General features: G+C 43.5%; 4 protein-coding genes across 6 annotated transcripts; 3 read left to right on the top strand and 1 right to left on the bottom strand.

Moving 5' to 3' along the window:
* Nucleotides 1-61,657: 61,657 nt before the first annotated feature.
* Nucleotides 61,658-65,562, top strand: sox9a (SRY-box transcription factor 9a). Its single transcript, XM_010865281.4, has 3 exons — nucleotides 61,658-62,476; nucleotides 62,757-63,007; nucleotides 63,259-65,562. The coding sequence occupies exons 1-3, from the start codon at nucleotides 62,037-62,039 to the stop codon at nucleotides 64,032-64,034; spliced, it is 1,467 nt and encodes a 488-aa protein (XP_010863583.1). The 5' UTR covers nucleotides 61,658-62,036; the 3' UTR covers nucleotides 64,035-65,562.
* A 110,147-nt stretch (nucleotides 65,563-175,709) lies between these two features.
* On the bottom strand, nucleotides 175,710-260,391 carry LOC105006659 (zinc transporter ZIP11). 3 transcript variants are annotated; one of them, XM_010865298.4, is made up of 10 exons: nucleotides 260,313-260,391; nucleotides 258,006-258,123; nucleotides 257,666-257,704; nucleotides 242,554-242,712; nucleotides 213,433-213,562; nucleotides 197,911-198,084; nucleotides 189,787-189,856; nucleotides 179,056-179,154; nucleotides 178,556-178,714; nucleotides 175,710-177,413 (listed from the first exon to the last, which is right to left on the bottom strand). In XM_010865298.4, exons 2-10 carry the CDS (start codon nucleotides 258,111-258,113, stop codon nucleotides 177,335-177,337), a joined length of 1,017 nt encoding a protein of 338 aa, XP_010863600.1. In that variant the 5' UTR covers nucleotides 258,114-258,123; nucleotides 260,313-260,391; the 3' UTR covers nucleotides 175,710-177,334. The 3 variants fall into 3 exon arrangements, with proteins under 3 accessions (XP_010863600.1, XP_010863608.1, XP_019902492.1); XM_010865306.4 differs by having other exon boundaries at nucleotides 213,454-213,562; XM_020046933.2 differs by lacking the exons at nucleotides 257,666-257,704; nucleotides 258,006-258,123; nucleotides 260,313-260,391 and adding an exon at nucleotides 254,682-256,230.
* Nucleotides 260,392-267,286: 6,895 nt separating this feature from the next.
* Nucleotides 267,287-270,050, top strand: LOC105006681 (somatostatin receptor type 5). The gene has a single exon (XM_010865329.4). The coding sequence runs from the start codon at nucleotides 267,745-267,747 to the stop codon at nucleotides 268,789-268,791; it is 1,047 nt and encodes a 348-aa protein (XP_010863631.1). The 5' UTR covers nucleotides 267,287-267,744; the 3' UTR covers nucleotides 268,792-270,050.
* Nucleotides 270,051-280,943: 10,893 nt separating this feature from the next.
* Nucleotides 280,944-287,918, top strand: sstr2a (somatostatin receptor 2a). Its single transcript, XM_010865316.3, has 3 exons — nucleotides 280,944-281,489; nucleotides 283,561-284,357; nucleotides 285,014-287,918. Exons 2-3 carry the CDS (start codon nucleotides 283,632-283,634, stop codon nucleotides 285,428-285,430), a joined length of 1,143 nt encoding a protein of 380 aa, XP_010863618.2. The 5' UTR covers nucleotides 280,944-281,489; nucleotides 283,561-283,631; the 3' UTR covers nucleotides 285,431-287,918.
* Nucleotides 287,919-288,358: the final 440 nt, after the last annotated feature.

Here is a 288,358-nt window from a genome sequence, read left to right as displayed (position 1 = left end):
TTTGTAGTGATATTCCTTACTTTGCTTGTATATACATATGGTATACTCCCTACCCATCAATGAACCAGTTTGCTGTAGTGCCTGCTTCTTTCTTCAGTCCTTTTCCACTACTTTTTAAAGTTATTATTTCTTATTAATTTTGTGAATATATTTATATACAAAATGGGACAAAATAAATCCTAATCGTCCACACAGTACTAAAAACACCACACCTCATTAAATGAGAATTACCTTTTTGACTTGGTTAATCACAACTCCTATCAAGTCTGCAAACAGAAAGATGAAAACACCCCTCTCTCCTCCCAGATTTCCCAGGGTGGAACACTGAGATTCCTTTGTGTTTTCCTGATAGTTTATTTAATGAAGTGCCAAGACACCACGTAACAGTGACCTGAATGCTTTTCCTCAGCACAGATAAGCTATGACAAGCAGGACACGCATGGATGCATCCTGCGTCGGTCTGTTCTGTGCAGAACCACTCGTACCCAAACTTCAGACCACAGCATATTTGACACGGTGGATTCGCTGGAGCGAGATTCAGGATCGTGGAATCACTGAATTTCTGGAAACAGCAATTAACCTTATTGATGAAGGGGTGCTGGTGTGATGCATCACTGAGGCGACACAGGTTTGCGTAACGTTCAGGCGAAAAAGAAAATATTCAAACACACAGACATGTTGATTTTTTTTTCCGTCTTCAGAACACAAGTACACAGGAATCCTTGTGAGACTCTTCTGTCGTTGTTTTTGCTTTTTTTTTTATGAATTTCACATTATGTGATAAATCATTGCATCTGAGTGGGGACAGTTTCATGACATCATTCACGCTCAATTTCCAGCAGTGGGCCAGTTTTTGATTAGGGCAGTAAATCTCTTCTCTACCTCCTTCGGTTCCTTAGTTCAGAAAGGAGAAGGGGTGGACAGTGTGCTCTGTCTTGCTGTTGAGTTTTAAAAATGTACCCTGCCTGGCTCTCTGACGAGGCAGTCAGGTTTGACTAGCCCCAGATGGACCAGTGATTTCCTGGAGGGTTTCTATTTAATGGGCACCATTTAGCATCAGGAAGAAGAAGGGTGATGAAGTCACAGACCGCATAGCACCCTTTAGCCTGGTTGTAGAATGGTAGCCTTTATATCAGTTAGGCAACCATAGTATTAGTAGCAATTGTCATTGTGGGCATTCAGTATAAATTCGATATTAGACTGACACGCCTGGATTTTAACCAGCACCAGCAATTTTAATGGAAGGTTTTTTATCATGTAACATTCATTGTAAATGTACAGTGGGAGAACAAGTATTTGATACACTGCCGATATTGCAGTTGTTCCTACTTACAAAGCATGTAAAGGTCTGTAATTTTTATCATAGGTACATTTCAACTGTGAGAGAGGGAATCTAAACTAAAAATCCAGAAAATCACATTGTATGATTTTTAAGTAATTAATTTGCATTTTATTGCATGACATAAGTATTTGATACATCAGAAAAGCAGAACTTAATATTTGGTACAGAAACCTTTGTTTGCAATTACAGAGATCATATGTTTCCTGTAGTTCTTGATCAGGTTTGCACACACTGCAGCAGGGATTTTTGCCCACTCCTCCATACAGACCTTCTCCAGATCCTTCAGGTTTCGGGGCTGTCGCTGGGCAATATGGACTTTCAGCTCCCTCCAAAGATTTTCTATTGGGTTCAGGTCTGGAGACTGGCTAGGCCACTCCAGGACCGTGAGATGCTTTTTACGGAGCCACTCTTTAGTTGCCCTGGCTGTGTGTTTCGGGTCATTGTCATGCTGGAAGACCCAGCCACGACCCATCTTCAATGCTCTTACTGAAGAAAGGAGGTTGTTGGCCAAGATTTCGCGAGACATGGCCCCATCCATCCTCCCCTCAATACAGTGCAGTCGTCCTGTCCACTTTGCAGAAAAGCATCCCCAAAGAATGATGTTTCCACCTCCATGCTTCACGGTTGGGATGGTGTTCTTGGGGTTGTACTCATCCTTCTTCTTCCTCCAAACACAGCGAGTGGAGTTTAGACCAAAAAGCTCTATTTTTGTCTCATCAGACCACATGACCTTCTCCCATTCCTCCTCTGGATCATCCAGATGGTCATTGGCAAACTTCAGACGGGCCTTGATATGCACTGGTTAGAGCAGGGGGACCTTGCGTGCGCTGCAGGATTTTAATCCATGGTGTGTTACTAATGGTTTTCTTTGAGACTGTGGTCCCAGCTCTCTTCAGGTCCTGCCATGTAGTTCTGGGCTGATCCCTCACCTTCCTCATGATCATTGATGCCCCACGAGGTGAGATCTTGCATGGAGCCCCAGACCGAGGGAGATTGACCGTCATCTTGAACTTCTTCCATTTTCTAATAATTGCGCCAACAGTTGTTGCCTTCTCACCAAGCTGCTTGCCTATTGTCCTGTAGCCCATCCCAGCCTTGTGCAGGTCTACAATTTTATCTCTGATGTCCTTACACAGCTCTCTGTTTGATTCAGAGTGTGGACAGGTGTCTTTTATACAGGTAACAAGTTCAAACAGGTGCAGTTAATACAGGTAATGAGTGGAGAACAGGAGGGCTTCTTAAAGAAAAACTAACAGGTCTGTGAGAGCCGGAATTCTTACTGGTTGGTAGGTGATCAAATACTTATGTCATGCAATAGCATGCAAATTAATTATTTAAAAATCATACATTGTGATTTTCTGGATTTTTGTTTCACAGTTGAAGTGTACCTATGATAAAAATTACAGACCTCTACATGCTTTGTAAGTAAGAAAACCTGCAAAATCGGCAGTGTATCAAATACTTGTTCTCCCCACTGTATAATATTGAGCTTATACTGAAAAACACATGTCCAACTATCTGATTAAATATTTTCTTTGGAGACTGCCAATATACAGAAATGAACCACTTTGGTTCACAACAGTACATCATCCACCAGGCCAGTCTGCAGCACCTTGGGACCTGAGATCATGCCAGCACATTTAAAACCATACCCCACCAGATAGAATAACTGACAATCAAAATCTAATTTACTCTAACAAACTTGGTATTTTCTTTGCAATCCAGAGTCGTGAACTCTTGCCGAATCTCTTTTGTTTCCTTGTTTTCAGTTGGTAATTTCCCCCAGAGGCCACTATGAGACCAGGCCAGTACAGTATGTAAATGATTTGCAGGTCGCTTTATTGGTTGAAAGGAGAGCAACCCAGGCATGATTGAGTAGTAATCCCACAGTTCTTCAGTAGTGAGTAGTATGACATCACCTCATCATTATGCTGACAAGGAGGTGCAGTCACATAGTGGAATTTCCCTTTGTCTACTATGTCGGGGGAGAAGAGGAGGTCTGTTATGTCAGGGGAAGGGAGGAGGTCTGCTATGTCAAGGACAACGGGAGGTCAACTAAGTGAGAAGGTCAGGTAGGGGAGGAGAGGAGGTCTGCTATGTCAGTGGACTAGAGGAGGGCTGTGAAGAGGAGTTCTGATAGGAGTGGTCTAGCGGGAGGTCAGTTAGAGGGAAAAGAGGAGTTCTACTAGAACAGAAAAGCAGTTTTTTTAGAGGAGAAGAGGTTTGCCAGAGCTGCCGGCAAATTGTGACGGTTGCTCCGCGTGGCGCTGCGTGCCCTCCCCCTCTCCTGTGCTCCACGTCGCCGGCATACCCACTGCCGGTGGGAGATGTTGGCCGCAGCGCACCTCACCAACACACACGCACCTCATCTGTCGGTCGAGACCATGTGGTGCGTACAAAGAATCAGTAACGTGGTTATTCGTGTTTGTGTTGTTTTGTGGTCATCATTTTAGCCTCACCTTTGTTAGCTGGCATTTGCTCCAGTACTTTCAAAAGTGGTGTGGCGCTGCCCCACCACTTTCATCGCAGGGGAATGTCGAGTGCATTCAGCGTATCTACTATAATAAATGTTAAAAAAAAACATTTTACAGCAGAAAACATTTACTTGAATTTATTGCAAGAAGTTGATTAAATACAATTGAAGAAGCTGAAAAAATACCATTCAAAATTTCTTCCTGTTTACACTGTTGAATATACTGCACTACCTCAAATGCTGACTTCATCAGGTGAATGCACCTGTCAATCACAGTGATCTCCTAGCTACAGCCAACTTGGTCCTAGAGGCAGAGCATTGATCACACCTCTCAACAACTTATTGCTTAGTAATGCTAGTAATCGTCAGAATCGAGTCAGTGCAGATGTTTACTAATGTAGCAACTTTCTTTGCTCACGCTCCCCTATCGCCTGCCTCCTGTCAGGTGCAAATAACTGAAAAGTCTGTATAAATGTCTGTAGAAATTGAACTTGTCCCCTATAACAATAGAATGATCATATCCATAACTGACAAACTGCTATTGATACATTTAGTAGCCCATAGTACATTTAGTAGCTACTAAATGTTAACTAGAGAGCTACCTTACATTACATTATTAACTAGCTCGTTAGGTAGTATTATTTATGTCAGGTCCTGGCTGGGCACCTCTAGGCATCTCTATGCGCCTGGGGGCCACGGTCAGGGCCTGACCACAGAGGTACCTCTAGGCGTCTCTGTGCTGCCTGTTTTGATTGTCCCCAATTAGAGGCAGCTGTCCTGCATTGCCTCTAATTGAGGACCCTATTTAAGTTGCCCTTTGAGTTCTTCAGTTTGTGGTTCACTGTTTGTCCTCTACCTTGCCTTTTTGTCTATTTGGTTTGGTTAGGTTTGGTTAGGTTTGGAAGACCGTTAAAAGGATGTTTCCCCTCAACTCGGTGCATGTGTCCTGCCATCCCTGATCCGTGACAATTTTAAGCTCATTGATTACATTTGTTTGCCACAAGAAAAAGACAAGTAGAGATAAAACAAACTCCTGCTGCTACCCAAGGCCAAGGGACAATAACTATGTTTCTTAAAGGTTAGCTAGCTGGTCAGTCTGTTAACTTAAGACTGAAGACATGGTGTTGTTAGGTTGACATTTATAAAACATTTCGAAACCTAGCTAGTAAAAAATTCCAGCCGTCTACACGGAAAATATAAATACCTTTGTCAAACCATAACGGATGATGACTAATGCGCTAGGATAAGTAGCTAATTAATTCTAGTGCCAACAAAACTTTCGCAGACAGCCATCTTGGTGTTATTGCATAGTGACACCTAGCAATTGAAACTGGTAGGATCGAGTTAGAAGGAGGAGTGCAATACATAGTCATGTGATTCAAAAGAATCTGTATGGAAAGGAGATATTTGCTTATAAACAACTTTTTGAAGTGAGCTGTTTTATCAATTTAATAATTGATTATACAACATGGTATACTGTAACGATAATTGTTACATGCCTTGTCCATCAATATAAATGGAATAAGTTACTCAAATATGTAAATGTTTACAACTATCTTTTGTCAACAAAGCAAACAAGTAGGATACATAATTTTACCTCACAAGTTCAGGAAAAATGGTGACTGGTCCTCAAGAAAAGCCTCCGTTATGTCCCACATTTTGCCCCACCACTTTTGGACCTGTGGTGCCATCTGTGATGTCTGCTATAAGAAGAGAGGGGGTCTGTTTCAAGAGAAGATGTCTGATAGAGGATGAGAGGAGGTCTGCTAAAGGATGAATTTAAGCCTTCTGGAGGAGAAGAGGAGGTCTGCTAGAGGAGGAGAGGTTTGCTATGCTGAAATCACATTTTGTTTGTGCTTTAACGAGAAGAAAATGAGGCTTTCGCTTGTTTAGCTATGATTAAATCACAACTCTTCCAGCTTAATTACTCAGTTCTACTAATTAATTGGAACACTAATTAGCATGCATATATGACACAATTACTGCTCTTAGAAAACATGACCCAAATTTAGTTGTGCATTATCAAAACGAAGCGTTTCCTCCTTCATACATACTCTTGCTAAAAACACATAAATCGGGGTCTGCGTAAAAATAATGCACTTGGGAAATCCAAACACTGCCTGGATTAAAATTTCAACTGACATTCTTCAGCCAAAATCCTCGTCTCGGGTGTCAGAAAATAGCAGCTCGAAATCGCTGTGGTCCGGCATCATTACTGGTTCAACATAAACACACTGTGAGGAGCAGGTGGTTGTGGGGGATTTTCAGGCTTCTATTTAATGCCTGGTGCCAATTAAGTGTAATACGGGATGTCAAAGCCACAGCGTTGCCCCTCAGATATCTGGTACCTAATGTTTGTGTTACAGATTCATTGTGGCATATGGTTTTTACTATGCAGCCCCGGGCTAAATTAGAGAAAGTTATTACCTCCGCCCTCCATTACAAGGGCAATGCGAGGGGGAGAGGAACCTACTAGATGCAAACTGTAGCCACACGGGACATTCACAGTCCGACCCAAATAAGAGGCGGGTTTGGAAATGCACAGTGGTTTACGGATTCCACCTATCGCGTTGTACCTCTGTACCATACACACTACACATTGCTATGAAGGGAAATACATCCGCATTGGTTATGGATGAGGTGATGGATGAGGGCCTATAAGGGCAATGGTTGGTGACCAGGCGATGGATAAGGGCCTATAAGAGTAGTGATTGGTGGCCAGGTCCCCTATTACAATAGAATGATCATATCCATAACTGACAAACTGCTATTGTTACATTTAGTAGCCTGCATTTGCAGCTACTAAATGTTAACTAGAGAGCTACATTACATTACATTATTAGCTAGCTCGTTAGGTGGTATTATTTATGTCAGGTCCTGGCTGGGGGCCTTTAGGCATCTCTATGCGCCTGGGGGCCACAGTCAGGGCCTGACCACAGAGGTACCTCTAGGCGTCTCTGCGCTGCCTGTTTTGATTGTCCCCAATTAGAGGCAGCTGTCCCGCACTGCCTCTAATTGGGGACCCTATTTAAGTTGCCCTTTGAGTTCTTCAGTTTGTGGTTCACTGTTTGTGTTTGTCCTCTGCCTCGCCTTTTTGTCTATTCGGTTTGGTTAAGAAGACCATTAAAAGGATGTTTCCCCTCAACTGTGTGCCTGTGTCCTGGCTTCCCTGATCCGTGACGATTTTAAGCTCACTGATTACGTTTGTTTGCTGCAAGAAAAAAACAAGTAGAGTTTAAAAAAAATGCTGCCGCAACCCAAGGCCAGGGGACAATAAATTAGTTCCTGGAAAGTTACCTAGCTGCCCTTATATGATTGCACATAAGGGCAGTGAGTGGTAACCAGGAGATGGATGAGGGCCTATCAGGGCAGTGAATAATGTAAGGTGAAGGATGAGAGACTACAAAGGCAATGAGTGGTGACCGGGTGAGAGATGAAGCCCTACTGTAAAAGCACAGTGAGTGGTGACCAGGTGAGAGATGAAGCCCTACTGTAAAAGCACAGTGAGTGGTGACCAGGTGAGAGATGAAGCCCTACTGTAAAAGCACAGTGAGTGGTGACCAGGTGAGAGATGAAGCCCTACTGTAAAAGCACAGTGAGTGGTGACCAGGTGAGAGATGAAGCCCTAGTGTAAAAGGACAGTGAGTGGTGACCAGGTGAGGGATGAGGTCTTATAATGGTAGTAATTGGTGGCCATGTGAAGGATGAGGGCCTATAAGAGTAGTGATTGGTGGCCAGGTGAATGATGAGGGCCTATAAGAGTAGTGATTGGTGGCCAGGTGAATGATGAGGGCCTATAAGAGTAGTGATTGGTGGCCAGGTGAATGATGAGGGCCTATAAGAGTAGTGATTGGTGGCCAGGTGAATGATGAGGGCTTATAAGGGCAGTATGTGGTGACCAGGTGAACGATGAGGGTCTATAATGGCAGTGAACAATGCCAATTGAAGGATGAGGGCCTATTAGTGCAATTAGTGGTGAACAGGTGAAGTATGAGGGTTTACAGGGTAGTGAATAGAGACCAGGTGAAGGATAACAGTAATCAGGACAGTAAGAAGAGACCAGGTGATGTATGAGGCCCTATAAGGGCAGTGAGTGGTGACCAGGTGAAAGGTGAGTGTATACAGGACAGTGAGTAGAGACCAGATGAAGGGATTGGTGTTGATTATGTAGTAAATTGGTGTTGATTATGTAGTAAAGTGATGTTGATTATGTAGTCTATGACCTCATATGAAGGTGTTTTGTAGGTGGGGTAGCTAGTGGAACACAGATGGATTCCTGTGGTTACCAATCTGATGGGAAATATAAGCAATGCCTTGTCTGGCTTGTAGGTTTACCATGATTTCCTTTGAGTTTCCTATCAGTTAATCATTTTGTGAAACTGTATGTATATGTATAAAATGGCATTGGGGATCCAATGTCCAGCATCACTAATTATTTTCCATCACTAATTCAACAAACCTTGTCTTCTGAAATCACATTGAGAAACGCTCATGGATAAAATATAATTCTGACTACTTTTTAACTGTAAAACCCATCCAGGTGAAGAGATAGGTTAATCAGCTTTGCTGAAGTTCACCAGTCTCTCTCTCTCCCTCCTCTGTAGCAGTAAGTTGAACCCCTATGTGTTAGTGAGTGGTCACAGTGGCTGTCACCACGGCTGCTCCTTGACATACCCCATGTTGTGTGATGAGAGTGATGCCAATCTTTGTGGCCCCAGTGCCACTACCTTGGCCTTGGAGCCTGTCTGTCTCCTATCTTGAAACACCGGCAGCTCTGCAGGCTCCGCTGTGCTGAGAGAGGGGTCCAGAAAGCCCCCAAGCAGAAATAAGACTAACGTTGTGTAGGACTTCTCCATCACTCCACAGCAACCTAAAAGCCCTGCAAGTCAAACAGTGCTGTACGTCACACACATTTCCCTCTCTGAAAGTAGGGATTTTATTTATTATTCTTTTGGAGTAATATGGCTTTACTCTTATAAAGATAGGTGCTTCGTCAAATAATATATCCCAGTATTTTGCAGTGAGCTATCAGTCGAGTGCATCTTAATGGTACTTCGGAAATGTCATCATTACGTAGATCCTCCGTTTATACATTATAAATATTTCACACAAGGATGTTACTGTCTGACGGGGGAGAACACGTCTGGAATCGTGATAAAAAGCCTCTTATACACGCAGAAGGCAAGTGGTGCCCACTTCTCTACGTCAAATGTCCTCCTGTCTCCCATTTATAATTTCCCGCAATGAAAAACCAACAGTCGTCCATTTTAGAGCAATTTAAATAATTTGAAACCTCAGATTGAAAAAAAAGGCTAATATAATATATTAATGAGTTTGCTCCACCTCAGGAAGTATTGTTGATTTAAAATAGCCCAGACTGTCAGGTAACAGAGTAAAAGTCAACCCTCCATCCAAAAGTCTAGACCACTTCCCATCAACATTTGCTATGCCCCTTCCCTCTCAAAATCAAGCATGAAATGGCAACTCTAAACTGGTAAAATAACACATTACGTCTGGCTCCGCATAGCTGCGGCTAACGTACAGTATTGGTATAATCAAGAAAGCAGGAAAACCTTTATGCTCCGCTCTCAATGAAAAAGCCCATTCACCAAACCGGCCTTCCAGTTGAGTGTCTCTGAGGACTTTTCATTTCTTAATGGCGATCGTATTTCAGCTACAGGCAAATATTGTTTAGTGAAGAAAGTGGATGAAAAAATAACCTCTCAAAATAACTGGCAATGACTTTGTTTAATGCTAGGAAGATACGCTGGTGCTTCACAGCAGCACAGCATCAGTGTTTACATACAAATGTTTACTGAGTGCAATGCTATCAATGAAAATCAGCTCACGAGCATACAAAATGAATCCATAGTTTTTCATTAACAAAGAACAGTATTAATATGGGTCAGTACAAGCACACATGGCCTGAAATAATCAACTCCAAATGACATGAAGATACAGAATTAAATTGCACTTTATAGCTGCATTTTTAACTTAAAAAAAAGGCAATCGTGTACTGAGGCAGACAATTAAGGACATGGTATATTGAAATTTCTCTGGAGTCCAGGGCAAGTAGTTTAGCAGTGACGGATCAAAAGGGAAGCATGGTCTGTCAGCACCTTGTCACTTGTGAGAGCAGATTGCCAGCTGTCAACTGGATACCCATATTTCCATCTAAAAAAATATGGAAATAAAATGCCTAGAATATCTTGCATCTTGAGACAGTAGCCAACCAAACTATGTGAAATCTCCAAGTTATTGTTCAAGTAAAGATCCATAGAAAACAGCTTAACTGTCTTTCTTTCTTAGATAATATAAACATAGGCCTACTCTATTTGTTCTGAAATTAAAACAGCACTCATTTGCACACCAATATTTATCATTAATTTACTGTGATATTTTTTGCTTCCAAAAGAAGAGGCATGTCTTCGAGACAATCATTTATTACATTACAGGGTAAAGTTAATAATTCTGTTGACCCCAGGAATCTGTCCCTATTTTAATGTCATCCAACAAATGTAAACCCATTGGCGTTTGTGTTGGAACTTGTGTTTTGGTCAGGATACATGAAAATAGAGCTCTTCAGCAATGCACAACGGTAGTGGGTTCGGAATCAAAGCTACATGCCCACATTACAATGAGACTTATTTTCCCGGCTGTCATTTTCAGTGTGACACTGAATGCTTGACTCCCCAATGTATGTCAAGCCTACTGGAATGGACAAAGTAGACTACAGCCTAAAGACACAACGGAAGGCTGGTTATTGTGGGGGTAAGAGAAGGTGGAGAGACATGCTTGAATCCTCTCCACTAACCATGTGTTGGGTCTTCTAAACCACCGATGTGCTAGGAGTGGCTCTGAGGGGGAATCTCAGGGCTTTAACCTGCAGCGGTGTTGTCTGCATCATGCCCAGTCAATGGAGCTCCCTGAGCCACAGCACCCCCTTTGCTGCATATGGATCCCATCTCCAACTCGGAGATCCTAGCATGCTTTGGGCCCAGACAGCCTGGCTTTGTAATGCAAATACCGCTGTGTGGCATGCGTGGATTACTCTGCTCTCAAATTAACTCCAGAGAGCTCAATACCAAGTCCCCTCCCAATCCCTGACGTATTTACACTCATGTGCATGCGCAGACACACAGCAGACACACAGCAGACAGACAGCAGACACATAGCAGACAGACAGCAGACATACAGCAGACACTCAGCAGACAGACAGGAGACACACAGCAGACACACAGCAGACAGACAGCAGACAGACAGCAGACACAGCAGACAGAGAGGAGACACACAGCAGACAGACAGCAGACACACAGCAGACACAATAATACAGAGCAAACATGACTGAATATCCATTTAGTTAAGTGCCAGACACAACTGTATGCAGTCTTCATTGAGAGCCAAAAACTCCACCAAAACATCTGCACTCTGTGAAATGTAATGGAAAGATGTTTGCTGAGCTTCAGAAACCTCAAGAGGAAGTTGCATGTCTGTGCACTCTCATACATGAACATGGAGGAGCATCTGCTAGGTGTCTCCCTCAATACAACCAAAATCCTGGCATGGGAACATTGTTCTTCTTCTGCACTTCATGATCCTCTGATCTCAGTAGCTAAGAAAATGTAAATGTACAGACAGTGCCAATTCAACGCTTTGTCAGTGGACATATGGATGGCTTCAGCCCCCCCACCAGAGTATCTCATCCTGCCCTATGGAAGACATTGGAGTTGAGGCCAGTATATGATGCCAGTACATGATGTGGCTGGAACAGAGAACACCTATTTCATATCAGCGCACACCAGGAAGTGGAACTTTTCAATACAGGAAGGAATAGGCCTTATCAGAAACACATGAGCCAGATTACAGGGAGATGAAGATGTTGGGGGGAGGCTTCCTACTGAGTAGAAATGTATCACATATGCTGCATTATACCTTATACAATATATGCTCTATTGGAAACTTATAGGGGAGTTTTAGCCCAGTAAATGCCTCTCAACTAGGACATGTTTTTTTATCCATTTTGTGGGCAACAATTTCCTGAAGTCTGCCAACCACAGAAATCACCAGATGGTGGGTATCTTCTCTGTTGATGTTCTGCCAGGCTACTGCTGTATTCATCTTCAGTTCCTGATACGTTGGGACCATTTGGCCTTCTGTTTTACCTTAAGTGTGTGAAAGACACGCTCAACTGGTTTCAGATTAAATCAAATCAATGACATTTATTTTATAAAGCCCTTTTTACATCAACAGTAATCACAAAGGGCTTTTACAGATACCCAGCCTAAGAAAACTTCTTGGTTACTCTAGCGGTGTGTTGGAGATCATTGTCCCGCTGCGTGATCAAAAGAGGCAACCGGTTTGGTTGTATTTGAGCAGTCAACAGTTTTATACACTACAGTACAGTATGTGCATGTACTACAGCTTCAAATAAACACACCTGCCTTGGGGTTTTTCTAAAAATAAGTTTGCTTTATCTAGATGAATGAGATTGCCAGATTTGCGCCTGACATACGTTTTCATGGTGTCAACAGGTGAAAATCTTAATTTTACACAGCAACTATGAGAGACAAAATGAGAAATAAAAATCCAGAAAATCACATTGTAGGATTTTTTATGAATTTATTGGTAAATAATGGTGGAAAATAAGTATTTGGTCAATAACAAAAGTTAATCTTAATACTTTGTTATATACCCTTTGTTGGCAATGACAGAGGTCAAATGTTTTCTGTAAGTCTTCACAAGATTTTCACACACTGTTGCTGGTATTTTGGCCCATTCCTCCATGCAGATCTCCTCTAGAGCAGTGATGTTTTGGGGCTATCGCTGGGCAACACAGACTTTCAACTCCCTCCAAAGATTTTCTATGGGGTTGAGATCTGGTGACTGGCTAGGCCACTTCAGGACCTTGAAATGCTTCTTACGAAGCCACTCCTTCGTTGCCCGGGCGGTGTGTTTGGGATCATTGTCATGCTGAAAGACCCAGGCACGTTTCATCTTCAATGCCCTTGCTGATGGAAGGAGGTTTTCATTCAAAATCTCACGATACATGGCCCCATTCATTCCTTCCTTTACAGTCGTCCTGGTCCCTTTGCAGAAAAACAGCCCCAAAGCATGATGTTTCCACCCCCATACTTCACAGTAGGTATGGTGTTCTTTGGATGCAACTCAGCATTCTTTCTCCTCCAAACACAACAAGTTGAGTTTTTACCAAGTAGTTCTATTTTCGTTCATGTGAAGATCTTGCATCTTGTGAGATCTTGCATGGAGCCCCGGATCGAGGGAGATTATCAGTGGTCTTGTAGGTCTTCCATTTTCTTATAATTGCTCCCACAGTTGATTTCTTCACACCAAGCTGCTTACCTTTTGCAGATTCAGTCTTCCCAGCCTGGTGAAGGTCTACGGTTTTGTTTCTGGTGTCCTTAGACAGCTCTTTGGTCTTGGCCATAGTGGAGTTTGGAGTGTGACTGTTTGAGGTTGTGGACAGGTGTCTTTTATACTGATAACAAGTTCAAACAGGTGCTATTAATACAGGTAACGAGTGGAGGACAGAGGAGCCTCTTAAAGAAGAAGTTACAGGTCTGTGAGAGCCAGAAATCTTGCTTGTTTGTAGGTGACCAAATATTTATTTTACCGAGGAATTTACCAATAAATTCATTAAAAATCCTACAATGTGATTTTCTGGATTTTTTGTACCTATGATGAAAATTACAGGCCTCTCTCATCTTTTTAAGTGGGAGAACTTGCACAATTGGTGGCTGACTAAATACTTTTTTGCCCCACTGTATGTTATGCATTTCTGATAGGTTCTCCCTGCTGTTACTGGGTCAGAACGACTATGTCTCGCTCAGTGCGTATTGGAGCAGAATGACGTCTGGTCCTGCTTCATGAAAAGCAGAATCAGAAAACAAATGTCGCTGGGATGCAACTTAAAAGATCTCGCACCGGCACCTCAAAAATTCTACCATTGCCGGCAAAAGCACCATTTTAGCTATCAGGTGTACAACATTGTCAAGGAGTTATACTCCTTCCAGGACAGGAGGCCACACATAGCGGTTGCCTCTGGCCTAATGAGTGTCTCCTTATATAGTGAGAATAGAAAATAATATATACACATTATGTAAATGTTATTTACATTAATTTGTCATGGGGAAAATATGTTGTGGTCCAAACATTAATAAGAAACAGCTGTGCACATAATCTTCCAAATACATTTTATACCATAAAATTGGGGGATTATGCACAAAACATGTTGCCACAAAACATATCACAAAACATGTCCAAATGGTTCATCCGGATGAAATAAATCTGACTGTCTGCATTGTAACCCCATAACCAATACATATGAAAGTTAGGGAATCTATATTGCTGAATCTATAGTGCTAAAATGTAGAAAAGATGTCACTCTCCAAATACTTTTGGAGTTCGCTGTAGGTGAGGAAAACCGTAACACCACCATTGTTTCCAGAGAGGCAGCCGACATGCTAAAAAATCCACATTGTGCTCTGTGTTACAAACCTGCTGACATTGAGGCTCACATCACAGTTGCTATAACCAGATGGATTCTGGGACGTTTCCCCTCTGTGTTTTACAGACAGAGAGGCCTGGTCACGGCCAGAGCATGACAGCGTTCGGACAGCCATGCAGTTGAAATAAACACAGCTAAATGAGTGAAATCTGGAAGGGGGACACTGTGGATGTTGACACAAATAATTTTGCCAAGCATAGTAAAAAGTGTAAAACGGGTCAGATTTTCTTCTCTGCTGATAGCACACAGACATGACTGGAGCACTGCTGTTTCCTATCCTACCAGGCCAGCAGGTGTGAAAAGGGGTGAGTTGAGATTGGAGTTTATTGACACACTCACCACAGCAACTGTCTGCACGGGATCTTGTGTTGAGCCAAAAGCCCTTGGCTAAGCTATTCAACCCACGTTGAAGGGACCATAATTTTACCATGGTCTGTGTTGGTGTGGGAATTGAACAGAGGGTGAAACAGTATAGGGGTATGAATGAATGTGACTTTCTAACTATATTTTCCATGTTATGGTTTTAGAGTTGCTGTGTGGGTGTAACTGAAGTAGCTCATTTGGATATGAAACGACGGTTTGCTCTGTATGTTGCATGTTCTCAAATCACAGCGAATAGCAAATGTTCTCCAAAACACCAGATGGTTTTCAAAGAAAGTCAAGAAACTAACATTGTGGTTGTATTACTTATTTATACTGAATATACTGAGACGCAACAGAATACTTTGAAAAATGTGTCACATACCGCAATGGCATTCTATGAAAATACATTGACTCATTTTATACTTCACAAATCATAATTCACATGATAATATTAAATATGGGAATATTCAGCCATTAAGTTGAAATATTAAGTTGTATCTTTGTGATTTTGAAATGTTCCATTCTGAATAAGGATTAGTTTTACTTTAACTGCCATTCAACACATAAATTATGATAAATATAAAGGAAGTAAATCTTCCAGTTGAAAGTGACTGCGAAGTGAAGAATTCTGGGGGCTAAATAGAGAAAACGTCTGTGGTATTTAGGTGATTCTGTCTGAACATGAAATAAGAAAAAAAGAGAATGTAAATATGGAATGTGAAATGTATACATATGCAATTATTACCAGGTTAATTCAAAACATAATTTACATATTGTATATACATGGTACGACTGCTGGCTTGCACATAAAAACATCTGGCGGCAATTTTTAGAATAATATTCGGTTATTGAGGTAGGATGTAAACCACAATATAAAGACAAGTTTCAAGCTCAGTGTTTAAAAAGTACAAGTTCCTTTTCAAATGTAGAAAACTGAGGCAAGGCAGAACACAGTGACTTTATTGCCACTCCATTTATTCCCGTAGCAACATATAGATGAAGCGCTCCATTAATGAAAACCGCATTGGGAAAATGGATGGAGTGGAGGGGCGTGTATGCCCACTTTACTCTGTCGGTATTATGAGACCAGACAGAGGAATTTCAAATAAATACAGGATGCCACAAAAATGTACACCTCTCTGTGAAAAAGAACTCCAGTGTACTAGCTTAAAGACCATATTCATTATGCCCTGACCTTATAATACACCTTATAATATGATTACATTTTAGCTTGATAAATTAGGATACATTTTCTACAAGAAAACTTTTTTTTTCTCCAAATGATTATCCTTAATGGATCTTTTTTTCTCTCTGGCTGCCACTTAGACTTGGTTTTGAGGCAAGGAGAATGCCGAAAGAAAGGCTTCCCTGTTGAGGTGCACCAACAGGCATTTTATAAGACTTTGTACCACAGGCCAAGGGCTGTTTCGGGACCTATGGTGCGAGGACTCATAGCCATAGGCACACAGGCACACACACACACACACACTCATTTCAATGCCCACACACAAACACACACCAACACATGCAGTTACCGTAGGTGATATTGAAAAAATAATAATACTGGAACGTATACACACCACACACACACACACACACACACTCATTTCAATGCCCAGACACAAACACACACCAACACATGCAGTTACCGTAGGTGATATTGAAAAAAAAAAATACTGGAACGTATACACACACACACACACGTGCATACACAAACACACATATATTGTCTATGCAAACCAATATGATCCACATCCATTTTTACTTCTTTCGGATCGGCAGTCACATTATGGCCATTCATTACTTTGTCTGGCAAAGGCAGGCGAGGCAAGATACACTCACATTTAACTCTGTTGTTGCGACTGTTGTCATAGTAACCTAAAGTAACTGCATTTCTTCAATTTTACAACAGCTTGAATGACTGTTGAACAAAGTCTGCAGCTTAACCAATCAAGCAAAGCCAGTCGGATGGAAGAGGTCCGTGAAAATAAAAGTTGGCTACCATGTGGAGATGGCAAATACCATACATGTAGATACAAGCTGTTAGTGGTTAGGTCAATTTTTCTCATGTTGTCTTTTTGGTTTAATCTCAGTTAGATCCATCTTTTCTTTTTGCATTGTCCCATTCACATAAACGCACACACCCCATGTCTTCTTCCCAATGACAATCACAACAACAGGCACTTTGCAATTACTATGCGCATTTCAGGTTCATAAGGGCTAACTTTTTAATGATTCAAATGTGTGTTGTGCAGAGAGATGTACCGTACTAAAACTAGATTATCAATGAACATTGTACCGCATTGTCTAACCACACATCGCTAGCAGCTAGCCACAGAGTCTCATAGAGCACTGGTCGCCTAGTCTGTGTTTTATCTACTGTAATGGACATTGAAACAATTATATAAGGAATTGGCAACGTGTTCTCATTCCGAGAAATAAGGTAGGCTTCTTATTTTCAACATCTGAACAAAGCAGACAGGCTACGCTGTTCAAACATTTGGATACAAACCAATGGGTGTATTCATAACAATTCAACTGTTCTACTTTCTAGCTAGCAATTGTGCAAGGTCCAAGTGGCTAGACTTTAAAGTATACATAAACTGGCGTCTCACTAGCATGTGGGCTTGTGCTTGAAAGATTATGAGTCCTGTGATAATTTCCTATAATGCCTTTTACAAGACTTTGGTTAATAATAGCGAATGCACATTATGGGTCTTGTTAAAATATGTTTCAAAAAGGGCTTTTAAAAGCCTGGAAAGCTGTATTAGTGGTTAATGCAGCAACAACAACAACATTTTGTTTAATTAAAATGTTAGAGTGTTTTAGAGTATGACTGAATCATTTAGAATTAGCGGTGGCTCAAGAAACCTTGGAGATCATCTGGAAATCCATTGTATTCCTCAAAGAACCATAGAAGGTCAATGGTTCATACATGCAACTTTGGTTATTCCATGGATATTTGGAGAAACCTCTATATTTAACATATTATAAATGAAACACGTGCATACCATGTGTCCTGAATGTTTTTAGGCCTGATGTTATCTTCTGTACTCTTCAGTCAATACTAGGACTTAAGATGGAATCTGGCCTTGTTGACTACCAAATATTGAACTTGCATTACAGGCTCTTCTCTATGACTCCTGAAAATGTGAGGCATATGTTTGTTGGCAACAACACCTAGGGTGAAATGTAGAAAAGTGTTCCCAGATTAGCACCAAGCCAGAATATGCTGGCATTTATAGTGTATGCAGAACCTTGAGGGGATTTCACGTCACATATGTGACATTCATTATATCATTTGATGTCTGTGCTATATTGGATTCCAGTTAGCTAGTACTACATGTTGTATGTTTCCCAAAGACAATAAGCTATCTAGAAAACTCAATCTATTTAATATGCATGCTTTGCTTTCCTAACCTTTCAGTAATAAACAATATTGTGAATTATGTTTGCAAGTTCTTAAATGTACATGTAATTATTATACTTTCTGATCTTATTTTGTATCTTATTTTCTCTCCACCAGGTGAGACTGGGAAGAAAGGAAGACAGCATTCAGACAGAGCTTTGCAAACCTCATATATTCTCTGAGACCCATATTAATGGAATGTCTTAAGAGTAGTTCTGGCAATGATCAGGTCACATTCATTGTCAAACTTTTTTGGTAACACTTAAATTCAATAGGAATGTGGAGTATAATATAATAGTGTTTGCTGAGATGAGGAATATATATATATATATATATATATATATATACAGTGCGTGCACAATTATTAGGCAAGTGAGTATTCTGATTATATTATTATTTCTATGCACATTTTCCAACTCCAAACCATATAAACTTGAAAGCTCATTGGATAGAATTTTCAGGTGATATGTATTTGTGTAAGGAGGGAGGGTGTGGCAACAGTGAATAACACCTTATTTCAAGGTGGGCAGAATTATTAGGCAGCTTCATGACCTCAGGTAAAATGGGCCAAAAAAGAGATTTTACTGACACTGAAAAGTCATAAATCGTAAAATGCCTTTCAGAAGGATGCAACACTCTTGAAATGGCTAAACTATTGAGGTGTGAAAACCGGACACTCAAAGGTTTTGTTGCAAATTGTCAACTGGGTTGCAAAAAATGCATGGATAGGAAAAGATGCAAATTAACTGCAAAAGACTTGAGAAGAATTAAACGTGACGCTACCAGGAACCCATTATCCTCCAGTTCCACCATATTCTAGAACTGGAACCTACCTGGAGTGTCCTGAAGTACCAGGTGTCAAGTGCTCTGAGATTTTTCAAAGGTTTGACTCTTGATGGACCAGATGAATGGGCACCATTTTGAGTTAGGCGCCAGCAAGTTGGAGGAGGGGTGCTGGTATGGGCTGCTATCATTAAGGATGAGGTTGTTGGACCATTTCGGGTTGAAGATAGACTGAAACTCAGCACTCAAACCTACTGCCAGTTTCTGGAAGATACTTTCTTCAAGCAGTGGTACAGGAAGAAATTCTTAACATTCAAGAAGGCCATGATCTTCATGCAGGACAATGCTCTATCACATGTATCCAAGTACTCCACTGCTTGGCTAGCAAGCAAGGGCCTCAAAGATGCCCGAATAATGACCTGGCCCCCTTCCTCTCCTGACTTAAATCCTATTGAGAATTTGTGCACCCTTCTCAAACATGAGATTTACAGTCAGGGAAGACAATACACCTCTTTGAGCAGCATTTGGGAGGCTGTGGTTGCTGCTTCAGCGAAAGTTGATCGTGAACAGATCAAGAAACTGACAGACTCCATGGATGTAAGGCTCATGACAGTTATTGAAAAGAAGGGTGGCTATATCGGTCACTGAAATGTTATTTAATTTTCATTTTGTGTTACTTATTTGTTGCACTTACTCTCCAAATGTAGAATGAACAAACAAGTTTTTAATTTAGTTGCCAAATAATTCTGCACACTAATTGTTGCCTAATAATTGTGCACACATACACTCACCTAAAGGATTATTAGGAACACCTGTTCAATTTCTCATTAATGCAATTATCTAATCAACCAATCACATGGCAGTTGCTTCAATGCATTTAGGGGTGTGGTCCTGGTCAAGACAATCTCCTGAACTCCAAACTGAATGTCAGAATGGGAAAGAAAGGTGATTTAAGCAATTTTGAGCGTGGCATGGTTGTTGGTGCCAGTCTGAGTATTTCACAATCTGCTCAATTACTGGGATTTTCACGCACAATCATTTCTAGGGTTTACAAAGAATGGTGTGAAAAGGGAAAAAAATCCAGTATGCGGCAGTCCTGTGGGCAAAAATGCCTTGTTGATGTTAGAGGTCAGAGGAGAATGGGCCGACTGATTCAAGCTGATAGAAGAGCAACATTGACTGAAATAACCACTCGTTACAACCGAGGTATGCAGCAAAGCATACTGAAATGGCCCCCACAGTCACCAGATCTCAACCCAATAGAGCATCTTTGGGATGTGGTGGAACGGGAGCTTCGTGCCCTGGATGTGCATCCCACAAATCTCCATCAACTGCAAGATGCTATCCTGCCAATATGGGCCAACATTTCTAAAGAATGCTTTCAGCACCTTGTTGAATCAATGCCACGTAGAATTAAGGCAGTTCTGAAGGCGAAAGGGGGTCAAACACAGTATTAGTATGGTCTTCCTAATAATCCTTTAGGTGAGTGTATATTCCCCTGAGAAATATCAAAATTCCTTTATTAAACATTCAGGTTTGAGGTTCAATTATATTTTGGATTGACTGAGAGCATTGTGTTTGATAAACGATAAAAGAAGTCTTGAGGTGTACGATTTGCCTAATAACTGTGCACACAGTGTAGATATACAGCTCTGGAAAACATTAAGAGACCACTGCACCTTTTTCTTTCCTTTCCAAAAAGGTTGAAAATGAATGTTTTGAGTAAGGAACAGAAGCGTTCAATTTGCAGTTGTGTCTTAATTTTAACCCCTCTGTTCCTCACTCAAAATCTTCCTTTCCAACTTTATTTTAGAAAGGGAAGAAAAAGGTGCAGTGGTCTCTTAATATTTTCTGGAGCTGTATATATGCCACTATTAAAAAATGTTGGGTCAAAGACCCTTGATTTCAAAAACACTTTTTTTGTCCTTTAGAATAACATCAAATTGATCAGAAATACAGTGTAGGCATTATTAATGTCGTAAATTACTATTTTAGGTGGAAACAGCAGATTTGATATGGAACATCTAGGTAGGCATACTGTGTTCCAATTGCTTATTGTGTTTACTAATCCAAGTTTATAATTTTAAGAGGCTAATTGATCAGTACAAATTCAATCTTGAGCAAACATGTTTGACGTGAAACTATGCAGTTAAAGATATGACGAACATGTGTATACGACATTAATTTCACCCCATTGAAGTCCCCAACACACCGTAGGCGCCTGCATTTTCAGCTCACTGTACTTGTCGCTTGGCAACCTGACTCACTTGTTATATTGTAATTTATAGAAAATTATATAAGTTCTCTGACAACTTTATTGTCAACAGCTCAGTTATCAATATTTCAATTCAGCTGCTGTGGAGTGGCAAGGTCGTGGTCAGGAATTTCAACCTCAGCATGGGTCGGTTCTTGTCAACTAAACCAGCCCCACAGATTATTAAAGGACACAGATACACTGTTACAGCAGCCTAGGGATGGTGGAGGAAGGAGCTCATCCGTGTGGAGAAACAAAACCTGAGCTTGAGGAATGCTAGGAGGCTATGCCTAATTAACAATGCATTATTAAAAACGCTTCAGAATTGAACTCCTTCCCATCACAAAAATAATCAGATTTGAACCTTTACAGAAAAATTCCTTGAAAACCTAGAGAAGGTATTCTTAACAGCAGAAAGTTCTTCCACGTTTCTTTACTTTCAACAGGATAGGTGATGGAAGAGGAAAATTAATAACTACGGTGTTATGTCAACAGGTCACTCTCCCTTCCTCTCTCTCTCTCTCTCTCTCTCTCAATTCCTCTCTCTCTTTCCAGTTGATTCTGTGTGGTCCTCAGATTATGGTATATCATTGCATGTATAAAATCTGCAGCCTGTGGTTCCAGCTACAGTAATTGAGATCTTAAGCTCAGAATTTAGCAGGATAATCTGAGGATAAATTCAGATATTTCCCTTTCTCCACCTCTCTCTCTCTCTCTTTTACACACTCCTTCTCCACTCTGTGACCGACCTTACAAATTCACTTGTCAAACGTTTTACCTAGCATTGCTTAATCACTTTCCAAAGACCAGTATTAGATACAAATGTTAGCTTTGGGGTGATCAGACAGACATGCGTGTCTTACGAGACCAGCACCTTTCCTTGGTCTCAGAGAGACTAGCCAGATGACCCACCTGGTTGTGAAAGACAGAGCCCTCACATGTTAAACTATCATCATTACACTACGCCAATTGGGCTCTGGTGGGGCCCTGTCATACCAGCGGGTGAATGATCATAATGGACTTTGCAGCTCCGCCAGACAAAAACAAGACCTTTCGCCATTAATGGAAGAATCTCATCCTCATACCGTGTGTACTTTCCTGCACGTCCGTCTGTGTATGTGTGTGTGTGTGATTGTGTATTGTGTGTGTGTGTGTGATTGTGTGTGTGTGTGATTGTGTGTGTGTGTGTGTGTGTGATTGTGTATTGTGTGCGTCTCCAATACACCGATTAGACTTAAACATTTTAGTTGAGACACTGGATTTTGTCAGAGTTGAGAAAAAGTGAGCAGTTGGATAAATCGTTCATCAGCGGTCAGATTTCCGTTGAGATTGTTTTTACCTAGTAACTGTTGCCATATGTTTAATATCTGGTAAAAATGTAATCACGCTCGGTAGAATGTCTCAATTTTCACTTTCAAGAGAATAAATGATCCTATTTCTGCTGCTTCTCTTACTAGTAATTGCCATTTGACAAGTCTGAAAAGACATTACCAAGTATCATTGAATCATTAGGTTCAGTAAACTGATATCCCTTGTTGGACTGATGATCAATCATCAACTTTAATACATTAACAAATAAAGCTTCCCCATTACCAGGGCTTGGCAACAACACTGCAAGGCCGTCTTGTAAAAGACTCAGTATATATTTTACATGAGAATGACATTTGTCCTCTTTCTCCTTCGCTAAATGCAGACAGCTTGGCTCGTCGTGAACGTGGACAAGACTGAGACTCAAGATCTCCCATTGGAATCGCAGCCAGTAGCAATTTTGCAATGCAAAAAGACTAAAGCAACGCGAAAAGACCGGCAATTGTTTACGACAAAAGACACGTGCATAGTCATGCATGGAGAAAACGGCATCGCCGAAAACAAAACACGCCGTGTTCTCTCTCACACAGCCTGCATGGCGGATTGACCGGTGCATTGAGACGCCAATGTTTCAACATTTCACCATGAGAAAAGTCAAAAAGCCAGGCAGCTCGTGCTCCAGCCCAATAAAGACGTCCCATCAACTTGTTAGGCCACAGCTGGTTGGCCATCATTAATAACAGGAATAAAGAGCTCATTGTGTGGGGTCCAGTTGGTTTGGTGGGGGGCGTCACAGGGACAGTGTTTTGGCTTGTCACTGTGGTCTCGACTATGGGGCCACATTAAAATGTGTGTGTGTGTGTGTGTGGCGGGGAGGGGGGGGGTGGGGGGCTGAATGCTGTGCAGCTGGGCCTGAAGCTGGTCGGGCTGTGTTGGGGGACAATAGGTGTGGGAAGGCACCCGTCCAGTCCACCCCCGGGATAAGGCCATCTTTGTTGGCCACAGGTGCCTGCTGGCTCCACACTACTAAGGCGTCCTGATAGCATTGTGCTCCCTGGTTAATTATGCATGCACCGTAACAATTAAAGTCATGAGTTTCCTGTCAGACCTCTGAGAAATGGAGGGAAAACACAGAGACGTCTGCAGCCCGTCTGTAAACGAGCCAAGTGCCTTGGCTCTGAATGCACAGTTTGACTAAAATGGGTTCAATGAAAGAAATTGTGTAAGAACAGAGTATTGGCATTCTAATAAGGCCCATACTAATAATTAAAACATCAAAATATGGTTTAAACAACCAGTGACATAAGCATTGAGAGATCTGACCAAGATTTATTTTAGCTGCATCACATCAGATTTACTCAGAGAGACAGTAAAAAAAGCAATAAAATCATCTAATTCAGGAGAAAAGTTGCTGAATCGTTCTTTAAAAAAAAAGAGTTAGAAAAAATGTTTGCCAGAAACATTGCTTCCCTGTTTTTCCTTTGCGGTCCTCAAATCAAGCATCATTTTTGTTTACTCGAGCTGGTTGCCAGATCAGACGCCACACACGGCCTTCAATGGCTGCATTCATCCTGGAGGAGTCACGGCGAAATCCTGTCGAATTCCCTCCTCTCTGATGCGCCCCTGCTTTCTACGCTAAATAGATGTACGCCCTGACCCCCCCTGCCGTTGCAATTCCCTCGCCTCCCACTGGGTTTGGGCAGCCGGCCATCCCTCCAACATCCCTCCAACATCCCTCCTTCCCTTAAGCAATCCTTCTCAGGCCACATCTGCAACCACGAGGCCCGGGTTAAGAAAGGCGTGGCATCTCACTCCTGTGACAGGTTAGGTTTCCAAAGCAACGCCAGCTAGGTCTCGTACGACTCAGCCGCCCCACCGTCGGACCACCAATGTCTGTGTGTTTGCTAAGGGAGGAAAAATGTACTTACTGTGGGTGCTGCCAATGTTTTTTAATTCGTCAGGCATTTGACACAGGGTCTATTTCAATCGGAAATTAATTGCAGGCGAATTACGTTCTTACAAAAAAAAAATGTGTTGATCAGGTATTGCTTCTAAAGGAAACAAAACACTGTGAAATGCAGCAAAAAACGAGAGGGTTTTGTGTGTCGGGGGTTTGTAATGTTGTCGTGGAGAGCTTGTTGCTGCTTCTGGGGGGGCTGTGGATGGAATCAGAGCGGTCAGTTGATTTGTTGTCCCAAGTTCTGCTCAAGTTTACAGAGGTTGGAGAAACATTTTTTTTTCTCCATTTTTGATAGGAAATAACCATAATTGCAACGGGCTAAAGCCAAAAGGGACCATGGCTCTCACAATTCCTCTTTTAGATGTAAAGCAGTTGTAAATATGTCTTATTAAATCCATAATTACACTAAGTGTAAATCTTGGAACCACCTTGTCTCAAACATTACCACTTGTGAACTTAGGGACACCACCGTTGGCTGAGAAGCCTAATACTCCCACACAAAGCAGACCGTATTCAAAGGAAGCCACCTCCATTTGTGTGGGAGTGCATTGGGCACATGGAAGGTGAGGACGTTTAGCTCCACAAACTCTGTAGTGGCAACGGGCCGTTGTTTGGTCTGGTTGCTGGGAATAAGACCGTCGGTCCATACATCCTCACCTCTCTTGGCCTGAGCAAGTCAAGGTCCATTTGTAGTTGATATTAATGAGCATCAGGAGGGCCATCACTGTGTGGACCTATACAGTAGAGAAGAGGAGCAAGATGGCGGGAGTGAGAGAGAGAATGGAGGTCAGAGATTAAAATGAGAGGGAATCGTGCGTGAATAAAAGAGACAGGTGGGTAGAAAGACCCAGAAGGAGAGAAGGAAAAGGGGAGAGAGACAGAGGGAGAGAAACAGAGATTGACGGAGGTAGAGAAAAACCAAGAGAGAGAAGAATAAACAGAAGGAAAGAGAGAGAGGCAGACATAGGGAGAGAGATAAAGAGGCTGACAAAGGAAAGAGAGTGAGGGACAGATTAACCCAGAGAGAGAGAGAGATGGGGAGGGTTTTATTAAAAGGATGGTGAACAGGACATGGTTTTAATTATGGACTTTGAGGAACTATGTCACTGGGGTGGTCCCTCTTTAAACAGACAACTTTACCAATCATGATGCAGACATGCAAGAACTTCATAAACAAAAGCCTACGTTCACCTACGAAACCTTTGTGGTAGTTATTGTGAAGGTATTGGTGAACTAGCCACTTGGCAAAATGCATGTGATTAAACAAGGAATTGTTTAGAAAATCATTATACCATAAAAGCCAGTGTGGAATGTATATTTGAAATAACTAAATATTGTCTTTTCCTGAATGGGATGCATAGAATTAGTGCATACAGAACGGATCTACCGCTTGACCTCCAATGCGAACGACAGATCTACAGAATAAGTCAGATTTCTGTGTTTGTCTTTGTTCTGTTCCACATAAAGTTACATTCGCCGTTCAGGCGGATACAGTATTCAGGGCACTGGTTTGATTTAGTTTGTCTCAGTGAAAACAGTCCATCGTTGAAATGAGACCCTGTCATTGCCAAGGTGCTGGATACTGAGACCAGGAAGGCACAGCAGAGACAGCAACCAGAGAGTGGGAGAAAGATAGTATGACATTTACCAGAGAGGGGATAGGTTAAACAGAGGTAAACATTCCAGATACATTCATTACAATACAAAGAAATGTATCACGGACACAAATCTGTCGACAAGTTCTCTTCATCTAAATAAAACTATTGTAGTAAAACTACTGAAAGTGTAATGACCAGGCCGGCTTACAAACTAGCATAGCACTTATTAGACTGAATCCATGATGTGGAGCTGAGAGGTCTAGATCTCAGAGAGATGAAGGGGAAAGTTGTCATCTTCCACTCACCACCACACTGCATGAGTCCTGACCAGTGACCCAAAATATGTGAACCTGCCTGACCTCCTCTGACCCCGGCCTCCAGCCACCTAGCTTTTTTGCCACAGTCCACAAAGGAATAGTGGCTGGACACGATCATCTGGCTGGGGAAGTCAGTGAACGACCAAGAGCCAAGCGCTGAGGGGTTAGGGCTTGCTTAAAACGGCGTTATATTTTCTCAGACATGCATGTATTTTGTGCTCTAAACTTGCAGATATTTACTGCTCGAGGTGTCACATTCTGAGGTAGCGTGTGTCCATTTTTCAACAGAGCCCCCCCCCCTGGAGTTCTGCAAGTGAGAAGACAATTCTGTCGGAACTGGAGTGGAGCACATGGATGGATATCTGCTTGATTGTTTCCGCGACTGACGCCCAGAATCTTGCGTTGTACGTCTGAAAAATGCCGGTGTAAAGTCAAACGCTATGGAAACGATCGCGCAAACTGAGATAAGTCTATCTAGCGTTTTATTCTCTGTCTCGCAAGGAAAAACAAGTCCTCAGACTCAGAGGCAGGATCAATGGCTCTAGAGAAGCACCCTGCTAGGAGGGGAGGTTGAGAAGTCTGTCCCCCCCAGCTGCTCTAGTCCCCCCCCCCCCCCCCCCCCGCCCAGCAGCTGACAGGTTGGCTTGCCTCCTAATGCATTTAGAAGAAGATCAAATGCAGGAGCTCTGGGCCTTCAGCCTGTGTTGTGAAGCAATTTAAACCATGAAATATTTCCCAATTAGTAACAAATTACTTCTTTGTAACTCCTTTCGCAATTCAAAAGTAATACACTTGCTACAACACATACCTTCTCTACTCTCAACACATAGCGTGTTCAGTACATTCCTCGCCCACTCCGTTTCTCTCAGCTCCTGGTCACTTGTGGATGAGGAGATCAGAATCTCTGTGGTTAATGAATGTTCATGTTGTTATGTTGCTTTATGTGGTTGCTAAACTAATACTCACATCCCACTGTTGCCTGGCCTCTGAAGCTAAGGAGTGTTTGTCCAAGTCAGTCCCTGGATAGGAAACTAGATGCCTCTTGAAGGGATGTTGGAGGGCCAGTGGGGGGCACGCTTACTGATGCTCTAACTGGTCTTAAGATCAAACACCAGTACCCCAGTGCTGTGAAGAGGACAGTGATCTGTGTAAAATGAAAATAAAATGCAAAAGATCATTCAATTTAAAAGGCTACCTATATATTAAATAGACTATCTGTCAACAATGGTGTGTCTATGTCCTTGTTTAGAACCAAATGTTGTTTTGAACAGTGTTGGTGTGAAAACTCGGGTGCTCATATCCAGAATAGTGAGCAGATAGCACCAGGGGTAACCAGGGGTGATCCGGTGGTCCCAGTGGCTACCTCCAGTGCATAAACTGGTGCCGCATGAGTTCTGGTCTCACCAAGCCAAATGCACCATGGGCCGGAACTCTGTCCCTAGTCTTCCCCCACAGTCTCTGTTAAAAAAGCATACATGCTCATAACCTGGGTTATTTCATGCCTGTTTTGATTTGTCTGTGTGCCTTGCAAAAGTATTCAAACTCATAACCAACACTGATATTTTTTTTAAAAACACTGACGCACACAGTAAATTGTCATACGGTGACATTCGTTTTATGCTGGGAAATATTTGTGAGAAAAAGAAAAAACTGAAATATGTTGCATCCATAAGTATTCATAAGTACAACCCCAAAATATAAATATTAATTAAGACCATTTGTTGCTGTAATTATAGATCAAGGTATTTTAGTAAGTATGTACCAGATTTGCACACTGATTTCAGCCCATTCTTCTTGGTAGATTTGCTCCAGCTTTTCTTAGGCTGAGGGTTGGAAAATGCTTGTGGAAAGCAATTTTCAAATAGTGCCACAGATTCTCAATGCGATTGAGATCAGGAAGTGACTGGGCCACTGAAGGACATGAATCCTTTTGTTCTTGGGCCACTCTAGTGTTACTTTGGCCTTATGCTCGGTATCAATATCCTGCAGAAAAGTGAATTTCCACATATGCCTCAGATTTGTAGGGGATTTTACCTGGTTCTCTTGCCATATATCCCTGTATTTTCCGCCATCCATTCATCCTTGGAGCACTGGAAACATCCCCACAGCATGATGCTACCACTTCCATATTTCACTCTAGGGACAGTGAGTAATGAAAAATGTCAGACTGGCACTCCAGCTTCCACAGCACACAAGAAAATATTTCCCAATAAAAGACAATATCACCATATTTTGAGTGTCAGTTTTTTAAAATATCAAGCTGAACAATATTTCTATGTACCATTTGTAATTAAGTAAATTAAGAGAATTGATCTGTGCTGCCTTCTGCCTATTAAGTAATAACAAATCTCATTTGTGAAATTTGATGTATGTACCTTTGAAGCGTTGGACAAGCTCAGGGAATGTTTTGTTAAAACATATACAGTGGTGTGTGGAAAACACATTTTAAAATGTTGATCGTTCAGAAGAACTGATGATGCTCGGTCAAGTTAGATAATTTTGTTTGATGTTTTTTTTTGGGGGCAGCACCCAGATGACTCCCATTCACGTCTTGAAATACTGCAGGTGAAGCAGAGCACCAGTGGCTCTGATGTCACTGATGAGGTGAGTGTTGAGGTCACTAGCAGGGACTTCAATGTTCCCCTAGAGAGCTGTGGCTAACTATAAATTTGTTACCAGCGGGGAATCTTACAGGGAAAGCCTGATCCATTCCAGACCAGAGCTGTGGTTAGTCATGTGACTGGAACCTACTTCATTACATTGCTGGTCATCGACAAGCCCCAAGAAAAGTTCACACCAATGTATTACTTAAAAATACCAAAGGTGGTGAAGTGTATGAAGTGTTTGAAATATCACGGGCATTGCGAACTGAATCAATCAAGACGTTGACCATTAGGAAGAAAATAATAATCAAAGGATGTGGAGAGTAGGAAAGAAGAGAAGAAAGGAGAGTATAGAGTTTAACCTCTGAGTATCTGCCAGGTTCTAGTATTCAGATCTTCAACCTGGCCAGTGGTCCTCACACCATGTTATCACCTACAGGCCTGTTGGGAACTGGACATATTAATGATCATTTTACTGGCACTGCGAGACCTCTGACCCTGATGATGCCTCTTTTTCACTGGTGCCAAACAATGGTGTTTAACCCTAACGTTTCCATTGACACGGACCAGTGGCAGCCAGCCAGAAGGCCGTGGCCGAGTAGCCTGGCTCTCAGTTGGAAGCCCCGGACATTAGGACTGAGGTTTTTTTTTGTTGCTGTTTGACACGGCCTTCTTTTTTTTGTTGCTGTTTTACGTGCTGTGAAAATGCTGCATGTTGTGCTATTCGAAAAGCAATGTGTATAATATGCTTAGACTTGTGAGGGACAGACTCGTAATGGTTTTCATCCGATCTAACAAACAGATCCCTGATAAAATAAAGAAAATAAAGCAACAGTACAGGGAGGCAGAGACTCACAATGGAAAGAGCTGGAACGACCAAAGGTGGTACGATGCCATTAAGTCTTTAGTACCAAATGTACAGTCGAAACAGGAAAGTCTAGAGCCAACATTAGCACAAATCACCGGCGTAGCCCTGGTACCGTGGTAAAGCACCAGTGGAATCGTGGCATCATGAGAGGCCTGACATGAGTATTGTAGCAGTAACAGAGAGATGCGGAGACCACTATTACCACGACTGAAAGGTCACTAAGGAAGTAAATGTCAGTCAGTAACATTAAAAAAAAATGGAATATCACTACGTTTTACTATAACATCAAGTCATATCAAAGAAACGAGCAGTAAGGCATCATCAGCATCAGTCCATTCCTCAGGGGTAGACCTAAATCTTAGCGTTCCAAATGTTGAGCCACAGCACAGCCTTTTCCTTCTCTATTATCACAAAGAAAAGTCAACCAGGGAAGAAAAAGATCATAAAAGCCTTTAAACGCAATCAGTCCAAATCTGAAGTAATATCCTTTACATTAAACCAGCCCGCCACTCTTGCGCCCTAATGGCTCTCAGGGGTCCCCGCTGGACCTGACGACCGTTGCCGTGGCAGCCCGATATTGCGTCATGACTCATGACAGATTGTGCTTTTCACAGTACCGTGTCCCGCCCTGAAAGCGTAACCTGGCCGCAGCACTCGGGCACCGTAGGCACACAATGGTGGCCCTGTGACAGGGTGCCTCACTCTCTGACCTGCCCCGGAGGAGGGCTATATCTGATCAGCTGGGCCACTTACCCTGGGCTCTGTGGGGATGGCTGTTTACGCCCTGGACCTTGCAGTCATAATAAGCCACCCGCATAAATAATCTGCTGCCCTCTGGAAATATCCCCCAGTCAATTAAGAGGAGCCCTATACACAGGAGCTCCACTCTCTTTCTCTCTCTCCATCATTCTTTCAATCTCTCTCTCTCTCTCTCTCTCTCTGTATGATATCTCTCCTTTGATCTCATCGTTTGTTAATCTCCTTGGGCGATCTGCCCGGGTCGCTGGTCTATATGGTCGCGTGGACCACCAGTGTCAACCGTTTTCTTTTTCTTCTCTAAGCGGTAGTGTTTGTGGGTGGGAGGTGCATGCATGCGACTGTGTGTGAGTGATTATGAGTGTGATTTTGGGGGTGCACACTATCGAACGTTTGTGTGTGTGTGTGTGTGTGTAAAGTGGTTATGGAATAGACCTGGCAGCTGTCCCACTCAGGACATTTGACCTTGGAGTTTTTTTTGTGGAGTGTGTTTTTTTCAGACTCACTCTTTTCCTTTAGCAGAGGCTAAAAGGCTCAAAAGGGTGGAAAGAAAAATATTTTCTTAAGTCTCCTTGACGCCAGGTTGCATAAAAGGTTCCAAAGCCGTTTGCATCAAACCTCAACCGTTGAAACCACAAATTCTGTTTTTGTAGCCATAAAACTGCCCCCACCAAAAAAAAAAGAATAAAAAAAGAAAAGGAAAAAAGAAAAAGATTTCCATTCAGTTGATTCTTATACATTTAAATGAACTGGAAAAAAAAATTGGTTTACTCCCAAAAGGAAAACATTGAGTTAAATATATTATACACGTGCATGTGTATGCCTGTGAGATTCAAATGTCTCAGATGAAGAGATTAAAATACAATAATCATATTTGATCATTATTCTACTCACTGCATCAACCCACAGCCACCAAATTACCCACAAAGGATCCAGCCTGCCGACCCCATCCTCAAAAGTGTTCCCCGTGAACATCTTGTTCAGAAGCTGTGTTGACAGCCGCCACATTTAAGGACGTCCCTGGAAGTGTAGGGGTGAAGTGGTGACGTTCCCAGGTCAAGGTCACATTGTAGCTGCAAGGCGACTCCTCCCTTGTCTTTGTTTCCACAGGGATCAAAGCAGTGGTCTGGGAAGCACGTTGGCCCGTGATCACGTTGCCCTTCAGAGGGCGGTGAGGTCAGCCCAGGGCGCATCACCGGACGCCCACCTGCCCTCCGGAACATTCTCTCTACACAATGCCGTAGAAAAAAGCTTGCAGGTACAGCTCCAGAAAGTAAGAAAGAAACCGCTGCACCTTTTTCTTTTCCTTGCCAAAAAAGTCGAAAAGGAAGGTTTTGAGTGAGGAACAGAAGGGTTAAAATCAAGACACCACTGCAAATTGAACGCTTCTGTTCCTCACTCGAAACTTTCCTTTTCAACTTTTTTGGAAAGGAAAAGAAAAAGGTGCAGCGGTCTCGTAATTTTTTCCGGAGCTGGAACCTCACCATGGACCTCAGCCACCAGGACCACGGGCTGTTTGCAGCGTCCACCAAGCAGACAGAGACCGTTCAGGAGCATCATAACCAGGACTGTCGGAATGACATCCCACAGATTGTTAAACTAACAGCCTGGCTGCTCTGCACCCCGTTCTAAACCCTCAGATAAAACCCCTTTTGCACACACACCAGGCACAGCCAGAAATGTGAAACAACATGGTCAACAAAGACGTACTCTTTTAAGTTTTCAACTTAAATAAGCTGACAGGTACGCCACATTTCCTTGTTTATTTGGAATTTTTCTAAACGTTTGTTTAACGTTTAATTCACTTTATTGAATTTAACGTTAAGGAGCCTACTGTTAAGGAGCCGATGCACTTTTACTCGCCCCTCTTAGGGTTTCTCATGGAGTGCCAGATACCCCCAAAAAATACCTTTCCAATCCAGACAACTGATGAGTGAAATAGGACAATAATATCTGCTATAATGTGTATGAGACCAATAAAAGGCAGAACATGGATCTGCACTCGGGGGCCCTTTGAGGGTCCTTGTTTACTGATGCAACCTCTCTATTGACGTGCCTATGGTCTCTGTGAGGAGGTCCTTGGGGTTGTTTAGGGTCCTATCACCCTCCTCCATCTGTGGGCAGGGCAGATCAGTGGAGCAGCTCATTGATTACAGGTGTGTTTTTACAGTGTGGTCTGATGCACAGTAATGTCAGGTTATCTGGCGAACCTGTCATCAAGCGGAAGGATGAAGAGGAAAGGGGACTGCCTTTTACAGATTATGTACTGATCACCCAGTCAGGAAGAATGGCTCATGATTTACATCAGGAAATACCCTCCAGAGACCGAATAATAAATGCACTGAGAATGTGTATTTACATTTAAACTTAGCCCAGGGCTGTGCCTCCTTAGCTCCGGGCTAACGGTGATATTACTTGCACATTTTGAAGTTGGCTAGCACCGATCTTTGCCTGGGGTTAACAAATCCTTGTGTGAACACAGGCTAAGATATCCCAGGTATAGGAACAATGCAGTGTGAAAAGGCCTAAAGAGATCACAAGAAAATATTACATAACGAGACCATATAAAGTGCATGAACCCCTTATACATACTGATTGTACCTTAAGGTAGACATCCCCAACAACATCAGCGCCAGCTAACACATAGAGACAGAGAGGGGACTCAATTGAGAGAGAACATGCTTTTGCCCTGGAAATCACCACTGAAGCCATCCACTGTTTATTAATCGAGTCAACCAGCCAACCAATGTCATTACAAAGGTGGAAGCAAAAACGGGTGCTCTCCATGCTCTCCCAAACTGTACGGGCTGCACTGTCTTTCTCCGTGATCTAAGCTCCACAGAATAAAGCTCAGATGCATGTGAATGGTAAAGCAAGACCATACAGGCAATCATCCATTGTTCATGTTGTTCTTAATGTGTGTGTGCATGTGTGTGTCCCTGCATGCATGCATGTATACGTGTGTGGTATGATTCACAGAACCGAGACTGGTCATCACATATCTCCTCTTTAGCGCAGCATGAATGAAAGACGCATCACGGCTGAGGAAGTGACCACTGACAACCTAGGTTGGAACACGTGCGGCCCCCATAAAGGTCCTTCTAATAATCAACGCCAATGGACTGCCAATGATCTGCAACCCGGTCCGATCCAAATGCCGAGCTATAACCTGTTGCGTAGCATGAACGCATTCTCAATGTCCAGCGTTGACATGTTTAGAGAGGGACCACACAGGGCTGTTTGGCTTCGGCCTGGGCTGATGAACGCCCCAGCTACCAGTGTGTCAACACACCTTATGGAAAACCACAGAAATGCTGGCCACTTTCAATGTTGTCTTAAAGCCTGGCCACCGTAGAGCCGCCACATGAAGTCTTGTTTGTCAACACAAACTATTCAAAGAAATATTCCATGCCCTGATCTCTAATCCTGCACATAGATTTATGTCCGCCCATCTAGCCAACAGCTGACTGTTGAACTTCCTCATCATAAAAACTCTCTTTGGCAGAAATGTTTTCCATATCTAAATTGAATAAATGAATATAAGAAAATATATAAGGGAAATAAGTGTAATCCACACTGTGAAAGAAGCACACACATCCTGCATTGAGAGCTGTTGAAATCAGACCTAATTAACCACTCAACAGCCAAGGTGCACATTTTCATTACAGACCAATGGCTAAGTAATTAGAAAGTTAATTACAGCTAATTACCATGACATTACCACAGTGCTCTAGAGAACTTACGCAGTCTCCACCAACCCCGCAGGGTTAAAGCAGGGTAATGTCACATGACACATCTGGCTCCTGAATGCTATATGACCTTTGATCTCTCTGAGATGTAATGATGTTCCTAATGATGGCCTTTCTCTGTCAACATATGGGGTCATGTGACTCCCAGTAAACGAGTTGATGAAAGCACAAAGGCATAGACCGGATTTGATATTAATGTGTTGACATCAGGCTGACAGGATTTAATAACCTATGCAACATGTACACCTACCTGAGCGATAAGAAACACACCACTAACTGTATGAAGTCAAATATTTTGCCCCTAGCTATATTTATGATGTCTGTTGTCGGAAAATTTGCTAATAATTAAGAGTAAAAAAAACACAATTAAACTAAAAGTAGAGAAAATTCATTAATTTGGCGCCATTTATTATAAGGAATGGACAGAATAAATCTAGTATTGATTTGCAAATTCCTGAAGAGGTACTGAGAATGCCCTCATTTGTGACAGAATTCCTAAACAGAGTCTGGCTTTTTTATTTTATAACGGTCCAGATTCAGAGCTTTGTAATGGTATATAAAGCAATACTGTTTGATAAAGTTATGGGAAAGACATGCTGCTTTAAAAGTTGATAATCTGCTCTAATTTGTCTGTGTGTGTGAGTGAGTGGATGCTATGCACGTGTCTACCACGTAGTATAGCCATCAGGAAGGAGTCCTAATAAAAACATGTGATAATGGATTTCCCCAAAAACGATCCAATTAAATAGTAACTACAAAGGAGCCTACGCTTACCTGACAGAATTATTGAATTACTTTTATTTGTTCTGAAATGTCTGCTATCACACGTGAGGTAGAATGGTAACCAAAAATTGTCCTTCCTCATATGTCAGTATGTGATCAATCATTCCCGTTGTGCCTGCTCCTATAGCAGTACAGTCTTGGACTGACATGATGGACAGGAAGGTTTGAACATGACAGACCAGATTAGATGGACAGATGCATTGGAATGTCAGGTTAGTGATTGATGTGAGTGCTGGGCGTGGCCAGCTCCCCCACAGCCCTGAGCACTTCCTCTAATCAAAGACTAAAGACTCAGCTCTCCCATGGCAAATTAACCATTAAGAGAGATGTCAGTTCCTTTGATTTAAAGCAGGACCGTATTTTTCTTCAAACTCACACACACACACACACACACTCACCCACACACACACACAAAATGCTGAGATTGCAAGAGGGCTTCATGAGTGCCAAATGTGAGTTATCAACCTTTAATACCACCTTGGCTAAGTAGGAATGCCCGTGGCAATGCCAGGCCTTCCCATGAACCCATCACCCTAGAGGGGGGTGATCCGCTAGACCGGGTGCCTCTAAATTCCAAAACCACAAAGACTGGCATCTCCAGAGGGAAAATCAGTTACAACCACAACATGAGGAGAATGAGATGAATGGCAGAAAGTGCTCCTCCGGGTTCGCTAAGCACTGCTAAGGAATAATAGGCAACCATCCCTGAAAGCCTCCTGGATCCACTCCTCATCGCTTAAGCATTGCCAGGGGAAATGTGATGGAGCCAGCCGACCTGGCCAATGAATAAGAACTGGGAGGCATTAATAAGAGATGGTTCAGAGAGGATGGTTAACCATGTTGAGGTGCTGATGCTAAGCGTTAAGGGTCAGTTACAGGTCTGTAGTCATGTTTAGTCATGTTGGACTATAGACTATATGCCAGAGCATGACTACCGTTGTTTCTGCACTCATACATAATGTACATGGGTTTTATAGCATTTACTATATTCTTGAAGGAAGATTAACCCATAATGCACCAACAGTGGTAAAAGTTCACCCAAAGTGTTGCCTTCTGAAATGTATGGGTTTTGTCAAGCAAATAGTAAAAAAATATAATTTAACTTTCCCTTTTATCAGTTTTAAACCACTGTAAAAAATATTTTTGGTTATATGAAAATACATATTTCACAGCAATTTAGATGTTAACATGATTCCCCACACAGAATGTGGTGCGTGTCTAGCGCGTGTTATAGTAACATTATCTTCTACAATTACGAAAATAACTCCCGTTTAGCATCTTTACGCATCCAATCAGTGTCCTTATAGCAAATTGAGACTGGTACCGTTCACACTCAATTGGAACTGAGTTGACGACTCAAAACATTTCAGAATTAAAAGCGTGCAAAAAAAAAACTATTGTAAAACCTTTGCTGCTTATTTTGTGGAATTCAAAACAATTTACTTGCGTTCCTAAATGTTAATAAATGAATGTGTTCGGGTAACTAAAAATACCATTTCAAAAGGAAGAGATTCTTTCTGCCATGATTTCCAATTTTGGATTCAACAAAACCCCAACAGTTTGCGTTTTCAGGGTCTACACGTGCTGAGGCCTTAAGGGTTAAAACAAGGTGTCAACTGTTCATTGGCAAAGCCTTTTGATCTGAGGGTTGTACTGTTACCTAAACCGACTCCTACGTGCAGGACTGTCAGATATTTTGAACATGACACGAGTTGTGGTTTGCCGGAGTGGGATCACCAGATTCATCACTTTCACCGGGAACGCTGTGGTGAGGCAGTACACACCAGCAGTGGCACGGGAGACCAGTGGACCGGCCCCCTCCACAAACACACCTCTGTACCTTCCCCGCACCAAAATAACCCCTGCGGCCGTCCGATATTCACAGATGGGCTTGGGCCGTGCTGTCACATGACGGTCTGAGCTCCCGGAGGACTAGGCTGGGACGGCCAGGAGTCAGAAGTCAGCTAGAAAAGACTAGAGTCTTTCACTGTTCACCGTCACCTCCATTTACATAACCCAACACTGGACAATGACGGAACATTTAAGACTTCAGCAATTAGCTCTGGGAAGACACAATCCATGGAGGTCCTATAGGTAACATTCTCCTCCCATCACAGGGATGTGTTTGGACAACATTAGGTTGTGGTGAGGTGCCCGTTTGTGCATATGTGGTGTGTGTGTGTGTGTGTGTGTGTTTGCGTGTATGGAGGATAGGTAAATAAGGCAGCACTGTAGGACTCAACTTTTGCCCAAATCTGCCCGATCATTGCTCTGCTCCGGGTTAACCAAGTGGAGATCAGGCTATATGACATGGTTCGCACCAACCTGTTCTCCGGTTACTATTGGCCAGCCGCTCCCATGCAAACGGACAATATAAGCCCAGTCAGCAGCCTGACCTCGCAATTAAGAATTAATGGAAGATTATAATGGGAGATTACAGGCCACCAAGGAGCTGGCGCTGCAAGACTAAACCCAGGGCAAGAATGAATGTGGCCTAGTAAGAGGCTTTAAATCAATTCAAATGGCGTGGAGTCATGAGTCAAAAGTTGAGCATGTTGCATGTACGAATGCAAAAACTATTAATAATAGGACTTTTCTATTGTAGTTAGAACCCTTAAATGCCAGTGGTGGCGGATGAGCACCTGTGTCGCCCCCGAGGAGTTCTACTGTCAATGATGACAGACGTTGTGTCACAGTCTCTACACTTTGTATTGGGTGTGAAACGACAAGGATGTCTAAATCCACCATTACTCCGACCGTTCCTCCAGCCCGTAATCATCTCCCCTGCCCGACAACATAACAACCGCCCGCGCTGACCACGGCCTGCTGACTCATCCCATCACAACGGGTGGGCGGGAGGGAATCACAGCGCTGACGCGGCTCAACACAGGCAGGGCAGGCGTATCGGTTTCCTCCCTGTGTGGTCCGCCACACCACCGTCACCTACCACCATGTGGGCAGACGCCATGACAAGCCTGGGCCGGAAAGCCTTGTCACCAAGTCGACACGGAGATGAAACAGACAGCCCGACAACACCCACAACCCCCGTCCCCCCCTGTTACCCCTTCTCCTCGCTCCTTTCTGATTTCCAATATAGCTATCAGTCCCACGAACCTCCACCTCCTCCATCATCCCCCATTCGGCATTGGTGCAGGAGTGCTGTTGGTTAAACACGGGGGGGGGGGTCTAACTCCTGTCACAGAAGTGTAGTGGAATCATCAGTAATGTACTACAGGGCAGACCATAGCACTGCCACATTCAAAGACTCAAATCAGATTTTTCCATTTAGCAAAAGACAAACCTATCGTGTTTTGTTTTTTGGGTCATAACGTGCTGTTAAACGTCACCGAATGTGAGGCGTTGGAAGGCACATTTCAGTTTGTAGCCCAGTGAAAATATAGCTAATATTATACTGAGAGGCAACAGGTTTCTTCACAGTGAAGAATGTGAAACGTGGTCCGGTAAAAAGAAATTACAAAAAAATAGCAAGCCAAAGCAAAAATACTACAATAATGTGCCGCAGCATCAGAAATAAAGAAACACGGGGGGATCCAAAAAAAGCCATAGAGATTCTTCGGTTTTCCATCTCTAATCTGTGAATTCTAAACATAGTCACCCACAGGCCACTGACTATGTGCATTTTTCACCAGTCAGATAAATTGACTACATTTGGTGTCTTTCTAATGGTCCAACTAACTCACCTGGAACAGATACTGGTCAGATATAGTGAGTCCGGAAACCACAGTAAAAACACCCGCCCACACCCAAACACATCACCCGGACACAAAGAGGCTTATGATGCCCTGTCACACTTGATTCACCCAGTATAACCCGCAGGCACGTTGTGAACCTGTAACACTTTTAACTCCTTCTAAACCCTCTGGGCTCCTCTTGGTTAGCTAGTTAGCCACCAGACCATCTCCTGATTACAGCCTGCAGCCCTGCCAGTCTGCCATTAAGGTTAGTTTTATGAGGAGTGGCGGGGGGACTTTTTAATGAAGCCGTCTTTTTCTGGCTAGCCAATGACAATGGGTGGGCAGAAAGTCGAGTAGCTATAGTGTAACAGCACTCTCATGGGGGAGTGAGGTACCCCTAAGGGGAATGTTGAAATAGAAGTGAAGAGTGACCAGATATAACAGAGCATTACTTTGCAAAACAGATGAGCTGTAGTTAACATGAGCTTTGCTCTTATTCATCAATCCATATTAAATAATTTGTTACACTCTAGGAGTAAATCATTGAAACAAATTGTGGTGTTTTGGGAAGAGGTTTTTTCTGTACTTATACAATTCAAATGCACTTTTTGGAAATGTATTTTGCTCCTCACATGGATAGTAAAACAGAGAGAGAAAGAGAAAGAGAGAGCGAGAGAGAGAGAGAGTGTATGTGTGTGTTCAACTGACCAACAATAAGCTGTCTCCATGTTTCTTTCATTTTGTTTGTTGAAGATGTATAGTACTGAAGAAAAGAAAGAATACCGAAATAACCTTCACTCACACAGACAGATCCAGAAACTGTCAGGAACACATGGCATTGTGACAGTGGTTGTGACACCACATGATGTTGACAACACAGGACACAGACTGCAGGGAGCACCAGAAGAGCTGCAGTCTGTTTGGAGGGAATCTTCTAGTCCAGGCTCAGCCTTGAAATGTGCATACATGGGTACATATGGCTGAAATACTGATTCCTTTCTGGTAACTGTGCTCACTCACTTCTAAAATACACCGGTTTGATACAATCTGCTGACAAATAAAAGAGTGACAGTGAAATAGAAAAAGAGAGACAGAGGGAGATACAAAGGTAAAAGTAAACAGACTGCTGTCCTTCAGTAACACTGTAAAACCATGTTTCATTTGCATGTTTTATTAATCATTTATTTGCATCAAGGTCGTTATGAATTTCAAGGAAATCGCATTGACTGTAAACACCCAAAAATTTACCAAATGTATACTTTATGACGTTATTCAGCGCAAGGCGTTTAGATATTTACACTGGGAGTGTGGTTTTTGACAGTGTCAAACATAATTCCTGTGAAAGAAATCCACTCAAGACCACGTTAGTGACAGAAACCTGGTTATTGAATTCAAATGATATGTATATTTCTGAAGACTTCGCCATGTGGCCGCATGACTGAATTTGTTTTAATGAAGAAATGTATGATGTTTGATGATGTAATATACCTAGTAATTATCAGTATTGCAGTCGGTAAAACCTGGCTCACGTTACCACATCAGACCTGCATGTCAAAATATATTGGTATGTGAAGTGACTAGTAATTCCCATCAGAATCCAGCCAGAGGCTAAAACCTGAATATGGTCCTACTATGCCTAAAGTGCTCTTTAAGATGGCTATGATGAGCATAATATTCTATTTCAAACAAGTATATGTTTGAGGTAGAATATACAGCTAGATAGTCACATGTTACTAAGACAATTTAATGGTTTGTGTATCTTCAACAGAAAAACAATGAATAGTGGGGCGACAGCATAATTCAGGTCCATGCTAATTTTTCCAGGGCTTTGGCTGCTGATCTGGAAATGTTGCCAGTTAAAAACGTAGCCCATTTGAATGTACATTACAAAATCTGATGCAATGGTACACTCGCTGGAGTTGAACATTTTAATTTGGCTCACGTTTGAATTCAAGCTATAAAGAAAACAGCATTTTTGGAGCCAAATGAAACGTCTCTTTCAGGTGAACAGAGACAAGAGATTGAAAAATTTGGGAATGTCCTTCATTATTTCTTAGAACCAAACCGTACGGCTAGATGAGGACAAGACCAGCATGGCCCAGGAAGGAAGCATAATCAGCTGAGATTTTGTGATCACTGTTAGGTCCTCGCAGCGTCCCGGCTCCAGCTCCACCCTCTCGCGCCCTCTGCCCAGTACCACTACGCCCTCACGGCGTAGTGGACCTGATCGCAGCTCTCATTCAAGATCACAATCACCGGAATACTAACACCTGCGTTTCATTGTCTCCCCCTATTTAAGCCAGTCCTCTGCCACCACTTGGTTGTGAGGTATTGTTTGTTGTGAACGTGACAAGCCTTTGCCTAGTGATCGAGCCAACCAATTTGTCCCTACCTGTGGTGGTTTTCTCCCCTTGCCCTGTTCCCATCTGTCTCCGTATTTAGTAGCCTGCCTTCTGACCTGCCTGCCTGCCCGTATCTGTACCGTCGCCTTCTCGTCTTGTCAACCGGTTACAGAACTCGCCTGCTCGCCCCTCTCGTTGTGATTCTTGCCTCAGACCTTTTGTGACGTGAAAAAAAAATCCGCAACGAAAATAAATTGTTCCAACTGCTGTGGTTGAGATAAAAAAGACAACTTCAACCATTTAGCTGTTAGATGAGTTCACAACATGTAAGAAACGACCCATTGTATAGGTTAACATCAGTTCACTGACCGGTGTGCATGAGGAAAATAGATAAAAATAAACAATGAGGCCAAAACCTACCAGTGAGTGACTGTTTCAGAAGATCGGCAGGGCAACAGGTGACTGATTGACCTACAAATGAAATTGCGTCATAAATAACTGTTTTTTTTTCTCCATTATAATTTAAAGAACATTAGTGAGTTCAAATTTAACCAATGTAAATTTTTGATCATCTAACACTCTGCCAGTAGCACTCTAAGCAGGGTGACAGAAAAGTAAACACTGATGAATTTTAAATAGGTGTTCTCCCGGTTAGAATCTAACATGTTTAATATTTTGTTCTATATGCTTGTGTTTAGGCTGAGAACATTAACGTGTAGGTTATAAACGTGTAACTTGGTACAAGGACGTCCCAGTCTTCTGTAGACGCAGAACACCACACAATCACTGTAGGCTGAGATAATAAAACCATGTAACACTCTGGTGGTCAGAGGGAGAGTGAGAGAGAGAGGAAACAATTGAGTGTCTTCTTAACAGCTGGATCCGGGGGGTGGCTGAGGTGCTAATGTGCTTATTCTGGCACCCAGTCTGAGCTTTAACAGTGGCCTGGCTCAGTTGCGGATGGTATGGGGAGCAAAGGCATCTTGGTTTGGGAAGAAAGACTAACACGCCGACTGACAGTGAACATATGCATCAGAGACCTGTCTGTGTGCCTCAAGGTCTCCCTGAGTCCAAGTACAGTGAGCATCACTGGATTTGAGACGTGACCTATTGAAATGCCACTGTATTTCTAGCTCTCCTATCGGACTCACCATCCTCCCACTCCCTACCTCACACTGTCAATCTCCCTCAATCCTTCACTCCGCCAGTGGTGGGTGTGCCGATCCTGTGGGAGACCGCTGTCGACATTTCTAACTGGACCACATCTGTAGCCTGAGGTCCCGTAATGACAGTGGGCCCAACCCAGAACCCAGAACCGGGGAACTCGGTCCAGAGCCCAGAACCTGGGCTAGAATCAAACCAGCTGCTCCGTGAACAAAACAAGTGCCCATTTGGGTTTATGTTATATTACCGGCTGGTTTTACAGCAACAACGCAGAGCCAACTGGGCTTGCCATGTACTCCCACCACAAGAGGGAAAATACATTGACGAAAACCCTCTGAATTCAATAACCATACAGTCTGGATTGATGGGTACTCAAAATGCGCCCTAATTCACGGTAAAATTGTAATTCTCGATCAGTGTTTAGAAGGGTAATGTGCTGCAGTTTGACGAATAATGAGAGACAAAGCCACCGCGATGCGCTCTCCCTCACTGCCAAGCCAGGGTGAGTGGCGGCCAGTGCTTACGACTCCTACAAATAATATATTTTCAATTTCACACCCACATATTATCTAAATAATATGAAGACGTTTACTAAGTGTGGCCAGGAAAGGCAAGGGGCGGGGACGTCTGGCACAAGAGGGGTACAACAATCTATTCAGGGCTGAAAAAAGAAAGGGGGAGAAAAAAGGCTGTGTAATATATTGCACAATATGGAAACCATTACTACTTGGCATGGCTGGATTTGGCATGCTTAGCGAATGCGTTGTTCTGTGTGTGTCTGTGTGTGTGTGTGTGCGCGCATACATACGTGTGTGTCTGGAGTTCAGTCATAGGGAGGAGACTAACTGGGAAATAGAGATACAGGCCGATTGAGACAGACAAAAAGTTGGGGTGCTTTAAGCTCCCCTCTCTGCGGGACCCAGCCACCACGACACAGCTCCCTCATGTCTGACTGTATCAGTGCCATTTTGACAGCTCTATGGGTATGGTTCAGTAGAGATGTATCAATATCTGACCATATGGTTATCATTTATCATAGAAAATGTTACCGCCGAAAGCTTCGGCTGAAGCACAACAGGGTTGTGGTAAATGCAGTACTACAATTCGTCATGATTTATATTGATGATTTCACCAAATGCATATTTTATTAGTGGGCTTGCAAAGCAAGGGTCCTTTTTTCACTCCTCAACATATTTTGTATTATCTGGAACGTGACTCTCCCTACACCATTTAAAATCGAGAGGCCATTTCAACTTTAAAACTGATAATCAAGATCAATATGTTCCTACATTTATCCATATGTATCCTTATGTATCTATATTTATTCATATTTATCTATATATATCCACTCTTGCAATTTCTTCAATGTTCTAAAAGTTACATCATTACAAGCAGCAAATGGCATAGTGATAAGACTGTTAAACCCTTAACCTAAAGTTAGCTCGTTTGTTTCAAAGAGCTTACAAGGCAGCGCAGCTCTCTGCCAAAATTACATTGACATTTATTTTTTTAAAGTGTTGGAAGATCGGTTAAACCATGTCAACGCAATTAAATACCTTAAACACCAAAAGATGTAGACTTGCTTGTGAGCTAGTTTGCAAAGTTATGGAATACGGAAGAAAACTGTTTTGGGAAAAGTGGGCTCCATTCACAATCAATGAAGCCATTGCACTCCTCTTGCTTGAACACTGTACTGAGGAAAAGAATGCATGTTTTGGTGTGTCTACATAGAGGCTGTTGTAACTGTGTTGCATCCTCCTCTCTCTGAACACACTGACAATCGGTCACCAGATGTAACAGTGATGCCGGGGCCATGGAGGGAAAGTCCCTGGAAAGACGCGACAGCCTTGGGTCACCAATGAGAGACAAAGAAAATACAGTGGAGGACCATCATTCCACTGGATGTAGCCACATTGTTTTATTCGGAAAAAAACGATTGAATGTTTTCCGGTACATCTGAGCCGCCCCAGTCACTGCACCTCGCTGCCACTTGTAGTTCTGGCGTTCCCAATTTCAAAACGAAGCGCAGGTCAAGCTCCCTCATCATACTGCCCACTCTCTCATTGCCTCTCACACATAACGCACCTTCGCTATCATAAATCCTCCTTCTTTGAAAGAAGCCCTTAAGCACAGTTCTCGGTTCAACATAACCTTCCCTTAATCAAAACCTTGACGATACACAAAACAAACCACTCATGAATAGTTGGGGTAACAATACAACCCACTCACCATCCAGATAGCACAGCACTAAATACCCTCACTGCGCTATAATCCCACCTATACAATAAATTAAGGCACTCTGATTGGCCCAGTGTATCTCTAGCCCGGCATGAGGGACAGACGATTGGCAGTTAGAGGATTTACCGTTGCCAGGATGCTCAGCAGGGGGCAGTGTCTAGCCCAGAGGCTTCCTGCCATCTCACCTCTCCCCCATTGTTTTGACTGGAAGACAATCTTGATTAAATTGTCCCTCCCCACTCTGCCACCCATGGTTTGGTGAAAACAGTAGGCAAGAACACATACAGTCCACCCAGGCCTGACAAAGGGGCTATTCACACAAAGAAGAGTTATCGGGATAACATTTACATTTAAATATCATTCAAAAAATATGTATTTGGGCTTTTAAATTCACATTTGTGACAGGAACACATGGCCACACAGAGCTTGATGACAGACACAAAACTATCCCTGGCCAAAATGTATTTTTTCCGATGGATCACAGAATTTGTCCTTGTTTTCTCTCTTGCCCTGATAAAAAAAACACAACATACCATTTTACATCCAGGTAAGGTATGGGCGGCGTTTCTTAAGTTTGACAGTAATGAAACCCAGTATTCCATGACGATTTCAACATTATCTAGTTAATTTAAGTTCAGCCCCCCAAATAAACATGAAATGAATGGGAATTGGGATATCGCTAAAAAGGGAAGCACACATACATTTGAGGTGTTTTATGAACCAATGAGCAGTATTTCAGAATTTTTCAGACATTCAGTCATAGGACGTGAAAGGGAGCATGGCTAGGAATGCTGCTGACCATCTCAGCAAATAAGCGGAATGCGTTCCACCAAAAGAGGCCTCGACTCCCGTCACCTATTGCCAACTGACTGTGATAAAAAGGAGCTAATAGCTAAATAATATGCTGTCAGGAAGACTGATATTCAATATGTCAGTATTATTTTAGGACAGTAAACATCCTTTATGAAACTAAGCAAGCCATTCACATCAAATAAGGTAGAAAGGTAAAGTTGGCCAGCTAGCTAATGTACGTATATAACTGGTTATGTCAATAACTGCATACAAAAAGCGCCTTGCGACCACTAAGTCACTGCTCATATGACTACAGAACATGGGTAACACAATGCATTCCTACTGTAGTGATCCTCAGGGGCTATCTGTAACAAACATTAGAGGATGACTGATGTGTTACAATTTAGATTTTCACCAGTTCACATAACAAGAAAATGCATCGTCAATGCAAACGTTGCAACAAGTCTTGTTAATCTCAATGAAGCTATTTCACAATGAAATGGCTCAGTCACTTACTGCTTGGAAAAGAGCAACAGTTGAATGGAGCCTATGGACTTTGTCAGAGGACATAAAAACAAGTAATACGTTGTCACTATCAAATGAGTAAATGTATGTTTAGATAGTGAGAACACTGATGAACAGACACATTCAAAGAAAATCCGTAAAAAAAAAAATGCATTTTAAAAGTGCCATAATTCACTGAGTCTGTAACTCCACACACTCCAGAGGCAGACTCCCGTGATCCACCAGTAGGCTACTGGAATGGAGCAAACTGAAGTTAGAGAAGGAACCTTACATTTTTAGAGCAAGATTACATTTTACTCAGAAGTCAGCCATCTAGAGTTATTACTTCATTGGGGTCTGTGAGACAAGCCACCCAGAGAATGATGAAATGGTAGATGCAGCATGTGTAGGAGGGAAGTAAGTAGCTAGGACGGAGTATGAATGGGGGGAGGGAGAGGTTGGACCATGCATTCTTGGGAATAACCACTGTATGTGACAGCGTTTGTCCCAGGAAATTAACATTTAAAAGTACCCTTCTGGATCCAGGGAGGGCGAGGTCCTGCTGAAGGCTGTCATGTTACACATCGTGGCTCCCCGCCATTCTCTTTTGTGTTCCTGGATCTTGTGTAGCTCCAACATATGGATGCGATTTGAGCAATCTTACAAGCCTGCTGCAACAACAGCCAAACAGAGAGAAAGAGCGATAGAGACTTATTCGTTTCCAAGAACATGGCGTTGTTTTTTTTTTTTCAACAATCATGTGAATCTGCAGAACTGAAATACAACCAAATGAAATAATGGATTTGGTGGCTGCTTCATGACCATCACCTGTGGTGCAACAACTATGTCATTTATTTGCTCTGCTCTGAGTCCCACTGGTTAAACACCACCCAGAATAGTCAGTAAAACCTGGATAAACATTAGGCTGATTAAGAGGTGAAGAGGGAGCTAAGGGAACAGGAGAGTTGAGTTTGCAACGTAGAAGAAATGTCCTGTACAGTGAAAATGGCCCACAACATGTCTGAGAAGGGATGGAGATGGAAAGCAATGGGATGAAGTAAGAGAGAGAAGGTCCATATTAAATCATAAAACATTTTCCGAAAATAAACCACAAGATTATGGCAGCCCCTGGGAAACATATTAAAAGCTTGTAAAATAAAAGTTAACTAATACATAAAGATGTAACGGGTATCCCTTCCAGTGTTTTGAGGGCTTTTATACAGGACGTGGCAACTTTACAAGAAAATAGCATTCTACAGAATAATGCATGCTGCCCTATATATCAGTAACACTGGGACCCTACTATAAGTTTGACCTTTGAACCCAATAACCATAGAAGGACAGTGACCACACGCACTATGCATAACAGAATATTATCATCACCACAACAGATCTATGACCACCACTGTATGCTAAACAAATGCAGTAGGTCACGATGGAGAAGTCAGAAGGGCTGCTATGCTGAACTTTAACCTCTTATTTGTAATTAAGGCAAAACGCATCCCCAGCCCCACTTCCCTCAACCCCCCCCCCCCCCCCACCACCCGTCAGACATACACACTAAATATGCCCCCCTCTCCGAAAAGTCCACATGCAGCAGTTCATGTCTGGACAAATTGGAGTTAAGTAGCTGCTGAGACAAAAAAGGCAGGGAGAATTAGCTACCGAGATCTGGTCTCCGTTCGGGCTAAACGCTTGTGATGGGCCTTGCTTGAAAAATGAGATGTCACAAAGAACAAGAACTGGTGGAGTAATGTGCCCTTTGAATGTCAGGTGGGGGGTTAGGGTTCGGGGACTCCCTCATACATCAGAACCTTCCTTGATGCACTGAACAGTAAATAAACCAGAGATTATTCTAGCCTGGACAAAGTTTTGATGGACAGAGGAGTTGAAGAAAATAGGGATCAACAAAAGGAACAGAAAAGGCACATAACAGAGCAGGCCCCTCGTTGGAAACGGACTGCGCCTACTACAGAGTTCTCTCTCCCTAGTACAAGCTGAGGAATTTCCCAATGTGACAGTACAAGTGTCCTAGAAAATGTCCAAATTCTCCCCACTTCATGGGTGATGAAAGTCGTGATTTATCACGTTTTCCTCGAGGAAATGAGAGGCATCTCAGAGAGCCTGTCAAAATACAGGGTTTGGGTTACCGAGTTGTTCCAGGACTCTCATCATGTTAGCGAAATGCCCACCACTTTGAGTCATGATTCCCTCAACGGCCACATCCCTGTGTGCATTGCTACCATCAAAGGTGAGCTCGAAACATTTTCCCGGGCTGAGTCAGTAGCGTCTTTTGGGAGAAGCTGAAAGCTGAGATAAATGTTTTTTTTTCCCCACTATGTTTGCCCTTGAGCCACACAACACTAACACCGTGGACAGACGCAGCACTGACACTGAGGGGCCACGGCCGCTTTCATCCACAACAGGTTGCAGAATTCCTGGGATGAGACCAGAGAACTCACCAGACTGATGTCCGAGCCAGCGGTACAGGGAGATCCTCATACTCTCCCTGGCAAACAAACGATATAATAATCGAAAAGAACATTCGGGAACGTTAATGGTTCCCTGTGTGGTTGTGAGGGCCTGGCCTACAAGGCAGTCAGCTTAGCAGTGAGCTATTATGTCTGGCTGTGCTAACACCTCCCCATCAGGTCTTCACATCTACATCCACACCTCTAATTAAACAGCTCCGCTAGCAACCATCCAGCTAGTGACCGGGGGAGAAATTTACCCCGAGAGGAAATTTGACCAAAGTAATGAGGCCTGCCGCTTTCTGACATCCACGTTTACGCCGGGTGTGAAAGACACCTAATTTTGACAATTACAAGTTCCTCAAAAAAAAAAAAAAAATTAGAAGAAGAAAGTATGCGGACGAAATGGAGATCATTCAGTAATTCATACCAGACATCCGTGCATTTGTGGCTGTGGCTGAAGTCTGTGTAGGCAGGAGAAAACCAAGCTTTGTGCAGGATACAAGGGAATAGGACAGAGTATTAACCTCCTCCACCACTGAATATTAATCAGCCGTTAATAAAAGGAAAATAAAGTGGTTGCCACTCCAAATATTATGAATGTGACACTACCTTTATTTTCATTTTGCAGGGCTTTTTTAAAATCTAAAATCAACAGCTGTGTTTCAGCACTCCTGAAAGAGGGTGGGGGGTGGATAAACTCATGAAATAAAACAAACAGGATCGCAGAAGAGAGGCATTTTGACACACCTTAGCGTGGCTTGTTCTGGTTTCAGATGGATCTATTGTGGATTTGGTTTGAGCTGAGAGAAATCTTTTTTTCCATGTTCACAAAAAGATTTCCCACTAAGAAAAACTCCACAAGGAATACTTGAACGTGTCTGTCTATGTTCTTGTTTTGTGTCCTTCACTGAAAATCTCAGTGATTTAGAACAGAGAAACCCTCCATCTGTCGAATTGGACCAGTTTTTTCTGCTGATTCTGTGAAACATGTAAAATTGCAAATACAGTACGTCAAGAATATTTCCATAGCATATTGAAAGTAAAGCAGTTGCTCTATGCAGATCCACCTCTTTCATATGTATACCTGAGGCACAGAGTTCCCTGCCCACAGGTTGATATAAAGTTACCTGTTTTCCTTCGTGTGAGTGTAAAATGTATTCATACGCTCCTGAGAGAGCTTAGATGGGAAGGAGACTGTTTTCCAAGCGATAAAATCAGTTGGCACCTAGCAAGGAGCCGGCATCACTGCTCTCTGGCACTGCATCAGTGTACATAGAAAAGACTAGAACAAGCCACACATGGGCCTAGGAATACTGCGCCGATTCTACTCAAATGTTTTACCTAATTTTTAAGGTGAAAAGTGTAAATGTTTCTTTTTTTAAACCTAAAATATTCTCTTTTTCCAAGAACATTTTTGAATAAAATATTAATATTAATTTTGGACATTGGAGTATCCCGTTGCTACTCTATTTTCAGAAACTGAGATTCCTCTTCAGTTTGAGTGATGGACACACAGAGAACCCACTCAATGCTTCAGTAAAGCTTGTATGTAAGGAAACATTGTGTGGTTCTGTATTATGCCACGGAAAGCTTTTTAAGCACTCCAAAATCTTCATTAGCCAGTCCGACGTCAATCGTTATCAGCCAGTGTTTATCGAGTACATTAGTGCTGTGTACAGTACGAAATAAGTTTATTAAAGATGGCTAATTCCAGACAAACATCAATAATTTGTTATAAAATGGTTGTCTGCCTATGCTTTGATGTAAAATGTTCCTGATATGTGGATTCCGGGTAAACCTTTGGAGAAGGTTTTGCAGCTATGTTTCAGTTTTGGGGCGGAAACAAAAGTGAGTTTGTGTACTGGACAGAATCAGCGCTGTTCAGGAATAGACAGACATTCATCAGCATTTATTTGCCCAGTCAGCCGATATCAGGCGGCTCACGTAGAGAGCCTGTTTTGAAAAGCTCAGACCTGGATTTTTTCATTAGAAACTCAAACACAGTTGCATGACAAGTCTAATGCGCTGCACAATGCTGGGTGCTCAAGTGGTGGATTAGCGGGAACGTGCACAACCCGGGTCCCGAGTGCGTGCACACTCGACACGTCCACAGAACAGCGTACGTGCGTGTGCCCGCATACAGGAGCTACAATCAGGCCCTGAAACATCTGATCCTGTGTCCGTGGTACCTGTGGCCGACCACAGAGATGTGCCCGCTCTCTCGTTGCCACCTACTGCGATACCTGACCTGCCAAACCACGCGGCCGAATGGGCCTGCAATCCACACACAGCCGGCGCACAGATCTCCGTCCAATCTCACGCCACGCCTAACGACGGGAGGCTGGCTGATGACAGGGCTGTCATGTCAGGGTGAAAGTCCCCCCTACTTAAGCCTTTGGCTCCTTTCAGGGTTTTGACATAACAAGGGGTTAATACTCCAGTTGGAACACTGGGTGGCAGTTTCTGTTCAACTCATATCCAGTTGCATTTGATATGGAATTCATCCATAGGAATAGAACTCCGGAATTGACTGGGATTTAGGAGGAATCAGGTGGAATTAGGCAATTAATACAGAGCTCAATCCTCATTTAAACCCTACAGAACCTAACTCCTCTTGAGATCACTCTCTTCTCAAACCATAATATTTGCATTCTCTTGTGGGACTGTCTGGTTGGACCTCTCCTCCTGACACTTCCCTTATTTCTCTCTCAGTCATTAGTAAGATATAACCATTTGGAGAGAGCCCCTGAACATTCCTGCATTCCTCTCAGAGTCTAGAATAATGCTTTAATAATGGCCTCAGAGATTGACACCCCTGATACCACCAAGGTCTCTTTTGATAAATATTTTTCACACACACACACCCACCCACACACACACACACACACACACACGCACACAAGGAAACATGAAACAGCATCTAATTTCTTTACTTAAGCAAGGCAGAAACACATGCAAAAATGGGCACAAACACACACACACACACACACACACATACTGCCAACAGCATTAATGACCTCCAAGTTTCAGAATACTACTACCAGGAAGAAATGGCCCCAGCTTGGCACTGGTGTCATCTCGGGAGCTGGCATCATCCATGCCCGGTGTTTACCTGACACCCCCAGTGCAGAAAGTTGACATGCTGAACATCCGCCCACCCCTCTACCCCTGAGTCAACACCCCCCTGAAGAGCATCCACCAGCTAAGCAAGCCAAGTTCCTCTCCCCAGAGCTGCTTGACTAACCCCGGCCGTTATTAAGCTGTGAGGCACGGGTCAGCGGAGGTAAAGACAGGGTAACTCTACCTTTTTAATTACAGGCCTCAGTGGTGCAATCAGCATGTCAGCTGATCCCTGCACGGATATGATGGAGGCAGCAGAACCCCTGGCATGTTAACAGCCTAGCTTGTCCTCTCTCTCTCTCTCAGATCTTTATCTCAGATCATTACCTGTCCTGAGACTTACGAACCTCACCTTGACATGTGGTGACCTCGGAGCGCGGGGGCTGACGAACAGATGTGCTCTGCCTCCGCAGAGTTCGAGCGCCATCACTGCCCATTATGACAACCGCTACGCCTGTGCGCCGGTGACGGAAACCGATTCACTGACCTCGCCCCGTCCGCTGTAATACACACGCCACTACTGAGACCGTGAACGTCAGGAAACCAGGCAGGACAATTTCCTCCTGCGGTAAGTAATGCCGGAGCGCTGGAGCGGAGGACCAAAGGGGACAGCGGGATGCTGTTGCTGGGGTGAGTACCCCACGCCGCCGGCTCCAGTCCTGGGCCATGTAGTATGCCAATATTTCACACCGCCTCAACCCCTTCGATAAATCTTCTGGGAGGGACGGGGGGGGACGGGGGATGGGGGACGGGGGACGGGACGCAGGAGTAAGAGGGGATGAACGGAGAGGGAATGGGGAGGGAATGGGGAGGGAATAGTCTGTGCGAGGGATGATCGAGGAGAGCAAGGTGGGAGAGCAGACCAAGAGGATCCCAGTCAGTTTAATGGCGGAGGTGGATAAAAGAAATAACAACACAAAGGCTATGACCCAGGAATACACAGGCTGCTTAATGTCCTCCAAAAAACGACTGCTCTCAAAAGGAGGGAAAGGAAAAAGGTTATTTGTGTTAATAATGTGCCGTCTCAGCTTGTCCTTTTCTGATTCAAGGCCTGTAAAGCTGTGGTTTGGGGTGCAGAGTGGTGGAAATTCAGGGAGGGGTACTCCGCACACGCTTCACTGACTGGTTTGAATAACTGACTTTAAGCCTTCATCCTCCACTGAGATATTTGCCTTCACAACAACTGACATCATCGCTTCAGCATGTTTTACAGGACATACCAGCTGTAACTTACATACATGTGCCTTCTCTTTGGTGAGGCTTCCATTCAGGTGTGTGTGTGTGTGGGGGGGGTAAGATACACTGCACACAGCCAAAGCAATCACATATCTTCACTCTTTCATTTGGCTGCCAGCCTTTCCAGTTGGTATCACGGTGACTGTGCAGAATGTGAAGGGCTTTTCATCAGGCCCGGGAAACCCTGAAGGTCACAGAGAGGATGGGAAAGGAAGCTCTGATGCCGTCATTCACCGTAAAGGAAACAACATCCTGAAACCCATTCTGGGCCAAAGCACTGTGTGACTCAACAATAACAGTGCGGTGAAACGACAAGAGCATGTCCGTCTTTTAAAGGCGGAACGGCGCTAATAACAGTAGCCCCGGCAGGTAATTCAGTGCCCACGCCGGTGTGGCAGTGCCAACTATGTTTAGCCGCCTTGCTGTGGTTTCCAAAAAAACAGAAACAGGGTTGGGGTGGAGCAGGTTGGAGGGGGTGGCTGGATGGGGATCCATTCAGTGGTCGGTAACAGGTGCTAAGCCCAGAGACATCCACGGGCCCGTGCTGACATCATCAGCAGTAAACCGCTGATCGCTCTGCCAGTCTGGTGCTGGTCACTCCTTGAGTCACTGAGGGACAACAGTCCAAGGTATACACACGTGTGGTCGAACACACCCTCAAGGCACTCACACAGGCAGACGCACATGCACGCACGTACTCACACACACACAGACATAGACACAGACATAGACACAGATGCACAGCGGTCAAAGAAGGGGAAATTTGTGGATGTAAATTGGACTGATTAGCATTGTCGTTTCACCATACCTAACATCAGATAATGGCATGATGAACCACATAATTCAGTGGGAAACTAATGTGGAAACAACAAGCCCACTACATGGTAGCAATTACCATAAACCCCAGCCTTACAAACATACAAACCATCCGTGGTGCTAAACTGAGCAGAACCAAGGGTAACTGTAGGTTAAAAAGTGCTGGGCTAAGAGGACATGCACGCCGAGAAATAATTTTAGAAAAGCGTCTAACACCTCTGTCTGCACATGTACAATTCAATAAGCTGTGAAAAAATGTGCTACGTTATGGTTGGAGCCTCTTCCAGTCAGACTAGCTTTTTCGCTGTGTCAGAGGTTTCAGTGGGTTCTCGCTCTCCACCTAGGGTGCTCTCTCCCTCTCTTTCTCTCTCTCCCTCCATCTCTCCATCCACCGGAGAGTTTTCCACTGGCACAGGCCTTCCGCTGACTGTTAAAACCAAACAACTGCTCAGCATTAAGGTGTGGATCTGTCATTAGTTAACTTGCCCTGGCAGAGGAGACCACTGTTATTGTAAAGAGTGGTATTTGCACAAGCCGTATCTTTGGAGAGAACCAGTATTCCTGCGGCTTTTCGCCTTTCCCTGTCTGAGTGGATCCAGTTTCGCCTGGCTTGCTCCTATGCCAGTCACCTAATTCACATTTTTTAATCGGGGTTTTGAATTCCCTGGAAACCTGACCTGCAATTATTCTCTGGAAGATCACATTGGATCTGTGCTGGAGACATTCTGACTATTCCAAGGAAACAACAGAGATGAAAGAGAGGGGTGGTCAGGGATAGATGGGAAATAAATGCAAGGAAGAGGGGATAGAAAGAAGAAGAGAAGGGAACAGATAGATAGAGGGAAGAGAGAGGTAGAAAGGGAAAGTGAGAGGGACAGAAAGACAGATAGATGAGAGATTTAGGAAGGGAGAACAGGAGGAAGAGAACAAGGGAGAAAGAGAGAGAGGGGGATAGAGGGAGGGGGGAGAGAGGGAGAGAAAGATAAAGGGAGAGAGAGGATATAGGAAGAAAGAGAGGGAGAGAGAGAGGTACTGGTAGAGAGAGAGGTAGAGAGAAGCAGAGGAAGAGAGGGACTGGGAGAGTGAGAGATACATAGAGAGAGGGAGAGATGGAGACTGTGAGGGAAAGAAGCCTGGCGTTAGCTCGCAGGTGTCCTGTTTAAACATTCACTGGAACAGAGTGATGTATGTAAACAGACGCCTGGTGCCCAGGTCTCTGTGATGTGAGCTGGGCCAGTAGGCCGGGAGGCACAAAGCTCTACACGAGCTATAAATTCCAGACACTTGACAACGAGCAGTGAGTGACACCTCTGACCCACGCAGGCAGTAACGCTGGCACAAATATCCAAGCTACAGCTCTCCCCGTCTCACCGCACCATATGACGGATATCACACCCGGAGCTTCCAAGACTCAAGCAACCTACATCCATGAAACATAAAGACTGAACAAAATTTTTTGAAGTGACTGACATGGCCTGGCAACCAACTGTACAAGATGGCAAGGCAGGCATGTAGGTACATGCACTTTCCTGTTGGTTATCTTTTATTAGAAACCTGGTGCCTTAAATCCGGAAATGCTGATTGGCTGATAGCCATGGGATATGTAAGCAATAAGGCGGTGTGTTATATGGCCATTATACCATAGCTAAAAGCTGTTCTTACGAATAACTCTTTGCAGAGTGCCTGGACACAGTGCTTAGCCGTGGTATATTGGCCATATATCACTAACCCCTGAGATGCCTAATTGCTCTAATGAACCGGTAACACATTTTTAAAAAAAGTCTCATGATGTCATACCCATGGTATACGGTCTAATATACCAAGGCTAAGCGGTTTATAAGAGACTGTATACCACGGGTATGAAATCATGCCTTTTTTTCATTGGTTACCGGTTCATTAGAGCAATCATTTATTTTTCTGTTCTAATTGTTGTTGATAACCAGTCAATAACAGCAATAAGATATCTTGGGGGTTTGTGGCATATTGCCATTATAACACGGCTTAGCGCTGTGTACAGGATGTGTGATGCGCATTGCCTAATTACAGCTCTTAACAGCTCTTAAGCATGGTATACTGACCATATAACAACCCCCCCCCCATGCCTTATTGCTTAATAATACGGTAGGTAAAATGTGCCTGTGGTTATACAATCTGTAATATTCACCCCACGTAGTACTTGGGCCCCTGGACACTCTGAACCCAATGTGTATATCATTACATCTTAGATGTGTCTCATCTAGGACATCCTTAGGACTGTTACACCACAACCAGGCTAATCACAGCTCTAAGACTAGAAGAGAACTCCCCTCAGACAGTCTGGCCCGTGAGATTCTCAGGAAAAGGCCGACATGGTTTGACTCCCACTGTTTGCCCAGAATTTTGACGCTGTGACTCGAAGTCAAGATGAGAAGTTTCCCAAGGTATCCCAGCCATACCCATCCCTGGCCTGGCCACCTGACCAACACTTGTCACTCACGGACTGAACTGAGGTTATGGACTATTACATAGTGGACTGGAAGGAATTCAGACACTGCATAACACAGTTGTGTCACAATGCAGGACTTTGTGTAAAGTAAACACCAAACCCAAGGCAAATCAAGTTTAGGGCAATACAGTACGATTGGACGGGGGGGAAAAGCGCCGCCTTTCCACCTCGTCCAAATGCCTCTGTGACGTCCATCATCAAACGTTATGTAACCGAGGAGCCGTGATTTAAGGGGCAGGACCAGTGTCAAGTCAGATTAGTCACATTCAAGGAGCATCAGATTTCGATCTCCAAAATGCCAATGAACCCGGGGAAAGACAGCAAGTGGTTAAGCTCGAAGCTCACTGCAGCGGCTCTGATTCCCTCTGGATGTGGCAAAACATTTCCAGTTGGAAGGGAAGTCTCAGCAGCAGTGACTGGCCCAACATGGCCCTTCCATCCAGGGCCTCTGATCCAGGCCGTGTCAGAGGAGTCAAAAAAGACTCCAGCCGAGCCGTCCAGTGGGCCATACCAGCACTTCAACATCTTATTTATTAAGGAACAGCACACCGTTTTATTTTTTTTTGTGCTTGATTTATGTCTGAGATATCTGGAGTGCTGTGCTGGGACATTATTTTAGCAAATGTAATGGTAGCCTAAAACCAAGCAAAGTTTTGCATGTAGAAACAAAGCTGGATCTAAGGCTGATCTGACCCTCTCCTCCCACAGGTTTCTAAAGGAGACAATGACGCTGAACGTGTGTGTGTTTGAATGGAGGCATTCTGCATGTGTGCTGGCCGGTCCAATCTAGAGGGTATACAACTGAATCAGGGAATATTTGTATAAGTCAAAATAAGTGTTTTGTAATGTTGCAGGATTTTCTATTGCGATAGTTGAACCAACCACCTGGATCGTGTGCCTGCACACCCATCACCAACTGAGATGGAAGGGCTGATGTGTTGCACACAGTAGCCCAAACGGGCAGTTGTTCTGCAAGGTGGGTGGTTTGACGCTTTGATTAAAAGCACAATGGCAGAAGATGGTAAGACTATGCGGTCCGAGACCAGCAGCCTTCAACTCACTTTTTCATGAGCTACAAAGACACATGCCTTCAGGTTCTACCCCAAGTCCAGAATACTATTGAACGGATGGTCAGGTTTGAGGCCAGTGTGTTTGTTTGTATTTCATTCAGTAATTGTAAAGCTGTCAGACATTCCGTTCCAAAACAAGGCAGAAGTTAACGTTGTGTGAGATATGTGGGGGAGTAAGTTGAGTGTTAATGCGTCAGACCATATGTTTTGTTGGTTTGTTTTGTGTTAATTTTGTGGAAGTATTATCATTTGACTGGATGTGGGGTGGGTATGTAGGTTTATCGTAGGAGTAGTTCATCTGTACTCACTCTGACGAAGAGGGAAAACCCACATGGTGCTGTGTGTCCATGGGCTTCATGGATGTAGGCCCAGACAGAATTGATGGTGAGCAGGTGGCTGGAACTACAGGCAGACGGAGAGATAAAGGGTAGGGTTTATGGGTAAGTCACATATCTTTTTCTCTGCTTGTTCACTTATCAGTTACAAAGGGCAACTTTTTTTTACCCTCATAACATTTGTGAAGTCTTATACAATGTGATCAATTTTATAATTCTTATTCTCTCAGTATTTCATTTGATTGATTTTCAACCAGGGCAGAGTTCATGACCAAATGTAGGCAATTATCCCTGCCGTAAGATTATTCCAGCAGACAAGTTTTTACATTATCATCAAAGTAATTGTCTAATAAGGCCTACATAAATAAAGAACATTTTGACGATTATTCCACAAATGTAAGTGGAACTAAATGCAGGTACACATTACTCAGCAGAGATTAGAGGAATAGTCCAGTCATCCATTCCTAAGACCAAGTGGGACAATTTGTCAAAAGTTTAGGAGGAAGAAAATCTTGTCTCAGCCTTGTCTCAGGGTACTCGGTTAATCATCTGTTGTTGACCCATTAGTGGTCTGGGGATGTGTTATGGCAAGCTGGGTGGGGCTAACCTAAGTCAATCGGTTCACATTGCTATTTTTTTATTATATACCATAATTATATTGACATAAGTTCACATTATTTATCATATTTTATTTGTGGTAATATACATAAAGACATTTCTGGTTTTGGTCCATTAGCTGCTTCTTGCCTACACGATCACATGTTAGACGCGATAGTTGTTTTTTGGACATTACCAAATATATAAGGTGTAGACACAATAAGGGAGTCATATAAAAATATAGCAATGTCAATGACCTAATAAGGAGTAGGGCCACCCTTTCTCATCAGAACAGCGCCAAAGACTTGGAATGCTGTCATACAAAAAAAAACTCTAATTCTTTCAGGGATGAAGGAGGTGGGAATCTACTTTGCATTCTGCCCACCCGAACGTCTAACAAAGGATCAATGATGTCTGATCTGGTAATTGGGGAGGCTGTGGAAGGCGTTAAATCCTGGTGTTCATGAAACCACTATAGTTTTTTTTTTGCGGTGTGTATAGAGGCATTATCAATGTATTTGCACCATAGGGTGTGCCTCGTCCTGTACAACAGCATAATATCCCTTGGCCTTTACACAACCACGCAGAGCAATCACCAAACCAAATAACTCCCACAAGACGGCGGCCCATACCATGACGGGTCCCTCACCATGTTTAAGATGGCAGCAGACATTGTGGGCTTGAAGGCATCCTTTGGCTTTCTACAAATGTAACCCCGTCAGGATGTAGGAAATATGGTGAAAGTGGACTCATCGGACCATAGTACTTTTTTCCATTGCTCAGGGTTCCAGTTTTCGTGCTCCTTACATCAATCCATGCACCTTTGAGCGATGTCCTTGGATACGTGGGATCTTGCTTTAAATTCCAGTTTTGTGAAGATCAGCGCTATGATCTGCTTGAATCTCCCACGATGGTTAGGTAATCTGTTTACATTCCGATCACTAAGCGCATTGAGAGCATTTAAACCTGATGACATTAACATGCGTGTGTTGTTATGCAAATCCAAATGTGTAGATAGTTAGCATTTTTATACAAAGGGGTAGGAGGCCGAGCTCTGCGAATCTCAATCACAAAAAAAAAAAACATTTTGGCTTGGATTTTTGTACCTCAGTGGTTTTGCTTTCATAGGCAGCCCAATTCTGATCTGTTTGCCGCTAACTGGTATTTTGACTAATCACATCAGATTCCATTACACCAGATTTTATCAGAGTTAATTTTATTAAGCTAATGATCATTTAATGACACATTGTGATTGTGATCCTTTTTATCAATTGGAAAGTAGGTTTAATGTCTATTCCAGAGGCGCGTTCAGTACACTTAGAGGCATTCGACCTTCCAGAACATTTTGTACTAAATGACAGATTTCCACAAAATGTTCTTGAATGCACTTAAAGATATATTTACTCCCATTTGGCGGGTGTGGTGAGGTGTGGCTTGAAGCAATGGCTGAGTTGCCCTGCTCAGATGGTTTATTGTGCCTGGACACTGGCCCCTCCTTCGCATCCCTACCCAGTCTAGGACAACTTTGAATGATCCGAGGGGTGTATTCAAATCGACAATTTCAGAGTTCCAAGTTGTTCTTGGACATATATCACTTCAGCTACCTTACACATTGGGCCATCAAGACTTCATACTTGCTTGTTTTAACCCATTAATTGGTCTTTTGACAAATCACATCAGATTTTTCATATGAGATGTTTTGCAGAGTTTTAATCTGATTTATTAAAAACCCTCTGAAAAATCAAATGGGACTGCCTATATAAATGCAGCATCAGATCTTCAGGGATATAACATAACTGGGCTTCTTATTGGCATAAAACACTTGACCACTCCATAAAAGACAGTTGTCCAGCTCCTGACAACTCATATTAAATCATGTTTGACATCCTACCCAGAGTGACTGACAGTAGTAGGTGCACACGTTCGTGTATTCTTTTTCATTTACTGGTCAACAGTGTGAATCAAAGCAATGACCCGGAATTCCAAGCAGTGCGTACTCCACCAACTGAGAACTGCTACTTTGTAATGTACGTCTCTGTCTTCCTCATCATCGTCAGGAATTAATTTGAGTGGCAATTGTTTGTTTGCCAGGATACACTGAATACATTCCCCGTTGGTGAATGTATTCAGTGATGCCTCAGTATTCTTAGAAACAAACAGTGACTTGTTTCAGTTCCCTATAGCTCGTGCTGCTTGCTGAACTGCATTCAGGAGTCAGGATCTATTGACAAACGTCTAAAATGCTCTGTTCTGTTTATGTTAAAAGTGAATATCTTACATTCTTACGTAAACAGTCTTTGCGTAAATAAACCGGGGTGAGTGAAGACGCGCATAGCAGGTTTCTGTATTTGGAACCAGAGCTCTAATTGCACTGAGGAGCAGATAGGATTACTGACTGATTCTGAGATTCGGCATGCTGACATAATGCAAACAAACAATTGTACAACGTCCAGAGCACCCCTTTCATTTAAGCAACACGCTCTCGGAGTGGGCGCGCGCGAGAGAGATAGAGAGCAAGAGAGAGAGAAAGCGGCTATAAGCACAGAGAAAGCAGAGAGAGAGAGAGAATTCAGCAAAAAAAATAGAAATTACCCGTAGAGAAAGACATCTGTGAAGAATTATCTTGTACAACTTAGGTAGCACAGAAAAACACGTTGCCCACATTAAGCTACAACAAAAATCTAATTTCCACAACTTGACAAAGCTAAATAAACAAACAAACGACATGGGTGCGTTCGGAAATTCGGACTGAATAACCAAGTCATCCACTGTGTAAACCGACATCACAATGGAGATCCCCAGGTGAAAGACAAAAATATTTCAACTTTGGTGAGAGCCTATAAAAGTAATTAACTAAATTTTAACTATTGAAAAGTTTATCGTGAATAATTATTTATTATGAAAATTCTAAATGATCATTTTGACAACTGTTTCTACAGCAATAGATGCGAAAAAGTAATCCTCCTCAACTGTTGCAGCACAACTGTTTTACCTCACCTTGAGTTCCAGTTACACGTTATGATGTAAGTTACTGGGCTGCTGTCTCCCCCTATCGGCACATGTAATCATGGCATGGACCAGTATTTCATTGTGCCTCCATCCCTCCCTGCAAACCAAAAGGTGAGACTTGTACGGCAATATTAATTGACTTAGTATGGATTGAATAATTATTATTGTACGCCTTAGTAACTGCCTTTTTTCCGCACACAATAAAACGGTTTTGGAGACTACTATATGTGATAAATAAATAGGATTTCGCATGCAGGCAACATTGTAAAAAATGAATTTTATATTTACATTATATAATTATAATCAATTACCCTAATCAATTTCGAATTGACTTTCAGGTGTGAGTAAAACACTAAATATTATATGATTTTAATAGCAATTGATTTTAGTACGCAAATTATGATAGCTAGGTAGATATAACTTATTCTACACAAAATACATTGACTATATGCATAGGCTGTGTGTGTGTGTGTGTGTGTGTGAGAGAGAGAGAGAGAGAGAGAGAGAAAGAAAGAGATAGAGAGAGAGAGAGAGAAAGGAAGAGAGAGAGAGAAAGGGAGAGAGCGAGGTAAAGAAAGAGAGGAACTGGAAAAGCGGCAGTAGGGATCAGATTTTTTAACCAATCAGATTCGTGTGTTCTCGGGCGTCATGTAGCCGCACAGTCACTCACTTATAAAGTCCGCTTGCAAAGGATTTCAGTTCAAAGCACGCACACGTTCTGGAGATACCGTTTGGAGGCAGAGTGGGGAAGTCTATCGTTTTACTTTATACTGTTACAACAAACCATCAGGTGTTGCTCGAGTGTGGAGACGCCTACAAACAAGACGAGGTTATCATACAATATTGCAGAAAGGCATATGCATAAAGACATTCTTTCACTCAAACGGCTGTGTGCAGTTGACAGCCACTTTGCAGGAGCAGCGTATACTGTTACTTTTTATTCACCTTTGGACTTTTGAAATACTTTTTTCAAGCTTTTCCACGTGCGTAAAGCATCTCTAAGGGAATCACCCTCAAGATCCCTATACTTTCAGATTTCGTTCTTGATTGTTCGAAACATTTTTTCGTATGAATCTACTCGACCCCTTTCTGAAAATGACAGACGAACAAGACAAATGTCTCTCTGACGCACCGAGCCCGAGCATGTCCGAGGATTCTGCGGGATCCCCGTGCCCGTCTGGCTCTGGCTCCGACACCGAGAACACCAGACCATCGGAGAACGGACTGCTAATGGGTCCAGACGGTCCCCTCGCCGAATTCAAAAAGGACGAAGATGACAAGTTCCCCGTGTGTATCCGCGATGCGGTGTCCCAGGTCCTGAAGGGCTACGATTGGACCTTGGTGCCCATGCCAGTCCGAGTGAACGGATCTAGTAAGAACAAGCCCCACGTCAAGAGACCGATGAACGCGTTTATGGTTTGGGCGCAAGCAGCCCGGAGGAAGCTGGCTGATCAGTACCCGCATCTGCATAACGCGGAGCTGAGCAAAACTCTGGGGAAACTATGGAGGTGAGTCCCACTCTGTCATTGCGTCCACGTTTTGATTTCGACTTGCTGCGTTAGAGGAGTGTTTGTTGTCTATCTTTTTTTTTAACAAGATTCATGCAATAGGCTACTATATTCTGTTTTTTACGCATGCATTTTATGTAGGCACGTGAGCTCGAGAGGGCGATCATTTGACCTTTAAAATAAAAAGTTTACCATATTATCTGGAATAAAAATGTACCTATTTGTTTGTGATCGATTTACTCGTGTTTTCATGTCACATAATTATGCCTTTTACGCACAGGCTTCTAAATGAGGGAGAGAAACGTCCGTTCGTGGAGGAGGCAGAGCGCTTAAGAGTACAGCACAAGAAAGACCACCCGGACTACAAGTACCAACCGCGACGGAGGAAGTCGGTGAAGAATGGCCAAAGCGAGTCTGAGGACGGAAACGAGCAGACGCAAATATCGCCCGGTGCGATCTTCAAGGCTCTACAGCAAGCAGTCTCTCCAGCCTCCAGCATGGGAGAAGTGCACTCCCCCGGAGAACACTCAGGTAAGAATGCTAAATTGCTTAGTACCTAGCCTGGTGCGTTGGTTTCATTTAGCGTGCCTTAGTCAGTATAGACCTACGTATTTTACATTTCTACTGCTTGAATTTCTTTATAATAATACACCTATACCTAAAATAGTGATCAGTTGAAGACCTTGAAAAGTACATTCCGTTGTGAGATTTGCATCACAGAAAGCCTCAATTGACTTTGTACGTAACCTCTATTGACTCTGCATTCTCCTCGTCTCTGTCAGGCCAGTCCCAAGGGCCCCCCACCCCTCCCACCACCCCCAAGACTGACATCCAGGTGGGCAAGGCGGACCTGAAGCGCGAGGGGCGTCCCTTACAAGAAGGCACAGGCCGCCAGCTCAACATTGACTTCCGGGATGTGGACATCGGAGAGCTGAGCAGCGACGTCATCTCCCACATCGAGACCTTTGACGTCAACGAGTTCGACCAGTACCTGCCCCCCAATGGTCACCCGGGAGCTGCGGGCACTGCCGCCGGCCAGGTATCCTACACGGGCACCTATGGCATCAGCGGTTCCGTGGTCAGCCAGGCAGCCGGTGGCACCGCAGGGCACGGCTGGATGGCCAAGAGCCAGAGTCAGCAGCAGCACTCCCTCACAGCACTGGGTAGTGGAGGGGAACAGGGCCAGAACCAGAGGACCCCTACACACATCAAGACAGAGCAGCTGAGCCCCAGCCACTACAGTGATCAGCAGAGCTCCTCCCCCCCACAGCACAACACCTACGGCACCTTCAACCTGCAGCACTACAGCCCCTCCTCTTACCCCTCCATCACCCGGGCCCAGTATGACTTTTCCGACCACCAGGGCGGCGCCAACTCCTACTACAGCGGTGGTCAGGGCTCAGGCTTGTACTCCTTCGGCGGCTACATGAGCCCCAGCCAGAGGCCCATGTACACGCCTATCGCAGACACGACTGGGGTGCCCTCCGTTCCCCAGACCCACAGTCCCCAGCATCACTGGGACCAGCAGCCAGTTTACACGCAGCTGTCCCGACCATGAGGACACAGTCATCAAGCCTCACTACAGACTGACAGGAAAGCCCATCATGCAGAGGGAGACTCGGTCACAGCTTCCCATCGCCTAGCTCCCAGCAGAAACAGACACTTGAATTTAGGATAGAGGAAAAGACGAGGAAGGAGAGCTGGACTTGAGAGAACTGAAACTAGATCAGAATGGCTCACAACGTGCCTTTGTATTGTGTTGATGAAATATATATTTTTTAGTGAAAACAGAAAAGAATATTGCAAAATCCTCTGTGAGGACTTAATAAATTGTTGATATTTTTAGTAGGTACTGTGTATGTTTTCTTATCTTTTTTTACTCTGGCAGTTTGTTATTCTGGGGGATTTACAACATGTATTTGTAGAGAAAATGCTTTATTTTTATCAGTTCAGCAGGAAACCACTCACAGCAGTGCAGTTATCTTTTCTATGGCCTCAATTCTCTGGTGGAATTTTGTACAGGCATTACTCAATCCTTTTTTGGTTGTTTGTTTTCAACTGTGTTTCTGCAGTGCATATTGTTTTACAACATGTTCTGTGTCATCCAACAAAAGGAATTACAGGTGTAATTGTGCAGGGTTTCTACATAAATGTTTTGTCATTATTAAGACAAAGTTTTTGATGTAAGAGGGACATTCTGTGATTGGCAAAGATGTTTGAATGTTATTGTTCTGTGCAGAAGATTCCAGCCTTTTGCACCATTAGTGCCTAGCATGACAGAGTTGCGGTGATGTGTGTGTGTGTGTGTGTGTGTGTGTGTGTTTGTGTGCGTGCAACAGCATACACTATAGAGGAGAGAAGCCACAGCTGAGATTATACTTACCGTCTGACAGCATGTGTTTGACAGCCACAGGAAGTGCCCTTTGACCTCTTGAGTGTCCCCTGCAGTCGACCGCCACATCAGTGTCATTTTACAGCCTCCTGCCTGCCCCCCATCTTAACTCTTTAATTTATTTATTAGCTTTAATTTTATTTTCAAAGTAATTATTATTTTGCATTTTATTCTTTATTTGATTCTTTATACAACTAATTAATTTGTCTTAAAGTGAAGTTACCATGGATATTAAATGTCATATAACCCGGTATTTTAGCTGCGGGAGTACTTTAAAAACGGTACAAACTGTAATCATGTTTTATTTATCATATGTAAATGTTTCTATTTTAAATGTTTTATTTGTAATTCTTTGTTATCTAGTTTATCGGTTATTGTTCATTGTGAAATTCTTGAGTTTGGATTCTAAACTATGGCTGAAAGAACTGGAAATATGTTTTCTTATGTTGACAAAGTTTTACAATTAGTTACTTTTTATGCTGTGGCATATATGTTCATGTTATTAGAGGTACCAGCGTCCCTGTATACTCTACATCGTTTGTATACATCCAGCCACATACTGAGTATTGGACTTTCTTTCTGATGCATCTGAACACATTTTTGTTTTGTTCTGCTAGCTTAACATGATACTGTACTTTCTTTAAAACAAGTTGAACTTTTGTGTTGTATTTGCAATAAAAGTGAAAATACCCTAGAAACAAAACATTTTTGTATTGTTTTGCACACAACATTACTTACTTGGTGAACAAGGACTCCATAGTTAAATGGGAAAACATTATGCATAAAAACAGCTCAACAAGTTTGAATTCATAAATTGTATACCAAACCACGTTGTTATTTTACTGTTCAGTCATGTTGACACAAAGAGGTAGAGCCAAATAGTTAAAGCCACAAAGAAGGATGTTTTCTCAGAAGCCATGTTTTTCTTGTTTATTATATGGTTGTTTTTTCTGTCAGCTGGACCATCGGGGATCCCTCCTCCCACCAGTCCACGTGTTGTGAACTCTCAAGGTTTGTTGATGGAGGATGCTCAGTGGAATAAAAAAAACATGACATCCAATAATATATTTACATTTTAAAGCAGGGGACCTCTTTAAATATATTAAGTCCTGCTATCCATTAAAGGTCAACTCAAGGAAATACTTCACAACACCAGGGGACCAAATGCCATTTCTCTTTTCTGTGCTACCATGAATCACACCTTCTGGAAGCTATTGTACTTGGTGGAACCACAGTTTAACTGTACATAGGCTGGTATATATAACATAACCATGAATTATGAATTCAGCCCCAAGGTATTGTAGTTTTTGTGTTGTCTTCAACTCCATCGATAGACAGTTTTAATGGCTTTTAATAATGTTCTGAATTTGTCTCGTGCTCGTTGGCATCTTTCAGAGAGATGAAAGTTGATCGTGGCACCAGTGTATTACTGTTGCTCATAATTTGTAAACAATGTTGGTCATGGGGGATTTAAGAAACTGAATCCCCTATTCCTCTGAGGAGGGAAGTGAAAGCGACTGCAACAACTGTGATGTGGCTGGTGTGCCGAGGCATTTTAAGCATACTAAAAACATTCATTAAGGTGTGAAAGAAAGATGTCATTTGCAGAACTGAAACTACTTCTAGCGGTTTACAGACGTGAATTACCCACCTTTCCTGTATGCAATGTACTTACCTTATTATTTTACTGTCAGTGACAAGTACATACAGTTATTATAATCTGGTCATATGCGCTGGCAATACTCCTTGTTCATTGGCTGGTCAAGGTCGGAGGAGGATATCTAGCGTTTCCAGCAATCCGATTGGAAGACATCAGTTTGGCACCTTGAAATCGATTCCTAGACAGGAAGGAAAGAGGGGGAGGCAGCGAAAAAGAGGGAATGAGCAACAGGGAGACAGATGACTTCAGTTAAAAGCAGCAGCAAGATCCATCTGAAAAAGCCATCAGTATCCCTGCTCTTCTAATGGGGAAATGGTAGCACTTAGGAGTGGACAGATGACATGTTTCACATAAATGTTTTCCTTGCCAGTGAGCTCCCAGGCCAAGTCGCATGCTGGGGTGTGGGCTCAGTCCCAGCAGCCCACTGGAATCAAATGAACAGTCTCACCCAGTGACAGGACATGTTTCTTAGCGTCATCCTCAACCAACCAACCGGTCTTTATTGGTTTGGCTGCCGTGGTTGCATAGATCTGTGCTTATTTCGGACTAATTGGAGGGCGAGTAGAGCATGACTATATATTCAGGTGATTAATCCCAAATCATCCATTGAGAAGACGGAGCAGTGTAGCCCTGGTAACTTAAGGAGTCAGTGTTCAACTGTTGTTTTCTATCTTGTATGTATGAGCTACATGTAAAAAAAAGTTAGCATGGAAATAATTACTGGTACCAAGGGGGCATTCAAGGGCAACCCAGGAGACTGAGATCATAAGTGACTTTACAGGAACCCAAATTTTGAGTGGAACTAATCCTATAGGCAGAATTCCTTTACATCAGCTGCTCTGACTGACAGGTCCAAATACAGGCCCATTACTGATTACCATACGATACCCTATAGCCATGATACGGACGACAGTGAGGAACCACACCACTTCCTGTCTGTTACAGGAACTCAGACTGAGTAGGAAGGGAATGGCTGTGGCTGAAATGATCCCAAGGCACGTATTGGTGATGGATGGGGTGATTTAGTGCCATACAATGTAGTGTTTTGAGACATGCTGAAAAGGATATCTTAAATATCCATTATGATCGCATGAAGATGCGTCAATAGGCTTGTGCTGCATTTTATATATATAGCATTTTATATAAATATATACAGTTTCGGAAAACATGAAGAGACCACTGTCGAAAAGGAAGGTTTTGAGTGAGGAACAGAAGGGAACACTGCAAATGGAACACTTCTGTTCCTCACTCAAAACCTTCCCTTTCAACTTCTTTGGAAAGGAAAGAAAAAGGTGCAGTGGTCTCTTCATCTTTTCCGGAGCTGTATATTTATAAATCGTATGAATATCATATGAAACATTTAGGAATTGCAAGGGGCTCAAATGTAATTGGACAAATTAACACAATCATAAATAAAATGTAAATTTTTTATAATTTATCAAGAATCCTTTGCAGGCAATTACTGCTTGAAGTCTGGAACGCATGGACATAACCAAACATTGGGTTTCCTCCTTTCTGATGCTTTGCCAGGCCTTAACTACAGCTGTCTTCAGTTGTTGTTTGATCGTGGGTCTTTCTTAAGTTTTGTCTTCATGCTCGATCAGGTTGAGATCAGATGATTGACTTGGCCATTGCAGAATATTCCACTTCTTTGCTTTAAAAAACTCCTGGGTTGCTTTCCCAGTATGTTTTGGGTCACTGTCCATCTGTAAAGTGAAGCACCGTCCAATCAACTTCACTGAATTTGGCTGAATCTGAGCAGACAATATATCCCTATACACTTCAGAATTAATCCGTCTGCTTCAGTCTTCAGTCAGATCATCAATAAACACTAGTGACCCAGTGCCATTGGAAGCCATGCATGGCCATCACACAGCCTCCACTGTGTTTTATAGATGATGTGGTATGCTTGGGATCATGAGCTGTTCCAAGTCTTCTCCACACTTTTTTCTTCTCATCATTCGGGTACAGGTTGATCTTCATCTGTCCAAAGAATGTTCCAGGACAGGGCTGGCTTTTTTAGATGTTTTTTGGCAAAGTTAAATCTGGCCTTTCTGTTCCTGAGGACAATGCATGGTTTGCACCTTGTGGTGAACCCTCTGTATTTGCTCTTGTGAAGTATTCTCTTTATGGTAGACTTGGATAATGATATGCCTACCTCCTGGAGAGTGTTCTTCACTTGGCTGGATGTTTTGAAGGGGTCTTTCTTTACCATGGAAAGGATTCTACGATCATCTACCACTGTTGTCTTCCGTGGACGTCCAGGCCTTTTTGTGTTGCAGAGCTCACCAGTGCGTATATTCTTTTCCTCAGAATGTAGCAAATTGTTGATTTGGCCACTCCTAATGTTCCTGTTGTCTCTCGGATGGATAATTTTTTGCTGCCTAAGGATGGCCTGTTTTACTTGCATTGAGAGCTCCTTCGACCACATGTTGTGGGTTCACAGCAACAGCTTCCAAATGTGAATGCCACACCTGGAATCAAGACCTTTCTCCTGCTTAATTGATGAAAAAATAACAAAGGAATATCCCTCACCTGTCCATGAAACAGCTTTTGAGTCAATTGTCCAATTACATTAGGTCCCTTGAAAAAGAGAGGGCTACATATTAAAGAGGTGCAATTCCTAAACCCATCCTCAAATTTGGATGTGAATATTCTCAAATTAAAGCTGAGAGACTGCACTCTAAGCCCATAATCATTATTTAACTGTTACTTGAATATATTTTGAGATATAAAATAACAAAACGTGTTAACCTTTAACAGCCCTACTTACGTTGGTAACCAGTGCATAAGAGCAATAAGGAATCTCCAGGGTTTGTGGTATATTGTCTGTATAACACGGCTAAGCACTGTCTCCAGGCACTCAGTGATGTGTTGTGCCTAAAAACTGTACTTAGACGTGGAATATATTGTAGAGCCAAAAGAGTAACTACAGTATGCAGTAATTACTACGGAAAGCACTGTAGCACAGTCATATAGAGTGTAAGTGTGTGTGTGTGTTTGCAAGCGTGCCTGCGTACTGAATATATATATATATATATACTGAATATATACTATGTACAGTATATTTCAAATGCTTATTGACTGCACAGTCTCATTCTCATGCCATCACTCTGGCAAACGTTAATCTTTAAAACTATTCTTTTAATTATGGCCAGTGAGTCGTTTGCAGTGGTTGAGCTCACCAGTTCTTCTTTGTAAAGACAGTCCAAACAGTTGGTTTTTAGTAAGCCTAAGATTCTGGTTGCATTTCTAATGGCTTTGGTCTCAGATTGTCTTGACCCCATAATGGTTTCCTTAACTTCCACTGACCACTATTGGGTCAGACACACAAACAATTTTGACAGACACCAAAGGCAAATGCAAAGCCTGGAATCGAGACTAAACACTGACAGCCTTCTTAAACTTACTGTGTATATTTGATTGCAAGTCCAAACATTTGATTGCAAGTCCAAACATCCCCATAATTACAGTGGACACTCTGTCTCCTATAACTACCCGATTTCCCGAATTAAGCACTAGCGAACTGTGTGAGCGTGAAGCAAACGATGCACTGGTTGAGGATCAAACCTCAGGCTCGGCTTAAACACACACACACACCTACACACACTCCCCAGAGGCCCGCAGCAGTGGTGGAAACAGGGATACTGGATTTGTAGTGGCTCAATACGTGGGCAATTTTCCCAGGAGAAGCCCATTAATATTCCATACAGACATCTCTATGGGAATCTGTGCCCCCTGAGCCCAATGGGTGGTCTTTTAAATGGTAAATACTGCACAAAGAGGAAAAGAACCTGCCAAATCCCATCCCTCGAAAAATAAACAGCTATAGGATGCCTAAATAAAATAGATGTCGTTGGTTTTATATGGGTGAAATATAAATTTGTTGGTAAATTATTAGTTGTGTGTGTATGTGCCAACGAGCCCCTGTGTGTTACCATTTCGTTGTGTGTATGTGTGTGAGATAAAGGTGTAGTAGTGCCTGTTAATGAATTAGGAAAAGTTAACTAAATAATAAAATGTCTAATGAAATTATATAAATGTAATGATTATTCCATGGACTCCTTATGCTGAAAAAAACAAAAAACAAACATAATACCATACCCCAGAAATCACCTCATTAAAACCAATTTTGCTAATTCATTAACACCCCTGAGGGCAAACCTGTTTGCTTATGTTGTTGTGCAAAGCCCACTGTACAGGAATTAGACAGGCTTTATGATGCTCTTGGGCTGCATTACCAGTTGTATGATTCAGTCCAGTTCTCTTCACTGTCTCCATCGTTTTGCTGCTGCTGGCAACACCCACGTTCCCTCTCCACCCACGAATCCTCCCAGAAGTATATAACCCGTCTGTCCCAAGGCAGTTAACCCACTGCCCCCAAACTGCAACAGCCTGCTGTCATTGTCCCCAAGGACCAGGTACAAAGGGGCACAAACGGGGGGCAACGTGACCCCTCTATGCCCCCCTCCATTTCCTCTTCTTTCAAATGTCCCAGCCCCCAGAAAGCACTGCTTGGACACGGAGGAAACTGTACATCACTGAGGCCAGGCTTTTTTTTTGTCTTGTTACTGCACTTCACACAGAGGTCCATGGAGACAGTAGCTGGTCTCTCCCCAGCAACAGACACCCACACTATTCAGCAGCAGAAGCCTATATAAACCCCAGTCTGACTATGGTGAGGACCATCAGGCCTGCTTGCCTGGGCTCTTACACATGTGGGAGGATTTATAGAATGCATATTTTAATCTTTTTTTTTCTTCCGTTTCTCAGGGTAGTCTGGGGGCATATAATTTGTCTCCATTAAAATCTCTGCTTGCCATAGATTCAAAGCAAATTTTCCACATTTGGGGTTGGTGAGACTCGCTGTACTGGCTCTCACTTTTCTGGACAACTTCCACCCAGGTACCTCAAAAGGCCAGTGAAGGCCGATCTCCAATACATGATGTGTTTTTAGAAGCGTGGACCAACCTGATGCCTCATCTGAGTGAGGCGCGTTGCCTGTCCGCTGCAGGGGGGTTACGGTCTGAATGTGATCCACAGCATAAATGGCATCCCACTCTCATCTCTGTGAAAACAAACATCTCCATCCCCACACTGACAGCAGGCCCAATCAACAGCCACCAGCCAGCTACTTTCTGCCATCTCCATATCCCATTACCACCAATCTCCTCAGACAGCCCCAGATTATAGGCCTCTAAGTATGATTATATTTAAATGCATGTTATCATTCGGTCTGCATGGGCAGGAATAACACCTAGGGTTGGGTAAATAGACATGGCTGAGCCCTCTGTAACTGATCCATAGGGGGACTTTAGCACTGTGGTAATGCAGGGACCACGGCTGTGGCACACCTGGTGGGAGAGGGCCTACTGGGGGCAACCTGCTTTTGCTAGGAAAGCACTATTTGATGGGGGAACAGGGAAAGACCTCCTTAGAGTGATTTGCTTAAATTTTGGAGCTGTGATGCCTAAGGTTCAACATAGTTCATGGCATTGTTTTTTGTTAGTTCTTCCAGCTTAATTCTAAACAATATAAGTAGCTATAGTAACAGGACGTTTGCTAGCTAGCATACCAGGAAGTAAGATAGCTATTGTATCCGGAGGTTAGCTAACTAGCGTACAAGGACGTTAGCTGGCTTGTGTACCAGGAAGTAACTGTAGTTAACTACAAAAAAAAAAACATAGTTTTTTCAGCATCAATGGCATTTAGAAAAATCCAGAGGAATTAACATAAAATTGACCTTCAACTTCTGTCTTGGGTTTGAAGGTTAGTAAGAAGGTAGCTTGATGGGGTGATGGTGAAGGAGAAGGTTGGAGAAGGTTGAGGATTGGGATGGAGAGGGCCCTTAGGACTCTGATTGTTTGGTCGAGGGTCTCACCATGACAGGCACTGGGATTTTATGTGCTTTGGGGTTTAAGACAAATGGCCAATGGTAAATATCCCTGAGTTATTTCACAGTGGCTCAGCATTTCCCAGTAGACAGTCAGATCAGGGACCTGGCAGATCACTCCCTCTTTCAGGACTGGCGTTTATGCAGAGGAACAGTTCTCACACACACACACACACGCACACGCACACACACACACACACAGACACACACACATTCTCTCTTTGTCACTTGCTGTTAATGTCTTTCTCTCTGTCCCACTTTCTCTCTTGCTCAATCTCACCATTTACTGCTTTATATCCTGTTAACTTTCTGTTCTTACTCTTGAATGGCATGAGCTGTTCCTCTCTTACTCACATTACACTCATTCCCCTTTGCACACATGCACACACCCACTTACAGACAGTCACACACAAACTCAGCCACCACATGAAACCATGGCCCTGCACTAATAGATAGGCCGGGGTTTGGACTCTGACAGCTCCTATACATCACTATGGATGAACCCGGTCTGTGTGGCTCTGAGTAGCCAGATGTAGCCTCTAGTTTAGTACCGGATCTGTTGGTTCTGTACACCACCTGCTTTACTGCACTTGGGCCCATCAGTGGAGTGTGTGTGTCAGAGACTGTATGTTTGCCTTCCGTGTGTGTGTGTGTGTGTGTGTGAGAGTGATAATGTGTGAACAGGTGTGAGTGTGTGTGGGGGTATCTAAACACTGTATAATATTGTATCTGGAAGCATTCAGCCTATGAGCTGCACACACACATCGATCAAACCCTGCAGTTATAGAAGTCCTGGCACGCTCCAGCACTTCAAAGGACGTTATCACTATGGTGGAACTGCGGTAGAGGGCTCTGGTTCATGCTAGGATAATCCAGGGGAATTAGACTCTTGGATTGGGTAAAGATAGGTCAGAAAGGGCCTAGAGTCCTGTGCTGGACAACATATCTTCAGGAATCACCCCATATTTAACTGAACATTACCAACACAGGATATTTGTAATGAGAGCAATATTATTAACACACCATAAATAATACCGGAAAAAAGAAGACGAGAACGCTGTCTGATTTCTAATAAAGCCATTGATGAGGTTATTTCAACAACACTTGATATGACCGCAGTGATATGAAGCCGGGGGAGTTGAGCATTCCTCTGGTCTGTCTCCAATGTCTCAGCCTTACTAATGAGACCTGTCACAGACAGAAACACAGGCCCACCGCCTTCTCTTCAGGCTCAGAGAGATCGCAGACACAACAGCTGATGAGTGAGGAGAGAGAGAGAATGTGTGAGGAACTGAGCAAGTTAGGGTCTGCCAATGCAGCATAAGCCAGTGGCTCTGTTTTTTACATTGAGGGATGAAGTTCAATAACCTGCTGTGAAATTCTAGTAGTGGAGTCTGAGAGGGAAAGGAGAGAGACAAAGGGGGAGGCAAAGATAGACAGAGATTGATAGAGAGAGGAGGAGAGAGAGAGAGAGACAGAGAGAGATGGAAAGAGATTGATTGATAAGGAGGGAGAAAGAATGAAAGAGAGAGATGGACAGAGAGAAAGGATAGAGGAAAAGAGAGAGACAGAGATGGATACAGAGAGAGGGAGATGAAAAGACAGAGACAAAAACAATATATGCGGTGCTTTATATTGTCTTTTGGCTGTCTTTCAAAGCATTGCATCATGTTACAAGAAAACAGACAGTAAACCAAACTATTATTAGTCACTGCACACAGTATCATCAGGACAGGAAACCTGACTATTATTAGTCCTTGAATGCAGTATCATCGGGACAGTAAATCAGACTATTATTAGTCCTTGAATGCAGTATCATCAGGATTGTAAATCAGACTATTATTAGTCCTTGAATGCAGTATCATCAGGATTGTAAATCAGACTATTATTAGTCCTTGCATGCAGTATCATCGGGACAGTAAATCAGACTATTATTAGTCCTTGAATGCAGTATCATCAGGATTGTAAATCAGACTATTATTAGTCCTTGAATGCAGTATCATCAGGATTGTAAATCAGACTATTATTAGTCCTTGCATGCAGTATCATCAGGACAGTAAATCAGACTATTATTAGTCCTTGAATGCAGTATCATCAGGACAGTAAATCAGACTATTATTAGTCCTTGAATGCAGTATCATCAGGATTGTAAATCAGACTATTATTAGTCCTTGCATGCAGTATCATCGGGACAGTAAATACTTTTTTTCTTCTTTTGAAGTTGGGATTCGAAATCAGTTGCTGTAGAGTTGAAATATATTCTTAGCTTTTATTTCTGTTCATATTTGTTTCACCATTTAGAAATTACTATTGTGAAATACATTCCCCCTATTTTATTTTCTATATTAGCTTGGCTTTGTGCTGTCATGCTTTTTCTAAAACCAGGTCTGTGAGTTAAAGTTCCCTCAGTTGAATGCAAATGTCCATTTGTGAAGTCCCACCCACTTAGTGACTACTAAAGCCATGGTTAGGATGACAGTGACTAACTTCCAATTACTCTTTTATAAGTCAATTACAACTCTCTCTTTAGCACCGCTCCGTGAAGCAGCTGCTGATACGTTCTGTAGACCTAGGTTCAACCATACATAAAGACATACATTTCAGAGCCCTAAAGTGGTCCATAAAAATGTGCTGTAAAAGCAATGTGATTAAATCCCAACATTTTCAATGGCACATCAGGCCTCCTCATGGCAGGCAGCTGCTATGCAATCCATGTGCTGGGCATCAGGCCCGATGCCCAGTGCTGCTGCTGGCAGAGGTGTAGCTAACTAAAAAGCTTGTTTTTAATAATATTTTGCACGTTAAAATGTACATTTAACACACTTTTATTTACTGTAAATTGTTAACATAATTTTGAATTTGAGGGTATACAAATATACAGTATATACAGCTCTGGAAAAATTTAAGAGACCATTGCAACTTTTTCTTTCCTTTCCAAAACAGTTTGAAAGGAAGGTTTTGAGTGAGGAACAGAAGGGTTAAAATTAAGAGACCACTGCAAATTGAATGCTTCTGTTCCGCACTCAAAACTTTCCTTTTCAACTTGTTTGATGGGGTGATGGTGAAGGAGAAGGTTGGAGAAGGTTGAGGATTGGGATGGAGAGGGCCCTTAGGACTCTGATTGTTTGGTCGAGGGTCTCACCATGATAGCCACTGGGATTTGACCACTGACCGGTAAAGTGAATAACACTGATAATCTATATAAACATATACACCGATCAGCCATAACATTATGACCACTGACAGGTGAAGTGAATATCACTGATAATCTCGTCATCATGGCACCTATCAGTGGGTGGGATATATTAGGCAGCAAGTAAACATTCTGTCCTCAAAGTTGATGTGTTCCAAGCAAGAAAACTGGTCAAGCATAAGGATCTGAGCAACTTTGACAAGGGCCAAATTATGATGGCTAGACGACGGGGTCAGAGCATCTCCAAAACTGCCGTCCATGTGAGGTGTTTCCAGTCTGCAGTGGTCAGTACCTATCAGAAGTGGTCCAGGGAAGGAAAAGCGGTGAACCGACGACATGGTCATGGGCAAGGCTTACTGTTCCCCGTGGGGAGCGAAGGCTGGCCCGTGTGATCTGATCCAACAGACGAGCTACTCTAGCGCAAACTGCTGAAAAAGCTAATCCTGACACAAGGTGTCAGAACACATAGTGCATCGCAGTTTGTTGCGTATGGGGCTGCGTAGCCGCATACCAGTCAGGGTGCCCAAGCTGACCCCTGTCCACGGCCGAAAACGCCTATAATGGTCAGGTGAGCATCAGAACAGGACAACAGAGCAATGGAAGAAGGTGGCCTGGTCTGATAAATCACGTTTTCTTTTACATCACGTGGATGGCCGGGTGCATGTGTGTCACTTACCTGGAGATCACATGGCATCAGGATGCATTATGGGAAGAAAGCAAGCCAGCAGAGGCAGTGTGATGCTTTGGGTAATGTTGTGCTGGGAAACTTTGGGTCCTGCCATTCATGTGGATACTACCTAAGCATTGTTGCAGACCATGTGCACCCTTTCATGGCAATGGTATTCCCTGATGGCATTGGCCTCTTTCAGCAGGATAATGCGCCCTGCCACAAAGCAAAAGTGGTTCAGGAATGGTTTGAGGAACACAACAATGAGTTCAAGGTGTGGACTTGGCCTCCAAATTCCCCAGATCTCAATCCAATCGAGCATCTGTAGGATTTGCTGGACAAACAGGTCCGATCCATGGAGGCTCCACCTCGCAACTTACCGGACTTAAAAATCTGCTGCTAAAGTCTTGGTGCCAGATACCACAGCACACCTTCAGAGGTCTAGTGGAGTCCATGCCTCGATGGGTCAGGGCAGTTTTGGCGGCAAAAGGGGTACCTACACAATATTAGGCAGGTGGTCATAATGTTGTGGCTGTTCGGTGTATATTGTTTTTCGTTTTTACCAATCACAAGTGTGTCACTGCCTCCAACCTTGAGTGGTCTAGAGATGTGGGCCAAGGCCTATCGTTTTCTTTTCATTTGTGTATTAACCTTTGTTGCATGAACCCAACTAGCCAGGATTTTGTCAGTACTGGTTAATGGGATGTAAAAGGAGCTGAAAAATCTCTACTCTCAGAAACTAGGCTTGATGATCTGGATCCCTTCTCTATGAAGCCTCTGTTGGCTGCCTGCTGAACCTCACACAACAGACATCTGAAAACCCACCTCGCCGAGACCCACACTGCGGCAAAACTTGACATAATATCTGCTTTAGAAAAAAAGCAGTATTGCTGAGCTAATTTTATCGCTAAATCCTTTGTCAACCAACTCACTCCCCTTAATGAATGGACCTAAGTCTATAGTAGTCTGCAGTACTAAATAACCTGGTTTGAAAGTCAAGGAAATCTTGCACCTGGGCCCGGCGTCACCACAATATGCCAGTGGTGTGAACATACTAATATATTCACACACACACACATATATATATATATATATATGTATATATACTTTTTGGCATTCCATAATATTTAATAATGGTGTAGTTACTTATTGTCTTACTGAGATTTTATTTGAGTTATTGTCATATAAAAAAATGAAGTATGGCAGAAAAACGGCTGGCTAAATAAGGTTAGAGTTCGGAATTCATGGGAACCGGGGAGGCCGTGCCACACCAGCCGTTTCCCTCAGGTGAAGTTGGCCTACAAACACTAGAACAATCCGAGGGCCTGGGAAAGAACTGACTTTGCCTGGGAAGTTGGTTGACCGGGGGATCTGGGTAAACTTCAAACTTCAAACCACATATCTGAGAGGTGTTAACAAACAATGGCCAACGGCCAAACCTGACTGCTGAGGATCAAACAACTCAGCTGGCCTTTACTGCTGCAACACATGACCCTCGTTGGTCTGACTCAGTTTCTTCTCTTTCTTTTCCCCAATGATATACCCATGCCGCAACCCTCTCCTACATCCTCCCCCATACTCCTATCTCCTTCCACTCATCCTCCTACATCCTCCCCCATACTTCTATCTCCTTCCACTCATCCTCCTACATCCTCCCCCATACTTCTATCTCCTTCCACTCATCCTCCTACATCCTCCCCCATACTTCTATCTCCTTCCACTCATCCTCCTACATCCTCCCCCATACTCATATCTCCTTCCACTCATCCTCCTACATCCTCCCCCAAACTCCAATCTCCTTCCACTCATCCTCCTACATCCTCCCCCATACTCCTATCTCCTTCCACTCATCCTCCTACATCCTCGCCCATCCTCCTACATCCTCCCCATACTCCTATCTCCTTTCACTCATACTCCAACGTCCTCTCCCATACTCCTGTCTTCTTCCACTCATCCTCCTACATCCTCCCCCATACTCCTATCTCCTTCCACTCATCCTCCAACGTCCTCCCCCATACTCCTACATCCTCCCCCATACTCCTATCTACTCTACCATACTCCTACCTCCTCCCCATACTCCTACCTCCTCCCCATACTCCTACCTCCTCCCCATACTCCTACCTCTTCCCCATAATCCTACCTCCTCCCCATAATCCTTTCTTCCACTCATCCTCCTATCCTACCCCCATCCTACTCCTATCTTACACCCCTCGATTCTCCTACCGCCCCCATACTGCTACTGCCCCCACTCATTCTCCTATCTCCCCCCTCTCCTACTCCCATGTCCCCCACTCATTCTCCTATCTCCCCTCTCATACTCCCATGTCCCCCACTCATTCTCCTATCTCCCCCCCTCATACTCCCATGTCCCCCACTCATTCTCCTATCTCCCCCCCTCATACTCCCATGTCCCCCACTCATACTCCTATCTCCCCCCTCATACTCCCATGTCCCCCACTCATTCTCCTTTCTCCCCCCTCATACTCCCATGTCCCCAACTCATACTTCTCTCTCCTCTCTCTCATATTTCAATTTTCCCGTCAAATTCCTCCCCATCACAAATATCTCTACATTTCCTCTGTCCTCTCTCCGTTACCCTCTTTCCTCTACCCTTTCCCTTCTTTATCTCAGCCTGGTTCATTATGTTCTGTTCCTGGTTGGTGTGGATCTCCTTCAACCCATCCAGGCTGACCTCAGTCCTCTTGGCACTGTTTCTAATTTTACCTTAACGATTCCAGACACAGCAGCCAAACACAGGCTGGCAAGCAGTGGTAACATGTGGTCACCAGATTTCCCTTCTCCATTCTCTTGTCTAAGGAGACAAGCGATCGGGCTAACCTGTGTTTGTGGACATGATCGGAGTGTTAAAATCATTCAGTCACTCGGTGGACAGATCATCAGACAGAACAATAAGTAGAAAACCATACAGAAAGGGAATGAGTGCGACAGGCACTTTTTGAGAGAGATGAGAAAGGGAGAGATACCATTTTTTTTGGGGAAATGAGCGATCCCCCCACAGGAATAATATCTACCATCCCTGCTTTGGGTGGGAAGAGAGACCGCCTCCCGGGAGGAAAAAAGACAAGTCATGCTGTTGCAATCATCAATTATCTCATTGTCATTAATTGTATCCTGCTGTTTCTTCATCCTTCTGCAACGTGTGTAGAACACGTCCCTCACTATTAAGCCTTCTGAAGTAGATCATATTCCACAGTCGAGGAACTCTTACTGTAGGTCTCAGAATACCTCGTATTAAATACAGACGATCATTTTAGTCACCGTGCCCGTAATCCATGAACTCATTAAACGCCTGCCCAGGGATGCTTCTCACAGGGTATAACATCAGCTGGTAGCAACAGGTCAGCTGTCAAAACACCAGCAACTCAGGAAATGGTGTTTAAGACATAGGGAATGGGGAGGGGGTGGTAGAGGAATTCAGGGGCAAAGTGACCCCAGCACCTCCCCCCTGTCAGGAAACCCCCCAGTCCCCCTGAGTGGAAATCAGAGCTCTCATCCCCCTTAGCGGCGTGTTGTGTTGGGATCCCCGGTCACGCCTCCTCCCCCCAGCGGCCCTGCAGAGCCCCTCCCCACCATCCATCCATCCTGCCGTGCACCCACATCTAGTCTAGTAGAGTAGCCAATGATATAATTAAGTGCTCATTTGTCATTGAGAGTGACAGGTGCCGTTGCTGTGGGTGGGCGGGACAGTCACTCCTGGCGCAAAGTCTTGATTGAATGTCACGCCACGTGTGCAACCAAAGTCTGAGAGACCCGCCTCTATCATCCGCAGACAGACACACACACACACACACACACACAAAGCCACGCAGGCAAGACACATTGTCACAGATTCAGGGACTCACATGCTATCCATGGAGTGAGCACTGGTGAAGGAAAGATTCAGGGGTGTGCTTTGTCAGTGCTTCTGTGTGTGTGTTTGTGTGTAAGGACCTTGCGACACATCCAGGGAATTAGAAATCAGTCAATTTACGTGACCGAGTTAAGGTCACTTAAGGTCTGGCCAACCAGAAACCACAGACATACAGTACCAACACACTACTGATGGACTTAGTCTTCTACCACACAAGTTATTCTGTTGTTCTTTGGCTAAATTTTTTATTTGATTTCTAATGTGTTCCTATCTCTTTCGGGATTATAAATAAAAAGAGAATGCAATGTACAATTGTAAGGCAACCAGCCACACTTTTTGTGTGGTGTGCTGGTTGCTTTGCATTGAGTCACGTTACAGTAAATCTAACCAGCCTATTGGCAGACCAATGGCAATCTAGCTGTCTTTTGATTGGCACATGCAAGGCTCAGTTCTGAAGACTTCTAAGATGCTGTGCTGGGATCCAGTCTCATGCTGAGAGGCGTCTGACAAGAACAGACCAACAGCCGGCACACAGCAGAGGGTTTACCTAGTACCCTGTTCAGCCAAACTGTCAAGTGGTCTTGTTTCACAGGGATACAGATTTAAAGAGTAACATTTTAAAGGTTCCACTGTTATAATTTCTGTACTGGTAAAACACAACACTTACATAAACACACAGCCATTCAATGTTAATAAAACTAAATATACATCAATGATTAATTTGTGAGACCTGAAAAAACTTAAATTGTCAGTCCAACACACAGACAATCAATCAAACTCCACGCAATCGAAGATGTCAAATCTGACCTGAATCATTAATCATACATGTCACTCTACTGTATGGACATGTCGGGTCCCCTCGTCTTCCTGTAGCAGAAGTACCAGGGGCCCGGTGGTGGCCCCATCTCTGGGCCCTGGGAGCCTGTCATCAGCTGACCCCTGGAGGTCATGAAGGAGTAGAGCCTTCAGTAACACAACTCAATGCTACAACATGCTGAGAGGGCCATTTATCAACGTCAGACCTCCCTCCTCTCTGCCCTTCATCCTTTCTTTCTTTCACTGTCTTTCTGTCTCTATCCATCTTTCCTAGCCACTCATCTGTCTATTAAACTCCCCAACGCTCCTTCAATTACCTTATTGTTTTTTCCGACTTCGAATGTCATTTGGATTCCCTCTCTGTCTGTCCGTGGGCAGCCTCTCTTGATCCATCAGCTTTGTTGTCATCTGCATATGTTCATGTTGGGACAATGTGAAACTAATCCAATATAATGGTTGCAGACAGACAGCTCAGATTTGCTATGTTTATCCATATTGGTTACATTAAGGAATTAGAGCACATTTTGTACATGGCCCTCCCATTTTAGGGTGCCAAAAGAATTCAGATAGATTAACATGGTGTACAATGAAGTAGTGATGTTTAGTACTTGCATATCCTTTCCATGCAATGTTTTCCTGAAATCTGCGACCCATAGACACAAGACACTGGGTATCTTTCCTGGTTATGCTCTGCCCAAGTGCTTACACTTCAGCTCCTGCCTGTTTCTGGGTGGGTGATTGCCTTGTCCAATCAAATACTGTCCCATTTTTGGCTTAAAGACTTACTGATGATGACATACATAGATGATGAAGCACCATGCAATGAGTTTAAGGGCATTTGGTTTTATCTGAGGCAAGGTTTTTCAGTACACTTCAGAATTCATCCTTCTGCCATCAGACATTACATCATCCATAAAGACAAGCTAGCCAGGTTGTGTCAGCCATATGTACCTACAACCTACAGTGGGGAGAACAAGTATTTGATACACTGCCGATTTTGCAGGTTTTCCCACTTACAAAGCATGTAAAAGTCTGTAATTTTTATCATAGGTACTCTTCAACTGTGCGTGACGGAATCTAAAACAAAAACGCAGAACTTAATATTTGGTACAGAAATATTTGTTTGCAATTACAGAGATCATACGTTTCCTGTAGTTCTTGACCAGGTTTGCACACACTGCAGCAGGGATTTTGGCACACTCCCCCATACAGACCTTCTCCAGATCTTTCAGGTTTCGGGGCTGTCGCTGAGCAATATGGACTTTCCCTCCAAAGATTTTCTATTGGGTTCAGGTCTGGAGACTGGCTAGGCCACTCCAGGACCTTGAGATGCTTCTTACGGAGCCACTTCGGGTCGTTGTCATGCTGGAAGACCCAGCCACGACACATCTTCAATGCTCTTACTGTTGGCCAAGATCTCGCGATACATGGCCCCATCCATCCTCCCCTCAATACGTTGCAGTCGTCCTGTCCCCTTTGCAGAAAAGCATCCCCAAAGAATGATGCTTCCACCTCCATGCTTCACGGTTGGGATGGTGTTCTTGGGGTTATTCTCATCCTTCTTCCGCCAAACACAGCGAGTGGAGTTTAGACCAAAAAGCTAAATTTTTGTCTCATCAGTCCACATGACATTCTCCCATTCCTCCTCGGGATCATCCAGGTGGTCATTGGTAAACTTCAGACGGGCCTGGACATGCGTTGGCTTGAGCAGGGGGACCTTGTGTGCGCTGCAGGATTTTAATCCATGACGGCGTAGTGTGTTACAAATGGCTTTCTTTGAGACTGTGGTCCCAGCTCTCTTCAAGTCATTGACCAGGTCCTGCCGTGTAGTTCTGGGCTGATCCCTCACCTTCCTCATGATCATTGATGCCCCACGAGGTGAGATCTTGTATGGAGCCCCAAACCGAGGGAGATTGACCGTCATTTTGAACCTCTTCCATTTTCTAATAATTGTGCCAACAATTCTCACCAAGCTGCATGCCTATTGTCCTGTAGCCCATCCCAGCCTTGTGCAGGTCTACAATTTTATCCCTGATGTCCTTACACACCTTTCTGGTCTTGGCTATTGTGGAGAGGTTGGAGTCTGTTTGATTGAGTGTGTGGACAGGTGTAGTTAACACAGGTAATGAGTGGAGAACAGGAGGGCTTCTTAAAGAAAAACTAACAGGTCTGTGAGAGCCGGAATTCTTACTGGTTGGTAGGTGATCAAATACTTATGTCATGCAATAAAATGCAAATTAATTACTTAAAAATCATACAATGGGATTTTCTGGATTTTCTTAGATTCAGTCACTCACAGTTGAAGTGTACCTATGATAAAAATTACAGACTTCTACATGCTTTGTAAGTAGGAAAACCTGTACAGTGTATCGGCAGTGTATCAAATACTTGTTCTCCCCACTGTAACTGCCCTCCACTAGAAGGCCTTTATTGGCCTAGGATGTAATTTGCCATTACTAAGCTCACCACTGCTTTCTTCCTTCTTAATAGTAGGAAAAAAGGAATTATCCACACAGATATACCATTACCATAACCAAACATCGACACAGATATACCTTTACCATAAACAAACATTCCCTCAGATATACCGTTACCATAACCAAACAGCCACACAGATATACCATTACCATAACCAAATATCCACACAGATATACTGTTCAAATCTGTTCTAACATGAAAACTGGTGAAATTCTGAAGGTCAAGATCTCTGACCTCTGCCAAGGTCATTGTGATTACTCCATTATGAGCATCCTGCCATTTAACATGGCCATAATGATAGCAATCCCGATGGCGTCGCCAAGCCAACCATGCGCCGAACGATCCCATGATTGTTCCCCCGTTATTGTGGTTCTGGTGATTGCACAGTGGACTGGGGAGGTTCCCCTGATTGTGATGGGAACTTGATTGTGGTGAGTGGTGCTGGCTGTAATTGTGCAGTCCACCAACCCTGAAGAAAGTGAATTAAAGTCTCTTCAGCCAGACCCAGAACCTGATTACTGGTCAACCCGCTGACCCCTGATCATAAACCGTGGCGGGTGGGTAAAACTGTCTCCTGTTCTTCCTTGTTCCACCTCTTCCTGAAATGTTTCTTGCCTTTGGTCTTCTTTCTCACTTGCTTCACCTTGCCCTCCTCTTCACCTTCCATTTTCTCTCTATCTTCTTCCTTCATGCTAGCCAACACTCCTGGTCTGACTTCCTGGCTCCCTCTCTCTCTGCCTCTCACCCTCTTCCTGGGCTTCTTTTCCCCTCAGTGGCCGTCGGAGGACATGCTGACAGTAGATATTTAGTGAGGGAGTGGTGGTGGCCCCCCCACACCCAGTCCCACCAGTTCAGTGTGCCCCTAACCAGAGGTGAACTCTGCCAGATCACTTCCATATGGATGCAGTCCAGTTAACTTTAGGTAGACATACATTACACATCCTACCAAAACCTACACACACACATTTGTTTTACCATCTTTTTAGGGGCTCAGAAATATTCCCATTCAAAAACCTATATTCTCTAACCCTAAACCCTAAACCTAACCCCAACACTAACCCTAATCTCAACTGTAACTTTTATTCTAAACCAGTCCTACAAAAAACAACTTAATTTGGCAAAATGTCTCTGTAATGCTGAATTGTTTTCTTCTTTTTACAAATAGTTCCACGTGGACACAAACACACACACACACACACACACATACACACCCTTCTTTGATGGTAGGGTACCTACTGAGATGTGCTTAAGAACACATATCCTGTTACCCACCCTATATAACCTTACACAGCCCCATGGACAAATCACTCCAAAATAAACAAATACACTCCCAAAGCCAATGAAATCTCTGCTTCTTCCCTGTTCATCTGCGTGGAACAAATACAGTATTTCCGGAGAGTCCGGTATCTCAAAACACTGTCCATTGTTGCTCACAGGTGGAATGAATGAGCGCTTAGGCCGTCGTTAACAGAATTCCACACGGTCTTGCGGAAGTGGTTATTGACCTACTCTGGGCTTTCCTTAGGAAACAGATTACACACCGCCTCCCAAAGATTCCAGCTTTTTCCCAAAAGTTGTTTGTGATGTGAAATAGCATGGCAATTAATACAAATCCCCCATGATCCTCGGTGCCATATCCCGCTCTAATTACAGAGTTTTGCGTCCATTCTTACCCCCTCCTGGGACTTGGTGTTGCTCCCTGACTACCCACCTCTCCACCCTCACTCCGCTGTGCCTCTTCGCACCAGCTGGAAGTGGAAGTGAGACTCTGCTTTGGGCAAAATGGCCTGTTTGCCTTGAGTAGGTCACAGTAATTGCACTGGGTGAATTGCTCTCAGATACTGTTCACGGAGGGTTTAAAGCTGTGAATAAATAAAAACGTTCTGTCCCCAGGGCCTCTTGCGTCAGACATTCAGACACAACGTGTCTTGGCTGGGGATGGTCAGCTGGACTGGGGTTGCCTGGCCTGAGGAAGGCTACGGAGGACTCAGGGTCCTCACGTAATGAAACACAACTGAACATAACAGGGGGGAAAAAAGGCAACAGGATGTAACAGTAAACAGCAGCATTGAACTTAACAGAACAGATAATAATAGAACAGAATTGAAAAAATGTTACGCAACCAGAATAGAATTGAATGTCACAGATTCGAACAGAACAGTGAAAAGCAATTCATTTTTCAGAGACATGTGTGTGATATTCTAGTGGGATAATGAAGGACTTCAACTGTAATGGTGATCTTGAGCATAAAGTAGGTAGAATCCGCTAACATTGTCACATTTTAAACCAGGCATGGTTCATGTCCTTAACCGAGCTAGTTTAGCTCTACCTGATCAGCAGCTGGTTCTAGTGTCTCAGCGGGGTACATGTACATCTGGATCTGTCCTTTAGAACAGGCAGCTAATGCATGCTCCAATGGATATTATGCTTTCAGAGATCAATTTACAACAAGGGTACTCTGCCAACACAGTTTTCTTGCCGCTTTGATACAGCCAAAGAGTAATTTTAAATATGGGACTTATTTATGTTCCAACAGTTTTATCAAATGTAATTGCTATGTTTTGCAACCATTGTCTGGTCTTATGCAACACTGTGTTTTGGAAGGTACAATGAAAAGCTAAACTTTCTCATACTGTACATCCTTGAGTTGTTATGCAAATGTCAGGAATCCAGCTTTATCTCTCAAGCATGGAAAACAATAAAAACATTTCAGGGAAGACTACTGTGGTTTGAAGGGCAACAGAAACAAGGAGATTCTTAAAAGGTGGAGTAACAATTGGTGAAAGAGGCACATTATTGTGAGTGGAGGGAGAGGGTTTCTGTAAGAGCCGTAAAAAAGCCTGTGTCATGCCGGCTGTTACGTTTCTATTTTCGATGTACTTTGGTTCTGTTTGTCCTGTTTATTTGTCCTTTGACTGGTTTCACCTGTGTCTAGTTTAGCCTTCACCTGTATCTCGTTTGCCCCTCATTATGTCTCTATTTAAGTTTCTCCTGACCTAGTGTTTCTTGTCAGTCATTGTTTTATGTGATGTTTGTGTCTCATGTTCCTGGACATTCCCTGTATTCCTTGGATTAAGCTACTTTTTTTTTTTTATTGCCTCTGTGCCTGTGTCCTGCAACCCTCCTCAGAATGTTTGTAGCTTATGGCTCACTACTGAGTGCTTGTGAAACAACAACAGCTCCAACTAAGTGACTACGAGGAAGACAAACTATTGGGAACCAGGGTCATATTCCCACCCAAACTGAGAGCCCCTCAAATCTTAAGTCCAATGCTGTCACTATCGGTTCTGTCACTTCTTGAATTCTCACCGACCGTTTTAAATTTGTGGCCACCACACACCCACCAAGTCAGGACACGAATTCCTCTGAAAGCTCTTCTCTACGACGGGTTCCAATGAGACGTCGTCCAGTCCGGTGCTGTGATTAGATACCGTAACGTTGAATCCAGCGCAAGGCCACATCAAGCACTTCAGGAGTACTGAGGTCATGAGTCACTACGCCCCCACGCCCCTAAAGAGGACCCATGAAGGAGTATAATAATCCGTTTGAAAGTATGTAAGCCTTTATCATTTAAATGTTTCATTCATACACAGAAGAAAAAAGCTTCAGCCCTTTGTTCACTTGAATTAATACAAAAAACCCATAAGATAAACATTGAAAGGTTAATCACAATAGAGAAATATATTACAAGAGACTGTCAATTTGGGATGTATGTATTGGCAAGTCAAAAAGATAGGCTATACCTTATGTGCCCACTGACTGCTCCATCCTGTGTCTCCTCTCTAAACACCCCTGTCTGGTTTAAAAATTATATAAACACGTTTTATTAAATATGTGAGATTGTAAACGTTTTATACTTAGAAATGTGTCATGAGGAGCATGCATAGCTATTTAAAAATATCAGCTATGTAGAAATACCAACATTCTTAAAATGCCTAAATGCAGTGAACACACAATTATACTGATATTCCACATCTACAGCACAGTTTCCACAAAATCCCACACTATCTAACCTCTTAAGTAACATAGAAAACATAAAATACTGTATTGGCTAAACCTAGTGTGCCTTCAGTTTCCATCTTCCTTGACAATATAAAACATGTATCTCCACTCCATCACCTCACCTTCTCTCTTTCTTTGTCTCCTGTGTCTCTCGCTTTCCCAAAGTTTGGCTGTTTCTTTCCATTTTCTTCAGTACAAGTCAAGAAAGGAAACTCACGGTCAATCATGTATTGATATAAAGGAAAGTCTTTCACTAAACAGCATTCTTGCACCCTTGTAATTTACAAGAATACAGTCCAGGACATAGGAGCAGGGGCAGCAATTCAACAGGTAAATTGATCCCTCTGAACAAAGAAAACAATTTTCCCAAAAAATCTACCCCCCCCTTAAGGGGGAGATTTTCCGATTTTCTGACCAAGAATCAATCACCGCCTGTTGGCCAGGCATCATTCATTTCACAACCCACCGTCTTCACAATGGCATTGGTGGTGATCTGGAATTCTACAGAATCTTTGCTTTAGGATGAATGTTTTATCAGTTTGGTACTTTTATACCATGTGTGATAAAAAGCATTGAAAAAGATACAGAGGACGTGATCAGTGGTGGATACTGGCCTGGTCCAGCGCTGTGCGGTATCATGATTCAGTTCTGTAGTGTTACATTGGGATTGGGACCAGTGCCGCACAATGTCATTTTTTAAATGGGAGTCCAGCTCTGAAATGGGAGTCCAGCTCTGCGCAGCTCTGAGAGTCATGTCTAACCGATCCTGCGGTTATCTGGGTTTACAGGGCCATCGTCCAGCGTTCAGATGGGGTGCTAAGCTCCCTCACGGGGAGTGCCTTTATAGAAACACTCATCAACCTATAACTTAATCAGGGCCAGAATCTGCTGTCCCACACCTTAAAAACAGTTCCTCTCTGAGTCTGCTATGAACTGTCGACTGTGGACTGTGTGGCTGTGTAGATGTTTAATATACTTAATGTATCTGAATGAAGAAAAGACAGGGACCGGCCCGATAAGTCTGTTAGCCATGTACTTAAAGCTGATTCCTCTGGGACGTTCGGTTAAAGTCATCTGACAGCCTTTTGGACCCAGAAACAGAACATCTGTTGCACATTTCTCCCATGTCAGGATCCATGGTCGCCATGCTTTTGTTTGTTTGTTTCTCCTCTCAGTCGTTTCTCCTATCAGCCTTTCCACTGCTGCCAGTCCGTGTGAAGCATCTGTACCCAAAACGGATGGGCTTTGCTCAAGCTATGCAAAAGCAGGGTTTCGATTACTCACATGGCCCCTGTGAGGTTCATTTGTGTGTTTACGCCGTCCCATTTTCAGCCGGGCCAACGTGTAGGACCCTCTCCCACGGCTAGCTGGACCGGGGCGTAGTGATCCCCGTTCGGTTGTGCGTCAGCTTCCTTCCATGACCTCAGTGGTTCTGGATGCTGCAGCCCTGGTTTTGCATGGATCCGCTTTACAGAGGGGGTTAACCTATAAGCCGGATCTAAGCCGGGCTGACTGGGCTGCACCGCCACAGAAAATAATTGGGTTGATTTCCCCGTAATGGTCTGCTGGTCCCAGCCACACTGTTTCCAAGCGCTAGTTGTAAACTACTGCTTTGTCACATGGACTAGGGCCCCAGGCCAGGCCTCAGACTAGAGTTGGAACGTATGGGGGACGGGGGGAGTGGGATGGGGGGATTAAGATGGGACAGGGTGTGGGTGTATTTGACCACCCAGGCCTCCTCTTTCGCAGGATGGACCAGTGTGTTTGAGATTGGTGGCGGTTGAGGCGATTATCATGCAGACACACGAATGGTAACACACAACCAAAATCAACCAGTCAATCAAACAACCAATGCATATCTATTTTTGTTTTTCTCTATCTCACACACACACACACACACATTGTTCATCATGTTTCCTACTCCTCGCTCCTGGGGCTCCCCAACTGGAACCTGTCCTGAAGTTGGCCGTCTTTTACTGCAGGATTAAGTCATGCCTCTGTGTCCAAGGGACAGCGTGAGACTTCCTATAATCCCAGCTCGCCACTGAGCTAACGAGCTAACGACGGAAATAGAGTGACGTGTTTTCCCTCCTTCGCGCGCTTTCCAGATAAAGCAAAGGTCCGCAAAAGGTTTCAGAAATGGGAAAATCCGTTCTCTCCCAATAGTTCTTTCACTTTAACCTCCCTGCTCTCTCTTTGATGCGGGTGAATAATCTGAGGCAAACACTGAAATGAAAACATCTGAAGGTGCATTTGCTGATGGAAACTGCGGGTGTCTCTTCTATTAAGTTCCAGGAACAGGAAGATGCTGCTTGTTCGGCCCCACCCATAAATATGGATTCCATATCACAGCATCACATGTCATGGGTGGGTGGGGTCCATTCGTTCGGATGTCATACTTTCCTTTTCAGAGAAAACAAGTCCATTTCTGTAGCAACACCAGACTGGACGGGGGCAGAGTGTACCTTTCCTTCCAGGAGCCTATTTCGTGCGGCGTCTTTTCCCAAGGCAGCATGCCCTGAGACTTTGCCGGGCAAACACGCTCTCTCTCACTTTCTATTTGGCTCTCTTATGCCTTCTGTGGACTGGAGACGCACTCATTAGTATACAGTTAGTGGGGAGCGGGGGGAGCGGGGGGAGTGAAGACAGAGGGAGAAAAACTTGTGGGAAAGAGGAAGGGTGAAGGAACATAAAGAGGAGTGTAGAGAAGGCAAAGGGAAGAAGAGAGCGTGGGATTCCAGTGGCTGGGGAATACATCAAACCAAGCAACCTGGCCACCCTTCTGTGCTACGTTTCCATTGGATTTTTGTCGTGGGTGTACAGTCCAGTATAATACTACCGTATATCACAGTCATAACACTGAGTTCAGCTGTTGGCACACGGTACACTTCATAGCTGTCAGTCTGGCCCACCGGACCTAGGCACCAGCACCGAAACCCTGAGGCAGGCCAAGGCTGGGCCAAGTCTTTCCATTGCTCCTGGTCAACTGGACTCATGTAAGAAACTAGCTGATCTGTTCAGAAAATGCACACTGGTGCATTGTGTAGCCCCTGGTGCCATTGTGCTGCATTGTCAAGGCCAATCAAGTCAGTTGTCCATCATCTTTATGAAAGCAATTCAATCAATATAATTTTTTTCATGAAGCCCTTTTTACACCAGCAGTTGTGACAAAGTGCTTTTACAGATACCCAGCTTGCAGACACAAAGAGCAAGCAGCAACAAGAATTCTTGTACAGTGTCTAGCAAAAAAACCCTGATAGGGTCAAAAGAAACTTAGAGAGGAGCTAGACTCAGAGGGGTGGCCATTCGTTTTCTGGCATGTGCCAATAGTCACCCTTCCATCCACTCACAATGGTAGAGATCTGACCACACACTAGTGCACAAACATTTGGAAAATGTCCCATCAAGTTCACAGGAAGTTCTATTATATTTTGTGAGACAGTCACTAATCATCATCATCCACTTTATCTCTCTAGTTTCCAGTGCAGACCTTTAAACCAAGTTTTTTTTGCTAACAGACATGAACTTTCATAGAGTTGTTCCATTGTCAAATTGTCAGAGATTAATTCGTAATACTGCGATGATTAGGCAGGAAACTCTCCTCCATGCATGACAGTGTGACCTCACTGGCTAGAGCCAGGCCAGCAGACACGTACTGACAGAAAGAAGTGATGGTGACTGAGAACAGACTGGATCCAGCCCAATGTCCCGAAGAGCACATCAACAAACATCTTCATCATCACAGACTAGAAAAGGAAAAGTTTCATAAGTACTTGTGTTTTTGCATTTTACTGAAGTGGACATGAGCCCAGACTAACCCTGTCATACACTTCCAGCTAGCCTTTCACCTTCTCCTCTGAGAGGTGTCGGTTCCAGCTAGCCTTTCACCTTCTCCTCTGAGAGGTTTCGGTTCCAAGGAAACTCCTTCGTCCTTCTGTTCTCATGCCTGGCAGTGTGGGACCACGAGCAGAAAGAGAGGAAGAGAGAGGGGAGATGCCACTTGAACTTTCAGATGTCTCTTCCCCTTCCCTCCTTCCCATGAGGTTTGAAGGGTAAAACCAAAGTGTTACAAAGCTCTAAATGCTACGGACACAATCCTGGCTTGGGGGCTCCTGAACGCCACTCTGTTTTAGCAACTTTTAACACACTGAAGGTCCTGGAGCTGTTTGAAAGGCGCAAAAACAAAGTGTATAAATGACAACAGCGAAGTGAGAATAGGTGGCAGCTGAAAGTTCCTACATGTGATTGAGTTTACATTGATTTCTCCCAACTTCCGTACAAATGAGGCATAATTACTGCCTGTCAAATACAGGCTGTGCTCTCCAAGAGGAGGGGCTGATTTGGACCCTGTACTCCAAACAAACGTAACAATGGCTTTTATTGTCACGCTGGCGAACACCACCCTGGCACACTGTGTGGTTTCAGAAGATCTGCCGTCAGTAATCATAAACTCAATTTAGCTGATTATGAACTTAAGGGCTCTTTCTAAGACACGGTTGGAGTGGAGAGGCGGAGCGGAGGAGGGAGGGGCAGCGGGTCGACAGAAAGGGTCGTATTCTGAAGTGCATGCTTTTTCGTAATGGTCCCTAATTGATACTTCTGGAGAGGGCGTCCTGTCTCGGCTTGCCTGAACAGAGCTGGCTGCCCAGAGTACGCTCCACTGGCACCACCTGTCAGTCATCGCGGTGGCAAAGTGGCCGCGGGCCAAGCGCTGCGTGGTCGTGTTGGAAACGGTTTCCCCCCCCCGCGTGTGGTGAACCCAGTCAGCTTCATGAGAAGCGCTCTGCAAAGCGTCACTCCTCCCATGCTCTCGCGTACTCTCGAGGTACACAGCACACCGAGGCATTCGGGAGCCCCGTTCTGAGGGTGCCGGGCTGCGTGTGCGTCTGCGTTATGTGCCGGCGATCAACCATGTGGTCACGATCCTGCTGTAGGCCCGAAGTGTGGCTGTTTGGTGAACAGGTACACTGACGAAGCGTGCAACGCAGGTTGTTGTCCAGTCATGTGCCAGATACAAAAAATTGTTGGTTTGATACAAGATGCAGAAAGGGCAAGCGGAAATATTGAAATATACAGTAAATATATAAAAACCCAGACAGGAAGAAAAATAAATAAAAAGAGTTTCAACCTTTGACCTGGATACATTCCTATATTCCCTCCCTTATCCTTCCTCCCTCCCATCTTGTCTCCCTGCTCCTTCTCCTCATGTTAAGCTGAGGTCTGGGCTCAAGGTGACAGTCTTTATTAGAAAGCGATGAGAGTTTGCTGGGATGGGTTGGCAGCCAACCATGACAGAGAAACCCCCGCAATCCCTCAAAACACACACACACACACACACACACTGTTTAGGTTATTATTCACTTTCAAACTTGGCACAGCAGAAGAACAAAATGTAATAATCGTGAACTGCTCTCTGCTCCCACTAATGATCACATGTGAAGCAATAACACTGCCTGATATGAGGGATTTATCCCTGGTATTTGCACGTGGATACTGACATGCACAATGCAGAGTGAGGAGCTCACCTCACAGCTTCCCCAACCCAATCCTACCACTACTACACTGTTAGTAATCCCAAACCCGGGTGGCACAGAACTGTTACTCCACTCTACATGGACCACTCTCCCGTTCATCCACTTCGCACTGTGTCTCTATTGTCTTCTTGGCCAACAGACCTGAAGTGTTCTGCTGTTATGAGACAGGGCTAAATGTGGTGCTTTCGCTGCACTGACAAGGTTCGGATCAATAGCAGAAGTCTCCGATCGTCGGCCTGGAAACCGCAGTGTTTTTCCTGTCTGCACATGAGAAATGGAGGATAGAACCGCAAGTTGGCAAGTTTTTCTGTTGGAAAATACATTTCCAAGGCAAATGTAAGCTTCAGCATACACATTCAAGAGTTCTGCCCCATAAGGGTTACCTAGTTCAGAAGTAGGTAGGTTCATACACCAGCAAACAATAAGGTTTGACCAGTGTTCAAAAGCTTTACAAAAGCAAACAATTATGAAGTTTTAGAAGGTGTTTGTTATGAAAACTTTATGTCAAGAGCACTATTTTGAATAGATTTTGGTCCCTGGATATAAAACAATTTGGACTAAAAATAAAAACAATTCTGAAAATGTAGTTGCATTATAAGACATCAGCACCAGGATTGGGATGAATAAAAAATATATATATATATCTTGAAACTGGTTTTCTTAGCCACACAGTTACTGTTTGATTAGTCTAATGATATAATTTGAGTGATGCTTTTATGAATTCAAAGAATGTTGCTTGCCCACATGGCAAGTTGAGAAGAGTGTGGACACTAGAGGAAATGTGGATATTGGATTTTGGAAAGAGATAATAGCCTGTATGTTATTCAATACATGTAGTATATTTGGCCATACTTTGAAAAATATACAGCACTTATATTTTGGATCTCACGTTCTACCACACATTGACATGTCTCCCGGCCTCAGCTAGCCTCAGAGACCTGATGCAGTTGAGACTGTCTGGCCGTGGCGGTTTATAATTGCATCTCCTCCCAGTGATTGAACTATTTCATGTGTATATTGAATGTTATCGTCCTCTGGTCTGGATGAACGGAATCTCATCCTCTATTTATTGACGTGACTGCTCTCGCTGTCCCTGTGCATGCACAGCGCATGTTTGGGAAGATGATGAAAGGGGGATGAAGAAGGCAGATTGAGAGAGGGAAGGAAGGGGAGAATCCGTTTTGTCACGCTCCATAACTGACAGAATAAAACAAACAGATAATCGGATCCTTGTCATGACCCGTTTCAGCAGTGTGTGTGTGTATGTGTCTTTGTGTGTGTGTGTGTGTGTGTGTGCGTGCATACACACGAAGATGTGGGTGCTCTGCAGATGGCCTGGCGGTTTGAGAATCTGACCAGTAACCGTAAAACTGCTAAATCAAATCCCTGAGTCGGCAAGGTAAAAGATCTGCTCTGTCACTGAACAAGACAGCTAGCTCACGTCGCCGTGATACTTTTTTGCGTGTCTTCATAATCTACAATGTTTGCTTCAGTTTGACGAAAACACTACTTTAGTGTGAGGAACCATCTAACAATGAAGTTGTAAAATAGTGAATTTCTCCTTTAACTTTGGTTAGCAGGCTAGTCAGACTAACTCACCACATGGCAGACAATCAGATTCACTGTGGCAACATCTCATTGGATGGTTATCCAGTGTTTTGACTCTTCTGCAAACATAGGCCCTAGTTTGCCTATACTTCACTGGACTAACCAACTGGTTTCACAGAGACCCACATACCTGTAACTGAACACACACATTCTCAAAGGCCTATTTTGATGTGTTGAGAGTGTGGGGTTGTGTGTGTGTGTGTGTGGCTTTGTCATAGACTTCATAGAGACATGTTGCCTGTCATTAATGAAAACATTCCGTGGTTGCTATAGGGACTGTCGTCGGGTGTGGGCTAGGATTTCACCATTTACTATCTGAGAAGATGATTACTTTCTTTTACCACAAAAGACACACAAAAGTTCACATTCATTGTGTACACATTTTGCGATTTTCCTGTGTATTACATATGAGCACAGCATACATCAACGATGCAGGGAGTACTGTTAATATATACATTGAATAACAAAATACATTTGCAATATAAACATTGATAAATTCCTCAACATTTGCCACAGTGACACGCTTTAAAAAAAAAAGTTCACAGGGCACAGGATGCAGGTGAAAATCTGCCGATTCAAATTATGATCTCATAAATTTTTTAAGAGAAAGCGAGACCCCATAGGCCTGCCCCACCAATGGTGATGGGAGGTTTTTATTGGCTTGTTAAATATGAGTGGCAGCTGAACAGTGGTAGCCTGTCCATGACAATACAAGGGAACCTCCAGTCCTCTGATGAATGTCGACAGCTGATCGGCAAGTGCCAGGCAACCGCTGGCAGCCTGGTCCCAATCGTTAACATAATTAGATGTGCATCAGCCCCTTACGTCACTGTACCACAGCTCCATCATGCTTGTCACCCGACATACACTGGCACACCGGTGTGCCAGAATTAAGTCATCTCACATTGCCAGAATGCAGCCATTTGCTTTTTGCCGATACAGAGACGTCTCTAAATATCGTCTCTAAGTTTCAAACATGTAAAAAACATCGAAAGGAGATGGTGGTCGCCATTTGTCGCGAGGCCAGAGCTGCAGACGGATTCTTGTGGAGTTTGTTCGTGGCAGCTGTCTTGTCACAAACCATCACATTACCAAATTGTTGGGGCTACAAACTTTCAAGTTCACCAGTTTCAATCAGGAAACGTTGTGATATGTTTGGTTTTCTGTATCAGCCCCACAAGCTGCACTATCTGCCAAAAGGTGAGTTAAGTAAAAGTTGAAAAGGGAAGATCCGTCTTTGGTTGCACTCGAGTCTCTGGAACAAGGTGCAGTTTTAGTTCTGCTCCCACAAGCCGATCTACAAAGGTAAAGGTAAGCAAAGTATGCTGTTCATAAATGGAAAATGAATCGTGTAAATACATAATTAAATATGTTCTTTAAACTTTGGAATACAAAATAGCAGTCTACAGCAAACTTAAAAAATAATCTTGGCACATCTTTTGGAAAACCTTTGGAGAATCAACTTCTCAGTTACTTCTCAGGCCTATTCATTGTAATCTCAAATAATTTTCCTTTTTGTTTTGGGGGTAAGCTAGATAGCCCCTACAACTTCATGTCAAATTGCAAAACAATCTATGAAATGTCCATCTTAAAACAACTGTATATGTTAACTTTGCACTGACAGGAATTTAGTATAAAATGAATGCCTTGGACCTCTCAACTAGTCAGCTACACCACCAGGCCAGAATAATTCACCACAAGCATTCACTAATGAAAACTCATTATCAGAGAGCTTTTGTGGGTCTTCATCGACCTAAAATGGTGGACTCATGACCACCTGTTATATCATCGGGCCTGTGGCGACTGAATAGAATGAAGTTAGGATGTAGTGGTGGAAGTAAGTGGACATGGCAGTTGAATGTGATGTCTGTCCAGCGAGGAGCACATTCTGCCCAGGGCACACAGTGGTTAACTGCCGTCCAGTGTGTTTGGTCGGCAGCCACAATGGCGACCACAGCCTAACAAGGCAAGACAGGCGAGGACAGAGTGCACCAACTGTAACCCAATCGCTACGGTCCCCATGTCCGGCGCTCATTAACCACTAACAGGAAGCACACAAAACCTCCCAATTACTAGCTGGCCGATCCCCTCTGTTCCCTGACCACGGAGACGCACGTTTGTCCCATATTAAGAACACAGAAGGTTTCTGAAGAGGTTTTCCACTGAAGTCCAATCGTCACCCATCTCACTTGTTTTAATAGGAAAGAGACGTGACAATAAAGAACGCCCTGCGGGCCTGTTGGTTCCTCTGGACTGGAACTCCCTTCTTCTCCTGGTCATTTCTCAATGGTGTTCAGAATCACAGTCAGACATGGCAGTGCGCCTTGATGCTTAGTTAAGAGTTTGGCTGAGAGGCAGCATAAGTCAGGCAGCTGATGTCAGATTTATCAAGTTTATGGACCAGCTTTATTGATTACTAAATACAATTGAGCTGTTCCATGACTACAGCTAGTTAACAAATGCACTGACTGACATGTGCAATCAAAGTAACAGTTATCTGTTGTTGGAATGGAGCATCAACCGCATCAACATGGACTTTTACAAGCCTGTGAAGGATCAAAACAACTGAATGGTTCGCCTAATAAACTGCATACTTTCCAAAGTAGTTTCTTGAACGGTTATAAATTGATATTTGAGTATGAAGGCAAATCCACCACTATTTCTCACATAATGAATTTAAAAGACACAAAAACATCCCACCATGTCAAACAAACTGCCTTCAGAAATGGAGGAAATCGTACCAACGTTTCCTGTTTCCATCAGCAAAGTCCGGACTTATGTGTCAGTTAAATCATCTGCATGAAATGCTTGGATGGAAACCTGGTTAATGGAAAATTCAACCATTGGACGAGGCAATTATTCCAAATGGTAATAAATCGTAAGCGGAGGTAGCCTACTAAAGATCATCTAACAGAGGCTGCCTTTAGGTCTTCTCATCTACTGTACCTGAATAGGCCACCAATATAATCCATAGTGTAGCCATCATCTACTGCATGTCTAATACCATACCCAGCAGAGGAGTAAATACACAAAGTTGAACTGTTGAAATGGCTACACAGTTTTTCCCCAGAATGAATGTGCAGTTACTGTGTTTTCCCCTGGTAGGCAATATGCTGTCAGTGCAAAATGGCATCACATACCCAAATACATGACAGAAACCGGGTGAAACATGCTCTCATGACAAAGTGATCCGCGCACATTGCATCGACTCTACGTCATCCCATGATGCTTTGTTCCAATTGTGCTGTTGTCATGGCGACATAGATATACAAGCCAGCTAGACAGGCCTTTGCGCGAAACCACGGGGGGGATATCCAGTTAGGGAGCGTCCAGGAAAAGGCAGGGGACCATTCAGGACAGGGCCGGATGGGATACAACAGCCCTCATCACTTAAGAACAGGTAAACTGCTAGGACACACACAAAGACAGCCTTGTTCCTCTGAGAAACATGACACTTTGCCATGCAGGAAGTTTGTTGCTTTGTTCCAGCTCGGAAATGAGGAATCAGAAATCGAGGGTGGCAAAGGGAGTGGCAAAGAGCGCAGAGTGTGAGCCCAGGTAAAGTGGGGGATAGGTGCCGGGCTGGCACCATTCAGTCTATGGAATGTCTCTCACACTGATATGAAGACTGGATGAATGGACGGAAGGATGCATGGATGGCAGCCAATGACAGCCAACACAAGGCACCATACACAGGCAGTCAAATGCGTCTTCTGTGGCGTTACACATTGAACATGATGTCACTTCGTATGTAAAGATTTCAGATAGGTATGCATGCGCAGTTCGTACATGTCAAGCACCGACAAACCTGGCTGTATGACAGAACCAATTACGTTTGTGAGCCTCCCCCCCCCCCCCCCCCCCCCCCGAATGTATAGTTATAACAAGGTGACAGAGGGAGGAAAGCAGAAGCCTGTAAACACAGCGGCCCACATTTCCTTCTTCATGTGCTGGTTGTTTATTTTGCCCACTGTAAATGGTCTGATCATCCCAGCAGATCTGACGCACTGGATCCTAACTTTCATCTTGTTCCTATCACTGCTGGCTATCTGCTTTGAGTCCGCCTGCCTGTTTAACAATTCTGGAAGGATTTCAGCATCTCGATACAGCCCATTTCGCCTCTCTCTCTATCTATCAGTCACATGATCACAAGTCTTTTTTCGGTCACTTTCCTCTGCTAACCACAGTCTCTGTCGGAGGAGGATGAATGTTCCAGCTGTGCTGGTGCCCAGCTAGCAGGCAGGGTTCACCCGAAATGCTCAGTCCTGAGCCCAGAGAACTCTTAACTGGTACCAGGTGACCTACAGAACCACAGGAGCTCAGGAACGGCCCACCTGTGAACCGTTACGACAGGGGCGATACAAACCCAGAAGACTCGCATCAACTCTGCACTTGGTGCCAGCAACTTTCAACTCACCGCTCGAACAGACACGCGTGCACACACTCAAACTGTTACGTGCGCGCGCACAAACACACACACACACACACACACACAGACACATTGCCTTGGTCCCGCAGGGGCAGATCCATTAAACACCAGGTTACTTTGTACAGCCGAGAGCGCGCCCACAGCCCGGCGGGTACTCAGGCCAGCCTCTTTATGAGTCCTGAACAAAAAAAACATTGCCCAATTTACGACAAACAATGCTAGACAATAGGACAGGACAGAGCCAAGCGGTGAGCGAAACGAAATGCCTCCTCTCTGAATCCACAAGAAACCCAGTTGGTCTTTCTTGTCCAACTTGCTCACTGTCTGACGTATACAGCTCGGTTGGCACGGCGCTCAAATCCCTGTGTCCCTTTACAGGCACCGGTCTGGTCTTAGGCTGGAGTTTGCAACACGCGGGTAGCGCTGCCGCCGGGGAGCGCTACGCTGAAGCCGCAAAAGTCGTGACTCGCGTAAAAAAGAAAAACACCGGTCACACCGAGAAACGTGTTCAGTCTCCTTCACAGGTTCCGGATCACTGTGAAATTCCCGGTTCCACCTTACGGTGGATCCCTGCCCCCCGTGAGCCCCCGTGTTCCTCCCGTGGCTGTAAGCCTGGCGTTGAGGCATGCCGTCTGTTATGTACGACTTGTCATGCATCACCGCTCAGTGTGTTCAGAGGAAAACCAGAGCTCCATGGGGGTGATGTGTAGATATGTCCGTCGGTGTGTTTGTGTGTGTTTGCACACGTGTATGGCTTCGTGGTATGCCGGAATGAGGTATCCATGACGTTACGTGCTCGTCGGCGAGTGTGAGTTGTGTGGAGTGTGTGGGAATCAGTGGGAATTGCTTTCATGGGGAGAGAGGAATGTATTGAGGTTGAAAGCAGGCCTAACTTCGTTGCCTTTTCCCTTCCACAGAGTTGCTTCATGGTGTTTCCATGGTTACTATCACCTACATTGCCAACATGTTCATTTCAGTAGGGTTATGTCATCTGTGATACGTGCTCACTTCACGGTTCGGAACCTGTCTCGTCTCCGGTGCTTCGGGTTGGCCTGTGTCATTCAAGGAGGATACAATCTGATGATTCACACAGAGGGCTGAATGTGGCTATGATGTGATTATTCTCTCAGATAATGCATGTTCAAACATGTTCGCCGGTCTACCTAGAATGCTCTTGGGAAATGCAGCTTCTGTATCCAGAAGACTGTACAGTAATGTCAGAGTGGAACATTTTAAATTGAGTGCTGTTATATCGTATAATTTTAGGATAGGTTATTTGTAAGCCATAAAAGTAATTCCAGATTTGAGCTTTTATTAAACAAAATGCAAAAAGATGAATATTAAATAGGGTAAACACCTAAAGGGTCTACACACATAGGGGTGTAGAACCTTTCTTTTGGTGGAAAATGTGATGGGTACTTGTGTACATGTGATCTGCATATTTTCTAGTGTTGTTAAAGATTGTCAGAATTACAGTACAGAACTTAATCTTGCATTTTGGTCTGTAACTGGTGGAAGTTGCTACAAAATTTGTATTGCACAACTTTGCAAATGTAAATATATATATATCAATATATTTACAGTATGTCAAATGTAAACAACCACAAATTTGTCAGACATTGACATATACAGTATGTAAGAAATATTAAAAAAAAAATTAAAAGACAAAATCGAATACATAAACATACAGTATAAAATCAAAGGTTCTCTTATGTAACAGTCTTGGTAGTCGCTTGTTTCTGTGAGGGGTTTTATTCTCAAGAGCCAAAATGGCACCTTGACTGGCTCTTATAGATGACATCATAGTTGAAGTGTTTATTGGTTGATAAGTGCAGCTTTGTGGGAGGGCTGGGTTAAACAGTGGGGGAAAGGAGCATGTTAAACAATGTAGTGTAGCTGTCCCAATAATAGGCTGCACTTTTCCATGATTACCTCCAGCAAAAACAGTTTTAAAGTGATCCGGAAGCTTCCCTGTGGAGACTCTATGTGTATGAAATCAACAGAGCAGTGGGTTTGGGTAGAACACACATATACGCCCCCATACACACACACACACACACACAGTCCAATGTGCGCAAAGCACGCTGTGTATCCAGGTCTAATACATGGGGATAAATCTGGTTAACTTTAAGTGGATTTCTCTCCACCAGCACTCCATGTTAAAACAGGCCTGGCAGGGAGACACAGGGGCAATAACATCGAGGCTGGGTGTTTGGCAGCATCACAGCACACTGCCCTACACTGCCAATCCTAACGTGCCATCCGTCCAGTGTGACCCCACGGAAACATGAAGACAGCAATCAAGGCTGCTCAAGAGACAGCATCCACATCTTTTCATCAAGTCAAGCCCTTTTTACATCAGCAGTTGTCACAAAGTGCATTTACAAAACAACCGGGCTTGGAACCCCAAGGAGCAAGCCACAACAGTGTTTGACGGCACGGTTTGAACAGCAGACGATAAGGATCAGCCGGTGATATGGTCCACCTCTGAACAGTGTCAGCCAGAGCACGGGGATAAGTAGCTCTCAGAGTGCGAGAGAGACAGAGAGATAGAGGCAGACGAATACACTTTTGTATGTTTCTTGGCTACCTAACAGCCTGTGACATTTCAACTTCAGAAGACCACATGACTCACCGGGCTGGTAAAGCCTGTTCAAGCTGTTGAAACGTACACACTCATTCCCTTGAAGTGTGGCTGTAAGGCCTGCGGACTCCAGATGCTCAGAGTAGGTGGAGGAGGTTGATGATATGGTGGGAAGGTGAAGGGGTGAGGGTGGTGCTTGGCTGCGGCAGACAACTTGCCTGGCACCGATTGCCTCGTGGGCCATTTCTCTATTAGATATTGATCCAGAGCAGATGAGAACCACCCTACAGTTCACACACATCCCATACAATCTCCTCACTGTTTTCTAGAAACACAGAGGGACCTTTTCCCACTATGTGTAGCTATACATTCATTTGTTCTCTAACACTCAAGACCCAAACTATTCTGTGTGTTATAGGTTTAATTACAGTTCTTAGTCATCCCATCTGGCTGGAGGAAAAAAAAAAGATGGGGAAATAAGGTTTGAGAAGTGCACCCAAGCCCTGAGGACGGCCCCATCACTCTTCCAACACAGCTGGACGACCCCTGAGTCACCCCTGGAGTGATAGGTCATCCTCCTGGGGTCACCTGTTACATCAGTGCTCCGCCTGGTCAACACAGGGGGTCCCGGTGACCCCTGATCTCAAGAATTAACCTCTGATCCCCGTCAGTCCCTGGAGCCAGGCACACAGTCATGCTGAATCATTTACCTCACACATCTTTGTTTACTATAGCTACAAGACATAGCTCTATTTCCTGTTTAGGAGGCTAAAATAGTAACTGGTTGCTTCCTCATTCTTTGCTTGGAAAAGGTTTTTGTGGTTGACGTTTTTCTGGCCATTTCCCTTAACGATTGATCTGAACATGTGATTAGATTAGTGCTTGGCGGTGAGGAAAACGAATCATTCCACTCTGTTTGTTTGTGGTCAGATTTCAACACATCAGTTGAAAGTGTAGGTGTTGACAGAATAGGCCATTGTCCTCTTGGACACTCCCACTTGCAATGCCACCCCTGTGTGTTACTTGTGCTTTCATATCCCCAAATGAGGTTCCCTTTTAAACAGGTACTCAGCACCACAGCTCATGGTGTTGAAATTTAAATTCTAAAGAAGTTTGGAGACCTCCATTCATGCACGGGAAAAAAAAAAAGTCCACCTTCTGTTTCTATAAAATGTTTATGATCTTCACGGTAGCCCCAAACGTTCCTGTTTTGATTTGGTCTAATATTGGGGGGAAAGAGAGGAAGGGTTCTAAAAACAAATAGCGTAGAACCCATTACGGTTCTGCACCATTGTCTCTAGACCTGGCATACTTTCATAATTACCTTACTGAATATACGTACACAGCAGGGCTATCTGTTTCATCTGAAAGATAAAAACCTGATGACTTTGGGTCCAGGAGAGCCAGAAGGAAACAACACGGAACTGATTTCTCTGCTTGAAGAGGAGAGGATCTAGGTAACAATGTTATTTCTTTCTATTATTACGTCTGAACTCTTCAATCTTTCACTCTCCTATAAGCAGCTTTGAGCTTGAGTTACAGGCCATAGACAAAAGAAAGTCAAGGCAGATTTAGAGGCCTGCCGATAACAATCAGGGACAGCATCAACTTTCTAGGATGCATTTCATACTATTGGCTGGACAAAGCCTCTCGTAGAACAAAATTAGAGAGAAATTCCTGTAATCTTCATATCTTCAATTATTTCAATCAGGGCCATTGCAACAAAAACAACAGAGAACTCAAGGCCCTTCCCAGCCAGCCTCAGTGACTAACTGTCAGCATCCATGACGCCTTCGTCTCTGGTGTTTGTCTGATGTTCTCGGTTACTTATTTTGGTTCCGGAATGTTGTGCGGCATTCCACTTACCTCTGTCTTGAGGGGAAAAACACCTCAGAGCAGGCGAGCAGAACGGATGGGCTCACTGGTTTAAACCAGGAGTCGCTCCGCCATCCGTGCCGAGTAAGACGAGCCCAGGCTGGGTGCGGGGGATAGATTGCGAGACGCAGACACTAAACGCTGGAAAATTAGGGAGGGGAAACACTATCTCCCTACTTATAAACGTCCGATAATCCGGCACATGTGCTGCCTACTAAAGGGATACTTTGGCTTTTAAGCTTCTTTGTCGTTCCCATCCGAGCTTACAAAGTTTGGCCAGGAACCTCAAGTCATATTCAATTAAGTCTGCTGATCCTGAAAAAGCCAATGTGGGGATGGGAGAACCGCAGAGCTGGGAACTACTTGACAGATTAGACGAGAGGAATCGGAGGCACACTCAAACCGAATGATGCGGCTAAACCGTGAATTAACTGATTTCATTCTGGGACTTTCCGCGCGTGACCAATGTTCTTGAAAGGCAAGATCAGAAAAAGCGACAGTTTTATGATTCTACCCTGTCAGCTTTAAGATGCAGATGCGTTTGAGTACAAACACGATAAAAAAAAAAAAACCTGGTTATGTTTGACACTTCAGAAGATGTTATTGCTGCCCTTGATCCTTCTGCTCCCGTTCACCTGTCTTTCCCTGAAACAACACATCACGTCAGCATGATAAAATCCCAACGATGCCAGCAGGTGCAAACAAGTGAAGATCAAGGCCATGCACTGTTTACTCAGTCCCCCTCTACTATTTGTCTTTCTATTTCTAATGGGAAGTCAGGCTGGATAATGAACTTAGCAAACAGTGATAAGCCTTGATAACGACACCTACCCAATCACACACAGAGATTACCCATGACCCTGAAGGCAAATGTGACCTCTGTTTCCTTGGCACCGACAAGGCGGGAGAGCTGGGTGTTGTAACTGGTGTGGCTATGGCTGTGGGTTGTAACTGGGGAGAGCAAAGTGGAGAGAAGTCAAATGTTTGACCGTGTGATGTGGAAGCTGAAGAAACCGTTGTCCCCATCGCCGTGTGATTATACGGCGTTAATTAAAAGCCACTCTAGCAGTAAGCTAGTTGAGTGGTTCCTGCAGTAACCTGACACCTAATCCAGTTAACCCTCACCGTGGAACCTGAACACAGGTCATAGTAGCAGCCGGCGTAACCAAGGCAGGCAGAGCTTAAATCCCCTAGAGTTCCTTCTGAATCCTCCCACCCCCAGCCTCCAGCAGCCACGTCAACCAGAAAAGGTCAAGCCACTAAACACTGCGCATTGAGTCAGAGTAAAATGGAAAGTTCTAGTTTTCTTTTTCTTCTTCCCCTAAATAAAGAACAAACTGAGAGAAAAAAAAACAGAAGCATTAAAGAGGGCATTTGTCATAATTTCCCCCTGCCGGTGGTGTTGGACAGAATGAGAATGGGTGGTGGCGGTTCTGGATGTGGTGGTGCACGCTAAGCGGGGGCCGTGGTGTCGCTGCGGTCCACCTTGGTGTGCTGGTCTGGGGCTTGGTCTGGTGAGGTCCCCTGATGTGATCCATAACGTGCAGGTGATGGATGGGCCTGGTGGGCAGGATGTCTGGCCAGTGTAGGGGGCCTGTGTGTTGGACTGACTGGGCTTTCCCTCAGCCATTCGTTACCAAGAGACAGTTACACGCCCTGCTAAATGAGGCCTGACCACCAGGCTGGGGTGTGTGTGGGTGTGTGTGTCGTCTCTGTGTTTGTTCAGTGTGACTGCTCTACTATGTCATGCTACTTTGTAACATTCCAGTATGCACCAACCCAAACCACTTGACACAAACAGCGACTATTGATGTGAACAAATCAGAATTGTGCCCATTACATTTTCCACAATGACAACGTTGTTTGTGTGACACTGGCATTAGAATACGTGTGCTTGGCTCTTTTTTATTTGGAAATGTCTCTGGGTATTCTCTCATGTCAGGTCCGGGGTTCACTGCTATGAATATGATTTTCCAGAAATCGCAATAATTTGGTCATAAACAGGGTTGTTGAGGAAACGCCAATTACATTAATCAATTCAAGTGCAAGTGAGTGTTGTGGGGTCACAATGTATTAACTCTGCATTGTTTCTCTGTGTGTGCACGTGTGTGCTGGTGTGCACGTGTGTGTGTGTGTGTTTGTGTGTGTGTGGCTGGTATTAATAGGTCAACACAGCATGGGTTGAATTTGACCATTCCCAGAAAAAATGATATTGAAATAGAGTGATGTCCACAGTCGGACCAGCCATTGCCGCATGGCTTCTTGTTTAAATGGAAATGTAATGATATTCATAAATGAAAATGATTGCAGATAGTTTTCTTGTTCATTCAATCTCTCTCATTTAATTTTTCTGTCCTTCGTGGCAGTTCAACTGTGTATCGACTTCATGGTTCTCTCTTGTCCTCCACACCTCCCCCCGGTCACTGCCCATATTGATGCTAATAATGAATCTGAATGGCTCCCCAGGTTCCCATGCCTGTCCATCTGGCCTCTAGCCTTCCTCCCGCCTCCACATGTTTACTGAGAACAATCATTTACATACTTACTCTATGCAGTATCAATCCACAGATCGTAATCTCCCACAGTTTCACTTATGCATACACACTTCCCACCCACCAACTCAAAAGTATGGACACAAAAATATATACACCTACTTCTTAAAGTATATTACAGCTACAGTGTGTCAAGCCTTTCAGACTGAAGTACTTAGTGAATATCAATGTCAGTGTCTGGAAGAAACATGCGTTATACAACTCAAATTATTTAACAACTGTTTGCTGTTTGTTGTTTGTTTTTCACATATTTCTAAAAGCTCTATTGAAGACAGTATTTGTATTGTAGAACACTGTGACAGTATGTGCCAGTGGAGTAGAACACATTGTGACAGTATGTGCTAGTGGAGTAGAACACATTGTGACAGTATGTGCCAGTATTGTAGAACACACTGTGACAGTATGTGCCAGTATTGTAGAACCCACTGTGACAGTATGTGCCAGTATTGTAGAACCCACTGTGACAGTATGTGCCAGTATTGTAGAACCCAATGTGACAGTATGTGCCAGTATTGTAGAACCCACTGTGACAGTATGTGCCAGTATTGTACAACCCAATGTGACAGTATGTGCCAGTGGAGTAGAACACACTGTGACAGTATGTGCCAGTATTGTAGAACCCACTGTGACAGTATGTGCCAGTATTGTAGAACCCAATGTGACAGTATGTGCCAGTATTGTAGAACCCACTGTGACAGTATGTGCCAGTATTGTACAACCCAATGTGACAGTATGTGCCAGTGGAGTAGAACACACTGTGACAGTGTGTGCCAGTATTGTAGAACCCAATGTGACAGTATGTGCCAGTATTGTAGAACCCAATGTGACAGTATGTGCCAGTGGAGTAGAACACACTGTGACAATATGTGCCAGTGGAGTAGAACACACTGTGACAGGATGTGTCAGTATAGTAGAACACACTGTAACAGTATGTGCCAGTATAGTAGAACACACTGTAACAGTATGTGCCAGTGGAGTAGAACACACTGTGACGGTTTGTGCCAGTATAGTAGAACATACTGTGACAGTATGTACCAGTGGTGTTGAACACACTATGACCGTATATACCAGTATTGTAGAACACACTGTGACATTATGTGCCAGTATAGCAGAACACACTGTGACAGTATGTGCCAGTATATCATAACACACTGTGCCAGTATGTGCTAATGGAGTAGAACACATTGTGACAGTATGTGCCAGTGGAGATGAACCATAATGGACAGTTGCTCTGGATAAAAGTGTTAGTGTTAAATGACTCAAACTTTGCAATGCATCGTGTCTGACAGCTTTTAGTCCTGGAATATTGGCCATATACCATTCCCCTCAATTTCTATTGCTTATATACACTCACCTAAATGATTATTAGGAACACCTGTTCAATTTCTCATTAATGCAATTATCTAATCAACCAATCACATGGCAGTTGCTTCAATGCATTTAGGGGTGTGGTCCTGGTCAAGACGTGGCATGGTTGTTGGTGCCAGACGGGCCGGTCTGAGTATTTCACAATCTGCTCAGTTACTGGGATTTTCATGCACAACCATTTCTAGGGTTTACAAAGAATGGTGTGAAAAGGGAAAAACATCCAGTATGCGGCAGTCCTGTGGGCGAAAATGCCTTGTTGATGCTAGAGGTCAGAGGAGAATGGGCCGACTGATTCAAGCTGATAGAAGAGCAACTTTGAGTGAAATAACCACTCGTTACAACCGAGGTATGCAGCAAAGCATTTGTGAAGCCACAACATGCACAACCTTGAGGCGGATGGGCTACAACAGCAGAAGACCCCACCGGGTACCACTCATCTCAACTACAAATAGGAGGCTACAATTTGCACGAGCTCACCAAAATGGGACAGTTGAAGACTGGAAGAATGTTGCCTGGTCTGATGAGTCTCGATTTCTGTTGAGACATTCAGATGGTAGAGTCAGAATTTGGCGTAAACAGAATGAGAACATGGATCCATCATGCCTTGTTACCACTGTACAGGCTGGTGGTGGTGGTGTTATGGTGTGGGGGATGTTTTCTTGGCACACTTTAGGCCCCTTAGTGCCAATTGGGCATCGTTTAAATGCCACGGCCTACCTGAGCATTGTTTCTGACCATGTCCATCCCTTTATGACCAACATGTACCCATCCTCTGATGGCTACTTCCAGAAGGATAATGCACCATGTCACAAAGCTCGAATCATTTCAAATTAGTTTCATGAACATGACAATGAGTTCACTGTACTGAAATGGCCCCCACAGTCACCAGATCTCAACCCAATAGAGAATCTTTGGGATGTGGTGGAACGGGAGCTTCGTGCCCTGGATGTGCATCCCACACATCTCCATCAACTGCAAGATGCTATCCTATCAATATGGGCCAACATTTCTAAAGAATGCTTTCAGCACCTTGTTGAATCAATGCCACGTAGAATTAAGGCCGTTCTGAAGGCGAAAGGGGGTCAAACACAGTATTAGTATGGTGTTCCTAATAATCCTTTAGGTGATGTGTGTATATACTGTATAAATGTATGTTTAGGTGGAGGCGAGAGAAAGGAGATCATAATGAAGAGTGCTGAAAGCCAATGAAAAGTTCACAGCCCTACATAATGCCGACATGGACTGAAAGAAAGAGACAGATGGACAGATAGACAAAGGATGAGACAGACAGAGAAGACAAAGCCAGTCTGAGGAGAAGACAGGCTGATGGACAGAGAAGGAGATGACAGACAAACAGAGGAGACAACTCCTAAATATCCATCTTCATTAAAGGCAAGCACCAGGCTACAGTAGAATTGATTTCCCACAAGCAGTGCAGTAATTGCAATAGCAAACGTCTACGTAACCTCTGAATCTAATATAACTAACGAGCCGGAGCTCTCTATGAGACATTCCCAGACAGTCTATGGAGGACCGAGCAACATGCTGTGTATCCATTAGCATGGCCGTGCTGTAGCCCTGTGGGACTGGGTGAGTGGGCTCATGGCATTGATTAGGTCCAGTTGTCTGTTGGGATGGGAAGAGAAAGGAGAGAAGAGCTCTGGTCTATGTCTATGACGAGAACGTCAGAACCTTTCCCAACAACGCTCAGTGCTCCTGGCCCACTTACATACAATAAAGAGAGAGAGAGATGAACGAAAGGAGGCGGGGAGGGAGAGGGGGACAGAGTGGCGGGAAGGGAGAGAGAAAGAGAGACACCTAAAGATAAGAAAGAAAGAAGAGAGAGTAAAAAGATGAGATCAATGGAAGAATCATGAGTTAATAATAATAAAAGGATACTGACGGGAAATTTAATGGATAATAAAGAGATAATGAAATGATAATGCATGGATAAAGGATAAAGGAAAGGATAAGGGTAGGATACTGAATGAATAATGAAGCAAAGAAAATGATTATTGAATGGATTATAAATAAAAGAATGATAGGATAATAATTAGATAACGGAAGAATATTGAATGGATAATGAAAGGATAGTAACTGGATAACAGAAGCATAATGACTGTATAATGAATGCACATCATGCCTTGCATCACAATTTAGAAATGAATTCCTCTACACTAACTTCAAAACCAACATAATATCTACAGACTAATGACAACACTATAGCATTAAATGATGAACCCTTTTTAGATCCATTCAGTGGACAATCAGTGTTCACCACCAAGGACTTATGCAGATGTTGTGGTGTCATAATCTTGAAAATGAATGCGTTTGGGATTTTTTTGTCACTGACCTATACAAAGTTTCACATTATGTCGATATTATCTTCTCATAATTAACTAAAAAAATAAAAGAACTGAAAGTCTTGATTATGTACTGTATTTCACCGTCTTTACTGTCACGAACCAAAAACTTTCAGATCAGCCAAATTACTTCAGAAATCTATTTTTTGAACAAACTGTCACATGATCTCAAGTTTAATCCACCTGTTTCTGGAACAAACAACTGCACCATAAAGACCAAAATCTTTCAAAATAAGTCTGGGACAAATTTCTGGAAAAGCTCCAGTTGGGTTTGGGCTATAAAAGAAATGCCAAACTTTGAGCATCCCTCTGAGTAAAGTTACATCCATAAGAAAAATTTGTTCAGAATATGGAACAACCACAACTCCACCTGGAGCAAAAGGTAGCCAGTAAAGGCTCAAAGAGGCCAGTGGTAACTCTTAGGCAGGTTCAGAGTTCGATGGCCAGGACAGACAAAACTGTCCTTACTTCAACTGTTACCCAGGTGATCTGCAATAGGGAAGAGTGCGACAGTGAATAATCTGACACATCAAATCCTGTTGGAATTATACCACAAGGCATTTAGAAGACACAGCAAAAATGTTACAAAATATTTTTTAGATTCAACTTTATTGTCATTGAACAACACAACGAAATGCAGTTAGCATCTAACCAGAAGTGCTTTCTAGTCATATGAGACTAAAATACGAGTTCAACCTCATTGCAAAACATTGAGTGTGGCATAATATCAAGACTGCTCATCTCGCAGAGAAGTACATTTCCTTGCATATAAAATCATGGTGATGGCAAAATCATGTCATTGGGATACTTTTCATCGGTAGGGACTGGGAAACGCATCAGGATTGAGGGTGTGATGAGTGGCACAAAGTTTTATAAAAGCTGTCCACAAGGGACCTTGGACTCAGGTGGAGGTTCACCTTCCAGCAAGACAATGATCCTAAACACACAGTCAAGTCTACACTGGATTGGATTAAGAACAAGAAACTGAGCGTCCTAGAATGGACCAGTCAAAACCAAGACCTCAAGCTTATTGACAACCTGTGGCTAGAACTTGAATTTTGATGTTAACCAACATTTCCCATCCAACTTGAGCCAGCATGGAAAAAAGAAGGTGCAAAAAGAGTAGGAACCAGATGTGCCAAACTGGTACTGTAGAAACTACCCGAAAGGAAACACAAGCTGGAACTGCTGCCAATGTTGGAGTATTAACTCATGCGGTTCAGTACATATCACATTTAACACATTCTTTTATTTCTAACTACATTAGAACAGTAATTTGCGCATGCAAATTGTTGTGTGTCTAGTGTTCATCAAAGGAAGAGAATCCCAGTTGAATAACATTTTCAAAAAGTAACACAACCAAATGTGAGAATGACTTGGAGATTGAACCCTTACACAGTCATCTTTATGTATCAATGAGGCTATAAACGATACTGCAAACAGTCAGACAGCCTGACACAGAATCATCCGGCTTGTGGTGTGGTTCTGTCTCTGGGCCTTTCAGCTGGTACAGAGTTTGGAAGGAGCTCCCTTTCATTATGCCCTGAGAGACCAATCAAAAGTGAGCAGTAGCTGCATGCAGAGAGAAAAGAGGCCAACATAACCCCCTCATCTCCATCTCACCATCCCACAGCCCAACCCCCCATCCCCCTGTCCTTCTCCAACATCATCCCCCTTTCCCTCTCTCTCCATCTCCAACATCATCCCTCTCATTCCTTTCTTTCTTCATCCTCAACCCCTCTCCATCAACCTGTTACTCCTTCCTTTTCTTCCTCTCACTCTGACTAACATCCTCCTCCTTCAACCTCTCTGTCACCTCCTTCTGCCCCTGTCTTCTCTTCACCCCATAATCCGGTTTTGGAAATGAGATTCAGAAGAGAGCCACTGGGCTCTGAGCAAACATGACTTGGGGCTGTTAGTCCTGTTATGCGATTGGACAGTCAGTAAAGGAATACTACCCCTTCTGTCCTTCTCTTCATGCTTCTCTCTCCCTTTGCCTTTCTCTCTCTCTCTCTCTCTCTCTCAACCTCTCTCTGTCACTCTCACCATGAGTCTTTGAATATCTCTTTTTCTCATTAATTCGGCTGAAGATTAATTACCAAGGGACCCCCCTCCATGCACACACCCTGCTACCCACAAAACAAAAGTGGGGGGAATAGAGAACAAATGGAGGGGGTCTCATTCCCCCTTTTGAGTAAATCCAGAAAAGGGAAAAAAAAGAAAGAAAATGCAAGAAGGGGAAAAAAAAACCTCACAATATACAAAATTGTTTACTTCCCCCTCACCTCTGCAGCTGAATCCCCATGGGGATGTGATTATGAAAACAGGCCCCACTCCATCTTTTCTTCACTTCCTCAATCTTCTGTTCATTCCTCTTTGATGAAGTTCTGGGAGTTCAGAGGGACCCGCCACGGCCGGGATATCGCGGAAACATAAAGCACCATGGGAAGAGCACATTTTGGCAGATCTGAAGAGACAGCCATAAGGACCTGTGTGTGTGTGTGCGTGTGTGTGTGTGTGTGCGCGTGGGCACGTAATGTGTACAAGTATATGCTTATATAGTGCTCACCTGCGCCCCTCCAGAAATGTATCCTTAGATCCTGAATAAAACTCCACTCTCACCAGCTGTACTGTGTCGTGTGCGTTTGAAGTCACTCGCCCTTAAACTCGCGCTTTGCAAACAGACCGGCGCATCAAACTTTGAGACCGTTACACTATGACTAATTCCACTGGGGAACGCATTTCCATGACAACCCAGCATCCCAGGAAAGTGGTTAGAACGATAGGGTCATGATGTCATCGAGAAGGCCCCTGATTGGGCGAGCAGTTCCTGGACACAAATTATGTCACCTTTTGTTGTGCAGTTCCATTCAGCACAATGGAGCGGGGGTGATATGAGTGCTGTAAAGAGAGGTCATTTTTCTCCTCATGACTGGCGTGTGAAAAAACCCTCTCTGTAGTGTGCTAATCAAACTCCACAATAAAGATGTCATCAAACTAAGCTTAACCCCCCTTGCTCAGACCCCAGCCCCTTCTAAGCCCCCCTCCCAAGTCTTGACCCCCCCCCACAATGACTCTTCCTCAGCAATAAAGCAGGCTTTGAATATTACCCGCCCCCAAGAAACCGAAAATGCATGGGAAGTGTCACAAAGTTGTTGTCGGAACAGGGAACAAAGGTTTTTCTGGCAGTAGGGCCCTGTGTAGGCCTCTTTATTTAGACACGTTAAGGAATAAATAATTCTAAACAAAGAAAATAATGCTGGGACTACCCCTCCTCTCCCTCCCTCCCTCCCTCCCTCCGTTTGATTCCCACTTACAGAAAAATAACATCCGTAGAATGTGACCATGGCACCTTCCGCATTGCATACGCAAGTAAACAAACACAAACCATACTTCCTTCACCAATATTACACTCCCTTTAAGTTTCATTTCATTTAAGTTGGTTTAAAGCAGCTAGTTGTTCGTTAAAATGCAATAATCACAGGACCGTTCCTGTATTTGTGAAGTCATACGCCATGTCTTTTGACGATCACTATTGCAAAAACAGAACAGAAATACAGTACAAATCGTATAGATTTCGAGTCCAAAACAGTTTCTCGTTCCATCTGAATGTGCCGGTTAGGTGCCGGTCTCAGTAAATGACATGGGATGTGGGCACAGTCTGCCATCCCTGGCGTCCACCACTGTCGTGTGTGATGTTCATCCTGATGCTTCGACACGCCCCGACGACTGGACAGGATCATCCGGGAAACCAATGGCGTGGCTGATCGACGGGGCAACCGCGCTAGCTCCAGAGAGCCGTCCATCCAAGTCGCCGTCACCAGCCCTTCCCCTCCACACCCCTCCGTCTGCAGCCTAGCCAATAGGCGGGCCCAAGGCCTGCCCCGCCCCACTGTACCCTCTCCGAGCGGCGGGGCTGGGTCGACAGCCATCTGGGCCTTGGCACGGGTTTCACCCTGAGGCTCGAGGTGGAGAAACATCGAAACAAACACGAACCAGATGGTCGGCGAGTGGATGAGCAGGGAGGAGAGGGTGAGTCACTCTGGTTCTCACCCTCCGTCACTTCAAACCGGTGCACTTTGTCTGTCTTCTGTCCGTCTCCCCTCAGAACCAAGAGTGTTCCCTGTGGTCCGTCTCAGCGAGCGGCAGTGCGAGAGGCGTGGGAGTCTTATCCTCACACCGCCCTGGTGAAACAACACGGAGAGAGAGAGGGACGAAGTGACCAACGTGACAGAAACACTCTCACGTCGGACGTCATTCCACATTTCAAGTCCTAACCATTTGTTTGCCTTTCAGGTCATTACCGTTATGTGGGTCTTAAGAGAGGTTTCGGCTGAATGTAAATGAGTCTATAAACCATGGATAGAATCACACTTAATCTAATGGTTACCTCATTGCAAACAGAATGTAATAGTCCCAGAGGCATCTCGCAGTACTTGGTGTCTGCTAGTTTGTTTGCGTGGTGTAAGGTAGCGTCACAGTAGCACTCTGAATGTTCCCTAACTCGATGGAGCTGGATCAGAGAGCTAGAGAACTAGAGGCCCACCCCTCTCCCACCAATACGCAACACAGATACACACAAACACACCAATTCCAGTATTACTCACCTAGAGGAGATGCAAAAAAAAATATTTCCCCCTGAACCTTACCTCGACTTTAACGCTAATCCTAACTCAAACCCCAATCATAATCTAATCTTAACCTAACCCTAATGCCTAACCCTAACCCTATTTGGGAGTTTCACCCTAAACCAAACCCCTAAGCCACAAAATCTAGTTTTTCCTATTGAGGATGTGCCCACAAGGTCAATTTGTCAAGTTTGAACAAACATCTGCTGAGTTTTTGTCCCCAGAAGATTTTAAAAAAAAAGCCCAGATTTAGTACACACATACAAACACACTCACATTGCACTCACATACATAAAGAGAAATGCACACAATACTCACCAGGACCCGACGATGACATTACGGCCGGCCTTCGCTGTTTTTCTGCAATTGCCATGGCAGCGTGTTTGTCACGGAAGAAGTAGCGGTGACCTGGGGGATGAAAGAAGGGATTAGGATGGCCGCAGGAGAAGACAGACGTGCCCACAGATCTGCCAGCACGGTCTTCTTTCATCCCGCTCCTTTTCTCTCTCTCTCTCTCTCTCTCTCTCTCTCTTTCTGTTTCTTCGCTCTGCATCTCTTTGGCTCCGGTGAAAGGAGGCAGAGGAACAGAGAGCCACGACCACCACCACCTCCTCCACCTCCTCTGTGCACACTCCTCTGTCATGTCATCCACTAGCTGGCTCAGATCACTGGTCGCACCACGCTGCCCCCCACCACCATTACAGGTATCTCTGCATCCACGCACACCTTCAAAGATGACAAGCCCATCCAAAACAGCCAAGGTGACCCAAAGGCTGAGCATAGACAGGCAGAGGAAGGGAACAGAGACAGAAGTCCAGGCCACTAATGTCATCCCGAGGAGGGCCAATCAAAGCCTGTGCAGTCTATAAAATTTACCTCAAAGATAGACCTGAGACCAGCAGCCTCTTATAAGAAATACATATAAAACATATTAGCCTTTCCCACTGTGGGAATTACATCAGAGAAGTACCTTGAGAAGGAGGTTTTACTTGATTGTTAAGTACAGTATGTTAACTATGAACCTATATGCCCTGATCAGTGGATTAAGTGTCAGTAGATAACACGTGATCATGTGATCATCTACCATGAGAATCAAACGTGCCATTTATTTGACATTTTATTGTATCATTACCGGAATTTCCTGTTTTCTTCGTTTTTTCAGATTGTTTGACTCATCTTAAAGAAAGAAATAGCTTGATTATCAAATGCATTGTAATCTCCTGGCATTTTCACTTTCATTTGAAGTGGCAGCCTTTTCCAGATAGTGGACAAAGAGGATGTTACTTGCATGTGTCACGCTACCACAACTGTCAGCTATTGTTCGAATAATGACATCATGACAAAGCAAGAACATGGTTGTACAAAATTATAGTTTTTAATTGTGTTAACTCGACAATAAGATTAGGGAAGGTAGTTGAAACAACAAAGTCAATAAATTGTGCCTTTACCCAGTTTGTCTCCCAGTACCCTCTCGTTATCCAGATCCAAACAGAATTTTCCAAGTGCTTTGCAACAGAGCTAACCGGTTGTCCTGGCAACCTGAACTGCATTTCCAAGAAAGTAAGAGTGCACTTCACTTGAAGAACCCCCAGCAAAGCTTTTCAGTCCAGGAGTTAGTTGAGAAAGATGCTAATGGGAAACAGCATCGGGGTAAAACAGGGACAGTTGTTTTTCCTCATGCATTTAAATATTCAAGTATAAGTTTGCATGCTATGTTTAATACAAGTTTCCATACTATCTAAATATGATCTAGTGACAAAAGACATAACTTTGGACCCGTGTGCCCAATACAAGGTTAAGTCAGGTGTTATCTGATGGAAACATAAATAATTATAATGCCTTCTGACCCCAGTTGGTATAGCACTCCTGCATCACCTACTTGAGCCAATCCAATCCACAGAATGATATATCTGCATTCATTTCTATAGGCTAATATATGGTTCTGCTTAGGGACCCACATTAAACCAGGTTGTATTAGTCACAATCCAATATTTATATAAATGTTCTGTTGTTGCTGAAATGTAATCCGGTTATGAAAAAAGCAGGCTTTATACAGTAAATGCAGCAATTATATTTGACAAGGAATCACTAATCCCAACCATTTCATTATCCATAGTCTACTTTGGCTGCATTCATTAAAAATAATGTTGCCAGCTCCCTTGTTTGAGACCAAATCAGAAATCAAACATGTGGCTCCATATTGAAAACACGGTGACTGAAGAACAATGGATTTCTGTTAAATACATTATGTGACAGTGCATGTTCATTACCATTTCTACAAACACTCTACTTGGTATTAGTTGTTTGAATTAGGACGGGAGTATTGGGCTATTTCTTGTTCGGCTCACATACTCGCAGCCGATTTAAAACCTTCCTGACTGTTGAAATCCACTGGTTTAATCTGCTATGCTGACTCACTCCCATTAGGAGGCAAGCATACTGAAGCAACAGTGAGTCAGTGTCAGTCTGAACCTGACCAGAACCACAGCTCCTCACTCCCACCCTCCCTACCTACCGAGTGTCCTGTAGTCTAAACACTTAGGACACCACTCTCTAGCTAGTGCACTACTTTTAACAAGAGCCCCATGAGTCTTGGTCTAATGCTGCAGTGAACTACATAGGGCACGGAGTGTCATTTGGGATACGGGAACAGTCCTGCTAATCCCTCAGCGGGCTAATGGCTCAAGAGGCAGTTGTCCTAGAAACCACCACCGATAGCAGTAGCCCACTAGTACCCCCCCCAACCCCCTCCCACCCACAGGCAACCTCCAATCACAACAAACCATCTAACTAAAACAGAGTTGCAACACAACATGTTTTCGGCTTTCTTTTTTGGAGAGGGACATTCATATTTCTCATGGGTCCAGAGCATTACATGAAACATCTGGTGCAATCAGCTATTAGATAACTTTCCTGCTAATGTCTTACAACTATTAGATAACTATCCTCTAAATATCTTACTACTATTAGATTACTATCCTGTTAATATCCTACAACTATTAGATTACTATCCTGTTAATATCCTACAACTATTAGGTTACTATCCTGTTAATATCCTACAACTATTATGTTACTATCCTGGCAACATCCTGCAACTTTTAGGTTACTATCCTACAACTATTAGATTACTATCCTGTTAATATCCTACAACTATTAGATTACTCTCCTGTTATTATCTGACAAATAATAAATAAATCATCTTGTCAATGCCTTACAACTATTAGATTACTATCCTGGAAATATGATAAGACAACAGTTTGAGTCATTGTGGGAGAAAGACTGGCCCTAACAGCCTCTTTCCCAGTTGCTGCACGGCCATGAACTTCTCACCAGACGATGACCAGGACTTGAGGATGATCGAGAGAAGGAGGATGAAGTTACAGGATGCAGCCAGGCCAGAGATTCCACTCCAAGAAAGAGAGCAATCACCTGTATCAGGTGTACCTCTAGCCTCCAACATTAACATGGTTCCTTAGAGAGTCAGCAAACACTCACTGTTTGGTCAAGTAGACTCCAGATATCATGTTAGACCATGACAACTTCTTACATGAGGCTTTGGTCTGTTATTTAAAACAGTTTAATGTACAGCCTTACAACAAAACAGAGCAAATAAAACTGGTGATGGTGGATAAGTTCACAGGACACGTGGATACCATGGACCAAGCCTACTTGTCACAAGTAGTGTTACTCAGTCCCCCATGGGGAAAAGGCTTTAGACTAAGGCTCTGTTTGCAAAAAGAAAGGCCCTGGCAAAGAACTGTGCCATGTAAGCCTCACAAGACAGAATGTTCCAGGAGCTCGCCAACCAAATGCTGCCACAGCTTTCGGCACAGCCACCTTACAGAATTGGACACAATTACCACGGCTCGCCGCCCTTAAGTACAATAAATGGCAGCATCGCTTGGCAAACAGTAGACCAAGACAAACCAAAAACTTACCAGCACCTGTTTTAAACAGCAGAATTTGGAGGTGGTAGGGAGGACTGTTCTAAACTTCATTATTGTTACAAAATCTATTGTCCACAACTGATTTTGACAAATACTTTACTACTCGGTTTGTTATTGCTGCGATCCCTTTTTGATCTACTGTCTACTCTACAGAAGTGGTTCTCCTGTCAATTTTGTTGTACCTCTGTACAAGATCACCTGACTCGCCTATTCAGCTGACAAGGCAAATCAGGTGTGTTAGCTCTGGAACATGTCAAATGCAGGGATTGGCCGTGGGTCCCTGAGGAGAAGTTTGAGAACCTGTGTCCTAAGTAGTTCTGTATTTAACTGTAAAAATAAAACCCTGGTAACCAGAACATGAAACCACACAAATCACTGGTGTTATAGCCCGGTTAGCCTCTGTTTTGCTTACTGTCCCTGCACTCCATGTCACATGCTAAAGATTGGTTTGGCAAAGGGGCAGGTAGGACAAGATGTGGAATGTAAGGTAAACAGACTGGTACCCAGGCAACCGGTATTATGTTAGACAAATCCAACACTGAAGAAATGTTTTTTTTGGGGTCCTGTGAATAAGACAGTTGTACTCAGATCAATGTATAAATTGACACAAAGTTTGTTTCAAAGGTGCATGGGTTTACACTGTTATTTAATGCATAATATGGTATTTATCGGTGTGAATTAGGATCAAAAGTTGTAAAGTGTTCGGCAGCATTACACACTGCAGTATGTCTAGCAGAATACATCTGTGTAGGTTGGTTGCTGGTTACTCAAGTACGGATCTAGAAAACTACCACCAAGTAATCAGGTTGTTCATCATCCAAAAACATTTTTCTGCGCCCCCGGGCCCTAACCGCCGCGGTTGCTGACGGTGCCATGGGCTCCAACACCAGCCGCACAAGGGCGTGGTGCTGAAGTGTCCGTCTTGTGCCAAATCAGCTTCACATTGAGGCCTTCTCTTCAAGTTCAAGTCTCGCTTGCTTCAAGTGTCCTGTTTAGTGTCCTCTACTTGCTGCGGTGCAAGTGATTTTCGGGGCTTTGAGTTTAAGGCTGAAGAGCCACAACAAACAAATGGACGTAGCGAGGAAGAATGAACCATTCCAATGCATTATTTACACTCATCAATGTATAACAACCTCCCTCCCCTGAAGGGTCCCTGTTAAAGTAGGTGTATAAATACTGGAAGATACAACCCATATAGAATGACTAAGGGATTTTCAAAGTCACAACTCAATGAGGATTGGCTGGATGTAGTCCTTAACAGTGGCATTTCAGCCATACCACAAACCCCAGAGGAGACTTGTTGCAATTACAAAAGTATTACTAAAGTAATTAGAAAAGTAAAGAGCCATTTAGCATTCGGAGCTTGAACCACCCAGTTAATAACTCTGTATCCAACTCTATGGCATGGTCCTGTAGGATTCTTTACAGGGTCCTGTCAGCACTCTCCCCTCTGCTCCTGCCGCAGCCTGACTCCTCCAGCCAGCCCCTCTGCTCCTGCCGCAGGAGGAGATGCAGAATGCAGGCTGAATCCTCCAGCCAGCCCCACTGCTCCTGCCTCACAATACCGCTGCGCCACTTCGCTCCAGCAGTGTGGTCCAACAGCAGGAGCAGCAGCCATGTATAACAGTTGAGCTCTGCCCGGCCCAGTCAGCCAACAGCAGATTGGCCCGACCCAGCAACCACAGCACCTGGCATGACCAAGCCCCAGACAGCACAATACACCAACCCTTAGTGGACGAGTAAATCAGTCTAGCAGTTGGAGCATCTGGCAAGTATCCCAAAAGGTTGCTAGATTGAATCCCAGAGCAGCAAGGTGGAGGAAGAAATGCAACCCCAGTAGCTGTGGATGAGTGTGTCTGCAAAACGACTAAAGCGCAAACGTAAAAATTAAATGACACGCCAAACCAGATATGAGTAGAATAATAATACTGTACTAAAAAAGGTTTCTCAATGGAGAATTATTCCACCTCTTTCTGTTCTTTCTCTAATCCTGTTCTGCTCTATTTGCTTTACACAATGTTTTCCTTCCTTCAAATCAAGATGACTTAAATGTCAAACTAAACATTCCAACCCTTGCCTCTGCTTAGTCACACACCTCAACGTGTGTTTTGGTTTGAACAAAATGGACAAGATGTTTACCGCAACATGCGTCGCTGCAGCTCACAGCCAAACATGCATCCACAGAAGTCACACACCGACACATGCACCAGTGGCTCCGATCTCCACGCTGAAAGAAATACTCAGGTCCCGCCTCTTACGAAACCCCTCACACGGGGTTAAAGTAATGACAGAGAAAGTGCTGTGAAAGAAAGGGAGAGAGAATTGTCTCCAGTCCCTGATCTTAACAACTGTGCTACAGCGCTCTTAACTCCTGCAAACAGTTATTAGCCGTTTAGCTAGTGGGCCCACGTAATTACCCGATCAGCCCGTGCCAGTGCTTTCACGCCTTCGATTGGCGGTTGGTAAGGTCTCCGCTCGTTAAGGATAAGCGCCTTGGTGTTTGTACTAATGCCAACGCAAGGATGAGAGATCTCTGCGTGCCAGTGCACAGGAACATTATCCCAGCCATAAGCAATGTGCACATACACGCTGCCCTTCAAGCAGGGGCCGCTGGCTTTCCCAGTGTCACATTAATGACGGCGCCGAGTGATCTGATGAGGTGGACCTTCTGCCACACTGTACATACTGGATGCCACCCCCCCCCCACCCCCCCCCGAGTCCATTCAGAGAGTCTTTCGTTGCTTTTGGCAGCAGAGATGTCACACACGCACTGCATTGGGACATCCCAGTGTAAAGGTATAGTCATTAGTATCCACGCGCAGATTACTAGCAGGGACCCGTCTCCCACAGAGGGTTTCGCAATTAGTCAGTATTCCACACATCTGGAGATGTCCTCTCTGGGGAACTGCCTTTCTGGGAAAGAGACTCAGAAGCCTAACACCACATGCTTTTTCCAAGGGTTTTTCTCCCAACACACACACACGCACACATATACACGCATACACATATGAACAGAAACACACACACACGAACAAACGAACATATATGTATGTACTTATAATAACATTGAAAAGCTCACACAAACAAATGCATAGGCCGATAGAAGCTCTTTTACTCATATATAAACACACACTAAAGCAAACATGTGCGTATTTGGCAAAAAGAAACCCATTAGACAGATTGGCAAATGAACACCCACAAAGCCACAAACACAAGTCTGCTATCAGCACTCATTTAGAGTTATTAAAACCAATTACAAAGTTACCATGTGTGGTCATAAAAGCCAATAACTTCAGCCATGACTACATTTCCTGCCCAGGTCTCAGATCCTTAATTACACAGTTCTGGTCCCATATTTAGAGATATAAAATAAAAAATTCAAATGCATAATGAATGGTTTTCATCGGCTCAGACACTGTGCTGAACCGAGGATGACAGTGAAGCAAGGCGGATGAAGGAAAAACAACGTTCTGTGGTGAGCTTTATTAGACATCGTTGATAAAGACCATGATGTCAAAAGGCAAGAACAGGCCAATGGCCACACAATGACGACTAATGATCCCATTCAGTCAAAGACATCTATATTATACTGTCTAGTGATCCAACAACTGGAGATCCAGTTCAGTCAAAAACCTTTATATTGCCCCAGACTCCAGCGCACAATGCACATGCAATGTCTGTCAGATTTGGAGTTTCTGCAATCTAGATTCCACTCAGAAATTCAAATGCATTCCTACGGGAACATTGCCAGGAATAAGAAAAAAAGCAGTTGACCTCAATTCTGTCCTTGATGTTCTGCTGGGGGTCACTAGAAAGGACCAAGCGATTCTGGGGTAGTGTGGTCAAAGTGGAAGAACTGGACCGGGCTGGTTGAGTCCTAGCTCAATGTTTCAGGTCTTGTTCACAACATCTCTGCCTTGAACGATGACCTACACGAGAATCATGCCACACACTAATTCAATCACCGGAAATGCACGCGCGCGCACACACACACACACACACACGTGCACGCTCAAGCCACCCACCACAGACGCACACTCTAAAACGCACTGTGCCAGAGATGGGCTGGGATGGAATTGGAGCAGGACAGAATCAGATCCTATTCTGGGAATGGAAGTAAATGTGTGGATGGATCAAATTGCAGACCCCAGATTTCTTGGAGAGGCACTAGAAATATTTGGCCAGGATTGTGTCAAAATATCAAACCAGCCCACGATTCAACCTCCAAACCCACTGTTTATCGCGCAAACACACACACACACACACACACACACCGATGCAAACTCAAACATATGCACAGGCACGCTAGCATGCACTCTAGCCAAACACATGTACACAGAAATACACACACTTCCTTAGAGACTTAGGCTACCTTCCACCCAGCAACCAATAAACAACCGCACACACGGTACTACATCTCTCCGGTATTCTAGGTTAGGTTCCAGGCTAGGTTAGGTTCCAGGCTAGGTTAGGTTCCTCCAGACTCCGACATCATGGTATTCTACTACTTCATTTGAAGGTCTGGTGCCAATACACTCCGAAAAAGTTAGAACTAAGTGTGGCAGGAACTGGAAAGTTGTCTGTCCATATAATATCCCTATACTACGCTCACAGACTGTCCATATAATATCCCTATACTACGCTCACAGACTGTCCATTTAATATCCCTATACTACGCTCACAGACTGTCCATATAATATCCCTATACTACGCTCACAGACTGTCCATTTAATATCCCTATACTACGCTCACAGACTGTCCATATAATATCCCAATACTAGGCTCACAGATTGTCCATATAACATCCCTATACTACGCTCACAGACTGTCCATATAATATACCTATATTACGCTCAGAAACTGTCCATATAATATCCTTATTTTACACTCACAGACTGTCCATATAATGTCCCTATGTTATGCCCAGAAACTGTCACTGCAGGCATGGCAGAATACAAGAACACCCTCGGCCTGTTATTGTAGCTCATTCCCCAAAAGACCCTGTGCTAAGACAATATAAAGGGGTTAACACTGTTTCTCTAATGGAGAACAGGGCTTCAGCTTCCCACCTTGTCTGCTTTGACCTGGAGGAGATGGAGCCACTCTGGTCAGGTCTGGTGGAGATGGACCCCCTCTGGCCTTCTCTGGTGGAGATGTGCCCCCTCTGGTCTGGAGGAGAGAGACCCACCCGGGTCTGGTCTGGAGGAGATAGAGCAATGTCTTATTTTCGTCATACATGAAGCAGAGCACCGAGGAGTCGAGCTGGCCTCTGTGGTCCCACTCTCTGTTTCACTAATCAGACAAGTCCTATAAGCTAAGGGCTAGTGAGGTAGCATTTTGCCTCAGGCTTTCGGAACCATTTTGATCCCTTTCATGTGGTGTAATCCGCTGTACAGTACAGTACTTGACCTTGTTCACTCTGACTGATCCACTCTCACTGGATCCTAATGGACCTGTGAATACATCTCTGGTTCTGTGGGCAGGGGTGAAGAGATATGTCACGAGTAACACAGTTCAGATCTCAGTTCTATGGCGGCTGGAGGGGCATAGGCTGAGATGTGCCCAGGAACAGGCCTGGAAATGCATATTCCAGACCCGAGATCTCCAGGCCCAGTCCGAGCCCACAGCTCCAGCCCTCTTCCCTGGCCCAGAGCTCCCCGGCCCAGCCCGGGGTGGGCCCGCTGACTACCCCCATCTGGAACCAATCGCGAGTGTTTGTCGTTGGGAATTGAATCAAATTAAAAAGTTTAATATTTAATGCGACACCAGATGGAAGCGGAGAGGGGAAAGAGGCCCTGCGGTCGGCCTAATATCCCCCTCCGAAGACCCGGCCTGGAATTCCTGGAGGCATAGTCTGTGGAAATATGTACACACACATATGGGAGCGGAAGAGAGGCGGGATGGGAAGCACGAACCATGTAACAGGATTACAGACGGAGTCAGGACACGGGAGCAGGGATTCGGAAATCTATCCTGTCAATCAAACCGCCTGCGGACGTGAAAAGACAGGTCTACTCTCCCGACACGTTGAAGTGTCAATAGGTACATAATAGCAGACACACACACACACACACACACTGTGTGGGCTGAGTGTGAGGTGATGTTTAGGACAGCTGTGGCTCCGGGCAAGCAGCTCTGCCTTTTAAGCAAGTGTGTCTGCTCTCATAAACAAAGACAAGACTTGAGTTTCACAGGGAGAGGGAGAGAGTTCGACAGTCAAATAAAAGATAGCCAACCTAATAGAGTGATATAAAAACCCCTTAAGGACATGTATGAAAACACTGCGACTCGAGTAAATTAGAAGTAAACATGGAGGAGAAGATCAGGTGATCGATAATGGATCATATTGACCCAAGGTACAAAACAATTTTGCAGATGTGACTTGATGCAGGTCAATCCCTAACAAGGTCCCCCAATATCCATAATACACACAGAACAACCTGCAGGTCAGGACCAAAACATCCGTATCTCAGATCTGGGTTCAAATACTTGTGTCTTCAAGTATCTGGTAGGACATTTTTCACTGCATATTTGTGTTTTTTTCCTACGTCTTTGGGAATGAACTGGTGTAGCAGTGCTTGGGATACAGCGTACACACAAGGCGCGCCCGGACACGAGCCAAGGTGAGCGGTTCTTGGACACGGCACGCGCACCAGTGCCCAGTGTGAGAGGGTCCACACACCAAACTCAGGTGTCACAGTGACTTTGCAGATTTGCAGTAAAAGGGGGTGTGGCCCGTGGGCTTCTGGGGCGGCGCCTCTGTGTGTGCCTCATGTGACACACAGGGCTGCTTGATTAACGTGACTGAGGATTACGCTGAGGCCCGGGGACCACCGTGGGAGGGACACGAGACCGAGCACCACCTTGGTCTCTCACACACACACACACACACACACACACACACCACGCAAAGAGAAAACACACAGTGGGCCCGTACTTAGGAAAATTAGAAACAGTCGAACATGTTAACTTTAAGCCATCGCAAATTGTAGATTCACTTGCGTTGGGCGAAAAGGGTTAAATAATTAAAATCATTGAACGCAGTCCAACCTTTGCTCGTGAAGAATCTGCATGTTCCTCATTGTGAGAGCTCGTAGAACAGAGGTCCGACGGTGCGTTCTGATGAATCACATCTGTCCAACAGACAGATCATTCGGCTCACAACGCCAAGCGCCACATGACTGTCACAGATTGGGGAAATGGTTCGAGTCCCACATTGTTTTCTCCCACTTTGAACTGTATAATTGTATTTATTGCGTTAGTGTGATAAGACACATGTGCTGCGCCCAATGTGGGATAGAAATCGGCTTCTTCTTCATTTTCTTAATCGAATGATTGGACCACTAACTGTTAGCCTTTCGGTTGTCCTGTAAGAGGTCAGCAACTTCAGTACTCAAAGTTCAAAGTTATTTGAACTTCGAGTGCAGCGAGTGCAGTGGCTTGGACAAAATTCTGTTCAGGGCACAATGTTTCCTTTACTGAAATCAGAGGCTTACCACCTCAGTGGATCATACCAACCAGCGCTGATTGGCCACTGCTCTTAGAAAACTACACAAGAGTCTTTTTTCTCATGAAATAAAGATACAAACGCACATATTGTATAATCCTCCAACAGTACCTTTCAATAATGTGTTTGAAGCTAGAGACAAAAATGTGTTCAATTCTAAACATATTCAGCATTAGCAGTAGTCAGCAGCCTATTTAAGGATACAATTTTGGCCAAAGAACATTCGTTACAGACCAACAAAACAAATTGAATTTGTAGGTTTTAAATATCCCTGTCAAGGCCATGGTCGACCTATTTGATGAAATGCCATTGGTTGGTGGACATAAAGTCTGAGACCTTTAATAGGCTAATCAAGGATTTGTTCCAAGATGTAATCACTACCACCTGGTCAGTTTAGCATAGTGCCAGGTTATCTGATGAGACCAGCTAAAATGTAGCGTTCTGTCACATGAGCGTACATCAACAATTTGTATTGGCTGACACGCATTTTTAGCAGGACAAACGTATTATTTGAGTTGGCACCTACCCACCTTAAGCTGGACAAGCGGTTTACAAAGGGAAAAAAAAATTGCAAGTAGTCCCCAATGAGTTAAAAAAGAAGAATACATTCCAAAGTATTAGAAGAGATCCTAAAGGATCCATGTTTCTGTGAGGCTATAGAGGCATGTACCCCGATCTCACGGTAGCCAACATGTCACTGCACCCCAACATCCTAATAAGCACAGTCCCCCACCACACCAAACACACACACACACACACAATTCACACAGACCCATCAAACACTGCATAATGTGATTAGCATGAGTCACATGGCACGATTCATCCAGACCATCAATTACAATAACCGGTCCTGAACACAAAGTGCAACAAGCACATTATAAACAGAAAAACACACTCACATACAATTGAACACGTTCAAACAGAAACAAACACACTCACATTCAAATGAACACACCCATAAACAAATACACTCACGTACAAATGAACACACTAATAAAACAAATAAACACAGAGAGAAGCCTACACATCCGTCCCCATGTGAACGATGAGTGGACTGGAAAAATCTGAATCCCCCCCCAAAGCAGAATTGATTACTATTCACTAATTTGCAGTTCTTTTCTGAGCCTCTGTGTGTAACAGGACTGATGTGACATTTCCCAGCGTCCTGGTTAGCCTGGTGTGTTGTTGTGCCAGGACGCATTGTTTATGGTTGGCATTTATGTGTGTTTGGAGGCAGTACAGGGGGCAGTGCTCACCCGCGTACTCAGTCTCGTCAAAGTCAAACTAAAGCAACTCACACAAGCAAATGCGCACGCACACACACACACACACACACACAAACCCATTCACATGAAATGCATGAAGAGAAAAACAGACACACGGTAACTTTCCTTCACCAATCAAGATTAGAACAAAGGCACATCACAGAAATCCAGATGACGGGCATGAAACCATGCCAGGCAAATGGCTGTGAGGTATCCTGTTCTCCAGTATTTGCACAGGAAGGACATACAGGTCCATGTTGCACATGACTAGTCTTGAATCTGTACAGTGGGGGAATGCAATATACCTGAGACCTGTCAGGGCATGGAGGGCAGGAGAGACCAGGAGTCAGAGCACAGAAACAAAGGAGGACAGAGGGAGAAAAGAGAAAGACTGTAAATATTTTAACTTTAAGATCAATAAAGGGAAATTAAGGCAATCACTCAACTGCAACAAGCTAATAACTGGACTGTTGATTTCAGGGTCAGGGTTGGGTCTTGGATCCCCACAGGGATTGAAAAACAAATGTGTGTGTGTGATCCTGTGGGTAAATGTGTGTGTGTGTGTGTGTGAGATCCTGTGGTTAAATGTGTGTGTGATCCTGTGGGTAAATGTGTGTGTGCGTGTGTTTGTGTGATCCTGTGGGTAAATAGGTGTCTGTGTGTGTGTGATCCTGTGGGTAAATGTGTGTGTGCGTGTGTTTGTGTGATCCTGTGGGTAAATATGTGTCTGTGTGTGTGTATGATCCTGTGGGTAAATGTGTGTGTGTGTGTGTGTTCCTGTGGATAAATGTGTGTTCCCCATGTAACCAGAAAAATCTGAAATCTGAAAAACTGAAAAATAGTACCTGAGAAGTGAAGGATACTTCTCAGGTCCCCACAAGGAAATAAAAAAAAAATTGTGCGTATGTGTGTGCGTATGTGTGTGCGTATGTGTGTGTGTGCGTGTGTGTGGGCAGAAAGGCAGAAATAATGCTGACTCATACATTCCCTTAGTTCACTCCACAAGGCAGAAAATGCAACAGAGTATATAAGTTACAGAGTAACATGAGCTAGGAGTATGTTTTTGTGTCAGTGTCTAAGCGTAACTATAACCTCAGCTACAGAAACATTTGCTTCCTCATGCCTAGTTTAAGTTGCACGGAGAAGGGCCCAACACCATGATGCTGGCTGACCTGTCCTGTGACAGGCAATACATTGACTAGATGCCTGATCCCAGCAATGTTCCTCTATGTTCCCCAGTTGACAGCACTGGGTCCACTGTTTAGTGGGTGGGGGTGGGGGGGTGACTCTGCTATCTGGTTTTATTTTTTTGATGAGAATGGGTTTTCCCCGGTCTGGAACATTTGCAGTTAGTTTGTGTACACGGCTTAGTTCACCAGAGAGCAGGGGGAGGGGTCTAATACCCCAGGAGGCTGCTTGCTGCCCAGAGTATGTGAGTGGAGAGGAACTCAAGCACTTGCCAAACTCGCCATCTGCGCCGCTGAATATCGCCGAATTTTGCTCTGGTACCGCTCAGCCATGATTATGGTTAACTTGTTTAAACCATGTAAATGTGGGGACAGCAGGATGATTTTGCAGACATTCGTGAAACCACTTACTTGTTAACTAAACTACAGGCGCAGTAAACCAGCTAACAGAATGTAACGACATGTGGTGACTGTAAGGAAGGGCATCGGTTTGTATGGCATATTGGGGTGTTGGAGTAAATGGAGCCTGGCATATTCAGTCTTTACCAGGGAGAAATTGACCTGTCTGTAATACTGGGGGGATAATGCCCCCCCCCCCCCCCCCGACACTCCAATATCTAAGCCCCTGATTGTGAACTACTTACCCTCCACTATCCCCAGTCTTGGTTACAATTTATTCTTCTCATCAGATTATGACATATTTCCGAAAGTACTGTATATAACACCACTTTTCAAAACAACTCGCTAATGTTCATGGAGCTGATATTATTTAATGGTTTACACGTCCATAACACGTCTATAACACATCTATAACACGTCTATAACATCCTAGCAATTAGCCGTCTGCACGCTCGGTCCAGGATTTTCCCTTTCCATCATCTCTTTTCTATAGATCTGTGTGCTTCTACTCTACTTTAGATCCAAATGGTAGCTTACATGATCAAAAGGTAGATGGGCTGTTTGTTAAATTACGTTTTCAAACAACTGAGCGATGTGGAACAGCACTTTTTTGTTCCTGTGAGCGTGGAGCAATTTCGAGCGGAGCGGGAAAAATTATGTTGAGTGCCCAGAGTGGTGAGTGGGATATCAGACTGCTCAGCTTCACTCACATACTCTGCTGCCAATGCAGAAACATAGCTACACTCTTTGCTCACCACAAGAGACAAATCAAAGCAACGGTTCCCGGAATCTGAGGCGGGGGGGTGGGGAGTGGAGTACTATCCCCAATTGGGAAAAATTGTCTATACAGATCAAAACCTAAATCTAGACCTAGACTTAATCCAGTCCTAGTTAAAAACCTGGTGTGACATACCCAACTGTGCAACCATAACTAAACGCATAAATAAGTTACACTTCTAGATGTCATGGAAAATGAAAAACAGAGCAAGCCATAGTTTAAAAATACTTGTATTTTGGACTAATAACATCATGTCTCGATTAACTGCATTGAGGCATGTCTTTCCTGTTCATGATCACAGTATGCCCTTACTGTTTGTCCACCCACTAACCAGACCAGAGCCAGCCAAACTCCTAAAGAGTCTTATGGGAAAACCATGGCATGGCCTGAGACGTCAACACACGCACACACACGAACACACAAACCAGTGTAACAACTACTTGACTCAACAACTAGTAAACGTCCCTGACTCACTCCTATAACAAGGTGTCACATCTGAGCCTGCAAGGACTTTGTCTCTTTCTAGGCTCCATGTCCTATTTTAGAAGATCTCAGAAAAAAACAATGAAGTGTGTGTGAGCGTGTGAGTAGGCGGGCATGGCGGGTATCCCTGCGCTGGCAGAGTGGTTGCTCCTGGGTGCCTAGTGACTAGCGTCACCGATGACAGCCTCCGAGGGTGGAGACAACAGGGTTTTCCTCACCCTCACGCCAAGGCAGAGAGAAAAAACAACAGTCAAAACAGGGGGAGAAGTAAAAACCGGGTTGTTTCCGTTGGTGTGCAACTAATAAAGACGGAGGATCCACAGGACTGACGTGTGACTGGGCCCGGCCCGATCTGAGGATATGTACTGTGACTCAAAATCAACACAGTCAAGTGTCCAAAATCTGCCTTCCAAATTCCATGTATGCGAATTTACAGCCCGGATAAAGACTACTGCAGGCCTAAGCCTAGTCCTGGACTAAGAAGCATCCTCTATGTGGACTTTCCCCTAATAAACATGCTTCTGAGTCCAAGGCTAGACATGAAGATTAAACCCAGGATTTTAAACACTTATACATTTTTAACCAATTGTACGAATGGGAATTGGTAAGACGGAAAAAACAAGGGGGTTGACATGGAACACAATGGTCCAACATATCCGGGGGACCCAACCTGGCTAGGGAGGACTGCTTTAAAAAACCGACTGGCTGAAATTAACGAAAAGCTCTCGAGCGTCACTTCAACCAAAGTCCAGGAAACTGTCCCAAAATATAAACTTTTATAAGTAGTCTCCTGCGTGCTTTAACAGTGCCTTGGCCCCGCCAAGTGGACGTCTTATTCAGACAAACAGCAGCTCACTGGGATGCCTGGGTCTGGTGTCTATAACACTGTCAGACTGCAGCATGGGAAGAAGTGGGCATTCAGGCTGCACCATCAATTCAGCCCCTATAAACCAATCAGCACCCAGCACTAAAAGACTGGAGATAATCACATGGGAGACATGATTAAACATACCAGCCCAGATTCCAGCCCAGATACTTCATATGCCCCATATCCCGCCTTTCTGTCTGTGAGGATGGCAGAATTATAATTCACTCCTTTACAATACAATGGTCTCCAACAATTTCCACAAGCCAGGGACAAGGAGAAACAAATTAGAAATCTAAATGTTTGTGTGTTTACTGTATGTGTCTCTTTCTTAGTGAGTACACAAAATCCTTGTAAGGACAGCGGTTAAGTTTAGGGTAAAAGTTACAGTTAGGGTTAGGTTTGTGTTTGAGGGGTAAGGTTTTGGGAAAATTACCATTTTGAATAGAAATACTTTAAGAATAGTATTTCTATTAAAAATGCGTGCGCGTGTGTGTGCGCGTGCGCCCATGTATATCAACCTGTCTGGCATGGTCTCTAATAAGTCTATTAGATGACAGCATGGGGACATTAAGGTGGAGAGAGGGAGGGAAAAAGGGGGAGGGGGGAAGGGGTAGAATTGACGTGACAGAAAGAAAAGGTGAGAGAGAGAGGAGGCTGTGAAGAAACCGAGAGACAGACTGTGGTGGGAGCTAGCCAGGTCGAGGTGGGGGGGGGGGGGGGGGGGGGGTTTACCCACTGTCATTAACTTGTCACTGAAACCCACCCTGACAGCCGCGCAAGACAGTGACACGGTCCAGACACAAACCCGTTCACCTGACCAGGCGAGTTAACCCCCGAATCGCACGCTGGCGGGTTGTATAAGGCCTACCATACCTCAGGCTAAAAACACGGGCACACAGGAAGCCGCCCGAGACTGATAATCATTAGCATCTCAACGCTGGACACAGTAGTTAGGCTACCGTACGAGGGCGGTTTATCACACGGTCATCTGGAACTGTAGACCATCATCCTGGTCATGAAGACCCTGTCCGGTCAAGACTCGATGCCTTGATCTACAAGCTGCTGCGGTGGCGGGCACTGGAGAAGTCTGTTACTGTTAATAAATGGAGATGTCAGTTTGCATTGTTCTCGCCGATGTCAGAATCATTCAGCGCGACGCACACATACATAAACATCTCACATTTGGCAAGTGGAATCTCAGGAATGAATTCCTTCCTGCACGCTCGCAGGAAACACGAAACCCCTAAAGCGCAGTAGAGTAGAGTTTCTGGGTTTGCCCTCTGGTCTCCCATTGGTAGTCCAATATCCCATCAGTCTGCCGGACCACAGGGCCGCAAAAACACATTTTTATTTTGTCTACTTCCCACATCTCCCTCCCCAGATTATGTAGAATCACTTACAGAGTCTCTGTGCGTGTCCCAAAGGGCACGGCGCTGACGAGTGCACCACTCCTGTTGGCCCTAGAGAAGCTTCTGAAGCCTGGTCAACACTAGTGCACTATGCAGGAGCTACAGGGGGGGGGGGCTTTGGAACACGGACGTCGATAAAAGACGCAGAACGTTTCAAGTACAATGGTAGTCAGAAAGGAGGTTTGGCAGCTTGGTTGAAGGACTACTTTTCTTGGAGTGCCTTCGGAACTGACTACCTTTTCCTTGGGGTGGGGGGGGGGGGTATTAAGACCCAGCTGTTTTCGTTAGTGAGCATTCATCCAAAACACTATTAATGGTTGACGTCAATAAGAATTACATTACAGGTAATTATAGCAAACTGTTTATGGTGTCGAAAGTAGAGCCTCACCAAATACACAGGTTTTTTGGACTGACTTGGAAAAAACAACACAGCAGTGGAAAGTATTTCATGATACAGCACATTTCCAATAATTGCTAATCCAATATGAGTGGGTTTGATGGTCAGTCAGCCTCTGAATGTGTCTGTAGATAGTAGGGAGGGTCAGGAACGGGGAAACCCATCGGACCAAGAAGTAGGTACCAGGAGGTAGTTAAGTTACTGTCCACCATGATTCAGTGATACCACCTACACAAACCTGCTAGCTCATAGCCTGTTTAACACACACACACACACACACAGGGATTAAAAACTCACAGGAAAATGTCACGCACAGCGCCAGTCTGTATCAAACACATGCAAACACACCGTATAGCACAAATGACCCCTTCCCCTTGTGGTCGCATATATTCTATATAAACTTTTTAAAAGTAATTAAAAACAATTACAATATGTAGTTACAATGTACTTGGGATTGTTCTTTGATACAAGATACTCTAAAGACCAATGTGTTTGCAACAAGACATGTTGGTGATTCTCAGCCGATCACCATCCCCTTCCTCTGTAGTGACGCCTGTATCTAACGCCTAATGCAGAACACCCGGGAGACTGTCAATTAAACTACAGCCCAATATGGCAGGTGTCACACTTCCTGTTTGGAGATGTTCTCTGTTCACCTGCGTTCTCCGTAACCCAGACGGGCCCGCGGGTAACTACATAGCAACAAGCTAGATGTTCTGTCAGAAAATGAGGGGGATAAAGTGAAGAGACAATTTGTCAAAAAAATTAAAAATGTAAAAGGACAGATATTATGAAGAGGAAGAGGCAGAAATACTTTTTAGCCCATAACATTCAGCCCATTCCTTTAGCCCATAGCGCCCCCCTACTCCCCCCTTAAACACAAACACGGTCACACACACACACACACGCACACGCACACACACACACACACACACACAGACACACACATCAAAACAGCATGGCAGAATGCCATCCACCTGCACCACTCCTCCCATTGTAGGTGTGCTCCTGCCTCACTCTCGCCTTGGAGATCTACTCAAAGACACCTTTGTTCCCTGCCAACCAGCAGAATCCTTCCTCTGCCCCTCCGAGCCACTATCCCAACAGAAGACGAACGACGCCTACAGGGGCAACCTGCATGAGCCTCAGAGAAGGAGATCGCTTCTGCTGTTCAGGTAATGACGAATAAGACGTCTTTTCTGCAGGTAGGAGGCGGTGTAGAGGTGAACCTGCCTCTCCCTGGCTGTTGACCCGTCTGGAGGGCTGTGCTACCGCGTAGACGGTGCCTCCCCCCGTGCCAACGGAATGCCCTTGTATCAAAGATAGAACAAATAACGAGTTACAAAAGAAGCAGGCCAGAGCCGGGAAACAAAAGATGTCAGCGAACAGAGAAAAAAACTGCGTCAGTTTTGTTTTCAAATGAGGTCAGTCACACTGGGAACGGCCATTATTTTTCTGTGTGTTGTCTCAGGATGACGTACACACCTTAAATCAGTTCATCAAATCATTAGTGGAACCATGCAAATTCACTCCCCTATTTAGAGAGACCAAGCCAAAAAAAAAAAAAAAAAGAGGCCTGAGTGGGTTGATAGAGACAAAGAGAGACAGCAAGAACAAAAGAAAAAGAGAATGAGAAAATAAGAGAATGATAGAAAAAGAAGGGAGGAAGAAAGAGAAAGCATTTAAATGAACACAACAGAGTGATGGAGAATGGGTTTAATGGAACATTATGGAATCCATTCAGCGCTAAGGTTTGGCAGTGTATCCAGACGAGGCCTGCCGCATGTTCTGTCTGAAGTGGCTGTTCTTTCAATGGTCAGGCCCCAATTAGGAATAGCAGCCTAGCGTTAGCACATCCCTCTGGTAATTACCATTGGATTACCACAGAGGCTAACATCTGAAACGTCTGTTATTTTACGAGCTGTGGCTCTCCGTCTATCCATTTTCCAATGTTGTGATCAATGAGCAGTCGAGTAATGCGTGGAGTGATGGTACAACGTTGACTAAACAAACTTTAAATGTTGTCCAACAGCAGAGGGGAAAGAATAAGCACATTGCGTTTTACTATGTTGGTAAGAGTCTATTAGAAGGATGTGAGGCTGTTAAAACTAGTCCGTTGTGCTTTGATGTGATTCCATGAATTTCTGCATGGTAATACAGTACAATACAGTACAATAAACTGATTAGAGAGTACATTCTTTGCAAATCCTCTATGGGATTAAACACTTCTATAAACTATATTATGAAACTGTTATAAAACGAGAAGAATGAGATGATATTGAACACATGTATGCTAGATGATATATTGGCCTGTAGGCTCAATATCTCAAAGAAAGGAACATCTAATAGAGAAAAATATAACACAGGTAGAGCTGACAGATTCCCAAAAGAAAAACAGAAATGCCAAACAGGACAACCTGAGGACGTCGGTCCACAAAGAAATTACAGCTAATGAAAAGGCTGTCTACGTTGAAAGACGTCCACTTGCCTCAGAGAATGAGAAGTAAAGGGAAGAACAATAGAAAGATATGATGTTGAAGTCTGAGGGAAAAGAAAGTGCATCACTGAAAACATGACGGATGGTCATTTTACTCCGGTGTTGGAAACCAATTCATGCAGAAAGATAAGCCATAAGTTGTCTTTGATGTCTGTCACTGGGCATTTTGTATGGCGCCCTTCCCTTGAAAGTGTTGACAACCAACCCAGAGTTCAAACTCAGGTAATGTAGGAGAACTAGAGCCATTTCCTCGCTTCAGAAAAGCCCGGTTTGGGTTCAGTAGGGGAGAAATCCTTCCAGTTGTTCAATACAATTCAAACCTTTTCTTTCTGAATTTGTCCAATGAAAGCAACGTGTTTATTTTTCAACTGTGTGGCTAATTTGTGCCCTACTGAACACAACCCAGGGTATTTACTGAAGACTGTAATTGCAGCATGAGGTGAATCATAATGACCAGGACAGTGACCTTGCTGTGAAGTGTGACTATAAGCTGAGCCGTCTTGGAGCCAGCCTCGAAGCCATGAAGCTCTGCCCTAAGTCCTGGGATTTCTCTACACCAGAGAGCAGAGCAGCACTCCCATCCAACCATCATGGACTTTGTCCAATAGATGATTCCACCATACGGCGTTGGGATGACATACACAAATACAGCAGATTAGATGTCATATGGAAAGATTCAAACCATACTCCTCCAAGAGATCCTTTTCATGTGTTTCATATCGGTTGGCCTGTTCATTTATATTCAAGCAATAGCTCCAGATTTATTCTACACCGCAGAGAGAGCTGCTCAGGTCTTTTTAAGCTGCACAGCTGTCCTTCCTCTAACCAATCCCTTCACTTTCTTGCTTTTTACAGTAGTTCCAAAGTTCTTGAAACATCCCGACATCTTCGATAACACTCCATAACCCTACTGTCCCTCGTCCGATGGAGGTCAAGCACAGGACAATGGGTGTATCTATTCCGTCCCTCACTCTCACATGCCTCAGAGTCTCACACACCACAGTCTCACACACACACACACGCACCTCACAAGCCTCTTCCTCACATACGCCTGCCAAGTCTCACACACATACAAACACATACTTCAACAAGTTCAAAAGCAGATAGTTAATGGCTAACACCGAGAATGCTCTCTAAAACATTTTGAAAAAGTTTATCTCGTGTCCCTTTTGACCCCAAAGAAACTCCTCTTTGTTTCTCCTAAACCTTCTCCCTCCTTCAAGTTATCTGTCCCCTGGCGCTGTCGACGTAATACCTCTGAGATCGAAGAATGAAGATAGTGACTGACTTCAAATCTCATTCAAATGAACCCCATAGCTTAGCCATAGGGCGCTTGATCGGAAACCGCCCAAATTCAAGTCCAGTGAACTGATACGCATGTTCTTTGATGTGAGCAGAAATGTGAATTTATTGATAAACACAGTGTTATTGCATCGTATGTAGATCAGATCCGCAGTCCTGTTGCATATGCAGAACCAGATGCATCTGGACGAACAGGAAAGACTGTTAATTGGAGTGTCACTCTGGAGGCCCGCGGGTTAAATGGCACAGTGCTCAGAGTAAAGGGTTAAACTGAACCACATGCACACAAACACACACACACAGTCTAACACTCTCGCACTCACACAGATACACACAGCACATGGAGTCCATTCAAACAGGCAATAAAACAATTGAAGGCCAGGAGGGGTGACATTCATAACACTGGCAACCCACCACAGACATACTGATGTACTTAGGGAGAGCTTTATAACAACAGAAACTGCTGCTAGAAAGAAGAAAATAGGGGTCTGTCATTCTGTTACATCTCTCTATCATTCTGTTACATCTCTCTGTCATTCTGTTACATCTCTCTGTCATTCTGTTACATCTCTCTGTCATTCTGTTACATCTCTCTGTCATTCTGTTACATCTCTCTGTCATTCTGTTACATCTCTCTGTCATTATGTTACATCTCTCTGTCATTCTGTTACATCTCTCTGTCATTCTGTTACATCTCTCTGTCATTCTGTTACATCTATCTGTCATTCTATTACATCTCTCTGTCATTCTGTTATATCTCTCTATCATTCTTTGATATCTCTTCCTTCTGTTTCTTCCTACTATCCTTCTGTTTTCCTCTTTCATTCTTCACTTACCTCTCTTTTCACTCTCCAGCCACTCTCTCAGCCTGGTTTTCTTACTGTCTCTCATCCCCCCCTCAACCTTCTCTTAATTCTCTCTCCTTTCTCATTTAGAATTCTCTCCTGTTCTCTGGGCTCTCGGTATGTGCCTTAAGGCATGCTTCACAATCTGTGTCTGAGTTTTTGTCCAAAGGTCTGTTTGATTTCCAGGCCAGTGGTTCAGTGGAAGACCTCAGATGGATATTTGTGGCTTTCAGGTTCTGTGTTTTTACCACTGTTGCTACGTTTTCTGGCCCTCCTAGGCAGTTCCGGGCCACTCTGTGAGCATAAGGTCTGTTTGTGGTGGTCCAGGCTTGGAGCGGAGGAGAGAGCTGCTTCCCTTGCTCTCTCCTTTCCTCAGCTCCCCCTCTCCTCTTTTCAGACAGGTGGAAAATGGTGTACGTGCAGGCAGGCCTTCCCAAGAATTCCTAACTGCCAACCCTTGAGACACACTCACACACACACACACACACAGAAAGGTATGCATGAGGCAGGCCAAACTACAACTGTATTTCCGTATTGGTCACAGACGACAGAACAACATGGAAATGCCTGGCTTTGCGGTGGGCTCTGTTCTTAGGGTCTGCTTGTGTCACACTCCAGAATGACATCTCCAGCACGTCCTAGCCGACTCATCTTCGTTGTCTCTCAGTGCCTCCCGAAACAATGGGCACTCACAGCTCACCACTCAGATTCCTCTCTCACGGTGTCATTAGCCAACAAGCTGTCAATCAGTCAACAGCACCCCCAGCATTCTCAGTCATAGAAAATCAACAGTTGACAGGGTGATGGTTGTCAGATGTGCATGGGTGTGTGTGTGTGTGTGTGTGAGAGATTTGTACGAGTCTATAAGATTGCGTTTGCGCACCTTTGTGACTGCATGTTTGTGCACGTGTGTATGGGTGTACAGTATGTGTGTTCCCCAGTCTGTGCTGAGGGGTGTGTGTGTGTGTGTGTGTGAACTCCTAGGGGGGTTGTACGAGTGTACATATGCACGTGATGATCCTGTAGTGTGACAATGAATGTTTGTTGGAAACGAGCTCCGCGGTGTCCAGCAAGATTCCACATCGTTCTTGACTTTCATGCCCGTCTGTCTTCCAACAGTGGGTTTGTGTGACAGTTGTGAAACCACATACTGAACGCCAGGGAATGGATCTGGTCCGTTTCTGGTGGGAATGCTGAGTGAAAGCACCTTCTCCAGCGTTATCGGACTGGAGTGTCCTGGAGTGTCATGGTACACTGATCTACGCACACGCACACATGCACACACGCACACACTTTGGAATCCTCCCTGCTCTTGTCTAAAACACTGGACACACTGTTCACACATGCTGCTCAGTTTAGCTGTTTCCACCACAACGCAAATAGTCCAAAACATTTTTATATGCCGTAAACCTGTCATTAATCATTTGGGGCTTGAGCTCAGTAATTGCAACTTTGCCATCCAGAATCCCCTCGCAGGCGCAGGTCAACTGTCTATCAGTAACAAAATGGCTGACTTTCCTCACGGTCAGAAATATGACGAGTCATGCGCTACCATGTCATTCCACGCTGGCGCTCTACTTAACTCAGCTTAAATAAACAAGCCTCCAGCGTTTTAGGCCTACATGCCGGATCGCCTTCTGGCGCTGACCACAGGCACATGTTTGTTTTGCTACAAGGCTCAGGCTGCATGAGTACGCCTTACTGAAAATGCTTAGTCCGCGGGGAGAATAACACGGCGCAAATCTGACAGATAAATATGTCATGCTATAGGTTTTTTGTTGTTGCCAGAAGCACATTTTTGGAGAGCGCGGTTGCCTCGGCGGGTGAGAAGCCAGAGTGCTTTCCAACCCTGCAGTGGATTTACTGTGAGACGGGGAAACAGAGATTACAAGAGATGAGAACATGTCTATGGAGAACGAGCGGGTGTAAAATTCCCGTAGGAGAGCTAGTGATAAAGAAAGAGACGTGGTCTTCAAAGTATCCGGAGGGAGAGGCAGCAGTAGGTTTGGTGAAGCACGAGTCAGAGCAAGGCCACGACACGTGGACACATCCCAGGGCCTTATCGCGGCCCAGTACTGCCCCCGTCAAGCCGCAGCATGGCACCAGGCATCCCCAGGGGACGACCGTATCAAGTGGCCCATGTGCCCCCACGAAGACAAGTGGTTATCAACCCCCTCCCACGCTACGGGACGGGTCTGGTCAGAACACACCGCAGCCGCTCTGACAGCCAGGCGTTGTGCTCACAAGGCCCCCTCATAGCCAGCTGGCCCAACACACAGCCCGCGTCTGCCCCGTCTCGGCTAGCTGGGCCTTATCTGCTGGCCAGACAACAGTGAGGGAGCATCAGTAAAAAGCCCAGCGGTGTAACAGCCCTGAGTGACAGGCTGTAGGCAAGGATGTTTAATATGCATCTGCTGAAGCGTCACAGAGTAGGGAGGGGCTGCAAGATTTCCCACCCTCATCAACGTACCCTCATTTCACCTCCTCCTCGCCATTATCATCCACACAAAAGACTGAAGAGAGCTGAAGGGTAAATAAATCAGTGTTGTAAGTTGCAGCCTAGAGCGGTTTTCATCTTAATAAGATTACTTCATAGCTCAGGCACTTGTGTAAGCAAAACAGCCTGGTCTCGTGTATGTGTGTGTGTGTGTACTGCTCTTCCAGTCTTTGAATGTGAAGCTATGCATGCAGTCACTGGCCATGCTGTGTGGAAGGCTCCGCTAGGGACATGCCGCATGGCTTCAACGGAAGGACCGTTGTCGTGACAACATCCGCTCAAAGGATTAAGTCACATAGTTAACTTTCATCACTATATCATGAAATGCATCATACGGGAAGACATACAGGATGTGTAAAAAGCACCTCCAAGATAAAGTAGGAATTGGCTCTCTCAAATTGCATACAATATCTTATGCCTTGTGCTGCAAACATTCGCATGTCATTCGCATGCATAACATGTCATGTTTTGTGTGGACAATGTCATGTTTTGGGTGGACAATGTCATCTGTGCTCCCAGTGGTGAGAAACCCCTCCTCTACCCCCTCCACAGCCTTACAAGGGAGTGGGACAGCTGTTTCACTGCCAATCTAAAATGACGCAGACACCAAAATAAAAGCTGAGAGTGTATATTCATCTATTCATCATTGCATCATTTCGAATCCAATGTGCTGAAGTACAGAGCCAAAACAACAAAACCTGTGTCACTGTCCAAATATCCATGCACCGCCCTTTACGTTTAAGGGGTACATCAAAATGTACCCACCTCAAGGAAACGTCTTGTATGTTTGTCGCATGTATGTCGCATTTCAATCTGTCGACCCACCGTCAACGAATGACACCACAGCAAGATGAGAGGACGTCCGAAATATTAGCATCAGACTGGGGGGATCGCTTGGTGAACATCCATACCTGCCCAGTCAACCGCAGACACTGTCTCATACAATAGAAGATCTGAAACAAGATAACACTACTCAGAAACAAAACTGCACAGGATATTTCCTGAAACCACTGTGACAAATGGCAAACTGCAGAGGGCACAATCCTCCACTGATTTGCCATGGTTTCAACCTGCTGAGGTACTGTTCTGGAATCTGGTGGTTCCTGTCAGTCCACCTGGAGACACCGTTTCACCCTGGAAGATGGGGCATCGTATTTTCGTTCTGTTCCTTTTTATATCCTCTGTATCGTCTTAAAACGAACTGTATTCATAGAAAAAAAAAATAACATACACATTTATAATTTGTGGAAGAGTTCTTGTACTGTTCTTCTACCTCTTCCAGTAAAGAAATATTCAAAGCGAAGGAAGACGTGTCTGCATCACTCAAGTAGTTTTGGAATTGAATGAGATTCGAAACCTCCTGGAGCTTTACAGTAGAGAGCAAGACCTGGGGGCAGAATTCACCAACACTCTCTCACAGCGATTAAACACATCACAGTAAGACAGGCGGGCAATGGGATAAAGACCAAACACTGCAGTCTCCAGATGGTAGCAGTCGAGCCTTGCTGAGGCATTGTGGGTAAGGTATTACTGAGATGTCTGTCTGGTGAATGGATGGGGGGGGGGGGTCGGGATGGACGCTATACCCTGGAGGGGGGTCAGAAATCCCCGGCAGGTCATCACACCCTTGTCCCCTGCCCTCCTCCGTATTGAGACATGTTGCTCAGCACGCTGCCAGTGCCAAAGCTTCTGTTTGAAGTTTGTTCCCTTACAATAGGGTCTACTGTAACCGTGGAGACATTGTTAAAAAAGCCTGGGAGACGCATAGTGGACCAGGGATGGGTATCGTCCTGACAACGACCTGTTGGGAGGCTCCTTAATACCCTGAGGTCAGCAGGTTAGTCCGCCTCACACAGGAACATGGATTGTGTCTACTGGCGCGGGAAGGCGGGGATTCAATCCACAGCAAACAGCGGGTTTCAGGTTGCACTTTCAAAAGGGCGTCTGATTTTGATCGTGTGAAGACTCCTATTTGGGGAAGTGTGTATAACGGAGGCCCCAGCTGGATGCCAGGTCAGGCTTCCTGGTCCTAACCCAGACGGGCCACTGCAGGCCAACCCTGTGGGAGAGGCAGTGAGTGAATGTTCCGGCAGCTTTCGTCCCTTCATGTCCCGGCACTACGGTATCATATTCAATCAAAGCACCAGCGGAATTGTGTGTGGGTATGTGACTCGCCAATGTCGGTCGGCACACACACACACACCCACACACACACACACATACACAGCCTTCTTCACCTGCAGTAGCCAATCAGCGCGTTTGTCACGTAGGCACCTCTGTGCGGAGCCCACAAGCCCAGACCAGCCACATGCAGACAGGAGAACGGGGCAGAATCATGCCAAGCCCGTCCCTCCACCCCCCCCCCCCCCCCCTCCACCCTAACTTCTTACTTTGTTTCTCTGGTCTTTCAAACCACTGTTCCATACTAGGAACACAGTCTCAAGCTCAATTCGCAAACCAACCAAGTTCATAAGTCACAGTACGGTGAACTGAAGCTCTGTTCCAGGTAAAGCTACGAAAAACAACACAACGCAGGTGCTCAGGTGTATTCAGATAAAAAAACGTCCCACTAGGTGACTTGATTACCCCACAGAATCCTCTGAGTCAGACATCATCTTGCAAAAAGGAACAGCAGAACAAAAGGCTGTGTGAGACCCAGAACTGGTTAGGTGGAAAACTCCAGAGGGAGAGAGATCCACACAAAGGGGTCGTTGTCTTCCACTTCACCGGCATTCAGGTCGCGGCAAACAGCAAAACTTCCTGTGTGGTTTTTAATCTCGCACCAATCGGCTCGTCTGTCTGGACTGTCGCCATGGCTGCTGTTGTTGTCTCTGGCCTGTCATAGAACAAGCGCCCACGCTCCGGGAGAAGAAAGACAAGAAAGAGAAGGAGAGGAGAAGAAAGACATGTAGAGTCTTTTATCCTGGGAGAGGGAAGTCAATGTGATATCTTCCACTGGGTATCAAAGAGTGCAGTGATGAAGAGGGGAACATGAGCTGCTGGTATATGGTTGCCTCTATGAAAGAGCCCTCTGTGTGTGTGTCTGTGTGTGTGTGTGTGTGTGTGTGCATGTGCGTGCATGTGTGTGTGTGTGTGTGCGCGTGTGCATGTGTGAGTGCGTGTCAGGGTCATCATAATCATCCCCCATATCCCACCCTCGCACTCCCATCCCATATCACCAGTTTAACACAGAAAAAAACTAAGAGCTGTATGCAGACTATTATGAAAAAAACTAAGAGCTGTATGCTGACCTACATGTAGGTCAGAGGTCAACACTGTGTCAATTGACACAACACATCAGCTGTAACAGGCCTTCCTTACGGTTTAGGGTGCCTGATACTGTAGCTGTAACAGGCCTTCTTTATGGTTTAGGGTGCCTGATACTGTAGCTGTAACAGGCCTTCTTTATGGTTTAGGGTACCTGATACTGTAGCTGTAACAGGCCTTCCTTACGGTTTAGGGTTCCTGATACTGTAGCTGTAACAGGCCTTCTTTATAGTTTAGGGTACCTGATACTGTAGCTGTAACTGACCTTCTTTATGGTTTAGGGTACCTGATACTGTAGCTGTAACAGGCCTTCCTTATGGTTTAGGGTACCTGATACTGTAGCTGTAACTGGCCTTCCTTATGGTTTAGGGTGCCTGATACTGTAGCTGTAACTGGCCTTCTTTATGGTTTAGGGTACCTGATACTGTAGCTATAACTGGCCTTCCTTACGGTTTAGGGTGCCTGATAGCTGTAACAGGTCTTCCTTGCGGTTTAGAGTGCCTGATAGCCAGCTATCCAGTGCTGTGCATGCCTGCAAGTTCAAATAAAAAATAAACTGAATAATTATGTGAAAGTGTTATATTAATGTGCAATATGAACCTCTAATATTAACGTGTTATATTAACGTGTTATATTTGCGTGTTATATTAATGTGTTATAATAATGTGTTATATTAATGTATAATATTAGCGTGTTATATTAGCGTGTTATAATAGAGTGTTATATTAGCGTGTTATATTAGCGTGTTATATTAATGTGTTAAAATAGAGCGTTATATTAATGTGTAATATTTGTGTTTCATTTTAAAGTGTTATAATAGAGTGTTATATTAATGTTTTATATTAGCGTGTTATATTAATGTGTTATATTAGCATGTTATATTAATGTGTTATAATAGAGTGTTATATTAATGTGTAATATTAGTGTGTAATTTTAACGTGTTATAATAGTGTTATATTAATGTATTATATTAGCATGTTACATTGTGTTATATTAGCGTGTTATAATAGAGTGTTATATTAGAGTGTTATATTAATGTGTTATATTAATGTGTTATATTAGCGTGTTATATTAATGTGTTATAATAGAGTGTTATATTAATGTGTAATATTAGTGTGTAATTTTAACGTGTTATAATAGTGTTATATTAATGTATTATATTAGCGTGTTACATTAACATGTTATATTTGCGTGTTATATTAATGTGTTATAATAGAGTGTTATATTAACGTGTTATAATAGAGTGTTATATTAATATGTTATAATAGTGTTATATTAACGTGTTCTAATATAGTGTTATATTAACGTGTTATATTAGAGTGTTATATTAATGTGTTATATTAGCGTGTTATATTAATGTGTTATAATAGAGTGTTATATTAATGTGTTATAATAGAGTGTTACATCAACATGTTATATTAGCGTGTTATATTAATGTGTTTTAATAGAGTGTTATATTAACATGTTATAATAGTGTTATATTAACGTGTTATAATAGAGTGTTATATTAACGTGTCTATCCTAAGGCTTTTTTTTTATATAAAGACGGCAGATGCAGTGACCTCGTGACTGGCTAACGGTGTGATCGTTTGAATAGATACAATAATAACCTGGCATCCCGTGGGGTAGGTAGAGGGCGGTGGCTGGATTGGGTGCCAGCTTCTTACGTTTCAACTGACAGGACCAGTACATGAATGTGTACTACAGCCCTTTATTCATTGCAGGCACCATAGCATTAAGGCTGTTACCACGGCCACACTTTCCCTGTGTGCTTCATTCACTTTAACAAGGCTAGTGTTCCCTTGATGTTGTACAGGGAAAACATACGGGCTAGTTGCATGTATGTTGTGCATGGAAGACATACGGGCTAGTTGCATGTATGTGGTGCTTGGAAGACATACAGGCTAGTTGCATGTATGTTGTGGAGGGAAGACACGGGCTAGTTGCATGTATGTTGTGGAGGGAAAACATACGGGCTAGTTGCATGTTTACAGCTTTTTTTCTCCTGTAGTCCAATTACACACCCAGAAACTTGGGAATTTACTTCACCAGGTAGAAAATCCCTCATGAAACATCACTTTCTGATCACAGTACACTCCTCCATTACAACTTTCTGATCACAGTACACTCCTCCATCATTACTTTTTGATCACAGTACACCTCTCCATCATGATTTTTTTTATCACAGTACACCTCTCCATCATGACTTTGTTCTCTACCTGACAGGCTGTAAAGCCACCCCTAATCAACCCTTTCAGAATGAACCAGGGAACCTAACCAGTGAAAATCCTTTGAAATGTCCTGTTTTCTCCTCTCCTCCATGACCAATGACTGTGAGATTCAGCAGGCCACCATGAGATATTTCCTGAAGTCGTAAGAGGCAATACTGAACACATTCTCCAAGCCATGTAGAGATCCCGTTCGGAATCCCATCTGCCATAATCTGCCAACTAGGTGAAACTCCCATGTGGCAGGGTATCTATAAAGGCACTTTGTGACAGCTGATGAAAAAAGGGCTTTATAAAATACATTTGATTGATTGATTGATGTGTACTTGTACATGGTGGGTTAAGAGAGTTCAGACAGACAGGGGTGTACGTTTAAAACAGTAAAATATATCTTATCACCCACTGATTGACTGATTACATAGGAAAGGTTACACACACACACACACACACTCAGAAGAAAACCTGTCTCTCTGTCCCCGAGCAACACCGTTGCAACCCCGAACTTCTCCCCACACGGGTGGTCTGCTTATAGACTGATAATCAGATGAGGTTTGACAGGAGTGGAACCTCTTGGTTCTCCCGGTTTAGGACAAGTCAATGGGCCAAATGTATCCTGCCTTACACCAAATGTATCCTGCCTTACATAATTGGATGGACGCAAGCACCTGTGAAAACAAGACTCGGCTGATGACCAGTGACAACACAATCAACATACTAGAAAGTTCCTTGTCGGTTGCCACGTCCTATAGTCATATGTTAAAAAGACACCATGGTACCACAACGTCCCTCCAAATCCGGTCCAGCTATAAACTCCAGCTCTCATGTCCCGTTCAGAAAGGATGCTTCCATGTATCAAGACAGGAAGTTATTGCTAACGTTTAAAGACGTCCCATTATTCCCCGGTTACCTTAAAACGCTGACTTCTTCATTTCGGCAATATTGTGGTCAGCAGATGTCAAGCCTCATCTGCATGACAACCTAGCCGGTGCCATTGTGTGGATCTCGAGGAGAGGAAATCGCCCAAGATCAAAGGCAGTTTCTGAGAGGACATGCATTTCCGATGCCATTCTAGGTCTGGGGCCAGACAAAGGATCACTTTCTTCAACTCATCTGCTGAGTCCCAGAAATAGCCAGGGCAGATAGTGACAGAAAGCGAGAGAAAGCCTTTAGAGTGTTTCCAAGAAAAACAGGCCTGAGATCAGTGAGAGAGGTTTCTTTGGCCGGGGACACAGGACCCCGTGGGGTGTCAGAGATGGTAGTGTCTTAATGTCTTTTTTCCCAGTTCCCCTGCTTTCTGTTTCCGCTCTGATGGCTTGATCCCTAGGTAGGTGTACTGATCCCAGCGCAGGCTTTCTAAGGAACAGTAAGTATTATAACAACATTCTCTGTGACCATCCTGTGTGTAATGCATTATTGGTCAAATAAATACTATGCTGTTGGCTGGGGACGTGATAGAAGGCATTACAATGACATTATAAAGCTTGTATGGATGATTTTACATTGCAAAAGATGACCTGTGGTTTCAAAGTTAAATTGTTTGACTAACATCGAATTGATGCCATGTTGCCTATGATGTATGTTCACCTAATTAAAACCATGTCATTCACCACTGTAAGCTGGGTGTCACACAGACCAAACTTATGAATGGGTAAAGCTAACGTATGAATGGGTAAAGCTAACATATAAATGGGTAAAGCTAACGTATGAATGGGTAAAGCTAACGTATGAATGGGTAAAGCTAACCTATGAATGTGTAAAGCTAACGTATGAATGGATAAAGCAAACGTATGAATGGGTAAAGCTAACGTATGAATGGGTAAAGCTCTAAGGACCAAACAACCACAAAATCAAACTTAGAATTTAAAAAGAAGTGCTGTTTGGCCATATCACTTCCGGTGATTTGGTGCAGGTGTCAAAGGTGCCTAAACCAGGCCATCTGGGAAGCTCTAAGAAGCACAGGGCTCGGTTTTCCCCTTCAGACGCCGTCCCACTGGGGTCCATTTCCTCTTCAGCTCAGTACAGACTCCTAGGGGAGGTGTGGGGGGTAAGGGGGTTTTGGGGGGCAGGAGGGGGCGGACATGGGAGTCGCCCAGGGCCGTAGGGAGCGGAGGTGCACCTCACTATGAAGCTGCAGATTAAAGAGACCCCCTGTTGTTTCTCACTCAGCAACTAGATCACACGAATGATGAGGAAATGAGACTTCAGAACAGTAACAAGAATGATTTGTCGTGAAATCTAATAGAAGTTCTAGCTCCGCTCTGTTCAACTTAGTCGAGAATGTAAATAAGGGTTATCCCGTTATATGTCACATCGAAGGGAAAATATCTACTTCAGGGCTACCCAATGCTGTTCATGGAGACCTACTGTCTCTACAACGCTAATCTAACACAAGTGATACTAATAATTTGTTGGATGAAATGTAGTTAATACTACTGGGGCTGGAGAGAAAACCTAGAGGACGGCAACTCTTTCAGCCCTGAGCTACTTCATATACGGTCAAACGCTGCTAAATACCAGCAGTAGAAAGAAGTGTGTTTCCCTCCTTGCTAAAGTAATTAGAACACCTGTAAGCTTTCCTTGGAACAATTTTATCTGTACTAGGTGACATTTTGCTAAAGTGTATTGCGGTTTCCTTGTAGTTTTACCCATCAGTTGAACATTGCTGTAAAGAAATAAAGACACCTGTCCAAACACTCAATCAAACAGACTCCAACCTCTCCACAATGGCCAAGACCAGAGAGCTGTGTAAGGACATCAGGGATAAAATTGTAGACCTGCACAAGGCGGGGATGGGCTACAGGACAATAGGCAAGCAGCTTGGTGAGAAGGCAACAACTGTTGGCGCAATTATTAGAAAATGGAAGTAGTTCAAGATGAAGGTCAATCTCCCTCTGTCTGGGGCTCCATGCAAGATCTCACCTCGTGGGGCATCAATGATCATGAGGAAGGTGAGGGATCAGCCCAGAACTACACGGCAGGACCTGGTCAATGACCTGAAGAGAGCTGGGACCATTGTCTCAAAGAAAACCATTAGAAACACACATCCATTAGTCATGGATTAAAATCCTGCAGCGCACGCAAGGTCCCCCTGCTCAAGCAAGCGCATGTCCAGGCCCGTCTGAAGTTTACCAATGACCATCTGGATGAGCCAGAAAAGGAATGAGAGAAGGTCATGTTGTCTGATGAGACAAAAATAGAGCTTTTTGGTCTAAACTCCACTCGCTGTGTTTGGAGGAAGAAGTAGGATGAGTACAACCCCAAGAACACCATCCCAACCGTGAAGCATGGAGGTGGAAACGTCATTCTTTGGGGATGCTTTTCTGCAAAGGGGACAGGACGACTGCACCGTATTGAGGGGAGGATGGATGGGGCCATGTATTGCGAGATCTTGGCCAACAACGTCCTTCCCTCAGTAAGAGCATTGAAGATGGGTTATGGCTGGGTCTTCCAGCATGACAACGACCAGAAACACTCAGCCAGGGCAACTAAGGAGTGGCTCCGTAAGAAGCATCTCAAGGTCCTGGAGTGGCCTAGCCAGTCTCCAGACCTGAACCCAATAGAAAATCATTGGAGTGAGCTGAAAGTCCGTATTGCCCAGTGACAGCCCCGAAACCTGAAGGATCTGGAGAAGGTCTGTATGGAGGAGTGGGCCAAAATCCCTACTGCAGTGTGGGCAAACCTGGTCAAGAACTACAGGAAATGTATGAACTCTATAATTGCAAACAAAGGTTTCTGTACCAAATATTAAGTTCTGCTTTTCTGATGTATCACATACTTGCAATAAAATGCAAATAAATTACTTAAAAATCATACAATGTGATTTTCTGGATTTCTGTTTTAGATTCCGTCACTCACAATTGAAGAGTACCTATGATAAAAATGACAGACTTCTACATGCTTTGTAAGTGGGAAAACCTGCAAAATCGGCAGTGTATCAAATACTTGTTCTCCCCACTGTATCATTACGATCCAATTTCATTCAATCCAGACAAAGGCTAGTCTGATCACAGGCCTGCTGTTCTGCTGAGTGTCCACCTGAAAGCAGAAACACAATCTCCAACAGGAATAAATACAGAGGAATAGCGGAGTCCAACTGATACAAATGTATAGGCCCCAACCCCACACCAAAGCAACGCTCTGTTAGATAAGGTAAAAATGATGTAGATCAGAGGTAGGCTCTGTTAGGGAAGGTAATAATGATGTAGATCAGAGGTAGGCCCTGTTAGGGAAGGTAATAATGATGTAGATCAGAGGTAGGCCCTGTTAGGGAAGGTAATAATGATGTAGATCAGAGGTAGGCCCTGTTAGGGAAGGTAATAATGATGTAGATCAGAGGTAGGCCCTGTTAGGGAAGGTAATAATGATGTAGATCAGAGGTAGGCCCTGTTAGGGAAGGTAATAATGATGTAGCTCAGAGGTAGGCTCTGTTAGGGAAGGTAATAATGTTGCCTACCACTCTGAGAGGTAGGCAACCAGCTGTGTGAAAATGTGGGCTCGAATTAATCATCGAGAATTTGAAAATGATTATAATAATTAGAAGAAAGAAAATATTTACAAAATCTATTATGTGTTTGAAATCAATCATGAAATATATTGGCTATATTAAAAATGATCACATTTCTTACCTCACAAGTGGGAATTCATTGGAACAGATATTCAGAACTAAACTTAATAAGCTGAGGTTTTTTTACATTTGTTGAATATTTTCGGACAAACTAAAAATCCTGCAGGCCACCTATTGTTTTCTGTGGACAAAACACTACGAAGCAAATTTTTATTTCAACGATGACAATGGCACGTATTATTAAGAAAACATTGGTCTTATATATTCAATTCTACCTACAATTCACGTTTTACATTTTTGACCATAAAGGTGGTCCTGCTACAGTCAAGTTTTTAAGAACATTACACAATCAGGCAGACAGCCTTCGAAGCGTAAACAAAACCATCACATCCACATTGAGAATAATACCTCCACATTTCAACCAGTGAACTGCAGTGAGTTGGCACTTATGCAAATAATGTTATTAGGTGTCACCTATCCTGTGTCACCAACGCTGCCATGCTCTTGCCTAAAGTTGGCCTTAACAAACCTTGACGAAAGAAATGTGAGAAACGCAGAAATTCACCCTGCTCGTTTCTCAGTCAGTCCCTGTTCTAACCTGTACGCTGTGTTCTGCAGGGGAGCCTCTGGCCCAAAGCATAAACACAGGAACATTATTTCTGTCAGACAACGCGGAAACATAAACAGCAATTTTTCTCTACTTACGGGGTGGGAACATTCCATTATTGCATTCTCCATCATCCAACACACAGGCCCTTTCCTTGCCTATACACATGAAAGCACATAATCACACACACACACACACACGCACATTCCTCCAAGCCCCCACTCACATGCACGAATGCACACATGCACACATATATACAACCCCATTTCCCAAAAAACGGGACACTGTAAAATGTAAAGAAAAGCAGAAGGCAATGATGTGCAAATCATTTATACCCTATTTTCAATAGAAAATAGTACCAAGACAACAAACAAAATGTTGCAACTAGGAAATGTTTGTTTCTTAGAAAACACATAGTCACTTTGATTTTGATGCCAGCAACACATTTCCAAAAAGCTGGTAGAGACAACACAAGACTGGAAAAATTGTGTAATGCTAAAAAACTAAACCTTGTGGAAACTTATTAGGTAAATTGTCAACAGGTCAGTATAACATGATAGTTTATTAAAAGATCATTCCAGAGAGGATGGGCCTGTCAGAAGTGAGGATGTGGAGGGGTTCACCACTCTGAAAGACTGCGCAGGCAAATAGTGCCATAATTCAAGAATAGCGTATCACGTAAAATTGCAAAGAGTTGGAGGATCTCATTATCTATGGCACACAATATCATTAAAAGATTCAGAGAATCTGGCAAAATCTCTGTGCGCAAGGGACAAGGCCGAAAACCAATACTGGATGGCCGTGATCTTCGGGCCCTTAAAAACAGACACGATTCTGTAGTGGAAATCACTGCATGGGCTCAGGAACACTTCTGAAAACCATTGTCTGTGAACACAGTGCATGGCAGCATCCACAAATGCAAGTTAAAACTCCACCATGCAAAAAAGAAGCCAGTGCCTTCTCTGGAGCTCATTTTAGAAGGAATGAGGCAAAGTGGAATAAATTTTTTGGAATCATGGACAGCGCCCTCCAGCTTGTTATGAGCGCACAGTTCAAAATCCAGCATCCATGATGGTATGGGGGTGCATTAGTGCACATGGCATGGGTGACGTGCACATCTGTGAATGCACCATAAATGCTGAACAATATATAGGTTTTGGAGCAACATATGCTGCCATCCAGACAATGTTTTTTTCAGGGAAGGCCTTGCACATTTCAGGAAGACAATGCCAAACCACATTCTGCACATATTACAACAGCATGCTGCTGTAGTAAAATAGTCTGTACTAAACTGGCCTGCCTGCAGTCCAGACCTATATATTATTGATAACAGTTGGCGCATTATGAAATGACAAATACAGCAAAGGAGACCCAGAACTGTTGAGCAGCTGCAATCCTACATCAAGCAAGACTAGGGCAACATTCCACTTTCAAAACTACAGCAACTGGTCTCCTCAGTTCCCAAACGCTGACAGAGTTTTGTTAAAAGAAGAGGTTTTGTAACACAGTGGTAAACATGCCCCGGTACATGTGTTGCAGGCATCAAATAAAAAACGGTAATGCATTTTTCCAAAAACAAAAACATTTCTCAGTTTCAACATCTGATATGTTGTCTTTGTACTATTTTCTATTAAATATAAGGATAAATTATTTGCACATCATCGCATCGTGTTTTTATTTGCATTTTACGCAGTGTCCCAGCTTTTTTGGAAACGGGGTTGTACACACACACACACGCACACACACACACACACACACACGCACACGCACACAATATTTATCGTATATACATATACACACCAATTATGTTTTCCTACAATTTTCCTGTTTCCATTTAATGCCATTAGGTGTTAAAGCTGTGGGCTGGAGTTCCAGGGGAATTCCAGCTGAAGTTGGAGTGATAAGACTGACATCCTTACCCCTGACACACAGAGAGACAGCCACAGCATGTGTTTATCTAAGCATACCTCGTCCTGCCCATAGATTACATGGAGGTGTGCAAAGTGGTGCAGCTCTCCATACACCTCAACAATGACAGAACTGTTCTGGTTTTCCGTACAGAACACTTGTTAAAGGGGAGCCAACTGAACCCCATTATTTAACACTAACACTAGAGGTCTGAGTCACCCAACCGTACTCAGGCACTTGCTATTCACTAAGCCATTTCACACCAGTTTGGTAGACAGGTTAGAATGCAGAGGACTCATCCATCTACAGTACCATCATCCGAATGTCTATCAGCAGCCCCCCCCCCCTCCCCATCCCTCCACCATTCCATTCCTCCGCTCCCTCTCTCTCCTGCAGGTCATCATTAGTGAGGAGAGGCAGGCTGGGTAATTTGCACCGTGACAGAGCAGAGCTGAGCAACCAGCACGCCTCCCCTTTAAACCGAGCAGCACCCTGGGCTGACACGCTGCCACGCACGAAACCCACGTCTCCGCGACGGGTCCACATGACGCGGCCCGGTTCTGACAGCAGACTGCAGACCCGCGGTTCCACACGTGCACGGGACAAAGGCGCATTGGAAGGGACACGCGCGTTAGCGTTAGAGGACTCGGTATAGGCTGGCTGTTGGAGTGATGTGACTGACGGCGTTAACACGGCCCTGACGTAACACCTCACGGCTCCTGCTCCACAGCGGTCGCTGGGACCAGGTCTTTCTAGTCCAGCCGACACTTTAAGGGGTTAACGAGGAGTACCGTGAGCTCGGGAGTGTGACTTATCATGCTCCAACTGCAACAATGCCTTTAACAAGTCCGAGCTGAATCAGGAACTCTCTGAGACATTAGCTACTTATGCCATAGGCTTACACTCTAAATCTAAAGCTGTGCTCTAAAGAATGAGAGAGCCACATCCTCCACATATGACCGAGTAATCAAGCGATGTTGTGTAACCAATTAACTACCCAGTACCCACACACAAAACCTGGCTATACAAACGGGGTGAGGGTTAACCCTAAGCCCTAACCCTAACATTTAAGACCCAGAGGCAAATGCCCATCCCAACACCTTTTCCCCTCAACCACACGCAACATACACACACTTTATTCACATGAAGCAGACATCTTTTTCTGGCATTTAAAACAGGCTCTACAGTGGTTTAACAGAGTTAAGGAATACAGCATTGTGCAAAATGCAGATTATATTAACATTCTGCCCCAAAGCCATAAACTGCAGGAGCGCGTAAAGGAATGTTGGACTTTGCTACACACACAAACTTGCATCTATCACAGTTGCTCTCATCCAAAAAGCCCACTGCAGCAGGAAGCTCCATGAAAAAGGCAACACTGTACACGCACGCACACACACACACACACACACACGCACGCACCCACACACGCATGTGCCCGCACACACAGACACACACATGCACGTGCATACACAGACACACACACACGCGCACACACAGACACACACATGCAGATCAATCTAAACTATGTCCTTGTGTGTAGGACTTTGCATAGTTTGGCTTCCGTATAAAAGAGTGGGCTCAGGCAGAGGATTGTACAGAGCATAAGTAAGTAAACCTCCCAAAATTCCTCTCACCCGCTTCGACAGGAATCCAGTGAACAAGCGGAGGGGGCGGTCTGAGGGGGGGTGGGGGTGGGTGGGGGTGGATGGGGGCGGTTGGAGAAGTAGCGCAGTTCCCTCTGCTCTCGCCAAAGCCGGGCACCAATTTCAATTGTTCTGTGTAATACAAATACAGTGTACCAATACCAAATTGCTGAAGATGTTAACCCTTGGGATGGACACAAAGACCATTCGGGCTGCGGAGAGAAAATCCCAACCAGGCGCAGATACTAAGACTATAAAGTGGAAAGTAAAACAGAGTGGGCCTTTTTGTTAAAGCGACAACGCACACGAAGATGAAGACAAACAGATAAGTAAATGATTGGCCAGCACATCAAAGTGCATGCTTCTAATTCAATATAGCCTTGAGGTTTTATACGGCTTTGAAATCTGAGGAACACTCTTGACCAATAACACGCGTTACATTACTTATTGATAACATTTAAACATCGACGACATCAAGTAGAGAAGTACGAAGATGGGATGATTAGTGAGGTGCTATAGCAGAGGTCAGCTTTTAAAGTAGAGGCCGGGACCCCACAGACAAATAATTATAAGGGCCATAAGTCTAACCCAAGGGCCTCTCTCTCTAAACAAACTGAAGAGTGGGGAAAAGGGGTTCTGTTCTTGCTCAGAACCACCAGAATCTTTTTAGAGGGAGAAAATGTGAGAGTCAGGCCACTGTACTGGTCTCTTGCAGCTGGACGGCCTTGGGTGTCTACGAAGTGGAAAGAAAACTAAGTGTTCCTTTTATTGTTTGTTTTTTTTTGCACTTTTTGTTATTCTGTTACTTTCCCTCTGTTCTCCCTGTCTTTACATTCCATAATGAGGTCCATCCATCCCAATTAGGAGGTGTTGTTTCCTGACTGGGGCTGAGTGTTGTGGGTGAGAGAGGAGGAGGACTGGGTTCTGTCTCGTTCTTCACAGAGCTTTTTTAATTGTGTGAAAAAGAAACTGAGTGCTGAGCATCCATCATTAACTTATAAAAATATGAAAGGGGGGGGTAACCCAGCTATCCCTCAGGAATACTCTTACACACTGTGGAATGGCTATTCAGAACCACTTCACAGGATTTCCATGAACCATGGGCAAAACCAGCCAAAAAACATTACAATAAACCATGAATTCAGTCAAGACAATTTACAGACACCCGCGCACACACGCATATTTTTTACATTTATTTCATTCTATAAGTATTGTAATTCAGAATTAAAATGTCCCTATTCCTTACCTTATCTTAACCCCAATAACTGAGCCTAAAGCCTTACACTACCTCTTGACCCTAAACCTAACCACTAACCCTTAACCCTTACATCTAACCAAAATGGATCTTATAGACAGTGAGTCATGTGAGCCTGGCTTGCTGAATACAGGGGGCAAACATACATTCAGGGGCAGTCCTGTGGGCATGAACAGCTTGTTGATAAAACTTGCAGAGAGTTTAAAAGAGAGTAAATGCTGCAGGTTAACAAGTGGGCAGCAAACAGACACACTAATGAGGACAAGGACGCTGTACAACATCGGTGTGCAGAACGGCTTCTCGAAACACACAACTCCCCGGTCCTTGTCACAGATGAGCTACGGCTAATTCAGGCTGTTCTGATTACTAGATGGTTGTAACTGATAAAGTGGTTTCTGAGTCAACTGTCTCTTCTTCATCACACATACAGAGCTGGAGTCAGTTTTTGTTTGGGGAGGAAGAGGGGGTTAATTACTTGCACTTCTCAATCAGAAACATCTTTACTGAGTTTCTCCTCTCTCTTTGCTCCTTCAATCTGGGGGATGAAGGGTGGGGAGGGGGGGGGTAGTGAGTTAACTCCCTATGTCTCAATGGAGAACAGCTGCTGGGTGCAGGCCAGGAACAGTTCCACTTGGCTAGAAGGTAGACCAAAGACCCCCGGGGTGGACACGAGAGATGAGAGAAGAAGAAAAACAAGAGGGGAGACAGGGAGCGCTTCAGGACTTGGGAAGAGATGGGGGAGAAAGAGGAGAAAAAGAAGAGGACAGGGCTGGCAGGAGAGGAAGACAGGAGCGGTAATAGTGATGAAGTGATGAGCGGTCCCCATAAACCAGACCTGGTTCTACAGATGATTGTAGCCTGAGGCCTTGGCTGGGGAACTGTTGATAGCACAACAATTTGAAAACACGTAACTGCATATGCTAATAGAACCCTCCAAAACAATATCACTGATAGAAACAGACACAAGGAATTACCAACATCTAAGAACATATTTGCGAATGGACTCAAACAACGACAATAAGCCTCAGTGTAAAAAAAGTTTTGCTGTGTACCAACCACCAAACCACCAATTTCCCCCAGAGCAAGAAACATTGCGGGAACATGTTTGGTAGTGAAGCATTCTGGGAAAGGACACAAACATGTGTCATGGCTCACCTGGGAGATTTACTAGACTGACTGTTTCTCCCCAGTCAATCAAGCATTGTTAATGTTTTAAGGAGCTGGCTGTCGGTAAATAATAAGTTATGTGAAACCGCAAGAAAAACACCTTATATAAACATCACCTTCTATATACGCTGTAATCAGATAACAGTCCTTCTGTTGTCCTTCTGATCAAAGACTGATTGTGTTGCCAACAATGCAAACATTAACTCTTTGTTTCTCGTTCTGATTGTAGAAGTTCCGTATCTGAACAGAACTAAATCTGTGTCTCTATCTGGCAGTAAGGGAATCTGTGAGTTGGGTAATACGTTCTGGCTGGGACTATTGCCAGTGGAAGACCGTCATTGACACAACCCACTAAGCCCAGTCTTCAATGATTCTTGAATATACGTGTTCTTTATGCATGGAGTGTTGCTGCCCCCAAGTGATGAAGTTGAGATATGTTCATGTAATAGGGACATTGAGGTGGTCCACCGACAGTCAAAATATTTTCAACCAATCAATAAAGTTTGCATTTTTCTATATAATATAACGTTTCTATAAAATAGATGTTTCACTAAAATCTGCACTGAGCTTGTCGTAACTTTTAAAAACGCACTGACAGAAGATATCACACGACTCGGAGAAACATTATAATAGGACCGTTTCATATGGTCTGCCTTAACACTTAAACAGTCTTTCCATATCCTTGAGATTGGTCTGCGCTACTAGACTGCCATGTTAATTCAACCCACAAGTTATTAATGGAATTCAAGCTCAGTGTTTCTAAACTATCAACATTTAGCGTGATTTGTGTAGGATATAAAATGTTAAGACATTGGTGAGGTTGGAGGTCAGAGGACGTTTCCCAACGTTAACAAGTATAAGAGATATTTCACATGGGGACGCAAATTCCGTGATAGCAAAGGGCAAGTGTTGCTTCATAATGCTGTAATGACCCTTTTTGTGTTAGTAAACAGTGATGACGTATTTTGCGGTGTCAGAAAGTGACAGTAACCTCTTTACAACATAGGTATGGATCATCCCTACGCCCTCTGTAAAGAAAATATAATATCACAGATATAATATTAACGTATATCCCATTAATTCATTAAATGCTTGTATAAATACTAAGTGATGTCATCTAAACTGTCTGAGCAATTTGGTTTGTTTGCATGCTAATTCTGCTATGTTGCTTACCATGGTGAAATAGCCTACTGAGAATGCCAGCTTTGTGGTTGCTGCTGTTACTAATTAATCGTTATTATTATAACTAAATAATAGATTTTGCCAGTGTGTGATAAACAGCGGACAAACCTTTGCCTAATATGAAAAGAGCACCGCAGAGACGAGCATTCTGGATGAGTTCAGTCCAGTCTAATGCTGACTGCAACGGGTGGCTTCGACAACGGTATTCTATGCATTCCTATTCTGACATCCAACAGATCGCATATTCACATCCTTGTGATGAAGGTTAGTTTTAAAGTAACCAACAGTTCAATGTTAAAGTTTAACTAATGTTCAACTTGCTAATGACTCATAATTGTATCCTAATTTAGTTACTTGGTGTTTGGTAATGAAGGGCCTACTTTGCATCAGCTGAAACTGACTCAGTGACAAACAAGTCATTAACAACTGATGGCACCTTTATTCAAAGCAACTAGTTTCGAAGTAATTAATCATTTGATTGTTAATCATAAATGTATTGCAAAAAAAAATTAAGGGAACACTTAAATCAAACGTTAAGTCTGCATGTGTATTAAAGATCAAAATCTTTAAGGTACATTGTGTAACTCATTGTGTAATGAATTTCATTATGGCAACTTATAATGTTGACTCAGTAGTGTGTATGGCCCCCATGTGCCTGTATGCACTCCTGAGAACATCTGGGCATGCTCCTGATGAGACGGCGGATGGTGTCCTGGGGGATCTCCTCCCAGACCTGGATCAAGGAATCAGTGAGCTCCTGGACAGGCTGTGGCGCTACTTGGCAGCGTCGGATGCACAATACATCCCAGAGGATCTCAATTGGATTCAGGTCTGGAGAACATGAGGGCCAGTCAATGGCATCAATACTTTCATCATCAAGGATATGCCTACATAAACTGGCCCCATGGGGCCGGGCATTGTCCTGCACCAGGAGGAACCCAGGGCCCACTGCACCAGTGTAAGGTCTGACAATGGGTCTGAGGATTTTATCTCGGTAACTAACAGTATTCAGGGTACTGTTGGCTAGCACATGGAGGTCTGTGCGACCCTCCAGGGATATGCCTCCCCAGACCATCACTGACCCACCGCCAAACCGGTCATGCTGGATGATGTTGTAAGCAGCATAACGTTCACCACGGCATCTCTTTCACATCTGTCATATGTGCTCAGTGTGAACCTGCTCTCATCTGTCAAAAGCACAGGGCACCAATGGTGGACCTGTCAATTCTGGTGTTCTCTGGCGAATGTCAATCGAGCTGCACGGTGCTGGGCTGTGAGCACAGGTCCCTCTAGAAGACTTCAGGCCCTCATGCCACCCTCATGGAGTCTGTTTCTGACAGTTTGGTCAGAAACATGCACCCCAGTAGCCCGCTGCCGGTCATTTTGAAGGGCTGTAGCAGTGCTCCTCCTGTTCCTCCTCACACAAAGGAGCATATTACAGACCAGTACTACAGACCAGGTATTCCAAAACAGTTCTAAAGAGTCAAACCTATGTGTGAGTGAGAAAGCGTGTGATTTACTGTTAATGACAAAAAGGCACACGTGTGTGCATTTAACAAGTTACAGCATATCGTGGTATTATAATGTAATGTTGTACAACACTAAAAGGCTGTATTATGATTTATTTTGTGCACAACCGATGAAAAATGAACATAGGCTGAAGTAGCAAGCTAACGTTAACTATGTAGGCTGCTACTCGGGTCAAATAGTTAGCGAGAACACTACGCAAATTGGTAAACGATTTAGCCTAGGCTACTAAAACAAGCACTAAAACTTAACATTTACTGTAAAAAAATGTTAGCAATTTATGGTAAAATCGATGGAAAGCTGGCAACCAACATGCTTCTCACCTTGACCTTCTTCTTCTGATATGGATACATTTTCTGTTCTGATCTCAACAAGCAAATTACTGAGTATAGCCACCAATCAGAGGCAGAATTTTGGAGACTTCACACAAAGTATTTTACAGTATTTTGAAACTACAAAATACAAAACACTAAGTATTTTGATACAAACATTTTCATAAACCCTATCAAATACAAATTACTATTTAATATTTTAAATGCTTCACAGTGGATTGTATTTGGAAAATAACGCTCTCTGAGCTCGAGACCTCAGCTGAATCTTGTACTGAATAATATTGCTGTTGAGCAAGTAGAGGAATCAAACCTTCTTGGTGTGACCATGGACTGTAAACTGTCATGGTCGAGAAACATTGATTGGCTTTTTGTAAAGATGGGGGAGAGACATCTGTGGTTAAGAGACGCTCTCCTTTTGTAACGCCACACCTGACCAAACAAGTCCTGCAGTCTTTAGTATTATCACAGCTTGATTATTGCCCGGTGGTTTGGTCCCGTGCTACAAAGATGAATGTAGGAAATCTACAGCAGGTTCAGAACAGGGCATCTCGGCTGGCCCTTAGATTACAGCTAATGTAAACAACATGCATAACAGACTCTCCTGGTTGAAAAGTTGAGAGGCAAAAGACATCTCTTCTTGCTTTTGTTAAGAACATGAATGTATTGAAAACCGCTTGCTGTTTGTACCATGACAAACACATACCTCATGAGACATACCACCAAAGGTCAATACACACTGCTTAAAACCAGAACCAATTCCAAACAACGCACAGTGCTTTGTAAAGCAATGGTAGAATGGAACTCCTTTCCAGCTCATATTTACAGAAGGAAACAGAGAAGGAAGCAGGTTTCAAAAACAAGTAAAGAAACATCTCATGATCAGCTGCACTGAACAGTTGAGTGCTGACCTACAGTAACACTTTATTGTGTACATGAATCTTGAAATGTAATACATGTTTCAGTGCTGTAAGAGGTCATCTTTCAGCGGGGTAATGAAAAGTATGCATCGTCATCATCATAATTTTCTTCTGCTTATCCGGGCAGCAGTCTAAGCAGAGATGCCCAGACTTCCCTCTCCCCAGACACTTCCTCCAGCTCTTCCGGGGGGATACCGAGGCGTTCCCAGGCCAGCCGGGAGACATAGTCCCTCCAGCATGTCCTAGGTCTTCCCCGGGGTCTCCCGGAACACCTTCCCAGGAAGGCGTTCCGGAGGCTTACAAAACAGATGCCCAAGCCACCTCAGCTGACCCCTCTTGATGTGGAGGAGCAGCAGCTCTACTCTGAGCTCCTCCCGGGTGACAGAGCTTCTCACCCTATCTCTAAGGGATCGCCCAGCCACCCTGCGGAGAAAGCTAATTTCGGCCGCCTGTATCCGGGATCTTGTCCTTTCGGTCATGACCTAAAGCTCTTGACCATAGGTGAGAGTAGGAACGTAGATTGACCAGTAAATCGAGAGCTTCGCCTTGCGGCTCAACTCTTTCTTCACCACGACAGACCGATACATTGACCGCATTACTGCAGAAGCTGCACCGATCCGTCTGTCAATCTCCCGTTCCATCCTTCCCTCACTCGTGAACAAGACCCCTAGATTCTTAAACTCCTCCACTTGAGGCAGGCACTCTCCACCAACCTGAAGTGGGCACGCCACCCTTTTCCGACTGAGGACCATGGCCTCGGATTTGGAGGTACTGATTCTCATCCCCACCGCTTCACACTCGGCTGCAAACAGTCCCAGTGCATGCTGAAGGTCCTGGTTTGAAGGGGCCAACACGACAACATCATCCACAAAGAGCAGAGACAAAATCGTGTGGTCCCCAAATCTGACACCCTCCGGCCCCTGGCTGCGCCTAGAAATTATGTCCATAAAAATTACGAAAAGTATGTATATATGTAAATTGTGTATATGCTGTACAATCCTGTAAGTTGTATTATTCTTATTTTAATTATTGTGTGCATATGTTAGACTTAATAAAGTCTTTATAAAGTACTAATAAAATTCCCCCATTCTATAAAGTCAAACTACAGTTCTTTTTGATATTCTTAGGATTTGAATCAAAGTGAATACCGTGGAGAGTTGTTCTGTTGAGATCAAACATAATTAGGTGAACTAAATATAAATAATTAAACCGTAAATGAAACAGATTATATTTTTACAAGTTAAGGTGCTGCGTTCGACTTATCGTGTTTTCGACTTATCGCCAAGCATTGTGAGCGCAACCCATTCTCATTGCGAATGGCAAATATTTCCATATTGTGAAAATGTTATGTAAATGTTATGACTTTCACAACAGTGGTTGCAGTCAGAACAGGCTCTTAAGGATGGCCATAGCAAAATTATGTTTTTCTGTTCAGTTAACCATCTATTTGTTCATTTCAATGTGTGCTTGGTGTCACTGAATTAGTAAGATCTACTTCCAAACAGGTTCCTGCCTCCAGGCAGAAGCAATAAGGTTTTATACCAAAATGTCAGCGTACTCCATATTATTCATAATGCCAACGAACTTAAGAAGGGCTCCAGAAACAGTCAAAGACAGTCTTCTGACATCAAAGATTCACCATCACATTTTACAGGATATATGGGTTCTTTTCTGCTCATGCATTCCCATTGCAACGCCAAACCAGTTACTGATGTGCGTTTTATTTTTTGGGACCAAAGCATTGGTTCCAGTTCAAATGACAATGCTGTTTAACAAACTCCATGTTCTTAAATTTTTCTCTTTGCCCATGTGCACCAGAAGTCCTTCTGACATCAAAATGAGAATGCGTCAGCAGAAACTGGATCGAAAGAGCAGTAAAATGTCACACCTGCATATAAAAACAAATGTCATTCTCAAACCTTCCACAATAATTCCTTCATCTACAGAGATGAAGAGAGATGAGCCTCCTGAAGCAGCTGGTCCGGGGGCTCTGTTAACAAACACAGACCGAAGAGAGCCCCAGGAGAGCAATACAGTATGACGCAACCAAAGGATGAGAAAACAAAGAGAAATGTGTGCCTGTTATTATCTGTCCTTTTCCTTCTCTAGCACTGACATTTCAGATTACTTCACGGAGTGTGCTTGCTACTGCTGGATAATGTGCTTATTCCACCTAGCTATCTTAAGATGAATGCACTAAGAGAAATATTCATTTCATTTGTTCGCCCATTGCCAAAATAAAGGCGCGTAGGCAAAAATTTTTACATAACCGACATTTATCCTGTTATTAATTTTCACTTGTCCTATTTCATATGTTTTACTATTTGCACATTCTCACAACCTTTTACATGGTTAATACCATAATATTGCATTGCAATGTACAGTGGGGAGAACAAGTATTTGATACACTGCTGATTTTGCATGTTTTCCCACTTACAAAGCATGTAGAGGTCTTTAATTTTTATCATAGGTACTCTTCAAATGTGAGTGACGAAATCTAAAACCAAAATCCAGAAAATCACATTGTATGATTTTTATGTCATTTAATTGAGAGAGAAAACAAGCATCCAAACAAGCTGGATGCTTGAGGTTTCATCACTGGATCATCCATTTTTCACCACATAGTTCTACAGTGAATGTTTCAACAACCCCAGATACCTCACCATACAGCAGGCATGTGGTGGGGACAAGGACGTTTTTTTCTTCTTCTACTCTAAAGTTCCACTGTCTGCAGTAACTGCTCATCACCAGCAGGTGGGTGTGTATGACTGAGTTGGGCATCTTGTAGTGGTGTACCACCATTTTCGGTAACTATGCTGCCAACTATGCTGCCAACAGGTAACTATGCTGCCAACAGAATACAGACATTAAGTATTCCCTCATGTACATTTTACCAGTAAGCCTAATGGTTTCATGAGCCTTCCTGAGTACACCCTTTGGACACGCCAAGCCCTAGTCCTAGCACCACTGTTATTGTAGCCCATTCCTTTATCTTCCATTTGGATAGTATCCTTTTTTCGGCAAAGGCGTTTTGTTAAGCGTCCAGACACTTGGTCTGAATGCCTCACAAGCAGTGCGGCTTTGGAGAGATTAGGGACACACAGTGGTAAGAAAAGGTGTCGTTAATAGGTAAAGGTTGATTAACCCACACACACCTCCAGCACACTCTGAACGGGTTTCAATTTACTGGGTAGATGGTGTTATTTCAGTGACCTTAGAAGTCCACTGTGGGTGGGTGTCTTGAGTGGACACCTGGGGTGTGTTAACCTTCTGCAACCACAAGGTGGAAGCAGAACCTTCACCATGCACCTTAGAGCTTTGGAAGAGTTCTCATCTGTGTGTCAGTGCCATAAGAGCGTTTGTTCCAGCATGGGTAGAGGCAACATCCCGCCAACATCCCTGCACCTCTTCACATTGTCACATCCAAGTGCACTTGTGGGTGCACAAGCCCAAGCAAGAGCGTGATGACCAGTTGCCAAACTCAGGAGACTGACCAGTGAGGTTTGACACAAAAATGTAGTCAAGTTGATTAAGTTGGGTATTTTCCGGCCACTGGCATTAGACACCTAAAAGCAGTTTGCATTGAATTGTTGGTGATATAAACCAGCAATTCAGCTAAGTTGTATCATCCCTTAAACCAAGGGCAGAGAGGATCGCTTTTGTGTCCAGGACCGACACTTAAGATGGCAATCAACAATGCATCTAGTTTTGATAGGGATTCCTCTGACGGAAAGTGGAGGGCTTTTGGTATAAAAGTGTACAATTCATTGACTGATCCCTCGGTTTGACCGGGATGACCAGGTTGGAGCTGTGATCACAATGACCATCGGAATTGTGGAGGAAGGATCAATCAAGGAGAGACCAATCGCACAAACAAAATCACCCACAGAGACCAAGTGGCCCAGGCTACTAGCCCATAGAAGGAGAGCATCTCCTTAATCAGGGGTTGGCTGAGTCAGGGTACCCTAATACCAAGTCTGAAGGAAGGGCATATCAATTTCCCGTCATAAATGTTGTTTATTTCACCGTATTTGAGTTTGTGCGGGCTAGCTGGGGTGCACGTCTCTTCGTGCTATCCTATCAACTCCATGTCACTGGTAGTTATATGTGGATTGACAGTAATGAGCAATTACGTTGGCGAGTATTTAAACAGATCTGGGACCAGACTACGCGTGTCCATTTGGACTTGATGGAGTTATATTCAGAATGTGTGCACTATCACCCCGGTCGTTAAAGTAGGCTACAGTGAACAATTAGCATAAGACATGAAACGTTCCCATAGGGACATCAAACCAGGAGTGTAGCATTAGCGGGGGACGTGGGGGGTCATGACCCCCCCACTCACTATTACAGACAGGTTAATGTGACCCCACCTGAAAAGAATGAACATTCTGGGATCAAGTGACTCTGAGGTTTAATTTAAGTTGCTTCTCATAAAATAAAATAAACCAATAGCGATATTTAGGAAAATGATTTACCTGTAGATATATGTAAAATGATGTCTTTGTTAATCCCGAGGTGGCATTATACAATCCAAAATCCAGGTAATTCGTAATTCAAGGACAGTGCAGTAACGTGTTGTCAACAATGCGCACGTTGACATGCACCTGTGTCCTTCAGTAACGCGTTCTGTAATGAAAGCCCAATTCCTACCAAGTGTCCAACGCAAAAAAGTTTATACAATAGAACTTGCACAATGTGCTCCAAAGCCCGGTGCCAAAATCCAAATGCGTAACTTCACCCACTCGAAACTATCCAAAGCGGAGCACAGCTTCACAAAGATGATCACAACCCACGCAGATCTGACAGTGGGATAAGATATATCCAATGAGATCCAACAAAGAACCGTAGCGAAACCTGGTTATTTAAAAAATAAAAACTCAAAAACTAAACAAATCCGGTGTTTTCCTTTGAAATGTTCTACCGTAGTCCAGTGTGTTCTGTGCGTTCCCCTGTAGCTTTGGAGTTATCCAACGTGTTTTAGAGTTCAGTCGCACACAAGTTTCACGCCTCTCCGCATTGTTAAAGAGTCGCTTCTCATCGGGAAAAAGCCTGCACAAAACTCAGACACAGGCTGAACCATGCTTAAAGGAGAAAATAAGTGCAGCGACCGATGGGATATGTAGTACCAACCTAAACAATTTGAATGCTCATGTATTTTTAAGTGTTTAAAAATAAATTTAAAAAAGTAAGCAACACAAATTAGTTCTATTTTTCAGTTTTTTCCTAGACTTGTTTAATAAAATGTACTATTACATCCAATAAGCACTACTCACTATACGCTCAGATCGCTTACATCACCTTGAAGTCTCTGCCCGCAGGCATGCTGTTATTTTTGGAGTCGAAAAAGCTCAGCTTGACTAAGAAGAGGAGTGGAGCGATCTTGAATGGACTGGGCGTGGGAAGCGTGCGTAAAAGGGGCAATACCAGGAAGCCAACGGTCAAATAAGTAATAGATTGTAAATTATTATAAATTATTTACTGTGAATCAGTTGCGTTTCAGATTGGCTGCAAACGTTCGTTTTTACCTATAGGATAAAATATACGATTTTTCAAATGCATTCCTAAGAATAAATTATTTACTACAGCTTGAGAGAGTTTTCTGCGGCACGGTCTATTGTTTCTTTCAATAAACAGATGTGTTTGAACCGCGTATGAGCAATTATCATTAGCCTTCGTTTTACTTCATTCAACTTGATGCCCTGAGTACATCCATATTTCTAAACTGCAGCCTAAAGCTTCGGAGGAAAAACTTCCAGATGTTTCTGTTCCAGTAAATATCCTATCCATCCCGCTTTTTCCCTCCCACACTAACACCTGGATTCGCACCAGTCTGCGCCAAGCACCTGAACTGCACGCGATCCTGTAGAGATGCAGGTACTTCATCGCGCTCATGTGTGATAAGGGCTCAGCACTTACGGAAAGTGTGTGCTAACACGGCGTTGCGTGACTGGAGGTCGGCCCCGGGGAACACAAAGACATTGTTCAGAGTGTGATCCGTCAGTCAGTCCGCCTCTCTGGTAACACAGCGACATTCCTCCAGCGTTCCTCAGCCTCACCCTCCCTTTACCCAGCATGGGCTTCTGCTTGTGAGTTTAACCAGTGGAAAGCGAAAGTGATTTCTTTAGATCTGTGGTAGGAAACCAGATATAACCGCCTGCAGATTTGTGTACTGAATATTGAGGTACAGTGGATATAAAAAGTCTACACACCCCTGTTAAAATGCCAGGTTCTTGTGATGTAAAAGAATGAGACAAAGATAAATCATGTCAGAACTTTTTTCCACCTTTAACGTGACCTATAATGTGAACAATTCAATTGAAAAACAAACTGAAATCTCACAATAACCTGGTTGCATAATTGTGCACACCCTTAAACTAATACTTTGAAGCACTTTTTGATTTTATTACAGCACTCAGTCTTTTTGGGTAGGAGTCCATTAGCATGGCACTTGACATGGCAATATTTGCCCACTCTTCTTTGCAAAAGCATTCCAAATCTGTACGATTGCAAGGATATCTCATGTGCATAGCACTCTTCAGATCACCCCACAGATGTTCAATTGGATTCAGGTCCGGGCTCTGGCTGGGCCATTCCAAAACGTTACTCTTCTTCTGGTAAAGCCATGCTTTTGTGGATTTGGATGTGTGCTTTGTGTCATTGGTTTGCTGACAGGTGAACTTCCTTTTCAGCTTTTTAACGGACGCCTGAAGATTTTGTGCCTAAATTGCCTGGTATTTGGAACTGTTCATAATTCTCCCCACCCTGACTAAGGCCCCAGTTCCAGCTGAAGAAAACCAGCCCCAAAGCATGATGCTGCCATCACCATGCTTCACTGTGAGTATGGTGTTCTTTGGGTGATGTGTGGTGTTGTTTCTGCGGCAATACAAACCTTTTGGAATTATGGCTTGCCGCCCTACCCCATTGCCCATTCATATGAAGAATACGAGAGTTTGTTGTCACATGTAGCACACAGCCAGTACTTGCCAGAAATTCCTGCAGTTCCTTTAATGTTGCTGTAGGCTTCTTGGAAGCCTCCCTGACGAGTTCTCTTCTCGTCTTTTCATCAATTTTGGTAATGTCTCTGTTGTGCCATATTTGCTCCACTTGATGATGACTGTCTTCACTGTGTTCCATGGTATATCTAATGCTTTGGAAAAAAAATGTGTACCCTTTTCCTTCCTGATATCGTTCAACAATGAGATCCCTCTGATGCTTTGGAAGCACTCTCTGCGGACCACGGCTTTTGCTCTGAGATGCAACTAAGAAATCCTACCACAACAGCTGAACTTTATATGTGATTAATCAGTCCCTTTAAATGATGGCAGGTGTGTAATGACTTCTATTTAACATAAGTTTGAATGGGATTAGTTAATTCTGAACACAGAACACAGTATTTGAAATTGTATACTTGACTAAATCAGTGCAGTCATAAGTATTGGCACAATGACAATGGGTAGTTTGGGGTATATGCCCCCCTAAGATCAATCTCTATTTACTGACATAAAAGAAAAGTTTAGTGATTTTTTATTTTGAAGATGGCTATGCTTAGGGTAATGGATTATAAAGTAAAATAAATGGCTACAATTGACAGATTAATTTTTATTTAATCAAATGTATGTTTTAGGAAACATGCCATTTCATACAGTCAAACTAAACTTATTATTGTTTAAATAAGGCAATATTTTAATTCCCAGCAGTTTTTAAAATGTTGCCCCATGTTACCCTAATAATTCTTGTTTTGGTTCTGTATTCCACCACAATGGATTTGAAATAAAACAATGAGCAAGGCCTGTACTGCAGATATCTTCAGGGGCATTTTTGCCATCAGTCCTGCCTTATCTTCATTAAGTAAAACCTTTTAAAGATCTATGGTTGTATCTGAGCAGACAAGATGTTTGTGTACACTTGGAATGTAATCCTACTGCTGCCATCATCATCAATGAAGTCAAGTGAGCCAGTTCCAGTGGCAGCCATACAATGGCTCTCAAATGTATTCATCCCCCTTTCCACATTTTATTGAGTTACAACCTGAAGATTCAATTAGGAGTTGGTGTCATTGATTCTTAAACGTCAAAGTGAAAGAAAATACAAAATAAATCTTTGATACACTGCCAATTTTGCAGATTTTCCTACTTACAAAGCATGTAGGTCTATAATTTTTATCATAGGTACACTTCAACTGTGAGAGACGAAATCTAAAACAAAAATCCAGAAAATCACATTGTTTGATCTTTAGATAATTAATTTGCATTCTATTGCATGACATAATTATTTGATCACCTACCAACCAGTAAGAATTCCGGCTCTCACAGACCTGTTAGTTTTTCTTTAAGAAGCCCTCCTGTTCTCCACTCATTGCCTGTATTAACTGCACCTGTTTAAACTTGAACCTGTATAAAAGACGCCTGTCCACAAGATCAATCAAACAGACTCCAACCTCTCGACAATGGCCAAGACCAGAGCACTGTGTAAGGACATCAGGGATAAAATTGTAGCCCTGCACAAGGCTGGGATGGGCTACAGGACAATAGGCAAGCAGCTTGGTGAGAAGGCAACAACTGTTGGCGCAATTATTAGAAAATGGAAGAAGTTCAAGATGACGGTCAATCTCCCTCGGTCTGGGGGGTCCATGCAAGATTTCACCCCGTGGGGCATCAATGATCATGAGGAAGGTGAGGGATCAGCCCAGAAATACACGGCAGGACCTGGTCAATGACCTGAAGAGAGCTGGGACCACAGTCTCAAAGAAAACCATTAGTAACACACTACGCCGCCATGGATTAAAATCCTGCAGCGCATGCAAGGTCCACCTGCTCAAGCAAGCGCATGTCCAGGCCGGTCTGAAGTTTGCCAATGACCATCTGGATGATCCAGAGGAGGAATGGGAGAAGGTCATGTGGTCTGATGAGACCAAAATAGAGCTTTTTGGTCAAAACTCCACTCGCCGTTTTTGGAAGAAGAAGTAGGATGAGTACAACCCCAAGAACACCATCCCAACCGTGAAGCATGGAGGTGGAAACATCATTCTTTGGGGATGCTTTTCTGCAAAGGGGACAGGACGACTGCACCGTATTGAGGGGAGGATGGATGGGGCCATGTATCGCGAGATCTTGGCCAACAACCTCCTTCCCTCAGTAAGAGCATTGAAGATGGGTTGTGGCAGGGTCTTCCAGCATGACAACGACCAGAAACACACAGCCAGGGCAACTAAGGAGCGGCTCCGTAAGAAGCATCTCAAGGTCTCAAGTGGCCTAGCCAGTCTCCAGACCTGAACCCAATAGAAAATCTTTGGAGGGAGCTGAAAGTCCGTATTGCCCTGCAACAGCACCGAAACCTGAAGGTCTGTATGGAGGAGCGGGCCAAAATCCCAGTGTGTGCAAACCTGGTCAAGAACTACAGGAAACGTATGATCTCGGCAAAATCGGCAGTGTATCAAATACTTGTTCTCCCCACTGTATATTAGAACTTTTGATACTACCATATAACTAATGTGTGACCATTTTGACCATTCCAGTAAAAAGCAAAATGTTTATTTGTCACATAATGTACACTATCATTTTCTGGGGCAGATAAAGGGTTAAGGTTGGCTATTTAGTGTACGTGTAATTTGTGTTGGTTTCTTTGAGGTCCACCCAACTGGCTGCTTGTTTATTATAGCATGCCTGAAATCTTGGCCAATGGCACTGAAACAGCTGCACTTTTTTCTCTGCCAGTTAATGAATGTACCCTTAATACACATCTGAATCAATAACTTTGCTTTCCACGTTGCATGGTAGTATGTCCACATTTATATCCACATCAATGTTTGTGTGTCTTATTTATATATTTTTTAGCATTTTTGCATTAGCAAAATGCTAGTTAATTGGTTTCAACCCAGATCAGTGTGCTGGGAGCATTATTCTATGGGGATGCATCTCAGATGCGGATTGGAATGCTAGTCACCAATGGGGAAAGGATAAATGGAGAAATCTACAGAGAGGAACACACAGGACCTCAGACTGAGGCAAAGATTAATCTTTCCACACGATGACGACCCAAAGCACACAGCCAAGACAAAGCTGGAGTGGCTTCATGACAGTCTGAATGTCCTTGTGTGGCCTGGCCAAAGCCCAGACTGAACCCTATTAAAAATCTATGGGGGGACATGAATATTGCAGTACACCATTTCTCCCCATACAATTTGACAGATGTGGAGAGGATTGGTGTATTGTGTATAGATTGATGGTATTTCCTTTTAATTAATCATGAATGAACTCCATAACACATCAAAATGAGGAGGAAGTGGAGGAGTCTGAAGACTTTCTGAAGGCACTGCATACACATCTCTAATATAGCATGGATGCCTCATATAAGATGTACAAAATGCTGTTAGTATACCTTTTATTTGCCGAAAATAGAATAATGAGCTCAAAGCACACCTTTTTACAATCAAGATACCTTATATAAACTGAAATTGGAAGTGCAATAGAGTTCACATCAGTTCTTTATTTAAAGAACATTACATTTACTTTTTGATTAATAATGTAACATTGTGAACTTAGGTGTTGAATAAGCAACAAGCACTGCTGATTAGTTTATAATGGCTTAATAATAAAATTACTCTAATGATTACTTCCCATTGTGTGATGCTGCAATGTTCTTTGGGGTGTGACCAATTCATGGGTTGTTGCCACCAACTAAAAATGCGGGAACATTTATGTTTTTCTCTCTCTGGAGGCCCTCTCTCTCCCTCTTGTCTATGTTTTCTCTGCCTCCACTGACACAAGGCCTCATTCAGAGGCTGAAGAACAAATGTTTCCTTATGTGGCTGTGAGAGACGCTAGCACTGGGAGCAACAGTAGGGAGGCTTCCCTCCCCTCTCAGCACAACACAGCTTTTCAGCCTGGCTTAGTGTGGGCACCATTGCAGGCCCTCGGGGTCCATCAGAGAGAGACTAACGGAAACAGCTGTGGGCAGGAGGATAAATTGACCTCAACCTGAGTGGAAGCTGTAGTTGTTCTCCGTCTGTCATGCGTTCTCTCATTCTCAGTGCCTTTTCCCTTATAAGCACATACAGTGGGCAGGCTAGCAGATCAACAGACAGGCAGGCTGGCCAGGACGCTGAGTGTTTGTGGAAATGAGTGCTTACAGATCCCCAGGGGAGCAGCAGCAGCCACTTATGTAGAGGAAACCAGCCAATCAATTAGCCTTGCTGGAAGACATAGCCCTGTTATTCTCCACTTCCTCCTGGGTTTGGGCTGTGTTTTGTCTTAAACACTTCCCCCGGTCCACCCACACCCACACACCAGTGTAAGTTACACTGACAACACCAGGTGTGACTGCGAGTATCAGCCGTGGTGTCAACCGTTGAGAGGTTCCTGGGACTGATTTCTTTGTTATTTAACTACTTTATTTTCTTTTTCTTTTTTTTACAAACTGTAAGATGAGGGTCTGCTGGTGACAATGAACGTATCTGCATAATTCGAGAAATGCCAAACGTGCTGTCCTTGAGTGGGTTCACCTTCAGACCGGCTTGTCTGTGCTTTAGTGAAGAGGGCTCTGGCATGCAGGGGCTTGTCTATTCAACTAACTGGCCTACCGTACCTATAACATGCTCCCCTACTGCCAACAAAGCAAGTACGGGAACCAGAGAAACAAAAGCACACGCGACAGGAGTTGTATTTGATTAATCACTATTAATAAAACACACACAACCACATCAGTCTCAAATATCCTTCTCATGTGATGAGGATTAAATCGATGAAGATCTTAGGACACTCAATGCATTAAACGTGGCAGATGCTACACTGCAGGGTCCATCTACTTAATGGGTCCCGGGGGCTTGTAACAGGCAGGTTAGAATTGCACTCCATTAGCCAAGGAGAGTGAGTGGTTTTGTCTTTGTCATGTTAGCTATGCACATGACTCATGTATTAGCATCTACAAATGAAATCTTCCTTTTGTCTGAGCTTGAGACAGAGAGATAGAACAAGCGAGTAAGTGAGGGAGTCAGCCGTTGCCATGGAGTCCTCATAAAGGTGGTATTGTTAAGTTGCGTGCAAAGCTCCAGCTTTGAGCTCTGGGTCTCCGCCCACTCTTGTTAACCACAGACAGATATTTTTCATTCTTTCTTTCATTTACACCTTCCCCTTTCTTTCAGCTACAGGTAAACATTTGATGGCCGCACGCAATCCTTGCAGCGTCTCCTCCTCCGTTTTGACTCCTCCCTTACACATTCTCACAGGACATTAGTAAGCACCTGTCAGTAAGGTGGGCTGTCATTGGTTGGCGCTGTAGCTTCAGAGACCACGTTTAGAGCTAAACTAAAACTGTTTCCCCAAGATTAATGCAGTTCACTAATTTTCGATTCCCTGTACCCATCCATTCCTCTCACATATTTCACAAATTCTACATAATATTGCACTTTGAAGCGGTTTTAATCTAACTAGGTTTATTGTGTACAGAAAGATAGTTATGACTTAAGAAAGTGTGCCAACATAGAAGTGAGTCAGAATCTCAACCGGAGCCAGCATCCTAGACCTCTAGACAACCTTGGGCCACGGCTTATCCAACTAGCAGCAATCATTCCGTGTCCATAACCTACACGCTCAAAGACCATCATAGTCTACTTACCGTTCCCCTACTGTAACAATGCTACAACAGTGCTGCACTGTTCTTTGCATTTGGAGTGGCTACTTCTGACATTCTTTGACCGCTCTCCAGACCAGATTACTAGCAGACAGCCTGTGGTCAATGCTCTCCACTGTTCTCCCCCGTACAGGACTACGGTTGCCAAACAAAGGAGCCATTTGATCACAAACACCAAGTAAAGAAAGGGTCCCTTCTCTTGTATCATGTGTGTGTATACCGAGTGTATGCTCAATGAATCTGGCTTCCCAAAGAATTCAGGGAAGACGGAACAATAGCCATTGTCCTGCCTATAACAATCCCTGCCCACAGCCAGGTGGGCCTGTCCGATGTGGGTGACGCTGGCACGGGGCAAATGTGAAAGGGACTCTTTGTCTTTCACATTAACTGTGAAAACAAGGTGTGTTCCGACTCAATGGACTTCCAAACCGCGTCCCACCTCTCACTGTCACACATTAGTTTCGCAACTCTAAAGAAAAACAAATAGGGAGAAGTGGCTGCGAAGCCGACCACACAAACGTCTGCATGTGCCAGGAACTAGACTTCCACAGAGAAAATCATGGTACATCAGGATGGGTCATGGTTCAGTTACAGCATTTGTAGCATTCTGAACCAGCATAAACAACAAACAAACATTGTACGTGCATTCAGCTCTGTTTGCCCCTTTTTTGGAGTTTGCAAACACTTGAGCTATGTACAGGCTGCAAAACAGTCTCAGTCAGAGAGGATTTCATTTTCTTACAGAAAGCTTCCTTAAGAGCTGAGGCAAGACAACACAGGACTCTAGTCAGAGAAAATGTCTCTGGTCATGTCAGGAATCTAGTCAGAGAAAATGTCTCTGGTCTTGTCAGGACTCTAGTCAGAGAAAATGTCTCTGGTCATGTCAGGACTCTAGTCAGAGAAAATGTCTCTGGTCATGTCAGGACTCTAGTCAGAGAAAATGTCTCTGGTCTTGTCAGGACTCTAGTCAGAGAAAATGTCTCTGGTCTTGTCAGGAATCTAGTCAGAGAAAATGTCTCTGGTCATGTCAGGACTCTAGTCAGAGAAAATGTCTCTGGTCATGTCAGGACTCTAGTCAGAGAAAATGTCTCTGGTCTTGTCAGGACTCTAGTCAGAGAAAATGTCTCTGGTCATGTCAGGAATCTAGTCAGAGAAAATGTCTCTGGTCTTGTCAGGAATCTAGTCAGAGAAAATGTCTCTGGTCTTGTCAGGACTCTAGTCAGAGAAAATGTCTCTGGTCATGTCAGGAATCTAGTCAGAGAAAATGTCTCTGGTCTTGTCAGGACTCTAGTCAGAGAAAATGTCTCTGGTCATGTCAGGAATCTAGTCAGAGAAAATGTCTCTGGTCATGTCAGGAATCTAGTCAGAGAAAATGTCTCTGGTCATGTCAGGAATCTAGTCAGAGAAAATGTCTCTGGTCTTGTCAGGAATCTAGTCAGAGAAAATGTCTCTGGTCTTGTCAGGACTCTAGTCAGAGAAAATGTCTCTGGTCATGTCAGGACTCTAGTCAGAGAAAATGTCTCTGGTCATGTCAGGAATCTAGTCAGAGAAAATGTCTCTGGTCTTGTCAGGAATCTAGTCAGAGAAAATGTCTCTGGTCATGTCAGGACTCTAGTCAGAGAAAATGTCTCTGGTCATGTCAGGAATCTAGTCAGAGAAAATGTCTCTGGTCATGTCAGGAATCTAGTCAGAGAAAATGTCTCTGGTCATGTCAGGACTCTAGTCAGAGAAAATGTCTCTGGTCATGTCCAGACTCTAGTCAGAGAAAATGTCTTCAGTCATGTAATGATTCCAAAGGTCTGTCAATGTTTCTTTAACTTTGTATCTCTGTCCAGTAACACAATAATTACAGACAATTTCCACTTTATGCTCACTGGGTAGACTACAAAAGGAGTTTAACATATGTTAATGCTCCACTGATAATATTACTCACCACACAACAGGGATAGAGTACAGTATCAGCAAAGTAAACCTGGATGGAACAAGGTAACACAGTAACATGTAAGCCCATAATAATATTTGGAGCCAAGAAAACTACACGCAAATAAACTATTTTTGCGCATTACTGTATCTCAGCACATTACTGCATGAAAATGTACTAATGTATTTTTGTTAAACAGATGTCTTTCAACTCCTCTGACTTGGGGTGTTTGGATGCATACTCTGTGGACCAAACGTGTTCGCAGGCAGCAGGAGCCGCTTTAGAAACGATCATACCGCTTGTGTTTCTGCCACACTACAAGGTGAGAGAAGTTACGGTACACGAAAGCTATAATAAGACCAAACAGATCGTACCAGATGAATACGACCTCCATACGTAATTCTATGATTAGACCTTCATCCACGCCACACTTAAACTGCACAAAAAAAGGAAACACTTGCTTGGCAGAAGCACAAAACAGTCCATTGTCACTGTGTGAATACTTTCCATTGCTTGATACCTGAGGGACTGTGAATATATGAGCACGTCTCCGTTTAGCTCATTTTTGAAACATATTTCCCAATGGCAAAAATGTGTGATTTACACCAGGTTCAAGTTATAGCATGCATTTCCAGTTGGGGTGTGGGTTTGTACAAAAGCACAGCTGCATAACTGTAAAGGTCTACGGTACAGCGTGTCATTTGTTCCAGTGACCCGTGAGTCAGTGAGGTGGTGGCTGAACCAGAGTTGACCCCACTAACGAACAACACAGAGAAAAACACACAGCGTGGAAGGAAGCGGTCTTGGTTTATTACATCATCGTCACCAGAACACTGCTCCAGGAACAGTCTCAGTCGGGCATCGAGGCCAGGGCCTGGACGTTTGCATCCGTGTCTGGGTCGGAGTGCTGCTCTCCACTGGCGTAGTGGACTCCCACGCGGATCTGTAGGCCAGGATGGGGGGTCCACGAGCTCTGGGGGCCCACGCGCCAGTCATGTTGTGTGTATATAATCACGGGTGAATCAGATAGAATATATGGTTTTCAGCCTTACTTAATTGGCTGTCATGTATGTTATGAAAAAGGGTACTTGAATCAGGTTGGAGTCAGATAAGAGACAGTGTGTTGACAGACCCTTGGCTTGGGGAAACAATAGTTATCATTGTGGAGGATGCTCCCAGACACTTCTAGACCGTGTTATTGAGCAGGACTAGGCCCACATCAAACAGAATATAGAAGGATTTGACTGAGGCTGTCAGTAATGAAAAGACAAAGTAGGACTAATCATCGGGTTTGTGTTCTTTTTAGTCTACTGCTTTCTGCGGTTGTAAAATGAACTGTTCGTTGGCCTGTAAAATTATTTAAAAAATGCTATGCCAATGATTCAGGATCACATTATTACATTGAATAAGATCCCATGGACAGGGGAGTCTTGATTGTCCGTGATGATTGCTCTTCATCTGGGACCATACTTAGTTATAGCTTGTTACACCCACAAGTTTAGAAGCTCACTGCCTCACACATTACAGCACAGTACAGTATAGTTCATGAATGGACCAATGAAAAAGCAAAAATAACGTACCATTCGGGTGTTTGTGTCTAGCTAGCATTCCATTTGGCTAGCTGCAATTTCACAATGCCTCACTAAAACAGTTCATTTCACCTGTAAACATAATGGAATGTAGTAATATAACAACAAAGATATACAAATGAAAAGCTAGCAGTAAAATGGTTCCCATTCCCATCCTCTCTCTTTTTTTTTCATCCAAATGCAATATCTCGTTCTCTATTATACACACACGTGCGTGCGCACACGCACATAAACACACCTTTTCACTGACAGCCTGAGGTTGATAGAGAATGTATGGTAGAAATAGTAACACAGAAGAGAAAATGACACAGAATGAATCAGGATGTATGCCATTTGTAAATAAATTACAGTAATCTCAGCAAAGATCCTTCTCAAAGACCAGGTAATCCTACATTCAGCTTGTTATTTGTGACATGTCTGTAGACAAAGATCCCTGTGTTTCCTTCAGTGACCATAACTAGCCTTCAAAACACAGTGTAGAGGTGGAATTGTGTAGTGGGCCAACATAACTGGTGCCAAAATGGCCATAGCCCTTAGACGTGTAAAACCATGAGAAACACTCCATAAAGATAAATTCAAAAATCAATAATCATATTTTCATTCACAGCATTTTCAGTGCCAATCTAAACTAGTCACACATACATCACCCTTCAAGTATTATCACATTTTATAATTAGGATCCAGTCCAGTATCCAAAAAAGAAAAAGAAAAATACATTTGGTAAATATCCTAAAACAATAACCAAATGCACAACCAATTAAGAAACAAAAAATAAAACAAGCTCTTGGAAAGAAGGCAGGTTGGTCTCATGTGGAGGTGTCGACTCAGCCCAGCCCAACGTCCAGTGACATCATCACTACAAATCCGAGGATGGCAGTCCAGGAAGCCAATTTACCGTTCCCACTAAAACAATATACACGGACATAATTGTTGAAAGCAATTATATTATATTATGTATTCATTATATATTACGGGCAGTAAATGTTAGTTAGTCAAACAAACAACAGAATACATACAAATACACATAAATGCAATCATTTATTGTTTCTCCAAAAGGTATTTGATGTCTTGTGAGATGACAAAAAAAAACTAAAAGTTGTCTGCGTGTAATGAAGAGTACTTAAAGTGCTTGCTCAGCATCTGGCACCAATGTACACACTTCAACCGTGAGCAGAAAAATGTCCTTTGCAGGCAATGCAGCTATGAAAGGAAGGTTATGTATGTAACCATGTATGTGTGAGCAATTATGTTTGTTACGGAGCACTACTATATGAAAACTCCAACATGGTATCAGAACAATAGATCGGTCTTTGAACTAGGCACGGCCAGGGTGTCATGGCGATTGCTATGCTGTGGAATGCCGTCCAAAACTGGGTCTGGACACCACAGAGGTCTGACAATAATCTGAACTATGGTTGTCTAGACCAGAATTGGGCTATTAAGAGCAACTGGTAGCCCATCGATGCTGACTGTGTCCAGCGTAATGGGTACAATTGTTTTTCATGGTGGATGTGTGTATTTTGGTGCTGTATGACTCTCTGTATAAATAAATACGGTCCAGAACTAGTTTGTTCTCAGGTGGCCCAAGGCTTTTGCGCAGTACTGTACAACACACTGAGCACTTGGAAAGATAAGAATAGCAGAGCAGAGTGACAGCCCGCTTACACCAATCATGATGGGTTGAAGAGAAGACAAGGTTTTAGTCTGGTTCTTTTCTAAAGGCAAACAATACGCCAAAGGTTGTGAGAACCAGAATATTCCAAGGAGGAGAGTATCTTAACTCATCTCCCATTCTCCCTCCTTGCGTCTCACACAAACACAGCGAACGATCCATTCTGGTTCAGACACAGAAGGAGCGGAGCACGATGAACAACAACCCACAGCAATGGAATTGGAGTGGGAAAAATAGGGTTTGCGCTCTCCTGTTACCATCTCCCTTTGACTGTGTATGTTTTACAAGGGAAACAATCAGGCATTTTCTAAATGGGCGGACATAGGCTGGACCCTAAATCAGATCTGATTTCTCTCTCTGCATGGCTACCCACCTGAGTTGAGCCTCTGGGATGATGTCATCGACCACAACATACACCATGGCCCCGGCAGCAAAGGCCAAGGCGTACGGCAACAGTGGCTCCGCCAACACTACGGCAACAGCGCCTAGCAACCCCGCGATTGGTTCTACCATACCACTGAGCTGTCCGTACCTGAGGATGAAGATGTCACTGTGTTAGTTGGAACCCATGAGGCCCTTCGTGGCCCCTTCAGTGATTGGCTGTCAAACCAAGATTAAACCCCTCCCCTGAATAAGAGCTAAGATGCAGAGGAACAGAGAGAACAGAGCGGATGTAGATAAAGGATTTAACCATTATCTACATTGATTTCACCTATTGGACAGGACTGAAAAAAATATCTGAATAGAACAGTACCCATTCAAGCCTGTTCTATTCATTTTATTTCTTTGCACATAATCCTACTGGATAGCGGAAATCCAGGTGAACAACTTGAAAAAATTTACTTACTGAAGATGAGCAGAGAGGTCACTCACCAGAAAGCTTTCCATGTGGACATCCCCGCACCCCGTAGAGGAAGGCTCACAGCAAGGCCCTCTGGGAAATTCTGGATCCCGATACCAATGGCCAAATTCCTGTGAAACACAGATGACACCACTCATTAGAGTGATGATGCCACTCGTTAGACAACTGTATTATTTTAACCAATGGTCTGTAACGTTGCTTTAGCGCCTATGGATATACGGGCTTATTCTCAAGACAGGAACAGAGTTGGAAACAATTGGTCAATTAAAAAAGTCCCACACCCCATGTCATCATTCCGGACAACCCCGCCCACGCAGCTGACCACGCGGCATCCAGTCTGGACCGCCACAACGGCTCTCCCCCGCTGCTGCCACCAAACCCCTCATCCGTTAGAGGTTCTCCCATGTCACCCTGCTCCTCAGCCCTTTACGCTGGCATTCAGTCGACACATGCATCGTCTTCAAGACCATGGCTCTGTCCTGTGGAGCAGCAGTTGGAACGGCGCCTCCCAACTCACAGGCCAGACTCACTCCCGACAACTCTGTCTCTTCTGTCAGACCCCCTGCCTGTGTGTAAACACATCACTTTCCTGCCAGCACTGACTTCGACCACTGTGATGTGTGGTTGATTCACATCTGTAGATCGACCGCACAACGTAAGACACTCTGAATAAGCTAAATAACCAAAATGCAACCGCAGGCCCTCCCTAATAACGGTAGTCCATACCATTAGCCGTCTGGGTGGTCATTTTTACGACATGCTCGTAAGTGGCGTTAACAAGTGTGTTAGTTTGTCTGTTCACACGCCACCGCATCAGGTCCCAGGGGCAGAGAACTCAGCAGCACAGCAAAGCCAGTGTGATGGGTGGGCGGGCGGGGGGGGTTTGTGTGTGTGAGTTTCAGGGAAAAGGCTCTGGTTTGGGTTTCCCCTCCTTTTTCCTCTCTCCCCATCCCAGCAAACCGCTCTCCGGCCTGCCCTGGGAGAGGGAAGATTGATGACAGCTAGTCACGGAAAGGCTTACGGCAGCCACTGTGGGGGGGGGGGGGGGGGGGGGGGGGGGCATGGACAGAACGACAGGCTGAGAGAGAGACTGCGGTGTAGCATGGTTGGTTGTAGAGCAGGAATCACAATGGCTACAAAGGCAGCGTTTGTTTACTTTTTGACTACACGAGAGAGACGGAGAGAAAAGGACGGCTTTACCGTGTCATGGGAAGAATGAAGACGTGACAAGAGGAAATCCACAGAAAGCAGGAAAAGGAGGCTGCGGTAATGCAAAGAGAAACATCTGGGAAGCCGGGCTGACAACGGAAGACAGTCAAAGCAAGCGAAGGAAAAACAAAGGGATAGACAGAAGACCTGGTGGATGGAGAGGAGGAGGGAGGGAGGAGACCCTGTGTCTGTGGTGTGGTTTAGGTGAACCCAGTCACCCGGTTTCTGGCTTCACTTCTATCCCCATGAGGGCTACATTGGCAGGAAACACCCCCAGTCATACTATGTCATAACTGTGAGCTCCATTTCCCCCATTACAGCACAGCAGCACTGGGCATTTCATGGCAGCTCTGTTGGTTTAGCTGTAGTTTCAGGAATGGACTGGCCCACTAAACCACGCCTGTCCAGTAAAACAGGGAGAGGGAGATGAGGACTGTACAGCACTCAAGAAATGTCCTGACCCAAGGTCATCTCTCCATTTTACGTGTATCTACATACACCACATGTACTGTGTGGGTGTCAGTCTGACTCTGGTACTGGATCTCTCTCGTATCATTATGATTGCTATCACATGTCATGAAAGGCTCATTGTTCTCAGCAGAGTGATTTCATCACATCCACCCGCGTTAGCAACACATTAACAGCACATTAGCAGGGAATCTGTTCAGCTACTAACTGCGCCATGCTGTAACATTAGTTAGTTAGCATGCTAACCACTAGTGTTGCTTTCTGCACTGAAATGATAGTTAGCGTTTGATATCCCGAATCAGACCCACTTTCAATAAATAAGTAAAATGAACACATACTCAAGATTTATTTGGTGTAATTGTGCACACTAAACATACTAAATCCACACCAAGTTGAAAGTCATATAGAGTATTGGGACAAAGTATTTGCTTCACCAAATGTTTTGCATTTCTGCATATTTTTGGAACTGAATGTTATCAGATCTTCAATCAAAACCTAATATTAGATAAAAGAGAACCTGAGTGAACAAACAACCCATGTAACACACAGCAGACTGATGGCTTGACATTCTCGTTTAGAATTCTCTGATACAAAGCAGAATTCATGTTTTATTTAGTCCTGATGAAGCAAAGCATACCCAAACCATGACACTGCCACCACCATACTTGACCATTGGAATGAGGTTTTAATGTAGAATGCAGTGTTTGGTTTTTATTAGAACATATCAGGGCCCATGTTGCACTTTTGACTCATCGGTCTGTAGAACATCGCTCCATAAAATAAATAATTATGGAACATTGGCCTAGTTCAAGCACTTTCTGGGCAACTGGTAGAGTTGAGGCTAATCCAATGAACTAGAGAGGCAGTATACAGTATATGTTCATATACATTATATAGAAATATTACACACATAAACGGTGGCAGGGGAACACACATAAAAGAGGCAATCTCTCCATCTGTTTCTCCCTCTCTCTTCCCCCACTTTCCTTTTCCTTTCCATCTGTCTCAGGATGGAGGGATGGCGTGAAAGGCTCTATTGAGAGCAGGTTTGCATATGTGAGGACAGAGAGCAGAAGAACTCCTACCATATAGTTGGAGTTATGTCAGGAATGCGCTGAACGTCAGTAGTAATCAGTGAAACACAACTCAAACTACCAGAAGACCCAAAAAGGAGAAAAGAGCAATTTTTCAAAGCTAAGAAAACACGCCTGACGGCCTTTGGGCCCCATTTCCAAATACAAATGTAAGAGAAATTGAAAAGAAAGAACCTTGTGATATTCTCCCCTCCTACTCGGATCCTTCCTCTCTCCTTTCCTCTCTCCTTTCCTCGTCTCCCCTCACTCCCTCCCATCGTTCTCACGTTCTCTCGTGTCATTGCTTCAGTTTCCACCTCATCAACATCACCACTCCCGATATGATCCCAGCTAAATAGTTCGGTGAAGAACACACACGGTGAGCACACCAGACTAGCCGTAGGCACGGAGAGCAACTTCTCTGTCCCAGTGGGACTCTGCTCATCCAGAATCCCAGACGGAGTTTAGCTGCACAGAGGCCCGTATCCTGCTGTGACACTGTCTCAGGTCAGCTACCCAGGAAGGAGGCCCGTCCTGCCACGAACAATGGCATTCCGTCCGGCTCACATGCCCATACGTACCAGTGCCACGACTAACCAATCACTGCAGTCGTTTGAAGTAGACGAGGGGCTGTATGGGGACAGCCTTTGCGGAGACATAAATGGAGAACGTACAGTCCCAGACTGTGTCTGTCAGACATAGACAACTTGCTGGTAAAATGGGCCTGGTTAAAATGTTCAATGAACTTCCACTGAAGGACTATTCTAACACGTCTTATGTAGTGCTACAGTAGGACGTGTGTGTACTGTATAGGATATCTGACGTCCAAAACAGCGTCCTGGACGTCTCGGACAATGACAGTGGTCTCCTACTACTAGTTTGGATTAACCAGCCCGGGAAAGCTAGAAGAAGATGCTATGCTGTCAGAAGCTGAAAGAGAGGGACGGACAACAACGCAAGCAAGCAGATTGAAATATCAGGTCTAGGATCTAGAGGGATCAGTAGAAGGTAGACCGGGGGAAAAGCTGAACATGGTCTCCTGTACGTGTACCTGCTCGAACGACAGCTTTCGTGTGGATTCATTTAGCTTTTCAATTCTCTGAGAGGAAGTGGTGAATGTGGCACGGTGTCAGGTGTACATCTACATGGTGAGACTACCGGTCCTCTTATGATGAATATTTCTGAAAAACACAGTCAGTGTGTCTGCAGAGGAGCGTCAGATCCAAACAGCACTCTAATACAAGTTTGGACTCAGCCTCCCTCGAGTTGTTCTCCAAAAACCTTGAGTCAAGACTCAATATTCAAGGCGTTATTGCCGTACCCAACTGCTTAGGAGTTATTTTAGCGCATCTAAAAAGAGGAAGCAAAAATAACACCAAATCCATACATTCGCCACCCACAGTGGCTCAAAAAAAAAAGTTGGACTTGCCCACATTTTAATGTGTAACAACGTGAAAAATCTAAGATAATAATAATTTGGAACAAATGGCAGATTTTATTTTTCACTTTGACAATACAGCCTTTTTTTGTTCTACTCTCTAATCCCTGACAGATAATTCTACACTCTCTTCTGTCCCGCTCCCAGTCCCCCTGTAGCCCCTTTATACCTGACAACCAAACAGGTCCTCAGCCGTCTGGAAGCCCCAGACAACGTGCTCCTTGACATCCACACAGAACAGTGTTGACACGGAAGGCCTTCACCGTCTCTCCCACTCAGAGAATGAGCACCGAGAGACTGCTTGAAATGGCGTCCCATTCACATGACTCCTAAAACACCCTGCACTGTCACCAGGTCTGCATTCACGTCATTTACCGCACTTCTTTTCTTCTACGTTCTACATTTCCCTCTCTCACTCTCTTTTCCTAACACGTCCCTCTCTCTTCCTCCCTCCTCTACCTCTTCTGGTCTCCCCTCCCTCCCCCTCTCTACCTCTTCTGGTGTCTCCCTCCCTCCCCCTCTCTTTCTCTTCTGGTCTCTCCCTCCCCCTCTCTTTCTCTCTTTGAAAATGAATTCAATTGAAGGGGCTTCATTGGCATGGAAAGTGGCGTGTTTAACTTTCAAAACGGTTCTCTCTGTCAGTCTTTCTCGGACACTCTCCCTCCTCGTGGTACAACACACTTCAGCAACAAGTCAATGCCACAGACCTCAGGGAGGTCATACGATCCATGGGGATTGCAGTGAAAATAAAAATAGGGAAAAAACTGAACCATCTGTAGTGGAGGCTATGGAAGAGCCCAGAGGAAAGAGAAGACCGAAGTGTCTGATGCTGGTCCAAAAGCTTCAGCCTCACACACACGCAAATGCATAGACACACACACACGCAAATGCATAGACACACACACTTACACACACACACGCAAACGCATAGACACACACACGCACAAATGCATAGACACACACAGACACACACTCACAAATGCATAGACACACACAGACACACACTCACAAATGCATAGACACACACACGCAAACACATAGACACACACAGAAACACACACACAGACCCGTGAAGTTAACCAAGCTGAGTCCGGTTTTGGTTCCTGTGCAGGAGGCCAGATGCTGCTGGAAGTGCTGTTAGACAGCAAGTAGGGGGCACTATGCCATTTGGACTAAAGATCCAATCCCAATGCCCAGGAGCAGTGAAGGGGATGTAGCCATACGTAGCATGCCATCTTCCAGACGTGACGTTAAATGGGTGTCCCGACTCTCTGGGGTCTCTAAACTACCAATGGCACCGACTGTAACAGTAGAAATGTGAAATGTGAATCACACCACCACGGTCACGCCCACGGTCACGCCCACGGTCACGGTCACGCCCACGGTCACGCCCACGGTCACGCCCACGGTCAGCAATCAAACATATGTTGCCATGTTCAACAGTGTTGGCTAAATGACTAGAATGTCAATGCAAAATGAGTCGGCTGCAATCCCAACGTAAACTGTCAGGCAAGTCCTTCTTAACAGGCTCCCAGTTGAGTGAATAGTGTGGATGACAGTGGATTCAACATCTGCGGGCTGCTTTAAGAGGCCCGAGTGGCATAGTGGAACCTGACTGTGTCCCCAGAGGTTAGTGTGTGAGTGAAACACTGTGCTTTAGGCCAGCAGGACTCCCTCTAACCTCCCACCCATTTACATCTGGAATAACAGACGCATTTGGCTGCACTCAGGCCCTCATAGCCACCTGTGTGTGTGTGTGTGTGTGAGTGTGTGGGTGCGTGCACTTGCATGAGCAAAGGCGTTGGGGCCATTCTGTTCAATCAGCTGAGACAACACAGTGCAAGCCCTGCCCACCACTACCACCTCCAGTAGAAGAACCAGGAAGCGGCCAGTCACGATGGTTTCTCTTCACCAACTCTTCCCTTCTCTTTGTCACCACAACTCCCATCCATAGCCTCCCCCTGAAAGGAGGGCGCTGGCGGGGTCTCCACTGTCCCCAGGCCAAACACGAGACAAAACTCAAAGGAAGACCACATCTGACACAGCAACCAGCTGAGGGACATGTCTCTCCTAACAGTTCTCCTCAGAGTGATCGACGCCTGGCACTTTTACACTTGCTTTTTACATCTCTGTTAATAACTTTCATTATGACAGCAGACTTATGGATAGTCTGCATTACAGTCCCAAAACAGCACATTTCAACACATCCCACATTCGGGCCCGGGCCAACCCAAACAACGGAGGAAAATGACAACTCTGGCATAGAGGTTTCAGTGTCCATGCTGACATTGCAAGGCAGGATTCAATGACGGGACTGTAATGACGGGACTATAATGACGGGACTGTAACGACGGGACTGTAACGACGGGACTATAATGACGGGACTGTAACGACGGGACTGTAACGACGGGACTGTAACGACGGGACTGTAACGACGGGACTGTAATGACGGGACCCAGTGTGTCTAGAATTGGAATGCAGCAGTAAGCAGAACAGTGTCATGTCCCCAGGGTGCACTGAGCTACCTCACACTCCTGCTCCTATTATTCTAATATGACAGGGGAGAACAGAGAGACAATAAGACATGGGGAGAGAGGAGAACAGAGAGACAATAAGACATGGGGAGAGAGGAGAACAGAGAGACAATAAGACATGGGGAGAGAGGAGAACAGAGAGACAATAAGACATGCGGAGAGAGGAGAACAGAGAGACAATAAGACATGGGGAGAGGGGAGAACAGAGAGACAAAAAGACATGAGTAGAGGGGAGAACAGAGAGACAAGACATGGGGAGAGAGGAGAAGAGAGAGACAAGACATGGGGAGAGGGGAGAACAGAGAGGCAAAATATGTGGAGAGGGGAGAACAGAGAGACAAGACATGGGGAGAGGGGAGAACAGAGAGACAAGACATGGGGAGAGGGGAGGATGGAGAGGGACATTAAGAACTGGAAGAGGGGAGGACAGGGGAGGAACCTCTGATTAGTTGTTTGCTGGGGAGGGCCAGAGCTCCTCAGACCTCAGAAGGCTGAGCCAACAGCACAGGAATGTTGTGGTCCCAACCATTCTGGATGCCTTCTGTGTTTTGTGTGTGTGTGTGTGTGTGTGTGTGTGTGACTGGGAATGAGGATGTGAGGATCTTTTCTTACTCACACTAATGACTACAATACAACACACAAGAGGCCTCTTCAGACTCACACAGACCGGGACACAGACCGTCACACAGACAGGGACACAGACAGGGACACAGACAGGGACACAGAATGTCACACAGACAGGGACACAGACCGTCACACAGACAGGGACACAGACAGGGACACAGACCGTCACACAGACAGGGACACAGACCGTCAAACAGACAGGGACACAGACAGGGACAGGGACACAGACCGTCACACAGACAGGGACACAGACCGGGACACAGACCGGGACACAGACCGTCACACAGACAGGGACACAGACAGGGACAGGGACACAGACAGGGACAGGGACACAGACCGTCACACAGACAGGGACACAGACAGGGACAGGGACACAGACAGGGACAGGGACACAGACCGTCACACAGACAGGGACACAGACCGTCACACAGACAGGGACACAGACCGTCACACAGACAGGGACACAGACAGGGACAGGGACAGGGACACAGACCGTCACACAGACAGGGACACAGACCGTCACACAGACAGGGACACAGACAGGGACAGGGACAGGGACACAGACCGTCACACAGACAGGGACACAGACCGGGACACAGACCGGGACACAGACCGTCACACAGACAGGGACACAGACAGGGACAGGGACACAGACCGTCACACAGACAGGGACACAGACAGGGACAGGGACACAGACAGGGACAGGGACACAGACCGTCACACAGACCGGGACACAGACCGGGACACAGACCGTCACACAGACAGGGACACAGACAGGGACAGGGACAGGGACACAGACAGGGACAGGGACACAGACCGTCACACAGACAGGGACACAGACCGTCACACAGACAGGGACACAGACCGTCACACAGACAGGGACACAGACAGGGACAGGGACAGGGACACAGACCGTCACACAGACAGGGTCACAGACCGGGACACAGACCGTCACACAGACAGGGACACAGACAGGGACACAGACAGGGACAGGGACACAGACCGTCACACAGACAGGGACACAGACCGTCACACAGACAGGGACACAGACCGTCACACAGACAGGGACACAGACAGGGACAGGGACACAGACAGGGACAGGGACACAGACAGGGACACAGACAGGGACACAGACCGTCTTACATCACTGCCCAAAAACACATTTAATTTGCTTCCCAGAAATCCCCATGTGGTAACTTACTGGGGCACTAAATACAATGCAATACCATCATTTAAAATAACACACTGCGGATTAAAATAATGCGACAGAGAAACACACTGAACGATCCATGGGGGAGGGAGGAAAGGCGTCTTTCTCAGCCTGCTTGAATAGACCTCCTTGCTCACTCTACATTACCTTCCACCTGCTTCCTCTGTCTGACAGTTCACACACACACACACACACACACCTCTTGTGGTTAAAGAAATGGGGGAAAAGGCAAAGCAAACGGCATAAAGAAGCTGCTGACGGCAGCCACTGTGCCCCCTGTGAACAGGCCTGCTAGACCACATGAAGGACAGACAGGCACGGGCTCAGCCAAGAACCACCAGACGAGCTGCACCTGTAGCACCGTTACCAGGACAACAGAGGCTTTGACTGAGGGGAACGACTGAGGGCCAGAGGGTTCAGAGGAGAGAGGGAGCAGTTGGGGGGGGGGGGGGGGGGGGGTTTGTGAAGTGGTGGGAGAGAGAGTGAAGTGGGGGTAAAGGGATAGGTGGTGGGGATGGGGGGAGAGGTTGGGGGGGGAGAAAGAGAGGTGGGGGATAGTATGTGTGCCCTCCAGCTCAACTTCCTCCCTGGTGCGCTGCCAGCGGCTGCTCCACATCTGGAGGGCGGTCTCCACACATTCCTCTGGATCCCGGCTCTCCTCCCTCCCCTGCCGCCTCTCAATCGGACCATTCACACACACAGACAGATGCACGCACACAGACCCGCACACACACACAAACCCACACAAACACACAGACCCGCACACACACACAAACACACAGACCCGCACACACACAAACCCGCACACACACACAAACACACAGACCCGCACACACACACAAACACACAGACCCGCACACACACACAAACACACAGACCCGCACACACACACAAACACACAGAGACCCGCACACAAACACAAACACACAGACCCGCACACGCACACAAACACACAGACACGCACACACACAAACACACAGACCCGCACACACACAAACACACAGACCCGCACACAAACACAAACACACAGACCTGCACACAAACACAAACACACAGACCCGCACACACACAAACCCGCACACACACACGAACACACAGACCCGCACACACACAAACACACAGACCCGCACACACACAAACACACAGACCCGCACACACACACAAACACACAGACCCGCACACACACACAAACACACAGACCCGCACACACACACAAACACACAGACCCGCACACAAACACAAACACACAGACCCGCACACAAACACAAACACACAGACCCGCACACAAACACAAACACACAGACCCGCACACACACAAACCCGCACACACACAAACACACAGACCCGCACACACACACAAACACACAGACCCGCACACACACTCAAACACACAGACCCGCACACACACTCAAACACACAGACCCGCACACACACACAAACACACAGACCCGCACACACACACAAACACACAGACCCGCACACACACACAAACACAGACCCGCACACACACATAAACACACAGACCCGCACACACACACACAAACACACAAACCCACACACACGCGCGCGCACACAGACCCACGCACACACACAAAGCCACAAACAGAAAGAGGCAGACGCGCATCCGTGCACACGTGTGTGTGCGGGTCACAGATAGTTATGTTCACTTATGCACACATACTTCACTCAGGACTCGCATGATTTTCTGAGCCATGATTGCAGTTCCAAAGGGGGCCACTGGGGGGCAGCAGCACACAGAGCCCAGGCCCACCAGGCACAAAGGAGCGCTGTTCACTCCTCCTCATCCCCGCAGAGTAAACAGTGCTTTCCCACGGGGAGGAACAAGTGACGCTCCTGTCTACTGGCTACATGGTATGCGAAGGAGGATTATGATAACACACAAACACTAGACGCACACACAAGACGTGCGTACACACACACTAAATCCCAGGCCTATACAACACATCATCTGACCGAGGCAGAGTCGGTTCCACCATGTGCCTGGGTTTTATGGGAATGGTGTTTGTGGTTCTATCTGGAGCAGGGTAGACCAGTCTGAGTCTTTTGGGAACAGTGTCTGTGGTTCTACCTGGATCAGGGTAGACCAGGGAACAAAGATGTAGTGCATGGTCAACCTTCAAAACAGACAGGGGAGTAACATTGTGGTGGCATTGCTGAGATCTTACCTGGCACTCTCAAACGTGGCAGACGAGGTCTTTCCAATGGCTCCAAACCCAACCCCCACTGCCAGGCCCTCTGGAAGAGAACACACACACCCATGGACGTTAACACTGTGGGTAGGAGACAAAGCCAAGGCGGCTAGCAGGTTACTGTTGCATATCATATGAAGCCTTGGAAAATAAAGCGCTTTCCATGTCTTTTGAAATGCTTCAAACCTTTTGAAATGCAATGCCACTTCAAAGGACACTCACATTTAAAAAGACGCGGGAGAGATTGACGGAGATTTGACAGGGAAAGTGATGCCAATTGAAAGACATGTATTTTTCAAATTTCTTTCAATTAAGAGAATTGAAGGACAATTAAAAGACAGCTGAAACCAAACTGAATATGAACTGAATGAGAATTACACTGAATGAGAATGACCTTGAAAGGGAATGGACAAGTGCAAACAGGAAAGGAAGGGAAATAGCTGGTTAGTCCGAAAATATATGAGAGCTTCAGAAGCTTGGCTCATCAAGAAGAATAAAAATGCATTTATAAAGGGGAGATGGAGACAGAGAAAGAGACACAGAGAAAGAGACACAGCCAGGGGGGAAAAGAGAGAAACCAAAGGGTTCTGTGAGGCAGGCCGAGCCCCCCCCCATGTCCCTCTCTGTCTCCTGAGGGGGTGGACGGCCTCGTTACACACTCATTATATGTTAGTATCAAGGTGCACCTCTGATCTTTGCTGTTAAAGCAAAGGTACTCGTTATTCAGAGAAAACACACAAATCCTCCATATTGCACGTTTGGTCTAACTTCCCCACTATGAGGGAAAATCAGTTTCAGGCCTTGTGAATAGAACTGTCCCATTTCTAAATATATAGGTTCATACAGCGTGTAGATAAAAAGCCTAGACTGCTCCCACTAAACATGTCTGCTGCGTCACTGCAGTGTTGTAGAGTTAGGCTTTTAATGTCATGATCAGTGTGGTGGAACATGGCAGCAGGCGGTGACACTTGGGATTATTCAGAAATGATTGAGCTATAGAAAGATAGCATGATATCTTCTTGTTATCCTGAATGGATGAGAACAACAGTGTGCGCCCCGCGTGCTGCTGCCTTGTGTCATAGAGTGGCTAGAGCAGGGTTGCAACTTCATCATCTTTACCTAGGGGTGTATATAAACCTATTACTGGTATCATCCTTAACTGGGGGTGTCTATAAACCTATTTATTACTTGTATTGTCTTTATCTAGGGGGGTATATACACTTATTACTGGCATCATCTTTACCTAGGGGTGTAAATAAACCTATCACTGGTATCATCTCTCCATAGGGGTCTATATAAACCTATTACTGGTATCATCTCTACATAGGGGTCTATATAAACCTATTACTGGTATTATCTCTATGTAGGGGTCTATATAAACCTATTACTGGTATCATCTCTACGTAGGGGTCTATATAAACCTATTACTGGTATCATCTCTACGTAGGGGTCTATATAAACCTATTACTGGAATCATCTCTATGTAGGGGTCTATATAAACCTATTACTGGTATCATCTCTATGTAGGGGTCTATATAAACCTATTACTGGTATCATCTCTACGTAGGGGTCTATATAAATCTTTTACTGGTATCATCTCTACATAGGGGTCTATATAAACCTATTACTGGTATCATCTCTACGTAGGGGTCTATATAAACCTATTACTGGTATCATCTCTACGTAGGGGTCTATATAAACCTATTACTGGTATCATCTCTACGTAGGGGTCTATATAAACCTATTACTGGTATCATCTCTACATAGGGGTCTATATAAACCTATTACTGGTATAATCTCTACGTAATAGTCTATATAAACCTATTACTGGTATCATCTCTACGTAGGGGTCTATATAAACCTATTACTGGTATCATCTCTACGTAATAGTCTATATAAACCTATTACTGGTATCATCTCTACGTAGGGGTCTATATAAACCTATTACTGGTATCATCTCTACGTAGGGGTCTATATAAACCTATTACTGGTATCATCTCTACGTAGGGGTCTATATAAACCTATTACTGGTATCATCTCTGTATAGGGGTGTATATAAACCTATATATATATATAAATATATAATATAATATATAATATATATAAATATATATATATAATTGATTACTTGCGTCATCTTTCCTCTGGAAGTGTTGCAAAATACAGTTGAAACACCAGCCCATGCAATTTAGGAAATAAAAGATTATAAAAAGATGCCTCAGGATTATTTTTGAATGAATTACATCCTATATTTAGTGGAGCATATGTGACTTCCCTTTTTCCTTTTGAGTTTCCTGAAGTAATTCTAGCCTATACGCAAGCACACACACACACACACACAAACCAACACAAAACAAAGACACACAAAGCCACTGGCTTCCTCTAATTAAGTTTTATAGCAGCAGCATCAAGTTGATCTAGCAGACCTGCCTGTCATGCAAACAAACTTGGATATACACACCACTGTACAGGTTACAGGTTAGGCTGAGAGTCTTGCACACATGGGTCCCATGAGAGACACAGAGATGTGTAACAGTCCCACGGGGTGTGTGTGTGTGTGTGTGTGTGCATGTACAGAGCATGGCCAAGAAGAGCCATTACAATTGATATTTCACTGGAGCACATGTATGCAAGCAAACAACCACACACACAGGACTGAAGCCTGTAAGACTTTGAATTTCACCTCAATGACTAGGGAAGACTATATTATTGAATGGTGCTGTATCGTACTGTATGGATTAGTGTCCTACAGTTATATACTGAACAAAATTATAAACGCCACACTTTCGTTTTTTGTCCTCATTTATCACGAGGTGAACTCAAAGACTTTCTCTATGTCCACAAAAGGCCTATTTCTCTCAAATATTGTTCACAAATCTGTCTAAATCTGTGTTAGTGAGCACTTAATCTGATGGACATTCCTGCAGTCAGCATGCCAATTGCACGTTCCCCTCAAAACTTGCGACATCTTATGGCATTGTGCTGTGTGATGGAACTGAACATTTTAGAGTGGCCTTTTATTGTGGCCAGCCTAAGGCACACCTGTGCAATAATCATGCCGTCTAATCAGCATCTTGAAATGCCACACCTGTGAGGTGGATGGATTATCTCTGCATTGTCCTGCTGAAATAAGTAAGGCCTTCCCTGAAAAAGACGTCATCTGGATGGCAGCATATGTTGCTCCAAAACATGTGGACTTCCATACCATCATAGATGTTGGCTTTTGAACTGTGCGAGGATAACAAGCTGGAGGCTCCCTCTCTTTAGTCCAGAGGACGTGGCATCTATAGTATACAAACATAATTTAAAATTTATTTTTGTAAGACCACAGGACAGTATTCCACTTCGCCTCAGTCCATCTTAGATGAGCTTGGGCCCAGGGAAGGTGGCAGTGGTTCTGGGTCTTGTATATACATCTTTCTTCTTTACATGGTAGAGTTTTAACTTGCATTTGTGGATGCAGCGACGTACTGTGTTTACAGACAGTGATTTTCAGAAGTGTTCCTGAGTCCATGCAGTGATTTCCACTACAGAATTGTGTCTGTTTTTGATGCAGTGCCGTCTGAGGGCATAAAGGTCACAGCAATCCAATATTGGTTTTCGGCCCTGTCCTTGCATACAGAGATTTCTCCAGATTCTCTGAATCGTTTAATTATATTATGTACTGTAGATGATGAGATGCCCAAACTCTTTGCAATTTTACATTAAGCAAAATTGTTCTTGAATTGTTGTACTATTTGCCAGTGCAGTCTTTCACAGAGTGGTGAACCCCTCCTCTCTGGAATGATCTTTTAATTCCCAGTCATCTTACTGACCTGTTGACCAATGACTGATTCAGCTGTGTGATATTCCACCAGGTATAGTATATCAGCATTACACAACCTTTCCAGTCTTTTGTTGCCACTGTCTCAACTTTTTTGAAACGTGTTGCTGGCATCAATTTCAAAGTGGGCATTTATTTTTCAAGAAACAAGTAAAAGTCTCAGTTTCAACATTTGATATATTGTACTATTTCTTTTGAATATAGGATTTAAAAGATTTGCACATCATTGGATTGTGTTTTTATTTGCATTTTACGCAGTGTCCCAACGTTTTTAGAAACAGGGATGTAAGTCATCTTCCATTAACATGCTTCATTTCAATGAGTGTTTCCAGGTCAGGTCAAAAACTCCATTATACTCCATTATACCCTCGGCTATACAGATGACTTCTCTAATGATTGGTAATTGGTGGTTTCTAAAGTTTAATTGCCCACACTAAGAGCAAACATCAACAAGCGTGTTTATATGCAGAGGGTGAAACACTGTTCTCTTTTGCCATCTACTGGTTGTAAAAGGAACTTCCTCCGCATCTCTGACTACGCTTACTGCTCTCAATACATCCTCATCACATTCTTTCTTCCTCTTCTCTCGCATTCTTTGTCTCTTCATCTTTTCTCCTCGCTCTCTTTCCTCTTTGCACTCATCTTTCTTCTCTCATTTCTCTCCTCTCCTATTCTCTCTCTTTCCACATCAATGACATCTCTCTTCTCTAAACTTCTCTCATTTTCTCTCTTTCCTCCTCTTTCTTCTCTCCATTTCCTCTTCTCCCATCTCTCTTCCCTCTCTCTCCTCTACTCTCTCTCTCCTCTACTCTCTCTCTCCTCTACTCTCTCTCTCCTCTACTCTCTCTCTCCTCTACTCTCTCTCTCCTCTACTCTCTCTCTCCTCTACTCTCTCTCTCCTCTACTCTCTCTCTCCTCTACTCTCTCTTTCCTCTACTCCTCTACTCTCTCTTTCCTCTACTCTCTCTTTCCTCTACTCTCTCTTTCCTCTACTCTCTCTTTCCTCTACTCTCTCTTTCCTCTACTCTCTCTTTCCTCTACTCTCTCTTTACTCTACTCTCTCTTTACTCTACTCTCTCTTTACTCTACTCTCTCTTTACTCTCTCTCTCCTCTACTCTCTCTCTCCTTCACTCTTTTCTATATTATGAGTGAAAATGCAAACGACACACTGACACATGCATGTATCTGTGTAAAGCAGGCTTACGGGAGTACGAGTGTGAAAAACACCAAAGCTCCCTCATTCCCTCCTGAAAAAAGAAACTCCCGCCGTAAAAGTGAATAAATAGTGAAGAGAGAAGAAGAACCATTAGTTCCCCATGTCTCCCCCAGGCTATCAGCACAGAGCCCTAACAGACGCCTGTGGTTGGAGGAAGTGGTAATTTGGAGCAGGTGATGAATATTCCAGCAGAATCTCTCTGCGAGCATTAAGTCCAGTAGCTGATGGATCTGTTACAATAACATCTCACAATAGGTAGGCCACATCCACGTGCACTGAACAGAAGCAGATCCAAGAAAACACAAAAAAAAGCCACTCATGCGGCTAATCTGCTAATCATATGATCCTCTAAATCAAATAATCAGAGGAAAATGCACATGAGGAACTGCGTGTGAGTGAACCACTGACATTAATAACACCATATCATTTATCATAACAATTTTGTCATTTAATACAGTCTCTCCCATTACCTTCAAAAAGCTTTCACACTTCTGTCACATCACCAGCAAGGCTATCATCAAAATGCCATTCTGTCACAAAAGTGTCAAGAACCTCCATGAAGCCACCATGCTACCATAATGATTCTGTAGTAACAATGTCTCCTTGCCGCTACATAACTCATGACACGGTCAGCATATTTCTTTTTTTTAAATAGCACAGGATCATCTGATTGGCAGGTAAATGTTTGGTCCTTGCTGCTGGTATAGAGAATATAGTAGTAGATCATTCTAGAAATAAACAAACAAATCTTACACTGGTGAGTGGGAAAAATATTGCCCTATGGCAGGTACTCCTTGCCTTGTACCTGGATATCTAATGTACTGTTGGATCTCTTTCCAAACCCCAAATTAGCAAAACTATTAAAGCTAATTCTGGTTATTCACTAGGGGGGGGGTTGGAGAGAAGACCTACAGGATGGAAGATCTCCAGGGACAGGGTTGGGCAGCCCTGTCCAAGGGCAACACATTTGTTATATTCCTAATAGGCTGTTATAATGTGCTGCCGTTAGTCTGGAAGAACGTTCAGACCAAAAGGCAACAAGGGAACAGCATCTATTAAACATGTGGGGGAGTTTTTTTAAAGGAAACAAATATTGATTCCAGCCATGTGTGGCATTCGAAATATCAAGCTGAAACATGAATTAAAATTAATCAAATGAATTTGAAAAAATGAAATAGTTCTAGGGCTGGACTGAGGGTAACCCAGAAATCTATACAACTTCTCATTCTGCCCCTTTTCTTACAATTAAAATGAGCCCTCCAATGAGGAAGACCATCGATTAAAACTGTTCTACGTTAAGTTAACAAATTGAATTTCTTCCCTCATCCATATTTCATTGAAATATGTTAACACGATACTGAGTGACAGATTGAAATCTACAGCACCTAGGGTTTTGCCTGGGGCTTCTGTCAAATATAGATTCTAGCCTAAACAAATGGATATTTGGATAGTTATAACCCTAAGGGAATATTTACCCTCCCCTAATCAACGATTGCCACTGAGATGAGCCTTAGGAATACAGCAGTACATAGGATGTCTAAATCACCCTTTTCCTCAACAATCATGGGGAGTGACATTAACAAGGACATCGATCTTTCTCTCTATCACTTCAATTGTCCCACTGTGGCTATCATCCAAACAGCCAAAGTGTCTCAACAAACACACACACATTAAAACACATTAACAGAGAGCAAAACAGGGAGGCTCCTGTCTCCAAAATGTTGTCACGCACTCATTACCACGGATGGCATGCTTCCTACTTATTATCTGAGCTGGAGGTTAAACACTAATCCTCCTAAAAACACTTATTGACTTTCTCAGTCAGTGCAGGTTTAAGCTTATTAAGGCAATAACCCCTACTGGAGCAGACATCCTTCCACAGAAGAAGACAAGCAGGGGATGATTAGTGGTTGGTGGATAGCCCTTCTAGCCAAGCAAAACGCCTTGCATTAGCATTCCAACTAGAAGACAATGGAACAGATATCGTCTATTTTTAGAAAAACTGAAATGAAACCAACCTGGTACCTCCTCTGAAGGGATTGCTTAGTCTATCTTCAGCAAAACTGTGAACATTTACCAAAAGCCATCTCTGTACCAAAGGCCATGTACCAAAGGAACAGACACAGCTTTTTCTGAGTGGCTGTCGCCCAAACCCGGTAAGAGAAATTTGTGTCAAATTTGCATATTACAGAGGGGAGCTCTATTTTCCTGTGCCTCTCACGCCAGCTTTGCGCTGCCTGGTATCCCACACTGACCCGCACACACGCTCACACGACTCCATTGAGAATTCATTGGAGGCGAAATTTCTGAGGCAGATTTTTGTCTTTAAAATGCCTAGTGGACACAGCCTGTTAGGGCCTAAGGTTAGGTCTACAAAAGGTAGGGAGTATGTTTTGGGATATGGATAAAGTAAATGATAGGTGGTAGGTTTAGGGAGTAGAGGTTAAGGGATAGTGAGTACGAGGATAGGGTTGTGTGGGGTTAGGAAATAGGGTTAGGTGGTAGAGATAAGGTGTAGGGGTCAGGGGGTAGGGTGTAAGGGGATAGGATTAGGTGTCAGAGTTAGGATATAGGGGTCAGGGGGTAGGGTGTAAGGGGATAGGATTAGGTGTCAGAGTTAGGATATAGGGGTCAGGGGGTAGGGTGTAAGGGGATAGGATTAGGTGTCAGAGTTAGGATATAGGGGTCAGGGGGTAGGGTGTAAGGGGATAGGATTAGGTGTCAGAGTTAGAATATAGGGGTCAGGGGGTAGGGTGTAAGGTGTAAGGGGATAGGATTAGGTGTCAGAGTTAGGATATAGGGGTCAGGGGGTAGGGTGTAAGGGGATAGGATTAGGTGTCAGAGTTAGGATATAGGGGTCAGGGGGTAGGGTGTAAGGGGATAGGATTAGGTGTCAGAGTTAGGATATAGGGGTCAGGGGGTAGGGTGTAAGGGGATAGGATTAGGTGTCAGAGTTAGGTTATAGGGGTCAGGTTGTAAGGGGATAGGATTAGGGGGTATGTGTTGGTTTGGGACAGAGAATTACAGAGTGGAGTTCCCATTGTGAGTTCTACTTCTCACCTGGGATATTATGGATGGTGATGGCTAGAATCAGGAGGATGATACGCCTCCAGCTGCTTCTTGTTTGGCCCGCCCCTTCCTGTTGCTGGCTGCCCACATCCTGTCGATCTGAGTCTGAGGGACCAGCGTGGGCGCCTTTCCTTCGCTGGTACACCTCTCCGTTTTCAATCTTATCTATTAGGATGAAAATACAACGTCAGGCAACATTCCTACAAAACAATGAGAGTCATTTAAGAAGTATGTCAGATTAGAACATAATTGGGCAAAAAAAAAAGATGATTAGGCAATTGTAACCATTATCGCTGCAGACTGGACAACGGAATAAGACAGTGGTCAGAAGAGAAGCTCATTAGAATGGTGGTGATCATTAGTATTGCTTTTAGTCTTACCATAACACTTCACTTTGTTATTCCGCTACACAACAGAAAGCTCTGACACCTTGAATTTGTTATCTTTCAATATTAGAAAATTTAATAATACAATATAATGAAGGCAATTGTCTGCATGAATTCACATGACAAAATATAAAGATAACAACACTGGAAATCACTGTTAAATTCATCCACACGACAATAACGAGTGTCAATGCAATTACCAAAAAACTAATTGGATAGCCTCCGCTAGCTACTTTACATTCAGGGAGGAAAGTGACTGCACACGCCAGACATGTCAAGATGATTGCTGTAATTAAAAGGAAAGCAGGTCTTGATGGTTTTCACACTATCAGAATTGGGTGGTCTTCCCGAAATCCAGACATTCGTTTTGCCTGGTGTGAATCTCCACTTGGAGGAGAATTGGACAATAAAATGTGGTTTGCAAAAAAGGGAGTTGTCTGGCTCCTCAGGGGCACAGTAGTCCCTCCATTAAGGTATAGCTGGGTCACTGCAGAAAGGAGTTCAAATCCAAGTCATGGTATATTAACAAGGCCTGTGGGCCCAGCAGAGGGGGAGTGCAAATTTAAACCGAAACATTCTGTCTGAGCAGCATCCAGTGGGTTGGGGCCAACTGGTTAAAGCTTACTGTGGATTGAAGCCACTGAATATTGTTTCTAGATATATACAGTATTCACAAACAACGTGGGGCTTAATCAAACTCATTATCTAAACCATAGCTCAGAAATTACTGTGAAAACCTACATAATTGTTTTCAAACATAAAATAAAAAGCCAATTGTCCAAACAGAACGTGACTTCAGTGGCAGGAGACGAAACATACCTGACGCAGTTGTTTACTGTCTGAAAATCCCCTGCTAATTCAGTTTGTGTTGACGTTCTTGGGCCCATTGTTAAGGTGCCTGATTGGTAGACGGCTGCATTGATTGTGGTGATACAACAATGGCAAATTCTAATCCAAACTGCATACATTTACATTTTAATAATTTAGCAGATACACTTATCAAGAGCAGCTTGTGAATACATTTGAAGATATCTTGGTGGAATAACAATGCAACTCAGTAAGTACATCCTAACTCAATGAAGTAGCCATTAGCAAAGTCCATGCAAGGAATACAAACAAATAATAAACATGGCAAGCATTACTGAGAAACAGTAGCAGTAAATATGACTGGGGACTTATTTCAGATACTGCTCGGAAAAGTAGTGACTCAGATTTCTGAAAAAAGGAATTCTGTATCTGAACCTTAGATTTATTGTTCAGGTCTGTGGCACTGGAGAAAGACACAGAGGAACAGTCTGCAGGAGATGGAGAAAGACACAGAGGAACAGTCTGCAGGAGATGGAGAAAGACACAGAGGAACAGTCTGCAGGAGATGGAGAAAGACACAGAGGAACAGTCTGCAGGAGATGGAGAAAGACACAGAGGAACAGTCTGCAGGAGATGGAGAAAGACACAGAGGAACAGTCTGTAGGAGATGGAGAAAGACACAGAGGAACAGTCTGCAGGAGATGGAGAAAGACACAGAGGAACAGTCTGCAGGAGATGGAGAAAGACACAGAGGAACAGTCTGCAGGAGATGGAGAAAGACACAGAGGAACAGTCTGCAGGAGATGGAGAAAGACACAGAGGAACAGTCTGCAGGAGATGGAGAAAGACACAGAGGAACAGTCTGCAGGAGATGGAGAAAGACACAGAGGAACAGTCTGCAGGAGATGGAGAAAGACACAGAGGAACAGTCTGCAGGAGATGGAGAAAGACACAGAGGAACAGTCTGCAGGAGAAGGAGAAAGACACAGAGGAACAGTCTGCAGGAGATGGAGAAAGACACAGAGGAACAGTCTGCAGGAGATGGAGAAAGACACAGAGGAACAGTCTGCAGGAGATGGAGAAAGACACAGAGGAACAGTCTGCAGGAGATTGAGAAAGACACTGAGAAAGTCTTCATGGGATAAAGTAAGCGTGGGCCATCCTAAAAAACTATCCAGAAATACCCAACAAAGAAGACCATGATGCTCAGCGGCCCACTCCTCTGGACCTCATCTTACCATTAGAGAGGAAGTGGTGGGGACGGGTTACTGGGAGAATGGTTAGTGTGTGTGCATGTGAGAAGCAATGTGAAGCAAAGCAATGTGCTCCAGCCTCCACAGCCATACCCTCATTTGTAGAATCTAATGTAAGGGACAAGGGCTCTGATTAGACTGATCACTGTGAAGAACAACACACACGCGCACACACATACATTAGCATTCATCCAAGCGCAAGCATTAGCATTCTCGTAAACACAGACACACACCCAAGAATAACCCACTCATATTATTCTGTGCTCCATTTTGTGCATACTACATAAGCCCCTCAGCACACACTCGCCACTGAATGGGCAAGAGGGACAAATAACGCCCAATCCACTATCTACACAGGGTCAAAGGAAAAGCTTCAGTGATGAGTCTGCATCAGCCACTGCTATGGCCAATTCCACACATTTGAATGAAATAAAAACACTTGAACCTTCCTCAGGTATAACTGCTCATTTAAGATTAAAAATCTGGATCAAATAAGAGCTCATATGTTCTGTCCTTATGGGGTCAATATAAAAAATGGAAGCTTATTAATGAATTAATGTGCTGCTGAGTGAGAGAAAGAAAGAAATGGAGAGAAGGAATCATTATAGGACAGACGTTCAGGAGGAAGTACCCGAAATCAAGTAGCCGAGTCAGGAGAGGAATTTACCTAACAACAGAAATAACCTCTGGGGAATTCATTCACTGCTCTTATTATTTACGATTGTTCTGTTCCTGATGATGTGATTGTGTTGTCTGTCTGCGAGACGTGGCAAAGCAACACCGGTTCACTCTGCAGACGCTAAGGCATTTATAGAAAATGAAAGCCCAAGACACAGGGGAAATCACGTTTCAATAAAATCTGAGTGAACGCCAATTGTATCAATGAGACATGAATCTCACAACACACACAGACACAGGCACGCATTCAACAAGACAGATTTCTCAGAAACATTTTGTACCATGAAAATAGGTTTTCCCTAACCAGTAATGCGAGAAGAAACCACAAATCTAATACTATGCCCAATCGTAAATTCTTCCCTACACCAGAAATGTCCCATACAGGGGATCTGACAAAAAAACCTTGTTTCTATTTATTTTTAATAGAGTCATCAGGACCATATGTAAACATAGACCGGCTCACATAAACATAGTACTGGACAGTAGTATTAATGGCCTCTTTGTGATTCCTCTAATTCCACCCACATGTTGTATTAATACAGCTTATCAGCTATGTGAACAATCAAAATTACCTCAATTGTCATTTGCAAACGAGGTCCAACTAAAATGCGAATTCTGCCTCAACCTTGCACCTGAGAAGACACAGCATGGGCCTACTACGCAAGGAGTGTGTACAGACAATGCCTTGTGTAACAGTACACAAGGTGAGCAGCAGCAACTGTGTACAGTAAATGCCTTGCTCCGTGGCACAGCGGCAGGCAAAAGTGTCTAGATTTGGTACCAGCAACCCCCTCCGGCATTCCCGGATATGAAGGGGCAGCTCCGTGCCTGACCTTTCTGACAGCCAGGCTACCAGTCGGTTGCCCCAGGATTTCATCAGACTGTCCACCCACAGATGGCCATTCAATCCAGCCGACAGCAGATGCCTCAGGGTGACCTGCGCGTGATGGATGGGAGCGGTCACACCTGGTGCGTGTCCACATCCCTCTAAGGGCTGAGGAGTCACCAGGAGCCCCTGTAGCTTAATGTCATGGTGGATTCTGTCTGGCAACGTTTGATTGGCAATCTCTGGCACGGCTGTACAAGCTGTCAATCACTCTGAGTGACAGATAAGGGGAACAAGGCAGTCTCTGCAGTCTCACTTTGAACTTGAGCACAGGCACACAAGTCATGAAATAAGTGACACAGCCCTATGGGTCACTTACTAACCACATGAGACATCTACAACATACTGAAAAGTGATTAAAAAAAAACATGTTGGCTGTAGTTTCCTTAAAACCTGTGATTTGGAATAGTTGGCACAGAAAACATTTCCAATTAGCTATGTGACTGATTAACCTACACTTCCATCCAAATTCCCTAAACAGCATTTCTTTGTGAGTAGTGCAGATAAAAGAGCAATTCATGTCAACATCAAGTGTTCATTCTATTGATTTATGATTCCACCAAGCAAGACTTATTTAGTCTACCCCATTCTCTGCAGCAAGGTACTAATGAATATGCTAAAACAACAAATGAACAGAAGTTTATATACAAAAGAATGTTTTTAAATCTAAAATGTAATACCAAAACTTCCCACGTCTGCAGGGCCAATGTAGCTATTTTACAACACACTTTTGGGATGACTGCGATTGAATTTATATTTGATACCACTGGTTAGGAAAATCGAGTCAACGCATGAAATGATGCCGCAGCAAACGAGCCTCGCTTCACGGCTGCTTTTGAGTGCAGCGTTGCATGTCCCATTGATCCCTGACAGTGGTTCTCCTGTGACGACACGCTGAGGTACAGGGGAAACAACAGCCTGGCCTGGGCCTTTGTGGAGGCAGAGGAGACCACACACCAGAGCACCATCCGAACGCATTTAGGAACCACTGAGTTGGTCGCCAACGGTATTATAGATAACCTGTTTACCTCGCCACGGTTACCATGGTTGTCAGCGCCTTCTTGTGCCTTGACAACGACACGCGCACACACACATACAGTAGAGCATGTCGGTTAAGACACCGCGCGCACGCACGCACAGAAGCCTCCTGCCCACGGAAACACATCTTCGATCAATCTTGAATTTAAAGAATACGATGTTGAGACGCCTCATTGAGTGCCGAGGGGGGAAAGAAGCCAGTTACACCCATGTACACTACACACAACCCCAGGAAAAGACAGCATCAGCCATTGCTAAGCCTGCTAGTTATTCCCTCCAGGATCTCCTGATTAGAAGTCCTTATTAATATCTGTGGCCACTAATGCTTGATTATTTCTTTTGTGAATAAAGAGGCAATGTTTTGGTATTTATTTTCATCACTGTAATTTAATAACATAAAATGTGCTTAATTCTATTAACATTTTAGGCCAAATGGGTCTCAGCAGCTTGCTCTGTAGTGTGACGTATATGTACAGAATGACAGACGGCAGACTGGTGGTCTTAGTAAGAGCCGGAGCTGCCAGCACCAACCCATTAGAGACATTGTGAAGCACATTGTGAAGCAGTAAAAAAAATTTCTTAAAAAAGCCTTTTTACTCAGTAAAAAGAGTTGTACAAAGAGCTGTTTGAAGATAATTACCCACAATGCAGATCATGATGATTTGCTGATTCAACGAGACTTCCCTTGTGTTCCTTCCCTTGTGTTCCTTCACTTGTGTTTCCTCCCGCTCTCATGTAAAACATTTTGAATTTCGCAGGGTCTTTAGTTGAGCAATTGAGATTTCTAATCATTGTTCTGTGTGTCAGCCGTGCTCAGTCAGTCACAGTGCCAGACAACCTCATTTGGGGACCCATGTCTAGAATTGTTTGTTTTAGGAGAAATGATTGGGTGTCTGTGCGATATCAGTGGAGGAAAAGATGCAACTTATGAGCAATAGAACTTCTGTATAGTACTTATATATGCAGTTGAGCTTAAAAGTTTGCATACCCTTGGAGAAATGGCAATATATGTACCATTTGTAAAGAAAACATGAGTGAGCAGGCAAAACACGTCTTATTTCTTATGGGATTCACATTCAACTGTAGGTCATAACAGAATGGCACAATCATAAAAAAAAACTAATAAATGAACTGACTGACTGTTCAAAAATCTGTATACCCTTAGTTCTTAATATTGTGCATTGCGCCCTTTAGCATCACCTTCACTCAGTATATCTCTCTCTCCTTCGCTCAGTATCTCTCTCTCTCCTTCACTCAGTATATCTCTCTCTCCTTCGCTCAGTATCTCTCACTCCTTGGCTCTTATGATTCACCCCCCCCCCAGCTGATATTATCCCTCACATCTTTTTCATTCTCTTTTTCGTTATTGCTTTACACACACACACACACACACACACACACACAGACTCACACACATCCTAGTTAATTAACAGATCATTGCAGGCTGCGTTCGTGCCTCTCCCCACCTTGCCAGGAATGCAACAGAGCTTAAAACACACATGAAGCCTGCTTCCATGTCTGTTTATGGATGGTGTCGTGCTGCTAGCTGACGTCACATGACTCATCCACCACCAGCAGCCAGACACTGAAGTGTTCAGCGCTAACAAACCTTTCCTAATGAACCTACGGGTCTATGCACACTAAATATTACCAAGACAACCATTTGGTTAGCGCCGTTTAAATAATACTTAGACTACACTAATGCAACAGAAATGCATTGCATAGAAAAAGCTTTGCAACAGAGGTGGTTTGCTGTTTAGCTAGTTTAGTACGTTATCCACCAAGTTATTTTTATGAACTGACATTGGATTTTAATGGTTTCAGAACAAGAAGTGAAATACAGTTAAATGGATTACTAAATCAATACTAAGAATATAAAAAAAAATATGACTGCAGTTTCCGGTCAGTGTTTTCAAATTTCATCAAAAGGTGACACCCTGAAATTTCGATTTTCCCCTGTTTACATAAAAAAAGAACAATTATGGCTGACACATTCTTAATCTCAGTAAAACGGTCATAGCCAACTTTGAGGGGCATAAAGATAGATATATTCTACATTCTGGTTTTGGAACACAGGTTGCGTGTTGTTGACCCCACTCTAAAAACAAATCAGAAGTACTCCCAGAATTCCTTCCTTTTACCAACCTCTCAAATAATGTGCCTTAACCTTTGTTTGTGGGCCAGATTGGAAAAAGTATAAAAATATGTGGACTCACTGCAGTAAGTTGCCCTGGATATTAGCGTTTCCATTCTCATTACCAAATTACGTTCGTGACAACAAATTGAAACAGATAGCCAGAACACAGTGACGTGATGAAAAATCCATTCACTTTTGATAGGAAGCATTTATCTTGATATCCAGTGGAAGTGATGCACTAAAGCAAAGCAAAATGCGAAGCGTTAATGGACCCTTATAAAGGAGGAGCAATGCTTTTCCCTTCTCAACTATTCCCTCTTATTCTGACAGGACAGGGGCATGATAATGTCAAGACATAAGCCAATCACAGGATACAAGGCCCCACTCAGTACATGCAAAGTGTGTGTGTACAAGCTGGATAAAGAAAGAAATAAAAAAATGTGCGAGTGGCACACAGAGAGACAACCAATAGTAAATCCTTGGGACAGAAGGAGTACATGATAATATGTATGATATTATGTGGCTATAAACTAGAGCGAAGAGCACACTTCTTTAAAACAAAAGGAGTAAGATTGAAATGTCAAATAGCTTCTTCTCTCATTGCGGTCCAAACGCGATGGAACTTGGACAAGCCATTCCTGCACCTTCTGTTAAAGAAAGGCTGTAACTCATAGTGCATTGTACCTGACCCAGGCCTTTTCATTTCATTAGTCTGCTCAGCTCCGTCTCCAAGTCCAACGCAAACACGCAGACACAATTACACCGACAGGAACACACACACTGATACAAGCACAAAAATATACCGACCCTTTACAACGCAACAAGCTCTGAGAAAAAAACAATTCTGTGTTCTACAAGGCACTTGAACATAGGAGAGACTTTCCCAACACCACTTCACGTTAGAATGACTACAGGGTCTCCATGACAAACATGGACGTTAACTTTCCTCATGCTACCTACGTCAGCTGTTGCCATGGCAATGGAGCCATGACACAGACAGAACGGTGGGTCAGTGACTATGAACCTTCATCAGGCATCTTATTTAGGATGGCCAGTAATAGTGACACACCTACATGCAGACTCACAGACACCCCCCACATACAGGGCAGTGAGAGCAGGGTCTATCCTAATTGTTGGTCCTCTCAACGTGGGCTCTACAATGTGGTGAATGTTCACAAGGTTATACAGCAGCATACTAATCCACCAACCCCGATCAGAGTGAGAACGACGGAGAGAGGAAAACTAAACAGGAAATAGGCTGAAGAAAAATATGAACTGGAAAAAGGAAGAGAAAAAACCCTGCTCATTATAATCTCATAGATACAGCAGGTGCAGTCCTGGCTGAACTCCTGTCGCTGTCTTCCTTTGTTATCCATAATCACGTCTCTGACAGGGATACACCGATCAGCAGGCAACCGGCATGGACGACACTATCACCTGAATAGCCATCCAATCGGCCGGAGTCATTTTTATGCTAATTATAGTTTTTATTGCTCTTTTATTGTTGCTCCATTTGTGTCAATGATGTGTACAAACAGCAATTTGAATGTGGTGTAATGCTTCTTTGTTGTTTCAAAGGCTGAGAAAGATTGGCCAGTACCACCCGATAATTTTAATGAATCGTTTTCTTTGTACTGACCTCACTCCGGCCTCTGTGTTCTCTAAATACTGACCAAACTCCAGTGTCTGTGTTCTCTAAATACTGACCAAACTCCAGTGTCTGTGTTCTCTAAATACTGACCAAACTCCAGTGTCTGTGTTCTCTAAATACTGACCAAATTCCAGTGTCTGTGTTCTCTAAATACTGACCAAACTCCTGTTGTCTGTTCTCTATATACTAACTACACTCTGGTGTCTGTGTTCTCTATATACTAACTACACTCTGGTGTCTGTGTTCTCTATATACTAACTACACTCTGGTGTCTGTGTTCTCTATATACTAACTACACTCTGGTGTCTGTTCTCTATATACTAACTACACTCTGGTGTCTGTGTTCTCTATATACTAACTACACTCTGGTGTCTGTGTTCTCTATATACTAACTACACTCTGGTGTCTGTTCTCTATATACTAACTACACTCTGGTGTCTGTTCTCTATATACTAACTACACTCTGGTGTCTGTGTTCTCTATATACTAACTACACTCTGGTGTCTGTGTTCTCTATATACTAACTACACTCTGGTGTCTGTTCTCTATATACTAACTACACTCTGGTGTCTGTGTTCTCTATATACTAACTACACTCTGGTGTCTGTGTTCTCTATATACTAACTACACTCTGGTGTCTGTGTTCTCTATATACTAACTACACTCTGGTGTCTGTGTTCTCTATATACTAACTACACTCTGGTGTCTGTGTTCTCTATATACTAACTACACTCTGGTGTCTGTGTTCTCTATATACTAACTACACTCTGGTGTCTGTGTTCTCTATATACTAACTACACTCTGGTGTCTGTGTTCTCTATATACTAACTACACTCTGGTGTCTGTGTTCTCTATATACTAACTACACTCTGGTGTCTGTGTTCTCTATATACTAACTACACTCTGGTGTCTGTTCTCTATATACTAACTACACTCTGGTGTCTGTGTTCTCTATATACTAACTACACTCTGGTGTCTGTGTTCTCTATATACTAACTACACTCTGGTGTCTGTGTTCTCTATATACTAACTACACTCTGGTGTCTGTGTTCTCTATATACTAACTACACTCTGGTGTCTGTGTTCTCTATATACTAACTACACTCTGGTGTCTGTGTTCTCTATATACTAACTACACTCTGGTGTCTGTGTTCTCTATATACTAACTACACTCTGGTGTCTGTGTTCTCTATATACTAACTACACTCTGGTGTCTGTTCTCTATATACTAACTACACTCTGGTGTCTGTGTTCTCTATATACTAACTACACTCTGGTGTCTGTTCTCTATATACTAACTACACTCTGGTGTCTGTGTTCTCTATATACTAACTACACTCTGGTGTCTGTGTTCTCTATATACTAACTACACTCTGGTGTCTGTGTTCTCTATATACTAACTACACTCTGGTGTCTGTTCTCTATATACTAACTACACTCTGGTGTCTGTGTTCTCTATATACTAACTACACTCTGGTGTCTGTGTTCTCTATATACTAACTACACTCTGGTGTCTGTTCTCTATATACTAACTACACTCTGGTGTCTGTGTTCTCTATATACTAACTACACTCTGGTGTCTGTTCTCTATATATTAACTACACTCTGGTGTCTGTGTTCTCTATATACTAACTACACTCTGGTTTCTGTTCTCTATATACTAACTACACTCTGGTGTCTGTGTTCTCTATATACTAACTACACTCTGGTGTCTGTTCTCTATATACTAACTACACTCTGGTGTCTGTTCTCTATATACTAACTACACTCTGGTGTCTGTGTTCTCTATATACTAACTACACTCTGGTGTCTGTGTTCTCTATATACTAACTACACTCTGTTGTCTGTTCTCTATATATTAACTACACTCTGGTGTCTGTGTTCTCTATATACTAACTACACTCTGGTGTCTGTGTTCTCTATATACTAACTACACTCTGGTGTCTGTTCTCTATATACTAACTACACTCTGGTGTCTGTTCTCTATATACTAACTACACTCTGGTGTCTGTTCTCTATATACTAACTACACTCTGGTGTCTGTGTTCTCTATATATTAACTACACTCTGGTGTCTGTGTTCTCTATATACTAACTACACTCTGGTGTCTGTGTTCTCTATATACTAACTACACTCTGGTGTCTGTTCTCTATATACTAACTACACTCTGGTGTCTGTGTTCTCTATATACTAACTACACTCTGGTGTCTGTTCTCTATATACTAACTACACTCTGGTGTCTGTGTTCTCTATATACTAACTACACTCTGGTGTCTGTGTTCTCTATATACTAACTACACTCTGGTGTCTGTTCTCTATATACTAACTACACTCTGGTGTCTGTGTTCTCTATATACTAACTACACTCTGTTGTCTGTTCTCTATATACTAACTACACTCTGGTGTCTGTGTTCTCTATATACTAACTACACTCTGGTGTCTGTGTTCTCTATATACTAACTACACTCTGGTGTCTGTGTTCTCTATATACTAACTACACTCTGGTGTCTGTGTTCTCTATATACTAACTACACTCTGGTGTCTGTGTTCTCTATATACTAACTACACTCTGGTGTCTGTGTTCTCTATATACTAACTACACTCTGGTGTCTGTGTTCTCTATATACTAACTACACTCTGGTGTCTGTGTTCTCTATATACTAACTACACTCTGGTGTCTGTTCTCTATATACTAACTACACTCTGGTGTCTGTGTTCTCTATATACTAACTACACTCTGGTGTCTGTGTTCTCTATATACTAACTACACTCTGGTGTCTGTTCTCTATATATTAACTACACTCTGGTGTCTGTGTTCTCTATATACTAACTACACTCTGGTGTCTGTTCTCTATATACTAACTACACTCTGGTGTCTGTGTTCTCTATATACTAACTACACTCTGGTGTCTGTTCTCTATATACTAACTACACTCTGGTGTCTGTTCTCTATATACTAACTACACTCTGGTGTCTGTGTTCTCTATATATTAACTACACTCTGGTGTCTGTGTTCTCTATATACTAACTACACTCTGGTGTCTGTGTTCTCTATATATTAACTACACTCTGGTGTCTGTGTTCTCTATATACTAACTACACTCTGGTGTCTGTGTTCTCTATATACTAACTACACTCTGGTGTCTGTGTTCTCTATATACTAACTACACTCTGGTGTCTGTTCTCTATATACTAACTACACTCTGGTGTCTGTTCTCTATATACTAACTACACTCTGGTGTCTGTTCTCTATATACTAACTACACTCTGGTGTCTGTTCTCTATATACTAACTACATTCTGGTGTCTGTTCTCTATATACTGACTACACTCAGGTGTCTGGGTATGGACTACTCTGTGTACCAGTGTCATGTCTAGAGACCGTGAACACAACATACTGTGACAGTGCCTGCTCTTCAATAAAAAACTTCCAGTCCAAACGGCCATCTTCTTCCCCTCTGGTCAGGCTGTAGTCTGGGTTCTGGGGTCTAATCATATGTTCCCTTAATGCCACTGAGCATTCTGAGTAGCACGTCTCTAACGCCAGGCTTCTACCATTCCTCTTCCCTTTCTGTTCATGTCACCTGACAAGTCACCCGCAAACTCAGGGACATTTATCACAACTCCCCTATAGCCAGCTAAATCCCTGGACAACGACCAAAAAACTCTGGTCAACTTGTTACTTAATGAGGTGAGGCAGTCTGTATGAAATCAAAACAAATACTGGCCTGATTCTTAAGACATGACGACGGAGTACATAAGATTTTATTGTTGTGTATTTAGACCCGGGTCCATACTCTCTACTCAATCAGTCAACACTTTGGTGGACTCCCCATCTCTCCATCTCAATGTTCTTAAAAGTGTGACCAAACCAGCCCAGAGAGTCTATCCTATCAGCAACTGTTCATGAGAAGGGATGAAAGCTGTGCTCGACCAAATGTACTGCGAAAACCTTAAAGGGTCTAATCTGTCACATGCAGTTGCTAAACAAACAGCAAACATAATTAATAAGGATTCGTAGGATGACATCTTAAGAAAGTCAGAAATAAACTAAAAGCTCCATCAAAGATTCCAAAAAAACAAGCAAGGAAGCGAACAAGTGGAGTGGAGCAGCGACACTGCAACTCTCAAAATACACAGTAAATAATTCAGTAAGTCTCATGCATAAAGTATGGATTCCATGGAGTTGGGGGAGGACATGTATAACCACAGCAATCAACATGTTACACTGTGAAAGAAGACGTTGTACACAGTTGTTGTTCCAAGTGTTGCGCTCAAGGCCCAAGATACACACCTCAGAGACCCTCTATGCACTTGTTGGCTGCCATGCGCACACACACACACACACACACACACACACACACACACACACACACCAGCACACATTTGTTTTTGTGCCTCTGTGTAATTGTATTCTACTAAATATATTCATTTTTTTCCTGCTGCGCTTGTTTGATTATTTTGATTCGTACTAGGCAACACTGTGAACAGTGACCCTCCAAGGCACTGCATTATACCATCCTGTGTATATGGTAATTTGACTCGACACACTCCCATTCCCGGTATCTTTGGTCCTCTGGGACGGACACCTAACATGGAGGCTTCCTGCTGAGCTCCACGGTTGGTTAACCGGCATGGACGCACCACCCATTGGTTTCAACTTTCTTTCAGTGCCGACCCCTGACCTTCTACAGGCAGCTGGGGGTTTCACTGTCAGCATGCCCAGCCAGGGGTTGCAACACACCCGGAAGCATTCAATAAATTCCCTGATTTCACCGAAATCCTAGTTTGAGCATCAAGTGGGAAAGCTGGAATGCCCTAAATGGGTCATTATTGAAAGGTCCATTTATTTTCCAGTTCTAGTCAATGGTCTGTGCTCAGACCATGAGGAAGCATCTATTCCCAGAGTTCCACTGTTCCTGCAGGCCTCTTCACTCCTCAGCCAGACAGACTTACAAACCTCCTCATCAGATGGGTTGGGCCGGATTGGCTTCAAACTTTAGAAATGTCTCTACATGATGTTAATAGGTTCACATTATCGGCTTATCTGATACACGGTTAGCAATAGTTATGCAACATGATAGGCAGGACTTATTACAGAAAAACGACAATTTTATTAACATCATGGTTAGTGTCAACAATGGCAATATGTACCAACCACATTCATATACCACACATGTATGTTTCAGGCTGCTGGTCAGACTTTGGGTTTTCTGTGATGGCTGGGAAAGGAATAATCAGTTTTTGGTAAGACAAGGAACAAGAAGAACCAATGAATGTAGAGCTGGGCGATATTGACAGAAATCCACACTGCAATCGAATACACTGAACAATATTAATGTGCACCACATAATCTGTTATCGCCCTTTAATATACTACCACTAGTTTGACGGTTGTGCTCATAAATTGTTATATTAGCATGTTTTACTTCCAACTTTTAACAGTTAATTACCCTTCGCTTCTCATATCAGCAAAATGCTTGTGATGAGTGGCCCAGGTTGATCATTGTGTCGGTTAATCGTCCCAGCTCTGCATGAACTTAATCCCCACCCACCTGATTAGAGTGAAAGCCCAATCACCAATCAGGATAGAAACACGAGATGGGAGACGGAGCAGAGCAGAACCCTGAACAACAGGAGATGCCAGCAGTCACCAGAGTTATCAGTTTTAGCTCATCTACTCCCACGTTACATTCACTTCAGTACTGTGTGTGTGTGTGTGCGTTTCTGTTCACGATGCTGTGTCGGTATCAGGTGAGCAGTGGGGCTTTTAGCGGACTGTGCTTACATTGCCCAGCCGTAGCCTGTCAGCATGTCTTTCGAGACACCACACACAATGTATATGTACACACATTCACACACATGAACACAAACATACACGGCCGTGTGTCACCAACTGGATGCTGAGTGCTAAGAAGCAATTCCACCAGTCAGAGCAGTGCTCTACGGTAGCTTTCTGCAGCTGCCTTCATCTGCGATGCGGGTGGATTAACCAGAGGACTGGGTCTAAGAGATGGTCTGCCATATCGGAGTAACAACAAATGTGTCACTTAAATAGATGAAGCCTAAATTAAATCATTACACTCGTTTGGCTCAGTTAATTAACCAAGCTGGTCTCCATAAGCAGAAAACAAGTTAATAATAGCTGCAAGCTTTACTATTTTCACAGCAATTAGCGCCCAGAACCAAATCTGATACAGCCTCCAATTTTCTGTTCTGTTATCATATTATATGTATATCAGTATGAATAAATTCATTCTTGATATCCATTTGACCAATTTACGATGCCTATTGACTTAGAGACTGAAATAGAAATTGTCCATTCAAGCTACAAGTTATTCTGCCCAAAGCTCTGTGACTAAAATCCGTAATGGTTTGTCCGTTGTAGAGTAGGCTTTAATAAAAAAAAAAAAAGAAAGAAATATGTCAGAAAATATGAAAGACAGATTAAGCTGCCCAGATTCAAGCACCCCAAAAGGTAAGGATAGGCACGGATTTACAAGATTAGGAAGGAAAGAGAAAGAGAATATCAAAGAGCAAGCCATCAGAGAAATTAGACTCTTGGTGGGGGGCCGGGGAGGGGGGGTTCTTCTGTTTTTCAGTTGAGTCCCTTATATGGTTTGACAGGTAAATGGGGCAAATTGAAGAGGATAATGTGGGTATATGAAGGGAGGCTTGCCTGGAAGAGGTCCTGCTCTACCTATCCTAATGGTCATCTCGTCTGCGGTTGGGTACATGAGGTCCTCCTCCTTGGCCTGTTTAGTGTCTGGAGGCAGGGCCAGGGCTGTGTGAGGGTCCACCCCAACGCCCTAAAACAAAAACACAGGGAGACAAACATATCTGGGTTATTGTACTACAGATTCCAGCTTATCTTTGTAGACGTCGGAGAATACATTCTCTTACTCAATAGAGACCCGGCCAAAAAGGAGCCGCAGCGTCGCAACAGTAGATGAACACAGTCAGATGAAAAGGATTTGGCAAGTGAAACAACAAACTATTCATCCCTACCGTTTAATTTACCCACATTTGTGTTACTTGGAGCTGAGCATTGATTTACAGGCATACCACACTTTAAATGTAAGATAAAAACCAAACTTTCTATAACAGAAGGTCTTTAACAGCACAAAACGATCACCCGATGTAGGAATAAAATGTCTATGATTTAACACACATGAAGACAGATACACATGTTATATGCAGCTACCTTGGAAGCAAACCCCTTTGAGTAGCCTACACCTTTTCTGTTGTCTTGTCACTCAACTGTGCTAGCCTAGTCAATGAGCAAGCTACAATGTGTAGAATTTGCATTGGGGTATGAATCCACCTCAGCTGAGGCAATACTACCCATTACTTTTCAATGACGCAGGGGCGGTAATGATAATTTGGTGGGTGATTATATTTTACAATATTTTACCCATGGACATGGTGCATTGCATGCAAGGTGTATATCCCGCTCTCCCTGAGACACCCTCACAGCTGGGGATCAGCCATTCATCACAAAGACTCTGGACCAGTTAGGGTTAACCGCCTTGCACAAGGGCCGAAGTGTTACGTGAACCCTGATGGTTGTTCTTTTGGCGATGTTCTGTGTTGCCCTCTAAAGGGTGTGTGTGTGGAAAGAGTGCTAAAAAGTTTCCGTGAGGTGAGGAGCTGGTAATGTTATTAACGGCACTGAGAAAAAGCACTGACACAATATTACAGCTAATGTCCAAATGACCTGTATGACACTATGAAAAAGTATGAATTATGATATGATATCTGACCCCAAGAAGAAAAATGAAGAAATAGGATATACTGCATGCAGGCAAGCAATATTAATCAATGATAACAGACCAGACTAGTTTGTCGACTGCAAACATTAAAGGAACATTTTAAAAAGAATGACTATGACCACATTAACCCCTGGCACTTATGGACGTTGGCAGATTGTTAGGATGAAATTAAATGTTGCTTGAAGAAGACATATTAACAGCACATGCATAACCCAGTGTGCATCACCTTATAATATGACAGTGAGGATGGGGTAGGAGGTGACAGTGAGGACGGGGTAGGAGGTGACAGTGAGGACGGGGTAGGAGGTGACAGTGAGGACGGGGTAGGAGGTGACAGTGAGGACGGGGTAGGAGGTGACAGTGAGGACGGGGTAGGAGGTGACAGTGAGGACGGGGTAGGAGGTGACAGTGAGGACGGGGTTGGAGGTGACAGTGAGGACGGGGTAGGGGGTGACAGTGAGGATGGGGTAGGAGGTGACAGTGAGGACGGGGTTGGAGGTGACAGTGAGGACGGGGTAGGAGGTGACAGTGAGGACGGGGTAGGAGGTGACAGTGAGGACGGGGTAGGAGGTGACAGTGAGGACGGGGTAGGAGGTGACAGTGAGGACGGGGTAGGAGGTGACAGTGAGGACGGGGTTGGAGGTGACAGTGAGGACGGGGTAGGAGGTGACAATGAGGATGGGGTAGGAGGTGATAGTGAGGATGGGGTAGGAGGTGACAATGAAGGTTGGGGTAGGAGGTGACAGTGAGGACGGGGTAGGAGGTGACAATGAGGATGGGGTAGGAGGTGACAATGAGGATGGGGTAGGAGGTGACAATGAGGATGGGGTAGGAGGTGACAGTGAGGACGGGGTAGGAGGTGACAATGAGGATGGGGTAGGAGGTGACAGTGAGGACGGGTTAGAAGGTGATACTAGATGAGGACAGGAATTTGGCAGAGACATGAGCCGTCTTTGTAACGCAAGTCAGGTACACAGCGTGTGGTATTTCAAATCACATGTTCAGAACATTCAATCTAAAAAGTCTGTTAATTTGATTGGATTGGTCAAATAGCAATGTCCAATATGATTTTATGAAGTTAGAGGAACATAAAAGATATCAAAAGATCACTGCATCAAAGTATAACTCTCATTGCTTTGAAAATGTGAAAATAATGAGAATTGTCAAGTAATTAAGAACAATTATTGAAGTAAAATAAATTTTAAAAATGCCTAGGTGTATTAATGTATTAAATGAGATATAATATTAAATGAACCAGAAAAGATTGTATATATTATGCTACATTATTAGTCCAGATTTACTTAATGTTAGGATAAACACGTTTCACACACAACCTGGAAATAAAGTGCATTAACATGTTCTTTCTACAGCACCTAACTTAAGCACACGGACAGTGTAAGCCCTTCTGGGTAACAAAGACAATGGCAGTCACAGCACATATAGAAATTACCAAAAAAAAGCTGGTTCTATTCTTTGGCCTTTCAGTTGCCTACATATTACCACTGACAGCACTAGTGCTTAAACACTTTGATCTGTTTCGAAGGCTTTGCTTAAACAGCAGGCAGAGAAAGAGAGAAAGTTTAAAATAAAGTATGCTTTAGTCTGCAGCTTTGTTGCCTCCAGTCTAGCCTTTACCTTAGTCATAACCTTCACTTTCTGATTCTCTCCATGTGATTTCTGATGAAAATCAGGCCATAAGGGACACAGATGAAATAGAAAATGCATCTGCGTTCTCATCAACAAGGAATGTAACCTTAAGATGGCCTGGTAAACAAATCAATAGACATCAAAACATTCATAAAACTGTAGGACTACAGTGTAAAAAATCCCAATCTGTGACTGAATACTTTTGCCTGTAAAACCCTAACGGCATGCAGAGCTTAGCCGATACGTTTTACAAATCCATTCATTTGTAATGATGTTTTTGTCGGCTCTTGTTTTTCATTGTTATTATTTCTGCCAGTGTAAATTAGGCGCCAGAGAGATGAATGACGCCCAATTGTATCAAACAGAAAACATGGAGGTAAAGCACTGGACTTAAGAAGCCGGCATTATTAGCTAGGTAGGGTGTGCTTTATGTGCTTTTTTGAAACTGCGAAACACCTTGAAAACAATGAGGACGGTTTGGGGATTGATGAAGAGATCTTATCGTGGAGAAACTCAATGGGATATCATGTTCGAGTATAAGAGATTTGACATGTAAAAAAAACATGCCGTTCCCACATTTCAGATCTAAATAATTGGTGTGTGTGTGTGTTACTTGGGGATTAGAGACAAGCCACCCCAGAGGACGCAATCAACCCCAGCAGACCCCTTCAGTGGCAGATCTGACAACAAATCTAATGAGAAAGAGCTCTCCGCACCAGACCCGACCACAGCCCAGATTATGGGCACACGCTGTCATCCGACCGCAAAGACCGACCGCACTCCCACGGCGCCCCGGCGGCCTCCCAAGCCTCGCACCTTTCCGTAGGGCCCTTCCTTCACCAAGCCCCCTACATGCCCAGGAAGTGGACGAGGTGAGGAATAGCGTGCCATTTGGGACACGTTACGTGTCCGTGTGAGATGACGAACAATGGCGCCGCGTCCGCACTTGACCGGCTGCGCTCTTCACTGAAATAATGGTGAGCGAAGCTCTTGGTCTGCTATAACTCCGTCTCCCTGGCCAATCAGCAGCAGCAGAAACACCACTCACAGGGACTCTCCGGAGACAGCTACAGTAATGTCTCTCCAGGTAGAACCCTTTTAAATTGGGGTCAGGTAGAGTGGGACGTAGCATGGAGGAACAAACCACTAAGTAAATCTCCCACGGGGACAGGAATCTGTTCAGGCCCATATTAAGCCCAGTGTGTGAGTCTTTTCTTTTTCTTGTGCATGCTGCGTTTCATGAGGATTTATGGAGACGTCCAGTGCTGGCACTGAGACTTGTGGCTTGGACACAGTCTTGAGGGGATGCGGTGGACTATATGGCATTCACGATAGGGTGCATACTTTGTCCTACACTGGCAATATATTCTCGTCTGTTCAATTTCACACGTCTGGTGTCCCCAAAACGATCGGTCAACGTTGACATATTAAGCTTGAGGAGAGCAAGGCGCACGTGGACTCAAAACTCGTGCACACGTGTGTTTGCATGTAGGCACAATGCGTGTGCGTGTTCATGCAACCCCCAACGACAGAGAAGGCCGGTTCGGGAGACTGTTTGACACTGCAGATCTGCCGGGAGTCACATCCGATATTCACAGTAACATGATGCAGAGCAATGATGTAAACATGTACATGGAGAGTAGAGAAGCTGTAAGGGGCAGAGGCAGTGTTATATTAGAGACATCTGAACACAGACAGAAGAACACAGGGGAGGACAGAGAGAGAGAAAACAAAAAAGGAGGGAGCAGAAGAAAGACAGAGACAAACAATGCCTGCAGGACCAAATTAGGCCGGTCTTCAGAAGTAATAAAAAAAAACTACTAAAAAGAGTAATTCATTTTTGAAAACATCTCAAGCACACTGAGCCCCCACTTAAATAGCTGCCAAGCTCGGTAATGCCAAGAGTTCCATCATCTGACTGAGTTCACCAACTTGTTCTGCTATCACAGCAAGGCCTCAGTAGCAGACATCCCATCAATCAGAATAAAACAAATTACAACCCCTCCTCACTCCAGAGGCCTTTTGTTTTCTTTCCGTTTTTCTTTTGGTCATGGAGATTAGTTCCTTTCACTTTGATTTATATTGAAATTGTTTGGGGGATAAGGGGGATGAAAAGAAAATGGAAAAGTTATGGTACCGTTCTATATGCCTGCGTATGCTATAAAAAACATCTCATGGTGTTAAATACTATTAAAACCAAATGCAAAAGGCAGGTAGTTTGCTGAGCTGTCTAGAGGTTGACATGGCGATGATAGCCATAATGAGCTGAGTGAAGAGAATCACTTGAAGGCTACAAAATGTTGAAGCGTTGCACATTTTTCAAAATTGTCTCCCATCTTAGAGAAAAAACATTGCTGGACTTGAATGAAGTGCCCAGAAGTAGAAAACAGAGTAAACGAGAATATAAAAATGTCACACATTTACAATCGGATTGACAGCAGTTATCGTGAACAGAGCTCGCCAGTGGGAGCACTGATGAATAACTGCAAATGAACAGGATAACTTATGCAACTCCACAGTTAAGCCCCAGTTAAGATCCATTTACCAACCTGACGTAAAAAAATAAATAAAATAAAAGATGGGTCCCTGAGGGGACAGGTGGTGCTCTAATTGTCCACTAAGGTCCCATGCACCCATTCCTCATGGCTTCTTCATCACGCACTTGTTTAATTGCTTTGCACCCAGCTGGACACCCCCACGTCCATTCATGGTTGTGTGTGTGTGGTCTTTTGTATACTGCTTCCCAGAAAGATAGAAATGCCGGTACAGTTCGTACGTGTCTGTGTTTGCACATTTCGTTCACTTTCACCACTCAGTTAAGTTCACCAACTGTAGCCTATTAAAGAGCACTCTGCCCTGAGTGGTAGTGGGAGGATTACAGAACAGTAATGATTGTGTGACTCCAACTTAGATATTAACATTATATAAAACTGTGGACAGGAACCTGGCTCTTTCTGTGTGGTCAGGAAATCTTTATGTTCATTTACTCACATGTGGACATGTCCACACGGGCAATTATGGAAATGTGTGCTCACTACTGCAAGTTGCTGTGGATTAGAGCATTGTCTAAAGTACATAACTCCAGGTCTAGTACTGAACAGGCTCAGTCATAGCCTCCAGTTAAAATCACTAACAGATTACTACAGTATTACTAGGAGCACAGCGAGGCCGGTCCTGCTGTGGACCTCAGTCTGTACCCACTCCAGTAGAGGAGATAACATCTCACAGACACAGCATGAGGTTCTCTATCTGTCTTTGCCCGGACTGTGCTTATTTCCAATCCCCTCTCACTCTCTCTCTCTCCCTCAGAGTGGAATATTGACTCTACAAATACAAAATATCTGAGTGACTCCATCGCCATGACTGATAAAGATGGTGGTGCTTTGATGGAACGTTTCAAAGTGTTTCAGTATATAAAACGATGAGTATGAAGTACAGTTGGTTTCTACACACAAGTTTCTACACACATTTAATGGAGATACAAAACTAAACCACTGTGAGACAGTCAAGGAGAAGTTAAGAATCAGAGACTTCAAATCTATGGCATTTGAATGAGGAGAATGTGATGGGACTGTGAGGATGAAGGTCAAAGCATGGCCAGCTAAATTATTACTGACTAGCATTTGATGGGACAGCCATGTGGTTGGTTAAGGCCAATGCAGACCAGACCACAGCCAACAAATTGCAGTGCTGTTTTGTGTCACAAAATGGGCAGGTCCTTGAACAAAATACGCAGAGGTGTGTGACGCAATTCCTTGCAAAACCATGGGAGCAGTGTAGTTCCTCAGTTCCTGATCGTCAGTCTGAGCAACACATGACGTGGCCCATTCTGCATTGACAACCCACTGTAATCTCGTCTCACAAAGTGAATTCAGGCTGTTGTGAGATGGCAGAACTTGTTACGCCATTTTTTTTTTTCTCCTCATCGATTTCTCTAAGATTTAATATGAAGATGTCTTTCACCAATGGACGAGGACTCTCCCACGCTTTGACCAAACTGCTATGGCCTCTTGTGAACGGGAAGTGAGACTAGCGTGTCACTGCTCCAAAAAAACATCTCAAATCCACAGACCTATGGATGTTAACTGTGGATGAGGAAAGCTCCTCGGTGTTAAGGGGACGTGTCACTTTGATGGTGACGTGTCATCATGGCAGAAGTGATCCTACAGGACTGACAGGCTGAACCCAACATGGGAGAGGAAGAGGTCATGCTGGCTGGAATTCACAAACCTCACAGCGTATACGGTGCTGTGACTGTGTTTGGCTAATTCATGCCAGCAGTGGTGGAACTTACATTTCACTGTTATCCTCTGTGTGAAGGATTGTCAGGCAAATTGCTAGCTGAAGGCTTAATCAGATTAGCAAATAATGTGTTACGTAGGCGTCATGTCAAATTGCGGATATCAGGAATTTAGCAAGTCGTAACTGTCCAGACAGGACAGAGTGACAGAACAAGCTGGAGACAGGACAGAGTGACAGAACAAGCTGGAGACAGGACAGAGTGACAGAACACGCTGGAGACAGGACAGAGTGACAGAACAAGCTGGAGACAGGACAGAGTGACAGAACACGCTAGAGACAGGACAGAGTGACAGAACACGCTGGAGACAGGACAGAGTGACAGAACAAGCTGGAGACAGGACAGAGTGACAGAACAAGCTGGAGACAGGACAGAGTGACAGAACAAGCTGGAGACAGGACAGAGTGACAGAACAAGCTGGAGACAGGACAGAGTGACAGAACAAGCTGGAGACAGGACAGAGTGACAGAACAAGCTGGAGACAGGACAGAGTGACAGAACACGCTGGAGACAGGACAGAGTGACAGAACAAGCTGGAGACAGGACAGAGTGACAGAACAAGCTGGAGACAGGACAGAGTGATAGAACAAGCTGGAGACAGGACAGAGTGATAGAACAAGCTGGAGACAGGACAGAGGGATAGAACACACCAGAAAAAGGACAGAGGGATAAACACAGAGACAGGGGAGGAGAGGGGCACCTGGATCAGGCAGTTCATTAGTTACTGCTTCAAGCTTCATTTCATGTCTGGTAGGATGCTTAATTTATATATGCTCCTCAACCCTACGCAGATGATGGTTCTCAGTGTTTGTTCTTTTCTTCTGGGATTTGGATATAGGAGAAGGGCAGTGCATCTCATACATATTTTTCTTTGTAAAATAGATTTTAAAATGTACTAAAACTAAAAGTGTCTACAATATCATATGTGAAAAATACAAAATGAAAAAAGTGAATGGAGCATTATATATATATTTTTTTTTAAATACAATTACAATATGTGAAAAAGGTATTTACAACCCCTTTTAAATGTGTTGTTTTTACAGATTTAGACCCATGGATATGTAATCTGCACTTCAACACTACTGACAGTAAAATTATAGCAAATTAACAAATGTCAGCAAAACATTATATTTTGCAATCATTTATCAATCAAAGGTAAAAAAAAAAAAACTGCAGTAATAGAGCAGAAAAAACAAGTGAATCCCTAGCATTAATAGCTGGTGTTGCCACTTCTGGCTGAAATAACGTCCTCTTAACTGTCCATCAGTCGCTTACATCAACTAGGAGGATTTTTCAACAGTTTCATGTTCAGGGGCTCTCGTAACCTTGCATACAATGTCCGCTTCAAGCACCTCACAGCATGTCAATAGGATTGAGATCTGGCCTTTGACGCCAGTCCATAGCCCTCCCTGTATTATTTATGAGCCATGTAGTTGTAGCTTGGCTTCGGTGTTTAGGATCAATGTCCTGTCCCAAGACCTATGTTCGGTTGAGCTTCAGCTTTTGACTGGCTCACATTCCCCTAGATAATTCCCTTGAAATAGGGAATTCATGGTTGACTCAGTGACTGCATGTTGGGCAGGCCCTAAGTGAGGAAAACATGCCACCATGGTCTGTACTTTTACCCATTTGTAGATGATCCGTCGTACCCTGGAGTGTTTGTAATTTGAATTGCCTGGAAATTGCTTCGTAAGCTCTCCCAGACTCATTCATCTTTCTTATAAGGGCTTTGGATAGATACTCAGAACTTGCCATGATGTGTTACCACACACCCATATGGTTAAGACCAAACCAGACCAGGTTTCTAAAGTTTATGGAAGGCTGGATATTCCCATGTTTCTCTCTAATGTCTTTCTAATCATTTGCATCTGTTTAGGCACACCTGATACTAAAAGTAAAAGTAGGGGGGGTACTTACTTCTTCTGCATAAGGAAATTGCATTTCTGTCCATTATAAGTGATTCATGTTTTCAAAGTTAATTTGCGAGATATATTAAATTGGGTTACTAAATGTGTCAATTAATATGGTTGGAATTCAGCTCAGATATCCATGTGTCCAAATGATTTTAAAAAAAGACAGCTTTCCAGGTGTTCTGACTTCATCACATTATGGTATGCACGAGGCTTCAGAATGGGCACCTGTATTTTATTGCTATAACCTGCAGCGAAGAAGAAAAAACAACCTCATGTCTGAACAATAGATCATATGTTTATGTAATTATGTATTCCTATCATCTAGAGGAAATATGCTTTATATCAGAAAAGACAGGCATTTTCAGAATGAGGAAGAAAAAGAGATAATTTATCCAAAGTGGGTCTTGCCAATAAACACCCCACCAGACTAGTAAAAGCCGAGATAAGAGTTGGCTTTGACTGATGATGTTGGCTCATTGTCTGAGCAAACTGGTGTGTATTATACCTGGATCCCACTTACCAAGAAAAGAGCCTTGAACACATTCCCATACGTATATATATATATATATATATATATATATATATATATATACACACACATACACACACACATATATATATATATATACACTCACCTAAAGGATTATTAGGAACACCTGTTCAATTTCTCATTAATGCAATTATCTAATCAACCAATCACATGGCAGTTGCTTCAATGCATTTAGGGGTGTGGTCCTGGTCAAGACAATCTCATGAACTCCAAAGTGAATGTCAGAATGGGAAAGAAAGGTGATTTAAGCAATTTTGAGCGTGGCATGGTTGTTGGTGCCAGACGGGCCGGTCTGAGTATTTCACAATCTGCTCAGTTACTGGGATTTTCACGCACAACCATTTCTAGGGTTTACAAAGAATGGTGTGAAAAGGGAAAAACATCCAGTATGCGGCAGTCCTGTGGGCGAAAATGCCTTGTTGATGCTAGAGGTCAGAGGAGAATGGGCCGACTGATTCAAGCTGATAGAAGAGCTACTTTGACTGAAATAACCACTCGTTACAACTGAGGTATGCAGCAAAGCATTTGTGAAGCCACAACATGCACAACCTTGAGGCGGATGGGCTACAACAGCAGAAGACCCCACAGGGTACCACTCATCTCCACTACAAATAGGAAAAAGAGACTACAATTTGCACAAGCTCACCAAAATTGGACAGACTGGAAGAATGTTGCCTGTTCTGATGAGTCTCGATTTCTGTTGAGACATTCAGATGGTAGAGTCAGAATTTGGCATAAACAGAATGAGAACATGGATCCGTCATGCCTTGTTACCACTGTGCAGGCTGGTGGTGGTGGTGTAATGGTGTGGGGGATGTTTTCTTGGCACACTTTAGGCCCCTTAGTGCCAATTGGGCATCGTTTAAATGCCACGGCCTACCTGAGCATTGTTTCTGACCATGTCCATCCCTTTATGACCACCATGTACCCATCCTCTGATGGCTACTTCCAGCAGGATAATGCACCATGTCACAAAGCTCAAATCATTTCAAATTGGCAATGAGTTCACTGTACTGAAATGGCCCCCACAGTCACCAGATATCAACCCAATAGAGCATCTTTGGGATGTGGTGGATGGGAGCTTCGTGCCCTGGATGTGCATCCCACATATCTCCATCAACTGCAAGATGTTATCCTATCAATATGGGCCAACATTTCTAAAGAATGCTTTCAGCACCTTGTTGAATCAATGAAGAATTAAGGCAGTTCTGAAGGCGAAAGGGGGTCAAACACAGTATTAGTATGGTCTTCCTAATAATCCTTTAGGTGAGTGTACACACATACATATATATACACATATATACACACGAACTATGAACTGTGTATCTATGAACTTTAATTCAAATTTGTCAGAATGTATATTCTGATACTTATTTATCATTTCAGAAGAATGTCTAACACCTGAACATCAACAGCTAAGATCTAGCTCTCTTAAGGAAATCTTTAGGCACTAACAAATCCACCAGTTGAGACATACAGTTTAGTTGCTTCCTGCCCCCCTGTTGATAATGGAGAAAAGTGCCCAGACGATTGTGGCTTTTCACACTCCCACATAACACCTTGTTGTTTGTACAAAGAGACGAATTACATATTTGAAGATAATGGGTGAGAAAAGGCATGTGGCTTTTACAGTCTCGCATTACCATTAAAGCACACAGGTTTCACAGATAAGAACGTAACCTCATTACTATTCCTGTAGCTGATTTCGGTAGCAACTACAGATGCTAATAACAAACTTACTTCGTAATGACTTGCTAATTTCAGTCATATTAGGAAAACATTGTCCTTAGCCTTCAACTCGTTGCCTTATGGTAATTTCTCACAGAGTCATTGAGAATGAATTTGCACACTAAATGGGTTTTGCCAAATTAGGCTTGAATGCGCTCTCCTCTTTCTGGGCCTACATTAATGAAATATTTCCTTCTTGCTAATTAGCGAACAGTTGGAATCATGGAAATAGAATGATTATTGAAATTCTATAGTTGGAATTTAGTGGGCAGCGCTTCGTATATCGTGGTGACAAGTTACTAAAGCAGGGAGACATTTCCTTTGACCTATTTGTTCAAGCTTTATTTCTGAAAACAGTAGGAGCACGCTGGAAACTGAACCATGGTCTCCGTCAGGGAGCAGATTATGTCCGTGGAGCGAGTGTGTTAACACCGGACCTCAGCTCTGAGAAATATATATATTTTTCAGTGTAATTCTTCGTGCCCAAGAGAATGCACAGTCCTAGCAATAGCTCAATAGCTCATTGGTGCCGCTTCATTTCACTGCCGAGTCTGCAACAATTCAGTGCTGTAGTGTTTACCTACCTTTTCTCAGAACTACAGAGAAAAATATGTAGTTCTATTCCTGAAAATAATGAGGGGACAAATAAAAATAGGGTGGCATTGAATGACAAAGCTTTAAGGTGACTACTTGGCAGTTGATCACATTAATGAGACCAGGCTTCAAATTCCTGCTCTAGCAACTCCTTGGGGTGTCTTGGGCACCTGCGAATGCACTCCCACCAGCGAGTAAGGATTCTGGTATAGACTTCCTGGTTTAACAAACCATGTAATAAGAACAAGAGTGGTATAATGTTTTTCAGAAGACACAGATCATCATATCACCAGGGTCTGCTGGCAGTTGCCTGATTAGGCAGGGTCTTAATAACAAATGGAATATCAGGAAATAAACCAGAAAAGGAACCAGGCAAGCCTAGTTCAGCCGGCCCACAATTAAAAATGATAAATGTTGTCGCCCTCACTTGATTCAAACCCAGGTCTCCGACGTGAGTAGCTGCATCTTTAACCACTACAGCACAGTGCTATATGTTGTCCTAGTGTCGGTATAGCATCTCAATATTACATAATTTTGTCACGCATTAACATCACGCCAAGTTTGAATATTTAGCTAGACACCATTAAGCATTGTGTTAAACTTACTAACGTTTCTAATTAAGTTTACCTCCACCACACATAGCATCTATGAAATCTATGGCTTTTGCCACAGGATATTTTAACATCTCAATAGCCAGTAATAGACTAGTATCTAACGTACTACTTGGAATAGTCACAAGATTTGTGCAATTGCTTGCGAGATTGAACATGAACTTAACACAGCCAAAGCTATTCCATGGCAGAAAAACATTAATTGTTCTTTCATTCGTGAATGACATTGATCAATATAGGTAACAATGACTGACATGTTCATCAAGTGAAAAGACGAGAGAATCGTCGAAACCCCTAATCTTTTACTGCCCAAGGATTTTTTTAGCTAGCCTATATTACCCCAAAAATCACGCACCGATGTATACTTTGAAAATCCACCAGAAATAGTCGCATTATAACCTTGACAATTTTATTTTAGGCTTACTATAAAGTAGCTACTTAAGATTGGAGCCAGCAAAGTTTTTATCTATGCGGAACCAATCCTAATGTAAAATTTGTTTTCACTGTAACGAGATTAGAACGCGGGACCTATTGGTTGCAGGGGGAGTCAGTCAGTAAGAGACATTCGCTCTTCTTGGTTGGCTCTGCTTACACAGACCAGGTAATAGAAATTTGCAAACATATGTTGTTGGACAACTTAGTGAAAGGTGTCTGTGCGATGCAGTGTGCAGAAAGAGATGACCCCATTAGCAAACAGGCAAACCATAAAAACAGACATTACTCAGATAGAAGAGTAACCTTGCTTCTTAATAATCCTCGATGGACTTAACACAAGTGTTTTGCTTCAATAAATAACTTGCATTTGTGTTTAGGAATTTAAATTTAGACTTTTGGCAAGGTGAAACCAAAAAAAAAAAAACATGGGAACTATAGCTCACAACTTATTTGTGAAAGCAGAAGTGAACCTACAGTAGGTTATATTTACAATACCTACAGACGTATCAAACCACTACAAAAACACACACAGGACACGTGATTGGCCAAGCAGTACAGGAGACACAAAAGCAAGTAGTTAGCAACCAGGAAAAGTTAGAAACCAAAATAGCTCCCCAGAGACCACTGTGTCTTGACACCTGTCGATGGCTGGCCTTTTAAGGTGGCTGCTGATTAATGAAGGAGTCAGTGTGGGAGGCCAGGAGACATCCTGTCAGGAAATCAATGTCCTCTACCTTTTAATTACACACCCACAGCCGGAAAAACACTGACACCACCCAAACACACAAAGTCAAAAAGCAAAACTAACAAACGCACCGTGGTTGTGTAGACTGCACACACATATGCTTGTTACCCTACTCACATACAGACCGGTAGGCTTGGTGGCCAGGGATATAGAAGGACTAACCAACCGTGGTTCCTGTTGATTAATCCTTTATTCGTGCTGCCGTTCACACATGCCAACAGTCACTCACTGCCATGCGCAAGACGCACGTGCACACGCACGAGCACAAGCACGCACGAGCACAAGCACGCACGCACACACACACACACACACACACACACACAAACACCAGATGCTTGCTCACCACTAACCACAGAAATTACAGGAGAAGGAGTAAAGAGGCAGCTCGCAGGTGCTAAGAAGCCCTGGCTTGCACACTGAGAAAAGCGGTTTCACACATCTCAGTCCGGTAATCTGGACATGGACCTCTCTGTGGGTGTATCCTGGATCAGTGGGAGACTTCTGCCCTCCATGCTGGGTTGGGAGATGGAGACAATCATTTCCAGGCCGTGGCGTGGCCTGCCATCTGCCGGCATTACCCCTCAGGAGGCTGCCCTTCCAGCCCACAGCTGCAGGCCAACATAACAGCCGCATCAAATCCATAGGCTAAAATGGAATGAATGCAGCCCAGACCGGTCCGGAGATCTAAGCCCCTGCCGCCGGGTCGAACACCTCAGCATTGGTTTGGAATAAAAAGTACTGCAGGGAAAAGAAAAACGGGGAAAAACTGTTTCTGAAAAAGTTTTTTTTTTACCCACTGTCTCTATCCAATAAACTGTCTCCAAACCACAGTGCAGGCGAAAAGAGCTTGAGCAACATACAAGTCTGTGTGATACTGTGGTCACATCGACACACAGTCAACCACTCCCTAGAGCCCAAGTTTATGTTACAGTTACCACACGTCGGGGAGTGTTGAACAGCTTCAATGTACAGACCATTATTTTCTCGCCCAAGTTTTTTTGGTTGACCAGACCAATATAGGCTATTACAATTGGATGATAAACAGACTACGGTTTTTCTGTGTTACTCCCCAGATATGACAATAACACTTTCTGGAAACGTCCTCCAAAAGGAAAATCTGAGATTCTGGAGATTAAATGCGCTTTTCATGTTCTGCAGTGTCTAGCCAAAAATCACAGTAAAAATTCAGCAACTTCATTGCTTTAAGCAGTACAGCTTACATCTACTTTCAAACCCAATGGACAAACCAATCCAGCATTTGGGCCCTCTGCTAGCCTTGACATCCAGGTCATGGCAGAAAAAACGACATAAACAGCATGGAAATGCAATTTAATAGACATTAACGTACGCAGAGAGTCTTGATGAATGGTTATTTGGGAAAAAACAGAATCAATTGTAACTTTGAATGCTTAGAGAGAGAGGGAATGAAGCATGGTACAAAAACATTGATTATTTTAAATTTGTGTTTGTGGTCATCTGCGATGAAAATAACGAACTTCCTGTGTCGCTGTCCTAATGAACACCTGGTCCCTCTGGACAAACACATCGGCAACACAGGAAGTGGGAGGGCGAGGACGTCCAATTAGCATAATGCTGTTTGTGTATAATTACCACAACAAATCTCTCTAGCAGTTCCTCCACAAGACCCCTGTCACTTAACAACCAGCATATTAAATGAAACCTATTTTGAAGCCTGCGTTAATGACAGAAATGCATTTCATCACCAGCACTCAGTTCAGGGGCCCTAAGAAAATACCAAAATACCGAAACCAGTACAGAGCATGAACTTTTAAAAGACAACTTTGAACTGTTACTCAGAGGAGCAGAGTACAGTTCCTCTACTCTTGACTGGAATTGATTATAATCTCACAAGGCTCCTCACTTCCTGGTTTCCAAGATAACTGTTCCGCAGTAGATGAGGAGCCACTGAGCCACAGACCTTCATGGTTACTACCAGACTGAAAATCACAACCAGCCAGCAGAACAAGAAAGCTTTGAAAACCCCAGAGAAAACATCAAACGCACACACACACACTGGGTTGAGGAGACAGTACTGCAAATACCGGTAGTTCAGTCTGCTATGTGTGGTAAAATGGCCTAGGTTGGTCCAGAGCCGCAGGAGGCTGCCGTTGACACACACATACCCGGCAGCATGGGTCCGATTCTGGCCCTGCTCCCCGGTCAGCTTCACACCTCGTGTCGGTTCTGTGACGTGAACATACCAATTCTGACCCAGCTCCCCGCTAGCACAAACAGAACACATGTTTGAGGGTGTCATGGCAACATGCATAATAATGCACATGACACATTAAAATGTATGTTTTCGTATGGTACACGCATGTCAGCGCTCCCCTGGTTAACTGGACTGTCCACCAGATGACGGACACTTCAGTAACAAGCTACAGGTCCCAGACTCATTGTTCTCAAGACGATATGCTCTCATCGTCACGACAGAGAAGAATGAACAAGCCACGGTGTCTTCTTTCCTCAGGGGTAATTTGGTAAATAAAACACAAAACTTAGTAAAACCACTTAAAAAAAAAAGTCATTAATCAGAAACTGTTGGAAAAATGACCACTAGAAGAAGCATAAATATTTCCAGACCATTCAGTTACAGGGCCAGAAAGCAGCTGGACTGTGGGTACTGGACAGGGACCAGGGGGTGACTTTGAGCACAGGGAGGGTACCGTGAGACCCCGCTTTAAAGCAGCCTCCCAGACCTTAACCCTACCGAACACAGCTTATCCCAGAACTAAGTTTCCATCCATACAAACCACATGGGAACAGCTAGTGTATATGTACAGGTCTCTGGGGTATTACAGAGATAGAGAAAAAGCAAAGGAGCTGGGTGCGTGTGAGAGAATGGCAGTGGGAGAGATGACAAGTTTGGAAACCCACAAGTAGGAGGACAAAGTGAGAGTGATAAATACCAAGGCCAATATAACCATTAAAAAACGTTTACCCTGTAATCATTACAACACGTAGGCTAGTTATATTTAGTCCAGTGATGGATGTGTCGAGGTCTTAAAAACAACCCCTTCAGATAACATCCCCTGAGAGAAGAGGGGGACTCAAAGGACATCATGTTCAACCTTGATAGCAAGATAAGATGAACTGTATTGTCAACCCTGAGGGAAAGTAAATTCAAACCACCCGGAGGTACAGCAGCCCTAAATTCCTAAATATAAGTCTCATTACAGCTGAATCAGGACATAGGCCTGCTCTGTTGCAGTGTTTGCAATAACCAGAAAAGTGCTAATGTTTACCATCAAAAGAGGATCAGTCTAAAATTCCTGTCAACAACACCATTAAAATTGTGCAGCTTGTGATCATTTCTCCCATCAAGTCTTAATAGCAATTATCTGCTCCAATCTACACAGAACAAACCATTAGGTACAGTCTTGTTTAGAAGTCAAACAGAAGTGAAGATGTTCCATAAGCTGATGGTGAATTAGCAAGCAAACTTTAGGCCCACATGGGCACGATCCCTGATGCTAGCTGGATAAATAAATTAGGATATTTGGTTATAATTTCTCCAAAGGCTATTTAATACCCAAATGAACACGTTTTATAAGGGATGTTCATGATACACCTATTTAAATTTGATATTAAAATGGTCACGGTTCTAAAAAACCTAGAAGCCCCTGTAACAGCTTAGCTACACTGACACTCCTTAAGCAAGTTGAACAAAATATGAGAGAGGCAATATGAGAGAGGCTGTCACATGGGAGATCAACCGGTACAAGACAAATGAAAATCATTTTCTTATAGCAATTTAAGGTTAATAAACACAACACCCACTCATAAGAAGGTTGACTGACAAATGAAGAACACTTGGTGTTATGAGTGGATGGCCAATTAGCTTTGTCATCGTCCAGCCGTCGCCAGTGGCAGGCTCGTTGCCATGGTACCCGCTGCCGAGCGGTGGACATCTAAAAGCTCAAATTGCTTACGTTCAATCATTTAAAAGAGCAGCTCAGTCATACCCATGTCTGTAGGGTTTTCACACCAAGGGAACTTGCTGCCCAAGAACAAGAAGGGACATACACAATATTAAGTTATTTCCCTATTTTGGATGGTCACTTATTTAGTTCCACATGCAGCTGCCATCGTGGTTGTGTCCTGATAGGTTTGGAGATAAAACTCACAGGAGGATAAGTTCTCCAGGAACAGGATTGGAGATTAAACACACCAAAGGGTTGCTCTGCAAGTAAACACAATTGGAGAAAAAACACAGAACGGGGAGCTCAACCAAGACTAAAACATCCAAGAATCCTGTTTTTGACAACAGATAAACCGACACACAGTTGCGACAAGGAACTCGAATGCTGGTCTGCTGTTTCAGAGATGTAGTACAGAAAAACACAGGCAGGTCCTGCCCAACTGTTTACAGAAGCAATGTGTTTTTAGAACAAATCAGTTTGCCATCACAAGGTTGAACATGTGTTAAAAGCCAAGACCAATGAAAAGCCCCTACAACCCCCCCCCCCCCCCCCCCCCCCAAACCTGAAAATAACATTTGGTTGCTCTTCTTATGATTACATTCCTGTTTTGGAAACGACATTGCGCTCCCAAGCACCTACAACGCACATCTTAATCGGTGTCAATTGATATTAATGTTCATCTATGAGACTGCCTTCAAAGATTAGTTCCAAACAATGTCGCAAACCCCATGAATGGTCCAACCCATGAACAGCCTGCCTCAGTGTTGAAATTAAAGGTGGTCATCATGATCACCACTGAGCACCTGGCACACTTGAATTTATGTCACCTTAATAGTGTTGTATTTTTAGTTTTGTATTCTTTTACTGTCTCGATTGTCTTTTTATTTTCCTGTGTTGTATTACAAACGTTGCTCAATTGGCTCACCCGGTTCAATAATGGCTGAATAAGAAGAAACTCCTCACCTGTCACGTTCACACTACGCAGAGAACTAAGGAGCCACAGGGTTTGTGAAGTGACATTTAAAAAAGGGGGATGACTATTCAGAGTAGGAAAAACACCGGCAGATCCCTGGTCCGGGGTTATGTGATATTCAGTGTGAGCTCAGTTACACTGCATGAATAAGCAGAGCTGGGAACAATGCAGCGGGCTGCGGCATCCGTCACGACCGCATGATACTCACAAATGGAAACGTTCCCCACGAACAAAAAAATTATTCTCGTAGCACATTCACATGCATACACAAACACGCACTCCCTACTGAACCAATCTTCGCTCTACTCAATAATTCAAAGGCCTGTCCTTCTAAACTAGTGACCAATATATTACGCTTCCTTACCTAAGCCCAAATCTACCTCAAAAACGTCAGACGGAAAGGACACCACTGTGATGGCCACTGTAACGTTACCAACAGCTTTCAACCCAGACTGTGTTCCATGCTTTTCCCGGTTGGAACATAATTATTCCTCAAGGTCACAGAAAAGTTCTCGTGCTCCTCACTTCATCTTCCTCTGCCTGTCTGCACACAATCTTTTCAAGATGGAAAAGAGCCTTAGTCCTGGGGCGCATATGGCACTTCTCTGTTTGGTTTAGGTTTTAAAGCCAACTGATGATCCTTCATTAATTAAGTATCTCAAGCCCCAAATCCAGACATATTCGCTGTGCATTGTGGGATTGTTGATGTGCTGTACACTGCTTGCTGTTTGCTGTTACCTACCTGGATACGTGCCAAACTTCTTCGAATTTATATAAACTAATTGGTTAAATTCTACTTTAAGAGTAGACCAACGCAATATTTTTATCTGTTGACTTTTTACCCAACCTTTCTACACCAGGACTCTATTTGGACATAATCAGAGGAACTACTCACCCTTCCCTGAACACCCGGAGCTAAGTACCATTAAAATGCCTTATCACTGTAATTGTTGTAGCTACAACATGGAGGAGAACTATGGTCTTCAGGTAAAGAGAGCAGAGTTAGTGGCTCGGCTTCAGACGCAAATGTAAGGCAAGGATTATGTTAGTGTAGAACAGGAAAAAACTGCGTCTGTGCCACCAGGAAGACCCTGGCACAGCTCCTGCAGCCGGGCAAGAACATTCTGTTGGTCACTAGGAAGAAATGCTGTCGACCAGTTAAACCTGTGTCACTGCTAGAGCCGACTGAGATTTTCAACAGGTTTCCCCGCTGAAGTCGGAGTCAAGGCCCGAGCCGTCTTCGGGGGGGAATGATCGGCAGGCATTTTCTACCGGTGGCCCAGAAAAACTGAAAACTTGAGTCATTGGTGATTCCATTACCCACAGTATTAGACTAAAGAATCAGCCGGCGATCGTACACTGTTTACCGGGGGGCAGAGCCACCAACATAGTCGCAAATCTAGGGTTGGTGCTAGCAAAGTTTAAAACTGGCAAGTATAGAGAGTACAGAGATATTTGTATTCACGTTGGCACCAATGACGTTAGGATGAAACAGTCAGAGGTTACGAAGCAGAACATAGCATCAGCATGTAAACAAGCTAGAAAGATGGGGATAATATTGAGTAATTGTCTCTGGATGCCTCCCAGCTAGGGGTAGTGAGAAGCACTACAGCAGACTTGCGCAGCTCAATCGCTGGCTGTCGCAGGAGGTAGAGTTTGCAAGTCGCAGGTGGTAGAGTTTGTAGATAACTGGCTCTCTTTTTGGGACTCTCCCAGAAATAGGGCCAGGCCTGACCTGCTGAAGAGCGACGGATTCCATCCTAGCTGGAGTGGTGCGCTTCTTTTATCTAGGAATATTGACAGGAGTCTCACTCTTATAGCCTCACCATGAAATAGGGTACAGGTCAAGCCGCAGGCTGTTAGCCAGCCTCCTAGTATAGTGGAGTCAGTCGAAGCATAGGCAGTGTAGTTAGTACAGTTTTACCTATTGGCATTGTGACTTGTTCCAGGCTGAGAAAAGTTAAACAAGGTAGGGCTAACAATAGCAACCTTATTAAGATAAAACTTTCCTCCACCTCGGTCACAAATAAAAATGACACAAAATCACATTGTATCTCAAAATAGGACTCCTAAATGTTAGATCCTTTGCTACAAAGGCAGTTGCAGTAAATTAATTAATCTCTGATCATAAACTAGATGTTATTGGCTGGTGTGAAACACTGGGATCCCCTCCCTCCAATGCCATTTGGGGGCAGATTCACTGGCTTGTTGTTGTCTCTCTGTTGCGCACTTGGGCTGTACTCTGCTGGCAATACTCAGCCCTCTTTCAGGGTGGTTGTGGTTGGTGGAGGTCCCTTTGGTTGATGCTTGGCAATGTGGGTGGATTGATTTCCTGCCTGTTGGGCACTGTCCGGGGCCACAGTGTCAGTGGCCTTACGCTGCTATATTATTGTGCTGGGGGAGTAGGGTCAGTTCTCCTTCTCCACTATAAATCCTTGTAGATCTAAGAAATTCATTTTCAAAATGTTCCCTGTCTCCTCCCGTTTTAAACTTAGGAGGAGATGAGGTCTTGGCCCACACCTGAGGAGTACCATGCTTGAAAGACCCGTTGCTGTCCCCTGTCCAGTCCTCCTGGGTGTGTTGCAGATCAAGACGATACCTGACAATTTCAGCTGCCACTGCCACATCCCCCCTCCCCCGTGTTGTCCCTGTCCTTGTCCATCTGGTCATGCTTCCGACCTGGACTAAGTTTAAATAGACTCTGGACTCCGCCCTCATGCATTTATGAATTATTACAATTTGTAATCTTAATATGTTCACCCGGCACAGCCAGAAGAGGACTGGCCACCCCTCTGAGCCTGGGTCTTCTCAAAGTTTCTTCCTAAATTTCGACCTTCTTAGGGAGTTTTTCCTAGCCGCTGAAATTCAATACTACTGTGGTTTGCTCCTTGGGGTTTAAGGCCAGGTCTTTTTGTAAAAGTACGTTGTGACTACTGCTGATGTAAAAAGGGCATTATAAATACATTTGATTGATTGATTGACTGAGAAGCTAAGTCATCTGTGAGGAACTCGGAGTAGAGCCGCTGCTCCTTTGCATCGAAAGGAGCCAGTTGAGGTGGTTCGGGCATCTGGTAAGGATGCCCCAGGACGTCTCCCTAGGGAGGTGTTCCAGGCACGTCCAGCTGGGAGAAGACCCCGTGGTAGGCCCAGGACTAGGTGGAGAGATTAGATTTAGACACTGTCCTGGGAACACATCGGGATCCCCCAGTCAGAGCTGGCAAATGTGGCTCGGGAAAGGGAAGTTTGGGGTCCCCTGCTGGAGCTGCTGTCCCCGCGACCCAATACCGGATAAGCGGATGAAGATGAGATGAGATGATTGATTGATATTGCTCCGGGAAAGAGAGGGACAGAAACAAGCCAGCGGAGGCAATCTGACCACCCTGGGATAGTTAGTTCCACTTCTTCCTGGGCTTTGCCGAGAGCCAGGCAAGTCTTCAAAGACACACCGGAAAAAAGCCCACTGTGGGCCGTTAATGCACAGAGACAGGCCCCCGTGGAGACGGCAGTGCAATAAACTCCTGGTGCTGCCTTGTGAGGGAGAGACGTCTGAGGGAAAAATGTGGAGGGAAATGTCAGTGGTTTTTCAGCAACTCATGCTATGACGTGGCAGCACAGCTCTAGCTACACAGGTTGTTAAAACACAACTTGTTTTGCCCAGATAAAATGTGGGTAGAATGAATCCTTGTCAGTCTGATATAATATAATATATATAATATTTTAAATATATACAATCAAATATAATGAAACATGAAGGGGAATGTTCAGAAGCAGACACATTAAGATACAGGAGACAGAGATTGTGCTTCTGGAGCAAAAGACAAACATTCAGTAAAAGGTCAGAGAGAAGACGAACCATGCCGATTCCTTTTAGTATTCTTGCTACACATTGTTTGTAGACAAATGAAGGTTCCTCACATTTGGAAGTTTGGTTGCAGAAAGGCTTTTCTGGCATATTTTCGAGTGTAATCTTCTTTTTGTTCGATAGCCTTTCATCCCGTGATCAAAGAGCACCTCGCGGATTATCGATAAACTAATGAAGCCGCCCCCTTCCTGCGTCTCTAGCTCATGAAAATCCTCAATATTCAGGACAGGCGTTTGATGGCCAGCTTTCTCCAACACTCAAATCAGTGCAAATCACTTTGGACCGACACACAATGCCTTTTCCATTAACCGTAGTGCTCCAGTAAGCATAGATCCGGGTCCTGACACACAAACCTCCACACTCCGTCCATCCCTATGAGATCCTGACAGAGAACTGTGCGGGTTCTATCCGAGACCACTCAATGGACATGGATCACTGTCACTCAGGGAACATCGAGGCGTGACACTTCCAAAGGGAAAACATCACATAGTCGATAGAAGAATGAATCACCACGTCATCGGATAATGAACCAGACAGTGAAAGGCGCGGGGCGAGGAGAGGACCTGCGCGGCCCCAACAGGTCTTATGCTCTGGCATGCGGGAGCATACTTCACAGGAGAACACAAAGCGCCACGTATTTCAGAGGCAATTACAACACTCTGATAGGAGAGAGTGGAGAAGGATAGAAGAAATTCCTAGACTGTTGCGTTGAACCCTTCTCGCCAGCAAGAACTCCAGGTATGAGGTTGTGTGTGCACGTGTGCGCACGTACGTATGTTTCACAATGCACGGCCTAGGAGTGAAGTGCGACAAGGAAAGATGAAAAGATTTCAGTAGAGGTTTTTCCTTGGAATCAAAGGTTTTTATTCTTTACGAAAGAACCTAGAGTGGAAAAGGTTAACAACCACTAAGCCTATAATACAGTCGGCCCTACTATAATCACTAACAGTCTAGACACGGTTACAGTCAACACCATCACTACCATCTGCAATTTCAGGGAGCTCTGCTTTAAGGACTGTGGCTTAAAAGCTCTCCCCTCTCTCTTTCTCACTCGCTACCTCTCCATTTCCCAATCTGCCTCCCCGTCTCACTCTCCGCCTCCCCACCTCACTCTCCGCCTCCCCGCCTCACTCTCTGCCTCCCCGCCTCACTCTTTGCCTCCCCGCCTCACTCTCTGCCTCTCCGCCTCACTCTCTGCCTCTCCGCCTCACTCTCTGCCTCTCCGCCTCACTCTCTGTCTCTCCGCCTCACTCTCTGCCTCTCCGCCTCACTCTCTGCTTCTCCGCCTCACTCTCTGCTTCTCCGCCTCACTCTCTGCTTCTCCGCCTCACTCTCTACTAGAGCCCGACCGATTTGTCGGATATTAGGCATTTTCCAAACTATCGGTATCGGCATGTATAATGGCCGATAAATGAATATTTAAATAATTTTTAAAAAACTGACCATGTTATGAGTGTTGGCGTTGCATAGTTTGTCCACCAGAGGGCACTCTACAACGACCCTGTTGGGAACACTCGTGTTTAGAACGCCACAAACCCTACAACCAGCTGATCCAGCCAGAGTCGGGTAGAGTGAACGAGTTATCCACGACTGAGATCATCGGTGAAGTCTGTTCATGGTAAGTTGGCAACTGTCATGAGACATACATTGCTTGAATAAAAATTAAAAGAACATACCCATCAGTTCTCTTAACTCAAGACCGCTAACATTAATGAGCTTGGAAACCACAACAAACTCATTCTGCCGAGAGAAAAGTAATGATTACTGTATTTATCACTAGCATATCTGTAGTTACAGTCCCTGCATTGTAAAACGTAAGTTAGGCATGCGAGGAGTGAACATTTAGACATAGAGACAGTATCAAACATAGCTTGTGCATACAAGTAGGCTTTTACACGTGTATCCAATGACTCATGTGTGCGTTGCTGACTGCCGTTCAGCCGCAGCATTAACGAGTCACATAATGGATTTAGTGCATCACTAATTAGTAGATTTTAGAAGGCAGGCAGCAAATGATGATTGAAAATGGTTTGTTGTAGCTTGATGGATAGAATTAAGAGTGCAGGTAAAGGGATAAACAAGTTGACATTGTAATTATAAGGCAACTAAAAGGCAATAGGGACTAACTATTACACACACAAAACAATAGGAGTGACCTTTGTCTTGTATGATAATAATATAAATGATGATGATAACAATAACAATATCATCATCATTTATTTTTTTTAATTATTACTGTCAATAGTAGTAGTAATAGTTGTGGCTGTGGCAGCAATCATTTGGTTTTTATTTAGTATGTCTCACCTGGCTTGTTTACTTTATATTTGGACAGATGGCAAGTGGTGGACGAAGTCAAGTATGGGAGTATTTCACAAAAGGCCCATCAGGTGCAGTCACATGCAACATTTGCACAGCCTCTGTGAGCCAGGGATCTGGCAGCCTCAAATTAAAAAATACATCCAACTTGTGGGCACATCTTAAATCAAAACACAAAGACATCTACGAGAAGGCGCAAAAAGATGCACAGCCTCAAGATCCAACAACAGCCAACCCTAAAACAAGTGCTAGAGAAAACCACAAAATTGATGGATGAGATTTATACAGGAGCAAAATAAAGAAACTGAAAAACAAGCAAAATAAAGAAACTGCTGTCAGTTGAAAATGCAGAAAACTGCATTTCTTTTACCACTGACTGTTGGACAGGTTCAAATGAAGCACTCATGAGCCTGACTCCTCATTTAATTGATAAGAATTGGGAAAAGGTCCAACTTGTCTTGAATGTTAATTCCTTGTCACAATCCCACACAGGACAGTACATTGGAGAAACATTTTTGTCCATGTTTGAGGAATGGGAAATTGATGAGGAGCGGGTCATGCTTGAGATGCCAGACCTGAGCTGCAGTGCTCAAATACTGCCCCTGGTTATAAATGATGGCCTTAGTTCCCAGAGAGCGGTGGTGGACATTCTGGCAAAGCTCAAGAAAAGCATTCTATCATACAGGCAATACAGACGAGGTGGGACTCTACACTACATGTGTTGGTGAGGATGATGGAACAAAAAAGAGCCATCACTGCACCACTGGAGGAGGTGACACTGGAACTCAGGAGAGCAGACTCCTCCACATCCTGCATTTTACCATGCACAGCAGTGTTACGCCGTTCACTTGAGTCAGAGGGACCAACCAACCAGGGGTATATTTTGATGTTCCTCTGTTCTGTTGTGACAATAAAACAAGTTTATTTTTAAACTGCATCATCATATTATTTTAGTGAGGACTCAAATAACTACAAATAACTCATGTTAGGGAAATCTGTTTACGTTTAGTTACGCGTTTCTGAATTTTTTTATATATCGCCCAATATATCGGAATTTTTAAATCACCAAATATTTGTATCGACATCAGCCTTAAAAATCCTTCATCGGTCGAGCTCTACCCTCTACCTCCCAATCACACCCTCACCCCTCTCTCTTTCTCATCCTCTCTCTTTCTCACCCCTCTCTCTTTCTCATCCTCTCTCTTTCTCACCCCTCTCTCTTTCTCACCTCTCTCTCTTTCTCATCCTCTCTCTTTCTCACCCCTCTCTCTTTCTCACCCCTCTCTCTTTCTCACCCCTCTCTCTTTCTCACCCTCTCTCATTCTCACCCTCTCACTAGAAGAAGGATGGGAGCGTGTTAGGTTATGTGTCAAGGCCACATCCGTACACTACAGTAAATCTTGTTCCAACATGTCCGCGTGGCTTTACAAATGAGAAGATTACACAACATGCCTGTAGGCTACAGTATGAAAGAGTTCCTGAGACAGACAGACAAACAGGTGGGCTTGCCTTCACCTCTGCTGGCACTCCGTGTTACCAAGCCATCTGATTGGGCGACCAGGGAACTCATTAAGTCCTTCAGGGCTGGACACAGGCGTCAGCATTGCTTGCCGGGCTACAACAGGCTGATGAATTCAGGTCAGGTCACAGGGCTTGGCTAGTCCAGCATGTTCAATAGTTCATGCCAAACAATGGTCGTACACGGGTCTCACAATAGATTCAGACCATTGCGCCAATTTTAGCCGTAAGGTAGGAATTGATGCGGGAATGTCGTAATAGAGAACCTCAATTATCAATAGATGCCGAACAAATCTTTAAAAGAACAAGACTCTGAATGTGGAGTCTTGTTCAATAGTTCAATTGTCCCTGGACCCCACGGGGGAACAAAATGTACTGTAACTAATTGTCTTAGCTAGCTGCAACTTCGAAAGTTGGGGGTGCATAGAAGGCGAATTAGCATCTTTACTAGCCATGAGTCTGATAAGGGGGAACTGAGCCTGGCACCAGGGGAAATCTGATGAAGAGACAGTGTGAGAAAGAGAGGTTAATAAGCCTCTCCTCTTTTTAAAGCCATCCTTATTCTGAGGGGTTCCCAAGATGACCACTTACACTGACAAAACACCAAGTTAGAGGGGGAGTGTCGGTACGCATTGGGAAGCACAAGGAAAGTCAAAAGTGGAAAGCAGAAGAGGCGATGGGGAGGTGCAGAGGAATAGCAATGGGGTGATTTGGGACAAGTGATACATTTTTACAATAGCTAAAGTGTCATTTTTTTCATTGCTGGCTAACTTGCGGTTCAGTAAAAGAAACGACTCACTTGACAGCTTCAAAGGAACATCTCTAAACACATCTTCACCAATTGTCGGAATTAATCTGAATATACTACGAAGCCTCATAACAATGGTCCTATTATGTTATAGGTAGCCACACATTTTCACTTTGGAAAGCCATAGTAACCCACTTCATTGGTCTGATGTCGTGGCTGGGACCCGGCGCACCCTCGAGGCTCGGCAAGAGGTGGGCAGACAGCCGAGCCACGGGAAATGTGTTGTAAATAAGTCTGTGGTGAAAACAAATCAGTGTAGCCCGTGTTGAAATAAGAATGAAAATCTAAACTAGCAGATAAATGTGATTTTCTGAGGCACAGTTCTGAACGATGTCAAGTGGTGGGTCGATGAAGCAGAATAAAGACCTTCCTACATTATTTTAATATCCAGGTGTAGAGCCCTTTGCCTTCACTTTAGATCACAACAGAGTCTATGATGGACAGAGAGTTGGGGATGGGATACCTTTTTCCACATTTTGGTCACCGTTACTCTCCAGGCTATTACACGCAGCGCATACGAACACGGAACAACCCTTTGAAGCTGATCTTTAAGGGTGGCAACAAATGGAGCGGCTCTTCTGATGTCTGATTATGTGAACGACCACACTGACCACATGCTAGAGAGAGAAGTTCGACATACCATTTTGCAGCTAAAACATTGAAGGAATCCACCCCTGACCCTGAAGGTGTCAGTGTTTCAGCACTGGGCCTACACAATGGCTGAGCAACCTTTACAGGCTGATTCCACATGCATACTGCACCTAATTCTAAGTGTTGTTATCAGAGAGTAATCAGGCGGTTTAAATTCAGAAAGTCAAAAAAGTGTTGGTATTCCTGATAAGTGTTCTCACAGAGCATTACGACTTGTGTCCTCAAAATCTAAGTACATCCTGAGCCATGGTTTTGATTAACCTGGGCACCTCTGGTGGTTGTCGTCCGGTCATTAGTATGCATACATTTGCTGTCTTATACACAGGTGTGATAAGACTGTAAAGCTATTCAAAATCCAGTCAACCCATCTGCCTGCAGAGATTCACAACATTTTTGGAGGGAGGTATTATCGGGAGCTCTGGAAGCCGGATCAAGGCAAAGAGGAAGCAGATGTTGAAGAAAGGTACCAGAGGAAAAGACAGAAGGCTTTGCTAGTGTTTGGCCAGGACCAGTCAGGATCTTCACCCTGACAAAGTGCCTGCACCCACATCCAGAGATACAGTGGCTGGCCCTATGACACTTAATAGTGCAACAGCTTGGCCCGCCGTCACCCAACCTCCTGACGTTTGTTTTCCCTCACCCTAGAGACGCTGCTGGCACACAAAAGAGCAGGCCGGGGAAACGGTAGCGTTGATAGGGGAGCGAAAGAAAGACATAGATGCAGATACTCAGATTTCCGGGAACAACGCAGCGTTTATCACAAGGTTGGGGGGGTTGGGACCTGCTAGGCTGGCACTGCCTCCCTTGCTGTGCTCCCCAACTCCCATTCAGGGTCCGGTGTTTGCCCAGTGGCCAATAAAAGTGACACCAGCAGCTGTCCAAACAGCCTACTGACACTCTCCAGGGGGGGCACCCTGCCCCCGTGCCAAGACCCCCGCGTCTCACCCTGGTTCCACACTGCTCCGCTCCTCCACTGTCGTCACTCTGGAAACCAGTGGAGAGGAGGAAGGGATGGAGAGGAGAGGAGAGGAGAGGAGGAGGCACCTGCTGCCATGTACAGTACAAGCAGGAGGTTATGACTCAGTGAAGCGGAAAACCTATAATAGCTGCGATTACACCTAATGGGTTTTAAACCACTATCTTCTGGCAAGAATGACGACAGCAGCAAAGTGGGGCTTATTAGTGGGTCTCCAACCCAATTCCTTTCTCTCTACCCCCATCATGTCCAGATAGCTCCGCTAATACCTAATTTCCACCAGACAGAAAACGTCCATGTGAATTAAATGGGACAGACCGATTGGTTGGTTGGTTGATTGCCCTTACGTGTGGTAAATGCCCAAACAATGTGTTGACCCCAGCCTTTTAGGTGACTGTTTTACAGAGTGGTATGTGTCACGGAGGTTCATTGATCCCCAAGATGCATCAGGACTCACCAGAGCGGGCATCATCAGGTCAGCCAGGAAGACGAAGGCTGCGCCCAGGGTGAAGCCCACCGCTACCGGGATGAACGCAAACGAGCCATACTTCCCTGAATCCTCCGCCATGTCGATGGCCGGCGCCAGCAAGGACCAATAGGATGCCGCCAACATCACCTGAGAGAAAATAAGAAAAAAAAAAAGGTTAATGGTTTGCGAGCGCTACTATGTGGTGCTGTTAGCTAATCGAAATAGAAAGACAATGGAGAAAGATCCCTAGTAATAACTCTCTCCTCAAACTAGACTGTTGTGCAAGGGTGAATCATTCTCTCAGGGCATGAGTAAAACGGTGCAACTCAAATAATGGAAGGGGACAGAGGGCAACGAAGGCAAAGGCTGCGAGACAGGATTTACTGGAAACCAGATATTCTGGACTCATAAACTCAAAGCTCAACAGTGTGTTCCATTAGGCAATCTGTGCTTTGATTCAGACAAGACAGGATAGTTGGATAACATCATCCACACTTTGTCCACGCTGTATTATTCAAATCAACAGTACCTTTCATACAGACCCAGCATGGACATTACATGGGGAAAACTTCAATAATAACCTTTAATGATCACATTATGAGATCAAATTATTTTTCAGCTTTAACTTAAACAGCCGCCAATAATCGGTGAAAATCACCGGAGTAAAATGTTCACTGGGCTGCCAAGCGAGAGGAGCAGAGACTGTGTGTGTAAATTAGAGAATCCCAAACATGCACAGAATGCCTTCTATCTATAGTCCAGAAAATCCAGAAATTAAATTAGGCCTGACGAAAATGTACTCTCCAATTTATATTTGCTACTGTGAGTCAGTGGAAGGTGAGCGGTGAATTTTGAGTGGACAGTAACTGGAGGGTAAGAAGCACAGTTCTCTCAGACTTTGTAACTAGACGTCTGTTTCCCTATGAAAACACATACACTACAGTTTAAAGCTTTCAGATCACTTCCCTTGTTTTTCGAAAGAAAAGCACATATTTTGTGCGTTAAAATAACAGTGTAGACATTGTTAATGGTGTAAATGACTATTGTAGCTGGAAATGGCTAGTTTTTAATGGAATGTCTATATAGGCGTACAAAGGCCCATTATCAGAAACCATCAGTCCTGTGTTCCAATGATGTGTTGTGTTTGCTAATCCAAGTTTATCATTTTAAACGGCTAATGGATCATTAGAAAAGTAATTTGCAATATTATTTCCACAGCTGAAAACTGTTGTGCTGTTTAAAGAAGCAATAAAACTGTCCCTCTTTAGACTAATTGAGTATCTGGAACAATTGTGGGTTTGAGTACAGGCTCAAAATGGCCAGAAACAAATAACTCTTCTAAAACTCATCAGTATATACTTGCTCTGAGAAATGAAGGTTATTCCTTGTGAGAAATTGCCAAGAAACTGAAGTACTACACCCTTCACAGGACAGCAAAAACTGTGGGAAGCCTCTGTGCACAACTGAGCAAGAGGAAAAATACATTAGTGTGTCTGGATTGAGAAACAGACGCCTCACATCTCACTTGCAGCTTCATTAAATAGTACCAACAAAACACCAGTCTCAATATCAACAGTGAAGAGGCAACTCCGGGATGCTGGCCTTCCAGGGAGAGTTGTAAAGAAAAAGCTGACTGACCAAAAAAAGAAAAGCTCAAGATGGACATAAGAACATCAAGACAATCCAATTTGTGGGAGGTGCATCAGGAATAATGTGGTGAAATCTTTTTAGATTACCCAAACAAATTGACAAGGCCATAATGGCTGCAAATGGAGGATTCTTTGACGAAAGCAAAGTTTGAAGGACACAATTACTATTTCAATTAAAAATCATTTTTTCTAACCTGGTCAATGAGTATATTTCCTATTCAATCTGCTATATTTCCTTTTCAAACTAATTTCAAATGTACAATAAACAAACCCACGTCTTCATAAATACCTCACAAACAACACTGGAGGCCCAGGCCCTTTCCACAGTACACTGGTAGTGGATGACTGAACAATCCAGACCTCACATTTACTGATCGAACAGGGAGCCGTTGTGTGTGTGTGTGTGTGTGTGTGTGTGTGTGTGTGTGTGTGTGTGTGTGCTTGCACAAGCGCACACACGACTGTTCAGTTCAAAGGAAACACCCAAACGAGCTGCGCGCCCCAAAGGATTCAACACCTCATTTCACAACAGCATGATCAAAGCCTCGTCAATACCACCTTCCACAAGGGCACAGAAAATGATAGGGACTGGAGGCCACTGAAAGGAGAGTGCATTGCTGTTGGCGTTATCCTACCTCAGGGAGAAGGAACTGGGGAAGCTCAGAACAAAATCCACGGCAAGACCCGGCTTTGGTCAGCAGCCAACTCTCTATGGGCAATGGATTTAGACCCAGGTCTGGCCAGGTCTGACCAGGTCTGACTCACTGATATGACGTCTGTCCTTGGCCAGGTTGGTTTTCAACGTCATTAGTCAGGATGTAGCGTAGCCGGTTTTGTTTGGTTTCTAAACGTGCCCCGTCCCTTTTGTTCCCGATTGTTTTCACCTGTTTGTCATTTAGTTCTCGTTAGCTCCCTATATAGTTTGCCATCTGCTGTTAGCCCTTAGTCAGTCATTGTGTTTTATGCTCGGTTTATGTCCGTCCCTGCCACCACTCTGTGCTTTTGCCTGCCTGTTTTTCTACCGTTTTCTTGTTTTGATTTTAACCGCCTCTGTTCCACCATTAAATCCCTTATTTGTCCTTCAAGTCTTCGCTGGGGTCCTGCTTTAACGATATCATGACAGTAATCTATGTAAATGCGTATCTTAGTAACTGATCGTCAAATCACATAACTGTAGGACATTTAAAATGCACTTCAGATAATTTTTACCGGCAGGACTGTGTCAGCTACAGAATGGAACACAACAAGCTGATTGGGTATACTGTGCAAAAGTATTCAGGACCATGACCAATCCCGTCATTCCTAAATTACAAATGGATTGCATTCAAATTACATTCTGTTTGATATTTTTACAACTGAAACACAAAATCAATTATGGTAACATTGATTTTTTGTTGAGAAATATTTGTTAGAAACAAAAAACGGCAATATGTCTAGCGTAATCATTCAACCTCCACACAGGAATATTATCCAAGTCCCAAGTTAGCTCATACTGTACCATCTCTTCTTTTCTTCCTGTGTGAACTCCATGTTGTTTGTAAGAGTTGTTAGAGGCCTAATGGTACCTTTGACATTCATCTCTGTGTGAATTTCTCAGCCTTTCACAAGATGTACAGTAGTGGGAAAAAGTAAATACAACCCCTGGAAAGTTCAGCTAAGTTCACCCAATTCAACAAATCACACAGAAAAAAATGAAGTTGTAATCATTTACACCATTCAAACAATCAAAATGATTATTACATTATTACAATATAATGGTAGTAGCCTACTGTACACAAGGCAGCATTTATAACGGTAGTAGCCTACTGTACACAAGGCAGCGTTTATAATGGTAGTAGCCTACTGTACACAAGGCAGCATTTATAACGGTAGTAGCCTACTGTACACAAGGCAGCGTTTATAATGGTAGTAGCCTACTGTACACAAGGCAGCGTTCATAATGGTAGTAGCGAGGAAGCACGCGTGAGCAGTAACTTTGCTCTTAATACTTTGCAAACTGCAGAAATTGTTAGAAAGCTTGGTAGGCTGCTACTGTTTGGCTTGACTTCACTACTTCGACCAATGCAATGTATGCCAGTTAGGAGGAAAAAGACTAGGTCCTTTTTGTAGGCTACAAAAACGGCACATCTTGCGGGTCTCTTTTCGGTATAATGACTTGATTTCAAAGCCAGTGCACTCTTGTCCAATCAGAAGTCTTCTGGGTCTTCATGTCACCTTTTGGTATCGCCTCAGCTCGCTTGGAATCTCGACGGAGCAGATAGTAACAAGACACCAGGCAAGCCTAGTTCAGCCGGCACACAATAGAATGTATTGCCCTCTCGAGGTGTCGTTAACCACTACGCCACGAAGCTGTACAGTTGTCGGGTGTCAGTATAGCCTCGTGTCCATCCTGAACAAATCCTCTTTTGCCACTGGCCGTTTTAACAGTTAATTGGTCATTCATGAATGACATTGAACGTTTCTTACTAAGTCTACCTCCACCACAAATAGCGTCTATGTATGGTGTTTGCCACTGGCTGTTTTAACGTTGTTTTAGCCAGTAATAAGCTTTACCGGTATTTACTAACTTCCTAGGAATAATCATAAGAACTGAGCAATTTCGAGTGAGACTGAAAATGAACTTTTTCCATGCCAGAAACAGTCACAATATAACCATATACAGTTTCAGTTAAGGCTTACTATAATGTAACTACTGTATGTTAAGCCAGCAAATGTGTTTGTCTATCCTGACCCAAAACACATGCACGGATACGCACTTTGAAAATCCACCAGAAACAGTCACAATATAACCGTAAACTGTTTTATGTCAGGCTAACTATAATGCAGTTACTGGAGATTTTAGCCAGCAAAATGTTAGTCTACACAAAATTATTCATAATGCGTAATTCGCTTCGCTTGCAAGGAGATACAAACTCAGGACCTTTAGTTAGCAGGTCCGCTTCTCTCACCATTAAGCTATTTATCAAGGTGCAGTCAGTCAGTCACTCACTGAGTAAGACAGTTGCTCTTCATGGCAAAAAACGTATCTGGTACCAGGTACTATCCTAACTTTTGGCCAGTGAAGAAGCAAAAAAGGTGAGGCATGTAGAACCGATTCGAGCCGGTACCATGCAGTGGAAAAGCGCCAAAACACACCTACACAAGATCAGTGAACGTCTGAGGTACAGTTTTGTGTTAGTAAGGTGTGACAACATCTCACACAATAACTGACATTTCATCAATATATGTCCAGAACACTGGCCATCTACATAACGTAGGAAAGAACGGCCCAACAAATACAGCCCAAGGACTGACAAGGGATCAAGGGATCTACAGGTCTGTCAAAATCAATGGAGTGCATGAGACCGCAACAAAACCATTCACTTTTGTAACAGGGATAACATTTGGTTAATCAGACAATAGATTGGTTAGAAGGAGCGTGTACGTCGTTTTTTGGTTACTTTGCTATTGTTCTCGGCAGATCGCTGAGGATAAAAGCTAACTTTTAGCACCACAACGGCTCCTCGAGAAGACTGAGGTCATTGAGGTACTTCGTTACCTCAGTGAACTCACTGGTGATATTGAACCACAACTGTTAAAACCAGACTAGGCTAAGCAACATGAATTAAGAAAATACGAATGCAGGAACTGAAATTTCATAAACAGAAAAATCAAGAGGAAGTAGATACTTCCAGATTCTACTGTGAAATTCATATTCTCTTATTCAGAGGAGATGTGTTTTTGTGACACAAATGTATCATTGCAAACATTAGCAATTAGTGCAACAGATTACCTATGGTGAAATTCCCCTTTAAATCGTATCAGGCACCTCACTATTACACAACTTCTCAGTATAATCTTATGTATTCGTCAGTGAATTGAGAAATCTTCGGTTGATAATCACCTGTCAAGTGATTTCTGACCACTGCAATGGGGAGACAAAGGCTTAAAATGCCCCACAATGTCATGTTTTTTGTGCTATTAAGCTAACTGAAACCAGCGTTTAGAGTTTGTACGGACAACATTTGTATTCATTGTGGTACATTGACAGAAAACGGAAAGGGTCAAAATAAAAATAAAAAGCTATTATGGGATTGCCATAGGAGTAAACAATACAGCTTATCACATAGGGGAAAGACTCTCAAACATAGCCAGTGATACCATCTGGTCAGGAATAGGAAGGAAATTACCTTATGAAAGGTACAAATAACCAGTTGAGAGCAAAATAAATCATATTAAAATGTGAAGGTACTATATAAACAGAGCCACATTTCATTAACTTACTTTCATTAGGCCTACATCTGCTCAGCAACTAACAACAAATTTCTTAAATCCAGATAACACTAATTCTAATGTAACACAATCTCAACAGGCCTACTTTTTTTGGTTTGAGAAATGCAGGCTTATTCTGCCATGTTATGGGAATATTCCAACCCTGGATTTCTGAAAACTGCAACCCCAAACAATCTCAAACAAAGCACTTTTTTAATGATGGTTTTTCAAACCCGTTTCCAAAAAAGTTAATCACATGATTGGGTTTTAATTTTCATATTGACTGAAATAATGAAGGAAAAAATAAATAAAAGCATATGCAATGTGGGATTGCGTTAACATTTGAATGAAGTTAACTATATGCTTCCAAATTCAGGGTCTCTTTTGTTTTATTTTTTGTTTCATAACGCGCCAAATGTTTTCAGTGGGTGACAGGTCTGGACTGCAGGCAGGCCAGTATAGCACCTAGACTCTTTTAGCACCTGGACTCTTTCATTTGTTGCTCCATAACTTGTATATATTGCTCAGCATTAATGGTGCATTCATCCATGGCAAGTCATCCATGCCATGTGTACTATTGCGCTCCCATACCATCATTGATGCATGGCTTTTGAGCTCCACGTAGATTTTACGTTGAGAAACATTATTCTTAAAATGTTGCACTATTTGCCCACCTGGTCTATCACGAAGTGGTGAACCCCTCCCCATCTTTACTTCTGAAAGACTCCTACTCTCTGGGATGCTCTTTTTATAGCCAATCATGTTACTGATCGGTTGCCAATTAACATAATTAGTTGTGAGATGTTCCACCGCAGATTGTTTTTGAGCATTACACAACCTTTCCAGCCTTTCGTTGCCCCTGTCCCAGCTTTTTTGAAACGCGTTGCTGACATCAAATTCAAAGTAGGCAAATACCATTTCTCAGTTTCAACATTTAATATGTTGTCTTTGTACTATTTTCTATTGAATATGGGGGTTAAATGATTTGCACATCACTGCATTCTGCTTTTATTTCTATTCTACTTAGCGTCCCAACTTCTTGGGAAATTGGGTTGTAGATAATGTATATGAACAACATGGTCTTGGGAAAGCACAACTACATGGACACCTGCAATCAGCATCAACTCCTTTACAACCACCCTAAATACCTGTAATCATCAGACTTTCGCCTAACTCAGTTCTTCCCTCCCTCCCTCTCCTATTCAGAGCCCAGGCCATTTACTTATTGCACATTTAATTATATGAACTGTAGGAATGCACCGATACCACTCTCTCTTAATGGCACAGCGTTAAAGTGGTTGAAATCCTGCTAGCGGATTGGCCCATGGAGGCTGGTGCAACTGGCCCGGAGGTTTGAGGAGTAAGTAATCGAATATGGCTACCTTGACTCGTAGAGCTCCCTGTGGGGAGCTTGGGCACCTGTGAGCTCGATTAAGGTATGGAGAGACTACGTGGTTGCTTAGCAGCGTGAAAAAACCAGGACTGCATTGGAAAACATCTTAGCATTCACTGAGGCGGTAGGGAGAGCCTTTATCACAAATTGGATATCAGGGAGAAATTGTTTTTATTTAATTCTGATTGGTAAGGCATTACGGAATTTGCCTTTGTTTGGCGGGAAGGTATATAGGAAATAGAAAAACCAGAGGGTAGGTAATTATTTGTAGGGGATCCAAGATGCTGCATTCAGTAATGGGCAAACAATAGTGAAGAGTGAAAAGACTACAAGTGACAGGCATACCTCAACAAGCAGCCCTGACACATCAAGCTGCACCATATATTAAGAATTCTAGTCTGTCTCTGTGAAGAACCACTGACACTGCTTTGTCTGCTGTCATTTTCAGCAACAGGGGGCTTTAAATTTACCTGTTTGAAACATTTCGAGACACTTTGATAGCCACAGCCAAATCTGGATTTTCTTCATTGCCCTGGTTGAGCAAAGACAACATCTCCAAGGTACATCGGAGGTTAATTATAACTCTCAGTTGGTTATATTACACAGCTGCAAGAACTCGAATGCCTCAGACAAGACTCTTGAGACTTAACAGAGAAAACATCCTAATTGAGTGATCATCAGTAACAGGACCTCAACTAACAACTGATTACAGTGATTTCAGTCACCTATGAAGAAATGTCCCTATAGTGAATATATTTCACTATAGTGAAGACCTGTCACAATGGTGAACACATTTCACTACAACCTTTCACTATGGTGAAGAACTTTCACTACAATGAAGACATTTCACTATGGTTAAGACATTTCACTATGGCAAAGACTTGTCACTATGGTGAATACATTTCACTACAACCTTTCACTATGGTGAAGAACTTTCACTACAATGAAGACATTTCACTATGGTTAAGACATTTCACCATGGCAAAGACTTGTCACTATGGTGAATACATTTCACTATGGTGAAGACATTTCACTATAATTTAAATTTTATATTCTTCCTTGCTTTGGGTAGGGGAAAAATAAAATCTCCACAGTACATCCGGAGTCAATTATCTCAGTCAGTCATATCACACAGTGATGAATAATTATTTTCTTAGAAAATACATGATTAGGTTGGAGTTGCCAGATGTTTTTGTGGATAGCAAGTGGTTTTATTTGAGATGCGGCATAATCAGTGCCCTCTCGGTAATCTGCCTTGTCGGAACCCTATGTCGGAAGTCTCACAGGGAGATTGGCAATTCCACCACAGGATTTAATTTCAGTGTCTGAGGCTTGACCTAAGGCCTGTAAACTAGATTAGGGAGACTGAGAAGGCTTTATTGATTCCCACAAGATTTCTAACCTTGTGACTTGAAAAGTAAATGATAAAGCGATCTGAGAAGTTGAGCTGTGACTGAAAGACGTTCCTTGAAGTACGAACATTCTGTTAAACCCAAAACCAAGTCTGTTGAGCTACAAAAGCAAGGTAAGCATAATGGTGTAGACACAAGTACCAGAGGCTGAATACACTTGTGTTTGAAGTGATGTAGTTTGCACATTATCAAACATATCTTCAACGATGCCTTTCTCAAAGAGAAGAGGATTGCATAACCCGAAGCTTAGCGGCACTAAGCATGGTCGCTATGTTGACCATGGTCAATGGTACTTCAGGGGCCATGGTCAAGTCTGCAGGTGAATTCCTTACCCATTTGTGATCAGTCCTCTAAATCAACAAATCTAGTCTATCTGCCTCAGGACATCACAACAACTACAGGTTAGTGTTTTTTATACACCTTGACATTACACACTTTTGTATTGATCAGTTGCAAAAATTTATTAAATCCATTCTGACTTCATTTTATCACAATAATATAGTGGAAAAGTCCAAGGGGGTGAATACGTTTTATAGCTACTGGAACACTAGCTAGATGGATTAGCAACTCTCTGTTATGTACATTTTCACTTAAAGCTATTACATTTTTATAGCACATGGTTTCATCATTCTCTGATGCTTGTTTGACAAGTCTGGCAGACAGGTTATGCAAACTATGCACAGTAAAATAACTAACAGAATCCACAGCCCACAAGGAGTGATACATTATTAACCTTTAACAGCCAAATAAAAAATTACATTATTTTATTTCCATATTAACATGTTGGAGAGGCGGAACATATAATAACCACTTTAATATCGATATTCCTTAATACTATTTCTGTTTTCTGTTCCCTGACTGCATTCTTTCTCCCACACAGTCAAATAAATCCATTATCACTGCACTTATATACATTCTCCAATCCCAAAAAATCCTTAAAGGACTGCACCATTGCCTATTGCATTCAGGAAGGTCATCATTGATTAAATGTTAACCTTACTTGTAAAAAGAAATGAACAAAAAAAGGATTCCTTTTTTACCCAGTGTTTGCCATATTGTTACTGTAATTGTTTTTTACTATAACGCAGCGTAAATTTAGTGCATTCAAATGACGATTATGAGCTACTGTACCTGGGTCTGATTCAGAAGCCTCTGAAGCCCCAGTTCCCTTGAAAGGGCAGGCCATGCATGACCCCTAGATTAATGAGCAACTTGGCATGGCCATTACCTGTTGCTAATTACCGCATCCATCTTTCAGAGAGCCAAAACCCTCCGTCTCTCAGAAAGCCAAAACCCTCCTTCTCTCAGAAAGCCAAAACCCTCCTTCTCTCAGAGAGAGCTAAAACCCTCCTTTTCTCAGAGAGAGCAAAAACCCTCTGTCTTTCAGAGAGAGTTAAAACTTTCTTTTCAGATTTCTTTTCAAAATTTGAAAAGAAAATGTTGGAGGGAAACCATATTTGTCACAGGAGCAGGACAGATAAACAACAATGTTTTTTGTGGATAGCAAGTGGTTTTACTTGAGATGCGGCATAATCAGTGCCCTCTCGGTAATCTGCCTTGTCGGAACCCTATGTCGGAAGTCTCACAGGGTATTTGGCAATTCCACCACAGGATTTAATTTCGGTGTCTGAGGTTCTGTTTCCTACTCCCTTATTTCAAACTTCTGTTCCTCACACTCTTGTAGTCCTCACCACAGACAATCCAAGCAGTAGTAACATTTCAGGTATAGCCTGGTTATCTATCTGGCAGTTACCTCTCTTGTATCCCCAAGTTAGCGCAGTTATAGTAAATTTTTTATTTAATAATAAAAAAAAATCTGTTTCTGTAGATGGAGCTGGAAGGACTTACAGAACCAGACATCATTGGCAAATCTGACATCAATAAAACTACTGTAGTGTGAAAACAACAATAGTCTAGTTATTAAGCCTACAATACTGTAGTTAGTGAGGGAATTTTTTTGTGATCCCCTGCTGATTTTGTACATTTGCCCACTGACAAAGAAATGATCAGTCTATAATTTCAATGGTAGGTTTATTTCAAGAGTGAGAGACAGAATAACAACAAAATCCAGAAAAAGATTGTAGACCTATACAAGGTTGGAATGGGCTACAAAACCATCACCAAGCAGCTTGGTGAGAAGGTGACAACAGTTGGTGCGCATATTCGCAAATGGAAGAAACAAAAGAACTGTCAATCTCCCTCATCATGGGGCTGCATGCAAGATCTCACCTCGTGAAGATGCAATGATCATGAAAACGGTGAGGAATCAGCCCAGAACTACACAGGAGGATCTTGTCAATGATATCAAGGCAGCTGGCACCATAGCCACCAAGAAAACCATAACACACTACTACTACTGATATCCTGCAGCCCCCGCAAGGTCCCCCTGCTCAAGAAAGCACATGTACAGGCCCTTCTGAAGTTTGCCAATGAACATCTGAATGATTCAGGGGAGAACTGGGTGAAAGTGTTGTGGTCAGTTGAGACCAAAATCGAGCTCTTTGGCATCAACTCAACTCGCCATGTTTGGAGGAGGAAGAGGAATGCTGCCTATGACCCCAAAAACACCATCCCCACCGTCAAACATGGAGGTGGAAACATTATGCTTTGGGGGGGTTTTCTGCTAAGGGGACAGGACAACTTCACTGCATCAAAGGGACGATGGACGGGGCCATGTACCGTCAAATCTTGGGTGAAAATGGGTTGTGGATGGGTATTCCAGCATGACAATGACCCAAAACACACGGCCAAGGCAACAAAGGAGTGGCTCAAGAAGAAGCCCATTAAGGTCCTGGAGTGGCCTAACCAGTCTCCAGACCTTAATCCCATAGAAAATCTGTGGAGGGAGCTGAAGGTTCGAGTTGCCAAACGTCACCCTCAAAACCTTAATAACTTTAAGATCTGCAAAGAGGAGTGGGACAAAATCCCTCCTGAGATGTATGCAAACCTGGTGGCCAACTACAAGAAACGTCTGACCTCTGTGATTGCCAACAAGGGTTTTGCCACCAAGAGCTAAGTCATATTTTGCAGAGTGGTCGAATACTCATTAAAATGCAAATCAATTTATAACATTTTTCACATGAGTTTTTCTTGTTGTTATTCAGTCTCTCACCATTCAAATAAACCTACTATTAAAATTATAGACTGATAATTCCTTGGAAAATCAGCAGGGGATCAAATAATGTGTTCCCTCACTGCATCTCTTTAGCATTTTCTGGTTCTCTCTCTACTATAGTCTAGCTATCTTTCTGGTACAGTATAGCTAACTCCCTGGTATAGTCTAGCTATCTCCCTGGTATAATCTAGTCATCTATCCATTCTCTTTTAGTTGTCACACTGGTATACTCTAGCTAACCCAACTGTGACTCATACAGTATTGCATTCATTCCTTTCCCCTATCCTTCAACTCACCCCAATCTCTCTTCTCCACTGGACGAGGAGAGCTCAGGAGGTCTCAGATCAATAGCCTCTTTAAGATTCCTCTTCCATCTTTAAGCAGTCACGACTCCACACTCAATAAAGACCCCGACTGAACATACCTTAGCATCTCTTAAAAGAGCACACACAGAGAGACACAGATACGGAGACACAGACCAAGGCTCCACATTGCAACAATTTCACTGGAAAGTGCAGCTAATTGTGTATGTGCACAATCATTGCCAATGGAAAAGCGCAACATTCGAAATGTCTGAAAAAGATCTAACAGATTTTATAGGGCCCCATTTAAGGTAAATTATTAACTGTTATTTGACTGGGTATATTGGCAGAAAACGCAGTTGTTTCTCTTGTATAATAAAGACCTAGAGAAAGTTGCAATAGGAAAGAAAAACGAAAGCAACAGATGAATTTTCTTTTTAAAGTAGGTCTTTAAGCCGAAAAGGTTGGAGACCCCTTCCACAGACATTATGGAAGAATAAATGTTTATGTTTAATTGACAGTACAAGAGACAATGAAAATTCTACTTCGACAACTGCATTTGTGTGGGTCCAGAATAATTTACTTGCAAAAAAAGCCAGTGGTGAGCCCTGAAACACACACTACAGAAAACTTTGAAGAAATGCAAGCACTCCAAAGAACAGAGACACACCTGAACCCAGAGCTGTTCTACTGTGAACTCTAAATCCTTGTTTGAATACAGCCCTGTGTTTTGAGTCTAGACTGCAGACTACACTCTGTGATGACTGAAGACATGGAGCTAGTACCAAACCACACATTAAATTGCTCTGGTCCCACTGGGGCCCACCCAGTAGCAAAAACAAAGCACCAGAAAACCGTGCTTGTCAATAACTAAACGCCTATGCCATGGTCCAGGAGGACAGATGTTAAGGGCAAAAGCTGGCAAGAGGAGCAATTGATTGGAGAAGATTGGAGAAACCCTGAACCTCATGCCAGGGACGTTGAGGTGCATGTTAGCATCAGAATACAAAGTGAGTGAGGCAGTTGGGCGGGGCAGGGGCGTTGACAGGATGACACACACCTTAATGATGAGATCCCCACTCCCAGGGAGGTCATCACGTCACATAACGACACACACCCAGAGAGGTCACCACATCACATGACGACACACACACAGAGAGGTCCAGGGACGTCACCACGTCACATGACGACACACACCCAGAGAGGGATTGCCACATCACATGATGACACACCCAGAGAGGGATCGCCACATCACATGATGACACACCCAGAGAAGTCACCATGTCATATTACCACACACACCTAAATGAATAGAGAGGTCCAGGGAGGTCACCACGAGGAGGGATAACTTGAGAAAGAGACAGACAAAGTCAGCTCTCATCCTCGCGCCATAGCAGGGTTAACCTTGGAGGAATGCATTGACATATCACCCTGCAATATTGTTATTATAATTCCTTCGGGTCCAGACACACCTCCGCCACCACAGGGCTCCTATAGCATTCTCCTCCAAGACAGATGCTACAGCAATGAGAAAATACAGGCCTAAAGGAAAATCCTAAAGGTAACTCAAAAATAATAAAACATACTGAGTCACCAACATCTTTTAAGACGTTTTCTAAAATCTGTCTAGGCTTATTGTTTATTTGCATTGTTTATTGATCAATCAACATGTCATCTTTGCGTCTGCTACTTACATCTCCCAACTGCATGAAGTCAGAGTTTCAAAGAAGGCGCAGGCAATACTTATTGACAATAGTCACCCCTTGTTCAGTGAGTTCAGGTTGCTTCCACCTGGTCACAGATACAACCTACCAAGACGTAGGACCAACAGATTTAAGAATTATTTTGTCCCTGCTGCTATTGGCCTTCTGAATTACACAAAGTAATTATATGTTTTTGTGTGTGTGTGTGTGTGTGTGTGTGAATTGTTGTGTGGTGTTTGAGGAGTTAGCTGTATTCATTGTGTTGATAGATGAATGTACTGCTGGCTGTGCCACAAATTGCCCCTCAGGGATAATAAAGACAGCTAACTAACTAACTAAATCGCTCAACATCAATAGTCTTGCTACAATTATGGCTGGAAATCACCCAGTACCTCATAATACAATATTATCATGATACTTAGGATATATATTATGAATGTGTAGGCATCACAAATGTATATTATGATTAGAAAATGCAGTGTAATTGGGATTTGAGTAGGGTCAAAGTGCCATGTCTGGTATGGTGAATTAATTTTATGCAGATATCCAACATCTTCACAGACAAGATGTGGTTATAGCAATGATGCAACCATAAGGAAAAGTCTGATATTTCAAGACTGTGTTTTTGCTGGATTGACAAGAGAAAAATAAGTAAGAATAAAATACAAGTGTTTTGGGGATTATGACACTTTACCGTTTCAGTCAATAGCCACTTAGCATTAGTTAACGCTACCTACATTAACAACAATTGGTATGTATAATCTTTTTCCCCAATTATTATGCGTGTATTTTAATGTTGACCTCACTCAAATCCAGCTAAGACCTAGATGATTGTTCAGCCTACGCAAATAACTGACTTCAGCACAAATACTTTATGCAGGCATCATGAGGATCTCATTCCAAAGCACCATCAGCGATTTCCCACAGAATTTTAAATGGCTTGAAATAAAGATGAACAATTCAAAAGATACTGAGAGGCTTTATGACTTAAAGAAACTCCTTCTGTAACATTAGGGCTCCCAAAAAGAAAGTGTGTGGATGAGCTTAAAACTTTCTTGGCTATCATTGTAATCTATCAGTGTATTCATGTTTAATAAAAAAATAATATATACTTTGAAGACAGAGATCATCTTAATTAAAATGTTTCAACTTCATTTTGGTCAAAAAGACTATCAACATCTGACAAATAAAATGTGGGGAGAAGAAGGTGCGTGTGTGTTGGTGAGAGAGAGAGAAATACTAATTTAAATTAGGTTGGAAAGCACATTTTCTTACCCCAGCAGCAAAGCCCAGACTTCCATCCAAGATCCGTTTCTGAATGGGGCACAGAGAGGCAGAGTGAAGTCTAACCAAGGGCATCAATCAGCAAGCCACTTGGGTGTGTGGGCCAGTTCACAAAGACGTAACGCCCCCCAAGATACCACTGAACTATCAATACATGTTTTATGGAGCAATATATCTGCTGAAGCCACTCAAATATACTGCTGATTGATTAACATACTGGAATATAGGAGTACACACAAGGGATGGAACCTATGTGCACATGCCAGCATCACAACACGTTGAAACCTCATACGGCAGCGGCACACTGAGAAATGCCGTGGCGGTCCTTTACCTGTCGGCTGGAGAAGACGAAAACCAGGGCAGCCCCGGCAGCGGTCAGGCCCCAGGTGAACAGAGTACCCAGCAGGGCCTGAGTCACAGGACTGTATCCCGGAAGCATGGTGCCAACCCTGGGGACGGAGAGATAAACACTGTGAAGTAGAGCGAAGAGAGGGGAGAGCTGCACCGAGGGGTGAGGGGAGAGCCACACAGAGGGGGTGAGGGGAGCGGCACAGAGGGGGTGAGGGGATCGGCACAGAGGGACGAGTGGAGCAATCCCGAGAGGTGATTTGAATGGTTGTTGTGCCAGGCTTTTTGCTGTTGTGCCAGGCCGTAATTTTATCAGGCATGTATAATATTGGCTTACATGCACTCGTCACATTTACATCAATGCAGCTTCTAAACAGCAAAGCATCTTAATGAAATACTAAATGATGTTATAACTGATGTCATGCTAGCTAACGTTATGCCCTCGGGATGCACAGCGATAGGCAGATGTGAGTGACCATGACCTGAGTCAATCTCAAACCACTAGGCGACTGAACTGTTTTTCCTTTACCCCCCCCCCCCCCCCCCGTTTTTCAACAGTTCTAACAGTCTGAAACAATTTACAATATGTGCACAATGACTGTTTAAAACCTTTATACAGTCCACAACTCACACAAAAACACGGGGAGCCTGACCGGAGCACAACATCCGGCCAAAGCGTTCCTTGCTACCCATGAAAATAACTGTCATTCTGCAGTACAGCGAGGGAAGTAATGCAGTAATATTAGCCAAAGCAACAAGTAATGACTAATGAAGCATTCAACGATATACTACATTTTATTTAGACGAGGACTTCAGTACAGATGGGTTATTATGCGTTGTAGCTGTTAGCTGAAATACCTGCCTGCACCCCTGTGGATAGCAATTTTGCAGACACTCTTCGCTATTCCTAAAATGAGTTGCACTGGACCTGGATGAGCCTGTCAAAAAGTAACTAGTTCTAACTAAATCGGCCTACAGAGGCTTGGAAATGCCTCTGTACCTGAAAGGGTTAAAGGAACCACTGGCATAATGGAGAAGGGGTCAAATTGCAAAGTCTGATATGTGGATGGTGACAACCAACCTCTTCAAAGACCAGGTGTTTTAAATAGCAATGATGCAACCATGCATAAATCAATGATATTTCAAGACTGTGTGGATGCTGGATTGAATACTGAAAATGTAATACTGGTAAAGAAAAAATAAGATTTTACCAAACGGGGGCAAGGAAAGGTATGAGTAGGAAAAGCAGACTAATATTATGAAGTATGGACAAATTAAATAAAAGCTTTGCAGCATAGTTTTCCTGCCAAATAAAATATTTCACATTATCTGAATGTGATGTAATTGTAAGAATTGGATCTTTAAAAGTGATAAGAAAAGAAACTAACAGGGTGGAAAGTGTAATCTGGGTTAGATAATACAATAATAATACATACAAATTGATGTGTTTGTCACACATGACTATAACCACTATGAATCAAATTGATGAAAAATATGTGCATTTTATGATAAAAGGAATACTTCTTCATATTTAAAGTTTGCAATTTATATGTTTCACTAAATTAGACGTTCTTTCCTCTGGACTGTAAAAGCACTCGACAGACAGCTAACGTGAATCTAATGTAAGATGCAAGGTACAGTGCAATTATTCCTGTAATAATATGAGTGCTCCAATAACTAAGGTGTTTTTTGTAGAACAAAGGGGTGTGTGCTAAATCCTGTTGTTTAAGGAGCTTGACAGGATAACCTGTTTGCAAATTACTACCCAACCCCAAAAGCTTCCTCAATAATCTATCTAGCTAATCAAATATACCAGCGTGGCAGGAAAGAAGAGAAATATTAGCTAAATGCCTTTTCGCTGCATCTGATCTTTCTTCCTGACCCTAATAATTGGATCCACTAACATTCTGTCACTAAAATCAATGACAGTGAGTTTGTTAGTTTGCTAGCTATAGAGTATGAAGTATACATTAAGAATATAATGTAAAATAGGTTCAAGCAGCAATACTAAGTTTGATAGTTTGCGAGAAGTACTGTATTTCAAAATATAACTTGTTCTAAACAATGTCACCAAAGTTAGGTTCCGAGCAAGCAAGCCAGCAATCAGCAATATGCACCGAGTAATCTAGAATAAAGCCAGCTAAGTCATCAAACATTATCAATGAACAAATAGGCTATCTGACAAAACACCACGTCAGGCTCAATAATGCTGAAGCAATCTGGCTTAATCCAGGACCAAAATCTATTGTTATCTTGTTAATGTTAAAATTAATTGAAAACGTTAACTTACTGTCACTCCTGGAACCGAAGGTCCACCTAATATATTTACTTCCTACTTCCCTGTACACGTGTGTGTGACAAGTTAAGCACCGCCCCTTGCGAGATCCTTTTACATGGCCCGGTTCTCCGGCTGACTGGAGTAAATTCAAACCTTTTCAAAATACCGAAAGATTGAATTCGACCCACTCGAATCACTATATCCTGTCAAACGAACTAACCCATTGGCAAGTCTAGAGGTGTATTCAATATGCTAAATAAACATTTCATTTGCGCAACGTTTCGTTAACAGAAGCAAACAGAACGACGAAAAGCGACTTTATTTTTATTTTATAAAATCTGTTTGACCAAACCGTCCCGCCACTTAAAAGTTATGTTAGGGGTTATGAATACACCCCAGGTGAGTATTGACAGTATGACAGCAACCCTAGACCAAATTATGAAATGTGTCATGAAATTCATGACAATTCTTTCTACCATCACTTCCACTTTCAGTGGAAATTTCAAACTAAATTCAGAATTTTACTTTTGCTAATTTAAATGTACTTTTGTATGTACACTGTAAGTCAGTGTACAGAAGCCTAACAGCTATTTGGGCAGATTGACACCAGCTCTCTAAATGTGAGGTGTGTTTTCACTGGTTGCAACACATGCAGTCACACACCCAACTCACACAAAAACATAAAAAATAATGCCAAATATTTAGTGAATTATATTGAAACCAAATTTGCGAGAAAATGCACAAATTTACATGCCATACTTTGTGCATTTTTGTGAGACCTGATTCTTATCTTGTTTATACAGCTTTTGTAAGCAGGTCAGCAAAATTAACATAAAGTAAGAATTGAATACTCTGTTGCTGAAGTTTAGTAATGTCCACAAGGTATGCAATCCAGTGCATTACAGCTAAAATGCCAGGCTATGCTACCATATATACAAATGGCTTTAGCAGTCACTTCTCAACCTGAAAAGGAGCATTTCTAAATGTTTAGCAATGAAATAACCAAATGCATCAAAATCAGAATTCCGTAACTATTTTATGGGCATGTAACAAAATGGTTCACTTTGATTAAAGATTTTATCTGTGTGACAGCATCCTTCTTCTGTTATCCACAGTCATGTTCCATAGACCTTTATGCTGTACTGCATCCATGGTCAGTACGTTTGTGAATGGTGCACGGCAGTGCCTTAACAAATGTTAATTGTCAACTCATTGACTGCGTTTTGCCTATATTGCCCTGTCTATGAAACCGCTCATTGACTAGGTCACTTGCTTTAAACAGCTTTCTGTCTGCCTTAACAAGGTTTTATGCACATACTCTAATTGCCTCCTCAAAGTGCTGCCTCAGAATGCTGTAAATGGCATCAGGGTCTCTGCTAATGCTAACAAGGGCGTTTCCCAACATTCTGCTCTACGGGTTCTGAATGCTCTAGACTTGGGATGCCTATGCAGTTCTGCTCTACGGGTTCTGAATGCTCTTGACTTGGGATGCCTATGCAGTTCTGCTCGAAAGGTTCTGAATGCTCTAGACTTGGGATGCCTATGCAGTTCTGCTCGAAAGGTTCTGAATGCTCTTGACTTGGGATGCCTATGCAGTTCTGCTCTACAGGCTCTGAATATATATATATATATATATAAGAATTCAGATTAAATAAAATTGCTGTGATTAGTCATTTCTTCTGTACCCCCCAAAATGTATCATGGTATAGTTACAGATTACCTGCTCTGGGCAGGTTAAGTCACAGGTAGCTCCACTCACTAAACACTAAACACAGTAAATCACATTTAAGACAGCAGTAAAGGCCCAGTTCAGTAAAAAAAAAAAAGATTTCCCTTTTTTCTTCATGACATTTCCGTAGTTCAGTGTCTAAATAAGACCCTGAACTGCTTGCATACATTTTAGGAATGTATGCATTAACATACATTTTATGCATTTTCAAAAGTGAGTGTTTGACATGCATTTGGCCAAAGGTTTATATTTCACATGTATTCCAAATAATGACAAATTCCATCTTAGCCAAAACAGCTCCTTCTTTTAACCTATTAACATAGACAGGCATCAAACACCTCTAGCCTCACCATATGATATGGTGCAGACCAGACTGTCCAGACTGTTAGCCCCTAGCATAGTCAGTAGGTTCAGTTGTCCCCATGGAGACCGTGGCTTTGCCTCGAGGTTGAGCAAAGCTGAATGTAATTGTGGTCGCCTTAGCAATCTTACTAGAATAAATTCCACCTCCATTCATGTCATCAATAAAAGAGAGTTTGGTAACATTTCACTTCTATTTAATGTTAGATCCCTTGCTTTCAAGGCAATCACATTCAATTAACTTATCACTGATCCCAAACTAGATGTGTTGGCGAAACAAGTTAACAAAATGAAATGGGCCATGTTTTCATCTTTTGAAGTTCTAGTCAGGTAATGTATGCAGTCCACTCAAGTTCATGGTTATAGTTACTTTATAAAGTTACTGTTTGTTGTAACAGTAACACCTGGGCCAAATACAACGATCATTACAGACTTCTCTGAATTCCTTTGAGACTTTGTACTCATTGCAGATAACGTAATATTTCTAAATTCAGATGGAGAATTTTGCAGACCTTCTCCAAAACTCACATGTGTTGGGACCTACGCTTTGCCACAATCATACTCAGGACCCAGTTTTGCCACAATCATACTCAGGACCCAGTTTTGCCACAATCATACTCAGGACCTACGCTTTGCCACAATCATACTCAGGAACCAGTTTTGCCACAATCCTACTCAGGACCCAGTTTTGCCACAATCATACAAAGGACCCAGGTTTTGCCACAATCATACTCAGGACCCAGTTTTGCCACAATCATACTCAGGACCTATGCTTTGCCACAATCATGCTCAGGACCTATGCTTTGCCACAATCATACTCAGGACCCAGTTTTGCCACATGAACAAGATATTTTGAAACTAAAGATATGTTGTCATAATCCTGAACTATTGGACCACATATCAGTATGTACAGTTGCAACCACTACAATAGTACATTTATCCTAATCTCAGTTATCCTGAGACCACAGAACTTCTAGAACCTTGGGTCAGTGGGACACTAGTTTCTAATCCTTTATCTCTCAATACATTCACCTAAATATGGACAGCCTCTGTACCTGCTTAAAAGGACCCTGTATCAAATAAACTACTAAATGAGCTAAACCTCCCTAATGGACCCTGTTCCAACTAAAGTACTACAGGAGTTTAAACAAATGATAAATCCTACTGAGCATGCAACTCAATGCATCTTCAATGGGAACATTGGTCTGAAGTGCATTACTAAGATTTAAAAGCTCTAAATTAGGCAAAAAAAACTGTTGCTGAACCCTATATAATCATTTTTATATCCCCAAGTTGATTTCAGATGCAATGTAATGTAAAACAAGAACAATGCCGTCTGTCAAAGTATATTTGATAATATGATGATGAGTGCAATGTTGATTTCTACTGAATATTAGCCTATTTCTTAATTATGTTGTATTTCCAAGCCCCTGTAGTGTAATTTAGACAATAAAGTAATTGGCTCCTGTTCACATTCTGATCATCAATATAGCTGTGGGCATTGTCTATAGAATGTTAGTGACCATACCAACGACATGACCGAGTGGCAGGGTTGCAATCCATGAATGTGATTTACTAATAAGTAACAGCTAATGTAATGATGGTAAATATTTCATGTCCTATTAAAGGTTATCTTATAAAAAGAGATTCTTCAATTTTCTAAATACTTAGGACTAGGCTTCCCAAAATGACAAACCAGGCAGTATATATAGAGGTTAGATTGTGCTTCTTAGTTCAGACTGTATCGTGATGTTATTTCTTTTTGTTTGTTTACAGCAGAAAACAATATAGACTGGCTACACACTGCAAACAATATAGACTGGCTTCATACTGCTTTATAATGGAGTGGATGTTCTGAAGGGAATTTCAAGGAACCAGAATCTTCTGGCATGACTAAATAAAAAACATAAACGAGGGGAAAGGAACAGACATTAAGGACTACAAAGAACATGTAATATGATTAGACCAGAACTTTGTTTGACTTGTCACCCAAACTACAAAGTATTTGTTTTGTATAGAGAAATATTTACCACTTTTGGTCAGGAAAATATGGAATAGTGGAATATGGTTTCTGAGCTGGGTTGAGTGGACAGCAGTGTATGGACTTGGTGGAGGTGTGTGGAGTGTGGAGGTGGCAAAACATCAATGTTCTAAAGGGCCCCCACAAAGTCATGGGGTGTGAGCCCATCTCTGAAAGGAACACCTATCAATCTCAGATTATTCTGCTTGAAATGGCCCTCGAGATCCACAATTATTAAAAAGTTATTGCATATCCGTAATGCAATATCAACATAAAAACATTAACCTGATAAGCTGGTGTGAAAAGTGAAGTTTACGGTGCCTGAATTGTTCTTTAGCTGATATGTTGGTGTTTGGACATGATTCTGGTCCCTGTTTAAGCAAGTAAGTACTCTATGCTCACTGCCATCAGTTTTACATGAACAAGTTGGTCAGAGTTGTCCTCACTTACAGAAGAGCCAACGAGGATTTCAAGACAGCCGCTAAATGATGACCATCATTCATAGCCAACCCTTTTCTCCAGATGGAACCAGTCACTTATTACAATGCTAAACATGGACAACTGACGGTGGCTGGGAAACCATGTAATTCCACCCGCTCCCTAATTTAATTACTATTGATTTCTGTTTTAAAAACGTTTTTTATTGCCAGTGGCTGTGCCAGTTACAGCCCAGGTTAGTCAGTGTCAATTTTAAAAGGGAGTCCTGACTCTGACATGGCAGCTGTGCGCTGTCAATTGGCGCTCCAGGTCACAGCCGTCTGTGACATGACCTGTAATCAAACAAGTTTTTCAGGGCGCCTCAACACTTTGGTGAAGTGCTTCAGCCCACGTTTCAGCCCACGCCCCCACCTAGTGGGCCCGGTGTTAGTAGAATCTTTCAGCACTTTTTCCCCGGGTCACACTTGATTCTATTCTTCTAAATCATCCAACAATACTCAGAAGAAAAAATGGTGAAAGCTACACTCTCTACTATTTTAACTAAAAGCATTTGGTGTAGTGTGACCTGTTGAAAGTGCATCACAGCTCCATTTGAGTGGTCCATGCTGTGTTTTGATAAAGATCATGGTACTCAGGAATGTTCTTTCCAGACATACCGGGTGAAAATGTCTATTCAGTTTTGACCTCATTAACCCTTTGGCCAGTAAATACTAATCAATCTTTAGGATGCCCCTGACCTCTGGCCCCTAAGGTGATCATCCGTCATCGACTTCAACATTCAACCCTTGTGATAGGGTAGAGAACACACTTGGATGCCCAAGGAAATTTCTGTTGGTTATTTATTTGCAAACAGTGCATCAATTTCCTTAATTATAATTACAGCAGGACAATAAAGGTATAATGTGACCCATGGGATTGAAGGACCTGGAAAAAGGTCAATACCATTCTTAATGATGTTACAGATGTGTTCTTCTTATGTTTTTCGGAAAATCCCAGGACCAAAGAACAACCCAAACTGTGTTTTAATAAATTAGAAAAATGTATTAAACTACGATTAGACTAAGGTTATATCTTAATGACTTGTAATAATTCTGACCATAATGAAAACATTTTGCCACCAGTAGAGTGATGGAAGCATCTATGGTACATTCAAGGTACATTTTCAAAAAGGTAGGCCATATGTATATTGACTCGTCCACCGATCAGCACTGGACAGAAGGCTCAAGGTCCTTCTCTCTTTGGAGTCAATTATTTTCAGGGTTGTAACACCATTTAGGGACGAAGGGACACATTATACTAGTAGCTTTCTTCTCCTTTGCTGATCTATGCAATTATTATTACAAATAGGTCTTTTCCAATATAATGGCCGGAAGCACTATTGGTTTTGATTAAATTAAATGGAAAATGTATATATGGAAAGAATAACATGCCCGTTTGTCCACGTCTGAACTCAGACAGTTCAGTTAAAATGAATGGTGCCTCTAGAGTGGTTTAATGTGAGGAAAGCCAGCAGCTTTCTATAACGTAGGCTACCCCTCTGGAGAAGTACTAGAAACCCATTCAGGTATCAAGACTACAAAGACATTTCTCACTTTACAGGCGCCTATAAAAACCCAGACACCAGGACTTGATCTAGTGCGGGCAATGGAATGTGAGCTTTTAGGGAAAATGTGTGAATTTCTCAGAGGCATGGCTTTGGTGGATCAGGCAGGTAACTGTGTTATTGAATGTGTTAGTTGCCCACCCCATTCTGACACCTGGACGTGTTGGGTGTGTTGATGGTATTGGACATGGTGATGTGCTTGTTCGCTGTGAAGTTGCTCCTGGGTCAGAAGGCTATATTCCAGCTATGCATGTCTGAGGGGAAACAGGTTTCTGGCAATTACTCACTCTGCCTTTAATCTCCCCGTCGGCCATTCCCCACAGTTGTCCATAACCTCTTTCGGCCTTTTTAACTCTCATTCCATCTTTTTATCTCTCTCTCATTCTCTCTCTCTCTCTCTCTCTCTCATTCCCTCTCTCTCTCTCTCATTCCCTCTCTCTCTCTCTCTCTCTCTTTCTAGAGATGAATGAACTGTCAGAGGAACAAAGCAAAACAGTAAAAGGCTTGAAAGACAGACACAACTACTGCTAAACCCCCAGCCCCCCCACCCCAAAAAAAAGGACTTCATTCCTGTCCAGAATTCATCTGTCAGAGACAATCTTAAAAGCAGATGGCCCTTGCAAAGGAAGTGTTTTGTGTCTATATGGGTTAGAGGAGTGTATGAGTACAGAGCAGAGGGGTGGATGAGAGAGAGTGATGGGATGTGGCTGGTGTGAGGTGAAGGGGGGTGTGGAAGAAAAAAAAGCTGAAGTCCACTTTGTGGAGAATGTTTAGTTATGAAAACAACAGTATTGTAACAGATGGGGCCGGCTGCACCTTGGAAACGGAGTAGCAGCAGGGCTGGGAGAGCCAGGGAGCTTATCAGACTCACAGGGGAGCCAGAGGGAGTCTGACTGACTGGGCTGGCGGTCGCGGACACACACTTCAGCGCTGCAGGGGAGGCATATAAAACCTCTCTCACACACAGCGTCCAGCCGTCTGGCACACTCCACACTTCACTGAAGGGCTCCCTTCGTCTTGAGTCGAGTTTCGCACCGCAGAGAATTATTCCTCCAGGACACCACTGGACTTCACTTCAAAAGGGGGGAAAAGGCAGTTGGTGTGGACAGTGTGTGAACAAAGAAATTGTCATTTGTGATTTTTTTGGAGTTCAAATAATTTTTGTGATATGGATGTTAACCGCGGATGGGAACTATCCATCTAATTGCAGAGAAAAAGCTAAAAAGCTGTAAATTTTTTTGTCCTTCATAATTTATTCCCCAGAAATATTGAAAGAATAAGGTATTGAGTGAAGATGGACTCCTTACTCACCTCAGAGATGTTTTACAATGTGGGGTTGATCTCTTTTCCCAACAATAGTTACATGGACAAAGACATGTATCTACAGGATAATCTGGACATGTTCGGTGTGACCATGGCCGTTCTTTACCTGTTTGTGTGCATTGTAGGCCTGGCTGGGAACACCTTGGTCATTGTGGCCATCTTAAAGCTAGACAAGATGGCTTCCGCCACCACAGTATACATCTTCAACCTGGCCTTGGCAGATGGTCTCTTCATGGTTGGCCTCCCGTTCATCGCCATCCAGAACTTCCAGAACTACTGGGCGTTTGGGGACCTGGCCTGCAAGCTGGTCATGGTCCTGGACGGCATCAACCAGTTCACCAGTGTCTTCTGCCTGACCGTGATGAGCATTGACCGCTACATGGCGCTAGTCAACCCCCTGCGATTTGCCCGATGGCGCACGCCCAGACGGGCCCAGATTGTCAGCGGCTTCCTGTGGCTGTTCTCTCTACTGCCCGTCTTCCCCATGGCCATCCACTTCTCAGCCAGGGATGACCTATGTACTGTGGACCCTCATGTGGTCTTCTACACATGGTGGCTGGCCTTCCTCAGCTACACCTTTGTCCTGGGCTTCGCTCTGCCTTTCCTGATCATGATTGTCTCCTACACCGCGCTGGTGGTCACTATGAGGACCCACCGCCGCCAGGCCAGTTCCCCAGGACAGGAGAGCAATCGCCTGGAGACCCAGGTCACCAAGATGGTGGTGTCAGTGGTGCTGGTATTCGCCGTGTGCTGGCTGCCGTTCTACGCCTTCAACTTTTGCTCACTGTTTGGCTCAGACTTGACCTTCGTCAGGGGCTTTGAGTTTGTGGTGCTGCTGTCCTACTCCTGGAGCTGTGCCAATCCCATTCTGTATGCCTGTCTCTCAGAAACCTTGAGGGGCCACTTCCTCACACTCCTCTGCCCCGCAAAGAGGTCTACCAGCATGCACTGCCACCCCGACACGGAGCACTATGACCTCAACAACACAAGTGAAAGGGACATCAGTGTGGTGGCATGAAGAAGCCAGGAAATCACATCAATTCAGAAATTTGGGAACTTTTTCTATGCATGCCAATTTCCCCTATCAATTATGGACTTAATTTTGTGACTTGTGTATTTAAAGGAAGTTGGGTAACAATTGCTTTTTTTGTAGTTTTAGAAGTACAGCTCTTGATTTTCTGCAGGACAATAGACCTTGTATTTCCACTCTGAGTAGTTTTTTATTTCATTTCCTACAAGGCTTCTCTCGGTTCATACCTCTTTTACTTCATTTTCCATCACTAATGAAATGAGGTATAAATGATCCCACAAGAGGCATAGATAGATCCCAGATATCATTTACTGTATGTGACACAGGACAAGACAATAAGAGTTCCTAAGAGTTCACTTCTTTAAGAGTTCCTTAAAGAAGTGCACCTAATGATGACAAGTTTGCTCTGTGCCTTTCATTCAGGTTGTCTGAAAGTAATCACATAGTCGTCCATATCATCATCATCACTTTTATGATTACAATCATCGTCAACAATTGTTGAATTTACGACCATCTTATTGTTTAAATTTGTTTCTGAAATTACTAATATTGTTTAATGGATATGTATTGTTGCTTCAGCCTCACATACGAACCTACTCACTGGCTTGTTTTTGACACCTAGGACCACTTTTAATCCACAATACAAAGTGCAGGATTTACAGAATGCTCGTAGAGGAGTTCCACTGGCTAAAAAGTGCTTCCCATCAAGGGAACATCGACATATTTTAAAGTTGTGTGCTTCCGGTTAGTTTTTTATTTTTGTAATGCCAAAGGATTTGTCTACACATTTTTGTGTAAAAACTAGCCAGAACAGGACCCTATACTGGCCAGTTCTGTGTGTATGGATGGCCCCAAGCCCCCCTGAACTCTAATTAAAACATTGACGGTCAGTGACTTCCCATTTCAACGTCTAAGGCCAATGGGGGCATGTTTGATTTACGTGTCATCATTCTGGCTGTAAACTATATGAAGGACAGAGAGTCTACTTTGACTCTGAGTAAGTGTTATTCTGTGGTGTGCAAATCCATAGGGATTCACGGTATCTGGAAAAAGGTCCACTGAGGTGACTGTAATTGAAACGTTTTCTCCTATGAGGTTTTAATTATAGACTTGGCTTAACATTGCACACGGCTCATTTTCTTTGTTATTTCTGCTGGATACCATTGAACATTTACCCTTTCTTCTGTAATTAGAAGCAGCTGTCAACTGCCTATGAGAGATTCTAATAAAGAACAGTGATCGGTGTGCAGGAGGTTAATATATCAATAAAGAATCATTACAGAATATAGATGTCTTTTAGTGTGTCTTTGTCAATCTCTTTCTTACTCTCACTCTCTCACCCTGCCTCTGTTATTCTTTCATTTTCTCTGTCCCTTTCTCTCATCCTGACATTACTGAAGTATTGAGGAGCAGCTCTATTTAACTCACTACACCACTAATATTTTGATTTAATTTAATAGCCGCTCTCCCCCACTCACTAACACAAACCCAAAGTCACTCTCCTGTTCTCTCTCTCTCTCTCTCTCTCCCTCTCCCTCTTTGTCTCTCTCTACAGTTTTCCTCTCACACACAGACACACATATACCACCTAATATCTCATCCTCAGCGAGATATACTGTATTTGTCATTTTTTAAATGTCAGCCTATTTGTAATCCCAATAATAGTCCAGGCTGATAAACATTCTATATTATTCTGACATAACAAGAGAACTCCTGGGGACAGAAAGCAGAACAAGCCTTATCACTTATAGCTTTGTCGTACTGGGATCCCCAAGCAAGACTGGCTCTCAGGCCGATAACACCAGGCATGCTGTGTAATCCCCGGGCTGGTTGTTCTCATGGTAGGCATGTTGTGTGTGTGTGGTCCCGCCAGCTCCAAGCTTTTCTCAGCAAGTAGAGAAAGACAATCAGTCCTCATTTTGAACAGATATGACAGCTGGAACAGTCCACATGCATAACAGGAAGCTATAAAATAAACAAGGACATTAGTAAATGTTTTGGCCAAACAACCATACTTGTGGTATATAAAGATAAGGATTTAACTTAGTGTTTTACCCAAAAGGCTCAGCCGCCTGTTTCTATCTACACGATTCAGTAACCGTGTCTCCCTGGGCATGGATCCTGCAGGCCTGTTCTAACATGGGGCCAAGCCAAGGCAACTGACACTTTCCAGCATTTACATAACGACAGTTTACTGTGAATATGAGTTATCCCTCATTCCATAACATCTTACTAAGAAGTGTCTTGACCTTTCAGAGATTGTTAAATCTACCACATACAAGTCTTCATTGTCAGCCCTACCATTCCAAAAAATACTGGAAACACCATTCCTAAATACTAGAAACACCATTGCAAAAAAATTGCAACACCATGCCTAAAAAATTAAACACTAACAACACCAAAAATAATGATAAAAGAGTTACATTAACATAATCACTTGTGACACATGGTGGTTGCCTTGGGGGTGGGGGGCGGTATTTAGTGTTTCTCCTCTCTTTTAAAGTTGGCTTCAACCCAGTTATACAGCTCTTACCAAAGATATTTGTCTTGCACATTCCTGGAAAACATTCATCACGAAGTCCCCCCTGACTATACCAAGGGGCTGTAGTCTTTAAAGAGTATTTTCATCATCAGGATATGGAAATCCTTGTTATTTGAGGACTAAAGGTGTCAAAGAAGAATTACAACATGTTACTTGGCTGACTGAATTCCCCTGATCCCCCATACTCGGCACTCTCTGTGAGATGCTGCGAGGACAGACAGCAAAGATCATCAATATCATGGACATTTGGGAACTGAGAAATCACAATAAAACAACGTAATGAATTGCCTCCACGACAGGATTCTGTAGGGGTGTCCTTCAAGGCAAAGCCCCTCCCCACTTAATTTCGAGCTCCGCGGACCATCTTGAAACAAACAGTCATCAATCCTGGTACTAGCCCGAACATATCCTCTCAAGCATCCTTACAAAAAGTTGTCTGTGGTTAGAAGATAGAATACAGTGGAAAGAAAGACAAAAACAAGATGCCATTATGGCCCCGAATTTCTGAAACTAAAATGGCATGTTAAAATACATTTATTTGTAAAGAAATCAAGGCTATGAACTAAAAATATAAGCTTCAGAGGGCAAACAAATTAACGTAATCATAAAGCAAGATAGAGTCTTTTAATGTTCTAGTTTAGTGGAATATCCCGATTTTAAGTAGCAGAGATATTGGAATTCAGCAAAAGTAAAAAGCTGGTGGCCACCCTGACCCTGTCCCAGGCTTTACAGCAGCTCACAATAGACCTCCATTGTGACCAAAAAAAACAAGTTATCATTTCCTAATGAACATCACTCTGTCACACTCAACAATTTCAACATGAAGTACTTCAAGAGGTATGGCAAGGCAAACATTAAAAGGTAGACGGACAAGATCATTGGGCCCACTTCAAGTATCTACCGCCACAACAGATTAACAAGGAATGCAATTTCCATATTCACACATCCACATTACACCTAGAGAAGACCAACAACGCCTATGTTAGAATGCTGTTCTTTAAATAGTAGTTCAGGATTCAACACTATCAGCTCCTACAAATCCATTACCGAACAAAGAGCACTGGGTCAGGACAACACCATTTACAACTAGATACTAAACATTTTGATGGAAGGACCACAGACACCCCCTACTCATTCACGCTTAACACTGAGACCCCCAGGAGTGTTTCCTCTGCCCTCTGCTTTACTCCCTGTTCTCCCACGACTGTGTCTCTTCACAACTCCAACTCCATCATCATGTTTGCTGACAAAACCACAGTGGAATGTTTGAGAACTAACAAACGATGAATAAGCAGACCCGGAGCAGGTAAATAAACTTGCATTATGGTACCAGGATAACAGCCTCTCCCTCAAAGTAAACAGAGAAAGACAAGATGTTTGACTTTAGGAATATGAGGAGGAAACATGCCCTAATCTACATCAACGCCATGTCAGGACATAATAATGGGGTGCCTCTTGGCGTCTCTGCACTCCAGTATTGTCCCCAGTTAGAGGCAGCTGCACTGCTGTGCCTCAAATTGGGGCTCCTATTGAAGTTCCATTGTTTCCACACTTTGTGCGGTTCATTGTTTGTCTCAAGTGTTTTGACATTACAGGCTGGGTTGGTGTCCTGTGGTATCTTTTGTTGTTCCTTTGGGTTTAGAAAGAAGAACATTAAAGGAATGTATTTGAGCTCTGCTCCACGGGTCCTGCCTCACCACCATCGTGACGCGGCACAACAGAAGAGCAGACAGTTTCTAATTCCTCAGTGTTCACACTGTTATCAAGAGAGTGAAACACCGGATGGATTTCCTAAGCAGAACTCAAGCCCCTGGCTCCCTCCCATCCAAGACACTCCTCCAAAGGGCCACTTAAGCAAGTCCTGAGCTCGCACACCCCAGCCACATGCTTTTGACTGGCTCACCAACACACTGACACCCCAGCCACATGCTTTTGACTGGCTCACCAACACACTGACACCCCAGCCACATGCTTTTGACTGGCTCACCAACACACTGACACCCCAGCCACATGCTTTTGACTGGCTCACTAACACACTGACACCCCAGCCACATGCTTTTGACTGGCTCACCAACACACTGACACCCCAGCCACATGCTTTTGACTGGCTCACCAACACACTGACACCCCAGCCACATGCTTTTGACTGGCTCACCAACACACTGACACCCACGGCCTGACTTGTCTCACACACGCACACTTGTCAAATGCACACTTCATTTCTGCATTCCTTTATATTATTCCTTAACGCTCGTACTTGTTTCAACACTTAAATGTATTTTCACGCCCTCGTTTATATTTCTACAACATCATTTCCAAAAACGTTGGGACACTGCATAAAAGGCAAATAAAAACAGAATGCAATGATGTGCAAATCATTCATCCCTGTATGTAATTGAAAATAGTACAAAGACAACATGTCAAATGTTGAAGCTTTATGGTTTTTGGAAAAATACATGCCCATTTTGAATTTGAAGCTAGCAACACGTTTCAAAAATGTTGTGACAGGGGCATGTTTACCAAAGTGTTGCATCACCTCTTCTTTTAACAATACTCTGTATGTGTTTGGGAACTGAGGAGACCAATTGCTGTAGTTTTGAAAGTGAAATGTATTCCCATTCTTGGTTGATACAGGATTTCACCTGCTCAACAGTTTAGGGTCTCCTTCAGGGTCTCCTATGTCGTATTGTCGTATTTTTCATTTCATAATGCGCCAAATGTTTTTCAGTGGTTGGACTGCAATGGTCTGGACTGCAGGCGGGCCAGTTTGGCACCCAGACTCTTTTACTACGGAGCCATGCTGTTGAAATATGTGCAGAATGTGGTTTTGCACTGCCTTGCTGATATAAACAAGACCTTCCCTAAAAAAGACATGTTGAGGGTGGGATTGACAGCGTCTCTGGTTTATCTAGTTAATATATGGTTTGTTCTTTGCATGGTATAGTTTTAACTTGCATTTGTGGATGCAGCAACATACTGTCTTCGCAGACAATGGTTTTCAGATGTGTTCTTGAGCCCATGCAATGATTTCCACTACAGAATCATGTCGGTTTTTAATGCAGTGCCTCCTGATTGCGGCCACCCAATATTGGTTTTCGGCCTTGTCCCTTGTGTACAAAGATTTCTCTGGATTCTCTGAATCTTTAAATGATATTATGTACCGTAGATGATGAGATTCCCAAACTCTTTGTAATTTTACGTTGAGAAATGTTGTCGCACTATTTGCCCATGCAGTCTCTAACAGAGTGGTGAACCCCTCCCCATCCTCTCTTCCGGAATGGTCTTTTTAAACCCAATCATGTTCCTGACCTGTTGCCAGTTGACCTAATGAGTTGTGTCATATTCCTCCAGGTGTAGTTTTTTAGCATTACAAAAGATCTTTTCCAGTCTTTTGTTGCCTTGAAACGTTTTGCTGACATCAAATTCAAAGTCGTCACAGTTCATGTGTGAGCCCGTGGATTGAGGATATACCCCACACGCCGTACGAAGCTGCGTCAGAGGAAGGCTTCTGGGATGAAGAGAGGGCCAGCCCAGGATATGACCGGACCCAATACCTTTAATTAGAAATATCGAAAAACTGCTGGGCCGTGCTGACAAGCAGAAAGAACATTGCAAAAAATAAAATGATTATTCCAAATTTGGGTGCTGTTTGGACTGGTTAATTGTCGTGTTTTTCATTTCACCGGTCCCCTCTGGTTTGATGGTAAACCTCCTTGGCCGGTCATACAATGTATGTGTGTTACCGTTGTAATTTACACTGGATGAGAGTGTCAAACTTCTTCAATGTAAAGTGGAAATAAAACCCAAAACCCCAGACTATGAAGACAAGTACATGCCCAGGCTATGAAGACATGTGCATGCCCAGGCTATGAAGACAAGTGCATGCCCAGACTATGAATATAAGTGCATGCCCAGACTATGAATACAAGTGCATGCGCAGACTATGAACACAAGTGCATGCCCAGACTATGAAGACAAATGCATGGCCAGCAAAACAAAACAGACATTTTTGGCTGGTAGATCATTAAGATTCAATGTAAAAGGTCCTGGTGATTCAATGTAAAAGGCCCTAAAACAGATTACAGGAGCCAAGATGTTGGATCAAAGCTTCAAATCTTCTTGATGACCTTTCTTCTTTTTTTTACTATGAATATACAGTAGCCAGTTCAAACAGAGAACATGAGTGTACACCCTGAAGCGTCCAAGAGACAACACCCATCACGTTCATCCACAAACTCTTACCTTAACTGGGGGATTATTTCTGCTGTGAGCGGAAGGGATTCACCTATCCACTGCTGTTCACTACTGCAGGTTTTTCCTAGCGTAGATCGGTTGTTGTTTGCACACATCAAATCCCCAGCCTTCCCCTAGAAGAATTGATAAAGATTACCATGCTCACTGTCTTTTTTCATTAGCTCCTTTTTTCATTATTTCCATGATAATGCTCACTCTGGCAATGAGGTTTCTGCAAGGAACAGAACAAAATGACAGGACCTAATACATGTTTTGTCACATTTTAATAAATGGCTTAACAAATTGGTTGGCTAATAAAAATCATGATGTTAGAATGTAATTCCTGTACAAGTTTGGCAACTTCATAGAGGCCTAAAGATTCTTGAAAGCCCAATTTCTTTTTGGTGGGAACTGGAATGTTTTTATAGTTTAAACATAGAATGTTTGAGCTTAAAACATAATTTAGTTTTATTAGGGAAAATATTACCTTTTCGACTTTTTGACCTATGTTTATTGTTAATATGTCAGGTCTGTGTTTAGAAATGTCATGATGTCTAGAACAAAACATCTGAATTTCTAACTCTACCAAAAATGAAAATGAAAGGAACTTTTGCATTTTAATAAAAGAAAATCTATCATATAGATGGAGAAAAAGCAGAGTAATGCACTCACAGTAAATTATTTTGGGTGCCCATTCTAAGATTAGAATATCTATTGGTGAAAAGAAGCCACACACCACTTTCTTCAATTAGTGTTTCATAAGATCTTGGTTTCTACACAAATTACTGAAATGGTCTAGTCTGTTCAAGTGTGAAAATAAGCACTGAATACTGTAATATGGAAAGCACTATGCCATTAAAATTTGTTTAAATGTTTTTTAAATATCAACAACAAAATGTTAACACCTTTTGAATGTAAAAATTGCATGAGTGGAGTTGAGAGTTTGAATGTGTTGTTGCTGTAAATCAGCAGCTTACATCCACAAGCTATATGAGCAAGTTAGGGATATTCCCTTTAACTGAGGGATTGTTTAGTGTAAGTACTTCCCTACTTTAAATAATGAATTGTATCTGGAGATTGGGTGAACGCAATGAACAAACCCACTTGGAAATCCTAAAGATCCACGTTGACCCCATCATCAAACATGTTAAGACAGATGACGAGGCAAACGAGAAACCTTCAGAAGGCTTCGTGTTGCGGATACCAGAAACGTGCATTGAAGCAGGATTGTTGGCAATACTTACCAATCGGGCACGTCATTTATGAAGAGTTCATGAAGGCAGCTTGCAACTAGGTTGAATCGAAAATGCTATAGCCAAGCTACTAGCCAATATAAATGTTTTCAAGCTCATGAACTCAACAGCAACCCAACAATGTTTGTTTTTTTCGGTTTAAATGAACCATAGCTCAATATTCTCAAACACTAATGTCCCACTAGACCTGATGTACCGCTGTTGCTGATTACACCCTATACAACAAGATCAACTTACAGTTCTCTATATATGATATCACCATGGTAACAACCATAACTTGTCAACCTCAGCATAAGATAGAATGTATGCGTAAATTTTGGTAGGTTTATTTGAATAATTGTTTTATTACTAAAGAAAAAATACTGTAGCTTATAGCCTACCACTTAAAATAGAAGAAGAAATAAGGAAAGGGAGAAGAAAGATGAGAGGATGAGAAAGATAGATAAGAAGAAGAATAAGGAAGAGGAGGGTGAGGAGAATAATAAGGAGGAGAAGGAGGAGAAGGGGAAGGAGGAGAAGGAGAAGGAGGAGAAGGGTAAGGAGGAGAAGGAGAAGGTGGAGCAGGATAGGGAAGAGAAGGATAAGGAGGAGGAGGGTAAGGAGAATGATAAGGAGGAGAAGGAGAAGGAGGAGAAGGGTAAGGAGGAGAAGGAGAAGGTGGAGAAGGATAGGGAAGAGAAGGATAAGGAGGAGGGTAAGGAGAATGATACGGAGGAGAAGAAGAAGGAGGAGAAGGGTAAGGAGGAGAAGGAGAAGGTGGTGAAGGGTAAGGAGGAGAAGGAGAAGGAGGGTAAGGAGGGGATGGAGGAGGAGGGGAAGAATAATGAGAAGGGAAAGGAGGAGAAGGAGAAGGAGGAGAAGGGTAAGGAGGTGAAGGGTAAGGAGGAGAAGGAGAAGGAGGAGAAGGATAGGGAAGAGAAGGATAAGGAGGTGAAGGGTAAGGAGGATAAGGAGAAGGAGAAGGAGGGTAAGGAGGAGATGGAGGAGGAGGGGAAGAATAATGAGAAGGGAAAGGAGGAGAAGGAGAAGGAGGAGAAGGGTAAGGAGGAGAAGGAGAAGGTGGAGAAGGATAGGGAAGAGAAGGATAAAGAGGAGGGTAAGGAGAATGATACGGAGGAGAAGGAGAAGGAGGAGAAGGGTAAGGAGGAGAAGGAGAAGGTGGAAAAGGATAGGGAAAAGAAGGAGAAGGAGGAGGAGGGTAAGGAGAATGATAAGGAGGAGAAGGAGAAGGAGGAGAAGGGTAGGAAGGAGAAGGAGAAGGAGGAGAAGGGTAAGGAGGAGAAGGAGAAGGAGGAGAAGGATAGGGAAGAGAAGGATAAGGAGGTGAAGGGTAAGGAGGAGAAGGAGGAGAAGGTTAGGGAAGAGAAGGATAAGGAGGTGAAGGGTAAGGAGGAGAAGGAGAAGGAGGGTAAGGAGGAGATGGAGGAGGAGGGGAAGAACAATGAGAAGGGTAAGGAGGACATGGAGGAGGAGAGGAAGAATAATGAGGAGAAGGTTAAGAAGGAGAAGGAGGAAAATGGTAAGGAAGAGATGGAGGAGGAGGGGAAGGCAAATCATGAAAAGGTTAAGGAGAAGGAGAAGGAGGAAAAGGGTAAGGAGGAGATGGAGGAGGAGAAGAAGACAATTAAGAAAAAAAGTACAAAAATATATATATTGAAATTAAACTGCATTAAGTAACAACCACCACACATGTTATTCTAAACGTGGAGAATGCTGAAAATTGTGATATATTATGATATATATTTGCTGTAGCAATCCGTTTTTCATTTACATGATGTGATAGCTGACACTTTGGCCTATGATATTTCTGTATATACAGCTTTGGAAAAAATCCAGATTTTTCCTAAATCAGCATCTCTACAATGGAATGGCATTCATTCCATTCCAATGTCTGTTAAATTCCAACACAGGCACACCTCATTTTGTTTAATGAGGTATTGATTAGGTGATTACCTGAACCAAATCTAATTAAATGAGGAAATGTATAAAAACCACTGCTGTGGTCATCACAATCCTCTTGAAATAGGACTAGCTGGATGGCAAAAACAGTGCAAGTATTACCTCAAAGGTAATTTGAATAAAAAATAACTATAAAAATAATTACTTTGAGTAAGGAAAAGAAGGGTTCAATTCTAGCTTTACTGGCATCCAGTGAGCGTCAGGTTGCTTCCATCCTGAAAATTTCAAAGACGGCAGTTCATAAGAACAAGGACAAGTAACAGACATTGGGGACAACAAAGCTACAGACTGGCAGAGGGTAAAAAAGACTGTCCACTGACCGAGATGACTGTCAACTCATTCATTGTCACTCAACAACCGTAGGATGACATCAAGTGACCAACAAAAAGAATGGCAAACAGCAGCTGGGGTGAAGTGCACAGCGAGGACGGTTCGAAACAGGCTCCTACGGGCAGGGCTGAAGTCGTGCAAAGCTAGAAAAAAGCCATTCATCAATGAGAAGCAAAGAAGAGCCAGACTGAAGTTTGCAAAAGACCATAAGGATTGGACCGTCAAGGAATGGAATAAAGTCATCTTCTCTGACAAGTGAAATTTTCAGCTTTGCTCAACACCTGGTCATCTAATGGTTAGACAAAGACCTGTAGAGGCCTACAAGCCACAGTGTCTCGCACCCACTGTGAAATTTGGTGGAGGACCGGTGATGATCTGGGGATGTTCTATGAGGCTGGAATCGAGCAGATTTGTCTTTGTGAAGGACGCATGAATCAAGCCAAGTACAAGGTTATCCTAGAACAATACCTGCTTCCTTCTGCTCTGAAAATGTTCCCCAACTCTAAGAATTGTTTTTTCCATCAGGACAATACTCCATGCCACACAGCCAGGTCAATCAAGGTGTGGATGGAAGATAGCCAGATCAAGACCCTGTCATGGCCAGCCCAATCTCCAGACCTGAATCCTATTGAAAACCTTTGGAATTTGATCAAGAGGAAGATGCATGGTCACAAGCCATCAAACAAAACCGAGCTACTTACATTTTTGTGCCAGGAGTGGCATAAATTCACCCAATAGCAATGTGACAGACTAGAGGAGAGCATGCCAAGACGCATGAAATCTGTGATTTAAAATCAGGGTTATTCCACTAAATATTGATTTCTGAACTCTTCATAAGTTAAAACATTAGTATTTTGTTGTTGAAAAATGAATATGAATTTGTTTTCTTTGCATTATTTGAAGTCTGAAAACAATGTATCTTTTTTGTGTTATTTTGACCAGTTTTTATTTGGAATTTGGGAGTAATGTTGTCAGTACTTCATTTTACTCAAACGCATACCAATGAATAGTAAAACCAGAGAAACTGATCATTTTGCAGTGGTCTCTTAATTTTTTCCAGAGCTGTATTTCAATGTTGTTAATAGTAATAATAATAACAAATTGAGATTGTCCCATCTTTCAACAAACCTTGAATGTATACACTTCGCGTAAATATTAGCAGAACTTTGCATCAACTACTTCTATTGTTTTTGGAGTTTGTTTACATAACATACTTTTTAACTCCATAAAATTCTGATTAACTCCAAACAGTTCTATCCTGTCCATTACAGTCCTGCGGGAAAGTGTATTGTTATTTGTTATTGTTTGGAGTTTATTAATCAGATACTTTTATCCAGAGCTTTCAATAGAGAGCACAAACATTTTCATACTTTTTTGTTTAATTGTCATTGCACCGGGATACACAATGTATGAAAAATTATATGATATACTTACTAGCTTGTTCCCGCCCTAGAATAACACAAACAACAGAAATAATAGAATAAATAAGGGCAAATAAATATGACACAACACTAAAACATGTCTTCGGAGTAACATATTAATCAGTAGTACCTGAATATTTCAGGAATGTTTTCATTGAACAACATTATTGCGCTAACTTTTCCTGGCTGAGGTATGTTCAGGGAACGTTTGTGGAAAAATGAGTTCATACCAGCACAATATCATAACTTGGCAGAATAGTTATTTTAGTTTTTTCGGGCGGTGATGACCCGTATCACCTCCCCTTACCAGCAAAATCTGTATAAATATTAAAGACCGAGGAACCCTGTCAGTTTCCTTCAAACAGGCCAATTTTCACTGACGCACATTGTGGCAGTTTGGTGAGGACAGGAGGAAGGCTGGTCTGAGAGCAAAACGGATCGGCAGCTCCATCTGCATGCAGCGACCAAACCTGCAGCAAACGCGCATTCACCCAGTCATCAAATTCTAAGCAGCAGTCAGTGCGTCGCTGTACAACCTGCGAAATAGACTGAGCTCTCCTTTGCGCTTCAGACCTCCTGCCAGCACAGATTTCACAATTGCTCTGGACACGGATTCATCGACTTTTTGGCTGCTTTTGTATTTAGAACTGATTTGCACAATTGTTTTTTCTCAGTAAGGTATTTTGAAGAAACTGTAATATAAGGCTATACCGTAAACTATAACATATTTCAGTCATTAGACATAACTGTACATAAGTGGTGACGACTGTTACCACTTTGGTGCACGCGATACCCCTGTGCGTGAACAGGTGTATTATAGTTTAATTGCCTGCACGGGGTAGAATGTTGCCTTTCCATGGATTTTCACTGATGCCCAAAAGTGGAAGTCGGAATACTCAAGGCTGATATGTTACGGTGTCAAAATGGATGTAAAGTTTCCCAATAAAGGTAAGTTTGAATTAGATTTCTAATCGCTCATGTGTTATTTATGAACAAATAAGTCGATGAATTACGTTTTTGGTTTTTGGCAAAAGTGCATGCGTAATAATTTACATTTTCTGTGGGATATTTGTCTCAACCAGTTGTCCATGATCAATAGGCTTCCCATTCAAATAGCCCATGTGTTTTTTAATCTAACGCTTTAGTTTCCTTCTGTTATAATATGTGAAAGATATAGTAAATGATAGCAACGCATCTGCTTTTTAATAGTTTTATCAAGGTTATTTATCATTTATGATAAGAATGTGTCTGCTTGTAATGTGTTTCTTAACTTTGTATTGTCTAAACACAATATAATATTTCAAATATGAATACTATGGCAATACATTTAGTTTTAGCCAAATACCGAAAATGTAATTATAACATACAGTGATTCGCTTGTACAAATGTCTCCACCTCAGTAAATTGTGGTTGCAATGAAAATTATGGATGCACAAAAATGTTAAAACCTTGTCTCAGACAGTGGATTTAGTCAGACGTTTCAGGAACATTCTGCACACATCTGCTCAAAAATACATTTTGGCTTGTCTTTGCTATTACCAGCAATACATTTTCAAAATGTGTTTTTTCAATTTAAGTAATACCGCAACACTGCAAAACCATTACGTTTTTGGCCTAAATTAACAACTACAAATGTGTGTATAATTCATGAGAACACAAATGAAACCCTCTGTTTTAAAAAGTATTGTGACTGCAGCATCAATTTATGGGCATACATGTCATTTGGGACTACAGTTGAGTGAAGCCTGGGTGAAAGTATTTTCAAAACCTAACCCTGATAGAGTTTATTCATAACAAGTTGTGTACACAACCCTGATAGAAATGTATTCCTTGCAAGTCTTGTACACAAATGTTTATGCTAATGACATAGAGACCAAAAATAGTAGCAAATATATGTAGATTATACATTTTTATTGCCTCACAAATGTTTTGCATCTCTGCCCTTCTTCAGTGTGTATACAAGATGCAAAAGACACACCAGAATCGTTTCCCAAGAGGTGTTGATATTATGCCTGAGGCATCTAGTATCTGCCCTGACATTAATTTGCTTAAAAATCTGCAACAAGTTTTGAAAATTGCTATCTATGCATGACTCCCAACCAAATATATTAACGTTCAGCTATACTGACAAAACAGTGGGCATATGTCACAGTTAAGCTAAGTCTGTAGTATATTATTCCAAATTAGTCACAGATTTAATGGACACCCACAAATGCCTCTACCACGTATTTACTCTGCAGGGTGGAAAGACATACACCAGGCATTTTATTGTGATTATTACTATAACTACTCTCCGACCAGTTAGCACAGGTTTGCCAATGCATTGTGCTACTTAACAATCTCTTATAGAAGGCTTACAGTTACCCAGTTCATCCAGGCTCAAGTAAGGACTTATGCCCACGTAATTAACTACAAACCTGACCCTTTCCACGTTTGCGCAACTAAACATACATTAAGTGTTTGGTTTTCCCAAGATAATCGTATCTCAAATAAATTACATGGAAATAGGCCATTAAAGGACTCAGTGTAATGCCTGACCTCATATACATAGAATAATTATTATGTAGTAATTATACCATCTCTGAGTGTAGCTTAATTCAGCTATGATCCGATTAATTACTCATTTCGGCTGAGGAATCAATAGCTGTTTTTTAGTCTCACATTAGCTTGAGGCTGTTTGTCCAATCCAGATCAATTAAGTCAACATTTGGCATCAATGTTTACAGAACGTATTGCTTATTTTCTTCAGAAGAATAGAAGCGACACATGGGAGTAAAGTCCCAAACATTTGACACATTCAAATTAAAACCTAGAAAGCCTTCAGGAGGAATGTAACACACTCCAGTTCCGGTAAGTGAAGGGCATGCTTGAGTATCTCAATGCTGAGTGAAAGACAGCCATAGAGAAAACCTTTACAAGCTAACAGTTGCCATGGTGCTTTTAAGGGACTTATTCACCCCCCCTCATTGAGTCACAATGTTCTCCCCCTCCTTTTGCCCTCCTCATACATTATGCCCAGGTGGAATGTGACACTAGTGTATCCTTACTCCATCCTGGAACACACCTAACCAAGCTCTCCTCCCTGGAACTATGGATGCCTGGCCTCTCCTCCCGTCGCCCCCCAACCTTTCCCTGGCAGATTCCCTGTACTACGACAGCTACTTCCCAGGGAACGAATCTGACCTGGGTTCCCGGAACGACACTCCGGATGAGATCCATCACGGCTTTGACAAGACCAGCTCTGTGGTCATCACCTTCATCTACTTCACAGTCTGCGCCGTGGGGCTGACCGGAAACGCCTTGGTGATCTACGTCATCCTCCGCTACGCCAAGATGAAGACAGTCACTAACATCTACATTCTGAACCTGGCCGTGGCGGACGTCCTCTGCATGCTGAGTCTGCCGTTCATTGCCGTCCAGCTGGCCCTGGTCCGTTGGCCCTTTGGCTCGGTGCTCTGTCGCCTGGTCATGACTGCGGACTCTCTGAACCAGTTCACCAGCATCTTCTGCCTCACAGTCATGAGCATTGACCGCTACCTGGCTGTGGTCCACCCCATAAAGTCCACTAAGTGGCGGAAGCCGCGCGTGGCTAAGATCATCAATCTGACCGTGTGGGGAGTGTCACTGCTGGTCAACCTACCAATTATGATCTTCAGTGGTCTGACGCCCAATAGGAACCATGCGTGGGTGTGCACTATAGTTTGGCCGGAGCCACAGGAAGCCTATCGGACGGCGTTCATGTTCTACACCTTCTTCCTGGGCTTCTTCCTGCCGCTCACTGTGATCTGCCTCTGTTATCTGCTCATCATCATCAAGGTGAGCATCTTCCTCAATGTCAATGGCATTTTGTTCTCAGTTTCACTTCTCTGCATAACGGACATCTTGGGTGAAGTTATCCACCCACTCTGATATACACAGTTTGTCCTATCATTAATAGCTTGTAACTTTAATCACAGTATTGTTTTGAAAGTGCATTTTAAGGCTCATGTCACATTTAACCATTGAAGTGAAACTGTGAAACTGTATATTATATAAGAATTATGAATAAATAGATAATAGCACTAATAGGAAAATAGCAAGAGTGTGTCAGGTTTTCCAGAAATATAAAACTACCACAGGTGCACTTGGAGGGGAGACAGTGGACAAAAAGGTAAAAATGTATTCTGGGTTGTTGCCGAAACGCTTTGCATGTTTTTTTAATGATGAAGCCAGTACATTAAAGGCTTATCAACTTCAAACCCACATGAGGGCCTGCAACTGAGTTTTTATACAACCCAGTATACATTTTCCCTAGCTATAAGGCAGGGCATTTGTGGCAAGACACTTCATGGCCGTACTAAAGTAGCCAGGTGAACTTCAGGTGCAGTATGACCACAGAACAAGGCGCCCGAGGGATCACCAAACATGGAAGCTTATGAAGGCAATACGGCCAGTGACGACACCTGTGTCCTCTCTCTCGCCCTGTTCAACAGGTGAAGTCGTCGGGCATGCGTGTGGGCTCCACGAAGCGGAAGCGCTCAGAAAGGAAGGTGACCAGGATGGTGTCCTTCGTAGTGGCCATGTTCGTCCTCTGTTGGCTGCCCTTCTACGTGTTCAACGTCACGTCCGTGATTGGCACCATCAAGACCACGTCCGTCCTCAAGAGCACCTTCGAGTTCGTGGTGGTGCTGGGCTACGCCAACAGCTGCGCCAACCCCATCCTGTACGCCTTCCTGTCGGACAACTTCAAGAAGAGCTTCCAGAACGTCCTGTGCTTGAAGAGGGTGTCAGGGCTGGACGAAGTGGAGCGCAGCGAAAGTCGCATGGACCGGACCCGTACGGTCAACGACGCCACGGCGGAAACACACAACGCCGCACTGCTCAATGGCGAGCTACAGACCAGTATCTGAGCCTTTTCAGGGTGTTTGAGGAACTGTGTGTGTGTGTGTGTGTGTGAGGCTTTCTTTGTTTGTGTAGGTGTCAACTCACCCCCAGTAATAACTATTCTGAGGTTGCATTGGAGCTCCTTGACTGTTTCTTCTCTCTGAGCAGATGGATAGTTTTATGCCCACTAGACGGGTGTGTGAAAACGTTAGATGAATTACTCAGACTCTTCTTTAATCTCCAAGACAGTGGTTGAAACACCCAGGAGAGCAATACTGTCAGTTACATCACACCTGTCAAGAACCGTGTCAGAAAACAGAGAAAATGATTGAACTGCAGAAGAGGAAATGATGTCTCTCTGTTATATTAATACTGATTGATTTGTATGATGTTGAGAGCCGGATAGGAGAAAGAACAATTCTAATTTAAAAAAACTGCTTGTTTATTGATGAGCAAGAAGTCAGTCGCCTAGTCAGTTGACTGAACCTGGAGAACTTTGGAATGTGCAGTACAACCACGATCACTGACCTGAAAAAGATTGCCTTCGTAAAGATTCACACTTGATGTTGGTTTTGTACATAGACATGGTTATCTGTGATGCTTTCTGTGTGTTTGATACACTTGTGAACCCCAGTTTAGCTTAGATCACACAACTTGGTTCCTGTCTGTTCAAACATTCATCTGTAGACAGTCATTACTTCTTGATTTAAATTGGTTGTTGTCTTTAGATTCTAGCACGGCCAATTGCGGGGAGAGTACGAGAGCTTGTGTGTGAATGATATAGTGGAGTGATGGCAGCGATGAGAATTTGCTTAGTATATGTGCATTGTTCTTTGAACTACTGTGCCATTTACCATGATATATATCTCCATCATGTCAGAGATATATTTGCACCGACTGTTTTTGAACCCAAGCTTGGGGGAAATTGTCTATTACTCCCAAACAGTGTCAGATTGCATCACATCCTATCACTATCAAAGGATTGTCTTGGAATGACGCAGTTGGGGAACCTTTCACCTAGCACACACAACAGCAAATGCACACACACCCACACACACACACATACACAAACACAAAGCTTCCAAACACAGCATGTTAATATAGAGGTTCTTAACTGATATGACATTTTCCCTTCTGCTGTCAGCACTAGTCAGCGATATAGCATGCCCCCAGCATAACCGAGCTGTGGAGGACCCAAGGTTGTTCATTCTCAACAGAATGTGTTGAGTTCTGTCTCAGTGGACAATGCTGCCTGACGCGGTGACACCTAGCCAAAGGAGTTAGGGAGGGAACTGTGGCTGCCATGTTGTGGTTGGTAGAGAGATGGGTGTACTGCCCTACCAGAGTCCAAGGGCAACAGCGTTATCTCTACAAACGTGTGTGCAGACTGAGAATCCATGATTCTGTGTGTGTGTGTGTGTGTGTTTGTTTCAGAGTATACCCTTACCTGTGTCCTAGCATGCTTTTGTGTGCATGCTTAGGTGTCTATGTGTTTGTAGTATAAAGTGTGCAGCCCCGTCTCCATGCGGTGTCCATTTATAAAGGGCTAAGACGTGATGAACAAGCCATGGATGAACTGTCTATACGTCACTGGATTACAATCATGTTCCTGTCCATCACCCCACACAGCCACCTGGAGTCTGTGACACATCGAGGACAACAGGTGATGGTCGTGTTGAGGGATTTAATAGCTGTCTCACCTAAAATGTATCAACATTTGAGGGAACAGATGAGGAGAAGGAGAAGGGTCAAATTAACTAGGAGGGCAGGTATTAGATAAAAGGTCTGACAGTGAGCACTGCTGTGTTGACCTCTGTGTCTGAGCAATCTATGTCTCTGCTTTCCGGCAGCTGGCAAACCGAAAGCACAGTCCAAGATATTGTTCATGATGAGTCATCATAATTCAATTATTTTTACGTGTGAGTTCTCAGATAGATGACGTTTTATTGGAAAGTAATTATATTATCAAATAATACAGGGCAGCATGTGTGTGTGTGCGTTTGTGTGTGTGTGTGTGTGTATATTAAGCCCAATCTCCACTTGTAGGAGCTGCTTGATTTCACCATTTTGGTTGCCTTGAGTTCATAAGGTCAAGGCAACCAGCTAGGGTGAAACACTCTTAGGAAAAAATGAGGTCAGTTGAACTATAGAGAGTTCTTTGTTTTCTCCCGATAGTGGGAGACTTTTTGGAGCTGGGCAAAACTCTTTGAATGAGGCTTTTACGTACAACTCTCAAAGAACCCCCCAATAATTGTCCTGCCTAGAACCCACAGTTAAAGTGGGTTGTGGTAGAAGTCTCCTTCTTCTGTATTGGTCTGTTCATCAAATACCACAAGTTCTGCACATAGGAACATTGCTAAAATACATCCAATGGCGTTATCAATCGAGGACAACTGCAGCTACACACAAAAGGACCTGTATGACTGGTATAACACCGGAGCCTACACACAAAACATGACAACATGCATTTTTCAGTACACATTGTGATGTATTAAAAAAAACTGTTCCCATGTTCCTTCAGGCCAATTATATTTCAAACAAATCTCACTGGCCTAGACATCTCTCAAACATGATTCTGTACACACCACATAAGTTCCCACAGGCTGAAGTATCCCTCTATGGAGGGTGCTATAAATAACCCTTTTATCAATGGGGGTTCTTCCTAGAACTTCCTGAGTCCAAGAACGTTTCATATATTGACAGTTCTTCCTTCATTATAGTGTTAATACTAATACCATATATGTCAGGTTTTTAAGATGTATCTTAATCTAACATGCTTATTGCTATACAAAATAATTTGATTTTGAAGTGGATTTTTTCTTGAACAAAAATTAATCAATTTTGGCAAGAATATTTCATTTATTTATCTTCTGGAGAATTCATTTTTCTATAGTTTTAAATCACATGGTAACTGACCCCTATTATTCCAGACTTCCTGTAGATCCAATAACAAT

The sequence above is a fragment of the Esox lucius genome, chromosome 5 (genome assembly GCF_011004845.1).
Source record: "Esox lucius isolate fEsoLuc1 chromosome 5, fEsoLuc1.pri, whole genome shotgun sequence".
Taxonomy (NCBI): domain Eukaryota; kingdom Metazoa; phylum Chordata; class Actinopteri; order Esociformes; family Esocidae; genus Esox; species Esox lucius.
The sequence above is the reverse complement of the archived record's forward strand: the minus strand, read 5'-3'. Positions and strand labels throughout refer to the sequence as shown.

What these genes read in the sequence shown, in the direction of transcription:
- LOC105006659 (XM_010865298.4), bottom strand. Translation starts at nt 258,113, where the DNA reads ATGCTTCCGGGATACAGTCCTGTGACTCAGGCCCTGCTGGGTACTCTG. An exon ending in TCGTCTTCTCCAGCCGACAG is followed by an intron (nt 257,705 to 258,005) that starts GTAAAGGACCGC and finishes TGCCCCATTCAG; the next exon opens with AAACGGATCTTGGATGGAAG. An exon ending in TAGAGCAGGACCTCTTCCAG is followed by an intron (nt 198,085 to 213,432) that starts GCAAGCCTCCCT and finishes TCATCCTAATAG; the next exon opens with ATAAGATTGAAAACGGAGAG.
- sstr2a (XM_010865316.3), top strand. Translation starts at nt 283,632, where the DNA reads ATGGATGCCTGGCCTCTCCTCCCGTCGCCCCCCAACCTTTCCCTGGCA. An exon ending in ATCTGCTCATCATCATCAAG is followed by an intron (nt 284,358 to 285,013) that starts GTGAGCATCTTC and finishes CCTGTTCAACAG; the next exon opens with GTGAAGTCGTCGGGCATGCG.
- LOC105006681 (XM_010865329.4), top strand. Translation starts at nt 267,745, where the DNA reads ATGGACTCCTTACTCACCTCAGAGATGTTTTACAATGTGGGGTTGATC.
- sox9a (XM_010865281.4), top strand. Translation starts at nt 62,037, where the DNA reads ATGAATCTACTCGACCCCTTTCTGAAAATGACAGACGAACAAGACAAA. An exon ending in ACTCTGGGGAAACTATGGAG is followed by an intron (nt 62,477 to 62,756) that starts GTGAGTCCCACT and finishes TTTTACGCACAG; the next exon opens with GCTTCTAAATGAGGGAGAGA. An exon ending in CTCCCCCGGAGAACACTCAG is followed by an intron (nt 63,008 to 63,258) that starts GTAAGAATGCTA and finishes CGTCTCTGTCAG; the next exon opens with GCCAGTCCCAAGGGCCCCCC.